General features: G+C 38.9%; 1 protein-coding gene across 3 annotated transcripts; it reads right to left on the reverse strand.

Annotated features, from left to right (window-relative positions):
- Positions 1 to 82,794: 82,794 nt before the first annotated feature.
- Positions 82,795 to 243,445, reverse strand: ADGRD1 (adhesion G protein-coupled receptor D1). 3 transcript variants are annotated; one of them, XM_037376884.1, is made up of 26 exons: positions 243,013 to 243,445; positions 240,338 to 240,374; positions 236,296 to 236,379; positions 232,869 to 232,964; positions 229,906 to 230,028; positions 225,135 to 225,314; positions 223,648 to 223,902; positions 220,077 to 220,141; positions 219,143 to 219,298; positions 215,846 to 215,905; positions 214,468 to 214,585; positions 213,437 to 213,547; positions 211,664 to 211,739; positions 208,139 to 208,280; positions 153,764 to 153,837; positions 151,709 to 151,832; positions 136,053 to 136,156; positions 133,180 to 133,291; positions 129,037 to 129,190; positions 121,909 to 121,975; positions 120,824 to 120,890; positions 113,022 to 113,113; positions 91,052 to 91,178; positions 89,768 to 89,809; positions 86,976 to 87,068; positions 82,795 to 86,304 (listed from the first exon to the last, which is right to left on the reverse strand). In XM_037376884.1, the coding sequence occupies exons 1-26, from the start codon at positions 243,088 to 243,090 to the stop codon at positions 86,209 to 86,211; spliced, it is 2,733 nt and encodes a 910-aa protein (XP_037232781.1). In that variant the 5' UTR covers positions 243,091 to 243,445; the 3' UTR covers positions 82,795 to 86,208. The 3 variants fall into 3 exon arrangements, with proteins under 3 accessions (XP_037232781.1, XP_037232773.1, XP_037232790.1); XM_037376876.1 differs by lacking the exon at positions 243,013 to 243,445 and adding an exon at positions 240,469 to 241,070; XM_037376893.1 differs by lacking the exons at positions 232,869 to 232,964; positions 243,013 to 243,445 and adding an exon at positions 240,469 to 241,070.
- Between the last annotated feature and the right edge of the window lie 1,877 nt (positions 243,446 to 245,322).

Raw genomic sequence — 245,322 nt, forward strand, 5'->3', positions numbered from 1 at the left:
TGGGTTACTGGGTAACCTGCAATAATATCTACCTCCTTAGAGACTCAGAATGCTAATACGGTGTTATTAATGGATTTTTAAATACATGATATGGTCTTCTACAATCTTTTAGTAGGCATATAAAACCAGGAAAAACTTCCTAAATCCATAATACTAACATGTACCAGATACAGATGTCTTGTATTGGCCTTACAGCACTGGATAAAACCTGGAGGATGCCAGACCTACTACATATAACAGCTAAAAAAACCCAACAAACCTGTATTCTCAGGTTATATATTATATGTGAATCTTAGCACAGAGTGTGCTTCGGAGAAGGATACTTGGGCAGTTACGTGTGTACTGCGAGGTTTGTCTGTGCTCCCTCCTTAATTGTGCCATATTACTAGTCTTGTATCAGTTTTACTCTACTTCTTTCATGTCCATTTTGCTTTTTATTCTGTAGAAACCGATGTGAAAGACCTGTAGAAGCCAAACTCATGACAAATGTATTTTAGACCAGTACAAGAAATCATTCAGGTCAAAAAAACTTCCTGTATGTTCATACTTAAATAATACAGTATTTTTCTCTGAATATTCAGAGCTTCCATTCATTTCATTAAAGCTTTCCTTCCTTCCTACAATCTATGTTGTCATGTATTCAGCTGTACATTCTGTGAATCATGACTGTAAACCACTTCAAATGACTTAACTGATCTCAGTTCAGCATTACCCTATTTTAGGCAGAGTCTTTCTTTATCAAGTGGCTCATATAGAGAGAAATTTTGTCTTCCTCCCTTCTCAAACAGAATTAATTTAATAAGGACCTTTCCTTTTATCACGGTTTTAGAAAGTTCTTTGTAAGATTTATCACTATCAACACTCTGGAGTCTGGGTGCTGCTAAGAGGTGTGGTATACTGTACATTCACAATAAATCATAATAGTATATTTTGTCAAATAACTTTATATAAAGGAATTTGGAATACTCGCTACTAAAAATGCCTGTATTTATGGTTGAATCTGAGCTGCAAAAATTGGTACTGTATTGGATCTGGATGTGGGAATTCAGAGGAAGGAGCTTTGTTCACTTCCATTACAGACAGAAAGGCTGGCTGTCTCACTTGGTAAAAATCAGTGTTGTATCACTGAAGACATTAGAACAGTGGTGATTTTGGGGCAGTATACTTCTATTTATCAAACATTTTAACAGAAGTGAGCACCCTGTTTAAACAACATGGTTTGGTGTTCTTTTTTTCTATGAATCCTGATCATTTTCATTACTTTCATATTTTTTAACTGTCATATGTGCAGCTTACATTTGCACTGAATTAGAATGGGTGTGAAACTCAACTTTCTTTTGACATAAATGGAAATTATTCCTGATTTTCTCTGGCTACGCTGACATCAAATTTTCATTCTTTATTGATTCTTACAAATTTTGGTGCCTCCTTGCTCTCTCTCTATGCCCCAGCTGCTCCCACCCCACCCCATTAATTGTGGATTTTTTTCTTGTAAGCTTTTCTGCATCTTGGTCTGATTTAAAAGAAGGTGCAGTTACTTCTGAGTGACGAGCAACACAGGAGTAGTTTCCTCGATTTTCTTTTTTCCTCACTTGACTTGCCTTCTGCAGTTAAAAAAATATCTTTTCCACTTACATAATTTTATGTTTTTCTTAAACCAACATGCACAAACACGTTAAAAAGAGGTAACTTGGCTAGTTGTCATTGAGATTTAAAATCAGAAGTGTGACTGCATTAGGTAAAATATGTCTTTCTTTTCACTGCATTTTTCATTTTACTGCCTTTCTCATACTGTAAATACTTTTTTAAAAGTATACACTAATCTATTAAACAAATATTGTGATGCTTTGAGATGGCCAGCCATCAGAGTAGGTATAATACATCCATGTCTCCTGTAAGGAGTCATACCAATTTATGTGAGCTGCAGGTCTGGTTTTGGAGGAGGATAGATCATGCCTTTCAGCAGTATATAGTGATTATACTGACACCTGATTCTTGTGTCAGCATTTACTGAGTGTTTATCGTGCAAATGTCAAATGTCAGGTCTATAGAAGTATTCCACTGTGCGCAGGGTATGGGAGCAAGGCACCTGGCCTCTTATCCAACTCCCTCTCTCTAATTAGTAAATGAGAAGGTGAAAGCATAACTCCTCTCTGTAACCTGTTTGAATCTAAGGCCAGGATATCAAGCCTAGCACGAAGATGATTCTTAATTCTCTTGAATAAGTAGTCAGCCCCAGCTGAAATCTAGCCTTTCGTATCTTTTGGGTTAAATCATTCAGATTCCTTGAGGTGGTAGTTACGTAAGAATACAAGTGCTTTATGCTGTCTTATACTCGAATTCAGTCTCTTTAGGTCAGTGTGCTGTGAAAAATCAACTCTAGGATTTATAGGTAATGGATTGCCATATGCTTGAACTTGTGACTTTAATTAAAGTGTCAAATTGGTGCTTCTGAGAAGTGTATTTCTTTGATTTCATTCTATTCTGCTTGGTCTTGGCTTGAAAGTAGGAAAATAGAGACAGACATGGTGATAGATTTGACAGCTGACCTATTACTCTCCAAGAAAATGATACCATGATGGACCTTCTCTAATAAGAATTCAGAAGGTATTAATGTCGCTTTCAATCTAACAAATGTTTGACCTTTATTATGGTCTTACAGAAATGATAGCTGCTCATATTCACTCTTCAGTTTTAAATGCACACTGAAAAATGTTTAAATGTGAAAAGCCCAGAGATTCACGGCAAATTCAAAAAATTGTTTCTGACTTCAGGCATTTTAATTAATTTATGAATGACAGACTAAGCTGGCTCATGTTGATGGTGGCAATCTAAGGAACTAAAAAATCTGTTTCATAAAGCTACAGAGAAGGTTTTCCCTTCTTTGGAAAGCTATGTTCTATGACTGTGCAGATTTTCGTGGGTGTACTTTCATTCCAGGTTCTGGGAAGAAAGCCAGAAATGTAATCCCATTTTGTAAGTGATTGTGGCCAAATTCTAGTCCCAGAAAATTAAATGAGAGTTCTGTGATGGAGTTCAAAAGAATTGGGAATTGACCTCTATCTAATACCTTTCAGAATAATTTATTAAAACTGTTTCACTTTTTCTGCTATTGCATTGCCAATACAAATTTGTGCATTGGGTTTCAGACTCTGGGGCAGAGGGGGAAAGCAGCTAAATAATGACTGAAATTCCAGTTATGTTTGCTTTATGCTTATTTGATATTGCTCCTAAAACCACTTCAATGCCCAAGTTCATGACATTATAGAAAAATGTTGTAGAAAGGACTGTATCTGCAAAGATGTGCTAAATAAAGAGCCTGAAAAACATAATGCCCTGGTCTCAGCAAGTCAATGTGTAAGCCTAGATCCAAACAAACCCTGCAGCACCAGAGCTATAGAGGGAGTTTAAACTCACCTTGAAGTAGAACACGTTGTACAAGGAATGCTTAAAGGATAGAGTGAGTTTAATATTAAATAGCCATTTTTATAATACATTGCATTGCCTGTTACTAATCCTCAGCTGTATAATTCCACCTTGCTCTCCTGTTTGAAGTCTCCTTGAGCAATTTCTTAAGCTTATTAGAACTCATTGCTTTATTGAACTTCTGTGATTAAGTATTCCATGTGATTAGCCTTTTGTCTTGAATGCTTTCCATTGTTGTTCTACCCATGCAGCTTTTGCCTGTGACACCTGCGTGAAAATCTCATTGATGCTTATGGAGTCACTCATACTTAGCAGGTAGCTAGGTATATAACAGATTCCTTAATACACAGTCAATAGTGTTACAAGGAATGGTTCCTTTAATGAACAGGCAACTCTCATTCTTTTAGATGAGGTTTTTCAAAGTAGTTTTGAGAGATTAACTAAATTTCAACAGTGCTTTTAAGATAATGAGGCATCTAACTTCCTTGTGTACACATAACAAATCCTTGCTAAGTTTTGTCTCTTAGATTTAGGTGCAGAGAGGGAAGAGGATAAAAGGGTTGGGTTTTCCCAACTTTTTCATTGTTTTGGAGAATTGCTAACCTTGAGTCAATTGAATGGTATTAGCTGCTTTAGCTGTTTCTCTTGGCTTGTCAGTTAAAGAGAAGTATGAGTATGGTTTAGGAAGAAAGTAGAATTTCAGTCAAGCTAGTTTTGTGGTTGGCCTTGATGATCTTAAAGGTCTTTTTCAACCTAAACTATTATGATCTTCTAAAAGTGTTCTTTGGAAAACCTGTGTCAAGGAGTAGTTCAAGCTTCTTTGCGAAAAGGGATAGACTGTGTGACTTGATGGCATTTCTAGTTTTATGTTCTAACATATATTTTATAATATTTTATTATATTTCAATATCTAAATATGCATTAATGTAAATGCATTAATCTCTACAGTAGAAATCTGGGAAGAAAGCTGACAGCAGTGAACTGATTCCTGAGCTAGCTGTCTAATGTCATAGGCAGGCAACCTCTACCTCTGTTCTTTGACTACAGAGGGGCATTTGTTAGATGAAACAAACCCATTCTTAACGGCCCTGCATCGTTCAGGTACACCAGTAACCTTCCTCAGTTTTGATGGTAATACTTACGATGGAAATGTGCCCAGTTGCGGGGCTTATGGAAGAAGTTCTGTTACCTAATTCAATTATTTATTGAAGTTTTTATAGAACGAGTTATGATTTTTCTTAACATCCACAGAAAAACTAAACAATATAGGTTAGCAGTTTGGGGTTTTTTGAATTGCAAATGACAGGGAAGCCTAGGAGAAAAACTTCCATTTTTGAAAACTGATGCTTTTCTTCACAATTTTTTTCCTAGTCTTGTCAATATTAGCATATTAATACTGGGTTTCGATTTTGTATTTATTTATTTTTACATAAACAAGTGCCATTTCATTGTTATATTTAATTAAAAACACTCAATGGTCTGGACAAAGTCTCTGAGTTTATGAGAATTGTGCTGTTCAGCAAGTGCCACATACTATTTATGTGAGTTCATTATTTATCAGCCTGTATTAATTTACAGATTAGCTGTCCATTTCTCCAGTGTTTCTTGCAGCCTTCACTGCAAAAGGTTGATTATGAAGTTTTTAGTTTCTCAGCCGTGGGAAAGAGACATCTCTCTTTAAGGATAGGATTTCTGGTGAAAACCAAAGAGATCTGTACCAAATTGATAGATAAATGGAGGCTGATATGGAGAGCCTGTATTTGAGGAAACCAGTCTCAATCAGAGTCAACATAACCTTGAATCTTGAGCACTCATTTATTAGATTGGCTTTTCTTTCTGTCTATCCTTTCATCTGCGCATCCACAAAACCCTTTGAAAGACCTTGGCTTTGCTGTAATGTGCAAAAGAAAGCTTTTTAAATCTTCATTTTGTGAGAGTGGAAACATCTGCCAATTAACATTGCTCATGCTAAATAATGAGGGTCTTAATAAAGGCTGAGGTAAAGTCCTGCTTGGTAATGAGAAGGCATTATAATTAGGCCCATGGTAAGAAATGGAGCACATATGTGATGCTCAACTTCAAGCATTTGCTGACATCCTCACTGAAGTTAGTAATACTAATAGGACTTTATTTAATCACACTTCATTGCATTGCTGAATCATGATTTTTAGGTACGTAGAATAATTGAAGATAATCACTTTGACCTATTCCTACCTTAGGAAAAAGTTTTTGGAACTAGGCTGGAAAATACATTGAAAAGGAGGGGAAATGAATTTTGAAAAAGTTTTTTTGTCTATTTTGACTCGTTTGCCTGTAACCATGAAAAGCATCTATTTACACTCTTGGGTAGTTTTATGTGAGTTATAACTGCCTCAAAGTGGGATATGTTTCATTTTTGTCACCATTCTGAGTGAGTGTATGAAATCTAAGCTAAACAACTATATCCTGATGGAGCTGGTTTTTGTGAGGCAAACTCATTTATCAAGTTGAAATAAGTAGTAAAATAGCAGAGACTAGTTTTTTTCAAAACCAAGTTTCAACAATATCTTATTTTCTTAGTTCAGAATGAAATATTTAGATTGTTGCAATATAAAAGTGTATTTCAACTTGAATATACATTTTAATTTTTTCAAAAGAAAATGCCAGTAACTTGATAACAGTATTGAGAGGGATTTTATTTACATTGAGTTAAACGTTTTTGTAATCTCCATGTTCTCCACAAAAAGAACTTATCTTAGCTCTCCCCTTTTTTTGGAGGAGAGGGCAGTTTCTGATCTTACTATGATTCATCAATCTTCAGTAACTTTTTTCAGTCAGGTTTCCATACAATTAAAAAAATGTCAGCATAACACATCATTTAGTGGTGTGACTGAACGCGGTAGTGGCAACTCTAGCATAGCTCTGCAAGTTGATGTTACTTTCAGAAAAGAGTGAGCACATCTTTTAGGAATATTGCTTAAAGACTAAAGTTATTTCAGGACTCTTTCATTGCATTAGGTGAAATCAAAATCAGTTCTGAACAAAAATTAATGTATGCAAAGTTCTGTTTCATTTTCATCTGTTTGGTGGAGGCTGTATTTGGACTGCCAACAGACTTATATAAATAAAAGTGACTCATAGTTACATTTTGGGCTCAGGCAATATGTACCTGCAAATACTAACAGGATGCTACTCGAATCCTTGGTGTATCACTGTGTCTATGTGGCTGTTGGTGACCATGTATGCACTGATTCTTAATATACTCTGTTTATAAATTCCAATTTCTAAATATACTGTGCTGTAGTGGAAAGCTCAAAGAAAGCTTCTCATTACAGCTCGATATAATTAGGTCGCCATATAGTCTTCAAAATTATACCAGAAGTGAGAAATGATTTGTCCTTCATTCTTTAAATTAGCCTACTTAGACTACTGAATGTCCTCTGCCTTGACAAAGTTTTCTTAGATGAAAAAACTTTGTACTTCCTTAGGGACATTTGGAATGAAGCAGTTAATGCTGTCCACTTAGCAACATAGTGTCATTGATTACATATTGTGGGTGACACTTTAAAAAGGAATTGATTTGTGCTTCCATTTTCAAGAGCAGGAATGTATGTGTTCATCTGTTTGTCTATATATAGATAGACACACCTTTTTTTAAAAGGTACTTAACAATAGTAAAAGCAAGTCACTTAGAACTGAATTTTGATGTGATACCAAGCATAATGTGTGAAAAACAGATAGTGTAAAGTCTTTGGAGTAAAGCATGAATACATGCTAAGATTTTCTGTCTTCATTGCAAACCTGAAATGGTTCCGATGTTTTGTCAGTTTTGCATGTTTTTTCTGAGTAAAGCAGAACCTGAGCTTAATTGCTGTTGATTATTTCAATGTTAGAAATCACATGCCCAGCATGTTGCTGGTCTAATTTGAAAGCACTCCATAAAGAAGCAACCTTTATGTACTATCACTTCTGCATAAAGATTTGAATAAAATATGACTTGAAAACAGGAGCAGAAGAAGAGTTGCTGCTTCTAAAACAGTAAGGACTTTAAAGATTGTGAGTCTCTTTCATATTAAAAGTCCATAATATAATTTATCAAAATTTATGTCTTTCTTGAAAGTAGGGAAGGAGAGTTTGAACAGGGAGATATTGCTTCAGTTTGCTCAAAGGAAACTTCATTTTAATTAAAAGTCAAGTTACTTTCTATTTGATTAATATAAATATTGGAGGGGGAAGATCATCAGAAGGAGAAACCAAAAATTACCACCTCTGTTTTCTTCAGAATGTACAAATAATATTGATTCGTACACCTTTTATCTTGCCCCAAACCAAGTATTCAGTAAAAGATCAAAGAGATAGGAGAAACAGTGGACTTCTTGTTTTTCATGCTCAAAGTAAACTTTTGATCTTCAATGCCTGCTTCAGTTAAAGCTGGAAGAGCTAAGAGAGAAAGAGTAAGTGAAAGGCTTGCATGTTAGGGCAGTTCCAAAGCAGCCAAATTTAACCTAAAATGTCCTAAGTTCTGCTTTCTTTTGAATTTCAGCACTGAAATACTTATTCAATGGGACAGAGGCTGTCTACAGATGACATCTCTCCAGAACAGGTGAGCTATTTGCCAAGCACTCTGCCCCTGTCTCTGAGGTGCTGAGCTTCCTGACTCCCACTCCCTCACAAGTGAGTGGAGTTCTTTCAGCATTGCTTGAAATGGGAGCACTAAACTGCGGCGAAGAGTCACGCTGTCGGTGGAATTTACAGCTTCAAAGTCTCTAAAGTTTCTTGGCTGCTCACCTGTCTCGATGCAGGTTGTCTGCCTGGTGCAGCCAGCCAGACGATCGTTCAGCCAAGCCGTCTCCTCCGGAACGCAGCCCTCTTCCACGAGCTGTCTTTTTTCCATCCTTATTCCTCCAAGGCTTTGGAACACCACCATAGGGGTCACCATTTGAGAAGATTGAGGCACGGACTCCCGGATCTGACTAGAAGACCCTTCATGAGTCCATATACGTCTCTTTCTGGGGACGAAGCCTGATTCCCCGTTACGAATTTCCCACAGCTCACCTCTCAACTCCGGAGGGATTTCAGGCCGGCCCCTGCTTCCTTTCAGCAGATCATTCAAAGTTCTGTGGGATTCGCTGCATGTTGCTCAGATAGGCCATTCGAGAGCCCTTCACGTCAGATCCTTAAACGCATCACGTCGGGGTCACCAATTTGCGGTGAATGAAGAGACGGGATGCAGCTTGATGCAAGCAAATGTCAATTTATTGTACAGAAGCACGAATTTTTATACACTTTCAGAAGCTGCGCGTTTTAAACAGATTGGTTCTTGAAGCTAAGCATTGCATACTAGGCAATCCCTGATTGGTGGTTAAATACCAGCAATTAACAGCAAGGTGTTACCTCTCCTTGGTGCCATCCTTGGCACCATCCGTCTCCCACTCCCCTGTGCTCTGTAAACATGCCCCATCATGTTAATTGTTGTCTAGACAAGCTCAAGCACATTCCCCTCAGCTAACTGATCGCCATGCATGGTCCTAGTTTCCAGCCCGCTCCCCGCTCCTGCACTAAACAGAGAAGGTAGGCAACAGCAAGGTTACATCTTGCTCTCTATTTCAGGTTTCTCAGAAGGAAACAAATATGACTAATGGAAATATCTGTAGATTCTTAAGAAGAAAAAAAAAAAAAAAAAGAGACGGGGCTACCCCTAGGATTAAGCTCAAGACTGAGGAGAGGAAACTATCCTGTGATTCTTGTGAGTACCTTCTTGATAGCTATGCTCAGCTGGAGCCAGAACTCTTAGTCTGCTAACTTGCTGTGGGGACTTGGGCAAACAACTGCACTTCCTTGTTCTGCTTTTCTGTGAAATTAAGGTGGCTTTCCCTAGTGCTTTAGATTGGTAGCCCGAAACATCTATGCAAGAAAACTGGGTATATTAAAATATGCCAGAGTAGGGTACAGTTGGGTAAATGATATATCTGAACCGTAGTAAGCTCTGAGTGCTTGTTCATTTAACCAGTAAAATTGCATCCACACTAGAAAGATTTCACAGCTTTGGTTATGTTTTTGGATTAATTAAAGCAGTAAAACTTTCTAATGTAGATGAGCCCTTGTTCATCTCATTTCTTTCCTTCCAGCATGCAGTCTATCAGATTTGCAATGTAATTCAGATGCCCTTATTTTCTAATTTTTGCATACAGCTTAGTAGGGCTCCTAATGACTTCACCCAGTCTTGTGTTAACTTTTGCTTTGCCATTTTTACTTCATGACTGCACACCCATTATAAAGCAGCTCACACTACAGCTCTTCTTGGAAGCACATTTATTTAGGCTCTGTGGCTTTCAGGCATGGAGGGGTTTTATTAGCAGATTTGGTACAGTACAATCAGCATTACCTTTGAAATGGTTTTATTTATGCTCTGATTGTGTCCCCAGGTGTCTGGTACGCAAACAGGTGCTCAGATACCTCTTCTGCTGTAACAGAATTTGTGTTCTGTCCACACAAGCACTTTTACTGAGGCAATGAATACGATAGATGATCCTGACGTGTAGGGCCAGTAGTGTCAGTGTATTTATAATGGCTTCTTCTTTCCAGTCTTCCCCCTGCCACTCTTTTGGCCAAAATATGGAGGCTTTGAAAAGGATAACAAGGATCATACTTTTTATGTATGGGTACATAAAAGATGAGAGTGCAAGACAGAAAGGGACAGTAATGCATACTATACACATGAGGAGGTGCTGGAAGAGGTATATGAAGTGGTAATGTATCATGTATTTGCTCATCTTCAGTGGTCTGCTGTTTTCCATGCTCGCCATTAAAGTCCCTGTCAAGTTAGAAGCATGCAAAATAACATTTTTGCTGCACCCTGTTGTATCAGTTGCGTAGCATAAAATCATTTTTCAGGACATGGCTTGGTATTGAAGCAGTCTCTGTGCCTCTCTGGACAGGCTTCCAATTTCCATAAAAGATAGACATTGGAGTAGACATGGCAACCCTAATAATTCTAAGTTTATGATTAAGGTCTACAAATCATAAAACTGGATTAAAATCAGAAAAAAATAAAATTAATAATTCTCTTTTACTTGGACCTTTGGGGCACACGTTTTGATAATTTTAAGTATTTTCTCTACCATCATGAAAACTTTAATCTTTCCTTTCACTTCTTTAAAAAGAAAAGTCAATATTTTCATAAAATGGTCTGTTTGGAGACCTAATAAATTACAACAGGCTTCCTCTTAAATCACAAAACTGCAAGAGTAGTGAAGCATTAAAACAGTAGTTAAAAATTTTAACAGTAGAACTTGTACTATAAGTAATACCAATCAAAGTAACTATTTCTACAATTTAATGATACAAAATGAGCTAGGTTGAAACCTGAAGTTATTGACCTAACTATACTCTGGCTTTTGCGCTATGTGACAATGGAAGAGTCAAACAGAACTTCACCCTCTGGTATTGTGCTACTGCTGAAAACCTGTGGACGTCTTTGTAATGACTTGTGAAGCTTATGCATATGCTAGTTTATGGTATAATTCCTAAGGCTATATTGGGTCAATGAAGTGTTTAATGTATGCGTATGTTTGTCTGATTTAATAACAATCTGCTGAGAAATAAATGAGAAGGTGAGACCCTGGATGTTTATAGACCTTCACGGGGAAGTACTGTTGGATTAACAATTCACTGTTCTTAGTTTAGTCACAGTTACTGATTGTGTGATTGTCACTCAATGAAATTGCAAGGGAAAATATCATCTAAATCATATATAGATTAGCCAAAAAAAACCCCAACCAACACCACCAACAAAAAACTCCACTCCCTCATAAATATATTTGGATTTAAAAGACAGTGCATTAATTATTCATCCGTCTACGCCTCACCAGACCCAGGAGAATCATAACTGATGTGCAGGATACAGCAGCTCAGGCCTTTTGCCTCCTTGGAGAGCACCACAGAACTCCCTGGGAAAGATGCAATCACAGAAAGCACTCGGAGGCAAGGTTAATCCTGTGAGCAGGCAAGTGAACCTATACTATAATCAGGTTTTCTTTACAGATGGTTTCTCTCAGTTAGAAACATATGTGGCTAGTGTGGCTGGCCGGAGTTAAAGTTACTACAGTATTGCAAATTCAGCCGGCAAAAATGAGGAGTGGCTCCAGCCAAGTCACTTCCACAAGATCTGCAAAAATGTGCAATGGCTAGTTTTTACTTTTTAATAGCAGAGTCCCCAATATTGACGATACACAGAATTAAAATAAGGGAAATCTTTCTGATTACAAGAAGGTGGACAGTCTTTTATCAGCATAAAATTGATTTTAGAGGCAACGAGTACTATTTCTAAGCTTGAGCTCATAAATAGAATGGGACAAAAGGTCAGTCTGGCACGTACGGCTCATTTACTGTTAAGCCGTACAAAGAACCTTGTAATAGCTGGGTTTTATAATAACTGAAAAACCAATGGATGAGTGGGTACAGAGAATTAACTTCATAATCCGAATGTTGCATTTGAATGTTATTGAAAACAAGTACAATTATTTGAATCACTAAACTATATTTACATTATATGAGTTTTCCCTTTGGGATAGTTCCCTGGTTTTCTATCACACATCACTGGCTGGTAGATACTAGGCTGCAGTTAACAGCATTGCATTACATGGCAATATTATTTCAAGTATCTGAATGTAGCAGCAGCAAAACAAATCATGGGTTGTAGCTGTGGTCAAATCAATACGTTCATACAAAATGAGGAGAAAAATTAATGTTTTGCTGTGAATAGCTCTAGTTAGAAAAATGTGTCTTGTAAGAAGGAGCAGACTTAATAGTCTGCAGCAAAAACACGGAAGACCATCGTGATACCATAAGGACCGTAAGGCAGCTTTGATATGCTATCAAAATGCCCTGTATCCCTCTAAGGAGAAACAGGATTTACTCCATGATATCCTTTTCTTAAGGAAATAGAGTAACACCTTTAGACAGATAAACATTTAGGGGAGAACTAGCCAAGCCATACAAATCTGAGTCAGAGTCAGCCTTTTTGTAATCATCTCTCTGCCTCCTGGATGGGAACTAAGCCTGATGAGGAAAAGCAAGAAGGCATGCAAGCTGCCTGCAGTTGAAGACACTGATGTCTGACTGCAGAGAGCTTGCCAGAGGCTGGCAAAGCTCTGAGTTTCTGTGGAAAGGACTACTTTTGGCCAATTCCTTTAAACAGAAGTGATACTTGTGATTTAAGGGCTCATTTCTGCAGATGGAGGGGCTATAGCAAACTACGAGACAGGCAGAGGGACCAGTGAGGAGAGGAGAGGCTATTGGTGCTGCAGACTGGGAGGTGACCTGGGTGAAAAGCGTGGGAAGTGGCTGCTGACAGAGGGGAGATCCTTCAGCTCTTGTGCAAAGGTGGAGACTTGGAGACTCTGGGAATGTGAAAAAAACAGAATCACTGTCTGAAATACTTGGGGCTAACAGTAACACTTAAATATCAAAACCAGCATGAACTGAAAAATGAAATGCTGTGCAGCAGTGTTCGCTGTGAGAGCACAAACTGCTACAAGTATCTTCATTTGTGCCTTGCATTTCTTTTGCTGACGTGTGTCTATAATGTCTTTTGGCATATACTTTTTTATTTGATGTCTTTATTTTAGGTTTCATACTGTTGTTTTTTTATCACTGGGAACAGAATTCTCTCACTGCAAAAAGAAAGAAGGCTGTGTTGAGTGCAGGTGTGATAACAGGCTGCTGTTTCTGACAGGGCAGAATCTTGAGCATCTTTTTGTAACCACCTTAGCAAGGACTTGGCAGATCAGACCTTGCAGCTCTAGTAGGAAACATCGTTTCCTCAGTACTGTGATGGAAGTTTGTTAGCAGTGGACCCCTGTAAACTAAGAAAACAGTCTTCCTCATACTGCAGTCATCAGAGCTCTCCAAGGTAGGTCTCTACTGCCTTAATTTAGACATCTGCAGTACAGACATCTCTAGCTGAGTTGGGCATACAGAGTACTTTTATAGTCCATGGAGGGAAATAGGGAATGATTAGTCTTATTCTACAGTAAATGTATAAAGTGCCATGTAAATCATGCTTTAGAAATGCCTATGTCTCTCCAGGGACTATTAAGATGTTGTAGATAACTCGTTGAAGACTTCTGGATTTACCCATCAATAGGCAGGTGAGGTGAGACCCTTTCCCTGGCCCTCATGCAAAACAGTGAGATGACTGCTGACGGGCACTGGAGCTGCAGACAGCTTCTAAGCCATGTGTGCCCGGCTGCTGCCATCTCAACACTGCTCCTTCCTGCAAGGTAATTTCCTGCATTTTCTGTTTCAGCTTCCCTGCAGGTCACTGCCTGTGGGCCTACTGCCCCTCACATAGCATGTGGCACAGCTTTTGGTCTCCCTGAGAGAGCCGGTATGTAGGAAAATGGCTTACTGTCCCCTCAGGGCCCTGTTTACCTGCAGTAATCCCATGATTTATACCCCATACCCACAGACCATGCATAAGGAGGCATCCATAGGATGTGATCCAACTTTCAGGATTTGATTGTGCCCAGATACTTTCACCTACCCTGCTTTTAATAAATTCAGATGACTGCACAGTATTTAGCTGAAATCCAAACCCGGCAGAAAAGGACATCTTCCTTCTCATGGCCTAGCCTTAGGCTACTCCATTTCAGTCCAAAGGTGTTTCTCTTAAGCTTATTTATAGGGGAGACAACTGCTGAGCTTGGTTTTCCCTTGCACCACACTGTCATTTACACTAATGAGAACAGGATTCCAACTGCTCCACAGTCAAAATGACGACTCCAGACAGAAATTATGGGCCAGATTAAGTTCTAATTTGCATTCAGTGCTGGATGAAGAGCCCCTCCTTCTCTTTTCACTCATACTAGCTCTGCTTCAGTGTTGCTTTAGGGTTTCCTCCGTCCTGCTTTTTGGTTTCTGTGTATTTGTTCCTTGATTGCAATGTGATTTCAATATATCTATAACTGCTCAAGTTTCAGTAGCTAACTATGTTAATTGAGGAGCTGGACAGATGGCTCAAGCATCTGATATTAAGTTTACTGTGCTGAAACGATGTAGCCATCAGGGTTTGAAGTGTTACCATGGGAATGCACTTTGAAAGGCTATTGTGTGTGAGAAGCATTACACAGTGACCCTCTTGCCAACATTGGTTGACACTGGCTTTTAAGAGATCAAAAGAGGCAAGAAAGAATCAGCTTGAAAAATCCATGGAGAAATACTGTGATATGTTGGTATCCTCCAATTAGCTGCTGTGTAGTCAACCAAAGGTTCTTTGCACAGGCACTCCACTAAGAGCATCAAATCTGTGATGAGCCTTTGTTTCTGGAATAAAGTAAAACTATTGTTTTATAACTTGCATTGTAGACTTCAAAACAAAATTAAATCTTTCTGGTCTTCTGAATCCTCTCTGCATCTCTCTGGAAAGACTTTTTAGTGGCCTTCAGAAAAGGAGGATGGTTTGATAGCTAAGGATTGAAATAGCACTTCAGTAAGATCCACAATGGTTCAGTTTTCTGTAGGTAACTGGGAACTGAGAAATTGGACAGATAGCTCAAGTATCTTACATGAAGTTTACAGTGTTGAAATGATGTAGGCATTGGCCTCAGAGCAGCATATAGCTCTTCCTACTTTGCATGATTTTGGGCAAGCCTTTTTATTTCTTCATAGCAGAATAATTGAAATTTAAGTCAGTATATTTTACCTTATGGTTTGAGTAGGCTGACATGCTGGCTAACGTTCTGACAGAAGGAATTTCCTACGTGATTACATTCGACAGCATATCCAGACATGGGAGCAGAGAGTAAATGCGGGCCCCAGGCTCCTTCGGCCCCCATAACCCATGCAGCCCTGGCCTGTTATGCTGTACTGCCATAGCATCTTCTGCAGAGAAAAGAAAGGATTTATCCATATTGTTAAGCGGCATGTTTCAGAAGAGGAGATCACTGAAATTTGTTCCCTGCATGCTCTGCCAGCCTTTTCTTTCTGATTCTTGTTTGAAGGACAGTTTCTGGTCAGGATATGCTGAGCTGGGTCCCCCTTAATTCTATACTGTATAGACATAGTGAAGGTGGCAGCTGCTTCTTTAGGCAAGGCACTTCAAGATGCTGGGGATGTCCATTAAACAAGATCTGCAATTATCTAGTCATACTGATATATCAAAGGAGTTTGATCTACTCTCTTAATTCTCTGCCTTTGTTGGTTCCCCCCCCCCCCCCCCTTATAGGTTTTCTGTGTTTTCATGTGGCTCTGTTGAAAGTTATCCAAGATTAATAGGTGTTTTTCTTTTGGTTACAATGAGCATTTGAGCCAGTGTGTAACTAATGTCTAAACCCCACCTTGTCTTTCCCTTAGATAATGTTTTTGTGTGCACATGTTGCCATTTAATCTTTCATACAATCTGTTCTGCAGAGGAAAAAATAATAAACATGGACCTAACACTGCAGATCAACTGGAAAACCTGCCAATGGCTTTAGTAGAAGGTTTTCTTGAGCAGAGAAATTATCTAATCTGATTCATGCTGATCACCATGGTAACTGAGCACTGTGTAGAAAATTACCTGTATCTGTAAAAGTGTTTGCACATACACTGGATTCTTTTCTCCTTTCCCCCCCCCCCTTCTATTTATATGGTCTAAGAAATTCAGTGGTTTTTTCTCTATCTTTGTGAGAGCTATGTGAAATGGAGACTAGGTCCTGTGTTTGCTTTGTTATGTATAGTAATTCCCTAGGGTAAATATATTTACCATTTATCATCCATTCATATACATAATGCATATGTGTGGCTGAGTTGACTAGGAGATAAGAAGGTTTTTTCTTTTTTACCTTTCAGCTGAAAAGGTGCATATATATAAATCCCATCTGCAGATATAACATCCTGAGCGCTGTGTATTTCCAAATGCCTCCAGCAGCTGGGCTTTATATTCCAGGTCATATTAAATTATTTTCTTTTACTGAATTACTGCAATGTATCACAAAAGTTGCTGGGTGTGATGCCCCATATGAAATAGGCTTGGCTGGAAATTCCAGCTAACTCGTGAGAAGTGGACTTGACATGTCATGTTTTCCAAATATTGGTGGGTTTTTTTAACCAAAAAATTTGTAGTTGCTATTTTTCTGAAACCAAATATATTCCGTTGAAAGGCTAGATTGCATGGTATAAGGGTACTTGATCCCTCCGTTTCTGACAGTGTTTTTCAGCAACAAAAGAAGGGCTGTCCATGAAGGTCAGTCACAAATAGACCTGTGCCTGTTTGACTGCCACACTTTATCAATGAAAACACAAGTAACAGGAAAGGGAAAAGAGAAAAAGAAAAATAGTTTGATAATTCCATTTTCTCCTAAAATGTGTTTTTATTGTAATACTTTATCCTGCATTTGGTATTTTTCTATCACTGGGCACTTTTTTAGAATCCTCACATTTATTTTGGAATTTAGAGGAGAGCTGAGATCTTTAGAAAATCTCTTTCTAGAGTATAAGCTTCTCAATAATTGTCTGGTCATAGGAAAAGCCATGGAGAGGAATAGGTCTGTCTGCCTGCCTGGGGCCTTGCCACAGCTCTCACTTAGCCAATGCAATCTGTGTTGCTGTGATTTTAAAGAGATGTTTTGACTGAGTGGCTTTAGGCAAAGTGGCCAGCTGTGCTTGCCATTTTTTATTCTTTCTAAGTAGCAGTTCCTTTGCAGGACTTGTAGCTGGAAGGAAACTTTAAAATTGTAAAATGAATCATACTTGAGTAGAAAAGGAATATACGCTGGCACTGCTTGAGACAGGGGCCGGAACATATGAGCTTCATTTTCACAGTGAAAAAAGTCCTTTGATGGCTAAATGCATTTGTGAATCAGGATTGTAGACAAATCCTAGCCCTGCATAAATAAGATGGTAGTGATTTCTGACTTGTGAAATACGAACCAATGGCACAATACTGTATTGTTTTCATTGCAGTTTTGTACTACTTAAGAAGTACTGCTCCTCATTCTGAACCGTGAAGATTAGCAACAAAAATATTCCTGGTGAAATGAACCAAAAGTTCATCACTGGCTGTTCTGTTCTTTAGGCCATTTAGAGCACATATTCTTTTATTCATTTTCTTTGAGAGCGTCGTGTGTCGCTGATGCAAATTTTTGAATTTTCTAAAGCCTCTTTCATTTGCCACGCATACATGCAAAAGGTCTAGAAGTGCCTGTGCTTCAGATCTTATGCCTTGTCTGAAGAGCAGTTTAAATCAAGAAATAATTTTATATAAATGACAAGCATTTATTCAACAGAACAACTCCTTGGTAAACTTGAAGCAACACATCTGTTTATTTTGCCTAACAAGTAAAATGTGTGCTTTTTTTCCTCTGCTGTTATTGAAAAAGAACCAATATAGGACATTTGCGTTCCCCTCTACCCTATGCATCATCATCTAACTATCAGTGATGTTTTTACTGTAGCCTATTCTTAGGCAAAAAGTAGATTGCTTGGTTTTGCATGTGCCAGATCACCCTTGCAAAAGAGGTGTCTTTCTTCATATTGTGCATTTAATACTTGTTTCAATCTGTATCTCTTCCAGCCTCCCAAATGTATTAGGTTTTATGCTTGATTTGTCCAGACTTCTGGCACTACTGATCTTTTTTCATTTTTATCTTAAAGCATAATTATAAAAAAAAAAAAAGGCTACAGGTGGTAATGTTAAAGTAGCAACATGGGGTTTTTTTCACAAGAAGTCTTTTGGTAAAGATTTTTGCCTTACTATCCACAGAACAAGAGGGCATTGGTGAGGGAATTCTGGCAATAACCTAAAGAGAACAAGGACAAAAACAAGGACAAACCTTTCAAAAGGATCTATGGGCAGCTTGTGTTGTGCAGGAGCAGGAGAGGGCAAAGATGCTAAAGGTGACATCTTCTCACGCTGTTGTGCCCTCATGGTACATACAGTGCCTGTTTGAGATACTGGCCGTCCCAAATTATTACTGGAAGTCAATGTGGTGCTGTGCCCAAACATAATAATTGTTTCTTCTCAATTTATCGGTTTAGGTACAGCACTGTGCAAGGGCAGCTTATCTGCTGTGTCACTACCAGAGCTGGCAGCTTGTCTAGTGACTTGGTGTCTCTTTGCTGCATTTCATTGCTCTGAAGGCTTTTTCAGTGTCGGGGTCCTTTTTTGAAAGAAGTTTGCGCTTCTGACCCAAATTTACTTGAGAGTCAAAGGACATAGGTTGTTTATTGGGTAGTTACCAAAGATCTTTAGGAGTTTAGACTCCAAATGTCAAGTTTCTCTTAGGCTTTACAAATTTTTACATGCTGACTTCCTATTGATTTCAGTGCCTACATTTGAAAGTTCCGTCAGAGGCCATCAGCATCTCATAGTTTCAAGTGAAGATGCCTAGATGCTTTTGAAGGTTAGGTGTTTATATCGAGAAACATCTGCCATATACTGCCATCTTCACCCCTGTAAGTAAACAACACTCCATGGAAATTACCAGACTTGAACATGGTTAAAATGCAGTCTGAATTTAGCTCCTTAATAAAGTAGGCTGGTTTTGTCATATGACTTGTATTTAAAATATTTGTGCAGCCATACCGGGTTTATTTGCCACAATAGGATGAAATAACAAGAGGTGGTAGTTTTGTACTATATGATAGTGTAAGTTCCATCTAGACCTTGACGAGCTTTGGTTAAAGCTCTGCATTTCTTAAAATGTCTTTCCTAGCAAATAGCTATTGCATACATGACGGGATGAGGCATGGAAATGGGCCCAGGGCTGGCCTCACCATCTCAGTGAGGCAGCTGCTATCCCTGACTCATCAGAGAGGATGTTAAAATCTACTAGACCCAGCAGCGCACGTCAGCCATGCCACCAAAAAAATAAGTGAGCAATAGGAAAACTGGGACTCTGGGAACTGAGTCATTGAATCACAGGGCTTTGGAAACTACTTGTGGCATAACACAACCTTTGTGTCACATTTTGCTCAAGGCTGTAGGTAAAGCTAAACTGTTGTCCCGAATTCCATGATAAAATCACACAGTGGTCTTTAGTAAAGTATAGAAAAACTGTTAATTGTCTGTGCAAGATGCCTAGTGAAAACACTGTTCCAGGATGCAGAAAGCCGAATTCTTTGCTTTTCTCGATATGATGGTGATGGAAGTGATAATGCAGCTGGATCGTTAACTTCAATAATGTCAGCATGTTCTCAACATCGTATTTACATTAATTAGTCTACATATTATTTAACAGCACACTTCTCTTAGATGAATTCACTAATGTACTTTTTGGCTCCCACTATGTAAAGTACCTCTGCTTCAAATGTAAGCTATTAGCTACTAGAAAAGGTAAGGAGATTTGTGGAAAGACACACCAATGCATTCACATTTGAATAGGAGCACATAAAGACATTGAATTATAACATTCCTGCAGAAATTTCTTGCTGCTTACTTTGCAAAAGTCTTTGTTTCTACCTCATGTGCAGGCAGGAAAGAAAACAAAAAGCAGAATATCAAATCCAGAGGAGGAGTGGATGTTTATGGACCTGGGAAGTGAGATGAATGAATGGTTCCAGCCAGATTGTTTTAGCATAAATTAAGACACTGTTCACAGTCCAGAAAAAGAACAGGAAAATATGCTGAGTACAGATCCTTGCAGCTGCTCCCTGTGTACTAAGCACTCAGGTTGTGAACAGCAGTCTTCATTGCTTTCTTCTACTGCATCTCTTCACAGCCAAACTTAGCCATTGAACTTGAGCTACATCATGTTTGGATTAAAATGTAACATCTGCAGGAGTTTTATTTTGTATCTGTTTTCATAACCATCAAAGTTCAGAAAGGCCTCTCGAGTTCAAACACAGAATACGATACTTTCATTTTTGCCTTATCTCTATGCTGTCTTTAGCTGCAGAACTCAACCTGGTGCTGTGGGCTGGAATAGGGACATCTGAGCCCCATCTTGCTCTCAGTGGCTGTGAACTTGGTGTTGCAATTAATTTATAAAGCAAATAGAATGGAAAAACTGAAACATGTAATCAATCAGATAACTGAAGAATTTGGAGGCTTTCCAAGAAGTATATTGGCTTTGAGTTGTGGTGTTCCCTTTTCTTCCCTCCTTCCAATTTTCTTTTGAAAAGGAACAAAGAACTCCTATACTGTACATCATGTGATATAAATCTAGCTGTAAAAAGGGGGAAATGCTCTATAAATGTAGAAGGAGAAAGAAATTAGAGAGCCTCTGTATCAGAATTACGGGGTAAGAAAAAGACAAACTTCTTGATGAAGTAATTGTTCATATATTAATATTTCTGTTTGTCAAATCTCTTGATAGGTAAGCAGCATTAGCAGGGGGAGAACTAGCTTGTTCTGATGGCTGATGCACAGTTTACCGCACAGAGGATGACATATAAAGGTTACATCTTTGCATCGGCAGGGTTGTCTTTTAAATATGAATCTAAAGCCTTACTCTTTTAATACCCTTTTAAAATAACTTGCAGACGAGGCAACTGCTTATAATGGATGAGGTAGTAAAAGCCAAGCTTAAATACGAGAGCCCAAGTTTAATGTATGTTACTGGCAATGAGATATTAAGCAAATCTGACTAGAATGCCATTTATGGCTGAACATGAGACCACCTGATGTCATTTGCATGATGTCATTCAACAGCTTGGAATCAAACTTTAGTAAAAGAACTGCTAACACCTCTTTTCTGGGTGTATTTAGAAATCAGATTTGCAATTAAATTATGCTTTTGAATACAAGAGGCATGTACAAATTAATCTTGTTCTTTGCCAAAGGGCTAAAATTTCATTCATGAATGAATATTCATTAAATAGGGTGACTCTAGGTAATAAAAGAGTGAATGAAGCAGGAACTTAAAGCTTCCCCTACCCATGAAATTGAATGCTTACTCAATAAGAATCAAATTAAAACCGTTGTATTGATTCAGTTAGTCCTGTAGAATATAATCTTTTGATATTGATATTTTTAAGCTGTAGTTACATTAGCAAGTGCAGGCTGAGGACTGGGTGAATTGCATGCATGCCAATACAATTAAAATATTCATTGCACACCTGTGGTGCCAGCCATGAACAGTTCATGAACATGACTTCATCAGTTCAGTAAGTACTGCAGATATTACATACAGGCCATAAGTCTTGATGATGCTTTGGGGAAAAAAAATTCTATGTTGTAAAACTGGTGAGAAAACCAACTGTGTGAATATTTCAATTGTCTTTGATTTCATTCAAGTCTTGAGAGATGTAGGGATGACGATATCTTTTTCTAACCCAAATATCCTTATTTTTGGTCTTAGGTTGGTATATACTCTCCTAGGACAAAAAGTGCAAAATGTTACCCACTAGTCATGGTACCAGGTGCAAAATTAATTGACTTATTAACCTTAATCAGCTTTTTTTAACCATGAAGGTCTCATGGTCTGAAGATGATAGTACCTTTACCTTACAGTCATAAATAAGCATTTACCACCCACTGCTGCGGGGCAAACTTCCCTTCAGTAACACTGAAATTGTATTTAGGGGAAGCTTTTGTGGCTCATTTGAAGAGCATAATACATGCAAATTTCTAGACACACAAGTGATGTTAAAGAGGTAACTCTCCTGTTCCCCAGTACACACTGTAAACTGGAATTTGCTTTAGTTAACCTGGAGAATACTGGTTTGCCAGTATTGCCCAAGTGGAACACTTACTATTATCTCACTAGGGTATATATGGGGAACTGTTTTTTCTAATTATAAGTAATATTCTGTTATCAACAAATTTGAGAAATACTTCGAATCATCCATGCCAATCTCAGTACTGCAATATTGAGTATTCTTACATTATAAATATTCTTAAAGAGCTCAGCTTTCATTGTTAACATATTCTGTAATATACACCACCTTTTCTGTTGACATGTCTTAATGTTGTTCTCCTTTGCAAAGAAGGAAAACCCAAACACTGACATCAAATATTCTGTAGTATATAAAATGAGAAGAGATGAGCTTTCCATGCAACCTTAGCTTATGGGTTTTTGGGGTTTTTTTGGTAAGTGACAGTAAAAGAGATCATCCAAAAATATATTTGCTCATCATTAAGCTTACGTAGACATATTTTAGCCAGCTTTACCCCACCTAAGCTGGATACTGGTAAAAACTGTGCAAGCTAACCCCTCCAAACTTTCAGACTTTCTCAGAGTCATAGCCTGCGATGAGATCTCGTGCTTGGTGTTGTGTGTGCCTACAGTATTTTGTTTTGTTAGCTCTAGTTCATCTAGGCAAGTGACAATTGCTGTATAACAAGGGGTTATTTATGCGATTGTGCTTGTATGGGGTCTAATAAAAAGTGGCAGTTGGTTACCTGTTTTGTTTTCTGTGTTGTGATGCCCAGAAATGCTGTTGTAAGGATTTGTATGCATTGCTTGATTGCTACTATTTGTGTCAGGCTCTTTATACTCTTCTTAAGCAAAACAAACCGAAACCTGCAGGGATTAACAGGCCCCATAGCAACTCCTACAAAACAGGAATGAGGTAGACCTGGCGTATGCTATCCAGTGCTCCACTGCCTTCACAGTGCTTGGTGGGCATGCACAGAGACAGGAGGGAACTAGGAAAAGGAAAGACTGAGTTGCAGAACATCTCCTAGGTAGCTGGAAGAGGCACATGTAGGACAGAAAGACTCAAACTGAACCAATATTTGGGAGGTATGATAAACACAGAAAGTTGGAGGGGTTTGGGTTTTTTTTTTTTGTTTGTTTTTCCTTCTCTTCCTCAGGCTTTGTCTTTTATTCTTCAGATCTTGAGATGCACAGCACGTAATCTGGTGTGTGGGAGGCAGAAACTCCATGATTGAGCTGCCGATTTAAGTTATTTCTTGCCCATAAATAGTTATTTTCTGGGGCTTATCGTCTTCATTAAAAATCACTTTGAGCTTAACATTTCTATTATTTTATCAGCTCAAAGCTGGCTGTTTACACCTCTAAAAAAAATCCACTTTTACACTTTCTAAGTTTCTAAGCTTCTATTGAATCCTTTCAAAAAGAACCCCCTTTCAAATCACTTAAGAAACCACAAACAACATTTTTGACATAGTTCTTTTTTGAAGTATTCTGGATCAAATCATGAGCATTTTGTGGAAATCAACAAGTCTTTAAAATTACACAAATCCAAAGTTAGCTGAGATTGCTATAAAACCACTCATTATGTAATGATGACCATAAACCAGCAATTATACTATTTCGTTCTGAGTTTTAATTATGTAATTGCAATGACTGTGTTGATTGAATTCTTAGAATGTTTAATGGTGTTAAAGAAAATATTATGACATTTTAGCCCATGTTCTTCAGAGGTACTTTTAAATGACACCAGAATTCACATGCTTTGCTTCCCCTCCCCTTCCTTTTATGTGTCATTTTTCATTAATGGGGGAGTTTATTTTGAGAGAAGCTGAGTTAAAGTGAAAACACAGTGCAAATTGGATCCAATTTCCACACCTGGATTCTCCTGCAAGTACTTCCTTCCTGCTTTAAAAGAAGCTTGGTTCTTTGCAGTATCATGCAAAATAAGTACATTAAAACTTAATGTGTAACAGAGAAGTTACTGATTAAAAAAAGGTGGCTTTAAGGCACCGAACAAAGCATTGATATGGCTTCCTTTGGCATATCTTTGCAATTCCATTTTTTTTATGTTCAAGAAAGATGAGCTAAAATCAGAGAAGGAGCAAAAGGAGATTGCTAATTGCTTTAATTAAGAGAACAGAAAGTTGGTCATACAGGAGGAAACTAGGAGCTGTCATTCATTCTCATAGAACAAAGTCTGAACAGGAACATCGTTGTATATAAATAAAAACAGAGAGAGAGAGAAAAGGATAATGGTGATATAAGAATAAATGGATATAGGCAAGACATTAATATTTCCAGACTGACTGTTTGGGAACAGATTCCCATCACCCAGAGCACTGAGGTGCAACAGCAGCCCTTCCATGAGAATAAGGGAAAAGAGCCCAAACTTTTCCCAAGATCAACTTCACTACCCTGATAGAGAGGGCTTGTGACCATAGTGCTTGTGACCGAAAATATGACATTTTGATGCAAATTACCACTTCTGCCTTGTGTTCTGCTTTTTCCCCAGGGTAGCAAAGCATTTAAGCAAGTTCTAAAGTCTTGCTAAAGTGAGGACTATTTGTGCTGAACTGAGGTTGCTGCCACGATTTCTTGTCTACTTCAATCTGTTTAACCCCCACACTCTTATAAACCAACTTTGGGAGCCAGTGTTTCCCTGAACTTTCAAAGAGGAAGGTAGATGCTGAGGCTGAAGAGTCTTTGTGTAGATCCCTGAAAAGCTCGAGACCTGAGGCTGGCATCACTGCTCATTCCACAAAGGGGTGAAGTACTTTCCCCATACCCACAGACTTGGAAAGGATACAGTGCATGAATCTTCTGCAAGGGGATTCTACAGGTTTGAGTACTTTTTTTTTACCTTTCTTTTTTTTTTTTTTTTTTTTTTTTTTTAGTGGGATGGGTAGGTTGTGGTGGGGCAAGTGATGGCAAGTGATGATGGTAATGCATGTGACATATCTATCCCCATTAACGCCCCAGTGGGAACACATCTGTTGACAGTGGTGACACTTCTGTTGGCCCTACTGGAAAAGGAGCCAAACACTAAGCCCTTTTAAAAACCCCACTGATAAGTTTCAACATCATCTGAAGCATTTGCCGCTCAACTATTTTATTTTTTTTCCTTGTGACTCCCAGTGACTAGGTAGTGGGGCATTTCTATCATCACATGCATTGAACAACTACTACCTTTTTTATCCATTTTAATTTTTCTAGTTAAGGTTCTATGTCATCTAATTCAGTCCAGTTGCTTTCATTTAGATTTCAATGAAGCTTGCACTGGACTGTGCAAGACCACTTTAAGGACCCCATGGATACTGTTTTTTTCTGAGTGGTCCTACTAGGAAATAAGGTTTTCAGCCCCAATGCGTTTGTTTAAATAAAAGCTACTCCACGTGCTTTTTGTCTTAAAATAAGATAGGTCATCTGAAATTACTTTTAGTGATGCACTATGAATATCCATAGTTCACAAATGCATTCAGTAGAGAATGTGTAACTGAATACTAGCACAGAATTTCATTCCTTGGAGTTCAATGCCTAGGTCTTGGCTGTATTAAGGGCAAATTTCACTCTTAATGTAATTACTGCTTCTTCTAAATCTGGTGGTATTAATATGCTGATCTCTTTGGGACAGGAGCTGTTGCTTGCTATGGTGTTGGACAATGCCTATCACGCTGGGGTTGTAACTTGATTGAAATTTCTATGAGATCTGAATGTGAAATCATAATCAAAAAAGCTTGGTGGCTTTTTTTCCCTTCATAATTTCTCAAATTGCATGATATGTTTTTCTCTAGCATTTTAGCCTTTTCCATTTGGCAAATACTGATGTTTTTTCCAGAGCTTTAATGGATGTAAAACTGTCACAAAAAAAAAAAAAAAAATTACATACATTTCTGTAAGTTACAAGCCAGAAAGCTTTTACTTTGTTCCACATTAAGAACTCAAATTAATATACAGACTAAGCTCCTACTCAGCTTTTTAAAGTTTTCTGAGTCAATCATAGCTTCTCTGAATTGTAGTGACATGCAGTACCTTTATAAAAGTACTTGACTATTGCCTGTCCTAAGCAAGAAGACTTAACTTGCAACTGTTTGTTACTGTCAGCAAACATTTCACACAGTTATCACTAAGAAAACCGATGTTAACAGCCTTTAGCTATATTGAAAACTGTAATACCTAACAAACTTCAAAGTAGCCTTGATGCTGTAATTGTTACTTAGGCAAAACTTTAAATAATAAGCAGAAGATTTGTTTTTAATTTTTTGTCCAGATAATCTGTGTCCAAATCTAAAATTCATAATGGTAACATTATACAAGTCCAGTATAAACAATATCAGCATTATATAAAAATGTATCAAACTCATTTTGATACCATTTTTTTCTTTGGAATGAGGAGGCATAGAGTAAACTGGAATGAGGGGAAGAAAAAAAAAAACAGAAGCCCAAGGTAGACAACCTCATACTGAGTGCCTAAGCAATATCCCCATCTACCTGTCTCTGAGTTAATTACATATGTATAAAGATATCTGTCAACTGAAGAGTCAGCTAAAGCAATTTTTACAGCAGCAGCTGAAAATGGATAAAGGCAGCAGTTCTTAGTAGTACATCTGGCAGCTTTAAGAGCACTTAACCTTATGTCAAACCAAGCTGGGAGTTCCCAAGCACAAGCTATCAAGTCTCTGCTTCACTTCAGGTGTATGCAGCTTCCCTTAGATTAACAGCTTCTCTAAAGCAAAGTGAGGTGTGAGAGAAGGATGATCACAGAGATCTACTGATAATGCTGTCACATGCCTTGTAACACTGGGGAAAACGCACATGACTTGCTAGTTCATGTAAAGATGCGCTGTTTGTCTCATTGTGCTGGTTATGCTGTCATGCGACAAGATGAATTTCGGAGGCTTTTGTTTCTCTCTTTTGACAGTACATACACATAGATGTTACATTATTCATTCTCTGTGTGCCATCCTCTTGCGGTTTTAAGTGTAAAAATATTTGTAATCAGATAACTCACAGGCATCCTAGGCTGTAAGATGCAGTTTTTACATGGATATTTTCAGCAGTTTATTAGATTGTAGCCACGCGCCATCTTTATGGAAGAACACTTTTATGCATGTGAATGTTCCAGGTCTGTAAGATTTAACTTTATTCTGGAAAGTAATGCTGTTATTAGTCATTAAGGCTGGCCTGAGCAGAACATTAGACAGGGAGTCATGAAGACTGGGATTCAGTCCTGCCTTTGGTCTTCTTGGTCATGGTAGGCAAATCAGTCAGAAGTCTTAATCCCCATTTTTAAATGGATGTTAAATCTTTGACGTTGCTTATGTAAAGGGCTGTATTAGAAGTAGATGGAATATTATTGGACTCAGAATTCCCATTAAAACTTGTCAGCTTTAACGAGGAGTTGCAATAATAACGTAATGAAATTGCTAAAGAAACAGGAAAGAATTGTTAATTGATGACTCCTCTTGGAAACATGACCACTAGTCTTTCTAATGCTGTATTTTTTCATTCTTCAAAAAAAATTAAAACTCCTTTCCTTCTGCCTTTTGCGTTCACATTCCAAGGTATTCATCAGACTGACTGTCGTTACCCTGTGTTGCTAAAGCACTCAGCATAAGGAGACCCCTTATGTGGAAAAGCAGTTCTGTAGAAGTCATTCTTAGCTCAAATAAAATTAATCACTTAATTTGTGGGGCAGGTGGGAAAGGTTTGAGGTGTGTGCTGCTTTTAAATAACACAAAGGATCATTTCCTTTCCACAAGGAACCAGCTGCCCAAGTAGATATTTTAAAAATCCTCAATGCGAATTTGACCATGTTATCTCGTATAAGAGCAACTACAGATAGATATCCGCTCACCTTTCTAGTCTGCTGATTTCAGTCTAATAGTCCCATTTATACTATGCCCTGTGCCTTTGAAAACATTATATAATGCTTCCCAAAATGGTGCAAAGAATATATATTCTTTTTTCTAAGTGGGCTGCTAGCAGGGCTTCTGCTAATAGCCTGATGTCTCAGCATGCTAAGCTTTTTGGACCTATTAATTTCATAAGAGCTCAAAGATACATTCCTTGGGATGTGATTCTACCAGTAAAACATTCCTCTTGTGGAGGGCAGTAGTGTTTAAAACCCCAGAAAGATCTGCCCTTGCCAAAACAACCTGTGACATGAACCACAGCTTGCTGCAGGACAAGGTGCTAGTATAGCTATCCCTCCCTATAGCAGCTGGGAGTAAAGCAGTGTGCAAGCTGTAAAGTATTTTTAATGATGATGTGTTATTTGACAAGGAGCTACTGAAATTCCTTCAATATTAGCATCACTCCAGGAGACCTCTAACCCTGATAGACATATTCACAGAACTGGAATTTTCCTAAAAGATGTGCAATGGAAGAAACTACGCAGAAAGCCAGTCGAACCAGTTACTGTAATCTTGTCCGTAAAGGCCCATCTAGTTTCCTTGGAAGCATGCTCACACCAGTCACTGATCTAAGTTTCTCAACTGTAAGGTAATTGGTGATATCTACAGTGGGGGGTGGGGAAATCCCCAGGAAATGAGTATAACAAATCAGTGATTATAAGAGAGTTGACAAACCTGTTACAAAGTAAACCATGACTCCTTGTTCTTCCAGTTCTGCTGACTAACAAGGAGTCTGTCTCTTCATATTCCAGATTTTCTCTCACCTCTTCTTTGTATGTCTGGTTTTGTTTTCTGCTGATGGATTTATATTTTTTGGCCATGTTAGAACGACGAGACAGTGACATCTGGTGACCAGTTATGTGTATTCGATTTATTTTTTGATACTTCGCTATGAAACAGTTACCACAAATCCTGGTAATTACTGTGGGAAAATCTATTGATAAAAGGATCAATTATTTAAAAAAGAAAGACCTCAGCAGCTCCCATAAAGTTTATATGGATGTTACAATTTTAGCGTAGTCTGCTGGAGAACTAAATATTTAAGTGACTGCTTACCCACGTAGCCATCTGCCCATTGCCACCAAGCTGTTTACCATTGGTAAACTCTACGTTGTCCTCATGGGTAGGGAGCTGTGTCATTTGCATCTGCTGGGTGTTTTGCCTGAGCCGTTGACTGACCACAGACATATAGCATTATGTTATTTTTAGATTTGGAGGAAGCAACCACTGAAATCAGTTGTTGACTTCTTTATATACATCTTTAAAAAAAAATAAATATCCAACTTCTCAACCTAATCTGCTATCACAGCTTTGTTTTTTTCTCTAAGTGGGCTGCCAGCAGGGCTCCTGCTAATAGCCTGATGTCTCAGCATGCTAAACTTTTTGGACCTACTGATTTCATAAACAGAAATTTCACTGCTTCTCCTCCCTTCAGGCTTTAAAGGGCATGTCTATACTCAGTCTCTATCAGCAAAATGTTGTGGCTGCTAAAGTTGTATCTCTGCTACATCGTGCTACTGCTTTAGCCATCAGATGTACCTGAGGTTGTTCTGATGATATTGGAGAGTACTCTGGATTTATCTAGAGATTCACGAATAAGAAAGAAGTCAAGAGCAATAAAGTACAGAGCCACCTCTTTAATCACATGAGTTTCCTGCATTATCCTGTGAGGAGCTGAGGATAAATGGCACTGTGTTACACCATCCTCCTCCTTGGCGCTGCTGCCGCTGCCTCTCCATTAGGATAAACGAGTGATATAACACAGTGTTTTATTATCTTCCTGCCCTGTATCCTTGGGTCCTATGCCTGGTTGTAGCCTGCCTGGGGAGGGAGAGGGGAGGCACTAAATGCACCTGCTGTCCCCGAGCAAGGACAGAGCAGGAGGCCCACAGCCGCCTCTTCATCAGAGAAACCTTGCGGCTTTCCCTCAGGTCATCATCAGAGCTGCCCCGGGGCAGTGCTGCTTCTCAGGGCAAACTTGTGTTTGCTGCAACTGCAACCTGCAGACTGCAGCTTCCCTCCTGATGAAATGAGAATTATCTTTTCACAGGAAAATGTGGGTGGTCTTTTGTATTTTAGTAAAGCTTTCAAAAATGAGACTTTTGAGATCTGATGCTTTCTGATTTGCCATGGATGGGAAATGTGGCCTTGAGAGAGAGAGAGATTTTCATTCAGATGAAAATTTAGGAATACAAGTACAAGAGAAGGGAAATTAATTTCGTAATCAGATTATAAACAAAGACTACATGATTCCTCTGTGCTATTGAAGTTTACAGAAATAAGCAGACTACCTGGGTGTGCTCGGGGAAACAGAAAACTGAGTTTTCTCTGTGTTTGAAAAACAAACAAACAAAACAACCCCCCCAATATTGTCATTTAGGTTTGTAAACAAAATCAATTTAAAACAAATGTCTTGCCCTAAAGAAGTTGTGGATACCAGAATCTAGGGATGCCAAAGCACCACTGCACAAATTAGGTAACTCAGATACTTAAGGCCAACAGGCTTTGCATCGTTCTCTCTTAGCTCACTCAGTAATACAGCTATTTTCTTTACTTATTTCATAAAAATAGTTCTTAAAAAAGCTGTTTGAGCAGGGAGGAAAGGGTGGCTAGATATCCCAAGGAGACCTGTGGCATTGTAGTGCCTGGAGAAGCTGTGATGCTCCATCCCCCTCCACTCCTGTTTCAGGCCTTTTCTGTCAGGTGGCAGATGTGGTGCTACAGTCACACTGAGTTTGGGTCAGCGTGTGCACGGCTGGGTTTAAACCGTACAAATCCTGTCCTGGAGAGGACCTCGGTCAGAGTCCTCACGCTGCCGCAGCCCTCAGGCTCCTGCTTGAGCCTCCAGAGGTTTCTGCCTACAGCAGTGCGGTGGCCCTGGAGACCCATTGGGATGCTGGCAGGACAGATCCAGGACTCATCCACTCCAGTTCCACCTGTTCAGCGCACACACAAATACACGACCTGCTGCTTTGTTTACTCTCAGAGCCCAGCCAGGCTGGTAGCGCAGATCACAGCCTTTTCCCTTATGCTGTGCCTACCATCCTCTGCCATTTCATCATATTGTCCAGAAGGAAATTTAAATCATCATAAATTACTGATCTGTGTTATTAGTATCTCCACTGAGGTGAACAAACTGCTACAAACCTTACTAAGTCTAATTTCTTTGGGTATTGATTACTTCTACATTCCCAGATCCTGCAGGGTTTAGTAAATATACAAATTATGTTTGATCCATTTTGGGAAGTAAGTTTTAATTAATACTATTATAATAAAGCAATTATAATATTTTTTTAGTTGTTAAAGATATTATAAGTTGATATAATTTTCCTAACTATACTGCTGGGTATAAATAAAAAGGGTTATTGCAATCTGCTGATCTAATTGGGAGTAACCTGGCAAGTATTATCGTTCCAAAGATTTTTTTTCAGTCTTTCTTTTTTTGTCATCATCTGAGCAAAGATGTATTTTTCCATAATATCATTATAAGACATTCATGAACAATAATGTTTTCCTTATTGTAAGTGGTATGTTTTAAATTACATTTAAAACATCTAAAGTAATTTATCCCAGAGCTACATGGTGTCACTTGAGAAAAGAAAATCAAAATTGCTTTTGAATTTCCATTGACTTCAGTATGACTTGTAATGGCAGCTGAAGTTGCTGTTCAGAAAAACTGAGTCGCTAAGCATCTTGAAGTACAATGCTTGTGTGTGTGTGTGTGTATGTAATTTCCTCAGCCTCCTGAGTACTTTAAAGCTTCACTTCCACATTCAGGTGTCTCTGATTCTCTTGACCTTCTGAGCTTTTTAATGTTGTACTTTACAAAATCGACTATTGCTGCTGCAATTGAATGTTCTAATTTGTTTTGAGTGCTGTTTTGCAGTGGCAAATGCTATAAAGCCAAATTAGACAAATTATAATGCACGTTCATAGAGATTAATTATTCCTAATTATTTCCTGCCCAAATATATATTCCTTTTTATTAATTAAATAGAAAGCTGGTTCTTTACTCAGGGAAAATGTGCAGATGTTTACACAGATCATAACTTAAAATCTTACTGTAGTTCTGAATTATACAAAAATGTATTTCCATTGCAACTTTTCAGGTTATGCTTTTTTTTTTTTTCTTCTTGACTCTTGTCCTCTCCCTCCAGTGTGTGACTGTGGAAGCACTTGCTGACCACCTAGCCAACAGATCTGACGTGAGCTGTTTGAAATTTCAGCTGTTTTACCATTCTGATCAAGGTTGCTTTGAAACTTTAGGAAATGATCTGGTTTTCCTTATGGCCTTAAGGAATCTGTTGGCCATCTTCAGCATAAATAGTTTCTGTCCTTAAATCTCCACTGTGCATAACATTTGTTTCTGCAAAGGTAGATGTTACATTTCAGCTCTTGAAGTACTGCAACTGCTGAGCAGTTAGGGATCTCAAGTACAAAAGACTTCTTCTACATCAGGAGACTATTATGAGTATGGATCTCTTAAAACAAAGATCCTATCATTTATGTAGTGATGATATTTTAATGGCAATATAAAGCATTCACTCCACATTCTGATAATCACTGAAACCACCATCCTAGCCTGCACCACTTCTTCAGTGTTCATTTGTTTAAAGAAATGGGGGGTTGTGTTTTGTTGTTTTGATGTGGGGTTTTTGTTGGTTTTTTTTTTTTAATCTAGTGAATATTCTTTGTATTACAGTTACTCTAGCTTTTATTTATTTAAAAGTACAGTTCATTAATTAATGGGCTATTGAGCCAACCTTATCTAAACATCTCTAATGTAATCTCACATCCACGGGACAAGAAACAGCACACCTTAGATCTATGAGGTGCCACGCTGGCGAAGTCACTGCTTCCTCCTAGACTACGTTAGCATTTTAGGCAACACCAGCAGAGAAGCAAAACTTTCAGCTTTGAACTGTCTTTGCCAGTCAGAACCACCTGTTCTCTCATTTCAGCTCTTCTCAAAGTTTCAAAAGGCACAATGGGATGGGTATGTAGCTGAACATGCATTAAAGAAAAGCTGAAGGATGGCTCAGGGTCTTTTTGGTATTATTACACTTCGTCAATTTATTTGCATTTTGTACATACATGAAGAGGACTGGCTTTATTAGACAACTGGTCATTTATTTGCCCAAGTCAGGTTTAAGTGAATTAATACTGTTTCTGTGTCTAATAGAAGATAATGCTGTTGAAAACAAAGTGAGACATTTATCCATGGATTGTGGCCTCCTTAAGTAGCCTTGAAGGAGCTCAGGTTTCACTTATGGTCTTATTTTATCATTACAATATGTATTTTTTTGCAATATTAAGATGAGAAGCCAATCTGGCCTTGATCTTCTGGCATGTCACTTTGTTCCTGTGCACTGTAGGTGCTTCTTTATGAAGAGACACTGTTAACATCCTTTCTTAAGTGCTTTGAAATCCCTGGTTGAAAAACATACAACAGCTTGGAGCCCTGTTTTCTTCCATTAAGAGGTCTTGTTTTTAGGAATTGTTTCTGATGTGCCACTTGAATTTTTTTCTGTTGATTTTCTTCTCCATTGTAAGTAGTGCTGTAAACTCCACAGATAAATATCTCCTATTTTGCAAATCATAGAACCGTAGAATGGTTTGGATTGGAAGAGACCTTAAAGATGTTCTAACCCCCCAGCCATGGACAGGGACACCTTCCACTAAACCAGGTTGTGGTATTTATTAATCACTGGTTGTCGACGTTATATTATTTGCTGTTATGTTACACTGTCAGAGATAAAGAACTTGATTATGTTTAATAATATATTATTTCTTAATATTGCATTGTAAGAGATATGGATAGAAATTGCAGGTAATTTTTACAGTTGTTTAAGGAGACATAAGTAGTTTTACTGGATGGTTTGGGGTCTACAAAGAATTTCAAATCTCAAAATAATTAGCTGGGTTTTGTGAGTTAAGGTTTGGATAGAGCAGAACTAAAATCTCTCATAGTAGACTTTCATTTAAAAGAACAACAACATTTATATATTGGTGGCTTTGCTGTCAAGTGACAGAAGATCTCACATGAAGAACAGTGAGGGATGGAAGGGGTCATCTAGAGAAAGATACTTGAGAATAGTGAAGGTAAAAAAATGTTTGTACGAAGAAAAAAAAATGTTAAAAAACTGTGCAGCATTCAATAACTGAAGGTGTCAGTAAGTTAGGAAGTTGAGTATCTAAGATGTTGTTTAATACCAGTTTGATGAAGTAGGGTTACATAGTGAGAGCACTGCTACCTCCTGTGCGGAGTGTTTCTCTACAAAATGGTAGTTAAAATACCCTCTCTTCTTGGTTGGATAGTCTTTTATTAGATATTGTGTTATATAAATGTGAGACCAAATCACTAAGTATGGAATATCTTAGAAAATAAAGGCTTGAAAAGGCAGAGGAGTAATAGCAATAAACTTTGCGTTTTTCTCCAGTCCTGAGACCTTGACAGCAGGGTGTGTGCTTCCCCACAAAGGGGGAACACAACTCACTTGGATGGCCTTTCCTTGCAGTGCTCAACCTCACATGTAACCCTGGGGCAATGTAAAGGGGGGGACTCAGCAAAGCCAAGGGGTTCATTAATGTGAATTCCCAGCAAAAGGAAATACATGTCCTTGAAAAAAAGGAGGCAGAGGATGTGCTGCGGTTGTAACTGATGCAGAGAAACAACAGGATCAGCTCTGATTTCATTCTGGGAAAGATGCTGATCTCATGCACTTTGAGGAGGGCTGGCAAGTTCTGAAAAATTTGCTGTGATTGCAGAATGAAGCCTTTACAAAGTGTTTGATTGTCACAGACAGTATCATCCCTAATGACAGAGCAATCTTGCTTAACCCAGTTTAATCCTTCCATCATCTGACAACCTCATTGCATTCTTGTTAGCTAACACCGAGAGTTGGTGATGTGTTACTAAGGCGTATGATTTGTTTTTCAGAAATTAGCAGAAATCTGGTGGCATAAAAAATTAAGCCTTTAAGTGTTTCCCAGTCTAATGTATTTTTCTTTCCCTCAGTTCTCACTTGTGGCAGGGGATATGATAAGTACTAAAATCAGTAGGCACTATAAAAAAGAAAATGTCTAAGTAAAGATGATAATGAATATTTAAAACAGTTTTGAATAGACAGATGGTAAAATCCAGTAGAAACATCTACATATTTGTAAGCAAAGGCAGTACACTTTATTGATGCTGTGGGAAAGATCAACAGTGCTTTTGAGATTTAAGTACAATTAGCAAGGGAAAACGACAACCTTTTGTTAAGGCTTCAGTTCAGCAGAACTGTTACAGGTTATCTTAACTGCAGTGTTAGTCAAGGTTGATATACAAATCTTAATGCCCAAATCTTTCGCATTTATAAACAAATTCTCACATCTGTCTTGAAGGGTACTTTAAACCTGGACTAATGGGGGTAGAAGCCACCACAAGTCCATTCCATTGGGAATAGCAGCATGCCCAGTCTCTCATGAGGAGGCGAAATTAGTAATTCAGGTCCAGATAGTGAATTGTGTCTTCTTCCTTATGAGGAAATAACGATTTTTCCTGCATCAGACTGGGAAACAAATATTGCCTGAGGCACATTGCTCTTCTCCATGAAACAGCAGTATCTACAAAAATGAATGAAGCAAGCAGAGAGGAAACGTTGACATGTGTCATTGCAATGTAGCTGCTTACCAACACATGGCTGGCCAAGCCAAGACCTTCATGCTCACCATGTTAACACTTCAGTGAACATAATCTTGTGTTTGCATAAGGACTTTGCTGAAAATGAGGTTCTCAAATCCAAATCAGGATTCAGGCAAACTCAGGATGGATTATCTCTATTAGCCCCAAAGTGTGCATACTCTGTCCCTCTAACACATTGTATTGTAGGACTTTGCACTATGAAGATGTGAAAATATTCAAAGACTTCATGTCTTTTCTTCCCGTTCTTGTTGAGTTAGTGAAAAAAGTTACTCAGGTTACTCCCTAAAGTTGGAGGATTTGTCATAAGGTCATTTAGCTGTTAGTAGTACAGTCTCAAACTCCTGTGCAAAGAGGTAGAGACAAAATATTTTATGTTCTTTGAAGTCACCCATCTGACCTCCTGGCTCACAGAAATGGAATGGGTATTTGAGAAAAGAAAATGGTGACGATGTCAGCCCAAGGCAAAAATACCCCCAACTTCTAGCAGAAGGAGACTATCCTGAATCACAAGCACTATCTTTTTTGTAAGCTTATATAATTTCAGAGTGAAATCTTCCTTTTCTTAGTTACATAAGCCAGACTGAACTCTAAACATCTATAATTTCAGCTGTGTCCACCCAGGCTTATTGTTAATCAATTTTGGGCTTTTTTTTCTTTTTCAGAGCAATCAGCATTCACCCCAAAGGGCTGAAAACAAGTATTGCAGTTGGAAAGAGGCTGTTTTCCCTGCTATTGTTTAAAAATGCATACTATCGCTAGCCAAGTGGATGATCTGGAAATGTCAAATAGGAACTAATTTAAAAACAGATGAACAGCAGACTGCAAGAAGTTTTGGGCTAAAAAAAAAAGTAGCATCAGCTAAATTTGGAAGGCAGAGGAAAACCAATTAATAGAAGTGTATTTGAAGGAACATACAAAATGAGGCATAAAAACTTACATGAGAGGTTTTGTTTTGGCAAGAAAAATAGAATAGAATATGGAAAGAATGATGGAAGGGCATAATAAAGGTTTGAATGTTTTAAACAGGTCAGGGTTTGTAATATTTTCCACTTGAAGTAAATAGAGACTTCATGTGTTGGTATTCAAAGGCCTGTAAGTCTTTTTTCTTTAACCGGGAAGGACAGTAATAGGTGTAGGTCAGCCTGCTCGATAGTTGTTTGAATGACAAAGTGGGACAGTAAAGTATCTTTTTACTATTTTTTTTCTCTCTCTCTCTGCAGTGCTACATTGCTGTTTGGAGATGTTGATGGTTAGGGGTTTTCTCTCCCAGTTTTGCTTCCGTCCAGAAAACACCATTCCTCTAGTTCCATTAATAGGGATTGCAACCCTTTTCTAGTACAATAAGATACACTGATTAATGGAATTATAACACAGATATTTTTTCATGGTCAAACTAGCAGTTATCAGCAATTTTGATGAGATGTTGAAGTCTATCTAGCTATAAAAGGCTTTTCCCAGTTAAATAAGTGTTGAAGCTAAGTTGAGCCATTTGCTATTGCAAAAATCACTTCATTAGACTTGTTTTGTAGCTTATTCCTGTATAAATCCACTTGACTTTACTAGAGAAATCTTTCATCTTCAACAATTTTAAGTCATTGATGGCATATGTGGCCATAACTTGCCCCCTAATGTCAATCCAAAAAGATAATACTTAGTCATCACACTTAATTATTTTTTTTTAGAGGGATGCTTATGAACATGGGTGTGCCATGCAGCCTACTAATGTGAGTTGTGTGTCTCCATGTCCTCATTATGTAAAAGCTATCATAATGATGTAAAATGTTGGCCAAGAGAGCTATAATGAGTGCTTATATATTGGCATCCAGGTGCTCTATCCAGCTATCTGTGTGATTCAGAACAGTGCATTGGTTTTACCACTGTTCAGCATGGTTTTAACCTGACATGCTCTTGGTGAAAGGCCAAATCCAGTGCAATCAATCTGGCAATCCTGGGGAAAACTGAAAACTAATAAAAAGCCTAAAATAAGTAAAGAATCCATCTAGAATGAAATAAACTCAGCTTCTTATGTTTTATAAGTTACAAGGAATTAATTCATATTGTCAAAATTAAATGGCCTTCTTCTAAGTTTGGCATGAATCAAAGTATGCACTGTGCAGAGCATGAAACATCTCTGCGTGTATTGCAGTGAGCAGGTCAGCCCCTGGAAGGTAGTATCATGAAAGGGCTCTCCATGGGACAGGTGACATACTGCTTTTTCTGGTGGCTCTAGGAATCTTTTGCTGACAGTCTCCAGCTCTACCACTGCCCTTATTCACAAATGAGCTTTGAAAAGCCATGCACATTATTTTTTTGTCTGTACATGCACCCCCAAAAAATTACTTGATTGATAATCAATAATATATGGGCTGCCTCCAAGAATATGTTATACTAGTGTCAACATGAGAAAAAAAGCACCCAGTAAAACAGAACAGGTGTTTGTGCCATTACTGTCCTTGCATTTTTGGGCATCGCACTGTAATGTTTATGAGCATAAGCTCTGTTCTGTAGCCTTACAGCAACATGTGCCACCACAATTCATCATTTACTACCCACAGAAATACTCTTGCTAGAAATTAATCTTTTTTTTTTTCATACACAGTTAGAGATGCAAAGCAAGGAAGAGATGGAGAAGTAGTCAAGCAAAATGGAGCTTTTTTTGACTCCTAATTGAAGCTTTTTTTTGGCAACTATTTTTCTTTCCCCTCCTGCCCCCCCCCCCCCCTTTTTTTTTTTTCTTTGTGTTTGGTTTTGGGTTTGGGTTTGGTTGGCTTTGGGGTGGGTTTTTTTTGACAGCAGCTCTTGCTGCATAGGTACAGTACCTTTCACTGTATTATTCCTTATCTAAGAAAACATCCCTGCAGAAGATAGTGCAATCCTGACACTGGTTCATGATAACCGGTGATTACTCTTATTTCAGGAGATTTTCCAGATACTGTCATTGTATTGTGAGATCAGGCCCGGGATCTCCTCCCTGTCCTACCTCATTTCTTGCTATGCTTTGCTCCTCTTCATTCTTACCCCAGTGTTTGAAAGACTGTACTGCTGAACTGGGACTACCCACGACAGCCAGCATCGTTACATTGATCATGCTGGATGTGCTATTATCTGTCTTACAGACCATCCTCAAAATTCATTTTATGCATCCACTGAAATCCTGTCTATCCAATCTGCTTAGCTGCCTTTTTCTCTAAGAGATTGTCACAAATCTGTTTTTTGTAGATGTATCCTCACATTGTATCCCCATCACCACTTAGCTTGAGGCCATCTGGCAGTATGAACAGAGATTTTTGAGGCTCCTTCCTCATCCCAGTGCTTTGAAAAAGCAACAGAAAAGGAGCAAGTAAAGAAGCTTGAGGATGCTGAAGCAGATGATGTCCAGTGCTGAGTTAAACCATCAGTCAGCTTAGGTATGATCATGTGGTTTGGACAGGGTTACGTGCATATTGGTCTGGATTAGCTCATTCTGCATGGACTGCCAGCAGAACACAGCCTGGGCATATAGCACCCTCCAAACGAACTGCACAGAGAATTCCCTTTGTTGACAAAGGAAGATTTTGAAACCTCTCAGACAAGAGATGCTGAAAACAAGGCCTATCTGTGAGGCAAACAGTAAGAAAAGTAGCACTGCATGGGTACCACAACCATCTGTGTTCAAGTAGCTGCAGGTGGAAGACGAGTAAGTTCTTTCCTTCCAGGTCCTCTCCCCAGAAGTCCATCACATATGCAGTACAGAGGTTTCCCATCTTTGTTCACTTGTCTCCCATTCTTTCCTCTCATTTGTATATGAAGTTTTCTTTTCCCTTCCCCTCCTTCTTTTATTTTCTGTCGTCCCCTGTGTGATTCAAGAGACTAAGCATTTGATGAATTCTCTCATTAAATTGATAATTGAAAGGAAAGAATCAGATGCTGTGTAATATCTAGAACTAAAGAAAATATGCCATAGGATATGAGAATCCAGGTGAAAATAAGTAATCCCAGGCCCCCAGTTGTCTATGGTATTTCACGTAATTGCTATTCTGCTGTTGCTATGGTAATAACAACATTTCTCTGTCTCTACATTGTCCTCTTTTCTGTCACTTAGATCTGCTTACTACATGAGCCCACTTCTACCTAAGAGATGAATTGCCCATCTAGAGAAGTGGATCTCTTTGCTTCCACCCCCGCCCCCTGCTTTTCCAGCAAGAGACTTAGTTAAATCTATACAGAACTTAAAAATAGATACATGCTTCAAGGCCAGCCTTGTCTCTTGAACTGCTTTAGAAAAATTGGATGAAAAAGCCTGAAATTAAGCCTACACTATTTTAGCAACTATAGACCTTCCTCATTTTGTGTGATCTTACACTTAGAACTTGGCTGAAATTGAAAGGCTGCAAGAGAATGGAGCAGGGCTGGCTGCTGAGTGTAACTTGTCATTTATAGTGCATACCAGGACGTAGTGTATGACCGGGACACAGACGTTTTGCTTGGTTTGGAAGGCTGTTTCTAGAGTCTCACAATCCGGATGAAAGACTTCACTCATAGTGGGCAGCCAGTTACAACATCACATGGTGGAAGCATCATTATTCCTCAGGCATAATGGATACTTCATTTTCATCTTTTAGAAAATCAGGGCTATTGATATTGCTGGAGAAAAAAGGGGATAATGAAGGGCAAATTTTTAAGATAAGCAAGTTTTATGACAAAAAACATTTTGTTACTGATTAGCCAGATTAACCCTACTCTGAATGGGTTTGTCCATAGTGGTGCCATGGAGTAGCATAAGCGTAAACTGGGGGTGTCATTTGTAGCCAAAAAAATGGAGCATATGCTACATTAAGGAGAAAATGAATCCAGCATTTCCTGGACAACAGAACCCATACTGGGTGAGTCTGTCTGAGTTTAAGTTGTGGTATTTGCAGCTAGGTTGGTTTGGCTGCCATCTCAGTACGTGGCAAACGGCATCCTAGTTAAACTATCTTTGTGGCTCCTGCTCTTCTGTCAGGATCCTTCTGTCACTTAGCAAAGCATCTGCTGTTTTTTCCATAAACAAAGGTAACTTCAAATTAGAACTCTGACCCTTTCAGGACCAAAATATCTGTAATCCACAACTGGACTCTGCTTCTGCAGGATATGTAGGAAAAAGCCCACAATGGACATGTGGTTAGATACTCTTCAATATTAATTTTGTCTCAGCCTCTCACTGCCTTAATATCTGCAGCAGACTTTATGTTTTCTTGGAGAAAACAAAATGCATGAAAACATGAGAAAATGCAAATATTGTAATAGGATAGACTGGGCTAACAAACCAAATAATGCTATTTTCTTCCCAATTTTCAGATAAATGTTAATCTTGTCTTATCCCGTATATCTGAAAAATACAGTTATTGCTATTGCCTGGTGTTCACTGACAAGCTCCAACTTGTCTAGAGTCCAGCTTGTGTCAGATCGACAACTGTAGATAGGGTCTGTAATTTCTCTCCTGCCAGTTTTGGTGCTGGTTTTTTTTTTCAACAGCTTTCCCATGAGAGTCACTCAGTTTTTTAAGCTTGAGCTATACGCAGCACCATATCCCTGCAGAAGTCACTAGCCATGGCAATTACACCTGGGACCTCAATATCTAAATATCAATATCAATATCACAAGTGCTGGCCAAGTTGATACCGATGGGAGTATCTTGTCTCCAGTGTGTGGCCCAGTCTTCACAAGGAGAGCAAAGCATTGTATGGTTTGAGTTTACACTACATAGAAATTGTCTTTTAAAGGTTGTAAACCATTGTAACTCACCCACAGATTCATGTGGTGTAGAAACAAGGCACACCATATACTTTATAGTTTCAGAAATGCGAAAAGACTCACAGTAGGCTCAGTTAGCTGCTAGAACTAATATAGCTGCATGTAAAGCTATAGAGAAATGGTAATGCAATTTTGGTTCTTTTCTACTTTTGTATTATGCATTGTAATGGCATTTATGTGTATACTACCATTTGCATTTTGCTCAGTATGTGAAGGGTTGGACCTCAAATCAAAGCAGATTCAAATTTTACCCTGGCAATGACCAGAAACTGATGGGAAAATCAAGTTTTTAATAAAGTCATTGAGGGGATTCAGGAGTTGAATCTTTGGGAGGATGAAAAGATGAGAGTTTCTAACAGTTTGACTGGGATGTCGCTCTCTGAACTGACTGTATTTTGATCACTGATCTTTATATTCATATTGCAAGGATGATTATTAAGTCATATAGTTCTTAGGAGCTCTGATTCAAATTCCATAGTGTAAATCTGGCTCTTCGTGCATTTACCTTTGTGTCAAACTCATAATGACATTTTAAACATAGATCTCAAACCATACTTCAGAGGTAGCTAGGCTTTTATCCACATTTATAGACCAAAAAATAGCAATGGAAACGAATATGAACAAATTCACGTGGTTCATCCACACACTTGAATAAAAATCCAGCTCTGCAAAGCATAACAGAATTATTTGATTCAGCCTGCTGTGGTCCATAGTACAGCAGCAACAGGCAAACGTTAGTTACCCTAAACAAGTAACAAGCTGTCTTAGTATCCCGATGAGGCCCTCTTTCTCCAAAGTACTCTACAACTGGTTAAACAGAAAAGATGCAAATTTCAATAGGTATGAAATGTATTAGGGATATAAAGTGGTTTGTTCTTTTCAAAAATCCATATTTTGAGACATTTTTAAGTTCTGCTGAAGTATCCTAATTTTCCCTAATATTAGTGTCTAATTCAGCTGTTAAGTGCCCAGTATTGTTGGTGTATAGATTTTTACAGCAAAAGATGGGCTAACATGAGTAATCTATTTTCATGTCCCAGATATGAAACTCAATTTATAAAGAGCTTTATGCTTTAGAACCCATAGTCTTATGACTGAGTTAGAGCCACAGGCTCATGTGATGTGTAAGAATTAAATGAAATTATTTGGTAAATCCAGAGAGGACAAGAAATAGAAGTTTCATTTAAAATAAAAACAACACTAAACCCCCCCCTTTACCTGAAAAAGTATGTTTTTGTCAGATGCTATTTTTGTTTTGAGAGTATGTGATTCACTGGAGTACAGTGTAGATCCCAGCTCCACAGAGACTTCTGCATATACTGAATCATTTGGGATTACTAATGTGATTAAATATGGGCCTGTCTGTATGCTTGAAGGGACCAGAGACAGTGTGACTGCAATGAAGCCTCATCCCTTGGGAGACCAACAGAACTATTTGTCTTCTGGTGAAAGAATATGGCAAATTTGCAAAGAAATTTATTTGGAGATTTCACTTGAGATTGTGAGTTACCTGTTGGGAAGACAGCCTAACACATTTTATGCTAGATGATACTTTCAATAACATGATTTTTCTGAATAGGAGGACATGCATTCTGACTCATAGTTATATAAAGTAATGTGCCCAGCTGATAAAAATTCTTCCCCTGGATTTCAAGTAATGTGCATTCATTAAATACTGACTCCAGAAGTTACACATTTCAAAATTACCAATACATTTTTCCTTCAACTCTCATCTCATGCCTTCAGCCTTCACCTCTGAGAGGTATTTTCTTTGCTATGTTTTCAAAGGAGGCTACTACTGATTTATTTTTTTTTAATAAAACTGTATAGAATGTTAATAATACTTTAATGCAAATAAAACTGCGGTTTGCAGTATTGCTAGTAAAATATTTAGAAGTATCCATGTAAGTCAATATTACTACAGCTTCCTATTCCCATCTTCTGATGGCAAAGGAAACCATTTTGTTTGTGGAAGAATCCCCCATTAGTGATCTTCAGGCTTTCAGCAGATCCAAATGAAGTGATGCAAACCAGATAGTTTACTGGAATTCAGCTGCATCGCACACTGATGGAAAGTCAGTCTTTAACAATCACCATTAATACAGCCATAGTGGTTCCATGTGCTGGGGGACAGCTTTTAATATTTTGACTTAATGGCTCAGTGAATGTAATAGAGATTTCTAGGGACGAAGCTCATACATGGTTATATTTGTCGTATAGGAAAAAGTCTTCTCAGCTACAAAAGCTATAATACTATTTTCTCCTCATTGTTTCCAAAGGGAGTTTCATTGTTGAAGAACCTTTATCTAAGCTTATTTCTGGTAAGGTGTTCTTGGTCCCTCCAAGTCTGTCCAGGTTTGTTGCATGATGTTATTACTTATTATATTGTGATTGCAATGATTTTTTTTCAAAGACTGGGGCCAGCTCTGCTAGGAGCAGTATGTGCATATCACCGTCCCAAAGCATTTACAGTTCTTATGTAAGAAGCAAAAAATAGCTAGGAAAAAGAAGGCTTGTTACCCTTCTGTACCACAGCAAAGTAAGATGCAGAACAGTTTAGTTCCTTGCAGAGATCAGTATGTGGGAAAGTGGGGAAGTGATCTCAGATCCCCTGTAGCGCCAAGATATGGGCCTATCCTTCTTGTTCAATTTCATTTAGAATGAGTATTCGTTTTTAAGTGTGCTTCTGTATAAATAATTTAGTAATAGTCCATCCTCTTGAAACCAAAGCTATAACAATCAGCTGGATATGAGTAATGGGTACTAAAAGATAGGTAAAAGTGTCTCTTTCCCTATAAAAATGTCTTCCTTTCTGAATCAGTCCAGCATTTTCTCTCTCCCAGAGAGGGAAGGCTATTCAGGCTGTGAAAGGATAGAAGAGTTTTGTTTTCATGAAAAATTCTTTTTCCAAAGGTCAATAAGAAAAGCCCCATCTCTTCATTACATTGAGCATACGAAGAAATGGGTTCCTCCAGCAACTCACAAAACATCCGTAGCATGTTGTCAAATAGCCTGGGGCATTTACAGTGCCAGCTAGATCTGGATTCATTAGTATTACTAGCTTGAATACTTCTAATAATTAGCCAAGTCCCTCTGGTGAAGAGTAGGTAGTCTTTATAACTCTAAAGACATGTCTCAATTACATAAAAGAAAACGAGTTGCTGTTCACGTAAGGTGCAATAGATGGTTTTGAAATCTGGTTTCTCTAGATGATTAACAAACCTTCTGTGTCAGAGAACTTTGTACTTTCCTTTTTCTCATCTTTTTACACAAAAGGTTGATTTTAGTTATTACTGCTTTAATTTAGTGACCATTGAATCAAATTCATAACAGGAAGACATGGAAACATTTACTGATTACTTTTTCTATTGGGTGGTGGTGGTTCTTCTTTTTTTTTTTAATTTAATTCCCACCCCCACCCCACCCCAAGATCTCTTGCCATCCGGCTAGCAATGCATTTATTTCCTCACCTGTGTCATTTTAGGGAAGAACACTTTTGTAAACCATTAAGAACAGTGTGGAGAAGTTAAATTCAATGAGAAGTGGAGATCAGGAGGTCTATTCTCAAATTCTTTGAGCACATTTTAAAACTAATCGCCAGTAAAGCCAAGGATCCTTAGAGGAATGGTCATAGTACTGTATATTGGGAAAACAGGTCTCTGTAGGTGTGTGCTGGAGCTTTCTTTTTTCATCCAGCTTCAAGTCTCACTCCATACGACAAAAAAAAAGTGATATGCCACAAAGGATTTACATTCCTGATGAGTTTAATCCTGTTGAAATCAAGGAGAGTTTTGCTAGGAGCTTCAGTGGGGCTGAGATCTCACCTTTGGTTTTTGGAAGAGACGTTGGCTGCTTCCCAGTTTATTGTGATTTATTCTTCAATTTCTTTAAGTTTATCCTCTGATTAGCTTTAAATTCAGGTTAAAGCTTCTCTCCTTCATCTTACAGAGAGCAGCGGTGACAGCTGTGGGCTATCACTGGGAGAGTGGAAAGTAGGGGCTTTCAAAAAGGAACAAGGGTAAGGTGCTGGTTTCCAGACTAGACACCAGTTTCCGGACTAAACAGCACCATCAACAACATACAATCCTGACATTTCGTTTAAAGTAATTTGAATCAAGGTGCCATTAGGAGAGTGCAGAAACCTTTGAAAACATTTGTAATATAAAGATGGTTTCTAAGATTTTTCTTTCAACTCTAAATGTTTCTTAAGCCACTGAGGCCAGTGAAGCATTTAAGATGTGAGCCTTTCTTTGCTTACTGTGTGGACTAGTGTGTGATTAAAGCTCTGTGTGTTGTGCTCCTGGCACCTCACTGGTGTGGAATCTGGGGTAGCAGAGGGTTAGGAGGTGCCACCAAAGCCCTCTTCTCGGATTCAGCTATTCAGGGAATTCCTAGAAGGAGAAAAAGTAACTTCCACTAAGTTTAGGGAGGCAGAAGCTGAGGAAGGCTTCGACTCTTAAAGGCAATCTATATGATAGTAAGTTGAATGGTTTCTGGTGACTGTCTTGTGTGGTGTATTGCTTAAAAGAGGGAACAAAGTGGATTAGAGAAGCTGAAAAAGCCAGGCATGCAAGCGTGTTTATTAATGTTCTCTATTATTAAGTTTGTTCTTTCATGTGGCACTCCTACAAAAGGTAAAGACATACAAATACCTGACAGGGAGAATAATCAGAAAGATTTATAGGTCTGAGATGGATTATTTTGCTGTTAAAAAATGTGTAAGAGGAATTTAGTACTTCAAAGAAATAATAAAATCATATGTCATGGAAGTAGAGCTGAAAAACCTAGGTACATTAACAATAGCTGTGCTGTTCATTACTCCAGGCATGCAAGCCGATACAGAGTTTGGCAACTAAAGAGCAGGATATTTTTGCTGGAACTGAGTAGTTGGTAGAAAATGCAGACCCAAAGCCCATACATTAATTTTTAAGCAGATGTGTAAGGCCACTGACTTTAAGTATCTTGCACAATTTCCTTCGTTAATGCACTGTGCTCTTAAGGTACAGGATCCTTATTTGCATCCGGTCATTGGCTCTTTACCCTTATGTACATGTTCAGTATCAAAACTTGAAATAAAGAAATGGTGTACTGAAATTAATTTCTACAGGAAAATCATCCATGTGTGTAATAGCGTTGCTAATTGTCTGTCATCTTGACAGATAAAATTTATTGTTGATATATTTGATAGTAAGCAGCCTGAATCCTGGCTTCCCCTTATTAGCTACTGACAGTTAGCTAGTCACAGAAACCTTCACTGTTGTCATTTTTACCTATAGTTATACCACATAAGCAGGAAAAAAGCAGTGGAATTGGTAACAATTTATATGTTTTGTTTTGTATTTGTATTTAAATGTGTGATTAACACCTGTCTGCCTTGTAAATCTTAGCACTGACTAACTGCTTACAAGATCTATGTATCTACATTTGTCTGCTGCACTAAAAGTAACAAAGGAGCAATCAGTCTTTGGTATCACAGATCCTTCAGGCCTAAAATGAAATCAGAACAACTTGTTTCTTTTTCTCTCTCCATTAAGTACTGGCATTGCCACATCCAGTCATTGACCCCCAGTGAGCTCTCCAGACACTTGCTTCTGGCTGCAGAACAATTATATTACAGTTTTTTTCTCTAATTACAGTAGCTGAGAAAAATGCTTATTAGGGATCGCTGTCAACATAATTGTTTTTTACAAGTATACCCTAAGGTCTTTTGAAAAAAGCTTCACCCAGTTCTTTTCTCAGATGGGCAAGGGATTACCTATAAATACAGGTTGTTTTCCTTCTCCCTTTTGCTTAGCAGCCTTCAGCAGTTGCTTGATACATCAGTTGATAAATCTATACGTAGATCATGGTGCAGTCACAAGACTTGGAAGTTCAAATTTCAATCATGTAATTTTTACATATATATTAGCCAAACCTCTAAAGAGCTTCAAATTTGACACATTTGTTCTTATGGAATTTCTCATTCTGCTGTCAACAAGCTGTGTACTATTATTTGGAAACCCACTTCAAATAGCCATTAATTATGCCTAGTTAGTGTCAAAATAGTTAATTTCTTTTCTACATTTTTTTAGACTTAATAGCATGCTATCATCTGGCAGCTTAATTTTTGCTTTAATGAACAGTACAAACACAGTAAAATGATGTGAAAATTACTACATTAACTTTACAGAAAAAATATCATTAGAACAAGAAGCACATTAAATTTCTCAAGGATACCTCAAGTGTGTGGATTCTGAAGCTGATTAAAGAACTTCTGCAGAAATTGTTATTCTAGGGTATTTGTTACCCTTTTTTCCCAATTTTCTAAGTATTACCACTGTATGTCATAGATTTATATATTCCTTACAGGTGTAATGGAATCTTAATGCATTATAAGGATATCCCTGAGGTTATAGTTTATTAGTTAAAATACAAATAATCATAGTTTTTAATTATTTTGGCTGGAGATCTAGACAGGAACTGTCACAGTGTACCTGTATTTAAACAGCTTTATGTGGAGTATTAACAGTATATGGATATATATAAATGGACAGATGCTCTTTTTTGTTGTACCGTTCTTCTACTGAGACTTCAGTCGTCTGTTGCAAAAGCTTATGTGCTTTCTAGATGTTAAATTGCTTTGGTCTATATTACTGAAAACTTTTCAGGGGCATCATACTACTCACTTTACCACTGTGGGTTTTATAAAATGAACCAGATACAGCTGCGTTGCTGGACTATTTCAGGCTACTGCTGCTACTCAGAGTAGTTGTACATCTGGTGCAGCTCAAAATAATGTAGAGCATCCAGATCTGTGGGTGAAATTCAAACTGCAATATAAGGTTGTAGGATATAGTATTTTTGGCTTTCTTCTCCTGGTGGCTCATCAGTGGCTTTAGAGGCCATTAGCTGCCAGGGTTCAGATTTGCAGAGTGTTAAGCCCCTAAAGGCTCAGATAGGCACTTCCTGCCATTTGCCAAGTGCCAAAGTGTGCTAACAGGAGTCTAACTCTTGGACGTTCTGTCTACCTGACTTGCTTAGGAGCTTCTGCAAACCCAGCTAGACATGTATGTTCGCCTTTAGGTACCCAGAGGTTTGCAAATTTGGCCCTAATCCCATGAAGTGATCTACTTGATTACAGCAGAATTGTTTGTTCAAAAATTGTCTTGCAAAAATTGAAAACTGATTAAAAAAAATCAGAAAACTCTCCATTCCACTGCTTCTCATTTCTAAATCAGGCATTCTTGATTCTGTCCAAGACAAATGACCTGTCTTTTAGAGACCTTTCTGACCCATGTGATAGAATTACATAAAAAGTCCATGGCACTTTTATCTTTCTGTGTTGTCTCTTCTCATGATTTCCCACCTCTCTTCCTGTTTTGCTTTTTTCCTGCATAATCTCATTAAGTGGTATGTTCCCAGCTTCAGTTCTTGTGGCTGAAACCACTTCATAGGAGTCTCTCTCTGGCATTACCCCATTTGCGCGGAACTTACTGTTCCCTCATAGATTTTTTAGGCCTGAAGGGAGCCTGACATCACGTGGCCTGAGCTCTGTTAAGTCAGTCTGTAGGATTTTACTCTATTACTCATTTGTTGAGCCCAGTATCTTGAGTTAGATTAAGTCAGCTCTTCCCTAAAGTTAGCACTCTGAATCAGAAGGCGTCAAGACATGGAGGCCCACTGCCTTTCTTGGTCACTTATCCCTCATTTTCTCTTGTCTCTCTCCTAACGTGATGGCTGGATGAAGCCACCATTCCTTCTTGTGGCATCCTGCAAGGGCTTTGTCCAGCGCCCATAGTTGTCTACACTGCAGCACCCTGGCTTGTAGCAAGAAGGACTTTGTTGTCACACGAGTCTGCATTTGGGTGGGTGCTGTCACGTTGCAGCACCACATCAACTAACATATTTAAATGGATCTGTCATAGATAGATGTTAGGAAATCTGTCATATCATGTACTATACTGCTTTCTGTTCTAATTATAATTGTACCTTGAGAAAAGCCGTTGTCTGACACATTATTCATCCTCTTTTTTTCTACAGACGGAGCAGTTTCCCTTGAGATTTCACCATCTGGGAATCCTTCTCTGAATTTAAATGTTCTGCACTCAAAAGGGCAGTTCTGTTCTCTTAGTTATTGGTTATTCTCATTATCTTGATTAATGTTCTTATGATAGGGTATCTTTTCTTATTTCCTTCAATATAAGTGATACTGGAGGTCTAGAACTGGATTTGGTTTTGGAATTTACTGACACCCTCTAACTCCCTGGTGGGGGACCAGGACCTTCTGGTTACAGCATCTGCAATTTGCAGAACTTACTTGTCACACTTGTATCTACCTACAGTTCCAATTAGCCATTAGCATTGCTGTCCCTCCCCTGGCAGTCAAGTAGGCTGTAGTGTGTACACATTAATATTCTCAAATAGTCTCTTCTTTTTACCTATACATTTTTTGCCTAGTTAATGTGATTTTCTTAGCCTGTATTTCTCACATGTCCTTTCTAGTTTTTGAAAATTACTTTCTCTCTTGCCTCTGGAGGAATCTGACCTACAGTGTACTTCAGTATGTTGTTTTGAAGTACCCAGAATGCTATGACCCTGCATCCCACACCTTAATCTTGATTTCTAAAACTGTGTGAAATGAAGCCTGCATATAGATACATATTTCATGGAAACCTGAATTCTTTTATGTGTTTTCACCTTTCTGCCAGTCCACATTATCACACATTGAGTTATTATTGTTCATTTTCAGACCCTCTTTATCTAAGGGTGGGGGGAAGTCTCTTCTGAATCCCTTTCCTGGTTTCGGTGAAACAGTGAGCGGCTGTGTTACTCAGTTACTGCCTGGGGTTAAACCATGACAATCCCCTGTCTGTTACTTAGCATGAATTTTGATACTGATAACACCAGCAGATTTCCGTGTGTACTTTTAATTTCTGTGCTTTGGAGATGAGATTATGTCATGGTTTAAGCCCAGCTGGCAACTAAGCCCCACACGGCTGCTCACTGACTCCCCCCTGGTGGGACTGGGGAGAGAACCAGAAGGGTAAAAGTGACAAAGCTTGTGGGTTGAGGTAAAGACAGTTTAATAAGTAAAGCAAAAGCCATGTGCGCAAGCACAGCAAAATAAATTCACTACTTCCCGTCAGTAGGCAGGTGTTCAGCCATCTCCAGGAAAGCAGGGCTCCATCATGCATAACAGTTACATGGGAAGACCAACACCGTCACTCTGAACATCCCCCAGCTTTATATGCCAAGCACAACATCATATGGTGTGGAACATCCCTTGGGTCAGTTGGGGTCAGCTGTCCTGGCTGTGTCCACTCCCAACTTCTTGTGCACCCCCAGCCTGTGTGCTGGTGAGGTGGGGCGAGAACCAGAAAGGCCTTGGCTCTGTGTAAGCGCTGCTGAGCAAGAATGAAAACATACCTGTGTTATCAACGCCGTTTTCAGCATAAATCCAAAACATAGCCCCATATCAGCTACTACAAAGAAAATTAACTCTATCTCAGCCAAAAGCAGCACAGATTGGTAATAATGCCTTTTTTTTTTGGTAAACTACCGAAGTATTTACCTGTTTGGAGTCATCATCTTTCTTCATTTTTGGATTCTAAATTCTAATTTTTTTTTCAATATCCCTTCTGTATGCTTTTCACTTCAGGTTGCTTAGATGACTCATTACTAGTCTCAGGTAGGGAATACATTTTCTGTGCCAGTCACTGAATAACAACTTTTCATAGTTTCTTTTCTGTTGATGATTTTTATGATATTTTTTTTTTTTAATCTTAGCTATGTCTTCTTTCATGATGTGCTGCTGTGTGCTAGCAATAGATCTGACTGTACTTTGCACTGAAACTTTTTTCTGGCCATTTAAAGGAGCATTACACTGGGAGTAAATTATTTGTTGCTTTATCCTGACCTTTTTAAATTGCCAGCAAAGGAAGAAAGAGATTTTGTGTAAAAGATGCCTGTATTCTAGATGTCCCTAAAGAAGTAATAAAGAGTTTAGTATCAAATGTATAAAGGTGAGAAATATGCCTGTATTTTAAAAAGAAAATATTGCATGCTAAAAGACCTAATTTAGAAGGGAATTATTTCAGTAATTCTGCCATTCTCCCCAAGATTAATTTAGGAGGGGCCAGTTGTAACCCATTACAGAAAGACGATCTTTGGCCCAGGTATTTTTATCTGTTTTGCAGTCGTGTAAGTCATAGTAGGCGTTACCATTGTCTGTATTTTCATCAGAGGATGGTTCTGTGGTACTGAGAGCAGGTACAAAGAGGTACCTTTCAGAGAGTATCATGAAAGTATAAATATAACCAGTACAAAACTCGGAGCAGATTTGAGAGCAATCCCTTTAATTATTGCCAGATCTCAGGGCCTGTCCGCCTTTAGCATTTTTCATTGAGAGATAACTGTTCCTGAATAATTCTGCCTACAGGCTCCATGGCAGGCTTCATATCACCTAATTATAAATGTGTGACAATGTAGGTATTTGCATCTGAACTAGTCACCTACGTAGTCATGGCAAGAGAGAGGTGTTCCTAGGGTGGCAGTCCTTGTGAGGTTGAGACAACAAACACTGTTTCTTTCCCTTGACTATAAGGGGAATCTCAGCCACAAATTCAGATTCTGATTTCTGCATGGAAGATCTTGAAATTCAGGTATGTGCTTCCATGCTCTTTTTCAAAAGTGGACTCTGCTCAAGCAGAATAAAGTGGTCATTGTCCCATACTGGAGTATTGTCATGGGCTTGTTCAGGGATCTCTTTTGGAGTTTAAATTCCTAGTTCATCATTATTTGAATGCAGTATTAGAGAAATTCTTGAAAAAAGAAAAGATATGAAAATGCAATACTCTGTGGCCAAACACTCTGTTTTCTCAGCTCAGTGTACACACTGCTTGCCAGATACTGATCTATAGTAAGAAAGGTGTCTTGAATGTATAGAGACAGAATACATTTATCAATTTATCTTACTTGTGTTTGCAATTACCTTGGCTTTTCCCCTCCTTTTTCCTACACTGAAGATGTTGCATATGATGATGTGCCAGTCATACACCAGTGACTGCAACAACAAACTTTCAACTGTCTTCCCTGTATGAAATTTTTATGATAATGTAGCAAGACGTGTCAACAAGAGCTTAAAGCTTCAAAGTAGTCAGTTCATAATGGATAAAACTGGACATTGGCACTTCAAAAAAGGCTTAAGTTATGTTCAAAAGGCTGGAAAGAATAGGAAGTACTAATTAAACTGACTAAACAACAGTCAAAATTAAATGGCTATAAAGCTGAATTGAAACCTGAAAATGAGAGAAATGAAATTTAAGGAAACCCCATCCATTTCTTCCTGCTGGAACATACAAAATGCAGTTTACTGGCTATTTCTTGTGTAACTACCTTTTAGTAATAAAACTGAGACCCCACCAGATTAATGTGGGCTGCAAATAATTTTGAAACTAAAATGAAGCTTTCCTCAAAAGATGGGAAAATTGGATGTAAGTCTTAGAATTTTCTTCCTCCAAGGCAAGAGCTAGAAGATAGTTGAAATTATATTTTAAATGTGGGGGTTTTCTTTATAATGCATACCAATTACTCCTACAGTAAGTACATCTGGTTTCCTCTGCCGATTTTGAGAAGAAATTACTTACATTAAAGATAAGGGCACAATTCTATGTCCATCAGTGCATTAGCGAAGAAACAATTCCTTGCACCTGAGGGCTCTGCCTCTCATCTGTATAGTTCAGTGTGCCAAATTTGGACATCTGTCTTGGACACATCCATCAGCAAAATCTCCTATTCAAAAATGTCTTCAGGTTTCCTCAGGGTTTTCTCCTTAGTTTTCATGAGCAGTGCTTCTCACACATGCATTCAAAAATTAGTTACCGCCTGCTATGTTCAGACTGGGACTTCCAAAATTACCATCCTATAGCTTAAAAGTTCATGTTTCTTCTGCTCGTGAAGTCAGGAGCACTGCATTAGATCGGAATGGAAATACATGGGAAAAAGGAGGAAGACTATTTACAGAGGTAGTTCAGAGAATTAACATCCACATCATGCATTAAAAATCAGTAGACAAAACTGTTGTTAAAATGCAAATGACATACAGCCTTTATCACTCAGTCTGAATCTACTCTCAAATCAGCTGCTAGACTTGTTGAAGTGAGTTTGGATTTGTGACTGCTAAAGCATCAACTTCCTTTTGTCTTCAAGTTAGTACATGACAAGAACAAAACCCACTATGAAAATAAGTAACAGTTTGCTTTGTGTTTTTAATTAAGTGAGGCAAAATAATGTCAGGAGTATTTTAAGTTGCCTTGGGGATTTTTCAGGCTTTTTCAGTCAAACTGCTGCAAAAAATATAAAGAAAAAGGTTGTACAGTTGGAACATCATTGTCATAATTATAATTGCTTTAGAATCAGCCTGGTGCTCTAAAAGAAATGTGAAGAATTTCTGTTGCTGTGTTCAGAAAATGGATTGACCCAGTGTTTAGCCAGTAAAATAATTTGGTGTAATTGTGATCCACGTCTGGTTTCTAGCATTTGCTGAAGCCAAGAGTTGAAGAGGAAAAAAAAGGCAAGTGAACATTAACTGCTTTTGTCAAAAAATAAGGTTTTTATTTTTCTCTCCAAAGTAGCTTAGACATTGTGTATTGGTTACGTGTTTTACTTGTTCTGCTAAACTGTACAAGTCTAGAAGCTTTCTAAACTGTTTGACACAGGTGTGTTAGAGGCCATGCATTAAGGTATTAATCCTGCTGGGTTCCTGCGAAGAATAGGTTCAGAGAAGTGGGAATTTGTGTAGGAAATTCATAAGGAAAGAGTCCAGTGAAACCTCAGCTGAGAGATACTTGCAGACCATTAGCCAGTTCTGTGCATTCTAGTCTCCATTCTTTTCCCACACCCTCTTTGTTAGGTTCAGCACCTTAGCAGTGGTCAAATGGTCTCAGGCACTGAAGGTTTGCAGTCCAATCCAGCAAGGCATCAGCCTCACTGAAAATTAAACACATCCTAAACGGCTGTGCCCATTTCAGGTGAGCTGAAATGTGCTAAAAGCTAGGCATTAGATTAAATACTTCATAAAATCAGAATCATAATCAGTCGTTATCAAAACTTTGGAGACTGAGAAGATGAAAAGCACTTTTGAAAGGTAAATGAAAATAATTTATGACCATTATATTTGTGTTAAAGCAATGACATAGGCGACTCTTTAGTTTTCAGTCCTTATATATTTCACTAAGATTAATGTTGCCAAGTTTATTTCCAGAAAGACATGACTTTTCCACCCTTAGAAACTTAGTACACATGAGAGGGCTAACAGTTGCATCTTACCTACACCAGGCAGTGAAGATGCAGCACTGAAAGTGATGCACAGAGAATTTAGTCCACTAAACTCAAGTGCTCTGACACAGAGCAAGTACAGATGGATACACAAAAGAACAAAGGCTTTCTTCCCCACGTACCACCTCGCCCCTTGGAGATGGAAAATGGTTCAAGCAAAGAGTTTGCTTTGAGGTCCACTAAGTCTTGTGACACAGGGTTGCATGACACCATGCTGTTTGCATGTCATTTATGCTGCAGAAGAGCTGTGCTACAGGCATACAGTCCTAATCACTTTGTGCATAACAGGTTATAATATTTTGCCATTTTTAAATTACATTGATCTGATGAACTACATTTTGATAACCCCCTATGTTTCAAAGAAATGCCATTGATACAGACTGGCATTACAGATGGATTAGGTACCACTTGTAGTTAGTCTGGCTTATTGCCAAGCATCATGATAGGAATGAGTTTAAAATCTCTGGTTTTAAGCCTTAGCGAAGAACGCTTTTTCTTCTCTCTTTTAAATCTGTACCATAATTATGAAAAGCAACTCATTTTTACTGTCACCTACGGGCAGAAGCTGTAAGCTGCCATTTCTTTTCCTGTGCAGCTGTCTGGTTCAGTAAGTACATCTTTGGGGACTCATTTGCATTAGTTATCAAGAGGTGGTGTGTAGCAGTGAATGGTGGTTTGTGGTCTATGATGGGATTTCTCAACCCTTACTTTCTAACATGATTATGAGCTATTCTGTTGTTAGGGGAGGAGCACAGATTCAACACTCTGCAGGAGACCAGAAGGTTAAGGCTGAGTAGGCAGGAGGGACGTCATCTAACATCCCCCATAGTATCTTGTAGCAGCCCGATGCCAGAATTTCAGTCAAGGTCCAGCAAGGTTTCCCTTTTCAAGGCCTGCCTGACAACTGTTCTTCAGAGTTTCATTAGAGTTTGGTGTTATACTCTAGGAGCTTATGGGAGAGTACAGTGCGCCATATTAATATTTGTAATTATCAAAGTAGAACAAGAAAGCCAAAGGGGTCTGCAATTAATTATTTCAAACTATTTAACGTGTGGCTGCATTATTTGAAAAATAAGATCAATAAAAACCCAGGAGATAAGGCATTTTGGTTTGAGTGGAAAAAGAAAGAAGGGATGCTAATCCCTTCGCTGATCAGAGGAGCTTTGTCCCTGAGGTGAATGTGCTGGCAGACACATCTCTGCATGTAGGTGAAAGCAGGGAAGGGGGAGGAGAGGCATGTTGTTTCTCAGCCGGTCTAACCGCTTGTATCGAAACTAAAGAGTTCAGAGGAACATTTTGGAATATACTACAAAATCTGGAGAGATTTTCAAAAACATATTGTGCTCATTTCTTTAGATAATCTGCACAGTTGTTATTTCAGGTTTCTTAGGTTTCCAGTAATAGGGCATTTTATTATAAGCCCAAATCATGAAGTGCTTCCCCTGGCTGGTCTGCAAAAAACCCTGATGGCATGAATTTACAGTAGCAAACTCATTAGCTTCCAGTAGGGGCTCTCTTACTGTGCACTTTGCACAGACAGAAAGGACTGCTTATTGTGTACTGATTTCCCAAGTTTAAAAAAAAAAAATAATTACATTTTCACTGAACAAAAAATTTTTCAGATTTATGTACATTTTATTGTGATGTAGATTATTCAGAGTTTCCTCTGGTGCAAATCAGATGAATGTGAACTAAAGGGCTTTATCTTGCAAATTTTTAACTTAATGGAAATAATATTAGAGTGTGGTAGTATTATATGGAATGTGTCAGTGAATATAAATGATCTATCTCATTGGATAACATTCCAGATATCTTTTATTGTATTTTGTAATGAAGGAAAGGGCAGAAAAAGGAAAATGTGCAGAACTCTAAATACAATTTTAAAACATCATTTGAAGTCTCATTAATAAACACAAATGCCTGTGGTCCAAGTTAAGGGACAGGATTTAAAAAAACACCTGAGGAATATGCATGATTTTATATTTTTTTTTAATCTTCAGTGCTGTTCAAAACCGTACTGATAAAGAAAAGTCACCCAGTCCTCTGCGGTCAGCTGTCTGTATAGCTCATAATTACAGCAGTCTTTCAGCTTTAGCAGTTAGCATTCACTCTGTTCTTATAGTTTCTTGTTATACACCTTTGTTTCATAGATAATGATTACATCCATCAAAGCCCATTTTAATTAATAGGTTCAGCACTTTATTCTCAACATGTAAGCTTTTGGTTTTTTCCCCAGGTCATTTATCAGATATATCTGTCAAAATTCCTTCTTGTCTACAACAAAAATTATTTTGAAGTCGTACTCCAAATGTGAAAAGGGCAATCTATTTGCCACCAGCTAGGACTGTTTCGTGGTTTAGCCAAAATGAGGAGGTTGTTGTGAAATAATAGTAGTGGGATAGACAACTGATGTCACTAATTGGAGCCTATGCTTTTAGATTAGCTAGACATACCAAAGACTAAATGGACATGAAAGCTGAATTCACCTCTCACCTTAACATATGAGCTATCTCAGCTGGGCTTAGAGCTTGTTGTTTAATCAGTGAGGAGCAGCCTCTGCTGATACTCCCAGCATTGTTCCTATTTGTCATTAAATGCAGGTCATCAGTCTATGTGATTCTCTCTTCGACCTTAGTATTAAATTTGCTATAAAGAAAACAAAAGCACTGGTTAGTGAGGCCTGGAGATGTTTGTCAGGGCTGCAGGTGCCATTCTCAACTGCAGACTTGAGTATAAAAATAAATCTTTGTAAAATCAAAAGCTTCCATTTATCTTGAAAGAGGGGGGAATTATGGGTAACTGAAGGTAGGAGAACAAAATTTCCAGATCTGAAACATAAACAAATTTTTTCATCGGCAAATTGGTTTTCGTTGCTTTTTTTCCCCTGGCTGCTTTGTCTTGGACAAAATTAACGTTTTAGAGATAATAAACTTTGTTTTTCCTTGTCAGAAAACTTGTAGAAATAATATTTTGCTTATTAAATTATGATGCAGTGCTGAGTGTTTAGTATCATGCTTTTTCATCACTGTATTAGTTTGCAAAGAAATAGGTTTGCAGCCAAGTATACATCCACAGTTCTAGTAAGCCCCTTCCTTCCTTCAGGTAACTTCCAGCTCTGCATCTTCTGTGTCCTGTGCGTATCTCTATATCCTTTGCCTCTCTCCATCAAAATGTAATTGCTAATATCTGATCAGAAAATGTCATTTAGATGAACCTTTTATCGCTTCTGTTGCTTCTTTATGGGGAAGACTGGTATGAACCAAAGGTTCATGTTAGGTATCGTGAGGGGGTTTTGGTGTTTTGTTTGTTTCGTTTGGTTTTGCAGTTGTTTTTCGTTGTGTTTTTTTTCTTTGAGAATCTCTTAGGAAGAAACACTGTTGATTTTTTTTTTTCAAGTGATTGAAACATACCAGAAACAATTCTGCTCCAGATTGATGTATGAAAGTCATAAGCTAAGGTTCAAGAGCTTGTTTGTACATGTCAATATGGTACCATATGCCGGGTGTTCTCCTTGAACAGGTATAGCCAACTGCATCCATCAGGAATGCAGACTGGGGCTCAAATTGGTTTAATTCTCTATACTGTGATTGTATAGGCACTAGGCTTGCAGACACTTCAGAGGTAACCTGCAGTGTTGTTACGTATTGTGCGAGCTTTTTATCCTACTAACTTTTTCAGGGCTCTTGTGAGCAAGTCCTGCTCTTCTCTGTTCACAGACTCTTCCCTGACATGCCTGGAAATACGTTGACTTCCTGATCATTTAGGCTAAAATGTGCATTTTGTTGCATTGGTACCTACAGATGCAAATAAGTTAGTTATGTTCTTAAACTAAGAAATATATAGATTTAGCTTATCATGGAATCAGAGACACAAAATGAATGGGTTTGCTTTGCATTTGGGAATAATACAGCTGGAAATAACATTCCTTCCGGTTTTGCAGCACATAGAGAAGTGTGTTTCTTAACATGGATCAAATAAAATAAAGTTTATTACACTGTAATTGCAGATGGAGATACAGGGGAGGGAACCCTTAGAACTGTGAGAATTAGGTTTGGAAGAAAAAGAGCTTTAGGACCGATAGCTAAAAGAATATGGCTCAGATAACATGACAGTGTTCTTTGTAGGAAGCTATGAACATACCAGACTGGAACTTACTGAATAACTTGGGGTGTGATTATAGCCCTTGACAAATTGTCTGAAAGTATACTTTGAATTGTGTATAAATTTGTTTGCTAATCATAGCAGTTTAAGTAATTTACATGATCTAGCACATTGCAGGCCTTCATCCTACCATCGGATTTTATTTCTTGCTCAGATAGTTCTGCCTTATGTGACTTGAATAAAAAATTTCATAAAATATCTAGATTTCTCTTAGAGAATGCACGTTCACCTGTGGGCAAGTCGACAAGCAGGAAACACAAGTTTGCTGAAAAATAAGCATGGCTGTAACTTCTGTGTATGTTTGTGACTGTTACTTAAAAGCTGGTGAGAAAGTTGCACTGGGGCAGCATTGGTGTGCATTCAGATGGGCAGAGTTCAGACACTCCAAAGGGCTTGTTAGCCCTCTGGTTCCCTGTGAAGGGACAGTCTCTCGGTTTGCCTACACTGCATAGGAACAGGTTTAATACTCAATATAACTAGCCTGTCCATACAGCTTTTGGCACCACTTTAGATACATCGGTTTGAACTTTACAGATAATACAAAACACTGCTTTCTTTGTGAACAAGATCAGTTTGCTGGCTCACTGGGGTGGGAAGATGCAAAAAATAAAAGCAAGTAATTAAATAAACTACCCTGTAATAAACACATTGGTTTGCAAAGCCAGCTGCTGGGAACAGTCATGACACCAGGAGATCTCTTTTAGGTGAATATACTATAATTCAAGCTGACGAGTGCCAAGGCTACATGAAGGACACAGGGCTTGAAAGATGATGCTAAGGTGCTCCAACCTTCAAGGATCACAACAGTCAAAAAATTAGGCCCTCAGCTTGAATGACTAAAAATCCCCATTAGAAAATCTATACAAAACCACGACAGGAGCCCACCAATGCCGTTCCATAAAATGGATGCCTTAGCAGCTGATCTGCAGCAGTTCTCACTTTTGATTACATTGCAGGGATTACCAGCTAATAATCAGATCGGTGCCCTGCCAGTTTCCCTGTATCTGCATATCTTCATTATGTATTTATCCTGTGTTGTGTCTGATTACAGCGTAACTGAGCAGCTGGAATTGTTATACTTACTCAAGAACTGACTTTTTTAAAGTTTGTGATGTGAGAGCATATACCTTAGATAGGAAAATTGATCCATTCTATTAAATAGAAAATACTTGGGCTGCAGTGTAGAATCCCATGCAAGGTATGTCAGCTCTGAACAGAAAATGTAGTAAACTGACTGTGCCACAGTTAAATCTAGTTCAAAACTTTACCAAGTGTATGTGGCATTTAACCTGGCCATAAGTTCTCTTCTGGCCTTCTACAAAGATCTGAAATTTTGCCAGAATTTATACCAGGAATGGGCTTGTTATAATAATTAAAATTAAGACAAGATAACATTTTGTACTTGCAGATGGTACAGAGGAACAATTGGGGCTGATCTTGTAGCAAAGAAATGCAAATAAAATGTCAGTTATTTAACTACATAGCCTGAGCCAATGTGAGCTGCTTCTGTGCGTCTTAAGACCTTGAGTTCTAAGGTAAAGGCAGACCCAGTGATCACAGCAGCCAGTTTGACTGCAGCTCTTTGCTCTCAGCAGCAGGTAGGATATGGCATCATTCTTTGCATTTGATCATTCTGTTTCCTGCTATGCATGTTCGCCAGTATTTGTAATTATTTTGATTAGATTTTTACAGCTAGAGGTGCTCATTAATATAACATGTAGTTGTATACATTTTCCTCTTCCCTCTTGCTCTGCTTCTTGAATTTTCCTATCGTTCTGAATTCAGCTACAGTCCTGAGGGTGGGTATGTGTGAAGTATGGACTGGGTGCTATGCATGTCCACAAAGTAATTTCTCTTGCTTCCTGGTAGCTGAAAGGCAAGAGGTTTGTTCAGGGCCAGCTGATGACAGAGAAGCAATATGTCCCTCCTGGCCACATAGCCCTCAGATTATAGCTCCTTCTCAGAGCTGCAGATAGACATTGATGTTACACACTTACTTGGAAAGATCCAATTTTCTTTGAACTAATCAAACCATGAAGTGAATGCGCATGTAAGCATCAAAATAAGAATTGAAGTAGGAAATTTCCAGAAATCCATGGCATTTGTTGATGACCTCATAAGAGTCCGGGAACCACACCAGTAGTTAACAGGTAGCCTATCGTGGAAGCATGGACGTGTTGCTCTTTCTAGCAGGATACAGACAATAGCAGATTAAGGGGTTCAATTCCTGCTTTACTCCCAGTTAGTACCAAATGTATTTCTGTGAGTAGGTTCAATCTTTGGTTGCATTTCCAAACCTTTCTGTGTGACCCTGTACTATTTTTCATGTTATTCTCAGTGTATAACCATTCAGGAGCTTTATTCTATGTGAAAATTGACCTTGTTGCCTTGAACATAAACAAGATTCCACCCCCACCCCCCCACCCCCTCCATTTTTAACCTCTTTTGAGTTTCCAGTTTGTAATGAATCTTAAATTCAGCCTAGTTTTGACTGGGCTGTAGTCTAATTCACAATGCTTGTATGCTGTCTCAAGGACAACGGTTTTACGTGTATCATTTAACTTTTTAATTTTTCTGCTCCGAGCTCTTACCAGTTCCTGGAGGAGTTGGTTTTATCATGTTTCCAACCCTTCACTTTCACAAATCTAAAGCATCATTTTTCTGTTCTGAAGACCCAGCATCTGGTTATGCTCATACTGAGCAAAATGAAATAATAGAGGCAATAGCATACCTATTAGATCACTAAAGAAATCACATTTGGTTGCCATTTCCAGCAACATGTAGTACTTTTGCAAGACAGTACTATTACCTTGCATTTGGAAGTACTGAAAACTCTTTCCACAACTTTCATGGATGTTTGCCTCAGAACTGAATGACTCCAGTTTAATTTAAATGCAAATTAAAAGTACATAGTGTTTAAATGTTTAACAGACACACAGAGGATTTTGCAGAGCAGAATCACTCACTTGCTATGTTCTGTAGTGGTTATTATTCATTTATTGCCACATCTAAATTCCTTAATCAGATCCAGATGATATTCTGCAGATTCCCTCCCTCCTCCCTCCATGTAGATGGCCATTAGGAAAACTTCCCAAGAGCTGTGCCAGCTTGGCTTCTGCAAGATGCTGCTGGTTTCATAAATCCTGCCTGGAAAATAGCTTCCATGATTGCACAGCGTAACTAATGCCTTCTAATACTTTCTTCGCAATGAATAGCAAAATTGAAGCGAATGGCAGGCCTTAGTTCCTGCAGCAATTCTGTATTCTGGCAGACTCTCCTCAGGAGTTCCTGGCCTCTTTTTACTGGAACAGACTGCATGTTTGAAAAGAAGGACAACAGGGAGTCTCTAATTTAAAGCCTGCAGAGGTTTTAGAGGGACTGTTCTCAGCTCTTGAACATCGGTGCTATGGTCTTAGTGTTGAGAATAAGGCTTGTCCATATTCCTAAAGCCTCGAGTATGTTATACTTTGTACAGCCATTTATTCATAGGTGTTCACTGTATTTCTAAAGTCTTTATTACTGGTAATTTATGTATTATTCTGGTCATTCTGTTCAGTGTCATTGTGGGTTTTGATGTACTTCATGTCTATATAGTCTCCAGGCTTTTGTAAATAGAAAATGTTATTGTTTTAACACAAGAGCAAGATAGGATCAGGTCAATACTTCTGTTACTCATACATGTACCTGTAGTACCATGGCCTTCTCCCCATGCTGGACCTGGGGACATGCAGGTGCACAAGCAATAACAGTACAGCTATTCTGACCTCCATCAGCAATGACAGTGATTTGAACACATTCAAGTTTCTGATAGAATTTTCTTTTCTGTGAAATAGCTACAGAACTGGGATTGCAAGAAACGGGTTGTCTTGGCTGTCTGAATTGCTGCAGATTCCAGTTACAGTCTCTTTATTTAATTCATCTACCTAAAAAAACGATTCAGTTTTTCATCACCTTCAGCCTTTGCCAGTCTGGAGTTTTCCTTATTTCTTATGTCTGCTCAAATTAATAAGTGGAGAAATTGGGTTTATACCAAAAATATGTGTATTGGATCCTGCTGCATTTCACATATTTTTGATATTCTGACTTGCATGGAGATCCCTAGTCTGAGAACTTTTGAATAGCACAGGCAATTAATTCATACATTCATGTCTTCTTCATACTGTTCAAGAGCTATGAATTTAATCCTGTGTATGGCAAGTTTCTCAGATTAACGTATTCTTCAATTTTGTTCTGGCTGCTGCTGCTGGTAAGTAAATAGATAGAAGATCCACCCTTCTCAGTAGGAACTGCCTCCAACCTTGGACAAAGTGTTGCAGCCACAAAAGTAGGTGATGGTGACCTGATTTTGTTGCATACAAAATTTCTTGGGGCGATACTGCATGGTGCTGGACCTTGGCTCTCCGGCGAATGCAAAGTGAACAGGAGCACTCGGGCTTGGCTGCAACTGATTTTAGCCAATGATGCCGGAGCCAACATGCTAATAGTAATTCAGAAAGTGTGTCAAGATTTTCTGACTGACAAATGAATCCAAGTCAATTTCTGACTTCTCAAATTAAAGCTTAATTTTCTTTCTGATTTAAAGTGAAACCTATCCCCGCTGCTTTGCAATATACTAAATACCAATAGTGTAACATATGTATCTGTTCTGCCTTGTTCATGCAAAGAGGAGATGAATTCATATTAACAGAGGCTGGTCGGTAACTAATGCCTTCACTCAAAATACTGTGCTGAACGTAGAATGCAATGTATCATAGTGCACTGTATGACAGCAGAAGCTCCCCAAGTAAATGTATCCTCATACACTATATGTTAGCAAAAAATAATTATTGAATTCACTCTGCAGAGCAACTGTGTGATAAATAATTTCAATCCTTTAGTTACTCACTGTAAAGAATCTACTTAAATAATTACTGATTTACTGACAACAATTAAGTTGGCCTAAGAACCCCAGATTAATAATACACTCTGCTCGTTCTCTGGAATAATAACTTAGCTGCCATCTCTAAACATCATATGTCTTTATCTTGGATTCTGATAACTGTCAACTTGTCCTGACCAAAGGAGTGGAGCTATGAAAATGTAGCTAAAACAGAGATTTCTTACATCTCAGTAAATCTCTTTCCCTTAGTGCCTGTTGTCTGCAATAGTCAGGATTCTAGTGAGGCTCTTAATTTTTTAGTTTAATCTGGGAAAGTAGGTGCTGTAGGTTTTGGTTATACAGATCAATGGACAATAAAAGCCATTTTGACTTGAATGAGATTTTCTTTTTGCAAGAATGCAAAGAGAATACTGAAAACAATTTGACTATTATTGTTTTAGAGACTAAAATTCAGGTGCAAAAGCATATAAAATAAATATTGCCATGAAATCTGTGATGAAGGGAAGTTTGTTGCTACCTAGCTATAGCTGTATGTAGCTGTGTAAAAAGTTTAAGTAAGTAACACCTGTTATGTTAGAACACCCCCCCACCCCCAAATAGCATAAATTGCATTTAACAGAAAGGAAAAAGGAAACAGTTTTGAAAGCTTCTAGCTGATTTAGGAATCTAAGTCATATCATGAGGTGATGTGGGCCAAAACCACATAGCTATATCTTCAAAAATATTTTTTGGAAGTAGTTGGACTACAGTGGCATTCTGAACGTTTTTCTAGATATCCATTTGCATTTGAGGAGTTAAGCATATTTTAATGTCTGTGTCTATGTGATTTATACTTTAAGGCCTGCTCAAAGCCTTTTACTGCTTGGGCTTCCAGCTGCCCAGTCACTTACGAAAGCAGGATTTAGCTGTTCAAATCCTTTAGACCTGATGATGCTTAGTGAAATGGTATGAAAAAATTGAACCGGGCTGCCTAAAGATGCAGCTAAGTAATCAGCAGTATATTATGAAATGCCTGCACAGGTTAGGCTTGGATTCAGTTTAAGTAAAAATCACAAGTGCCAGTGCTATTTATTGGTGAGGGTCTGATCAGCGTATGGGGATAGTGATCAAATGCTTTTTATCCGTTCTTAAATGAGGAATGATTTTCTGCTGATGTATTGTTCTGAAATGTGTATATAGTTGCAGGAAAGTACCTGCAGAAAAAGTAATCAGGCCAAAAAGATAATGCTCTGCTTGGTGCTCCTGAGATTGTCCAGTGCCACCACCTGATAACGCCACCTATTCACATCTCTCATAAAAGGCATGAAGACACTAGCTATTAATGCTCTTTTTAAGTACAACTTCGAGCAGCTTGCATGAGAGCAGATCATGCTGTATCCTGCACATTGTGCTCCAACCCTTAGCACTTCAAAGAGTCAAAGCCAGCAACTACTCCAACTTTCTTTGTTGGTAATAGTCTTGATTGCTCATACCTGACTGGGAGAAGGAGCCTCCAGCTGAAATGTCAGCAAGTGTGGGAGCTGCTTGCTCTTTGCTCCAGTAATAAATAGATTTTAGATTGTGCTCTTAACATTTGGCTGGTTGCAGAGTTCTGCTTTTATTCTAAAGGGTTTTGTAGGACTGAGAGGGACCTTCACTTGACTTTCTAACTCTAGGTTTCATCTTAGTATACATGTGTTCTGGAGCGTAACATAACAGTCTTTAGCACTTTCCCCCCTTTTGTTTGGAGTAAAAATGAAAAATGGGAACTTGTTGAATGAATTGGAGAAACTCTGATATTCTGCTTGCCATGGACTGCTCAGGCCTTTTTCGGGGACTTGGAAGAGAGAATAACCATGATGTATTCCATTTGTGACTGAGCCACCAGGCTAGTTAGAGATGTAGGTCACAGTCACCTATTAAAATTTGAGAATCACACTCTGAATTTGAAGCTGAAGATGTTTTGATCAGTTTTTAATGCTAGAGGATTGATCAATGATCAAGTGTTCAGTGATTGCATTGAATTTATTCTAGTATTTCTCCAAGTTTGGCACTGTTTGGATAAGGGTTAGGTCTCCCTTTCTCTGCTTGAGTCAGACTTTTAGATGTTGACAATAATCCTGACGTTTTATGTAAGCTGAAATCTGTCCTGAGTGGGTAAATAGATGCCTGCCTTTATAGTGTCTGTCAACTAATGCGAGCTGTCAACAATACCATTTCCTTTTAATAAAATATCTGAAATTTTGCTTCTCCAGCACTATTAAAAATGTAACTGAAACCCATCCATTGCTGGAAGCCTATTAGGAGATTAAGGAACTGAATTAATCTAAATGTGTTAACTCAGCTACTTTATCCTTTCTAGATCTTTGGATAATGTCACACATAGGTGCCATAACCTTCAGAAATGCCGGTGTTGTCAGAGGGAAGATCCTTAAGAGGGGTCGGGAGAGGAAAGGCAAACCATTAGCTGTCATTTGTGACCATAGAGGAATCTTTTGCAAGCAACCTTACCTTTGGTTTGTCCTAAAAAAACCACCAAAGAAAACCAAATGCAAAACAAATGCTACCTGTTGCTTTCAAGATTCTTCCTTATCTAAATTCCCTGTGTTTGGAATGTTCACATCAGCTTCAGTGGCCAAAGCGTTCGTGCATGCCTTGGAAGCATGTTCCTGGCTGTGGCAGGGTTGGCCACACAGATAAGCAGGCGCCCCGTACTTGCTTAGCTGAACTTGTCACCCAGAACAGGGGTGGTGTGGGGGGAAGGGCTGCTTTGTGGAAGGCAAAAGACCTGCCTTTCTTGAGACCCGGGCTAAAATCCCAGCTTTACTGTTTTAAGTGTGTGACCCTGAATAAGGTGGATTTTCCAAGTTCCTCAGCTGTTAGACAAGACTGCATTTTACCAGACTGTTGTGAGGCTGAAACTCACAAATTTGACTCAAATTTGTAAGCTAGTATAAAGGTAGCTCGCTCTTCTGTTTCCTACCAGACCTGCAGTGGTGATTTTAGGGGAGATTAAGGGATCTGTTAAACTGTGGATTAACTACCAATAATAATGTTGTTTCTAGAGATACATTCTTAATGTCCTTTTGTAATTATTCTGATAGTATTATTACAGTTGTCTTCATTGTGTTACAATAGCACTGCATTGTGTTACAAAAGGCACTAAGCAGAAATCAGGATTTGGAGTACCGTGTGTAGATAGTACATATGTGGAGTAAACATTTGATGCTCTAGCAGAAAATGCACACTTGCATTTTAAAACTAGGTGCTAGAGAGGGATAAAATAAATAAATGTAAGAGTAGGAGACCAATGGTAATGAAAGAATAGCAAGTAGCAGACATCATTAAATGTGGCAGTTTGTTTCAATTCCTACTTTTTTTAAAATTATTTTTGCACGCTTGTATTCTGTGAGAGATGGATTGTGATCTGTGGATGAATCATCCTTACTGGGATCACAACAGCTGAAGTTGTGAGAGGGCAGAAAGGAAAATGTTTTCCATGAGGCATTTCAGTTTAGGTTCTGCAACATTAAATACCCACTTTTCCAAAGTTTTTACAGCTCTTGGCTGTAAGGTCGTTGCTTTTTGCTTCAAAATGTCCTGGACTGGGAAAGTCTCCAGTGATTTGTTTCATAACATCTTGCTTGGATAATGTGACCAAGGTGGGGGTTTTCCCAGTTTGCCCTGGAAATAAAAACTACTTACATTGTTTAACGATTTCTGATTGGAGAAGCACTGATACATGAAGGAAATTCTTGTACTATGACGGTATATGTTAGGGAGGACTATATTTCTATGTTATTCACAAAAGACACCGATGTGTGAACACTTCACTACCCTGTTTTGCAAGACAGAAAAGAATCTTTTGAGAATGATCTTCTGGAGATATAATCCAGGGTCAATGGTGTTCCTAGTGTGGACAATAATAAAGTTGTTGGTTTATCATGCTTTGAAATGATCTTGTGAGACACAGAAAAGTGTTACTGTTCTTGCGGAAGTTTCCCTCATTCATAATCCAGGACAGCTCAGAAGTAGAGAAAAATGAAAGGATTGTGCTTTAAAAAATCACAAGGGTAGACAAGTCCTGCCACAAAACGTTTTCTAGATAAATAGGTGTAGCAGAAGATGCTATCAGTAGCATCATCTTTATTTTTCTATTCTATTTTCATCCATTCAGTGTGAAACCACCCCAAATTCTGCTTCTGCTCTCTGAGTGTAACTGCCACTGAGCATTTGGTCACTGTGATGTCTGTGTATGCTTTCTTGGACCATACATGTCTAAGATAAGTCAAGACAATAACTTTGGTAGAAAACGTCTTATGAATTTGAAAAAAAAATAGACAAAAGGAAGAATTTTACATCTGAATTTAAGCAAATATGGAACGGTACAGTTCATTGACAGAAAATCATCTTTATGCAAGACTGATACTACTTGCTTAGTTCACTTTGTTCTGCTCTGAGTCTAGTGAGAACAGAGGGGCAGGAGTGACCTTCTTACCACTGCTTTCAGTCCTGCCTTTAAACCATATCCTTCACATTTCTGTTGGACACATTTCATTTAAGTAGTTCTCAGGACAGATTCATCAGGGCAAGGTAAATTATTTAAGGCTGATGGACTGCTGTGTAACTCATGGTGGGTTTTTTTTTAGAAAAGTTAGGCCTTGTTTCTGAAGCATGATTTTCTTAATGATAAGATGCAATTACACTTCAAAGAATATATATGTTCCTGCAAAACATTAGTTTTTTCACCTTACTCTTTCCAGATTGCCTGGAAATGTCCCCAATTTATTCATTAGAGAGTGAATGAATCAACATGGCACAGAACCAGAATAAGGTTCACACCAGGAGATGTGAAAACACAATATTGAGATAGAGAAAGGAATTCTTTTCATGTCTGGAATAGAAATACTCTGAAGATACAGTATCTGTGCTTGCTTTACACGAATATTTTTTTCCTCTTCTTACATTTCCATTCAGAAATTGCAATTCTGTATAAAGGCCTTGTATTTTTTTCTCTTTTTTTGAAGGGAAGTGGCATGTATTGTAAACTGTTATCTTAAACAATAATGACTTGTTCTGGACTCCTTGCTGGTGACTAGTGAACCACAAATATATGCTGATGGGAACAAAAGATTATCACATTATTTACTTGAATTCAGCAGAAAACTTTGATTGAAGGGGGTCTGTTTGTACATTTGTTTCCCAAGAACATTTGAGTGTTGGATCTAAACACAAAATGTAGTCATGGAAGCGTGGGGGTGGTTTACTCTAGTGTTGGAATTTTTACCAAAAGCAGTTTGATACACATCTTCCTAGTTCTTTGCATGTTTTACCAAATGAGGAAACAGATCCAACAAGCAGCTGAGTGTTTCCTAGCTGGCACAATGTGTATTCTATTGTAATATTCCATTTTTGTAAGTATTCAGTATTTTTGCAATTAGTCACTTCCACCTGACTCACACAACTAAAAAAGATATGTGAATGGCAAACTGTGAACATTTGTGACAAGATTTTAGCAAACAGCCTGAAGAATGGTAGTTAATAAATGTCAGTATCTCATCCAGTTCCAGGACAAGACATGACGTAAATCCTGCTGAAGTGGTTGGAAGTCTTTCAACCATTTGTCTCCATTAGGCTTCAGATCAGAGGGCTCATCAACTAAAATGGGATGTATTCAGTTATTTATATTATTTGTAGCTTATTGTTAATAATCTGTTAATGACACAGATTATGTTTATTCAAAATGTCTGCAGCTTTTCTATGTGAAAAATCTTTCAATCCCAAGATTTCTTATGATGTAAATTGCCAGTCAAATCATTACAGCCATTTGGCAATGGGTTTTTTACTGCCTCACCTTCCTGTCCTTAATGGAAAGGGGAGAGATACAAGGAAATTAAAAATAATGCAAATGCAAGATAAGAATTCTAGTCAAGTTTTAGGAGGGCTTTTTTTGTTCTGTTTTGGGGATTTGGGGCATTCCTCAAATAAGATACAATAACCTCAGCATGCTCATGATAATATTATCATTAGAATTTCCATGCTATAATCCATCCAGAAAGATAAGTACTTCAGAAAAAGAAACCAGTAGATTTCAGGTACCCTAGATGTAGCCATTGCTAACCACTGTCATGCATCCGATTTCAATTTTGTATAAATTCTCATATAAAAATAATTATTTTAAAATCCGTGCTGCTTTAAAAGAGTAGCATTGCTCCCTTCTTGCATTTCTCTGACTATTAGAAGTGACTTATGATGGAACAGCTTCTGTCATTCCATTTTAGCTTTCTAATTGACAACATAATTTTTTAGTATTAACTCTGAAAAGCCTGTCTTGTTTTTTCTTTCTGTTGGTTTTTTTTCCCCACAAAAAATTCTGTTAATTTTCTGTGATCTTAAATGATTACACCAGGTATATGCTGCTAATGCAAAAATGAGATGGAAGCAAACAATGCCTACATCTTTGTACATTCCAGTTCCTGAAAACAGTGGAGTGGGAGGGTATGTTAAATGGCATTTTTCAGCAGCCAAATTATTCCTCACTCACATATCAAATGCTCCTTCCTGAATACATAATTAACCAGTAAACTTCCTAACTAGAACACAAAAGCTACATAGAGTGCTTCTGACTAAGCAGGGTGGGATGGGTACTTTTAAGAGTACTGGATATGCTTAGGTCCATATAGCATTGAGATACATTAGCACTGTAAGAGTAAACAGAGTAAATGTTTAGATTAAATACTGGCTTTTCATATCTGGGATAAATGCCTACTTTGCATTAATATTCCTACTAAGTGTGAAATCAGCTTTATCATAGCTCTGCCAGGGTCTTCTGAATAGTATTTGGCATCTCAGAAACTTTGTGGTCTCTCAGCACAGTTTGGGCTGCCTGCCCTTTCTACTGAAGGACTGAACTATCTGAAAGGTGTAGTATCAACTATCCACAGGGGGAGGGACCTTCCTAGGAGTGCATTGGCTTGTGTCCCCATCTAAGTCACTTTAGCTGAATCCATGCATTTCCTAAGCAGGGTTCTTTCCACTGCTTCAAAGCAGATAATGTGGGCAGCATCTGTGTCTTCACTGCACCAGGACAACACTTGCACCTCCAGAGGTAAAATAGCAGCACTGCTGGTATCACACAAGGTTATAATCAGATCTAGCAACGTGAATTATCTCCTTGTAACAGGTATTCCCTCTTAGGTGTTGGGTTAATTCATAAAAAAAGTGTCAATTCTGGCATCTTCCTGAATTGATGCTCATTCTGGTGCAAATACTGCCCAGGCAGCCCTGCTGTGTTGTGCTGTTTGATGTTGTTTCTCTTTGGTTGGTGATCATCCTAAGAGTAATTTCTTTGAAAACATCACAAATGTCTAAGTGTACTGGCAGCTTTCATAGGCATCCTGACATTTCAAAGCCAGGACTGAGCTTCCGGATTTGCAGTTTGCAGCAAGGTTGCAGATAAAAAAGTCTGATGTTATGGCCTGAATAGCTCAGATTTTCAAATCTACAAGTTTAACGGTATGTATACATATAGATACATAGTCTTCTGCATACAGAAATCTCTGAAGAACAGCAAACTTGCATCTGACTTACAATTTGACTTACAGCTGGGAAACCGGAGTTCAGCTGAAATAGACAACTGAGGTTATATTAACTCAATAAAAAATGTAGGCTCTAACAAAAATACCAGCATCTTTTAACAGAAGTCAAGTGATTTTCTCATTTGTCAGGCCAGCTTCTCTCAAGTTCATTACTCTTTCTTGATTAAATCTTTTTTAATGATTTCTACCTGAATGAGAAGCAGAGAAAGGGTGGTCACAAATCACTCCTTAGACAGACTCTGACAGCGATGTATATGACTCATTTATGTGCAGCTGGATGTAAGACTTTAATTCTTCTTAACTGTAAGGAAAAAGATAGCATCAGCAACAAATATCCTAAGGGTTTAAACTCTAAGAAGGGAAATTTCTACCATGTCATAGCTGGCAATAATTAGAAAAATGGAAAAAGTACTGCAAGTTTATCAGAAATAGATACAGAAATAGAACAGAATAGATGAATAGTGAAAAAAGCGAAGTAGTGTAATAATACAACACATTTAAGTTAATTAAGTCCATTTATCTCATAGAATTTATTTATCTGGAGGAGAACAGAAAGGCAACCTTTGCCTCTTTGGTGTATTTCTGTAATTGGAGTCTATAAACAGTTTGGTCTGTGAGCTGGACAACTTGAAAATGAGTAATAGACACCTTTTGGCCTGAGTAAAGGGACTTATATAGAAAGACTCTCCTATTCAAGACCAATAGCTACACAAGGTTTTATATGCAATCAAATCTTTCATTGAAAGATACAGGTATATTTTAATTTTATCCAAGGAGTACTGTTCTTACGGTCTAGCCTCTGTACTGGCATAGTGTTCGTGCGTGTACCTAACATTATGCACTTTGCTTAGTTTTACATGCTCAGGCCCTACTGGGTAGGGGTGTAAGAAACCTCTCACAGTGGAAACGAGAACTGTTTCTTATTCTGGAATAGGCAGGTCTTCATTTTGCATTGTGTTAGCATCTTAACTTCACTAAGATTTAAAGGTGTTGGGAAACAGAAGTGGATGCTGCTCTAGTCTAGATAGTGGAGTTGGGTTGCATGTATCTGTTTCAGCATCACAATATTGGAAGGATGCATGCTTCACCAGGCAGCAGTCATTGGGAGAGAGAGGAGGGTTACAAACTCCTTAGCTCCTCTAGTAAACCTTTGCTTAAATAAAATTAAACACGTCCTAGGTGCAGAACAGCAGATTCCCTCAGTTTGGCCTTTCAGATAGAAGGGAGGAAAAAATACTCCTTTTCTCTTCAACCACCTTCTTCTGTTATTTTTCTCTTTTATCTGCTTCTCCTCATAAGGCTGATTGTAAATGTCACCTATTGTGACAGAGAACTGGGCTGCTTGGAGCAAGATAACAAACGTGCTTTTTCTCCCACTTTACTTATATAAAAATAACATTTCTTATTGTACTTGCTTTGTTGCCAGCTCTTATCTGTAATTTGGATCATAAACCAGGACTGTCTTTTTCCAGGAACACTGAATAATATAATGGCTGGTAAATTGTGAGGATATTTTTTCTTTTTTTCTTCTTCTTTTTCTTTTGTTCTGAAGCTTTTGATGTTTCAAAATAGATTTGGGAACTATTCATACTCTATAGAAGAAGCCGAAACAAAAGCCTTTTATCATCTTTATTTCTGACTGCTATGTCTGGTTGTTTTAACATGTTGTCTTTCCCTTCTTTGCTAAAAATTGGAGAGGGCTTTTTTCATTGATACTAGTGTGAGTCGAGGCCTGATCTAAAGCTTACTGCTGTTGGTACAAAAATTTCTGTCATCTTCTGCTGGTGCTGAATGCAACTGGGAATCTTTGTCTGCAGTGAGGGATTTGGGTCCTTGGATAGGATTCCTGGCTTAAGGCTTTGCTTAAGAATGACTTCCAAAGGAAGATGCTCAAATGTTCCTTTAAGACTGATACTAACAGTTCTGAAACAGATTGCAAAGAGAGCTGCTGTGTGCAAAGTGCTGAGAAAAGGAGCAGAAAAAAAGAAAGCCCCAAATATTTAGCAGGAAAACCAGACTTTAAGATGGGTGTCAACATAGTGCATATCTGTTCTCTACTTTTTGGAGAACTGAACCTCCACTTTGCTTTCCAGAGCAACAGTTTCTTCTTTGCTTCCCACTTTCCCTGTTTTCTCTTCCACAACTGTCTACAGGAGTATCTGTTAAGAAACCAGACTCGGGAATAGAACTAAATCCAGGGCCAGGTGATTTTTCATGTCATGGATGTTCACCGGTTAGCAATTCCCTGGTAATTCTTGGATTAAGCAAGTTTAATCGAGATTAAGTAAGCACTGCAAATACTGCCCACAAAACTGCTCAAGAGAATAATTTTCATAGATTAGGGCACGGTTTACCGTTCTTTCATTAAATCTCCTGATATTTGCTTGAGAGCAGTGAATTCATTTTTGACTGAGACGGAATGGGTTTTACTGCATCTATCATCCTGTAGATCCATCGAGGTATTTCTGTCATGCTTATTGTTATGATACCTCGCTCCCGGAACAGTGACACTTAATTCCTTATTCACTGAGGCCCCCGGGGGCTAACGTGAGATCAGGAAGGTTGGGTCTCTGGTAGCAGTTGGAGGTGATCGAGTCTAACCAGTGGTAGGAGGTGGAGTGTAGCTGGCCTGGGGCAAGTTGCTAATTAAAAGATGCTTTTCTGGTAGTTTATGTCAGAGGAGCCCTAACATAACGTTCGGTAAGGGGCCCCTTTATTTCTTTTGAATGCCAATGAAATTATTAATAAGAAGATGGATTTTAAGTGCTGCTCCCAGTTTGGGTTTCCATGGAGACCACTGACCTGCAGCTACACCAAGGCAGACTTGGGGAGCAGCCCCTGTGTGCTTGCTGCTGTCTAAGCATGTTCTGTGACTTGGATAAAAATGCAGCAAATGGCTGTTTTGCACATCCAAGGCAGGTTAAATGCAGATGCCACAAATCTCAAGATCAATGGTTTTCTGCTTTAGATTTTTTTTTTTTTTTTTTTTTTTTGCTGCACTTGCAGCAAACTATGCTTGCAGACTGGGATGGCAGGGGAAAAATTTAACTTGGAGAGCAGTGGCTAGAAGCATCCAAGCAGAGCCCGCCTTGAGTCAAGAGTGTAAAACAAGGCCTGGAGGAGGCCACATTCCCACAGTACCCTGCTTGGTTTTGAACAGTAAAGGGGGAAATGACCTTCATTGTGGGAGTCTGTTCACCTTCCCTTGCCTGCGGCCGTTGCATGGTGCTGAGGATAGCAGGGAGCTGGCCCCAGTGACTGGACTTTCTGTGCTCCTGCTTACAGGGGGCTTCAGAAAATTCCACAACTAAGCATAATTTTGCAATATTAATTATTGTTAGAGAACCAGTTTTAATAAATTCAAACCAGCTAATTGGAAGTTTGTGCCCTTGATCTATCTGTGTGGGAAAAGCACCTTCCATAAAAATCAGTATCTTAATAGCCCCAACATCTTTCTTATGCCAAATTCAAAACATAAAAGCAAGCAAGGCACAGAGAGGTGGTGTTTAGCCAGCAGCTGCCTTATCAAAACACCAAGCCAGGCCAGAAGGAGGCAGGGGGGCTAGAACCACCCTAAGCCAAAAAGCAGAGAGGGGAGGGAAGGAGCTGAGCCCAGGCCCGGGGCAGGGCTGCAGTCGGTTACAGAAGGCAGCCGGAGGCAGGCGCTCGGGTGGCACCCGTTGCTCTAACTTCACTGACGCCAATTTGCAGCACTCCAGGATGTACTTCGCTGAACTGTCTGGGCTCATGGAGAGGATGTTTTCAGAAAGCTGCAGGCCAAGTATGGATTTCTGTAAATGAGTGTTTACAAATAAGCCGCTTACCACCTGGGCTTTACAAATAGCCACAAATATCTCTTTATCATGTAACCTCAGCCTCCCCAGTGAGGCAGAGCAATGACAGATGCAAATGTTAAGGGAAAATGTAAAATGTAGGCTTTGCAGAAATGGATATTTACAGCATCTGATGCAAGTGCTGGCAAGACCAAGTAAGAAATGCTCAGGGACTTAAATAAACTGAAGAGGTGTTTATGGGAAGGGAAATAACCAGCTTGAAAGAATAAAGAAGGGAACAAGACCTGTGAACATATTTGATTACCATAAACAGAGACCAGCTGCCTCACATTCTAGACAAATACGGTTTGAATTGTAATTAATTTCATTGTATAAAAACCACCACCTATAGGATGAAAAAGCAGAAGGTCTACCTTCCCTATGCCAGTCCCTGAATTAATGCTGCAAAAGCCACAGTAACCATAGACCATGCAGGAGATAAATGCCTATAGTTTATGACATCTACTCTGGCTTCACCTGTATAGATAATGCCAGATAAGTGAAACAGAAGAGTTTGGGGAGTGACTACACAAGTGACTAAAAAAACCATATTGTTTTAAAGCATTGTGGGAGGCACCTAGTGGTAGTGATGCACTTTAAAAAGAGTATTTATTGCCAGATAGATAACTGGAATTCAGGAGTTTTAAATATGTTTATTTTAAGATGTCGTAAACTAAAACTACAATTCAAACTGAAAGTGCAATAAGGACTAAAAAATATTTGCAACTAATGGTCAGATTAGAAATCTAGCTTTCAAATTGTTCAAAACCAGGATGCTGTCCGTTTGTACTGTTAAAACAAGGGGCCACAGCTCTGGTTCAGCCCTGGTGGTCTGCAGAGAAATCATACAGACCCAAACACAGTAACTAATGTCGCTACGAGGAACACTAAAGTAACATGAAACACACCAAAGCTTCGGGCTTTTTTTTCTACAAAGTTTTCTAGTTCTCAAGCAACTGTCAAGCTACTAGGTCTTTTAACACCTAATGGTCTTGAAGGCTGCTTGAGCACGGGTGGTTTAGCATGAATTGCAATTTTATTGGCACAAAGAGACACAGTTTACAAATTTTTTATACTTCTCAACTCAGTAAAAGTCAGCAGTGGGCGGGAGCTCTCTATTTGACTGAAACTGTATGAATGGTAGAAACAAAATAGCTTTACAGTTGTAGCACGGATGGTAGATAGAGTGCTTGTGTCTTAGAAGCAGGTCCTGCTTATACAGATGATGTGTGGTTATGCTTTAGTATCACTGTTAACCATGTATGGGGATTTTACGGTGTTCTGGCAGGAATAACTTGAAGAAGCAACAGTGGGTTTGGTCATGACAGTGTGTGACCAAGTCTACTGTGGTTTATGGCAATTTCTTATTTAGCAGAATAGTAAATACTGCTCCTTTTGGTGCCCCCCCCCACCCTTACCCTTGCCCCTCCCAGGCAGGTAGCTCCATTCCTCTAAAAATGGGGCTTAATGTGCACCCTGACTCATCGGCATATCCTGTGTGTCCTGCTGTTGCTGCAGGGATGATTCTTGACTGAAAGCAGGTATCTTTGGCCAGGCTCCTACCATGCTGGCAACCAGGGAGAGTTTGGAGATGTGCATATGTGGTGTGTAATTCATACATCGATTCCGTAGAGCAAAGTGAATTGCTGTCTGTGGCCCTTGGCCAAATAGAGAATAAGGCTGCAGCCTGCCTTTGTGCATGGCAGTTTTCTGGTTGGCTTTTATTGTTGTCATTTTTTCTCCTAAAACTGCATCTCTAAGTTCTTACTTATCTTGGAAAGTACAATGTTTCAGAAATTATAGTACACAGAAGGAAACTGGGGTTTAGCTGTTTTGAGCTTCCCAGTGAGCATTTCTTTTAGTGCCATTACAGAGGCTGTTATCTGAAAAATAGCTCTATTAAATTGAGCTTTGATATTTAGGAAGAAAATTATCTGATATTTCTTTCCATGTGAAATTATTATACTGATGCACAGCCAGGAGGGACTGTATTTTTCTTGCAGAAAGAACAGTTAGGTGTTCATAGGACCAAACATTTTGTTAATGTGAATGGGTTATTAAAAGTTGCTCTGCAAAATGTTTTGCTATTTGTCATTACAGATTTTGGGTAATGTAACAGTTACAGCGGAAAGACAGTTTGCCCTGCACACACGCATGAGCTCTGCAGAAGGGTCTAGGTGGCTGCAGGAAGAGGGCTGCAGAGCAGGATGCAGGGCGCAGGTGAGCAAGTGGTGTACCACCATGGCACCACTGCAGGAGAGCAGGCACCCGGTGCCGTGTCAGGGGTGGGGAGTCTCTGAGGCGGAGAGCCTTGCTTCAGCCTGAACGCAAGACTGCAGTGCTTGCAGGAAACAGCAATAAGGATGATTTCTTCCATTTGCCTTAGGCAGGTCCCTTTGGGTGTGCCAGCTTCTGTGGGGACTCCGGGTAAACACCTGTGTGTTGCTGTCATCCAGGTCTGAGCCCCGGAGCAGAGCTGCTACTGCACAAGGCAGCAAGTGCTGGACTTCAGGCTCTTCAGTGCCTGGGTTTGTAATGCCTGCTCCTTTCATGGATCGAGTCTGTTGATAGACTAGAAAATAAGTTTGATTCCGAAGTTGCTTTGATTTCAACTGCCATGGATTCAAGGAGAAATTACTCATAGAAGTGAATTTTTTGAAGTCGTGGCACAACTATTACCCTTTACTGTCCACTGAAATTCTTCTAAGTGGCAACTCCGATCCAAATAAGCTCTGTTCTTAAGATGGCAGAGCACAGCACGAGTTACTTTATTTTGCAGCACAAACGTATTGAGCTCCTGTATTGAGCGTCTGAGGCAGACAATTCAGTAAGTGTAAATAGTAACTGATTTTGACAGAAATGCGTTGTACACTGGAGACCCTTCAAACAAGCAGAGAACAGCTTTCACACATTTTTTCCAGCTACATTGTAGAACAGGATGTGGGAATCCAGATTTGTGACACTCTGGGCTGATTCCTGCTCCCCTACTGGAAAAAAACAGCAAAGACCGCACTGCTTCACTCCTGTAGCTTTTTGTCTGTGACAAATGTATTGACATGACTTTTTCTGTGATTATTCATTTTCCTTTACGGGTTTGAGAGAAAGTTCCTTGACAGTATTATGGAAAGAAGCAGCAACTATGCTGTGTCAGGAGAGGAGGTATAAGGTGTGTAATATACCCTGGCTCTGCAGCTGTGCTGTAGAATGAAACACTGAGCTCTCCCCTGCAGAATGTAAGCAATGATGCAAATTCTGCCTGCTGTGGGGCAATCGCTGTTTTTAACTGGGGGAGGATCGCTCCTGAAGGTGATATAAGCGGTGAAAGAAAAAAGGACAGTTCAGGAAATTTAATACATACAATGTAATAAAAGCACGTCTTTGCACATGGCGGGCGCGTGTTCAGGGAGGTAATGATGAAGCATTTACTGATACAAATGTGGGGGGTCACCATCTGACCTCGCCTTGCCTGGTGTCCCTGTGTATGCACGCTTGGCAGCGCAGCATGCTGCACAAACCTGCTTCAGGTGCTGCTGCAGCACAGCCGGGAGCGGCAGCAGGGACGTCTGGTGGGGCTTTGTGCTGACCTTGGAACAGCTGTCATGCTCAGGGGCTCTTCGTGACTAATGCCGTGTGGTGCTGCGCTGTGCCACACGCTTGCTGGCTCAGGGCATGTGTGAAATCAGTGGGAACAATCATGCTTATATGGGATCTGCTGCCAGTGCATGGACAGTCGGTTTGTTGGGGGGAGGCTGATGAAGATGGATGTGGGAAGGTGGTGTTGCTGGGAGCTGCATCCAACATCAGAGCCTCCCCAGCTGGTCAGGGCAAGTTAAAGCAGCAAAATGCTTTCTGCAGCAGATTTTGCTGCAAAGACCCACTGAGGCTCATGGGTCTATCTATTCAAAACTTTATTCTGTTCAGTAGAGGTTTGTGTGTGTGTGTATAACCACCATATTCGAAAGATTAATATTCCAAGGAGATTTGGCTGTCAGCATTTCCAGAGGACCGATGAAGTCATTCTGGATGCGAGACCTTCAGATGGGGCTCTTTCACACCAGAATGATTTAGTCAATTGTTAGTTGCTGGTGTTACCAACATTTTACTCAGACTGTTTTCTTCCCCACACAATATACATCTTCTGCATGGCAATACTTCTCTGTGTACCATTTGCCCTACACAGAAGTTTTGAGATCTGTAATTAACTTTCCTTTTTCAGGCTGTGGTTGAACACTGTTCATAACAACTGATGAGCAGTAAAGGCTTAGGCAAGCTGCTTAGAGAGTTCCCAGCGTTAAACTATTTTTTTTCCCAGGTAATAATCAGCCACTAGTTTTGATACCCCTTAGTTTGAAGGTGTGAGAACATCACCAAATAATGGATAGTCTGGCTTGTAAGAAATAATTCTGGGAGACCTTTTGCATGCTCTTTGTTGATTTGCTGTTACTAGCAGGCAGTATTGAGCAGCCTGTTAGGCATATGAAAATACAAGACTGAAAAATATGCCTACATCATGGGGCACTACTACATAAACTTGCAGTGTGATCTATTGACAACACATCTGAGATTTTAATGCATAATATACAATCTAAATACACAATATTCAACCCACAATTTGTGAAACATAGTCCACAGACACTTTTTTTTTTTAATTATGCTCTTTGCTGCTGCAGAAAGCTGTTTGTGCAAACATTCGCAGATGCTAAGCCTCAGATCCTAAAGCCTCCCCCACAGTCATCAGCAGCGAGTATGAAAGACCCATGGGTCAGTATGAGCTCTGAGCTTTGCCCTTTTTCTTCTGTGAACATATGCCCACATATTCACCCACTCACTTTTTTTTTTTTTCTTTTGGAGACTGCAAAATAGGACAGATAAGTGATACATGGCTGGTGAACTGAGAAGACATGCTCACATTTAGTTGAACTGTGCAGAATCTGAAACAAAAATGCCATAAAGAAACATGTTATAGTCAACTTGATACAAATTTTAAATTGTCAAAATTCTACTATATAAGGCCCAGGTTTTCCAGGAGCATTCATCTTTGCTGCTTAACTTGAGAAACTTTTGGAGAGTAGAAATTGGTCTTTGTTTTGTTGTGCATTCTCCTCCCAAGTATTCTGAGCACAAACTAAAATTTAAAGCTTTTGCGGTGACAGAGTTGCTCATTGTGCCTCAGTGTATTTTTTTTGGCTTGAACTGTTTTATGCGTTGTTCCGTGTTTCTAAGTAGCTATAAGCAAATGCTTGGCTTGAAGAATGCTTAAAGGAACACATACAATGCTCATTCAAGCCTGCTTTTGTACAGTAACCACAGAAAATAACAGGGAGAGAAAATTTCTGTTGACTTTGGTAGAGGTCAGCCGGAGACTGCTCTTTTGGGAGTTACACACAGCAAATTAGCAATTGGTCAAGGAAGCTGTTTGGTAAAGGTGAGCCCAACAGTGCTTAGAAGTGCCTTATGACTCAGTATTTCTGTCGTGTGTCAGTACCTGGCGAAGACGCTGATGTCAGTGGTACATTTAGTATTGTAATCACCCTTGACAAGATGAAATATGGCCTCCAAATTCCAAAACCATATGGGATTATTGAGAAAGAAAATTGTGTGAACAGGGGCAATTATAGCAATAACTATCCATGACTACTACACTGAGTTATCCAAGCATAACACAGATATAAGGAAAGTATTTTTAAAGGCAAACATGATGCAAACCAGTACCAAAATGATCTAATTTATTATTCTGTCATGAATGATAAATGTTAAGAATACCCTCTACATTTCACAGAATAGCAAGAAAGCGTTCTTTTGTGCATGCCTTGCTACAGGATTTGGAGGGATACAAAGGGAGGAAGGTTTCTTCGTAATAGCTATTGAAAGATGATGAACCACCTTTCTCATCTAAATTCCAATCTTTAATTTTTCAGGATGTAATTGCTCTAGTTATTCTTAATCACATAATTCCCCTGCTATTTAACTTCCCATCATCACCCCACTACATCTACACAGCTATGCAACACCGAGGAGGCAGCTGACAGCCTATTAATCATAACAGAACTAGCTTTAACCTTGAAAACATGTCATCTAGAGGTTTGCACCCCTGTGATGATAAGCTTTTGGCTCTGTTTGTTCTCTGAGATGCAACATGTCTGGATTTACGTTATCATTTTCAGATAAAAGCGTAGTAGTAATAAAGTTATAATGCAGTATGCATTAGTTTAAAACAAAAATCACTATTTTGGTAATGCATTTCATTATGATCCTTTGCTATAGAGTGAAACTAGTCTTAGAACCAAAGCTTCAGTCTCCGAGCCGTTCAGGTGAGGCCTTAACCTTGTGCTGGTTTTCAGCCCTGGCTTTACTAAATCCTAGAATCTCTCTTCCTGCTGGTAAGGCTACAGGTTGGCAGTCCTGAAAGTGCAGAGGAATCCCACCTAGCTGATGCAGCTCTGGGGCACCATCAGAGTCACTCCCTGGTTTTGCTCTGATGCAGCAGGCATGGCTGGTGGACCCACTAGCCCCACTTCAGATGCAAGGATGCACCCATGTGTATGTTACACAATAAGGATACCTTTGCAGCTGTTAGTGAAGCGGAGAAATCTCTGCCCTAATGCTGTAGCAATTAGCAGATGCTTTCCATTGTGACAGGACACAGCAGAGCGTAAATATGTAACACAGTGGTTGAGGGGGCAGGGCAAAGGTTAGGGGCCACACTGCACGATGCTTGTGCCCTCAGCACTGGAGACAGCAATAGGTGAAAGAACAACAATTACTGTGTAGCATTAGTATTCAATAATAAATGCTCCATTTGTCAATTGTGAGTTTCATAGTGCTTAACAGAGGACAGTATCTTCATTTCACTGATGTGATAAAGAGAGTCAGGAAAAGTTACTTGCTGAAGGTCATGCACGAGGGTTAACGGCAGAACACTGACAAACCCCCTGGCATTTCTGAAACACCATCCTTTCTGACCCTGTGCTCGCAGGCATCCAAAACACGGAGAGTTAGTGGCGGTTGATAGCTGTAGTTACCTGCCTGCAGGAGAGCGCAAGCTGCCACGGAAAGGCAATTGTTGCTAGTGCATCCCCCTTCTGACCAGCAAATTATCTGTCCCCTCCGCACAGAAAACAGAGGTGAAGAAGGCACTGTTGTGGTCATAGGAAGAGACTTCTGAAAGATGTGTGTGTATATATATATATATTTTAAATATATATATTTTTATATGTAAAAATATGTGTGTGTTTATCTAGCTGTAAGTGTGTGTGTCTGTCTGTATGTATATTCACAGAATCGTAGAGTGGTTTGGGTTGAAAGGGACCTTAAAGCTACTTCCAACCCCACTGAGACAGAATTGTACTGATAAATCCCATTTTTTCACCTAGGAACTGACCTTGACCAGGTTGGGTTAGAAGAAATCATCTGCAGCAGTCATTTCATGAAATAGGCTCCTTTCTTAAAGGGGAGGGAATTACTTTCTTCAGTATATTCTGTGGGTATAAATATTGATACAAAAATACTGTCTGTACATTACCTAGGCACACCTGATGCGTATAGTAGGACCCTGCATATGAGTAAAGCTCTGCTTGTTTAATCACAACAATAGTACTTACAGGGAGCCTAAGTGTTATGCTGTTGTTTATAACCCATGTCAAAAGAATAACTGAACAAATACAAAGTTATTTTAGGAAATTAAGAGTTCTTATTTATTTGGGGGGAAAAAACCCAAAACTAAATTATTTCACCACTTACTGGCAAAGTCATTCTTGCTACATTACCTATTTTAAAACTCACATCTCATTCAATTAAGATTTCATACTGTTGACAAAATGAAGCTGTCCTGAAAAAAAGTATTGCAATAGCTGCTATATACAAGCCCATAAATAAACTGCAAGATTTTCAGGCTTCAAAAGACTGAGGACAGGAAGAGATTGTTTAAAGATTCATTTCAGCATTTCTTATTCAATACATTTGCTGCATTCAGCAACAACAAAAATACATTGAATTAAACAAAAAGAATGGATCTAGAAGGCCATGGAATACATTTGATTTTGTGGGGGGTTTTACTAGGATACCAAAACCAGAAGAAACCCCACCACCAACCTAGTACAAATACAGTGTTCTAGCTCCTAACCTCATGTGACATAAACAAGAAGACAAACTGCTTCATCACAAGTAACATTCAAAAGTTACAGCATGGGATACCGATTATCCACAGTGATCTCTGTAGACACAGGATAATAACTGTTCCCTCAGTATATAATACATCTATGTCACATTCTGAAGTATAAAATCAAAAACATTTTCATGCTTTTCTTACTTTTGGTGAATAATTTTAAAATATGTTATACCTGGATGAAAAACAGGTTTAGCCCTTTATACTGTCATTTCATACTGTCATATGTATGTCGCATGATAGGTGGCCAATATACATCAGCACAGGAGGAAGTGCAGGCAATGAAAATTGTGTAGAGGGGAATATTCTTAACAATTAAGATTTAAAGGGGGAGGAAAAAAGCTTTTATATGTCCTCTGGATCATTCCCAGAACTGTTTGTGCTACAATGCTTAGAAGAGAAATGATCAAGGAGGGTTTCAATGGTCAGTGTAGGAAGAAAAAAAAAGTAAACAAAAAAAACACCAAAAAACACAGGCTCCGGTATTAAAAATATGCTTAAATATGTTTTCTGCACACAATACAAACACTGAACTCTGTTATCACAGTACTGTTCTGCTACAATCTCCTCCATACATTCCGAGGACTCCTTTTACTGTGTATTTTGGGAGGGGGGAAAAAACCATTCTCAGGCCAAGAAAAGCTGATATATTTGCACAGCTGTAAGGCAGTCCAATGGAGAAAAGGCTAGGAAAAAGCCATACACAAAAGTCAAAATATAAGACACAGCCATTTAGACATTTAGCTTTTACTGACCTGCCTTTTAGGCAGGCTGGCAACAATTTGACTTATTTAGCAATAGGAAACACAAGATTAGAAGCCTATCTTATTTCATCATGTGTATGTGTGATATGCAGTATGTCACATTCTGCTCTGTTCCAGCTACATAAATCCAGCATTTATCTGGTGAAACCAAGATAATTTCTGGAGAATGTTTTAATTTGTAGCCACAGACAAACTTGGTGGATGGTGGGTGTTCAGTTTGGTGACCGCACCAAGTCTTGGCCAGGAAGGGGAGAAGGCGGAAAAGATTGGGCCAAACTGAAACAGCTAATTTTTCCTTAGTGCAGGAAGGAAGCAAGGAGAAAACTCGTTTTGGATAAATCAAAAATGAAATGCATTGATGTTTTATAAACTTTCAAATCCCTGTCCTTTGGATGAAATGCTTCACTAAAATTCAGTCCTAACTGATGAATGTTTCCTGTTCCCCAAAGATCAATTTCCTTTTTCTTTTTTTTAAATTTACTATCCAATAAAGAATTCCCACCCTACGCATTAGGGTGCAAATACCTTTCTCTTGGAAATCAATAGCAGGTATCTTGCCCGATTCACTGGGACCAGAAATAGTCTGACCTGCTAAAGACACAAACCTTTAATTAAGAAAAAAAAAAAACCAACAAACCAACAGAAAACCTTTTAGCAAAAAATGACGTTGAAGATTTGCATCTTTCCCTCCTTTTGTAGTATCTTGATAGTCCAGTGTATTAGGAAAGCTAATTACCTTGGTGATTCCTGCCAAACAGTATGCTTGGTCTGTTAGGGAGACAGCTACAGCTAACAAGGGCGGGCTGCAAATAAGGAAACATGGCTGCAAAGCCACGCGGCAAAGGGGGCCTCGTTTTTGCAAGTTGCTGTCTGCTGAGTAAATCCTAAAGAAGCATATTTAGGGGCTCTGACCACCTCTGGGGCTTCTACTCTGCTCTACCCCCGGCTGGAAAGGTGCATCGTTGGTGCAACCAAGATTGCGCCCCTTTGTGCTCCAGACATCACTTCTGAGAACCGACAAAACACTGATCAAAAGAAAAATTACAGTGTTTTTTTTCTCCTTAAAGATATTTCATAGCTGCACTAAAGCAGAAGCTATTAAGTGCTGAGCAGAGTTTAAAACCACAAAGGCCTCTGGAGAGACCTATTCGACAGATGGCTGTAGGTAGCAATGCACAGACTTACTTGTAGTCTGGCTGTCTTCACAGCGTATCGTCATTACATTTTTGTGGTTGGACTTCAGTGTCTCGATTTGACCAGTAAAAGGGGAAAGGTAAGTCACAGTGCCAGGTTTTGATTTCCAAAAGCTAGAGTGCGTTTGCAAAATGCACTTGATGGACAGCTGTTGATTGCATCCAAAAGCTTCGGGCTTTATATTGTGATATGTCAGCAGACAAATCGGCAATAGAAATGCTGTGGACTGCTATAGGACAACCTTAACCATTTCTGCCTTTTATAGATACGATGTAAACAGTAATATCTAAGATACTAACAGGCTGCATATAGAAGATTTACATGTTCCATATGCTGTTTATGTGCACAGAGGTGTATGTGTGTATTAGCTTTGCTAATTTTGTGCCCGTACTGGGATCCGAGTAGCTGGAATATGCTTCTCCATCAAGTCCTGCCTTCCTTGTAGCATTTAAATTAATCACCACACTATGTATTTTGAGCAAACTTCATTTAGATAATTGGCTTCTGTAAGATAATAGATGTAAACAGAGAGTGCACAGCAAGACCAGAATAGCCCCATTACAACTGCACAATGGGAAGCATTTCATTTTAGAGCATAACAGTCCATCTTTCCAGAGGTACGTTGCCTTTCCTCTGTTCTGGGACCTGGAACAATTCGGATAGCTATAAGCCCTTTTCGCACACCTAATGTTTTCATCATTGCTGACAAACCCGTCCCGTGTATACTTGTGCTAGTTATTCTTACAGAGTCTGCTAACAGCCAAGTGGTAGAATGTGTTACAGTTCTGAAGGCAAACAGATGAGGGCTATTTACTCCACAAAACAATATAGCAATTTCCATTTTTTTAGGCCATGATTAAAAAAGCAGTTTTCTACTGGTATTAACAGTGAAAAGAAACTGGTGGGCATTGTGTCAGAGGTCCTGTATGGATGGCTTGATTTTCGCTGAGAAGCTGGTATTACTGTCAGACTGCTGATAAGTCAATGCGGTTGGCTGAATTGGTGCTCTTATCCCAGGTGTTCAACTTTGTGGGCGTTGTGCCTGGCCTGTTCCCAGTCATCTGGAAGACAAAATAATATTGAAAATAGATTTATTTATTTTGCTAAGCCACTCTTGTCTGGATGAAATAAAAGCTTGAAAGCATCTATTTACATTACAGTGTTGTCACAGAGTCCTGAGAGCATATGCCATAAAGGATTTTTAAACAGTTATTGCCAGGATCTAAGGAGATTGGCAGCAATCACTTAATAATACCTATCACTTCAGAAATCTGGTTCTTTATGAAAACAAGATGCCTTTTGCCTCAAGAACATTTAATGAGAGCTAGAAAAGCATGTTCACATACTGACTTATTTAAAAGTGCCCTATCAAAAAGCCATCATCATCAGACAAATCCATTGCCAAAATACTGCTTGAATGCATAATATGAAGTCCATTACAGCGGGTGGGAATATTGAACCGTACTCCAGAGTTCATAAACATTTGTTTACTTTTATTTGATAGTTTACAGAAAGCAGAATTTTGTCCTTTGCTTTCAAAACATACTGTAGCTTCAGCTACATTATTGAGTTTCAACTCAATACTTGCGATTCCACCTGTCTACACCATGCATTAGGTTAGGTACTAAAAATACCCATGTGCCTTCTTAAGTCCTCTTCTTTCCAACAGAATTTAATGCGGAACGCTTTCAAGTACAATAGGAGGAATAAAAAGGAAAGGAGCAATACTCACAATGTCTGAGCTGAAGGGTTTCACATTGATGTTGCGAGTCGAACTACTGGTAAGGGACCAGACCTTGGTTTTGTGCTTAAAAGCAGCTCTAACCTTTGGGGAAAACAATTGGAACCCAGTAGATTTCTTTTGAAAAAGCTGTGTTTATTTTCACAGGTGCAATCATTTCCCCATTATTCTTCCTCCCCATTAAGGTCACTGTACAAAAAAGCAACAATCCATCCATCCCTACATTTTTCTTTATACTCATTTTCTTATTTTAAAGTTTAACTTTACTTTTCAAGTACCCATACTTTAAATACATACTGTAAAACCTCACTTATTTCTCATTTCATTGGCAACATTTTAAAGTTATCTGGATTATTCCATCCGCCTAGATGTCCAAGGTATAACTGCATTACCATTCATTTTATTAAAAATAATAACAGCAAAAAAACAAAACGGCAGGGCATATAAGCGTACATCCCCAGGATTTGCAGTCCTGGTTTTAAAGATTTCATAAGGTGCCATTGTAGTGATTTTTCAGCAGCTCCCTAGGACACTTTCACATTTTCTAACTAAATATGCAGCCCCGGGCTGGACAAGCTCCCCAATTCGAGCAGGCTCTCCCTGGAGCTCACATGGCCCTGATGGTATCCAGACGCCATGAGGATGTAAGCCAGCCACCAGCCTTTTGAAAACTGAAATTACTGAAAGATGGTGGATGAAATTCCCTATAGATCTAAGAAGATTCTTCACCAAGGTAAAAATAATCAGCTGCATAAAGAAAAGACAGTGAGACAGTAATTCCTTAGTCAACTAAGTGAGATTTATCAAGGATTACTGGCTGGGAGTGATTAACCAGTGTTACGATGTTGTGTTAAAGAACATCTTGTCAGGAGAAGCATAGTCTGCAAAACACATACAGTAATCTTTCCTCCGTGTTCTACACTGGCATGGCCTCAGCTACAGTACGATGTCCAGCATCCTGGGAAAAACGGGCCTGCTGGAGACAGCCCTGAAGAGAGCTGTAAGGATGGTAACAGGTCATGCATGAACACATTGCAAGAAGCTGAGGTTGTTTAAGCAAGAGCAAGACTGGGGGAAGACAGCGTAAGTCTTGCAGTCTTTCCTTTCCTGTGGAGAGGAAGGGAATTGCCTAGTCTTTATACACGTAGTAGCTAACACAGGAAATAAGAAGCTCAGACTACAGCAAGAAAGATAAAAACTACAATTTAGGAGTGGCAGTAAGTGAGGCACAGAGCCAAGTTGCCGAGGGAGGTCAAGGGGCTCCAAAGACTGAGCTGCCATGGGTGCCGCTGGCACGCTGGGTGCGCTGCAGGAGAGGCTGCTCAGGTCCCCGTCAGACCCATTCTCCTGTGCTTCTTTATAGTGTGTGTGCATTCCTTGCCCAGGCACACTAGGAATAAAGCTCTCTTCGTTACCCAACCACTTGGAAATATCTGCAGATTTCGCTGCTTTACAGTATCTTGAGTTTCACTATTATGGTAAGAATGAAATTCTCAAGAATTCTCATGGTTCAGCTGAAGAAGTATTTTAGATAATCACAGCATACAGTGGACCCAATAAGACCTGCTCTCCAAAAATGACAGTTCACGTTAGCTCTATATAAACTGTTTGTTTGAGGATACAAATTCTGAGAAGTTTCTGAATTTAATTTCTCATGAGGTTCCTGTAAAACTAGAAGCAATTCAAATATTTGTATTTAATGTAAGATACCTGAAGCTTGACAGCTGGAAGAAAGCATTCTGAGCCTGGGGGAGAACAGAATAAAGAAATACTTTTCCTCCTTACCTTTAACCTGCCTGCTTAACTTTAGTTGATTTCAGTAAAGATCAAGAATTTCAGACAGTCCTGCCTCCCCAGACTGACTGTAGCAAAGGTTCACATCAATGCTCTAAGGCGGACCTGGCTGGCAAATAATAAATGATGTCTCCACAGAAGAGCTGGAGTGCTACTGCTGCACAGAGAGGAGCAGCCAGCGATGGGGCAGAGCTACTTCATAGCGCCCAGAAGAGCCAGCTGTGGGAGAATCAAAGCTGGGAGCTGGGGGTTCGCTAGGCAGTACTCCTCATCAGCGTGCTGCAAATGGTTTTCGTAAGAAATTGTTGTTATCAGCAGTATTTTCTGCTATCTGCCATGGGAGGAGAGGATGTTGCAAGTTCCAGGCCCAGCAGAGATGGTCTCCACAAGCCCCATTTACATCAGCCTTGCCTTGGCTTTACCCCAGTTGCTCTGAGACAGCCCTAATGCAAAAAGATGCCTCGATCCACTATGGAAACCTGAATTTCCTGCCAAGAAAAATACCTGGAATATGTTCTACTCTGTTTGTCTTCCCATTAAGGATTGAATGAGCAATGTCCAAAAGTATGTTTTCCTGAGAATATTTATTTTCCTCTCTGGAACTGCAGATGTAACAAAGCCAGAGGCCCCCCAACAGGGACCGCCAGAGTGAGTCCTGCTCCCACTGCTGAAGCATCCTCCCTTTGCAGCACAGCCCATGCCCTGCTCAGCCCCTCCCGCCCTCGGGAGAGCTTCTTTTCTTAGTCTTAAGCTGCTGTCTCTTACGATGTTTCTCTTTTTAAACCTTTCCTGCGTCAAGTGAAATAAATGTCAGTTCAGGGTCAAAATGCCACAAGTCAAAGTCACTAACGGTCTTACATTAATTGAAAGAAAAAAGAAACTGGTGGCTTAGCAGACATAGTGGCATAGGAGGAAGTCTTTTCTTGTTTTACACTCATGTTACTTGAATTTGGTAACACCAGATTTGTTAACACCATTTGGTTACATACCTCTGAATTCAGAAGACAGTGAAACAGGAACATGAAAAATCCCTGTAAAAAAAAAGGGGGGAGAAGGGTGAAGACTGACTGTGAAGGATGAAATACAGTAAAGTGTCTCTCACAGTATTGTATAAAGCAAGTATTGATAGCTGGAGCCCTATAAATATCAAAGAGCAGGCCAAACTGTGCCCATGTCAAACTGCAGAAACCTGCAGCATTAGGATACCACGAGGCTTGTCTGGACCTTTTCCTGTAAAACACCATCTCCTAAACCTCGGGGTGCTAAAGGAGACATCTGGCTGCAACGGAGCTGGACTCCTGTTTTCATGACAAGAGAACGTTTTGCCTGTACTTGCAAAGATAAAGGCAGAGGGAAATGCTCTTTGGGAAGTACAAGGTCAATATTTTTCACATTAGAAAAGCAAGGTATTAGCATTAGGAAAATTTTCAGAACAGAATTTTGCTATCTTCGGGCTTTTTGTCAAATGGAAAGTGAAAAGGTCCCATCCCCTTTCCCTCCCAAAATAATTTTATTTTCTTTCGGGAATTATTAACCCAAACTATTGGTTTTTTATTCTGGATGAAAATTGGAACTTTTCTTATCAGCTTATAGGGAGAACTTTGTTGCACTCTTTTTGTGACCATAGTACTACTTCTTCTTGAGACAAAAAAAGGATTTACAGGAATTCATTTTTTCTTCCCTTTTGTAACCATTATTCAGGAAAGAATTATAATGCACCTATAGATTTAGGCCTCTACTGAAATGTCTGCTTAAAGCTAAGCAAGATGCTTACATTCCTTCTTGGACAGAGCTTTTTTCCTGGATTGGTGTGCTCAGAAGATGAGGGTCTAGCTGCCTGCATGGAAGAGTCATGTGCAGCAGGCAGAGTATCTCCACTTTTCTCCTTATGCCGCACCTTTCCCACAAACTTCTGTTTGCTTTCATTTAGTTTCAGTAATGAAGCCACAAACCAACACTGAAAAATTTTCTGTTATCTCTGCTGCAGAATCTTGCCTGTGGTACATGGTGCTGGAAAAATGAATTTCATTTCTCAAGCTCACTGTCTCATTTATTTAACTATGGCTACTGGAAACACTGAGTGGGATAAAAGTTCTGTTCATACAGAGACTAAACAATTTCCAGCACTGTATGGTCAGCACGGACTTGAAAGACAGAGGAAGGAACATAGAAAAAATCCAATAAACACAAGCATGTGAAAACATTACTAATGATCCATTTATTGGATCTCAGCAGCGGTTTGGTAGCCATAAACTTTCCCACCAGGTACTTACTTGTAGTGAATTGAAAACAGCAAATATATACTGAAATACTAATGTGTGGGCATTGACAGCCAAAACCCCAAAGATCCACGAGCTTCCCAAGATTGGTAAGAGAACAGCAACAGCTTTAGCTGTTAGTCTGAAAGAGAAAACAAAAATAGGAAATGTGATGAGACAATTAAACAAATTTCAGCCCACACACCAGGGAGTCTGTCAAATTATGCCTTGGCAGCAAGGCAGCGTGTGTGTGACTGTCTTTGCCATAAAATTGTTTTCATGGGCAAGTCTCTTTACTTACTCATTCCTCATCTATGAAAATGGGGATAACAGAACTTTGGTATCACATGCGATAAATACAGATCAAGAGTCAGTAACTGAGGGTGCAGTGGAAGAGATGGAGAGATGATCATGTAACTACTGCAGTCGTATTTTCCATTTACAGTGAAATATCATTTTGTCAGTGAGGAGTCAAGTGTAAGAGTCAAAAACAGAGGGCTGAAACTGAGAACAAAGGCAGCATCACACAGAAAAACACAACCCACTGTGCAGTATGTCGAGGACACATTTGTTCAGCACTGCAGCTGAGTCAAGACAACATGCTATTTCTCTTAAAGGAAGTGACTTGGGATTTTTATTCACCACAACTGGGAAGAAACATGATGTAACTCTGCCAAATGCAAAACACTCCAGTATTATTCTGCTACCCCCCTGCTTTGTTCAGAGTTGATTCACAGAAACTTACGCCAAACATTGAAATAGCCTGTGTTTCTTGGAGGTCCCTACTGATGTATGTTCGCTCTGCCTAGCTTGGAGGACTTGGCAGAATTTCAGTAAAAGGTGGTATGACAGCTGAAAAGCTAATAGCACTGAGAAAATGAGCGATTTGGGGATTTGCCCTAATGACTTATGTACAGCATATTTGTTATAGGGAAAATTGAAAAGAAATTGTAGTATACCACAGAATTAAATGATCACGGAAAGTTTTCTGCAGCAGCTGAATTCTGTGGACCAAATCTATATAGAGTAAACAAAGGGAGCCACAGAGAAAACAAAGACACCATGTTTTGAACTGTAAGAGCACAGCTAGGTCTCTTCATATTCAGATGAATGTGGTGTGCATATGATGTATTCATAGCCACCTACATTAAACACCGAAGAACTATGCACTTTATACAAGGAGCTTGTTTCCTTCACCTCCAACAGGAGTTAAGGGCAGCCGAGCCTCACTGAGTGTTCAGGACCCTGCTTCTTCTGAGGTACAGGCAATACTTGCACTGGTTTTCTGCTTTCTTCTGCTGCAACATTGCTAATACCTCTCTGCGCCTGAATACCATGCAGTCACTTCCAAGAAAGACAGGCACAACTGATGAAATTTAACTCACAAAGATTATTGCTTATCCCACACAACTGTCTTCTTATGAAGCCCTCAAAGCATCATCTCTGATTCATGCTAAAGAATTGCTCAAAAGACTTGTGCTTTTGTGTCTGTGTATACCCTGTAATAGTGACTTCAAGAGTGTAGTAATAGCCCAACAGAGTGTTTCTAGCGTTAGGAAGACAACAGGATTACTCTATGGAAGTCCTTGCCACAGGATGCTATGGACATCTAAATAGGATCCTATAAATTCACGGAAGATAGTTCTGTTGTGGATTGCTAAACGTGACAGTAAGATGCAACCACTTGTGCAGGAAGTCCCTCATCTTTTCGTGTGGTGAAAGGTGGCAGCATGTATTCAGATAAGAGTCACTCTGACCTTTGTAGTGGGCATGCAGGGTTTGATGGACCCCCCAGCCCATCTGGTTTAATCCGAGGTGGCAGTCCTTCTGTTCTTAGCCTAATCCATCTGGCTTTTTGATTAAAACAACAAACACCTCCACAGCTCATTTTCACATCAATTTGACCCAGTAAAGGCAAATGTAAAATAGAACAGGGCCAGGTGACCAATAACAGATTCAAGTCATCACTCACTTTTCCCCAGTAACTGCTACACATCTAGCTCACAGCACAGGGCAACCCAGAAGCATTCACATCTGTCCACTTTGTATCGCTCAGAAACACCCGTGAAGCCCACAAGACACTAGACAGCCCAGTGCAATTTTGCCTGTCAAGGATGAATACCCGCCAGGCCTTTGCACACCCAGGCACCACATCTACAGTGACAGCTACCAAAGGACAAACTCTTCCTCCAAGGCAGCTGAGTTCAGTTCTGGTGGTACAAGACAGAAAGAATAAAGACTGGACCTGTCCCCATTTGAAACCCAAATCAACAAGGCAGGTAGATCTAATCTCTACTTACCACAGCACTTACAAACACTGAACTTAATTCTTGTGTAGCCTGCAGGATTTAAGTACATGCTTACCATTACAATTAAATATGTGTTTAAAATATTTCAGTTAAGTTAGTCTACGGTACAATAATAGATGAAGAAGCCAAGAGGGCAGTAAAGGGATCAGGGGTAGTGAGAAACTAAAAGTCAGTCCATGCTCGATAAAGTTACATTTTTCCACAAGTTTGCAGATTTCTATTTAGCTAGAAACCTGTGCAAGAGAGAAGGTTGTTTCAGCAAGATTAATGTTCTGCTTGTGCCTTTTACCCCCGTTGCACAGATTAAAGTACAGGTTTAGGAGACAAGTGCGTAGAGCTGCATGACAAGAGATCACTTGTAATTACAACAAACATAAAACAAATGAGATTTTTTTTGTACAACACAATTCAATGAAGAAATCTTTTAATTAAACTTAGAGACAAGACATCTTGCTCGTTTCAGTGACCTGAGCACACACTTTGTTATATCCCTGATTAAAAGTGTATGATGAAGAACTGCATAGACTTCAGGTTTATAAGGAAATCTGGGACAACAAAGACTCTGGATTTTTTTTATACTTTTTTCTGCATTGATTCACATCTTTATGTCCTTGGTCATGAATTTCTGCACGATACAGTTTAATTGTGCAAAGAGTTTGTTCAGCCAGAAAATGAAGGAATTCCTTAAAGCTTGAGCTCTCTTATTTAACTAAAAAATGCATTTTAAAAGATACAATTTTAAAACAACTGATATGAGTTTATTTTTATGAATCAAAGATGCTTTGGGGTTTTGGTTCTTTTAAGATTAAAGCTCATCACCTCAATCATAATGTAAGATGTGCTCCACTGGGGAGCTCCCAGCAGACCACCTCTTTGCAATCAACTTTGTGCAGAAAGACCTGCATTCTCTTACAGAGCCCTTGTGCCTGCAGGAAAATGCATCTGTGCAGGACTCAGGGCAGGCTGCGAGGGAGAACACACCACCACCTGGAAGATGGATTAGTTACATTCAGGTTCCATGATAGTTTAGATGTCCTCTCTAACCTGATACAGCAGGCAATCAGTATGCCTAACACAGCTACACTTGCAAAACCGTCTTCATTAGAAACCACCCTTTTTTTCTTTTTCTCTTTTGTTCTCACACTCTCAATTTTTATAAGATTTGCAGTTTGAAATATAGTTTTCCACAGCTGATTTGTTGCCAGAAATAAGTTGTCATTATTTATTTTTGAGTCAGAGCATAAAAAGCTTCATCTGTAATTTGTGGTTGGCGGCATAATAGTTAGGTACTCAATTTCAATGTTTTCAAAACCATTCTTACAGTTTGAATTTTCAGGAGCCTTTAACATCACAATTGCCTTATTTTTGAAAATTGTGTGTTCGCTATTAAGCACAGGGTTCAGCACATGTGTAGCAGAAATACATAGCTAAAATGAAACCAAAACGCAGACGTGGGATTTTTCATGCAAATGTATTAATGTTTCATGTGCCTCCATTTAGAAAAGCAGCCATGTGAGGGTGAAATTCATTTAAGACTTAAGGGTCAGCTCTGCATATGTATCACTTAAATCTAAAGTCTTTTTTTTTTTGCCTAATTATTGCATAACTTTCTGTGCTTGCATGCTCTGAATTTCATCCTATGTATGAAATTATTAGTTCAAGATGTCTGCGAGCTTTACTCACCAAGCAAAGGACTCAGCTCTATTGTTCCTGATGCTCTTTTATTTTCTTCTACTTACCCCTCCCTTTCCCATCCTTATTTCATTTTATCTTTGAACTTTAAAAAAGAAAAATACTAAATGTAAAATGGTGCATCAGAACACCATTAAGGTGGCAAGGTTAAAAAATCTTGGAAATACAGAAGTTAATGTTCCACTAGGCACATTAATTCCGACACACTGCACATACTTTTTTTTTATTCCCATTTTTCTTTGCTACATGAATGTTTTAGTAGATTAGTTCTAGTACACTAAGATATAGAATGAAATCAAATAAATGTTTTTGGAGAAGGAATACTGCATGACTTAAACTGTGCAACCTTAAAAAAGAAGTCACTAGGATCGCTTCAGTTTTATATTGTCTATGAAATTCGTGACATGAAGTAGCAATACTTTGGGGCAAGGGCAGGTCTTACTTTGCATATATTGAGGTCCAGCCCCACCAGGACTTCGTAAACCTTCCTAAAATCTTTCTTTGTCCTTGTGCCCTAATGTGTCAGAAAACAGAATAGCCAATGCTGTACAAAGGATGCTCTGAATTTCTCCTGTGTCCCCCTTCCCATGCTCTGGCCTTTGAAGTTAGAAGCAACCTAACAGCCTGTTTCTCATATGCATTTTTAAAAGCTCAGATATTATTACTCTTCTGCAGTCTAATAGCATTAATTTTGATGAGCTTTTTGTGTCTCTGAATTTATATACACTGAATAATCAGTCCTAGAATTAATTAGGAACAAAGCAAAACCAGCATGACAGATCTTAATTCTCCTTTCTATTGTTTCCTTTTGTCAATATAAATTTTTAAGGTATGTATCTGTTATTACTTGGGCAACTTCTGGAAAATATAGAAATACCTCGAGTCTGATTAAATTTTTATATCCCGTGTACATGGAATAGCCTTTGGGATAGGACTAGTTGTACATAGCCTATCTATCAATTCAGTGTACAGTTAGGGTTGTTTCTCACCCTGCCCCGACACTAACAACCTCTCCAGCTGGGCTGCAGAACTTCTGAAGCACCGCTCACCAAGAACCACACTGGCATGACTTGATGTCGTTCAGGTTAGCGTGGTGGTTTATTGCAGAAAGCAAGCAGCAGTGAATTAGTACTGTGCTGTGACACACGTGCCGTCAGATCTGCAGAGGCTGCTCTGCAGGCTTCGCTGGCCCCTACAAGTTCATCTGTAGCCCCACTCAGCTGAGCAGTCCTGTACGAATCCTGCCGTGGGGGAAGGGTGGAGTTCTTCGAAAATCCTCAGAAAATTTTCTGTTACACTTCTTGCAAGAACAGCGTTAATTTCTTTCATTAACTGTTAATCAAGCTGTCCACTTAACATGCACTCTTTAAATGTCCTGTTGAAAAAAAGGATTTTTCTTCCCGTTTCCTGTTCTGTTTAATTCTGATTCCTGAGAAATAAACCTCGCTTACCAGAGATCTTCCACTCCAAATTCCTTCAGTTGGCTTCGCTTGGTTGCTTTGGGTTTAGCATTCACTTCAGCGTGGGATTTTGGTATTTTCTCTCAATCTCACTCAGTCAAAGACAGACTGTTAGCCAGTGTCTTACACCAGCCGAGATCCCGAAGCGTGTGCTAATCAACCGACCAAGGAAGGGAAATTTTCTGAGTGGGATAATCATCACAGCCATATTGAAGTCCTGGTGTGCAAGAGGTACAGGTTTCAGCACCTCTGAGATGTGTTTTCATTACCAACATCATATAAAATCATTGCACTGTTACCGAAGTTCCTAGGATCTTTTTTCCAAGAGCGGGCTTGGGCCCTATAGTTTTACTGTATTTGCAATTGGTTTGGAACAGCTCTACTCAACTGAGATGGCTCCCTTCCCCTTATTTAATCTCTGCCCAGTTCTGCTGTTGCCCTGAGAACACGGTCAATATCTTACACTGATGCAGAACAACAACACTGACAGCTATAAGAAAGAAATTTCACTGCTTGCAGAAAGAAAACTTCATCACTTCTGTGAAGGGGACCCCTAATCACAAATCAATTTTATTGGTTAAATATGGAACACTAATCCTTTTAAGACTTCTGACATCCACTTTTTAATCACAATACCTGCTGAAGTAAGAACTAAATTCAGACCTATAAACCCAGATTATGTAATAACTGGAGGAAACGCTGTCTAAAAAAAGTATTTCACCGAAATTGTCACCCTGACACACAGGCCTTTTAACTAAAAGTTCTCTCCTGTTTCTTGAACTCTTCACTAGGCATTTCCAGCAATAGCCTTTGTACTTTATATAAAAATCAATAAATTTAAGAAGCTGTAGCTAACATTTCAGACCAATGCTGGGAAAAGTTGAATTTAGCTTCAGCTTCCCATTTGTTACAAGTGGTGTTCACTAACCTCTGGGCTGGAAGCTGGAGAGCTCCTGGGAAATCCATGCAACAGTTCTGACTGCGGCTGAGAATATTTTTCACCGGCGTTCAGCAGTGCTGCAGCACACACCTTGTGCACCCAGGCAGCGCTCGGGCTTGCGGTCCTGCTGGTGGCTGAGCAGTGGCAGCTCTTCCGACCATGGCAGTGTCGCTGCTCGCTTTGTTACCTGATTCTCCAGGGAGCAAACCCCATGCCAAGTGACTTAGGTGCCGAGTTGCCACCAACATCGGACAGACAAATGGAAGAATACTGGTAACAACTCATCTTTTTTGGTGAACTAGGGAATGAGCAGAAATGAAAAGATACACAACAGTCTCCAGGGCTGATCCAAAGCCACTGACGCTATTTGGAGTCTACAGGGTCATGCTCCCTTTCACTCCTCAATAGAAAACAACCAAGTAAAGTTGTTTTCTGGGCAGTATAAGCAGCTTAGCAGAGCAGCCAAAGCACAGGCTTGAGTGAAATCCCTCAGGCCCCCTTCTAACTTAGCAACCAACTTACTCCATACGCTGCATGCAAGTGACATCAAGAGTAGGTGTTTGGGTTTTTCTCAAAGTGAAATTAATCTCTGAATTCTGCTAGACATCTTGATCTTGTCTGGGTAGAGCTCTCATCTCAGAAAGGACAGACGTGGATTTTAGTTCTTCTCCTGCCACTGAGCAGCAGCTCGTGCACTCCTACAAATATACACGCACCTCTTTCTCCTCCTATACCTTGTCTTGGCTGTGTAGACAATAAGGCTGATGCTAAAAGGAATGTTTTTCATTAGCACATACACAGGTCCTAGCCTAATCTCAGGTGATTTCTAGGCACAGCTATAATAAATTTAAAGAAAAAAAGACAAAACCATTGATAACTGTAGATGCCACTTCCAGTTTTCCTAAATGTTATTTGCCCTTTCACAGTGATGTCGTGAAACTGAGTAAGAAATACTTACAGACACTTCAGATCACTGTTTTCTGGTGGGTGCCATTTATAATCCAGGGAAGATGCTGCTAGTCAAAAATATCGCAGGTATAAACCCCCCCCAAAATCTGGGCTGCAACAGCAACTAGATTCAGATTGATGTTTATCACGTGAGTGGGAAAGGGGGGTGACATTATTCCTTTTCTGTTGTGCTCAGTGTACAATACCCAGCCCTCTTACCACAGACCCTCACAAGAAGGCAGATGCTGCTGAAGCAGTGCCGCTTCTCATCAGTCTTCCCAAAAGCTACAGCTGCCTTTAGTAGATACAGCATTTGCCCAGAATGTAGGTCTGGGCTCAAATCCTCTTCTGCCTGAGGGGCTGCAGTTCCCTTTTTTCTAGAAGAGCATTTTGACTCCCTGCTTGATGCTCATTCTTGCCTATTGAACCTGTTCCACTTACATTAAATAATTAAGTATTCACTGGGTCAGAGAGGGAGTGTACTCCACAGATTAGTCATGAGGCACACCCCTAAGAGACAGGAGTACTACCTAATCCTTGCTTTATTAATATTTCTTATTTTGTGTTAAATATTAAGTGAAGCAAGGACTGAAATCCAAGTCTCCCTCTAAACCCCCATCAAGCCTGACAGAATTATGGCCATGACCAGAAATGAAGGTACCTTAAGAATTTTAATGCTAAGAAGGCAATTCCAGGGGCTGACTTCTGACCTCAGCACCTAACCAGGGATGTAGGAATCCATGCCTTGCTAAGGCCTCCCACAGATCAAGTCCCATGGCAACTCCATCACTTCCTGATTCTAAAACTACAAAAAAAACCCCAACCAACACACTTTCCAAAGAAATTATTAAGTACTTAACTAAATTATGTCCTTCTCCTTGTCTTTAATGCAAGGTATTAAAAGAATATAAAGAATATAAAGAATTAAAATGTAACGTCCTGGCACGCTGAATTTTCGGTGGTTAGGACCTTCTCAGGGGAACTGAATTTGCTGTGGGATTTTTCCATTCTCTTTCTAAAATTCCTTTCTCCAACATTTTTGACACTAGTTCTCTCATTGTGTTACTGCTGAGACAGCATTCTCTGCTTCTCAATCCCCAAGCTCAAGGTTAGAACTAATTTTCTACTGAACTTTGTTATTGAGTCATCAAAGAAAATAGTAAGAGCTTATTCTCACCGTAGAAGAACGTTCCACATCCAACCAAGGAATATTAATAATTGCGTTTTGATGAGGAGCTATCGTACCTGCGCTGAGAGGCTTTGTGCCACAGGATACCCAGCCATAGCTGTATTTATTCCCAAGAGACACCCAGAAGCATCGCTTTTAAAAGGTGATTGGGAGCTTTTGCTAGTGAATGGTCTTGTTGCATATTTGCTTTAATCATCAAAACACTGTGTGTCTCTGTGCTCCCTTTCATGCTCTGCTTCTGTTGAAGCATCACTTGAACCTCAGGAACAGCCCCAGTGTAACAGGATATGTTTTCTCTTTTCCCATAGCAACCCTCTGAAAGAACATGCAGCATAACTATTTCCAGTTAGACAATCACTTCAGACCTGCTGAGTACCGTCAAAGGTGAGCAATGACACAGTCCTTCTGCGTACAGTCATTTATAATAAATTCACAATCCTGGTGCACTTCTTTAAAAACCAGGTAGACTGAAGGGTTGCCTGTTTGTTGCGGTCACAATGCATATCTTTTGGAAGTCCAAAAAATGTAGCTGCTGAAAAAGGTTTTCTGGGAGATTCTGGTAATGGGTGACAGAACAAATTTCCTAGCGGTTGGTACCGATGACCATGGCCAGAAGCCAAAACAATCAAATTCTGAGAAAACCATGTGGAAAATGAAAGCAGTTGAAAAGGAAAAGAACAAGCCCTGATCCTTACAATAGTGAGGATTCATGAATTTCTTGAACACAAAGGGTTCACTTCAGTATTTCCTACAGCGTTCGGTTCATCCTTAAAAGCTGATTCTAGAGTTACTTTAAAGGCAGTAAGAGGTGGTGAAAAAGACAAGAAACATTACCCACTTCCACTTCAGAGGTTCTTTAATAGCCTCACAAAAGCAGATTGACCAGTAAGTCTGGAGTGTTTAACTTGTTGTTTTAAAAAGAAAATAAATCACAATGTTCTAATGGGTCAGGTCTTTTTTATGTAGCATGCTATTGTTAAGGGTCTGTGTGTTTCCAGAGGTGGAACAGTCATCTTGTTTTTCAGTTGGGACCTTACAGAGCAAGCACCCCAGAAAAGAGCAGCATTTTTTTCTCACAGACAGACAACAAAAACTAAGCAGGAGGGTTTGGTTTTATCCATATCAGTTAGCCATGAGCTAGTTCTGCCTTGGAAAAGGTTATGGTTTTAGTATTATTTCTATTTCTAGGTCAGACAAAGATATCCAATAATTAATTGCCAAATATGACCATAAATAAAGTTATTTAAAGTCATATATTTATATATAATAAAAAAAGTTATAGGAGCAACATATTAATAGGATACTCTAACCTTGGCTGCTCAGAACACTCTGCATGTGCAAAAACAGATGTTCCTTCAGAGCCACCCACGCCCCTTCTCCTAAGAGGGACCCAGTGCCTAGCTGTGCATTGGACTCAACCCAGGAGAAGGAATTTGTTACGACAGCTTATTCCCAGAAAACTCATTACTTGTCTCTTCCAAGGGCAAGGCAATGGAAATGTCCCAAAGGGCTAGATCCTGCCTGTGGATGGACCAGGCTAGATGTCATCTACTCCTTTTCTCCAACACTTGAACCTAATTATTTCTTCCACTACAGTCTCCATTGTTTTATCCATTTGCAAAGCTCTCAGTGCAGGACTCCTTCCATCTCCTGACAGCTTTCGCTATGGATTGTCCCTAGGTGTACTGTCAGCTTGAGGCATGAATCTGCATTAGCCCAGCACTTACTGCTTTTAATTGGCTAAATCTCTGCAAGTCATCTTGAAACAATATACTGAAAATTAGTCTTATTGCACTATTTACCACCATCTGAATCTTTTTTATAGTTATTATATCATGCAGTGAAAATCTTTGTTTTCCTGGCAGTAAACTAAAGGTGACAGGCACAGTGCTAATAAAGAGGGATTGTCAAATTACAGAAGTTATGAAAAGCACCTCATAGTGTTCGCTTTTCCTTTACAGAACAGGAGATTTGAAGGAAGAATTCACATGACTGGAATACTGATATGAAAGGGCACAGCTTGTTCAGAAAGGACACACAGGGAAACAGAAAAGGTATATCAAAAATGTAGACCTGCTCAGAGAGCAGGAGCTAAAGACAGACAGACCTTCCAAAAATCTCTGTGAAAAGATAAGGGAAACGAGAACAGTAAGGCTGTGCCAGCATACGTCCATTTTGGCTTGGCAAAACAGGAGGATGGGCCCTTTTTTTCCCCCTAAACATCTCAAAGAGTTGTCCAACGCACAGGATTAGGCATTAACATGCACCCAGCTTCACTTAATGATAATGAAATACAGTTTATAAAACTGTTTCTTTAAGACTTATAAAACTGCAGTCAGTGATGTAACCCCACTGCATTTCTCCCCCCACCCCTTAATCTGGAATGTCGGACCGGGAACATCATACCTTAAAAATAGGAAGCAGCCCCTACTTTGTGCTCCGTGCTGGTGATGCCTGAGCTGGAGCATCATGCTGGAGTTCGGGTACCAGATTTCAAGGAAAGTGCGGTCCTCTGGGAAGACTGGAGGCAAGCAACAGAAATGACTGGTAATCTAGCAAAGTGGCCTGTCAAAAGTGGGACAGGTTTTGAATATATAAGTTCGCAAGGGAAGAAAGAAACTGTCAGTGTCCGCTGGAGAAGGACAGGCTCCTATTTGTCCTTTCTTAAACTGCCCTTGTAGAAACATCAAGCTTTCTAAGATAAACCATTAGGAACAAAAATTCTGAGCTAGCTACATCCTGGAGAGACACAAATTTCCATCACCAGAGGCTTTTACAAGTGTGATTGTGTTTTAAACACAATTCAGAATGGTCAGGAGCAATTACATAGCCAGCTGCAACTGTTCAGCTGGGAAGTGGCAATGAACTTCATAGCTTGGTAGTTCTGTATGCCTGGGAACACCCGGAAAAAGCAGCCTCACAGAGACGGGGTTCACTGGAAATCTGTAGGTTTGGCAAGTATTTCTGGCTCTTGGCTTGAAGTTAGTGGGGCTCCTAGTTTTATTTAGGATGACAAAGTAACAATCGCATCAACCCATACAGAAAATTTCTGTGGGTTCACGTTCACCCCCTGAGGAGCTGAACTTTGAAAATGATCTCTTGACCTAAACCGTCTCGGTGACCCTTAATTATGCAATGATACCAACAGAAAGATCATTCTCCTATTTCCATGGCAACAGTACCAGCGAACAGCAAAGCTACCAAGGTCAAGCATATAAACTGAGAAAGAAAAGTAATTTTCTCTGTAATGGTTCATATGAGCTTTAACTGCAGTAGTGGCAAATAAATAGCCGTATACTTGCTTGATTGCCTGTCTCAGATGTACATAAGGGGAAAAAAAGATTTGCTGGAGTACAACTACAGTCATGCTGCCTTGCTGTCTGGTTTCGAAAAACTACTAGTGGCTGCAGCTTCGGAGGATAACACAAACTGCAGAAAAGCATTCAGCTACGCAATGCTGTGATGTGAGGAACTTGGTTTCTTATTAAGCTGGCATTAAAGAAGCCAGGCAACATAAGGTTTTTATTGTGTTTATCAAAGTTAATGTCATAGCTGATGCTGTATGACTTCATAAAAGCCCAGACAAAAAATTTCCAAAGAAATATTTTCTAATTTGTCAAAATCAAAATGTTTTACTAACTGGTTTGATTCCAGCCTTCTCCCAAGGACGTGCTTGTAAATGGAAAATACAGAAAAATCTGTTTACTTCTCTAGCCTCCTTACAGCACCCAGGGGCTCTGTCGTGCCAGGCTCTGGTCCCCTCCTCTTTTCTCCCTCACCCCTCTGCAGTACCTGGGAGGTCTCCAGGGGCAGGAGGTTTGCAGGCTGCAGGCCAGCTGTCTCCTGGGCTGTGGGCTGGCTGCAGAGATCGATGGCTGCTGGGGAGCTGCCCCAGTGCCAGTGCTGGTCTCTGAGGCTCTGCTGCCTTTTTGGAACCATCTCAAGCCCTGTGCTTTTGTAAGATGCTGCAGTCTTGGGTACAGTTGCAGTTCCATATGCATCATGAAAATGAAAATAGACTCTGTGGTCATTTCTGTTCTTTTTAATTTCTGAGCTGAGGGTTTGCTGATTCTCTTGTTCTGTACAGCGGGCTCAGACAATAGCTCATGACAAGCTCCTTCATGTGGCTCCATCCATATTTATGCCTGCCTTACTGCTGCTTACTTTTTTGGAGAAGTTACCTGAATCATTACTATCTCTACTCACATGAGAACACCCAAGGCTTCTTTGTTCTGTCACTGTATTCAGTTATTCCCTAGTTTTTTAATATCATTATTAAAATAAGGCAACTAACTTGGGAGGGTGGCTGGAGAAGCTACATGAGACTCACTGGGGATAGTAAGCACAGTAGAGTTAAAGAACATGGCACTTCATGGCATGAGTACATCACCGCTCTTCAAAAATCTTACCGTTCCTGACATGCTCATGCTTTCAATTATCATCTGCCTTAACTGCCTTCTTCCTCATTTCCCATATTGTTCCCAAAGAAAAACACTTTTTTTTCCCCATTTTGTTCACTACAGTATATGTTTCTACCTCACATCTTTTTCAATTGAAAAGAATTGGGCATAGTTTCCAATTTCTATTTCCAAAACATCTGTAACATATCTATAGTTAATGGCATTTTATTACTTACCTGAAGATAGTATCTAAAAGCTTAAAAGGACTTTTAATTCTAAAATAGGACCTTTTCATTATTTTAATTACCCATATTTTTCATTTATTTAATTTTATTTTGAGAGAGCATTGTCAGGAAAATATGTAAATCACACTTAGCTAAGAGCTGTGTCAGGGTGAGTAGTGATTTACAAGGTTGCCTAGAGCTGTGCTTAAGGTGCATGTTTAAATAAGCATTTACTTTCTGCAATGCCATAGCTGTAATATTTGTCTTATTATTCTGCATAAAGCTGACATAGTTCCAGGATTATAAATTGGACCAAGAATGTAAATGCAGCAGTTCAAGCAAACTCTTGAAGTTATTGCTGTTCTCAGTGAGTTGTACCGTTTCATGATGAATGACCAGCATTTAATGGTTACTCTGGTACCAGGCATAAAGCTATGACTCATGGTACTGTACTGGTAATACCAGTATTTTCATGGCTTAAAATCCAATACCAAACAATAGAAACCTAAAATACATTAGGACATTTTTAAAACAAAAGAATGTGAAGTTCAAAGCTCTTTTTTGTGGTAGATTTTCAAAAGCTGAAACTTTCCGTTGCTATCATTCTAAAGTGAGAAGGACATGCTATTCTTTAGAGAACTTTGGAGGGAGGATGCAGGGTGACACCGCACCTGCATTGTGCCCATATGGCACAATATTCTATCGCTAACAATATCTTTGACCCAACTCCTGTGTATGCTGGCACTTTGTATACCACAAAAGACATTGGGGCCAGCAGCGAGTTCTGTTCTCATTAGATGCCCTATAAATCCCGATTTGACTGCAGGAGGCCCCACCTCCATGTAGTGCACCTCCAGCTCCTGCAGAGAACAGCTTTTACCTGCAGTGACTGCTCTCAGGGACTGACAGGGACTGACAGGGACCGACAGGGTGGAATCAAGAAATAGATCAATAAGCACAACATTGGTTTCCAGACACTGAAGACGAGAAACAGCTGCAGGGTGGCTTGGTATGGTCCCTCCTCTCACACCCGTCCCTTCCATTACTGATTCTGCTGTGCTCAGAGCAAGGTTTCATCATAGGGATTTAATAACCAAGTTTTAATAAATCTCATTCTATCCTGACATTCAGATATGAAAACAAACATGCCTAAGCATCTCTAATGAAAAGTATTATCTCTTTATACTCAGAAAATTCAGCACCTCTTAAATATCATGTTTTTCTAGTATATTTTGTACCTATATGCTGTGTCTTACTGGCCTTCCTATCACAATACAGAAACAGGCACGTATCAGAGCTGCTCGTTCCTTCAGAGCCCATAATCAACAGGCCCTGATCACCCTGAAGCAGTAAATTGTATTTAAGGAGAAATGACAGGTGGAAAACAATTCCCACAGAGGATGATTTTGGCTCAGGAGGAGACAACCAAGCAAAAAATAAGCTGTGGAAGGCTCACAATGTCATCCTGTCCAGCTCAGTCATGAGACAGGATCAGTTGTCGCTCCTGGCATCAGAATTAGCCTCGACAGACATTTGTGCAACCACTTCTGAAAGCTGTTCAAAGGCAGAAGCTCAGCAGCTCTCAAGGTGATCGGCTCCATCACTTCGCAACTCCCCTCCCACTATTGGCAGCTGAAAGATATTTTTCCATCCGTTTAAGCCTGTTGCCATTTGTCGCTTTTTCTGTGGTTTAGCAGAGAAGCCTCCTCTCTGTAGCTGTGTTTTACGTATTTTTAAGCTTCTACTACTCCTCCCAAAATGGGCCTGAAATGCACCTGAACAACCACAGCATGGCCTGAGCCTTTCTGCAGCGCTGTGACTCTTAGCGTCTGTGGTAAAGAGAGCACTACCATTACTGTCATTATGGTTTCTAACAGATTAGCACTTCCTCATTAATACTCTCACTGGCAACATTCAAACCCATGTATTTTTAGTCTGCAACGCTAAGTCTAATAAGGAGATACCCAAACTGCATTTGTATTTGTCATATTCAATGAGCCAAAAATTTAATTAGGCTGAAGACATTATCATTGGCAGTAGCGCTTCAGCTCACTAATTGTCATTGTTTAATACTTTGATTTTAATTATTTCCTTTATTGCCAGTCAAGGCTCCTCCTTCCAAGATTTTCCATGAGGTACATCACTCATGCTGTTTGAAGCCATGTTCAACGAACATGATTCCTTACACGCCATTAGAAATTGTCAGGAAAAGGAATTGCTGAAAGGAGATCTGGCCTGCCTTACTGCTCCTTCTAACCGATGGCTTTCCTTCAGCAAATGGGAAAGGCTTGTTCAACAGAGCACACAAAGCAGGGGCTCCGTTTCTGGGGGGGGTTGCACTGCAGCATCTGCCACCCAAAAGGCACAGAAATGGTTTTCTGGTGCTACGGATTGTGAAGCCCTGTAGAATTTTGGAAAAGTTTGCAGATTGTAACTTGCTCTTCACCCCTCCTGGAGGGGGGAGAAAACGGAATTCCCTAATGGTATGGCAAAAGGGCAGAATTTAGTTGTGGAGGGAGATTATGGCATCTCCTCTGGCAGGAGAGCTCTCACGAGAGCTTCAAGCAAGTGCCGTGATTGACAAGTACATTCTGTGAAAATGAACAGCTGCAAATAATCCTTAGAAAGAGAAGTCTTTGGACACCAGATGAAACGGGACTGGAATCACAAGAGCAAAACGCAATACGCTCTCTTGCAGAATAATGCCTGATGTTAAACGTACCAAAGCTATCAGCACTAACTCATAAGATCAGTACCCGAGACAAAAGATGACTGGGCTGAAAGGCAGGCAGTGTGTTTGTAAACAGTAAAATACTGATGCAGAGTCATGGCATGGAATGGATCATTGATTAAATGGATGAGCAATTTGCCATGGTGCATTCCGTGTGCTGCAGGGCTATAATGGATGGCTTTGCAAAGTGCTTTGGAATGGTCAATTACACGGTTAAACCATACAGATGTCTGCAGCAGCATGAGCTGCTGGAGGACAACCCTCTTGTATTTATATCTGTCAAAGGGAAAATCTTTCTGTACAGCTTGCTTTTTTTTTTTTTTTAACCACCAAAGGAATGGTTTTGCATTAAACCTACATACTCTGTTTTCAGTTTCATGCAAAGTGGTTTATGCTATATTAGAAAATGTGGAACAGACTAACACAACAGCTTACGTGACTTGCTTGCCCTGCTGAGCTTTCCTTGAAGCCCTGTTTTGCTTTCATGCACTGCCACTACTGCCATTTGTTCCAATTCTGTCACTAATTTAACTAAACAGAAAATATGTTTTCCCTTCACTCAATAGAAAACTAAGAGGCTGTTTTATTATTTTACTGAGTGAAGATCAAGCTTTGAGGGATGAAAGAAATGAGTAAAATGGAAGAAAGAATGGGCTAAAAAGCTAAGAAATATTTCTGATTTTGTTGTAATTACTTTCTCCGTGGATGATTATGATGGCTGTCATTTCTGGTTCACCAGCTTCTGAAGCGTACAATCTATAAAAATGATAGAGAATTTTCCAACTCATTGGACCATTTCAGAGGAAGCAGTGAGAAAGTATTCAATAAGAGTTGGAATTGGCAATGTATTCAAGAGAAATTAATGTCTCTTCTGGACAATATAATGCAATGCAGTGAACTAGCTGGGAAAGCACTGTGGTATGGCTAAGCATGATATCTTCGTTTCTAGGCTAAAACTACTATTCCTGCAACAGAGACATGCTTTGCATTTCTTCCTGTATTACGATTAATATTAGTCTTCGTGCAAAACTAAGATCTTTGAAAACTGTATTCTACTTTAAACTTTTGTAATCCAAGTGCCAGGTAGCTCATGTAATCAAATGACTACCTGTAACAGGCTTAATCGAGGAAGAGTTCTCCCCATGGGTAATGAAAAGTGCACATTTCTAAAGCACTGTCACATTAGAGATCTTTTCTCACTGTAAACAGAGAACTAACTTCCCAAGTAAACACAGCAGTAAGACTTCGAAGGGGGAGAGCAGCAAGAAAAAAACTATTTAGGTTCTAATAAGAGTTAGTGAATGCACCAAGTAGAATGAAAACTTTACATGCAGATGTAAGTTAGAAAAAGAGTTCAAATGGTCCGTAACTTAGAAATTTAATCATGTGCCTTTTCAAGCACGTGAGCAGTTCCATTAAACTGATAGGCTTTAATTGCATTAAGCTTAGAGAGACTACTCATACGCTTAAACTTGAATGTATGTTTAATTATTTCCCCAAAAAAAGAATGGATAATGCAAAAAAATGCTGTATATGTGCATTTAAATGTTATAAGGTATTTGACTCACCATTCTTTATAAACAGAAACATTCAAATTAGTTTTTTGTGGAAAATCTGTTCCCTGGATGCAAAACATTCTCAGAAAGCAGCATCGGAATTATGACACAAAATTAAGCAGCTAACCATCTAATAAAAGGTTCAAATATAATCAGTCACAACTATGTGAAACAGCTCATACTCTGTACCTGTTCAATATGCTTCAAGAAACTATACAAAAAGCATGTTCTTAAGTAAATTCAAGTAATAAATAGAAGCTGGTAACATTTCTTCACTCCTCTTGCACAATTTAAGTTTCAGATGCAAAAAAAGTGACTTCTTTTCACACACATACAAAAATTCCTGCAACCACTTACTGTTCACACTGTCACAGGAGTCTATTATGGATTAATTAAGCATCTCTGATCATATACTGATTATATTAATTTTGCTTTAAATTGCTGGGTATTTTGCATTTTATCATATTAACTTGTTCTTTTATGCTGCTTCTTCAGTTCATCCTATATTTTATTTTGGGGGTGCTACTGTTATTTCATTTTAACAAACAGACAGACATGTCCAGATCAGTGTCTCTGAAACTAGAATAAAATGTTCAGCAAGTGCTGTCTGATATCTCCACTGTGACAAGCAACAACTGAACCTGAAGAGGTCAATCAGCCAATAATGTACTGCACTTTATTCTGGGCAAAATGTGAATGAGGAAGATGAATAATAAATTAATTGTATGATTAAAAAGGGAGGTTTGGTTCACTACTTCCTTTTCTGTTTTGGCTTTTAAACATGAAGTTCGACGGATGCTGCCTTCAGAGTGGAGCACTGGCTCACCCTGATGCATATTCTATAGTCACATTTGAGAGGACCTGTTGCCATATGGAAAATCAGGAAAAATTACTCTAGATAATTACATCAGTTTATTGCTGTCTGTTGCCAAGAGAAACAAGCCTTGTTGGTAATATCCAGTTGTGTTGCCAAGTAACTTAATCTTTAGGGAGACTAAATATGCTCCAGTACCAGCACTTCTCAAACAGTAAATATCCTTTTTAACTGATACCATCATGGCTCATCACTGCATCTTTGTTCGGACAATTTCCTAAGGTAATCTCTGCTCAGTTACGGGTTGATGGCCTCAGAGGTGTGTTGTCACACCTGGCTCAAGATGCGCACAGACGGTATCCGAGTACAAACTGGGCAGTCTAGGCTTCCCTCAGCTCCTGGGGAAAACACAGAACTTCTAAGGCAGGTGAGATGAACACTTTAACAGGCGAGATCAACTGCATGGCAGAAGGAGCTGTTTCTCCGTGGATGGGGAGTCCAGGTGGAGGTGTTTTCAGCTTTACCAAGCTGTAGAGCTAGGGGAGACGAATCCAGGGCAGGTGCCCTCCCCTCCAGGCTCCAGCAGAAATGGAAACCAGTCCCTGCCAGCATGATTAAGCTTTTCTTTTGGCAAGAGGCGAGCCTGCTGACGAGCCTGTTCTGTAGAACCTGTAGGCTGGGATTTTCAGCCTGCAACAGCTGTTCATACTGGAACTCAACAACGTCTGCAAGTGCGAGGCTCTTTGTCAGGTGCTTAAAGGCAGACATAAATACTGGCCTGAGTGACCAAGGGGAGGCAGGCTGGCACTGGCATCTCCCTCGTGCTTCTGCCACAGGCACTTCTGTCATTCTTCAGACAGTTTTGCCATGCCTCTTGGTTCATTATCGCTCATAAACTTCGAAACCCTGCTGCTTAAGTGCTATGATCCAAATTGTTGTAGACAGCAACTTACTGCTTCTCATTGTGCTTTCCACTTAGATTTCATTCCAGCTTGAAAAGACAGCACTGAAATCCCTCTTTTTTCCCTCTCAAGTTTATTGGATTGAGCAGGCTTTCCCTCCACAGCTCCTTGCACAGCACTTCCCATTTTCTGTCTTTGGCTTTCTGAAACCATGAACACAGCCCTAAAAAAACTACTTCTGCCTTATGTACCACTTAATGGCAGCAAACAAGTGCAGCATGGTGACAAAGTCCTTTCTTGTCTCACCAAAATCACATTGTGCCATTTTAATTCAGCTGTGTTTCTAAGAAGCGCGTGATAAATTCCTTCTAACATATTACAGCTTCCCCATTGCTAATATCAAATGAACTGCACTATTCAGATGGATGCCCGACAGGCTCTTTATCGACTGCTTGTATTGCACAAAGCATTTTGCAGTCTTCAGTGATTCCTCCCTAAGCCAACTGAACTTGTTGATTAAAAACCTACCTTGTAGTCCTTGCTGACAGTGACTTGACAAACTACAGAGGTTATTGCGTTTTTCTGATTTCTCCGTGCTCTCCGTCACGGATTCCTTTCGCTGTGCGTATCCACTCTTACATGTTAACAACCTCTAATCAACATCTAGGATCCTTCAGCGGTTGGGGGCATGGTTTTTTTCCACTATGAAAAACATTTTCCATGCAGCTGTCAGAACTCTCTTTTCTTTTGTTTTCTTCTTATTTGGAAAACAGTACCATGGACAGAATGATTTCATACTAGACATAAAACCTTCTCACTTGCATAAGGAATACTGATGACAAGAAAATGAAATCCAGTGGTACAAAGGCCTTATATTTCCTCTTTTTTCCAACAGACCAGTTACTTTCTCCATGACGTCCTCTGTATGTGAAACTCTAATTCATCGTGCTCACTGTTCAACCAGGGCCTAAATACCCTCCCAAGATCTGATTTGGACAGCTAGTTAGGCCCTTCTCATTTCAAGTTTCTTCTGAGGACCCATTTCTGTACTAATATCTACAGAAAAAGAGGTATTCTGTATGTTCTGTTTACCTTCAATTTTATTTTATTGAATTAATTTAGTTCTATGAGGAAAGCTGTTCTATCAGAGCATATTTCTGCATAACCAATAATTTAACAATTGAATGCTTCCAGATATATCTTCCCATTGATTATAATTTTTCTCCAGCACCATCATTTTTATTAGGTCAAATCCTAAAACTTTATTTTTAAAACTACTTGGCACAATGAGCATCTCTTAGCCAGAGTGTCTGGAGAAGTCACATTTTCAGTACAGATCTCCACCATTCCAAATCTACAGCTGATAATATTTGAACTAAGAACATACACTCCTGATTAAATGGATTTCATCTTATTCCTAGACAAACCAGTCATAAACTGTTTTACTTACGCAAACACACATAATTTTCTTTCAAAAAATAAGTGTGCAGGGTGCAGTATGTATTGAATCAATTCTTTATAATGCAAGTAAGGAACTACCTAAGTGCATAGAGCATTCTCTGTGGCTCCTCTTCTACTGATGGAGGTTGTTCCTTTGTCCTCCTAGTTCTGACAGTGTATACAGATTGGCATTGACAATATACAGTTACTTGCTTCCTAAGGTTCTGTATTTCCTTTGTATTTCTGAAGGTTGCAGGGGCTCAGCCAAACCTGAAACAGTCATTTTAATTCCCAGTCTTTTCATTTCACTACAATGTAATTCTTATAGATTTTTGTGTAACTTATTTACTGTTTTTCTTTTCCTTTTGGGTAAGTATACAATAACTAAACTAACTTCAGTTTTGTGACTGTCACCTGTATTTAAAAATTAATGGCATTTTTAAAATTACATAAGTAAGCCAAGCATAAAAATTATCCTTTATGATACCATTTCAGAGCAGTGGCACCAAATCCTTACCATACGACAGCCTGTGACTCAGAGACATTAAACACAAATCATCAACACATTTTTCTTTGACCTAGGTTGCATATTCCTTGAGTTATATACAGTGTCCTTTTTATACTTGGACTACAGCATCTTTAGGAGATACAAAATGCAAAATGGAATATTCAGCACCTTACTTTAAACTCATTAAATTATCTTCTTAGCTACCCATATGTACTACAGCTTTTAGAAATCAGAATTTGTCCTTGTCCATTCAGATGCAGCAATGTTTCTACCTTACATTTCCCCTCTAGCCATGCTAGCACTACATTTTAAAGATGATACACTCTAAGAAAAGGTCACCATCCCAAGAGGCTCCAGGCACCTTGATATAAAAACCTGCTTGAATTTAAGTACATGTTTAAATCCAGCATAGGTTTGTGTGCTTTGCAGTATCAAGAGAGTCTTAAAGATAAACATATGCCTAAATATATGTGAACTGGAGCTAGAAACAAGGTGTATCCTTTGAAGTTTCAATACCCCAGTACAGATGAATGATGCTCTGTGAGATTTCTCTTCGAATATTGCAGGAAGAGGAAACACACCATTAATAAAAGGGAAAATCATGAATCGGCAAATGCTGGAGACTACAGTAATCCAGAAAACACCTTAGCTCATGCTGAACCATAGGCTTCATCCTGCACATATGGCTTTCATAAAATCCAGGTTACCTGGGTGCATTCAAAAGATTGATACACCACCTTTATTTGCTTTTTACTAAAGAGGAATGATATCAGTGTTCTGGGAGGAGTCCACGATATGCATCTGCATGATATAACATTGCTAGCGTGAGATTATTAACTTGTTATAATGTAATTTGAATGAGAAAAACTTACTTCAAGGCATTGGCATCTCTGTGGACCTTGTAGTTATCTGCACTGATTCTTGAGATAACTCTTGTGACAGCAATGAGAATACCAATATTGACCTGAAGAAAAAGAAGGAACAAGACTTGGTCAGGAAAGTCAAGTGCTGACTGTGTCAGAGGGCCAAACTGCCCTACAAGTGTATTCTACAAAGACAACAGAAAATATGAACATTGCATGTATTTGGCAAAAGAGGTTTCCAGTTTTGGACTGGTATAGTTTGACCTTTGTCAGTGGATGTCTCTCCCACAGTGTGTAGTTCTTGCTTGTGCTTACTTTCCTTCAGGAACAGTCCCTGCCTGTTCAGGATAAGGCTGGACTGATACATTGCTTCACAGCTGAAGAAGCGCTCAGTGTCTCTACTGCACAATAAATACCCTTATAACACACGACCAGCCGACAAATTAGACAAGAGCTTCAGTAAACAGGGGCATGTGTCTGCATGCTCTTTGGTTTTGTGCTTGCATGTGCACAGACTTCAGAAGGCACCTTTCCTGCGTAGACTTCACTATGTAATTCCTGTTTCTTACAAAAGTCAGCTTGAAGTATAAGCACAAGATTATTTTTAAGGATCAATGAAGAAAATACGTTAAGCCTGAACTCTGCTTTTCAGAAGTCCTGCTCTTTTTGATGTCAGCAGAAACATCAATAAAAGGAAAAGAACCCCCACCAGCAAAGTAGGAAATCTTGAAAAGACTAACACTGAAAATGTCTAACAAAGGAGAGTTTGCTCTGGAGTCACAGGTGAAGAATAAAAGGAAATCTTTATCACTTAAAGGAAATGTGGCAAAGACTGTCTTGCTGTGCAAAGATCTTGGGTTTAAGGAAAAAATAAAAACAAAGGAGAGAATGTGAAGGTGAAAGACATATTCCCAGCTTCCTCTCCGAAGTTACACACCAGCTACAAAGCTGATACTTAGCATCAAGGTAAGAGCATGGGTAGAACAAAACTATCCTAAACTACAGAACAAAAAGAAAGACACTTCAAAGTAGTGCTGTTGCTCAGTTAAAACTCAATAATAATAGTCTATTCCGACATATTTTAATTCTGAGAATGAGTCAACTAACAAATGTTTGTGTTTGATGCTCATGATTTCCTTTGGTATTTTTCAAATCTTCTGACCACTCCCTTAATACCAGATTTCTAAGGGCAGATCATCAGCTGGTATAAAGGAGCAGCATAGTTGTGACAGTTGATTTCTGCTGCGGCTTTTTAGCCTGTCCAAAGAATACCCTGTGGAACTGACAGCTTTTCAATTACAAGTGTACTTGTTCAGTCAGCTTTATGGAGATGAACAAGAGGTGAAATTCAGTGGTCTTGGGTTCACTTTCCCTATTCCCAGCAAATCTTATTTTGTAAATTTCTTTTATAAATTCTTTGAGGTGGTAGTGAACATTTTTGAGAAACCCATTTATATGCTAAATATGCACGCTGACTGAAGCACCAGATGATGAACATGAACGTTCCATTTCCTCTTTTTCTCTCTTCTTCTCCTTCAAACTCTCCAGTTTTCTGCTGCATGTCCACCAAATGATCATCATCATTACTCCTGCTTTTCATGGGAATCACAAAGAAAATGCCTTTCTATACCCTTAACTTCTTTCCTGACACATTATCTTTCAGCAGCCTTTTTTAGTTTTTTATCCAAAGTATCAGTCATCCCTTTTGACACTTCCTTGTAGATGTCTCAGTGATGGTTCCAAGTTCATTCTGGCACAGTTGCTCCATGATCCCTTTTCCTGATGCCTGCAGGCAACAGCACGCTCCTGCCAGCCTCGCGAGCCCTTAACTGTAATGCTTTCTTCCATTCCTAATGCTTTTTGGACACTCCTAGATTTTTCTTTCTGCATAGCATTTTTAAAAATACACAGATTGTGCCTAAATAATCTATATTATAACAGTAACCCCCCAAAAATCCAATGAAGTAAAAAAAGGGGAAACCTCCTTCTTCAAATTTTGAATTTCCTACATCTTACAGAAGTCAACAGAAGTTATGAATTATAAGCGCCAACAAAGAATTGCTCAGAATCTTGCTGCCTCTCTTTCAAACTGGACATGAACCCTAAGATCTGGCCATGAAAACAGCACAAGCAAGATATTCTCCAAGGAGACAAATCGGATGGTTTTCCAAAGCACAAACTGTTCTCTGTTTGCAGCTGAATTTTAACTTCTTTATATAAAATAAAATGGAAATTAATTTCCTAGGTATTTTGGATGGTCTAAAGAGGAAATCTAAAAAGGCCTTGAGCTTCTCCTCTTGTGCAGTCAGTGCGACTGTACCCTTTCCAGGGTGCATTATTAGTATGGTTGAAAGATGAGAAGGAAACGTTGTGATCTCACTGCTGATAAAAAACAAGGTACTTGTAAAATTAGCAATGAATCATCACACTCAAGTCCTGAAGTTCTATATTTAAATTTCCTGAACCACTTGAAAATTTTTGCGTAATTTTGAGAAATTAATCTTATCCAGCCTAAATAAACAGATTAGCTACAAATGTCTTCCTTTGTTAATGTTTCAGTAAGTAAAGCATAGAGGTATTTCCCCTGCCCCTATAATGGGAAACCAAAATACAGCCACTGAATTGTTCCTCCAATGATTTTTTTGGCATCTGATGTAAGTACGTGGCCAGTGATTTCAATAAGGGAATGCTTAGTTGATCAAACACTCATTATGCTTTTACCTATATCAGAATGTTCAAACTAGGAAAATGAACATTTAGATAAGGGCACTCACTGTACATAGTTCCTATTTCTTACTTTTCTGAAAGGCCACATTACCTGACAGTTGCAGTTATTTTGCCTTAAAGTTGCACAGTGACAGAATATTTTTGCTTGCAGGTACTGGCCACAATCTGATTTAAAAAAATAAAATAGCTAATAACATTAGAGCTTGTTTCTTAACTCACAGGACTCCTTTCAAGGCAGCTTGTCCAACCCCAGGCACTTGCAAGTTTCTGTGAAATCAGCAGGACCTGCCAGTTCCCATTACTGTAGGCTTGATCCAAAGCCCACCAGAGCCCCTGGAAAGATCCCAATGATGTCAGGGAGCTCTGGCTCACTCTAGTGACAGCTTCATCTGACTAAAAATTGTCAGATCAGGAAGACAGTTAAACGAGTAAAAAGGACCTCTTTGAAAATCTCATCAAAATTTTCTCAAACCAGCTACAGTGAGACAAATTCTTTCCCTCTTTTTTTTTGGTTTTTTTTTTCAGGGATTTCACCTAGATTTCCTCCAAGTCTCATGAGATTTTTTTTCTTCAGTACAGTGGAGGAATCCCATGTTTAAAACCCTCTGATGTGGTGTGTTGCATCCTAGCCAAGAAAAGGCTTGGCAGCACAGAGGAACTTAAAAAAAAAAAAAAAAAAAAAAAAAAAAGGATAAAACATATTGCCTTAATTAAATCCATTGACCAGCTTTCCTCTAAAACCACAAACTATTTTAGGCTCCACTTCAGTTTTGGCCAGTGGTACAGGGAGTTATAACTGTCTGTCTCTTGCAATCTGAGGTTTAATATACTCTCTCATGGTGCCCGTTCGTTTGATCCTTACCACAACATCACTGGTAGCCCACCAACGCTGCAAGGTGCTGCAGTTGCAGCCCAGTGCTGGGGCACATCAGAAATCATTACTGGGTATTATGCCTTTCAAAACACAGCTAGTTCATTCAATTAGATCAATGTAAAAATTTGGGAGAATGATTTTGGATAGCCTAATTTCACTTGTCGCTATCCCAGAGCAACTACAGATGGAATAGACTAAACTGAGTTATTTTAGACTTCTGAGTCCATGACTTCATATTAATGCATGTAGTGTCACACCAGTCAGAGCTGAGTATCAGAGCAAAACTTTGAGGTTGGACAAGAAAATAAATACTAAATCTAAGGTATAACAGATCCTTGACTTCTGTTTCCTAATATTAATCATTGATTTTTAAATTTCTTACCATCTGTCCCCTTGTTCAAAAAAATGTTGCATGCTTTCCTATTGGTTAAGTAAGAAGGAATTTAATTTTAAAATAATGAAGGAATTCAATTTCAAAATAGTAAAAGTGCTCTCAACTGAGTGCTAATAAGAAAAAATGAGAAGCTTTAGTAGCTGTGCTCTTTTTTGGACAGTAGCTCTGTCCATTTGTGCTCTAATCCACCACAGCACTTACGGACTTGATTTCAGTGACTCCAAGGAATCCTGCTGTCTCAGGGCCTTTAAACGCTATGGGTCCAATTCTGTCACCTTTTCCCATGATGAATGATGTCTAATAAGGGACACGGACTGTCACTTTTCAATCATTGGGCCTACCTGCCGAGTAATATACTGTTCAACATACGGAAATTATCCTAATTCTGCACTGTTACACAAAAGTATGAATGAATACCATGAGGCAACAGAATTTACTAAATCATGTTTGAACAGCAGGTATAAAGGAGAGCATTTTTTTGGTATATTGAATATTCATAAGCAAGTACCAACTGAAGATATCTGTGCTTGGGACCCGACTTCCACAGACTCCCATCTGAAGTCACTGGTTACAAAGCTGATGTCCCCACAGCAGAGAACTGTTAGCAGTATGCTAATGAAAATCATTTAGCTCCATAAAAATGCTGTTTATCCAAAAGACTTATAAAGAATCACCAGGAAAACAGCTACTTACAGGGAAAACAATATAGAGGACTTCCCACGACAGCTCGCTATCTCCCCCTGCATTGGATTGTTTGCTGTCTGCAGCACACCCGTGTGTGTACACAGATGCTTTCTGCAGAATTTCCTTAATTCTGCCGTATCTATGAAAACTCACCAAGGCAGCAGATGGTTGATAACAAACAAAGCTTTCTGCCAGAAGTTTTAATGTCTTGTTCCAAAAATTCAGGTGTTTTGTCAAGGTTGGGTTGGTTTTTTTTCCTTTGATGGCATGACCCAGGCCAACTTTGGCTGCACTTAGTTTGGTTTTCAATAATTCAAATTAATTGCAACAATTTTTTGCAAAGGCTCCTTAAGAGGATGCAATAGAGGCTTGGGTGCTGTGGTTTTGGAGGGTGTTGGAGAGCAATCTTTAAACCTTAAGATGCAGGTAGAAGCCAAAAGACCTACACGAAGAAGCATCTATTTGCTTTATCACATCCCTTGACTCAAACCCCAAGGAAAGAGCACTTTGGGTAGAGGAATCCATATAGGACTGGGAGGTGCTGTGAATTACACCTCAGAAAAGTATGCATGAGTACGTCTTTCCCAGTCACACTCCCACCACATCATTCTGTTTTAAGGCTCCATGATGTCTATATTGCCTGTGAGGCTGTGGCAGGACAAAAGACGACTATGTCTGCCTAGTCTCTAGGGAGTGGGAGTTGAAAAGAGCAGTCCCCCTGATTTCTTCACAGCATAATCCTTCTTCTTGGCAGAGAGCAACTGTGCACAGAAGTAGGCAAAAAGTGCTTTTTGAGAAGTCTTTTCAGAGCTAAACACTAATTCATGCAACTAGTGGCTAATTTGTTATTTAAGGAGCACAGGCACACATGCACACACAAAATAGTGTTTAGCCTCATTATTTCCCTATAGGCACGAACACATTTTTCAGCTAGCACATTCAATGCCCAGAGAGAATAATCTGTCAGCTAGCTTGCTGCTGTTTTGCGCAGAGCTGGGTTTAGACTATTAACAAATTGCTCTATGTGGATCAACCTTGTGAGCTCACTCCTTTCTCTTTCTCAAAATATTTGTATCCACACAAGAACATAACTTGAGCTGCACAAATACTATATATCATAAGCGAGAGCCAGACAGTTAAACCCTTACTTTCACTGGCGAACAGCTACGCACGCAAATTGTTGAAAGCTGTGCTCACTCAGGTGAGTAAGCGTTTCGCTATCTGCCATGTTTCGATTAATACCATCTTTGGACAGCATCTGGGAAAGATTAGATTTTACTGGTCACATCTCATTTCCACCTTTGCTGCTGAACCATGGCCAGAAAGCAAGTGCTAATGTGAGGAGGAGACATTTGAATATTAGATTGTTTTAATTGTTCTCCAGCCATCAATATTTACGAATCTTTGAATATAAACACACATAGGGAACGTCCAAGGTATTAAGTTTGTTGAAACAAAGTCCGGACCTGTTTAGCCAGCTCTAATCTAGTGATCAACGTTTCTTATTTATATGTATATGCTTTCACCTAGGTAAAAGAAATTCTGCCCTTACTGCACAGGGACTGCCAAGAGTTGCCATTAATAATTTGATTAAAATGCTAACATGAGACAATTTCTGTCACATCAATACAGCAACTATTTTCACTGGTTTTTTAATGTACGTTTGTATAGCCTGATTTTTCAGAGGCTGTATCTTGAGCAGAAGATGCTGGGCTGGGCTGCTTAAAAGAGGTGCTGATTTCACCGTATCCCAGGCAAATGTTAGGATGTCCACTCAGCTGCAGTGTAAAATTGCCTGTGATGGAAAAGGTCAGCCAAGGAGCCACCTTCTGCTTGCCAAATAGCTGTAGAGATACACAACGGTAAACGCTAGTTCTGTATGAATAGCTCTCCTTCCTTCTTTTGGCTTGTGAGCAGGATCTGGGGGGGTTTCCTGTGTGATGAAATTTGGGGCAGTTTCTTTCTTTGTGCTTTCCACAGAAATCCTAGCTCACTTAGGGAAGTACAAGGTACCATCATTGGCTCCTTTTGATGCTCCTCCATGCAGGTACTGAGGATCTTATTTTACCTGACTCCTTAAACACCACAGCAGGCAGACTGTGGTCTAGATTTGGGCTCATGCCTTTAAAATCTATTTAAAGCTTTAAAGACAACCTGATTTCACTAATGACTGAGTCTATTCCATGTTCATATTGTCACTCTGACATTATAACCTGCAGCAAAAATCATAGATAACCTGATCAATTAAAGTATTGGAAACAGCGCTGAAGAGGAATAATCTCCCACTTAATCCCTGCAAGCACCCCTGACTCCTTAAGTAATCATAGTGATTAAGCTACAACTCACTGTAATTTAATGCGTGAGCATAATTAAACTGCTAGAGCATCCATGTATCATCATCGGAGCCAGGAATCTGCACCCTCCCCTGGAAAGATGATGTTCATTATAGCTGGCAGAGCTGTTTGCAGTAGCCACCTGAACCCTGGCAAATTCACCTTAACAGCCCTGCCTCATCAGCGGGCATGGAATTCAAAGGCAGAGGGATAGCACAAGTTCCTCACCACCATAAGAAGACAAGAAGACAGGCACCTTTCATGAGCTCACCCAAAGGGTGACAGCTCATGCCACTGTTTTAACCCTTTCCTGCTAGCTTGCAAACTCTGCTGCTGATCATCCTCACTGATGGCATTTGCAAAAGCAAAAGCTTCAAACACCAGTGGGGTGGAATCAGCCTTTCAGCATTGACTGGTGTATATGAAACACAAGACACGGAGTTTGTTCTGTTGGAAAATCTTTCTGGGAATTATTAAAACTGCCAAGATTACTTGGTTCCACGTGGTTATTAATGGCCCCAGCAGGGCGGTTTCAGAAGAGGGCTGTCCCCCTGTTTCAGGTTGTATTTTTGCCTTGGAACAGTGAAATGAATAGTGTGAGAATTGATATGCATCAACTAATACGCAACCATGTACCACAAAAAAAAAATCGGAGGAGGAACAACGTAATTCTGGACCAGACACCTCTCTTGTTTCACTGGCCTGGCACAAGGACTGACATCAGACCTTCAGCTAGTTCTGCTGTGTGGCTGACACAGACGTGCAACAAGAGAACAGCAACGGCCGTGGTTTTACCTACCAGAATTACAAACAACGCTGGTGCCACAAAAGCCCAGATTGCTCCATTCTCTAGTGAAAGCCAGCAGCTGCAGAGAAAAATCAGAATGATTTTAGATAAAACACATGGTCATTTAATTAGTAATGTTCTTAATTAAAAAGGAGACTAAAAGAGAGTGCAAAAAGACTGATGAATTTTAAAGCAAGAGACATGATAGAGCATAAATAAGCTCTTTTCCGCTCACCCTCGGGAATCTGAGGCAGGATCTCATTTTGATTTGTGTCTTGTAAAGAGTCAGTGACAGCTATCTGCCCCAGCATGCCTTCAAATAGCATTAGGGGCGGAAAGATGGGAAGAAAGGAAAGGTTTTATTTGCTATTTGTTGTTCTTGTGTCCTGTATCACAGGCAATCATTTAAGTGCTGTGAGCAATGTCATTGTAGCAAAAGACAAATTGAAGCTCTCCCTGCCTTGCCTGGCTGGTGGTGAGGAAGAGGCTGGGAAATGTGCTGTCAGCTTCATGTCTTTCCTACAGCAGTGATGATACAAGCTGTTTTAACACACACACAAGAATAACCCTTGCTCCAGATCTGCTTACATTGTGGTAGGACTGAATCCTATGATGCTGGCAAATTTCAGATAAATTTGCTTTTCTTTTTCCAAATTAGAAAGTAACTTAATTTTCAAAGATTTCAACAATATCCATTCTAGATCTTCAGATGTTTAAGTGCAGTTTTCTTCAAAAGATTAAATATCTTTAATCAAAGCTTATTCTCATCTTGTTTGAAATGTTTCAGCCTGCATTCTACTCTGTGTGGGCTAAGCCGGGAGCTCACTCTAGGAGGCCCTGTGCCTCTGCAGCAAAAGGGAAAAACGGGCAAAATGTGTCAGGAGCTTTTTGTGCATCATCTCAGCAGTACAAAGCAAACCTGAGGCTTCTAGGTCTAAGAATATGCCTATACAACAGCTGGGCTTTTGCAGGCTGTCTCCCTTACTCCTCAGCAGGATCTTGCAGAACTACAGCCCTGTTAACAGATCAGCGAGGTTTTCTCCCCATCATATTTTTCATCCTTATTGCACCTGGAGTGAAGACATTTTCATACTCACTTGCCACTTTCTCCATAGCTGTCTGGGGACGACGTTGTAGAAATCACACAAATGACCAGCGGGCAGCCTGCAAAAAGGCAAAGTCAACGGTGATACTAGTAACAAAAGTAGGTTTGTTTGTTACATCTTCCAGTAAACCCTGCAAGTTCAGCTAGATTTTGTACCGACAACAGAACAGCTCAGAGTAATTTCAGAATTAATTCTAACTTGACATCCTCCTGCAGCTGTGCAATACAACATGTTTTAATCAATTAATGTCAGACAAACAAAATGACTTGTCAATAAAGCACTAGTTCAACAGTTAAACCGACTTTTCATCGTTTTCATCGCTAGTTTCATCGAGAATCATCGTAATTTCATTGAGAATCATCGTCCTTTTTCAGGTTTTTGTTTATGTAATTTCCGTCTCATGCTATTCCAGCAGTGATATCCTGTGGAGCAACATCAGGCTTGTTTTAGCCACTTTCCCCTAGGTGAGCGCACCTTTTCAAGAATTCAAAACCACCTAGAAACTGAAGTCACGTTTCTCACAGGGGTGCATGACCAGCAGGCATGAGGACAGAATTGGCAACATTTCGTTATCTAGAGCATTACAGACAGCAGCAAGAGACAAGTTACAAAGAGAGAAGCAAATTCAGATCCCGCTCAGATGCCCAACCAAGACTTATTTTAACATAAATACGTAAGAGGTCTACAAGATTTCTGCGTTTAAACTAGACTCTGTTTCCAGAGGGGTTTTGACAGTTCCAGTGTCCTGCACCCCAGGAGGTGGAGTGCTGCTTTATGGGACTACACAGGAATAACACAGCGGCAGGCAGTGATGGTCCTGCTGTCAGGGGAGCTGGTGCCTCCGGCCCCGGCACTGCCATACCCGGCCTGCCAGTTCAGCACAGCTTGGCAGGCCAGGCGCTGGGGAGGAAGGAAGGAAGGAAGGTTTTATCTTGCCAACAGTTCTGAATATAGGAAAATCTCATCCCTTTAAATATTAGATGGCTGTCTGTTAATTCCCTTATGATTTCATAAAATGTGAAGGTTTGGGCCTTTATCATCTTATGGAATTTAATAACCAGGTCCCAGACAGAGTATTAGACATGATAGCTTAAGGTTTTGATTTTCTTTTGAATTCTTCAGGTTTTCTGCATGAGGCTTTTACAAAATTCTCTGTCAAGCAATTTCTGCTTAATCTTACCAATATCATCCTCAGAAAATTCTGTGAAGTTTTCCTGTACTGGCAGAACTATAATTTTTGGATGAAGTATTTTCATTCTTTAATGACTGTGGCTAGAAGCACCTTGCATTTATAAATAAGACACTCAGTACTTAAGAAGCAGCTCCTATAAGCACCGTTTAGGTCTTAAACTTTGAAATCCATTCTGCAGGATGCAGTTTAATATCCTGTGAATTAGATTTTGCTCTCCCATGCTTGTATGAATCAGGAATAACCCCTTAGAAGTAATATTTGTGTAAGACTTAAGGAACGGCAAGATTTTAGTTTATATCATTTGTCTATTTGAGAAAGGAAATTCCTACACACATTTGAAGAAAATCCAGAATAATTACATTCAGCAGAGCAATTAAGCACAGACATAAGCCTGCCTGCTGAAACTCTGTCTGCCATGGGTATGTGAGCTACCTGGACTACAGGTCCCTCGGGTATGCCTACCCACTCCCAGTCACCTCTTCGGCTGCCGAGCAGACATTGTGGGTTGGCACTGTTTGTCTTCTGATGCAGGTTGTCCTCCCACGACAGGGACTTTGTCACAGAAGCAAAAACACCTGTGCCCAGATGCTCTCCTTTATATAGCTAGTCTGCCTTTTTTTCCCCTGCAGTCCAGTGCTGAATATTCGAAGGATTTGGCATGACTCTTTTATCAATTTTAAATGGCATTGAAGAAGAAAATTAAATACAGAGTTCCTTTGGAAGATAATAAAATTTATGCAGATGAAACATAGAGCAGTCATCTGCATAAAATGAGCTAAGTCAGTGAGAATAAAATGGTCTGCGGCCTATAGCACAATGTTTGCCTTTTCTTTGCATTGACAAAATATTAAATGAATAATGGCAACGGGAGCTTGAAGGTTTTGTTACAGTGAAATTGGAGTAGTTTTCCCTTAAGAAACAACCACTCAATAAATTCCATAAAAGTTTTAAAAAATGTATTTAGCCTAAGGGGGTCATAAGATTTGATCTGGGCTGAAGAATTCATATGGATTATATATTATACACAAAGTAAGTGTGTTTGCTTAATCTTTTTGTCAGTAAATTTTAGAAATTACATGAGGTCTGTGCAGGTTAGTCTACACTCATGACAGGTAATGTTAGCGTTGTGCTGGCACTGGTGAGCATCCATGAAAGAATTACGGTTATGGTTTTTTACTTTATCTGAATGTTGTCTCTGTTAGCAGATGCTACAAATACACTCACCAACCCTATTCCAAATGGCCAGATTTATGATGCAACAGACCACGCTTTCCAGAGCACAGTATCAGATGAAAATGTTCTAGCACACCTTGCTGGCAGCTGATCTATGGCACTGGTGTCACCTGTGTCTCTGCTGTCCTAGAGCAATACAGCATCACATTCCAACGGGGTAAATCAGCTCACATGGAGCCAGTGCTGCTGCAGCTCGAGTACTCCAGGTCCCCATACCAGCTAATTTAAAGCTGCCTTCCAAACACAGCATCAAAATACAGCCTGCAGAGCAGGCATAAGCTCTTAATACCTGGCACAGGAAGCCAAATAACACAACTCTTGCTCAGACAAAATTCTCCCTGAATTCAGCCCAAATACAGTCACTAGGGTGAAGCCTGAAATTAGTGTCAGCTAGGTCCTCTTCTTCAGCATTAAACTTCACATCTAACTCACTAGCTTCGTGTTTCTTAGGCACTAATGATAAATAAAATGGAAAAAGCCTGTAAATCTGTATACTGTATTTTGAAAGCTTCTGTATCTTCTATACCTAGCAAAAAAACAAAAACAAACCACAGACAGGCTATAGAAACTCTGTGGCAGACAACTCAAAGCATTTTTAAGACATTAATTCTAAAAGGCATAAATAAATACATCATTGATTGAGAAAGATGGAGCATTAGACACGAATGAAAGTATATATTTTTTTCTAATACTGAAAAAATCTACTTTGCTCAATAGGGGAAAGCATATTCTTCCATTTATAAAATAGAAGTTAATTTTCTGGGAGTTTCTTTTTCTTCTGCTGCGTTACATTACATCTGTGCAGAAGTCTGGGACTACAACAGGCAACAGCAAATAAAGAAATTTAGGTCTTTTGACAGCTCAGAACAAAATCTTCATTTTAAGGCAGTCTCTACAGGAAAGGAAATTGTCTGAAACAGAAAAAACATGTTAAGGCCAAAGTGCCACAACAAAATCTTGAGTATCACAAACTCTGTCATCAGTGTCCTACAAATAGGTGGGTGGGAAAAGTTTGCTAGAATAATCTGTGTGTTATGCTGAACCACCAAGGCAACAAAGTATTTTTTTCCCCCCAGTGTCAACGTAGTTTTAAAGGTAGGATATTATCACCTTCCTCAAATTGTTTTCTTTTGAATTCCTGACAACTGCTGTCTCTGAAGTAATTTTAGCACCCTTGGGACTAAAGATAATACACAGAAACTTCAATCAACTCTGCGCCTTTGGTATCCTCTCTCTCTGATTACCACTGAATTCATTTTGCAGGAGTCATACCTCTCAGAAATCTCAACAGACGTTAGGAGATCGATGATACTCAGTGTGGAGTTCTTTGGCCCCATCTCCATTCCCTGCCTCAAGTGTCAACTGGTCATAAATACAGACTTTGCAAACTTTTACACATGCACTTAGTCCAGTGTTCCTGCTTAAATAAGAATGATGGGGCTGAGTTTTTAAATTCAGGACTGGGGTTTGTCATTATTCCAGGAACTATGAGTTTGCAAAAGTCAAATGCATTCACACTTCAATTAAAAGCAAAGAACGGGGAAGCGAACTATCTGATTTGAGTAACATAACATGAAACATCCTTCTTTTCAACTTTTTTTGACCATCTTTGGTCAGTGCCAAAGTATAAAAAAATGGCCATTTTTATTAGATACTGAAACATGTATCTAATATGGTCTCAGGATGGCAGAGGAATGCTCAGCTTCTTTTGACAGTTTGATTCAATGTAAACCTACCCTCATTTTAAGACCCAAACAAAATAATTATAGGACAAAACCTTTTTAGCCCCTTTTCCCAGCCTTGCAAGACTTCTGTTCAGATGTGGGGATTTTATGGAATATATATAATTATTTCTTACTATACTTTCGTCAGGTTCATGAAGGAACAACTCGGACTCTACCCCGTAGAACATAAGCTCACCCTGCTGCTGAAGGCAGTACTGATATTGGTTCTCTAACTAAACATTTCTATTCCTATTCAGTGCCAACATGCTAACAAAAGAGAAAATGGGAACTGACAAACTTAGGCATCCTTTTAAGTGTTTAAGCAGTGAATACTGCAATGTGGATTTTCCCCCAAAAAACACTGTTGTCCAGCAACATTTATTACCAGCTGAATGAGCGTTGGAATTGCATACCAGACAGCGAGCTGTGCTGCTGTTGACTGAATGAAGGTCGCCCTGATACTTATCAAGAGATAAATAATTTGGAATGCCATTGCCTAGCAAAATTACTTCAGTGATGTTCAGACTCACTTGCAGCAATGACATGATGTCAGATATGATTAAGGAAATTCAATGTTTAATTCAAATGCAAATAGTTTGAGATTGAGATCGGAAAAAATAGAACAACACAAATCACTTTCCTAGCAACACGGTAGATTTACTGGATTTCAGAAAACATTTTTTTTTCCAAGTCACTGTAGGAGTAATAATTGGAACGTGCTTTCCAAAATCAAAATATTTGTCAAAAAAGGGCTTTTAAAAGGTTTACACAGAGAAGCGTATTACTGTTGCATGGATGATGTCTTCCACTATTTGTCTCCAACAGGACCTTTGCTACATTTAAACAGCTTGCCACTGGGTTTCTCCCATCCTTGCCAAGAAAGGCATTGCTAGAAGGACTGATATTGAACCTTGTGCTGCTGGTGCCTCCTCTGTTTGCCACATACATCTGTTCTGGTGACAACAACTATTGGGGCTGAGGGATTATGGTCCAAAGCGTTATTCAAAATAAGACTGAAGAGACTTTTTAGTAACCATGTTTAACATCCCATTGGGTTACATACGAATAGGCTATGTACTCATTGTGCTAATTACTACTAATTGAGTGGTAGCAATCATATTGCAATAAAATGAGGCAAAATGCAATTTCTAGTACCATTCATATTGCAGTCAGATGCCATGTTTATCCATGTGTCTTCTAAATCACTTTGTTGATCACTGCCATTTTACAATAAATAAACCTTACACAAAATGCCAGAAAAAATAGGTAAAGGCGCATTGCAGCACATATAAGCCATTAATTTATTTCCATAAGTAATTAATGATTGATTGTAAATTGAGTTAATCAAAGCATCTGCTATAAGCAAATACCCTACTGAATTAAATGTCAGTTCTTAATTATTTTATTGACTGTTGAAGCTTTTTACATAGTATTTCTGAAGGAGAAAAGAGTTCTCAGGGGCTTATGAGAACATTTTCTTTGGTTTGATGCACTCATATTTGTATTCCATGAGTAAGCTCTTTATTTTTTAAAGAAATACAGAAGAAACCAGACTAAAATCAGCAGGTTTCTCTACATTTAGCACCAAATCTAGAAGAATCTACAAATCTTCAATGTCTTCAACCCTCAGCCTATCTAGGTTCTCTCACTTTTCAGTCTATGTACCTGAAAAAAAATGGGGGTGGGGGAGGGGGGGGGGAATATTTTACACAACTCTACTGAAAACTCAGCAAAAACAGCTTTCAAATGTTTTCAGCAACCAAAGCTTTAAGGTGCATATTGTTGGCACACAAACCAGCCATTCCAGAGAAAAAAACCTAACTTAAGGCAACCAGGATAAGGACATGCGTATGCGATACTCTTGAACCTGTTGCAGAGAAACAATGAAGGTAAAGAAAAAAACTCCTAACTAATGAAACTGCAGTTTGTCCCCTCAATCTAGCACATACCATGTTCACCACAGTACTCTATCAAATGGCCCTTAGACAGAACTGCTGTGAAAGAGATTTTAAAATGAAAGAGGAGTAACATACAGAATAAAAAGTCCGTATTAAAAAAGGACAAGTAAGCAGCTGTAAGTGAACAGCATTACTATCACCCATGTCTGCATGGTGCCAATGGATATTAAATATTCCAATTCTGATGGCAGTAGGTCTTTATTATTGGTATATCTGGTTTTCATTCAGCTTCCAAATAAATTCGAGGGGAAGATAATGCATGTTTTAACATTATTTTGAAATTATCTGTAATTACATAGATATTCCTTTGCTATCTTTTCACATCTCTCCTTTCAACTCAGTGTATGAGGTTTTCTTCTTCTAAACGTGGAGGTTTGTCAAGCATCATTGCTGCACTTCAAGGACAGTGAAAGCAAGCTAGCTTTCATCTGCTGTGAAAAGTCAAACAAAATACTTGGTTTCGACTCCTCAATATGCGCACTAATTATGCTTTCGTTTACTGCATTTAAAAAGCTGTGAATTGTTATCTGTGAGATCCCTGTGTCGTAGGACGACTTTTTTATTCTTAATAATAATATTGAGGTTCTGTGCAGCCTTTTTCATCTAAGGATTTCAAGGCACGAAGCATCAACTAATGAAGTTTCGTGATACTCCTGTGCTAGTCTGCCAGCTTTTTAGGTATAGTTTGCAGAGTATGGATAGAATAAGCCCGTGTTGTGAATTAGAACCAAAAAGAGAACTCGCCAGTACAGTGAGACCTCCCTCCCACACTCCAGCTACTGATTTGGTAATTAAGGATCTGATCTGCCCTAGTGAGGTCATGGAATTCACTGCAGTGGAATTAAGTTTAGGACTATACATTTTAAAGTCTGATTACAGTCAGAAAATTATCTAACAGACCTACTCTCAGTAAGGCAAACTATGATCACAAGTGGCAATTTTACATATGCTTCTGAATATAATCTTGTGCTACAGTGAGCAGACTTAAAGCAAGAAGCTACTAAATGCTTACCCCATCCGATTCCATAATAATATAAGTGCTTGCTCTCTTCTGATCCAAATACTTTGATGACCATACTGTAAAGATGAAATCCTTCCACCAGCATCCATGCAAAAGCACTCAGGAAGAAAAAATGAAGGAGAATGGCCAAGATCTTGCAAGGCACCTAAATTAAGAACAAAATTAAATACTTTACTTCTTTGTGATGCAGTCACATTTTTTTTCAATTTTAGGGTTTGGTTTTTTGGGGGTTTTTTTGTATACATTTACATACTGAATGCTAAATCACTGGAATAAAACAGTTTTAAAAACAGAGCACTAGAGAATTTCATTTTTATGCAATGTTTTCAGATGGCTTCAGAGTAACAAATCGTCTTACCTTTTAACAAAAAACAAAAAAACATTGCCAAATGTGATGTGGAAATCCAAACTGATCACTTATTTATAACAGCAGGAGCAAAACTCCTCCTTAAAGCATACAAAATACTTAAGAATTCAAAAGTGAAGGGTCAACATCCTGCTGCTGAGCCTGTAGCAAGTATAGGAGAGTCAAGGAAGTGGGGGTACAAGCATTGTCTTGTACCCTGCTCCCTGTTCCGTGATGGTAGAAAACCCAGCCATAGTTCATTTTCTACAAAGAAATGGTAGAAAGTCAGTGCATCAGTTAAACTTGAGTGAAACATGGAAATTTTAAAATAAGGTGCCATGTTGAACTTGCTCTTTAGTTACACTTCACCATGTGGCTTTCCTGCTGTGCTGTTCTTCATATCAAAAATAGGGTAACACATAAAATAAATTGCATTGTATTCCAGGTTATGTCCTGGTTAGAAGTCCTGTAAAAGTCTCATGATCCTCCATCAGTGATACTGATATAGCCGTTTCAAAAAATTACAGCAAGCTATCACTGGCTCTCCAGTCCTAACTGCTCTGTGGTGGGCATCTGGTTTGCCTACCTGTTGGAATTCTCAGTTTCCTATAGCTGATGTACCAGCTGTATACAAAGTCATGTTTGCCAAGAACACATCTAGTGATTCAGGCCAAGAACTGGAAGTCTTCTCTGTAGGGTGTTTACAGACTATTTGAATTCTCAATAGTCCTTTACTCACTACGTGCTATCAAGATTCTGGAAATAGGAGCCAATATGAAAGTTTAAGCAACAGAAAAATACCACCTAGAAAGTGAGCCCACCTGGTGTAAACTGGACTATCTGTTTCAATTTAAACTATAACATGTTTTGAAGTGAAACAAATGCTGCCCCTAAAAAGAGGAATGTCATGACTAAGGCAGTGCAGCACGAAGTAAAAACATCCTCTCGAGTCCTGTTCACACCTGCCTCGGTGCTTACAGCCCGCTGGGGGCTACAGGAAATGCAGTCTGGGCTTAAGACCTGGCTTTTCCTTAAGTTGCTCCTCAAAGAGTTCCTTACATTTTTCTTTAAGTGTCTTATCAGCCGACCTTACAAAAACAGGAAAACCTAATTCTTTCTTCTTCCCCACTCCTCACAGCACATTCTCCTTTCACCACTAATTGCTTTTTGAGGATGTCTCACCACAGGTGGCTTTGCTCATCATACAGTAATTGAACAGATGTGACTGCCAACGATTTTACCACAAGCTAACCTTGTTTGGTTTGCTTTCAGTTAAGGTACACTTGAAACACACTCTTGGAATGAATCCCAGCTATATCTCAGCTTTGCATCTTGTAGCATACCGATTGTAGTCATTCTGCTCTGTAGTTGTAACACCCCTCCCATGACACCTACAGAATTTCAGTGGGGTTGCCTGCATACAGTCCATGTAAATGGGAAGATTTTTTTTTCTTTTTCTTCACGGTTTCCCTTCCTCACCTGGGCAAGTCACAGCAAGGTATCCAGGCAGGTGGAGTCTGTGTGCTGAGGAAGCATTACCAGTAGGAACCAGCTTGCTGCCACAGTGGTCTTCAGAGGTTAATCATTAGTTCCCTTTGTTGCATTAGCTTAGCTGCCCCGTAGCAGACGGTATGTACATGATTTTTTTCAACTGTAAGACTTTACCATATTGTGCCCTACAAGTACTGCTGTTAGAGGGGATAGAGCTGAAATATCCATGGATTCTGTGAAGTGTTTCACTTTGGAAAGCCCATGGTATAAAACAGCTCTTGGCTTCTGTGTGCTACTTTCAATTTAACTGAAGTTTTCAATAGGTTTAAAAGGAATGAAAATGGGCACCTATTAAACTGCAACTTAAGCCTATGTGAGCGTTTCACAAGCTTAGCGAAACAAGCAAGGCACCCATGTGTAGGCAAGGCACAGTATGCATGTAGGTGGGCACTGCGACAGGTCTCTGGAGAACACGGGCTCTACCTACATCCAGCTAAAACCAGGAAATGCAACTAGTATTTCACAGCATTTTAAAAGGACTGGAGGTGATGCTGGCCTTGATAAGGTGTGAGGAGGCTGTGTTTAGGATTCTTTTAACTCCTTATTTCCATAGTCTTCAGTTTCAGGTTAAATCTTTTGCTGCTTTCCACTGTCTCCATTTCATTTCCTTTCTAAACCATTCCCTACCATTTTCTCCCTTCCACATTATCTTACTCATTCAGGACTTAACCTGAATGTTAAGCAGCAAAAGAGTATGAACTCAGTTTTACAAAGTGCTTTTTAGATCCTCAGGTAATAATAGCCTATGTATAACAGATGTGATTATTATTTATAAACTTAACAGAAGTTCAAGGGATCCCATTTGAGTGGAATACATAAGCTGTTGTATTGGCAAAATGAAGAGTGTGCAAACCTTGTATTTACTTGCACCGAGAAGAAAAAGAATAAAGTATTAATAGAAACTACTCACTGCTTGTGAAAAGTACTGTGGAGCAACAGCTGGTCATCAAAGTAGGCAAGTTCTGACCATTACAAAAACAGAGTACACTGGAAGATTATTTTTAAACCAGGTTTTGTTTCTGCTTCTTGCAGGTGGGACTTCCTATCAACGGACCTTACGTTACTTTAAACAGCATTTTTTAAACACAACAGTGGAAACAAATCTGTTTTACTTGTGTGTAATATTGTTAACTTGGCATATTCGTCTTAATCTAATGCAGCTGGTTTAGATGCCAGTTCTAATGGTGCAGATCCTGGTACTCTGCATAAGGAATTCCCACCTGTAGTAGCAGATCCATAAAATCAATATGTAATTTCAAGATCCAATCTACGTGACCAGGCAGAAAAAACCTGTACATGCAGAGACCTTCAGTACCATTTAAGCAATATGAAGGTGTTTGTCATTTGCTTAAGTGATTGCCTTAGATGCCTAGAGAAGCATATACGTGTTTTACAATACCAAGTATCTCAGACTAAACTGTTACACAGCAATATTTAAAGGTAATGCTCTCTGTCACCTCATGTTTGCTATACCTTTCTCACTGATTATTACTCAGGCAAAATAAACATAAGTGATACTTCAAAATCTTCTAAATCTCCAGAGTTGAGATCATGGTCAATAAATCTGCTGTTCATAAAAACAGCATATTCTACCATACAAATAAAATTTTATGAGCAAAAGCCAAAGACCTTCTGCTTAGCTCTCCAAGAAAGCAGAAGAAATGCCACAGGACCATCAGGAAGCTTATTGGCTTCCACAAGAATAAGATGACTTTTTAATGTGGAAACAAAACCCAGCACACTTCACCACAGCGGAGAACAGACAATTAAAAAAAGCACACACACCCCTCCTCCAAAAAAAGAAACAACTCAAAATCCTAACAGAAATACAAATACTTTACCTAAATACAAAATTCAAACCTTTTTCTCCAGTCCAGAATTCCTACAGTTTTCAATACAGAGAATGGATAAGAGAAAGCACAAGCCACATCAGGCAGAAGTCAGCCATGCCATCTGAACACACAACCGAAATGTACTCCACTACACAATCTGGTGATTTTTCCATTTGATGGGTGCGTATCTTTCAGTTTTGCAAATATCTCTACATGGCCAGATACTATGATAACACTATGTGGATGCAGAGGCAGCTTTATGCAGTGTTGTAGGATGTCATTTTTGGCTAAGGCATGTTGAAAATAGGAGGTGCCACATGCATGATGCTTTCTTGCTTGTGGCACATGGCATTCATTCCATGGAGGTGCCCTGCAAAAAACACAATCATGCTTTTTAGGACTTACCATCCCAGGGCTGAACTGAAAGCTGATGAGAAGCAGGATCTGAGCCACCAAGACAGCAAAGGACAGATTGGCATGGATATGATAGCGCTGGTTGCGGATGGTGCTGACAGACCTGGGAGAAGGTAGAAAGACACATGAATAAAGCAGTATTCCGAGAAGCATGGGCGTATTTATGATTTATCTGCAAGCATTTTGATTGGCTTTTGGTCATTCATTTTGGTGGGATCATCATGATGTCTTTCAAGCACTCCTTCCACCAGGATGGAGTGGTACCTAGCTGGTTTTTTTGATACTCTGCTGCTGTCCTGAAGGCAGCAGGAAGACTGATTTGCACATTAACTAGCTCTGCTGATGACTTGTGATAGAATGTTAACAAAGGGCTTGATCCTGAATAGTGCTGTGCCCTCAAGGAAGTCAGACCTCCACCTCACAGAAAGCATACTGCGCCTTGCGCCATCTAGCCCACACCGTGCCACCGAGTTTCTGGTTTTATTTTGTTGGTATTTGCCTGTGTTACAAATAAGGGAATGTGAAAAGGCACTGGTTACAATTTTGACTTTACTATTACCAGCTTTTGAGCACATGAACTACAGCTGCTTAGATGGATGGGCAGTGCCTATCTTCACAGAGACCCAGCCTTGATTACAGCATCATTTGAACATTATCTGTGTTGGCTTTGCAAAAACTGGCTGGAAATCTGACCAAGAACTTGCTTTCCTGGGAGTCTTCTGACCTCCATCCAGAAATAGGAAGTAGAAAACAAGCGAAAACATTTCAGGCCTTTAGCATAATTTTATTTTTCTCTTTAAAAGAAGAAGGGTACTGGTGATTAATGGGTTTTCTATTGTAATCCATACTGCCTGCCAGCCCCTACTGTCACTTTTCATCATTTCACGAGCCCTGGGCCATTTGGCTCTGTGAATGGCAATGCTTCCTCCACACAACAGTACACCTTCCCGTCTTTTTGTCATATCACTGTGGCTGGTGATGTCTTTCACAGCCGCTGGTGACACATCGTGCATGCCCCTGGCAGCAGGGTGACACAGAGTGGACGACACAGATGATGGCTTGCTCTCAGCCCTGCTTTTCCAGCACTGTTGTAGCCAGTGCTCGATTAGAAGGAAGTGAAGAGGGAAGCAACCAGAAGTATTGATGTCCTAAAAGTAACTTGAAGAGACAGGTTCACTGCCTGGTGGCTTTCTAACAAGGAACTTCATGCAGGTGCCGACCGGAACGTCGTTACCCCGCAGGCAATCGGGACTGCCCCCCTGGGAAGTGGCCATTGCTGACAGTACACAGAGTAGCAAAGAACTTGCCAGATTCTTCTCCACTTACCTCATGGTCATCTAACACTACATTGCAAAATTCCACTTCAGCTGCTTAATGAGGCCCTGCTCTCCAGTGAAAACCTAATCAAATTATTTTTAATTGCAGTTTGAATGATCTTGTATGTAGGTGGAGTGCTTAAACCTGTGACAGTCAGCTGGGTCCAAGCTCTCTTTCCACACCTCCTGTTTGCCTCGTTTCTCGAGGAGTTTTCAGCCCTGCTGCAGCAATACCATCTCCTCTTGCTCCTTTTTTCTTTTTGAACACTAGAACACCCAGTTTTGCACTCAGACAACAGTGCAGCAGATCATTTCCCTTAGCCTAAACATTCCAGCAGTGCAAAGCCAGATGATAGGCAGGCGCTGGACTTCTTTAGAGTGATTTTGCCACGCGTTGCACACTTAATCCAAGTATGACCAACACAGATCTTGAGACTTGGAAATAACACAGGGTTTGGAACAAACAAACATTGCAGTCAGTTTACTGGGTTTTCAGCAAGTCCCTTTTCCTAGAAACTGGCCTCTTAACAGGATGTCCAAAAGACATGCTTAGGCACAGAAATCAAAAATTGAACTCTTGAGTAGGAAGAACATGGTTTCGTGTGTGGAGGAGGACAAGAATCCTATTCCTTGCTGTGCTCCCAGTCTACTGCACAACCTCAGACAAGTTACACTTCACCCTCGGTCAGGTTTTCTATTTTTTATTTAGAGAGAAACCTCTATGAAAGCTTTTTCAGAAACGTTTACATCAAGCCCAGATGGGCCTCCAACTCAGTTGTCACTTCCGGAATATAAACAGGCACAAAGACCCTAAGTGCCCCATGGCAGCCCTTGAAGGAGCTGCCGTGTTACTGCAGCAGGCTGCAGAGATCCAGAGCGTTTAAACACAAGCCATGGACTGAATTTCACACTGCCTTATGGCATCCTTCACCCTACTAAAGTAACACATTAGAAAACTAGCCTAACAGAACAGCAGGATACTTGAAAATAAATGTGGGTTATATGATGTAATTGTTTATAAGCTGTATGAAACAAAAGTGAGGCAGTTAATGTTGACCAAGCCTTCCTTTCTGGAGACACCTTTATAAACACACTGCCTTACAGACGAGAGAGCTAAAAAGCAGAAAGTACTGATGGTACACTCCAAGCAATGCAAAGATGTATGTAGTGGGGGAAGAGGGGTTGACCCTGCAGTCTTTGTTCATATTGTACTTGCTTTGAGCTCCAGATCAAGCCCTCCTACAGCCTCCTTGCAAGATTCCTGAACTAGCAAAGCATGGAGAGTTTAAAAAAAATCTGAAAAGCCCTAACAGGATGGAAACAGCTTGGTATATAAAGACCACCCCATTTCAGGAAATGAAAGTAATTCAGAAATAACCAACCAACTGTTACAAATACATGTGCAGAATCTAATTAAGGAAGGTTTTAGAATTAATAGCCTTTGTTTTATCCTGAGAACCTGAAGGGATCCTAACCAGTGGCCTGAAATGCACTGCTTGGCTTTCTGCATCATAGTTGCTCAGCGGGTATTAAGTTAAAATTACTCACGACAATACAGCAAATGTGACCAGTGTGATCGTCAAGCAGAAGATGGACAGAGCACAGCCAATGTAAGTGATGGAGGAGAGGGCCACCTGGTGTCCTCTTGTTAGCTGCACACAAAGAAAAAAACAAGAACTATTAATTGATTGCACTACAGAACCACAGGTCAGCCCCCCTGTACATAGTGTTTCCTGCTCCATCTGACCATATATAAACTGATGTTCACAACCATTCAATGCCATTTCTAACACGTGAAATGAAAAGCTAGCTCAAAACTCAGCCACACAGCCAGGGCATCCACATGCTCATTGCATTTTGAGCAGTGGATATAAAATACACAAAAATAAAAAGGAACCCTCTTTTATTTCCTGAAGCAGTATTTCCTCAGAGTAAGTTAGTTTCTCTGCTGCTGCAATATCGTCAAGCCTGAGATCAGCGCAGTTTACTGGGCTGCACAAACAGTGTCAGCAACAGGATCTTTCACAGCTCGCAGGGCACTTTGCTCATGCCCTCACGCTGCAATAATTTACATCATTGCGTAAATACCTGAAGTGCTTCACAGCACTGAGAACTGACAAACCAAGATAACCCATAAATTACTGGCCATCTATAGCCCACTTGTTCTGTTTAATGTGTCACATTTTTAGTGCCCATTGAAAAAGCTGGACTGACATCTACAGAATGGAAAACCACAGAAAAGACCCAGCATGAGCAGTCAGCCTCAGCCTCTCATCTCAGCCTCTGGTTTTATCTACAGGCACCTTTTGTAGAAGTAATTCCATTTTCATGAACATTTAATCTGTAACTCTATAGTGCCCACCACTAGGATCTATGCTAAAACCAACTCAACAGGCGAGGGACAGTGTGTTTTGACCATTCATCCAAAATTAATCAGAAAGCGTGCTTCAGTTTTCCATGCCAGTTCTCAGAAAGAATGACAAAAAAGCCACACCCGACACAGGCAGCCAGGCAATATTAATATATAATAAGTAGAACACAGCTAGGCAGGAAAAAGTTTTCTCATCTCAGAAGAATTTTCAGACATTTTTCCTGAGTTGAATTTGGATAGAGTTGACATTTTCATAAATGGAACATCTTGGGGGGGGGGGGGGGGGGGGGGGAATAAATGGTGGTCAATCAAAAAGTTTAATTTTGATGCTTGAAATACTGTGGTTTTATTTTAATGTCTTTTCACTATGAATTAAATCCTTTGGTGGAAACTCATTCAAAATATCTATTTATTCTGAAAAATACTGAAAGGAAAAATATAAAATATATTTTCCAATTTTTTTGGAACAGTAACTCAATCTAATAAAAAATAATCCTTTCTCACAGTTTGGGATTTTCTATTATTTTACACACACACAATAAAAATTCTCCCCCAAAGAATTTCATTAGACGTACTCAAACCCAACCAGTTCTACCAATAAACTTCCCGTTAAAATTCCTTTTAAAGGACAGAAATAATATGCCATGTGGTTATGAGAAAAAGAAATAATTTTAAATACAGACAAAACCAATGTGATGTATATGCACATTTTTCTTGTAATTATCTGCCAACAGTATCAGCTGATGTGCAGCAAGTGTTACAGCAGAATAGATTGTGGCTCGCATAGCAAACTGAGAACTATTAAGCGATGCAGCAGTAGCACTGAAAGACAACTGTTGCTATGGCGTTTCAGTTCCTAGGAAATATGATACAGCCCTTTAGTATATTTTTCTCTTTCAGCCAAAGTCACATTTCTTTTCCCTGACTTGGATAGCATCAATTACAGAACCAAAAGGGTTCTGTGTGGTGGACCAGCTTAAAAGGTCCATATAATTTCTACAAAAGAGCTCCTATTGTACCTCATCCCCCAGAGAAGCCACGTATAGCCATTCTGCACAGATTACTCCTGAAGTAGGAATAACTTGTATGGTAAATTGGGCAGTTCAGAAGTGATTTCCTCATCAGGGATATTCATGTCCAAAATGCATGGATCGTATTTCCTGATTGCTCCAATACACACCGCTTTCTCTAGCTACAGGTGGCTTGCAGTTCTACAGAGGGAGGAGGGGAGCAGAGGAAGCTTTTCTAGCTTCAAGTCACTCTGAAATCAGTATTTCTCAGCGGTTCAAAGCTTTCTTTCACTCCTTTCACTCCCAACACCGGCAGCCAGCAAACGTTCCCTACAGAGGTCAAAGCTGCTCGGTGCTCATTTAGATTTACAGTGGTCTATCACAGTGTTTGTGCTTGGCAAAGCGGATAAGATCTGCAAAAGAAAGGTAATGTCTTGCTATCACATACAAGTACAGAAGATACAGAGGATCAATCTAGTGGAAATGGGCAAAAATCAAAGCCTTTGTTTTTTCCATAATAATCAGAGAGAAGATAACAATCACACAAACATCTTTTTGTAACTGATTTCAGTCACGCCTAACATGCCTCTAAGAAAGTCTTTCTCTGGGTTTTAGCTCAGTCTTCCTCCAGAAACCCCTGAAGGGCAAGACAAGACATGAATCAAGTTCTCCCAGGTGGAGCCTGTATTATTTAGAAATGAAAAGGGAAAAAAATAATATCTATTATCAACAAAATGTAGAAGATTCATTGAAACCTAAAATAACCTGCACAGATCCCCACATCTAGGAACTGGAAATCGCTCTTGCTCTAGCAATCACAACTGAAATTTGACGATGCTTTTAAGAATGACACTCTTAAATCAACACCCACGTCAGTCTGTTAACAACTATTTCAAAAGCAACATCGCTGCAGTTCACATTCTCATCTTGCCTAGTGTGAGGGACAGAAAGCCTGTAGGTAGTTTTGAACCATTTTTTGTTTATTAAGGAAAAGGTGGAGCCTGTGATAGCTGTTCTCAAAGTTGGAGGGATGCAAGGCAGCACTCCCTGTTCACAGCAGCTCCAGCCGATGAAACGAGGTCCTTTCTGTGCGTGATATGAATTGCAGGGGGAAGAATACAGCATCAAAAGGAGGCCTGGAATGACTTCCAGGGTGTAGAGCCTCATTTCTAAATACAGGTATATGGTGCAGGAGAGAAGAGAACCTGTATTTAAATTACCAGCTCTCTACTAACTTCTCACAACCCAGCTGTTACAGCACAGTTGGATGTTGTGCGTGTCTGTCTTCACACTGTAAGGGATAGCAAACGTGCGGATTTTTAGAAATACTTGGATTGTCAAAGCATTATGCATCATGAATTAAGAAACAATTTCCTATAAATTCCAGTGCTCTGATAAAAGCTGATTTCATCTTACCTCAGTTTGCCTTTTTGAAAATTTTCAGCTTTCGTGCATGATGTGAAATACAAGACAGTAATTTGGGATGATCTTGTCTGCACAATGCTAATCAGACTCTACTGCTATTACCAGAGAAAACAGCATTAAAAACTACCAAATAAAACACTGAATAATCTATGAAGTAGTCCCAAGAGCCTGAATCTCATACTTGTCCCATTCTACATTAAATTATTCTTTTCTTCTAAAAGGTTTTGCTTCTTTGAGTTTATACACTCATTCTCTTACTCTGCAGCAAGCTGAAAAGTTAGGAAACGAGCTCATACAGTCATGAGTGTTAGTAATCATGAACAGTAAAAGACAGATGTTTCTTAGTATCAGCTTTGACAGAGTCAAATTAAAAATTCATACTCCATATAAAACTCTCACCCTTTCAGTTTGGGTTGTAACACCCTTTACCTTGTAAGTGTCAGTAATAGCATGGACAGATATCTGATGGTTTAAGTAGTTACACTCATTTGAGTGTTATACATAGTCTATTGTCTTACCCCTGTTCTCTCTCTTATAAGAAGTTAGTACATTGCTCAAGATTTTTATTTTGGAAACTCACAGGCAACCAGATGGACCCAGGAATGATCCTGCAAAGATCCCAGTTCAGACTCCAAATACATATTTTTCCTTTATGATGTTGTTAATAACAAGAAAATGAGTGACATCTAACTCCTCTGGTTAAAAATACTGCATAGGAAGATGCTCATATATTACAGTAATGAATGGGATGGTACTTTTCATCTCTGAAGTATCTGGAAAAGGTCAGTTGATGCTGAAAGACTTGCTCAGCAGGCTATATATGAAAAACTGATCTAGAACAGAAAACCTACTTATTCATGTAACATTAATGAGCAACTGCATATACAACACAGCACAACCACCTGGCAAAAAGCTAGATGGGCTACAGGACCACAAAATAGCAGCTGGTCAGATCAGAGCATCTGTCTGGGTGACACAGGGCTCCCGCTGCTCCATGTCCCCTTCCAGGTGAAATCTGCACTCCTGTCCTTTTTTTCTTATTATTCATCTCTCAGGCAGTTGATTGCTTGTTTTCTGCTTATACATTTCTCCAGAGGAATGGACATTTTGGGGAAGTGCTAAGCTAAAAATTTCTGGTTTACATACTGCAAAATATCCCTCTATGTCTGCCTTTAGAGGCAACACAACAGATGAAGCACTGAGTTCAAATACTTAAAACAAGGTTTTTCATAGCTGATCCTGAAAGGGTTTGTCCATATACCAAATTACATCACAATTTAGCCATCAAAAGCAGTAATTTCCTTGTCTAAACTACTTTTGAAATCTCCTTCCTGAAAAGCAAAGTTCTTGAACCAAAGAATGTTTTACAGTCTTAAAAAATGAGCCCTGCTACCTAAGGGCTATATCCTACCTATCATTTGTATTTCAGTGTTACTTACTGGCAGAACACAGAATATAATTATTTTTGCATGTGCTTATATAGCGTATACATTTTATGAAAGCAAAGTTACTTGATTACTGGTGGAAATATAAGACATGTCAATTGTATTTTGTCCTAAGGCCAACCATAAGAGCAAGCTATATTTTAGTGTCCTTTTTGGTCAGCTTTCCATCTCAAAGAAGCATTCCTACCACAAGTTACTTTACAATGAGGTATGGTTCTTACCCTGTTTATCAAACCAACTGAGATCTGCCATGACGCCATCAGCCGCTGGCCGGGGCTGAAATCCACTTTCAAACCCTTCTGCCAAAGACTTGGAACAGTATCTTATGAGACATTGCTTGGGGGGAGGGAAGGGAGGAGAGGTAGGGGTGAAAAATTAAGGCTCAGCCAACCCTATTAAAGCTGTACCTTTAAAATGCAATCCGAATCCAATTAAGAAAAGGATGAATAATTAACTTTGGCAGCCTGAATGTTTCAGAGACGTTAAAATGCTGGCCTTGGCTGATGAAGCTAATGGTTTTAATTGCCTCCAGAAAGGCTGCTGAAATTCAATTTTAGTCCAGCGAGACCCTTATTTAGATATTAAATAATAACAATACAAATCTCTGTTTTTCTTCAGCTTGCCAAACACTTTGTTAGGGACATATCATTATGATAACATTACGTTTTTTTCAAATTAAGATCCGTGTTTACTTCAGGAGGCTCAGTCTACTCGCTGAGACCACAAGAATAATTTTGGTGGGGCCATCCTCAATGGCACTGTGTAATCACCACTCAGGGGAAAAAAAAAAAAAAAAAAAGAGTCTAACAATTCAGAGACTTCTTTTCTCAAGCCACAATGTATCAGATACCACATGTTTGGAGAAAAAAAGGCCTCCAAGAGTCACGCTCAGCAGCACAATCGTCTTTTATCAGCCATTTCCAGCAGAACTGCTTTCGAATTCCCATTCTCTATTAAAGTCCACAGCCCCTAGTGATCAGCAATGAAGTGCGAGGGAGGGGGCTTTCCAGGATTAAAGGCACGTTTTCCTACAGCCAGCCCAGCCTGATGGCTGCTTATTTAAAACTTTTCGCTGTGAGAGGGAAAAAAATCAAGATTTTCCAAATATCTCTGCCAAGGTATTAATTAGTATTTTTAAAAGCCCACGTCGTCTTTTAAAATAGTTCTGGGCAAGATGTCATCAAACAGTAGGTAATCTGCTCATTACAAATCTTGCACAGCAAGTTTTTAGTTCAAATGAAGCCTGAAGGAACCATGGCAGCGAGGAAGGACTCAAATTGTGAAGTGGTACCAGATTATAATGAAGTCTGGGGATCAGAAAAGCAGGTATCTGCAAGTTCTTCCTCACATCACTGTGTAACACAAAGCAGGGTGTGTTTTCTGCCTTTGTTTCAGGCCTAAGACTTGCAGTGTTTCCCAAGAAATGCTAAAAGCTCTATTTACAGCAGATTACCCTCTGTGAAACTGAAGGAGCTACTTTTGCCCATACATCTAGGACTTGCACATCTGTTCCCTACTTTCTGTTCCAGCAAAGGCAGACTCACCCTGTTCTCCAACTAACAGCAAAACTGAAGTCCATCAGAGAGTGCTATGAGGAGAATGAAACCCAGCCTGGGTCCAGCAGGCTCTTGCCGGCAGAGAAATGATGATCTCTTGCCAGGCTTCAAGTCTGAGATTCTGCAGAGCAGCTGAGGATAATTAAATACCCAGCTCCCAGTAAAATTCAATGAAAATCAGTATGTCTGCCTCTCTTATCCCAGGCTTGGGCTTTGACTCGGAAACATCGATTTCGATTCAGGACTGCGGCTAAACTGTGGCCTGCACTGCAGCCAGCAGTCTCCACATACCCAGTCCTGAATATCCCCTACACCATGCTTTGGGAAGAAAGGGCATAAAAAGGCCAATGCAGACACAGACTGAACTCAAGAATACAGAATGACTAAATTTAAGTATCTCCATTGAAGATATTCAACAGAGAACAGGGATGGATAAAGGTGCAGTACCATAACATTTTTATGCAGCATGGGGAAATCCTTTAGTCAGCAAGACGACCTAGCTGCCAAATGGCTCGGTGCTTTCATTTTCACCACAGAAAAGAAGCCTATGTTATTTTGTTAAGTATTCCAATTAAAATAGGGTCCTGTTTCATGCTCCTCAAACAAAAGAGTTCTTTTGACCATTATGGCACTCTTAAATATTTGTCCTTTTCCAAAACGAAAAGTCATTTTTTGTTCTCCTCTGCTGAGTGAAATTCAGTAACTGCCAAACAATTCTCTAAGGAATTTGAGGCATTGTTTAGTATCCGTCAGCATTAGTCCAGTTTTTTCCATGTAATTCTATGGGATTAAGGACAGAACCAGAAAGTCTCCTATTTTCTCCCATCAAAATCAACAGAGCTGTACTGGCACAGGAATGGAATAGCAAAACAATGAACAATGGTTCTGAGTTAAAAATCAAGAGATTAGTGCTCAATTTTCAGGAAAGAAGGGCATGAGCATAGTGAGGACAAAAGAAATATGATGCACAATCATACTGTGAAGAGATCAGCAAGATGTATTCCTCCATGGGGATAACTTTCAGCGCAATAGAATTGGAGGGGGAAGCAGAGAGAGTGAGAAAGAGCAAGGAAAGTTTGCAAAGCGATGCTAAAATAAACACACAGGCTGATTTATCTTTGTTCATCTGATGGGTAAGGGCTGTCTAAACTGTCTGTAGAGATCTCGTCAGTGAAATAAACTGTCGATGGTAATAAACAAGGACCAAAAAAAATGCAATGCCTATCCAATTTTAAAATATGCAACACAAAAGAAAAATTACTGGACTAAGGCATTATTATCTTTATGTTCCCAGCAATGAAAAGCATGCTGAGAAATGTAATTATGTTAAAATTACAAAACAGCAGAAATCAGAGAATGCCACATTATTTCCATTTCATTGTCCTATTAGAGTATATAATCTGAGCCTCAGCTGGCTGAAAAATTTAAGAAAAAAGGTTACCATTTCAGACTGCTATTTTAATGCCCCCTGAGTGCAACGTTTGATTAATAACTGCAATATTAGATTTAGGAGAACAGTGCTTCAAACTTAGAAATTACACACCTATCCCCCATATTTTTAAAGCATTTCACAATAGTAGGACATTCTGGAAACAAACTTTATAAGAGATGCACTTTGTTTTCAGTCAGCCATACATTGTCAAAACGTGCAGACAAACTCAGCTATAACAGTGAAAAATAAAATAAAAACACACACATTGTCGCAAAGCAGAAATTTAGGATGTCTTTCCTTTTTTAAATAGAACCTCACAGCCAAGTCACCAGGCCTTTTCAAAATTCTGGGCTCTCTAAAGATGCTATGGGTTGTCTCTATACCTCCAGCTGCAAGATCAGATGTTTTTAACTATTTTCCCCTTTATAAATGCTTCTCTGCTTTCAAGCCCATTGGTGAGCAGCTTGAACTATATTGATTGATCCTCCCTTCTGAATTATGGAACAAGAGCTACAAACGGGATGAAAATCAAAGCCATTTCTAGCTTTATAAATGCAAAAAATGTGTTTAAAAACCTGAACAATTTCTACCACAGATTGTATGACGCTATTACTTCGCTGGAAATGTCCATCCACATGTGAACTTTATAGTAGTCATTTTTATACCCTCGCAGCTGGAAAAGACAGAAAGAGGGAAAATGGAGGAAAAAAACCCAAACAAACACAATTTAAGAGAATGGTCTAGGAGACATAAATATTATAGTTTTGTTCTGCATCGGTTACTTGGGGGAGGGGGACCCAAACCTCAAATTCTATTTTGCTGTGGGAGACAATGATTTCCCCTTTAAAGGGATTTTTGAACTTGGGGTCCCCAGGTGTCCACCATCCTTTTGCTAAAATGACATTTATGTGGCAGATGGTACAAATAGCCTGGCATGCTTTGTAGTTGTTGGATCACTATAAAAATAAAAGCTGCCAGATGGCTGGCATGTTTCCTGGCAGGAGTATAGGGGCCCCACTGACTGATGAGAAGAAGTAAAGCTGCCCAAAATAAAATAATAGCATTTGAATTTTCTTTGGAGTGCTTTTGAAATGCAGCTTGCTCATGTTGGGTTTGATTCCTGCTATCGAGAAAGCACCTTGTGACATCCCTCCGTCTGTCTACCCCAGGGAAGCATTGCTCATGTCTCCCCTACAGACGTCTCCTGTGCCTCCCACCCCAGGAATGGGACCTCTCCACCATTTCCCCTCCAGCCAGAGGTACCACTGGGTGCTGGCTGCAGGAGGCAGCATTGCAGGCAGAGATCTCCCCAGGCTCTGCACCAGCAGAGGACGGCTACTTGAGGGAACACCCCATCTCCCATCCCGTGCTCTTCCTATCCAGGCTCCAGCCTGCGGCACAGCGGAGGACTGTTGTACTATATACTACAAGAGAACCACCACAGGGAGCATATCACCCTGGATACCCTCTACTCAGACTTTCTCCAGAAGCAGCAAACATAAACCAGTGTAAACACATCAAACTAAATGGATTATTTATTTTTCCTAAAACAGCTACATTAATGCACTATTGTCTCCCTAACTGTAACATTGCAGGGCAGCTGGCAGTACGGGTTTGTTCTGACTGCAACAGACTAAGCGAAAGCTGGAAGGAACACTGTTCTGTGCAGCAGGGAAGGACAAGGACAGACATGAACCCCCAAGAGCGCAGCTTTAGCAATGATTTGCTGTAAGGGACTTTTTTACTCTACCTCAGTTTCCCCCATCAGAAAGAGATGCTTGATCAGAGCAATGAGCTTTCCAGAGGAGGAGTACACAAATTAGTTAATATCTGCACGATGCCGAATGTCTGACTGACACATTTTGTTGGGGAGAATGCAATTGCAAAATTTGATCAGAGTTGTGAAAAGACTTCTCAGCTGAGTTCCCAAATTCTGATCATGTGCTGACCGTAATTACATCTGTGCAACTTCACAAAGGCAATCAAGGGTTGAACGTGTCCCTTCAGGAACATTCTGCTCATCTTCAGTCACATTTTACCTTCAATTAACTTATTTAGTCATTTAAACCAGTTGATGGTCACTAATATCCAAAACTCCAAATAAGTGCTACCATTTCTCAAGTTAAAACCAAACTCATAAATGAATCTCAGCAAGCAAGCATGAATTTGGGCCAGCTGTGATACAGACATAACAGCAGAGTGATAAAAACACAAATAATTTTGGCATTCCACGTGGGCCAATTTATCAGCAGGCTAACAGGTCAGTGCCAGGCTGACATCTGAGCACCACATGGTTGTAAGTTTTTCCAAGATGGTTATTTCATTCCTGAAATAAACTTGTTACAACTGCTAATCCCCTGCATCACTGAAAGTAGCTAAACTGCACACGTGTACCTCAAGCTAATCGGCAGTATTGTTCATACCAGCCTTTCACAATCACTGTGACTTTGTGTTCAAGCTCTTGCTGAAACTAGTGTAGAATTCAACTACACTTGTAATCCGAGCTCAGTTTTAGTTAATTCACAGCATTCAAAGTTCCTTTTCTCCACACACCACTGTATAGCTCACAGATATCAAAGAAGAGGTTCATTTTGTCACATTTAAGCTAACATTCCAGAATTTAAGCTTTTTCTTTGTGACTTCTCTCTTTCAATTTCTTTCTCTGAAATACTGGAATAAAATTGCTTTTTCATCTCTGCAGATTTCGGTCTCTGGAGATTACTTCCAGCTGGCATACTGCAGAATAGTGACAGAATTAATCTAACCTGTTTTGAGCAAAGATCAAGAAGAAAAATCAAGAACTTACAGCTTGTTCCTAAGAACTTTCTTGCATTTCTATGCTTCCTGGAAATTAGACCCACCTGACAGTCTGCTCCGTAAACATCTAACCATTTGTCAGCATTCCCCTTCTTACAATACTTTTTGTGTTCAAGAGAAAGCACTGTCAGATGCAAGATATCCTGCAATTTTGTTCTTATGAATGTCTCACAGAAACAAAATTAAATCCATGTGAGACATCGTAATTCTTCCCCAAGCCAGGTGCATAAATCATTAACATAGTTCTGTACCTTATAATAAAATCACAATGATAAGAATATTGAGACTATATAAAGACATTTATGCCCACAAGAAATGCACAAACTGTGTAAATATATCGAGAAGTGCTGGATATTGGTAAAGGTGTGGAAATGACCTGGATCGGTAATAGTAGGGAGGCGCTGGGACAGGTTCAAAATGCATCAAAGCTGACGAGGTCTGAATCATGCTGCTGTTCTCTAAGTGGAGAAAGCTAGACTTGGCCACATGAAGGAACAAAGAGGAGAAGTTAAGCAAGGAGATTCTTGCTTGAGTTTAGCTTAACTTAGAAGAAAAAGTCACCATCCTTGGTAAATAGTTATCATACAAGCTCAGCGCTCTAGCCAGTAGAAATGCTCACCACAAGTATTTATGTGGCAGGTTACTTCTGAGGAAGGTCACTTATTTTCAGTATTCGTTGCTTAGAGACACCTTGGCTTTCTCTGAAATCAGACAGTATGCCATACTCTCCAGTTGTGAACAGCACTCTAAAAAATTGCGGTGTCTCATGAATGGAAAACGTATACTTTTTCCTTTTTTTTTTTTTCCTTTTTTTCTTTTTTAGTGAAAAGGAAACCAATCTCATGAAAAGGAGCTGCGAGAATCAGAACACTTATCACATTGAACCGGTGTCAAGAGTTCATGGATTTCCACATCAACAATGTTCTCCCCTAGGGATGTTCTCCCAGGTCCGATGCTGCTGCATACGTACTGGTCTGTATTACTTCTCTTTAGAATTGTCAATATCCCCTTCTTTTTTTTTTCTTTTTTTTTTTAATTGTTTTCTGTGCCTCTGCCTGTCTTTCTGCAAGGGGTGGCAGAACTATTCATGCCTGGTTTTGCTGTTGTGCTGACTGGTGCGTTAGGTTAAAGGCTGTTACAGTGCCCTTGGAGAGGATGTCTGCCTGCTCGGGCTACCCTCAGAGCCGCATTCATCAGTACCATGCAGAGAAAGGGAAATGATACTTTGCACAGCAGAATGGAAGTATAAAGCACCCAAAGCAGAATCCCCATGAAGAATGAAGTCATGGTTTTGTACCAAAATACAGCTTCTGATGAAAAGCTCTCCAATTTTCAGGCAATCCATTTCCAATAATTTATTTACATTTTCATGAAAAGCAGATCCCTTTTTGTAAGAAACAGGCTCTAGACAAAAAATAAACGATCTGTCAAAAATAGTGTTCATGTCAAAAAATTTCATCCAGTTCTACTTACAAGACCACAGATATATAATTGCTATATAAACAGAACTATTCAAATGTGGGCAATTGCATACTCCCACCCTCTCTTTTTCTTGTCTCATATTATCTGTGGACTTCATTTATGAAAAGAAAAATAAAATATACAGAAGTTCAAGACTGAGTACAACATCACTGCAACAATTCCTTAGAGCACTGACAATCTAGTATTTCAATGGGTGGTTTATATGGGCCCTTTGAACCTTGGCTCATGAATTTCAGCACGTGGTGAATAAACATGTAAGTGTGTTTAAATCCACAGCATTTTAACATTTACTGAACAGGGTTCCAAGGACGCCTGGGTGAAGTTTCCAATTGTCTAGTTGATTCAGTAGGCTCTATTGCTTAGACACGTGCAGCAAATACTTAGCAAATGTGTTAGGAATTTGCAACTAAGCATAGTGTGCTTGTATAGCTCAAAAGCCAGGAAGATTGTCTTTGCCCAAATCTTAACTTCATGCCAATTGCACAATGAAGATAGCATTTGTTTTCACTGGTTAAAGGATCATAAGATAATCCTGAACAGTCCATTTAAAGGGTGTGTCTTTGACAAAGATTTTGGGATGAGATTTTCTGATGAACTCTGAGAGAGGGACTACTTAATAGCCAAACCAGAGGAACTGGAGTCAAAGCACACTGACGGGATGACATCTTTTATTGGCTTCTAAGCAGCAGCATCACTTGAGACTCCCCATGGGTCCATGCTCATTGCCACCTTGCTGTAACATTAAGCTAGTGCAGGTGATGGAGGGCAGGGCAAAGCAGGCATGTCAAGGCGTAGTTCAGGGTCATTACTCTGCAGACCTGTGAAGCCAAATTTCTCCACGCTACAATGCACTTATAAATTCTGCCAGTTGAGGTGCATTCAAAATTTGGTTTTAAGTGAACTTTAAGAGGTTAGAAATGAATGTATCTTTTCTACCTAGCCTGCACACTCCTCCATTGAAATCTGCAGCAAGCATTTCAGATTCTCATGGATTTGCACTAGGAACATACAGACTCTGTACTGGAAATACTTGTCTCTCACCTGTAAGCATTTCACTTTTCTTGCCAAAAATTTATAAATTCCCTTCTTTTTCTGTTCAGAAATGGGATTTTAGGTGGGAGGGGTCAAAATACAACAGAAAATGATGGGAATTAAGTTTCATTAAAAAAAAAACTAAACTATTTTATCCAGACTTTTACAATACAATGTCACATAAGGAAGGCTTTTATGCATCAAAGTGACTATCTGTGTATCTCACACATCCATGTAACACCTCAGCAGCACTTTCATTTTGTTTTCTAAATTATAAAGGAAAAAAATAAAAAAGCAATGCAAAAACATTCTGCACAAACTTTGGCAGATGCAAATGCATTAGACCAAAAAGTTAAGTAGGGAGAAAATATTTAAAACAGAACCGTTAAATGACTTTGAGGAACTGGACAGTCCATTCACACCCAGCCTTTCCTAGTTATGCATTTCAGATCTCTTTAGGAAAGCTTAATTCCAAAAACTTTCATATGAAGTATCTTTGATCTCCGATTACTAATACTGCGTAATACTAAAACTTATTGCAGCGTCCCACTAATCGTGACAATCTCAAACCTATTTGTTTGAAAGTCAGACCTTTCAGAATTATTCCCCAGTGGATAGTCCACTAATCTTTCAATGACATTTAATTGGTGGATGCCTTGTTTAATCCTGGCTAAATCTCTGTACACTGCTCTTTAAACCAAGGTTAATAATTGCCGTTTCTCCCATGCTACTTTTGTCTCACAAGATGAGAAGCTCTTCAGGCAAAGCTGCATTTTATTATCAGTACAAAGAGTACCTAGAAAAATGATACTTGGAAACCAGCTGGGGTCATGAGGGCCATTACAAGTAATTAAGGTAATAATGGTTAGATAAAAACTGGGTGACCCGAACAAGCTACCCCAAATCTTCAAACCGTTTGACTAATACAAAGGGCTGTGGGTATTAATCAAGCTCTTTGGATAGCTCTTTGTTCCAGACTGTGACCCTGACTTCAATGGCATTACACTATGTAACCAGGATTACCAGGTGAGTAGTTGTGCTAACATTGTTACTGAATCAGTAACTCCTAATAGCAGTCTGGAATGATTTATTCCTCAAAGAGACTGCGGTGCTGCTCAGTGATATAACCCTAACTAGAGCTCCCTTACACTGTAAGCTAATTTTTCTATCTATCTGCAGGAACCTCTGTGCCGCCCTCACGAGCACATGCAGCCTATCCTGCAGCAGTAGCTGTCTCGGCAAAGCTGCAGCCTAAAAAAGGACCAAACCCATCATTCAAACCAATTAACAGGAGCCTGAGACATGGCCAATATAGTTGGTGCATCCGTGCCAACAGCGTTGACAAAAACCCTCTAGCTGTACCACAGAGGACACCACGCTTGTTAGCAGCACACAGTGATAAATGTGACAGCAGGACTCCTACTGTCCTACTGAAGCTCTTCTTCAGTCTATTAATTCACGTTATTAGGATGGTGTCTGTAGAAAGCTGAGAATGTGCCAGACAGTATAAATTTGACAGACAGTTAATACACTTTTCTTTAAATGTACAGTTTGTAAATTATTTATATTATACATTCAAAATTTATTAACCAAGGGCTGTCTGGAGCAAGGCTTCATCAATATCTCCATTGGATCCTCCCTGACAGTAGCACACCCAAATAAAACAGTAAAAAAATATATTTCCCATGCTTATGGAAGTGCTGTTTGTCTGCTAAGATCCAGGACGGGATTGACCTTGCTTAGTGCTGAGTTTTGGAGAGGGAGTCCTCCAGCGGAAACAAAACAGCACTTCACTAGCAAGGAGCTGACACTCTGCTCCATCTCTGAGGAAATCTGAAGGCATAGCAAGGTATCATGAAGAGAAGAACATGTCTAGTGAGGAGAGCAATGTGTTTGCCATCCAAGCTTCATCTGAAACCAGTGATGAGTATAAATAGCAAGCATAAGGTCCTGGGTAAACAGGGAAAGTGTCATATTCCAACTGCAAAGAGGCTTGATAACTCCTTGGACAAAGGAACCGAGCATAGTGAAAACTATATCTAAGGGGTTCAACTCCCAGCTCTAAAGCATCATTTTCTTTCACATGCTCCTTTTCTACACAAGCCCCTGCTCGGCAACAAGGTGAAGAAAGAGCAGCAGGGAGGCACTTGGAAAGCTGGCAGAGACAATGGCAGGGGCCAGCTGGCAGCAGAGTTTATTTCACATGGACTTCAAGCTCAGCTATTCATATTCCACCAATCTAGTTACCAAAACCCTTAAACAGCCACATCTTGGCTGTCTGTCTTGAAAACAAATTATAAAAGCCAGGATCATCTCTGTACAACGTCCTCTAATACACTGTATGCTTTTCCTGCGTAGTACTTTTAAGGAATCATGTCAAAAGGGTGAGAATAAAGTAAAGAGAATTCCCACCCACCTCAGACGTGTTTCACTTCTTGCTCCATTTCAGTAACCAAAAGTTGCAGAAAATACCAAGAAGTATTGTAATATCATCGCAGAAAGCAAGATGTGGAGTAAACCTGAGTTGGGCAAAAAGTTAGTCCGATTCCAATCACTTACTGATGTGGTGTGAGGATGCAACTGATGTATTTATGCTTTCATTTTTAACAGATTTACCCCTTTGCTTAATCTCACCTTCAGAGGCACCACTTGCATCAGAATGGCAAAGTTAGTGAGGTGGTTACAATGACACACTGAGTAGTTGAGGTCCCCGCTCCGGCGCACACAACCTTCATTAGACCAAACACCAGTTCCATTGCTGCAAAGCACACAAAAATGGAACATAATCTTTATCAAAATGCATCTTACACAGGCTAATTTGATGTGCATTTTAGTATACAGAAGATAAAAAGGTTTGAAAGCCATCTTGGGCTGGATCATCCAAAATACTGCTATGTCTTCTCAATTTCATCATGAAAATAGTCATGAAAAACACTGGAACAGGACCCAGGTCAGATCCCTACATGAGTGTCTCTAGAGCTTCCTTCCCAGTTTTATAACCAATGAATGACAGCTACATTTTTTTGCTTTACATTGTGTAGCGCATTTATGGTATTTCACCTAGATCCAAATTTCTGTACGCTGAGAACTGTAATATCAGACAGGTCAGTAATCTCACACAAGTCGAAAAGGTCAACGTTTCATATCTGCTGCCTCTCCCTTATCCGCTGGCACACTCGTCCCGTCAAAGCAATTCAGACTGATTGAATGTGATTTCTAGTGACCCATCCATGCCAATTCTTTTTTGTCACTTCATCCTCAGGGGCAGCAAAAGCAGCTCCTGCTCCAAGGGGAATATGGCTAGGCTGGCTGCATGGCCTGGGCCCAGGGCTGCGCACAAAGTGGTCCTCATGAGCCTGCCTTTTCATGGGGCCAGGGAAACCCAGAACCCCCTGTGCCATGGCAGCCCTGCGCTGGAGTGGGGACACAGAAGCCACAGGCATGCATCTAGGGGGGCTCCATGGGCTCAGGCACCGTAGGTCACCCTCCCAAAATGCCTGCTTCTTAGCCATTTATTACGTTTGATATTATTCTGGGTTCTGAAGCTGGACTGAGTGATCTGTATTTTTCTTGGTGCTTATTATAAAGATAGGTATTACTCAACTCTTCTTCTGTCCTTTGGGACCTCCTTAAGTTCTCAAAGGGAGTCTCTTGTAGGTCAAAAACCAACTGCTTATTCTTTAACTACCATGCACTAGGGAATAAGACCATCTTGACACAAAACTCATTTGGAAGCACAGATTTCATATTTCAGTTTCTATCCTCAGGCAAAGCCTCAAGGGCCCGAGCCCCAACGGAAAACAGAACGGGAACAATGCCCTAACCGTATTAATTCACTTCAGTAAAATCTGTTTCTAATCTGTCGTAATTTGTGAGTAACCATAACAACAAGTAACTGCCAACAGCTGGGACAGTTCAACATACTTGAAACAAAACTTCAATAAAACAATTACAGTGACCTTCCCATGTGCATGCCGGATAGCAGGGAACACAGCATTGCGGGCCACTGCTACATCAATTAGCTTATACCATTATGGCTCAAAAACTGTTAATCCCCATTAAACTCAAAATTCACAGTTTCTATTCTTTCTCAATTAATTCAGTAAGAGCAGCGTGATTGGAAATAAAACACAGATGAAATATATTCAGAGCTAAAAAACAAAGAGCTACTGCTTTTCCATAGTGCCTATTTTCTGAGTGAAATTTAGGGTGGTATTTATTTCCTTTATTTTCTGATTTGCATTCAGGGGCATAGTATTTCTCCATTCTATGCACTGGCCAAAATTTACAGCTCTGAAATACTGATCTCACATGATGCTGTGACACAGGCACAGATCCAGTGAAAGCAATAGCTCTGCTGGAGGTTTGCCATCTTAAAACATCCAAGCATCTGCCCAAGTGGACATACTCATAAACCAAGATAAGCACAGTTTGTATCAGTCCGCAGGTGTGATTCCAAAATTTTTCAGTCTCTCAGTTACCTACCTAACAAGGGTTTGTGAATAACAAGTCTCCTGTTTATGGTAAGAAGCCACTATCAGACTGTGTTTTTTGTAAACCAGTGGCTTCATTTCTTTCACTATTTCCATGAATGAAAGAGAACAAGAAGAATATAGGTAACAAATATCACCACAGACTAAATGTAATTTAATTAAACCAAGTTAAATAATTTGAAATTACATAACATACCTGTAGTCCAGAAACGCACAGTAAAGATGAACTCTGTTACTCTTATTTAGTGCTTGGCTGTACTGTCTGGGAGTCTGCAAGAAAGAAAATACAAACCCTGAAGGAATGCTTAAAAAGAACTAAATTCCACCATTCAACGACTTTAAATTCTCATTGCTATAATAACTTCAATAGACTTATTCTGGATTAACACACCATAACTGAAAGCAAATTTTGTCAGTCTTCATAGATTTACAACGAACTCCACACATGCAAAGGCTGATATTCAGTCTGGGATTAAACTCATGTCACTTTAAATCTGTGTCTCATTTAAGTAAATAGCAAACCTGGATTATTTATTGTATATAAGCACAAATATATGCACTAATTTTTACAGGACTGGGGTGTTATTCTTCAGCATATATTTGGCTTTGTTGGGTTTTGTTCTCATTGGGTAATAAAAATCTCACATTTTAGGATTAATAATACTGAAATATGTGTATTACAATGACCAACTCACAGACATTTTCTTCCCACAACAGTGATTATTTCAAAACAAACTGAAAGAACAATGCCATAATTCAGGATTTTAACACACCTTAGCATTATAATCACATCATTTCTATCTTACATGAACAGATCTAGCCGCTAACTCAATCTCTTCCATTCAGGAAGCTTTGAGACTCCATTCTCCACTCCCGTTACACCAGCTTTGTGACAAAATAATCCAGATTATATTGGAATGAAATAACAGATAAAATATGCAAAATAAGAGGATTTCCAGGATCTGTTCAATCCTTTCTAATACATAAATCCCCAAAGTCCACATTGTGTTGGACCCTACCTTAAGGCACTTTTTTAATTACAAGAGTCTTCAACATAAACAAATCACTGGTGAATTAACAGCCCTTGGATTATTGCAACACAATTCTGCTGTCAAGCCAAAAGATAACCAAGTATTTATTTCCTTGTTTTAGAGAAAGAAGGAAAAAAAACCCCACTGCCTGATCATGCTGAAAAAACTCAACCAAGTACAATAAGTCCCTGATGCAATTTTCCTTCTCCTCTCCCACGAGTCCAACAACGAGTGTCAGGCACAAGGTAGCACAGCTCCCTTCTCACCAGTGATAATAAACCGTTTCTGCCTAAGCCAGGACATTCGCACATTCATACTGGATTTCCACACACTTCAAGTATCTATACTGTAGATAAGGCCATTTACTTCTTCTTAACTCACATCTCTGGGTAACGTAAGTGGAATTTCCTTATCTGCCTGAACAACATCCCCACACAATTTCTAGATCCTTGACCCACCCTGTTTTCCCTAAGCCTTCATTGTAGAAACAGCTGAGACTGCAGGTCAGGCACTCACAGAAGTGGAGCTTCATGAAGAGGAAAGACTGCCACTTATCTGCCAGGGGCCTCCATTGTCCTCTTTGGCTCTGGTGACATCCTGTAGCCTTTTTCCACAAGGGGAGCAAAGGAAACAGTGAAGCCTCACAGCCTTGCAAGCGTGCCACAGTGGGAAGTGATAATGGGACAAGATTCACAACCTGCATCACCAAGAAATATCTTACTCATCTAACCCCCAATCTGCTCATGCCACTTACTTTCCTGCTGTGCTGAAAGATGCAGTAAAACCAAGTATATGATATTGATTTATTGATTAATACAGAGGAGTGTATTAATCTCACCTGTGAAAGCCCTTCCTCATCGCTGTCTGCCCTGTGAAGGCCCCATGCAAGGCTTCAGCATCAAACTGGTACGGTCCCTGCTAGATCCATCAGTTCTGAACTTCCCATTCCTTTCAGGAAGTGCCCCCCCACAAACCTCACCTTTAACAATGGCAGGGGTCCTGTACACCTGCCAAACCACCTACGAAATACAGGGTGTCTTTAAGAAACTGCTTCCTTCACTTAATCCCACCTCTCGCTGCTCAAGAGCGTTCCTGAAGAACACTAGTTCAGAAACTACAGAAAACTAATGATCCATAACCCACAGCTGGAAAACCGCCTGCTGCAACTGCAGTTACTTTGGAGTTTTGCTGGCAGAGTTCATTCTGTTTTACCAGCAGCAAGGGCAGGCAGCGTAATGCTTGCCCATTATGCTGTATAATGTTATGTCCATCATGTCTATAGCTTTCCTGAAGTACGCAACTGAAAGAATCCACAGTCAGTTTGTATTTCAAATTACTTCACTTCCATGGCAGACAAACACTGGTGGAAAGGGGCGGGGGGGAAAGAGATCTGCTGTAATAACAGCTAAGATTGTACAATATCTGTCATTTCTGATTTGTAAGATATCTCTAAATAAATCTTGATTCTTAATACACCAAATGGAAAGGGCACCGCAGGGTCAGGTTGGAAGAAGATGCAGTACTTCAGTTGTGAATCTTATTACACAAATAAAACCCAGATGTATGTTTTACCCTCAGTTATCTCTGACAAGGGAAAAAATATTGGGTTTCTCCATCTTTAACTCTTAAACACAGATGTCACTCATTAGACAAAGAACTACACCAACAGAGGCTACACAGTCTGAGCTGTCCAGAACTGTGTGTGTACCCACATGGAAAAAAGAACAGATAAAGAACGCATATACAAGAAGGGTCCATAGCAATCTGCCTGTTTACTTCTCTTATGCGTCCCATGTTTTGACACACATGACATAGGCCTCACAAGGATCTTCCGTGCCATTTATGACAACTGCATCAAATATTTGCCTTCTCAGACTTCACTGAAAGTTCTGCAACAAAACCGTCACCAGAACAGAGAGCCCCCCAATATATAGCAAACTGGATACAATAAGGAATAAACCCTCTTGTGATCTTCAACGGTTCTACTTCAAAGCACTCCCTAACCTATGAAAAATGAACTGACTGTACCTCAATACCGCATTTCTTAAGCTAAACTGTGTGACAGCTTATATGGGACTTGGACAGTGTAGCACTGAGGATATCGATTTCATGACATCGATAACAGAAAGTTTAATATACAAGTAGGCTTTTACACTAAAAGATTAAGTCACTTAAGTATTTTTATAAAAGCCTGTGAAAGGACAGTTTATGCTTCTTTCAGTAGTGTGGAGAGGGAAAGTACCAGCACGCTAAGTAATCCAGGATCTGTGCATCAGTTCTCCCTAATCTGGGTTCTTTACATCAGTCCTTCTGCGTGGAGAGGGGTACAAGCAGTTTCTTCAAAGAAAAAGAAATTAAGAAATGTTTTCCTCATTAAAAGGGGAAATCAACCTCTTGTCACTGAGAAAGAATGGAAACTCTATGTCTGCCTGATGGCGCAGGTATCTGGAGGAAGGACTGTCTCTGTTTACATCAAGGCTGTTCAGCATCCCTTACACTAACCACTGACCCTCAGTAAATTAGTCAGACTTACAAGCAAACCACAGAAACTCATTGTATGATTTGAGAGCATATGGAGGATATGCATGGATGTGTGATGGGGCTACGGTACTTACACTGCTGGGAACTAGGCACAGGGCCATGGCTTGTGGGTGAAGAGGCCAAAAAAGCAGGGGGGGTGGGGGGGGTGGGGGAGGGGGTGGGGCACAGCGGGGCCGCTCAAAGGACTGCTGGAAACCTTCAGGAAAAGCTAGTTGCAGGAAATGTCATGAACACAACAGCAGAAGAAAAAGAGTCAGCCAGCTGCTGCTGGGAAGGCTAGCCAAGGAAGAGGAGCCAAGAAGAGGGTGGGGTGAACCTTTATGAGATTAGCTTGTTTGTCCTCTCCTCCCCTGAATTTAAAAAGCAAATATTTAGCTGCATAGTGGTGGCCACCAAGGGAGGAGGGTGTGCACCTTCTAATTCAATATGTATTTTTCTCCAATGTGAAGGACAACTCTGTGGGCCAGACCTGCCATTGATCTAAACTCAGCAGCTCCAAGCCCAAAACGTTGGGTGTTGGACTTCTTGTCCAAAGCAGTTGATAATCTACTCTATTAAGTTAAATTTGGAGTTCACTTGCCTGTTTCAAATATACAGTGTTTTGCCTAATTCAGAGATTTTGAAGCCTTGTCTTCTCAATCTCCAAGAATACCATGGATTATTTTGAAGGTGGCAAGAAAAGGCACCAAGACAAACAAGCCTCTTGTCAGTATGCCTGTGTTTGTTGTGCAAGTCCACAGCCCCGCTGAAATATTCTTACAGGTGTATGAACCAAAAGCACTTTTAATTCTGGTTTATGGATCAAACTGGAGACAAAATGATGCTTCTAATTTAAGGATATCCTGTCCTGACTGTGACATCCTGTTAGCATGACCTGTGCAGGGCCACACGGTTTACTGACTTTCCTTTCCACCTTATACGATCTACTTCTAATTCCCTAGAAAATTAAAACTTTAAGGTACATTCATCTGCTCAGTTCCCTGGAAAAAGACAGACAGACAGAAAGAAAGAATAATCACCTGTTTCTATAGTGGCTTCTATGTTTTCTTCCAAGCTGTGAGAAAACTGCATTGCAACAGGCCTTGGGCTTAGACCACTCAACTGTTTCAATTTAAAGTCTGTTTGACTGATTCACCCCAAGATGTAACTAGCATATGTAATGAAAACAATGTTACAAATTGTACAAAAAATAATTTAGCTGATGAATAAGGAGTTTCAGTGTGTTATGCATAAAAGCCAGACCTTTAGCTGCCCCACTGTTGTCAGAGCTCTGCCAACACACACTGAAGCAAGAGCAAAACACTGTAGGCTCCCAGGGTCAACACAACAGCTCACTGAATGTATTTCTTAATCATACAATCATACAGTTAAAAAAAAAAATCCATGCTATCACAAAGGGTGCAAGAGTGAGACATACAACAATATAAAGGAAAAAAACAGTGAAATATCAGAGGCTATAAAGACATCTGAAATTAGAAAATGTTGCCATATGTAACCAAACATGGATCAGGTTTGATCCTTCCTTTGTCTAAGATTCAGAACAGTTGATGCATCAATTTCCTGTAAAAACACTGTTAATCAAATACTGCACCAATAGCCTTCCTTAGTTCTCAAGAGTTCTCCATTTAACAGCTGCTGTATTGGGCAAGCAGTGTGAGAACAAAAAAAGTAATGAAAAAACCCATGAGCAACAGACTGAAAAATATCTTGGCTACTCTACTAGACAGGGACTTTATAAAGAGAGAAAAGAAAGGAGGGGAGTGGATGAGGAAATTGTCCTGGTACTTTTCTTTTTATTATTTATTATTGTGCATAGAAAAAAAAGAATTGTTACTTCTGAACATCTACAGCATCAGAGGATTTTGCTATTTTTCTTAGACTAGAAAGTCCACATCCCTTTAGAATAAAAACACCGTCCTCTTAACAGGATCCCATCTTTCTTATGGCAGCAAACAAGGGGTTTCATCCAACAGCTGCCAAGACAACATTCAACCACTTACAGATCTCAGTGTGGGCTGTCAGGCACTGTGCATCTGTAGGACAGTTCCTTATAAGCGACAGGAACTGAAACTATTACTTGGTGCTCACCTTTCTTCAGCTTCTCTCTTTGACCCACTTCAAGTTACCTGCTTATAGCACAGATAGGCTTCATGGCACCTAGAAAAGCTGAGGCAGTGATTGCTGAATGTATTCTAGGTGCAATGTCATGACAGCATTAAAAGAGCAGTAGCTGTTCTCTCTGTTTGGGTGCTAAATAGTATAAAAGTTATTCCCAAACTACTCAAGGAAAGCTACCATTTTGGCAAAATTGAGTTAAAATTATAATCTCCCTAGACACACATGCATAGCTCCCAAATGGCTTTAATTTTACAGCTAAAAAATCCCCATCCTAACATAGAAGTTATATTCACATAGATCCCTCAGACAGCTAGCACGGCATCAGTGGGTCAGCACTGAGGCCTGGACTCAGGAATTTCTGAGCACAAAGTACCTTGCTCAGCCTCATTAAGCCGCGTATCCTCTATAGACTATGCTTCCATACATTCCTCAATTTCAAAGATCTCAAATATATAACAATATATTTCTTCCCTTTTTTCTTTCTCTTTGGCCTGATGCATATGGGCATGATGAGCATTTTGTATGTATTTGTAAACACGAGGCAGTGACAAGCAGTTGCATGCCAAATTCTTTCAGCTTGGAAGCCAAAACTATTGAAGATGCAGTACCACAGTGTAAAACCACGCCAAACTCCCATTGACTGCAATCTGGATTAATAATATTTACCATATTGTTGTAAATCATGATAATAAATGGAAAGCACAGAAAGGTTGAAAAATAGCCACAGAAAGAAGAAGGTTCATTTATATTAGAGATGCATGGAACTGACTTCAATGGAAAGCATGCACAAATAGAAACTGCAGGATAAGGACCTTTGAAATTCAATTTGGGCAGCAACCTACTTACATGAGTAAATATTTGATGTTTAAAAATTTTAAATGCCAGTCAGTGAGAAATGGGGCTCAGCATGGCAGCCTTTCCATAAGCTCCAATAAACACAGGACTGAACTGATGACCTGTAGGAAAAGCTGCCTTAAAGCTTAATTGAAGAAATTATTTCTCATGTCCCTTAAAACACAGCTCTGTTCCAAAGAAAGACAAAGTGCAAATATTAATATTCTCTCTCTAGAAATAGTCTCATTTAGGTAAATAGCAATACAGCAGTCAGACAGTTTTGATATGCCTTTACAGTTAAAACAGTACATCCATATGTAAGAAAAAAATTTACAAATACATAGCCCTCTAAACCTGCACATGATTTAGACATCTAAGGATGGACTAAGGAGTGCAAAGTTAAGTCACCGATACTGAAACACCTGGGACACGTCTTTGCACCACTTCAAGTTTTAGCAAGTCAATTCACATGAGAGAGCAAGAGCCAGTTTCCTTCCTGCGTGTTATTGATAGAACTGTTTACACAAAGCCAGGGTCATCAAACTTGTTGGGACACTCTGCATTGCCTCCAGATGACTCAGGGTGTAACCTCCAACCAGATATTACCTCTCCAAAATTAATGAATGCAGTCTGGCTCCAACGAGATCTAATTTAAATCAAGTAATTTAAATGCATCTCAGGGAGCCCATGTTGAAGCCGTTACTCATTGCTTAAAAGACCTTATTTTGTTCTTAATGTAATGCAAAGCCCAGCAGAGCAGCTTTTCTGCTTTTGTCATCTCCCCTCCCATCCGGCACACACTCAGAGCTACCAGGACTTCAAAACAGACAGAAGAAGAACCCAGCTTGATTGTCAGGGCTCAGGAAGCGTTTGTTTGACTGGCAAATAAATAAATCAAAGGAAATATATAATTGTTTTCATTGGTAGACCTACCCGAAGTGGAGACTGCTGAGAGGCCATAAACACCAAATCCTACGGGGTCGTTCTCACCTAACCAAGATCTCATGTATGTCTTTTTATGTTCTGATCTGTTTTACCGAATCTGAAGTTAGATGGGCCAGGCTGAAAGTAATCTTTGAGCATGGATGAAGCAAAGCTAACAATACAAAACTACCTCAAACCCAGGCATTTGGCCTGGTTCTTCCAGGAGAAAATTTTGTGAGGTACTACTTGCCAAAGCTGACTATTAATGCAACTGGTTGTCATATTCATTCCTCTGGTCCAAGACTATGTTGCTTTATACTACTTCTGCACTCCTAGGCCCCGTGAAAACACCATTTTTAACGCAAATAAAGCCAAATACTTACAAAGTTGTCTGTGCAAACATCCACCAGCCTTGCAGTACTCCAGTCATGAACACTGCTAGAAGCTTACCAGCCTTTTTGGATGAGGGAACGAGATATTGTTTCAGGTTTTCCCCACCCTTCTTACAATCAGCATATTAAAGTAGATTTTGTAGTCACGCTGATACAAGTCCATGATACATTTCCAAAACTGCTTAGTAAAAGAGATGACAAAGTCTTTTGTTAATTTTTTTGTTTCCTTTTGCTCTGCTTTTTTCTGCTACTCTGCATTATTATATTAAAAATGTATTGCTTTTCAAAAACGAGAAGCAGATGTTCCTTCTATACACCCTTCCTTAAACACCTCTATTTTTCTTAACTTGTGTGAAAGTACTACTAAAGGAAAAGAACTGGTCTGATTGATATTGAAAAGCCTATTTAAAAATGGACATGTTTTCTGATCCAACAGAACCATAATGAAAGAGGAAAACAAAGCTACCCCTGGCCCCGTTCACCTGTAGTATTCTGACACAAGCTGAGATATTTCCCTTTGCCATACAACTGTCCAGGCTCAGCGCAGAGCTGCATAACAGGAAACAACGCCTAGGCAATGACAAGAGCTGTGACAGGGACCAGAAGGCAGGCATAAAGCATTATTATGCATCCTTAAAGGGATGCACGGACTAGAAGCATCTTTAAGAATACTTCTCCCATTATGCAATATTTCCACAATCCTTAGTTTCCAAAACAGTGCTTGGACTTTTCTTCCTGATGGCTTTTCTTTTTTTTTTTAAGAAAGGAAACATTTGCATCAGATGAGAACCATTCAAGACACTCAGATTTAGCACTGAAACTGCAGTTGTGATTCACAATCCCCACGTTACCGGGGTAGAGAGAATTTAAATCAGAAACAAGAAACTGGGACAACTCAGCACTAGCTGGATAGGAGCTGAGCGCTTTGCCTGTTGTGTCGCACAGCCCACGGATGGCAGCGGGACAGACAGGCAGCTAGCACCTGGGAGCATTTGCTCCAATTTGCACAGTATAGTCACCCACACCCCAAACAAGACATGCCTAGATCTTTGATAACTAGATTTCACAAAGCTCAGCTGAGACTGAAACCTCATAAAACAGAGATTCAGTACCTACAAATAACAAGCAACAGCAACAGCAGGAAGCTGCGCCAAATTCAGAAATAACGTGAAGCCACAAACCCCAACAGCAATGGCAAGTCTCACTGGCACTTTCTAGTTTCAGTTTTACATGGTACTTTGCCAAAACACAAATTAATTCTGAATTAGCAAACATCTCTGTTTCCTACAAGACTGAAAGTCATAATTATAAGAAGAATCAATCAATATTCACTCATATCTATTATGGAAAAGGCTTTAGAGACTATCTAGGCAATTTTTCACACAAGGAGCACATAGTAGTTAACCCAAGATGGATTTCCAAGTGAAGAATCAATATGTATAACCTTTTCTAAGTAGGTAAAAAGAAAAAGCACAAAGATGCTCTAATTTTCCCACATAAACACCAAACAGCCTGCGTCCTTATTTTTCAAGAGAACAAGGACTTCAACAGCCTGGAGCAGTGAAACATTAAAATTTCGTGTCCTCTGCATGATAACAACAGGAATAATGGACTGTTTATGGAATAATTGGGAATAAAACATTTATCTTCTTTATGAAGAGTTCAGTGTCCTGCACTTCACCTCCAAGAATAAAATTAGCTTCTGGGAATGGGTTACTTTGGGAGTCTGGGAACACAAGAGGTCTGATATGGCCAAGACTCACCCACGAAAGACAGAAGGCACCATGGGAATAGGAATACGGCAAGAGGGCCAGGGCTGCTGGTCCTGGGGAAGGTTCCCTGAGCCTCCTTTGGGAGCCCAGTTAAGCCAGTGAGGCTTGACCCAGGGCTCCAGCTGAAGCACAGTCCTGTCTCCCATATACACACCTGCATAAGCAAGGGCTATAGCAAACCCTGGTAAGGAGGAATAGAGGCGACAGCAAGAGCTAAGTGAGCACCCAAGCAGTAAGGTCTTCAAGGCACAAGCACAAAAATCCTTTTGCTTTCTGTGTGCACAGCAGGTAACACGACTCCAATTTGTGACACAGATATGCTAATAAGAATAAAATTGTACTCCTGAAGGAAAACGCCAGCCTCTTCAGATGTCAGAAGCCCCTTAGTCAGCTCCAGCAACAGTTTGATCAGGTGTGCATAGCATGCTTTGGGAAAAAACAAGATCTTCTAAGATATTCAGTTGGTTCATCATCATACATTTGTAGAGTCATCTTTGCTAACGTTTCTTTCTAAACAAAGAACCATGTTTTAAATGGTGTTTTGAAGATGTGATTTAATGATAGCTTTAGGAGGAGTTTTAACAGTTCACATCAGAAACAGAGTATCAAGCTTAATGGTAAAAATATTTACCACTCAGTACATTTGTTGCTAATACTTTCTTCTAGGACTGGATTTATATGCTAGTCTTTTCCATTCTCATTAAAATCCCGGCTATGCCAATGTTGCCCCTGAAAAGCAATGCCTCACATTCTTTGGGAATTATATGTGGCAGCCTTTGTTTTATATTGACCCTTTCAGCTCTTGCATTTCTTGACTAGCTGCTAATCGTCATTTATCCTTTCCCTGACTCTGCTAATCTCTGGGCAGTGGGGTGGGACAGGCAGTCAATGGAAGCAACGGAGTATAAATAATGACATAGTACAATAAACATTCCAGTTGCAATGCACATCTCATGACAAAGACTTTCAGAAAGATACAGTGCATGGTACTTCTCCAATAAGACTGTTGTAAGCAGACTGGAAAATATGACAAAAAATTTATTCTTCCTTAAGGCCAAGCTATTCAGGCCCACTAGATGAGATAAGGTAATGTTCATTCTGTGTAGCCACAAAGTCACATGGATTCAGGACACTTGTTCTTATCCCCAAATTCACTTTCCCCATATGACTTTTCACAGGTTCTTTCCTGTCTCTGTGTGTTTCATTTTACATTTGTTATCCTATCTATTTGGTCTGTAATGTCTCAGACTAAAATATGACTCCTATATCTTGTTATGCTTTGCACAGTGGGAATCCAACTAAAGTCTGCAGGGAGCAGTGCAGAAACCTGTTTTCACACACAGCTGAATACTGTGGCATTTTCTGGTAACACCCATGGATCATCTGAATACCTCTTTAAGTACCCAGTGAAACTGAGGGCTTTCTTCCCCTGACCTCTCTCCCCAAACTCCAGGTGGACAGATATAGGTCCATTACTTCACTTGTTCCAGTTTTAGCAAACATACAACCACAGAGTGAAAATTATCTGGGAAAAAAAAAAAAGAAAATTAACCCCAACAAAAATGCAAGTCTTCTATCACATTAATAAGCTACAGCTGCTGTCTTAAGCAGTACAGTCAATAAATGAGACAAGGAACCCATGGCAAGGGAGACGAGGACAGGAGCAGGACTGCTCTGTTCAGATGCAACCCAGATTACACCTCTGATTGGGTCTAAAATTAATCCTCATCCTGAGACAAAAATGCTCTTCTGTAATGCTTCTTAAGCAGCAGAGAGATGTAACACCCCCTCCTGCAAGACTCTCTATTTCCTAGACCTTAACATCCCATTAAGATATTACACTCTCCTAACTAGATCTTTCCAGGATTAAGCTAATGGGTTTCCATTGCTCTTCCCCACCCTCCCCCTCCTTCACCGTGGGAAAAAAAACCTCTGTCAAGAACACATTTTTCTTCTGATTTGAATCTTTTCTCCCATTCATGTACATTTGCCAAATATGAGTTGTCTTTTAGTCTGCTGCCTGAATGGGGATGAAATTCACACAACTGTTTAGTTTAGTGTAATTTTTCATTCACAGGAAGTGTCAGGGTGCCAGAACTATTTGATGTGTGCATCAGCCACGTCCAACAAATTGAGAACCAGTCTGGAATTAGGCCTGGTCCATTAACTCCAGCTACAAAGTTGAGTAATATGAGACTAAACCACTGAGTTCATTTTTCAGATGAGAAAATGGAAGTTATGAAGCTTTGTGTATGTCTCTAGACATAACGCAGATAGAGATATTGTTGCTAATACAGCAGTGACAGAAAAATAGCCAACTCTGAAGGCAGGGCCCCTTGCTCTGCTGTGGCTCTGGCACTGCACAAGGACAGTGGCAGGTGGCCGCAGGGCTGGCACAGCCAGCCGCCCTCCTCCAGCACCTCGCGGAGCCCTGGGCAGCCGGTGCTGGCGAGCCAGGGGGAGCCACTCCACCAGCTGCCCAGGAGCCCTGGCACTGCAGAAACACTACAAAGGCGACTTCAAGACTGTGTTTTCAGAAGCACAATAGATGCAGCACTCCTGAGAAGCTGGAGCTCTGAATTTTCACTGTATGGGGCTTTTTTCAGGATAACCAGGATGAAAGTTTTAAAGCAGGGGTACATTCAACCTTTCAGTCTTTCGACACTTTGCAAGTACTACCAGCTTCTCCTCTTTTTCTTCAGCTAAAAGTCCACACAAACGTTCAATCAAGACAGTTGTGTGCAGCTACGCAAACCCAAAGCGCCCTGCAGCAGGCTCGAAGAGGAACAAGCAGCCTGATAAGGTATTACTGCCTGCCGGCTGATTCATCTAGGCATATCATAAAGCACCACACAAAGGCGTCTTCTGCTATAAATTTGAATACTTCCAAAATTACTCAGCTCCCAGTCTGCACTGTTTGTCTGGAGCTCAGTTTTTCCATGTGATTCCTGAAATCAGCCATGAGTCCCTCTGGAAACTGATCTACTGGTTTGAGGAATGCAGCTATGGTCATTAGAGCTTTGCAAAATCTCCAAACTCGCTTGTCAATTACTTAGTACAACAATTTAAAATGGGCAAAGAATGCGAGACCTTAACGTTCTCCCTTCAATGGAAATGCTGCTACACCCCCTTCCTTTCTTGTACCTCAGTGAAATGTCACTGTGTGGTAACCTGTTTTTTTAAGCATCTTGAGAAGACGCAGTGGCCAGTAATCAAGCAACGTACCAGAGGGCCACACTCCAGTAAGCTCCTGTGACCCAGGCACCCTGTAAATCAACTGCCATCTTTTCTTTTCTTGTTTTTTTTGTTTGTTTGTTTGGGTTTTTTTAAGTAAAATATATTACATAAATAAGGGAAATGCTTTCAGGTCTAATAAAACTATAATCATATGCAAACAGAAATGGCTGACTGCACAGTTTAATTTACTAGGATAATTCTACAGAACTTCAGAGAAATTGCAAACCAAAACCCAAAAGCCTTCAGCAAACGGCTGCGTGACAGTAGCTTTATAGGGCTCAGTGGCTCCTGTTCTGTTCCCACTGAACCCAGTAGGGAAACTCCTAGTGACTTCAGCAGCTACAAGGCACAACATTCCTGTTCTGCTGTGATTAAGAGTTATTACAAAGAAAGATAACCCAGTTTTAGGAACACAGTGTCTCAGAACATCACAGCAACTATTCAATGCCATCTGAGTCCTAGTTCGGGATGCTTTATACATGGAGCATGGAGATTTCTTTCTTTTGGTATACATGTTATTTTTGGAAACATAGTTGCTAGTGTTTATGGGAATATTTCCAATGGGGCAACACTTCCAATTAAGAACTCATTTTTGTATTTTATAAGTACTTTAGTAAGCGGCTGTCAGCATTAAAAAAAAATGTATTTTTTTAATAAGCAGATGATGGTTAACCTGTCACAGAATGACATGCAGTCCAAGTAAGTCAAGAGATTCCTGCCAACCATTACTTATAATTTAAGAACTTTCAGTATACTGATAACCAAAAATGACACATGCTATGCATATCTATCCCACATCCGTATCATCTACTGCTTATTTAGGAATACTTAAAAAGTGGTTCATTTAAAAAACGCGAAGTCATTTCTTACATAGATGAGAGGCTCTTTCGCAAACCCTTGTGGTACGTAATTCAAAACCAAGTATTTCTAAAAACGGAGAACAGGAGAAAAAGGAAAAACAACCTTCCCTGGAGATGTAATTAGATTCTCTTCAGCACAGTAAGCTATCAGAGGCATCAGTGCTATCACTGGAATTTTTGGACTGCCCTGCACACGCAAGACTTTGCTGCAGTTAAAGGGAGCATCACACAAGCACTCTCATAAAACTGTATCGTAAGGCTAAAATTCACCTAGCAGGGACCATGATCACCATAGGGCATAGCCCAGGTTGTGCCCGCTAATAAATCTGAAGGTTAAAGCATCAGAGTGAGACAGCCTTGAAAGTCAATACAAAGAAAAGGAACATAATTTAAACGCAATCTCCTAGTTTATGGCCAGCCTTTCATTATGGTCTCCTTGTGCTACACAGAATCACAAAGCAGAAGAGCCTGGGGAAGGAGACAGGGAGATGGGAAGAGGGAAAGAAAAACACATCCCTTTCTTCCTCTTGGACTCAGCCATGTGTACGATGACTTTGTAATCTAAGAGTACTTCACATTAAAGGACTGCAAGAAAATACAACTCTCAAAAGTAGTAAAACCCCATCTGAAATGTTATGTACCTACAGGATTATCACTAATACCTCTTCAAACTGTGCTGCACAACAGTCAGCTACCTCTGGTGCTGCCCAGTATGTTAGGTACAATTTAAATAAGATGCACCCAGCGAACACAGTGGAGAGCAAAGAGTAGCCCAGGGAATCTTCTAAGCACTTGCAACAGGACTTCAGTAACACAGCCAAATCTCTTATTTCCTTTTTATACAGTAGTGATTCATTTCTACGTATGTCCCACCAGCAAACTACTGACTCAACCAGACTTTCTTCAGAGTTTTGATCTACTTGTCTTCTTCATTTTTTCCTTCAGCAAACTCTCCTAGTTCTTTTGACATTCGATCTCAGTGGAGCACGAAGAGCAACAACATCAAAAGGCCACATCCAATGTCTCAGGTGAGTCAGTATGTTTCAGGAACATCTAACCTTTAATGTCTGCTACCTGTAAAAGCAGCTTTTAAGAATCTGGTCATAAAGGATGTTCAGTATGACTTAATGCAAGGAGTTCTAATGCAATTTTATAAATGGACCTGTCCTCACCACACTTAGTCTCTTTATGTTGCACTGGACCTACAAGGCACTGCAGGGCGAGTGTAACTGTAACCAAGACTGGGCTGGAACATAAATCAGCAAGTGTCTTTGTGTCCAACCCAATCTGCCTACAAAGTCAACATCATTACAGAATTCATGGCTTGATCCCAAACCCATTTAAGTCAGTTGGTCTTTCTTTGGATTTAAAGGAGTTTTGGATCATTGTCTCCATTATAGGGCCAGCAAAATTCCTCATTAACACCCTCAGAGACTTCAGATTCTGCCAGTTTACGTTACTAGAAAGTACTGACAACCCAACAAGAGCTTTCCAGCACCACAGACTTTTACAATCCAAAGGTGTGGCCCACTTCAAAGGTAATTTTACTTTATTATTGTTTTTCCATGTTGCACTGTTTTCTAGTTTTTTTTTCATTTTGATTGACTTAGATACAGATTGCCCTAATGCTTATGAATGTGAGCTGCTGGATTCAAAGAGCAATCTGTGTAAAGCAATGTTCAGGACAGAAAAGCAAGTGCTGTATGCAACGGCCCTTCCCACTCCTTAATCTCTTCCTTGGGTTCCAGCTGTATCCTCTTCCCAAAAGTACAAGCTACTTTCCTGTGAAGAGGAATTTGCAGTCTTGCTGGAGAATGCTTCAGCCACCTGCACTGAGCTCAGGCACTGTGCATCACAGAAGAGAAACCTAGGGACTGATCCTGCATCACATGAAGACATGAGGCTCAATCCCACTTGAGTCTTCCAAAGAAAGGAAGGGGCTACTCGGGCATCAAAATCGTGCACATCCTTTGGTCTGCACCACTTGTTTGTTAGTAGAGGTATTTTAGAGGATGCAACATAACTATCACAAGAACTTGCATGAGAAGTCAAAAAGATAAAATACAAGTGAAGACATCTGAAGGCAAAATGTAAACATTCAGGTGTACTGAGTAGCTGTTTGATGCACTATTGAGGGCTATTAGATGTAATCTGTATTACAGACAAATGTCTTATGCTTGAATAATCAAGGCTATTAAAATACTGTTTCTCCCTAAATCCACATGTCACTTGTACTGCTTTTAGCTCCTCTTTCTCCCCTGCCCTCAAGAACCGAAATCATAACAATCACATTATCTTTTAATAGAAGGAACAGTAAAACTAATTCCAGCCTTGGGCAGTCCAGACAGCAGTAATCTACTCTCATCCTTGATGTATTGTACATAAATGAGACTGCGATTAGATTGCATCTTTTTATCAACCACATGCTGAAGAACTGGAAGGGGGGGGCTCCTCTCTGTTCTTTTCACTGGGTGCCTAACAATCACTCTGCCTCAGTGGGAACATGGCAAATACTGAAAAATCTAGAGATAAAGCATATGTAGTGACATAGCCCATGCATTAGATTTACTGTAGATGGCTATAGACATTGTGCAAATTGCAGCACATGACTATGTGGCACATGGATATTATAGGTTACAGCACTCGCTAGACTTGGATCCGTCGACTTCAGCTGACAAAAAATGACATCCCAAATACCTACTTTTGCCTACTTCTTCCTACTAATTAATGCAAGCAGCCTTTAATGTATGTTACAGCAGGGGACTGCTATCCAACCGTTAATAATGCACATAGGCCAACAAACGTAGCAATCATGAGACTCTGACATGTCAGTCTCCAGTTCCCCAGCATCAATTACTAACAGAGCTCCTCTGACACACACACTATATAAAGCACTTTGCTGGCATGCTGAGGGCTGAGAGAAGATTTAAAATACCCTCAGAAAACTAACATGTGTCCATTTCTCACAATTAAAATCAATGTTTTTTTCTCTTAATTTTGATTGTAACATTTACAATTTTATTTCCTTTTTAAAAAAACCAAAACTTATTTTATCCTGTTGGTTGGTTATGGCTTTAAACATATTTTTCTTAAAGGGCTCTTCAGTGAAAACAAAACAAAATGATTGTTTCCCCACACTCCCTGAGGTCACACAAATTTCTTTGAGAGAATACTTCCATGTTAGGCTGAAATGGGGTGGATATTCAAACAGAACTAATGGCATTCTAACTTCATATGTCTATACTGTTTCTTTTTACTCCATTCTTAAGCTGAAATACATAATGTGTTCGGGCACAGCACAAACTCCAAACTAAAATACATTCTCTGGATGATGCCAGCAGTATTTTTACTGTGGCTGGAAAGTACACAAACACGTGGGTGAACACAGAGGGGAGAGAGAGTCTCAGAAAATACATTCTGTTCATGGAACAAACTCTCTCCAATTAAGATTAAATTATACACCAGTTTATCTGATAGTAAAAAGGATCACATCCAAAAAAGAGCTACAGCTATAGATCTTCAGTGCACAAATAGTTGTGCTCAGCCTAGTCAGAAGCCTGATGAAATAGAAAATTACCTGTTGGGGAGATTTGGATAGCTTTCTCATACACATACAGAACCGAAGAAGAAAACCACATGTATGCCTGTCTGTGAAATTGGAAATTACCCATTTCCAAGTTTATGCATTGGACAGAAAACTCATCAAAGATTCATGAAGACTTGTTTCCTGTTTTTCCTGAAATTTTACATGAAACAAACATTCCTCTCTACATCTCTTTGTTTGGATGTGGGGGAAGTTGTTTTGATTTTGTTCAGCTTTTCCATTTTGGTGTAATGTGGGACTGGAAAATAAAAATGTCATGAAATTATAAAAATCAAAACACTGGAAAGTCCTAATTTTCCTTAACATTTCCCCCAAGAAATCACTGAGTGATAAAAATTGCCCCCTAATTTTGAACAAAAATACTGTGACATTTTCAAGACATTTTGATATTTCTCTTCTGGGACACATTCTCTTGTTTCTCAGCCTATATGTAATACAGCAAATTATCAAATTCAATCATACTAAATCATTGCCCAGAACAGGTATCTTGGTATCTCAGAGATATACATTGTCACAGCCCGAAGTCTGACAACAAAACTGCCCAACATGTCTCCCCATGGCGTAAGTGAAAAAGCCTGCAGGCATTTTTATCACCTCCATTTCTAAGGACATACATGTCATTTTTATTTTTGCACATTTCTCCTAACAGTTATCCTACTGCTTTACCAAAAGCTTTTTTTCTTTTCCAGCACAGGCAGTTCATTCACTGATTTTGGTGGCAAGAGGAGCAAACCCACCAAATTAATTTAAACTACGAGATCAGACCCATGGGGGGTGATGACTTCCAGAGATTTTCATTAGAATAAAAGAGAAACAGTGCTTTTGGGGCTGGTTTGTTGGTGGGTTGTGGGGTTTTGCTGCTGCTGTTGTTTTTAGTTTTAGAGCAGGACTAAGCCTGAAGCCAACAGTGTAATTTATCAGTCTGAGTCTTTGTGATGTAAAACTTTCTAAAGAGCTTGTTTTCATTTTATGATAAAAAGGGAGAGGAGGGCAACGATTCTGCTTTGAACTTGTTTCTAGTACTTCAATTTTTAACTCTGAGGACAACTACAAGGCCAAACTGTAGACACCTAAAATACAGGGTTTCTAAAGAAAATGCTGACAGACTATGAACTATAAAAGTTGTGGAGAACCCTATAATAGTAATAATAATATCTTTCATTTATATATAGTTATTTTTTCTCCCAAAACATCTCTTTAACTATAAGTCAAACCATCTAGTCTGTGGAAATGAAAAGGACTAAAATAACAAGTATTGTAAACTTCCAGATTGGAGAAACCCTGGTTCAGTTGCTGGAAAGGACTTTATTTCCAGTAAAATTGAGTTAAACCAAGTAAATTAATTTGGGCAGCCTCACCTGGTCACTAATGCCTTTCCTATGAACTGTTCTAAGTGTCCAGAATGAGAGCAGGCTTGCAGGAAGATTAGATGCCCAGAGATTCACGTGGTGAAGAAAAAAGATTTCCCATAGGACTTCAGGATCTGAGCGGCCCAGCCACAGTACACAGCTGATAACTCTGAAACTCCAGTGCTTGACATTACCCTCCAGAGAGCTCAGGAAGGAACAAGTCAATGCTATAAAAATATACAGGCTTGTTGTGTGGGCAAATAGTAGTTGGGAAAGGGAAAAGACAATACATTTTTCCAGCAGAAACTAGTAAGAGTGCAATGGCTTTTCCAGTTTCAGTTAAATCTTTCTGTTGAGATGGTGACTTCAACAGAAGAATAAATTTTCTCCTGAAGTTTCTCCAAGAGACCAAAGTTACAATTAAGAATAATAATAAAGTAAAACATATGAGAATCCTATACGAATCACAGAAACTAAGCACATCACCACTTGAGGAAAAATGGAGGCTGCTTCTTTAATGTAAAGTATTTCCGATCACATTACATGTATACTTGTATACCACAAGAAGTCTAGCTAAAAACACGAAATCATTAAGAACACAATTTTAAGACAGAGCTAAGGGATTTATTTTGCATAACAGTTTCTACTCCGAAGATCCTACTAGCAAGCTGAAAAATAAATGTCTGATTCAAATTTATGATGAGAAATGGGCACAAACCAAAAAGTAAAATATTTGTGGCATATGGGAACAGCAACTATGTGATCTCCCCAAATTGTTTTCAGTTAGCTTCGCTTGCTTTTCTTGAAAAAATAATCCCTATACATAAACAGCCAGCTCCTGGTCTCTTTGAAATCAGTGGGAACTTGGCCACTGACTTCAGCAGGACCAGAACGTGGCCTCCTTAATTGGAAGGTGGGGGTAGGAAGTTGTTTGGTTTTTGTTAAATTTGTGTGTTGGAACAGGAAGACTCCTCAAAACCAATATCATATATTATTTGCCAATTAATTTCAACCAGTGATGCAGCAGCAATATATCCAAAAAACTCTGTTCCAAGTCTTTATTTGTGTTAAGTGCCAGTATGCCAAGCACTGAGAGCACACATAGTTTCAGCTGTGAAAAGCCAAATATCCAAATAGAAAAGAATGGTTAAGAACAACAAAAAAAAAATGTTGAAAGATCATTGTGTCCATTTCATAAATGTGAAAACTGAATCACTGAATTTATGAAAATTATGGAATATTTCCCTTCTTGAGATAATTCATCATACTACTACTTATTTCAGTGAACACTTAAATAGTTTATTCCACATTACAGAAGCAGATTATGCCAGATACAGAAATTTATTTTTATGTGCTAAATTTTAGATATAAAATGCTTTCACCCTGCTTTTGTAATTAGAATCATTAACTTCATACAACTGCAGTTCACTAGCATAACGATCAAGGGTACCACAACAAGGGTCTTAACTGAGGGACCATACATAAGGATTTTAAAGGCAGCAAAAAGATGGAGTAAATTTATGAACATAAGCTTCTTATCCAAATAATTCATCTTAATATTTATCCTTACAGAAAGCAGATTTACATATTGAGGATTGCAATTATGAACGACAGTAATGTATACATTAATTCAGCAACACTCTAGAAAACTGCAGGTAAGATGAATAAAAACAAGCGAATGCTGAATAAGCTCGACAGAAGATTATCCATGCTTTTCTTTTGGAGAGTTAGAATAAACCAAAAAGACAGTGAGAAGCTATACGCTTAGTTGAAAAGCTTAGTTGGAAAGATACGAAGCATCTCAATTCCCCCTCCCCAGAACCAGGACTTCCAGGTGTGGGGGTTTGTTTCACAGGCAGACCCCTAACAGCTGCTTAGGATGAAGACAGATTTTCTGAGGGCTCAGTTTGACACAACAATGTCACAAGGCCTATCTAAAACTGGAGCGGGCATCTCACAGGAAAGGGAAAATAACGAACAGCAGTGTATTGGCAGAAAGAAGAACTCTACCAAAACCAGATTATTTCCATTCTTTTTTTCTTATTTTAACTTTTGAAGGCTCAGAAATCTGGGACACTGTTCCAAAACTGCATGGTTTACTTATAGCATATCTGAAACTTGGCCTATAAGCTGCATCTTTTTCAACTTCACGGGAAAGACAGTTGCATGAGAGTCACCATAGTGCCTGGTTAGCCACAAACCAGAAGTGCCACATGAAAAGCTATTTTCATAGCATTTACGTCCAGTTCAAACACAAATCAAGAAGTGCAGAGCCTTACACTGTAGCTTTAAGTTAACAACGTCTTTTTGAACATCATTACAACTTAGGTGCTGTTTGGCTCAGAGTTTGAGTTAAGGTTTACATAGTTTTCATTTTGATTAATTTTATTCAAATTTCTTATGTTCTTATAGTCAGTCCTTCAGGACTGAAGAAGTTGCTTTATTCCTCAAAGCCTTCAAGATTTTCTGGAACAGCTGGGTTTAAACTTCACCCTTATAATTTAACTTGCTGGCCAAGTCTTTTGTTTGCTTTAGGTTTTTCTCTGCATATCTTTATTTTGTACTTTTCCTAGCTTTTTATAATACAGCCATTTATATGTTGGCTTTTTCCCAGCTCTCAGTGTTCTGGATCACAACAATTTTTTTTTTTTTCTCAAATGAAATATTTTGATTTAAACAAGTATCTACTGAAGAGAGGTCTTGTATAGCATTAAGATTTAATAAAAATCAGAGTTAAACAGAAATTTAAAGGGCAGATTAAAAAAAAAGTTAGTTTTTTTACAGGACTAAATGTGAACCACATCCTGCAAAGGCACAAATACCGAGAGCCTTGTCTGTAGTCATTTTTGTATGTGCATGGTCAGCCTCAAATGTTACCAAGCAGAAACAGAGTTGCATCAGTGCTCACTGTACATAGCTACACAAAGTGCAAGGCAATGGAAAATAAGGTCCATGTTCTCAATGCAGTTTAAGAAAGCCAAGTTCTTCTGAATTCAGCATATTTTATAGCAGTTCACACTCACTGAGAAGCTTGACCCTAGGCAATTCATCTTGTAAAATACTGCAGACCCTTCTTGCTTGGGCATTTTCCTGAGATGCTTCTATCAATTACTAGTCATCAGAGTAGGAATAAGGGGATTTGGATAAGGAAATTTATCACTACTACTGGAAAATGAAGAAGGCAGCCTGATGTCGACACTTTGAGCAATTTACCTTGTGGTTAGGTTTTGAGATACAATAATTCAATATAACTTGAAATAGCCAAAGATGAGACAAATCTCATTGGAAATAAGCCACAGAGACTATAATTAGCTTACACACATGCACTTCTAACACCCACAAGTATAAGCTTAAAGCTATGTGCTGAATCCTTCTATTTTTGTCAGAAGCTCTTTCAAATAAGCTGAATGATATTTCATGATTAATTATATTTTTAAATGTTGGATATGAAATGTTTTATTTTATTTTCTAAAATAAAAGGAGCTCCATTTTTTAAATCAATCTAGACCATTCAATCTACTTGAAAGCACAAATTACGGCTTGATTGGTGGCCGATTATTCTGGTGGAGATCACCTGAATGACTACAAATGTATTCTTTCACAGACAATATTTGTTATTTGAACATAGATGTTATTTAATTAAAGCATGAAAAATATCTCTGCCACTTCAGATCAAAAACCTACTGAAATTAGTGTTGTTCAACATATACGCTGTTTTGTTTTCTGGAATGGGTCTTTCAGCCTTTGAGGTCTGAGTCCCAGGTCTCAAAAGTAGTTTTGTTAATGTTCATGGAGCTACACACAAGGAAAAGCGCAGAGCCAAGGCCATGGCTGATTTTCTTTCACTAATGTCAGGATGGCAGTGCAGCAGCTTGTAACAGCAAGCCCAAAGCCACACAGAAAGGTGATATCCTTTGGAAAGAGCAGCCATAGGGTCTGCAGTTTGAAGTAAATCAGTAGAGCACAAGTAATTCCTCAATGCACTTATCTGCATGGGTTGCATTTCACTCATACTAAATGGCTCCCAGGAAAAGCCTAGTCACTTTTTTTTTGAGTTGGCCCCCACCAACGGTCCATCAACCACTCAGTTATTATAGCCTAGGCTGCAATAAAAAAAAAATAATACGAGTGTAGAGTTCATATTCTGAACGATAAATTCTCTCTCTCCAGAAATGTTATATCTAAGGGACAGTAATGCAGAACTCATTACCAGGAGCTGATTATGAAGACTGTGAACCATGCTTTGGGTTATTACAACCTGATTAGTAGAATGATCTATTTTAACCAGCTCCATGACAGTTCAGGACAGATTATCTTGAATACTTCAGCTGGTTGTGCTAACCCACTGAAAAGTTCCTCAAACTGCACTGGCTAGCATTAACTTAAAATGAAAATGTTTACTGTGTTAAAAATAACCCTTTCAGATTTAGGGAGAAAAAATTCCCTTTATTTGTATTTATCTTCTCATTCTTCACATTTTGAGTCATGTCTCAAGATCAACTAAAGAAGGCCTTATTGTGGTTCCAATGATATAAATCCTTGGTGTTTATGCCAATGCTTTTATTTGTCATTTTTATTCGAACTGACATTTTTCTGGACTCTATTCACACTATGACTTATGAGCTTAATTGGGTTTCATTTGTTTTGCTGTTTAAAATAAATTAAGACCAGGGTGTGGGGGATTTATTCTCCCTCATGATCTATATTTTCTAATATTGTGCAATGTGAATTCAACATTGCTGTTGAATTATGCCATGTTACTAGGAAAGACCTTATCTAGCATCCTGGTTTGAGTTGGGATAGAGTTAATGTGTTAATGTTCTTCCTAGTAGCTGGTACAGTGCTGTGTTTTAGATTTAGGATGAGAATAACGTTGATAACATATTGATGTTTAAGTTGTTGTTAAGCAGTATTTACGCTAAGTCAAGGACTTCTTAGCTTTTCGCCACTCCACCAGCGAGCAGGCTGGGGGGCACAAGAAGCTAGGAGGAGACACAGCCAGGACAGCTGACCCAAACTGGCCGAAGGGATATTCCATACCATATGATGTCATGCTCAGTACATAAACTAGGGGGAAAGCTGGTAACTGGCTGGGCATCGTTTGGTGGGTGGTGAGCAATTCTGTTGTGCATCACTTGTTTTGTATACTCTGACTCCTTCATCATCATTATTGTTTTCTCTTCCTTTTTTGTCCTATTAAACTGCCTTTATCTCAATCTACTAATTTTACTTTTTTTCCCCCAATTCTCTCCCCCACTCCACCGAGGGGGGGTGGGAAGGCTGTGCAGTGTTTAGATGCCTGCCAGATTAAACCATGACACCTAGCTATTTATAAGATCCTCTTCCTTTCAGAACTACTGTTTCATTTAGTCTCTGTAACATAAACCAGGGATCTCATCTAGTTATACTCATGCTAGGGATGAGGAGCTGAAGCTGGCAAACTAAGACTCAATTAGCAGCTGTGCCTGAGATGGTTGTGAAAGAGACATAAATTCAGTCTCCTAAATGCAGTCTGAGGATGGGTCATATGTGTTCTTACAACAAGCAGCAATACGGGAACAACGGGACAAGCTAAGGCTTAGAGGATCTCAGAAGGTCTTAAAGAAAAGAGAACACACAGTAACGATATATGATAAATTATGCACTCAAACAGATTTAAGTCACAATTCAGGGAAGAAGTTATTTTCCTTTGATACTGCTGGTGCTGGAAATACCTGCCACATGTCTTGACAGCAGAATTCCTGCCACTTCCTGATGGCCCTCTGCAGGCACGAGCTGCCCAACAGAGGCAAAGGCAGGAAGAAGGCTATCTATGTGGATACTGCATCTGCCTTCCAAAGAGCTGGTACTGAGAAGCTGCACACTACTCAGGATGCCTCTACCTGAGTATAATCTATGACATTTCTTCTTTGGAACCAAGATTCACCTGTCTGCTGCACTCCAAACACCTCTGAAGCCAAATCCAGTCTACATCATAAGGTATTATATTCAAAAAAAGAGAATAAGGTGATAGAAAATCCTTACGCTGTTACAGTTAATTTCTGCTCTACTTCCTCATATTAATAAATTCATACTTTTTGCCCAACTGAAGCCCAGAAGACTTGTCCTACATAAGGCTTTATGCAAAACTCACTGACGTCCAATTGAGTTCTCACATCAGGGAGACCAGTCTCCAAGGAGTGAGCCACTGCACCAGAAATGAAGGCACAATTAAAACATGTGTATTTGAGATAGAGAGAGAAGAAAGACGACTAATCTGAAATGCTGAGAGCAGAAAAGCCTTTTATTCTTGATTCCCTGATTCTTGGAGCACTGTTTAGACTCTTCTTTGAAGCCAGAACCTTTCAGAATCACATTGTATAGGGTTTTCAAAACACCCTAACAATGGCCACTGCCTAGTTCTCATCAAACTTGCTCAGTGGAGTCAGGAGTCAGCATAACAGCAAAGCACAACACTGAAGCCTCTTGCAGTGAAGTACAGATCCAAGAATCTCTTGCTTTCCCCCAAGAAAACCCCAGCCTAACAACAAACAACTGCAAAAGGCCCTCAAAACCAGAATACTTCAAGCATAGGTCAAATGCTTGTGTTGTGTTTAGGTTTGAAAATCGTTGACCAATAAACCAGATGTCTGGGATTTTAGGAGGTGGGGGTCTCTGATGACCCTTGGGGAACTCAGGCATTATAAAGCAGAAAGGCAGAAAACTGCTTGACAGCCACAGGTACATTATAATTCTACAACTGCCCATGCACACTTTGTACTAAAGCCTTGGACAAAGTGGAAAGGACAGAAAGAAAATTATAATTGAAAAGGTTAGTTCTGTTATCTTCTTTATGTGTATAAATAAGGTTGGTGACCATTCAGACAGAGAGACCACCACCTCAATTAAATTAACAACTATTAACAACAAGAATTGTTATGGGATAAGTAGTGATAGCTGGTGCTCTGTTAACATCCTCCAGGTTAACCCCCAGACACTTACTCCTCCCCTAGGTAAGAATTAAAGTTTCAAAGAGGGAACTGAATCAAAATTAAAAACTCCTGATGATTGCCTGCAAAGTAACAATTAACATGACTAATTTCTGATGAAACAAGCATTGATGGCACTGAGGAAATGCTGTTTAAAAATAATACTGTGCTGTGCCATTGAAGCAAAGTTGGCTACTAATTGAGGCACTTGTAAGAGACACAAAGCAATTCTGTCAGAGGAATAGCAGGGCACCTCAAAGAGAAATGATGCAGACAGAAAAGGAAAAGGTTGATGGGCCCCAGAATATTCTCAGCAACTATTCTTTGCTCTTCTTTTAAACCACGTTTCAAAGCCATTTATGAATCCATCTCCAATAAGCTACAGAGGATCAGACAAAACCAACCTCAGGATAATACTGTAAAAGAAACTGGATTTATCCCTAGGAAGAAAAGGCCCACTATATCCTTCACACGAGATTACTAACCAGCTCTTAATTTCTAAAATAGCCTTCTAAGGGTATACTCCACACACCTTTACCTGATGTGGTGGGTCACCTTCTACAATAGCCTGCTGTTCTCTACACCTTATATAGTGACTAGTTTATTCCCCACTTTCAACCGTCCTGGTTTATCTCATCTGTCAGCTCTGACAGCCAATTCCTTTCATATTGTCCTAAATTATTTTACTCTTCAAATAACCACTTAATCTTTACCCTTTTCATTATGCATTTGGTAAACCGCAAATTTTCAAGCTTTCATTTTGGTGCCTTAAAACAACGTGGACCTATTTGTCAGTTCTGGGATGACAGATTAAATATCCTATTCACCCCTAAAGGAAGGCACACATACAGGTTTTGGCCTGTTTAAGTGGGAATGGAAAGGTAAATACATTTGAAGTTGCTGTCACCTGCAAACTCCAGACAGAAATATGAGAACTGATCAGTGGAAATATATTCAACTGCTGGCCTCCAGATACATTTCTTTTTATTATGTATCTTTTCACAAAGTTCTGGCCTTGTACAGTTGCTACACCTTACTGGGTTTTATTTGCCATTCTATTATTTCCTTAGTCCTATCCATGTTGTAACTTTATACAGATGGCACCGAATAGGTTGATCCATCTCGTAGTTAATCAGCCTAGACCTTTCTTGACAGCCGGGACTGATTACAGTACCTCCCTGTTTCTCCTGAATTATCTTGCTTATGTAAATATTCCCGAAGAATTCTCCTACAATGGAACTGCCCCTTTACCCCTCTAACAGTCTGCTGTGTCCAACAAGGACTGTAAGACAATAACTGCTCACTTCACTCAGTTTGCATGCCAAGTGTGGAACCTCTTCTTGTTAGTATGAAATCAAGTGTCAAATGTACATGTCAGAAAAAAAAGGATTAGTATTGCTCTGAGCAAACATCCTAGTATAACTGGATAAACTCAAACTGTAGATTTGGTGTGTATCATACACAGTTATGAACAGACTTTCAGTATTTGTCTTCTCACAACTCATCTATATAGACACCGTTCCTATGTTCAGCCTTATAATTCAAGAATCAAGTTGTTATACATGTGCATTGTTCATACAGACTAGATCCTGATATGCAGTACAGAAACTGAAGTTTGATTTTCAGAGACCTATTAAGAAAATCAGAAATCACTGATTTTATAAATGAAGCAGCAAGAAAGAGAATACAAATAAACTGATTCTTATCTTTTCAAACATATATACAAAACTTCACGAATATGCTGTCTCAGCGCTGACAAGAATTGCAGATGAATAAAAATGCTATGGAAGCACTTTACTGAACTGTTTGTTTCACTAAAGTTTCCAGTTAAATCCACTGCAACTCCCAGAAAATGAAAGAAAAAAAACAGATCCAAGTGTCAGAGACCCACAAAGAATACTCAAAGATAATCTAAAAAGAGGCCTACTAAATTTAATCTTTATCAAGTGGGATATCACAATACAAAACACACTCTGAAAACTTGGCCCTTCAGGGAGGTTTGTCTGCATTTGGTTTCTAAAGGCAGCAAGCACTACCTGGGTGCTGCTCACAGAAAAAGAAACAGGAGAGTAGCAGAAGCTCCTGAAGACCAGTAGAAGGTAGCTCAGGCAACAAGCAGAGTGCAGGGATGAGCTGAGGATTCAAAGCAGCAAAGAGGGTGGGGAGTTGTAGTGAGGTATTCTAGATTGTCAAAAAAACCCCATTTTTTTCTTTGATACAATAACCCTCTACATGCATATAACAAAACACTGCATACTGTTTCATTTTTGAAACAGAAAACACTCTGAAAACGTTCAGACTCAATGTCATGTTAAAACAAAAATATACGTTACATGTTCAAATACTGAAATGTTTCAATTTTAAATATACTACACACCTTTATAAATACTCAGCCAGAGCTATTCACTACTTTCAGCCCAAATGACACTTAATTCAGCCCATCCAAATTTATGGGGTTTAGCAAATAGAAAAATAGTTGATGAAAACGTTTCCTTAGTATATAGCACAGTTAATTTTGCATCACCCTCTGACTGCCTCAGGAGCCCTGGGCATTTTGCCCTATGCACAGACACAACGAGCTCTGTGCTGCTCCACCCAGCCCTGGTCCTGCTGCTCTGACTTGGGCAGAGCATGCTCCCCTCCCCTCCCATGCAAGGTAGCGCAGCACCTCCCGGCTCCAGCACTCACTCTCTCAGCTCATCAGTAGCACTAGTGTTCTTAAAGAGAGGGTACAGTAACAAAGATCTTTGGAGCCTGTTAAAACAGCACAGCTGCAAGTCCACTGCTCCTCTTTTCAAAGGGGGGATAACAAATTAAAAAAAAAAAAAAAAAAAAAAAAAAAGGCAGCTTCTTTCAGTATAATCTTTCTTTCAAGCTGAGCAACTTAAGTAAGGGATCTTAGTTCAATCTCAACAGAAACAGACAAACGTAATTCTGGGAGATTTCTTAAATTGTTTTGTGAAATACTTCAACCACTGGGCTTCAGGGCATGGAGAGCAGCACTGTAAACACACATTTTGGGATGACAACTTCAATTACACTGAAAAGGTTTTGCCAATGCACTGACACCAGAAGAACTTCCTAGTAGACATGTCATTTATACCAGCAAAACATATGCATCAGCCAAGTAAACCCCCGTCCCTGAATGACACAGGCTGTTTTTGCATTGACACAGGCAGGCTGGCCTGCACGAGCGTTATTGTCTGGGGTAAAGAGAAAATGATGGTAGCACGGTGATGGCCCAAACATTTCTGAGAACCAAGCACATCTTTTCATATGCTCTTACAATTTAATGGAAATGGGCTGTTATTCAGCTAATTTCACACTTCACTCAAAGCTGGACTTGACCAGGATCACTAACATTTTTACATAATCATTAAGGAAGCATTAAAATGCAATCCAATTTCTTAGAAAAGAATCACATAAATTAATGCCACATATGCCTTTTGCTGACTTGCTATACAGTTTGTGCTACAAACTGTGAACTTGTATGCAAGCAAGCATAAAGGCAATGAACCTCTCTCCCCTAAAATACTACTGCATGCTAACTCTACGTTAAGTTTTCTGCAGGTAAGGCAGCACACAGACAGAAGAACTGGTTATCTCCTCTACGCCATTCCCCAGTGACAACTCTCAGATATTTTTCCAGCTTACTTTTTCCAAAGGGAGGAACAGAAGAAGAAACTTCACGTTGTCTGGGGCAGAAGCATGGTCTGAATTTTCTACCTTGCACCAAAAGAGAGATTTCCTATAAAAATCAGTGCACAAATCAGGTACTATGTTTTACATCCCTTCTTTGCAAATATAAATGACTCCTGCAGGTAGCAGTGAGTTGGGTATTGCGGATATTTTTGTCCCTGTTTATCACTATGTGCACATATGGCAATATGGAAAACAGAAGTAACAAATAGCTAAGTTGTCAGTACACTGAAGTACGACTCACAAAATACAAAATATATCATCAATCTCCTTCAAAACAGCGATGCAATGTTTTTTATGGAAACACACTCAGTATATACATATGCACATATATGCATTCAGGACACAGCAAGTTACTTTAGCATGAGCAAACAATCCATTTGTCTAAAGAAGCATTCCTAAGAAATACCTTGAAATTATTTATAATTTGTGATGACAGAAACCATCCCCAAAAAAATGCTTCAGTGCATGGAGAGATGTAAAGAAGCAAATGTACTTTGTACGTGACAGACTGTTGCTCTTCTGAGTAATTTCTTGGGGTTTTTTGTTTGAAGTGTATTTGCTGCTGTGCTCTAAAAAGCAGGTGCAGATGTAATTGAAAGTGGCTGGTTGTGTCAAATGAGAAAGATTTCATGAGAAGCCTTAAAGAGCTAACCTATACGCTACTTGGGAGAGCTGAATTCACTGATCTGCCAGAGGAAAGTTGCAGGCTGACTGCAAAACAAGAGCACCCATTTGGCTATCCTCCACCACTCCTGATGAAATCATGCTATCCAGGGGCCAGTACAGCTCCGCAGATGTGCGCTGCCTTATAAACAGATGAGTGAGGTGCCTTGGGAACAGGCACTTTAATGTACAAAACAGATTGCATTCTGTTCTGCCACAATCAAATAGATGACTGAGCGAACAACTGACATCTTTATTTGCAAATATTTCCAATTCTTTCCTTACACTGGGCCCCTACCACCTTCATCACAAAACTGGTTTCTCCAGTTCCTGGAGCTTGGTCCCACAGCCTCCATGACAGCACATTTCAGGAGATGCAGGCAGGCACTCCTCATCTAAAGTACCTCTTCTTAGCTAAGCAGAAAGAGGGATCGGTATTTTGTGAATTTCTGCCACAACTAGTTAGATTTAAGAATTCTGGCCTGAAGTAAGAGGAAAGATGATGGATGTCCCCCCATCTGCAGGTGAACCAGAGTGATGTGGATATATCCATGTGTTAAACAAAACCAAGCAACAAAAGAAGAGCTTGGAGCAGGGCCATTGCCAATTTTACAAAAAGGCGAAGTGAGTGCCTGAATGTTAGACAGTACAATTACTGACGGTCAGGGTGCCTTTTTGTGACATGCTAGAGTCATGCTTCTTACAGTTTCCTTCTCAAGGGAAGCTGAGAAGTCTCTCATTGCTGGAAAGGCTGGACAAGGCAGAACTTGGCCAGACTGAGAACAGGCTGAGAAAAGTTGCCTTCATTCTTTTTCTTTCCAACCTGAAAGATGAACAATGCAGATGATAAAGAAGCAGCAGATGTTTTAGTACCCATTTAGAAAGTAAAGAGATTCATATACCCTAGGAGACTAAATACGCACTGCAGTGCTTATGACTAATGCTGCCACACCATAATTCAGGCTGCATGCTCCCTCTTATTTTTCCAGCATTTTATTTAAGTCCTCGCCTCGCCTGTCCTTCTTAAACAATAAAATAAAATTTAAAAAAGCCTTGCAATTTTTGTTGCCATCCCATATTCAGCCAAAAGCCTCCTGAGACAAAGCATCCTGGAAACATCCTGCAATGTCTGAACCACTGGAAATCTTACAATCCTTTGTACCTTTGAGATGATCTCTTGTTACAGTTCAAGCGGGTGGAAAAACAAAGAACAATACGGAATAGGTAATTATTTAAAATTCAGTAATTACCCAGGGGCCTTTTTCCAGATGTTATAGCCCAATCTGACTGCAGTTCCAATACACCATCTAAGAATCTAACTCTCTAGCCACAGCGGGTGGTCCAAGGAACCTGTAATAAAGGCAGGATTATATCACAGTGAAGAGTGCTTTGTTTTACAGATTCATCCCAAGCAACCTAGGTCTCTTTGCAGAACTAACTGGAAAGATCTAACTCTCATGCAACTCGAAGTCCACATATAGTCATGCTAACAGAAGAAAAAAATAAAAAAGCTTTCACCAACCTGCTTCAGGTTACAATAAATTTGGGGATATACATATTCACATGAGAACTGTAGTATGTTCATGTAATGTGAAGCACAATCATGAATGGGTATCCCTTCAGAAAACAAAGTCTGAACTGATCTTTTCTCTAAACTAGATAAATACTCCTATTTTTAGAGCAGCTAAAAGAAGAAAAGATTTGGAGTTGACCTCGGTCTCCTACTGTACCATAGCAAAAGTGGCAAATGCCAAATAATAGCTGAGGTATTTCCTAAGTGGCACCAGAGCATGGCTGCCTGCCTCAGCCTCTAGTTGGATGGAGCACAGATTCAGGGCTGACTCACCAGCCCATGTTTATACCTCCTGCTCCAAGAATGTAATTTGACAGCATGCAGTGTATGCTACCACCCGCCACTAAAGACAGAACATTCCTGAAAGGGAGTTTCTCTCTTTCTTTTGCAGCTGATATAACTTTAAAGGTATTTTTCTTTTTTTTCTTTTTTTTTTTTTTTCCTAAGACAGATTAACAGATTTTACAAGGCTCTTGTTTCTTCACAAGCAACAGCTGTCAGGTTTGATGAGAAGAGGGCTCCACATTTTATAGAACATGGCTACAGAACAAAGACCTTAGGCCAATGTTTTGGCCACACACAACCAGAGAAAATCTTCCTCGACTTTACATAAGCATTTATAACATTAATATCCATTGGGTCTCATACGTAGCTCTACTGTGAACATGTTAACATGTTAACATGGTTCACAGTGAAATGGTCTCTTTACATGTTTGTTCTAAAGCTGAGCTGAAGATCCCCCCATCCAAATTTTCAGCCCAATTTCCACCTCTACTGTATTTTCCACCCACGAATGTTAAATACAGTACTCCCAACTTCAAGAAATTATTTACATGTTTAAGTATATTCCTATGTTACTCCTTTTGGGACATTCATTGCTTTCAAAAAAATCATCTTGATTCTGTTCATGCTGTATTTTAGGCAAGGCACTTCTTTCAGAAGACATGGTTTTAATTTACATCTGAGTGACTGCCACTACACAATGGCCATTCATGATGAACTCGTTCAATAAACTCAGCCTTGTGATGTGCTGTTCCCTGAGATTAGTTCCAGTCTATAGCATCTGTAGAAAAAAAATATTATTTTTTTCAGTTTGTCTTTGTTTTCTAGAAGAAATTTAATGCCAGTAGCACCAGAGTATGAAGACTTATTAATAAATCAAGTTTTTGTCTGCTTTGTCAAGTTTTACATTAGAGCTTAGAGATTCCGACATAATGGCTTGCCAGGAATATTGTATCTAGGAATGAAAATAAAGTAAGACCACAGCTGTACTCCTCAATATATTTCTGCCTTTCATTGAATTAAGTAAGCAAGCTAACTGGTGTCTGAGAGTAGTTATGTTATGCGTATACTTCGAAAACAACACAAAACCCAACAAAAACCCAAACAACAAACTACCAACTTAGATCTCAGCCCCATAAAGAATTATGTACACATATCTTTAAAGAGATGGTGCTAAAATGATGCTACTTCTATCTCAGATTAAAGATCACAGGTATCTTTCTTACTCATGATTTTTAGAAGATAAAGGTTACTCAAAGTTTAATTAAAACAAAAGCACAGTATATTACAAGATTTTTCACAAGGACACTGCTGTTTCAAATGCCACTAACAGAAAGTAGCCATTATACTACTAAGGAGATCTGTATAATCTGTAATTAACTGTCAGGAATGGATATGTATAGTAACAAAACAGGAACACTAGCTGCATTATTTGAGTATTGGTCTACTCAAACGACACTGCAAAATCCTTTCTTAATTCCATAATCTTTAATGTATTTTTTATATATATATATTATTTTTATATATATAGATAGATATATATATAGATTTTATATATAGATGACAATTCTCTTCCATGGATCATATTTTCATTAGTTTCAAAAACTGTGTATCCATAACAGCTTAAACCAAATTCTCTGAAGTCAGTCAGTCTACCCACCACCTTTGATCAAATGCAGAAGAAGGAATGGAATTATTGTTTGGATCTTGTAATCAAGACCCTAACTTTTCAAGGTACTAGTTAAATAGGAGAAATTAAATACAGGTAGTTGTAGGCTTTCAGTCTGAAATTGCTTCTTATTTTGCCATTTTTAATTGTAGGAATAAGCACATCTGCTATTGCAGTAATATTATAATTGTTTCTTTTTAAGTTGGAGCAGACAGGAAATCACTTAAAAGAATTTTAGAAGAAAGCTTACAAACACATTAGAAATATCATGAAAATGAGAGCATAAGAGCAAATTTCAAAGGAGTGACCGACTGTGGAATCTTAAGAGTGGGCAGACTCCTGTGCCTCTATAAACTCCCTGCAAGAAACTTGAAGCTTTCACAAACAGCTTTTACTCTGTTACACTGGGGGGCAGAAGGGATTTCGAAAGAGACTTTCTAAAGACAACAGAAAACAAACAGGGTACTAAAGGGTTAGCTGTGCTGGTATCTCTTCCTGAAGGCAATCATTACAAGCTGACCCACCCAGAACTGGAACAGTTAAGCAGATGTGATATTTGAGCTGTGTTTGGTTTATTCAACACACATCTCCAGTGATAACATTTTCAGGAGAAAAATCATCTCTGTTGCCCGGTGCTCTCCATCAAGTGCATTCCTTCCCCAGCCTGGCCTGGCACCACCAGGTACAGCCATGCTGTAAGGCACTGCCTCATTGCTAACATTTTCTTAGTCTGGAGGTTTTGTAGTTGGCATGAGCAGGACAGAATGAACCCTGGAAAATACTTATACAGATTATACCAAAGGAATGTAGGGCAAGGATTAAATTATAAACTAAACTGACTTTAAATGAAATAACACAGCAGGTTGTGACAGCCATTTGATATGGTTATTTAGTATCTGACTTACGAAATACAACAGGAGTAGGTGGTAGATGTGAGAAAGAGGAGGGTACTCTTGGCTTGCCTGAAGGCTTGCATGATATCCCAGGTGGGGTCTACATTCCTCCTCCTTCCACCTCTCCAACCTACTTCTCCTTGACTTGGTGCCTAGAAAAACTGGTCACATTAATACATACAATTGAAAACATATCAATGTAGAAATCCACACTGACATCTGAAAGTGATCATTTTACTGCCCACGCTGGAGGAATGTTTCCCCACAGGAATAAGGAATTTTGTGTGTGTTATAAAAAGTTGCTGGCATTACAACATATTATCACTGTGGTATAAATTACTGATCTGCATGTCAGCTACCGGCCAGCTAGGGTGGCAGCCAGAACCACCCCTCTGCTCTGAAAGAGCCGCATGGGCAACTGCCTTCCTTTGAAGCCTTCAACCTTAGCATGACCTGACGTATTCCTCTGTAAGAGGGATGGATCCAAACCAGAAGACCGAGAAGGGCAGAACAGAAAGCTCTTGGATCACATACTGATCATAATACAACTGCAGCAGCAGATGATGTTTCAATAGCATCAGTCTTGCTGCCAATAACAGTAACAACGTAACACTATTTTTCACCAATAGATACCAAAGCTGCAGCTAGTTCCACCATACTCTCAAGTTTGGAGTAAATTAAAGAGTGTACTTGAATATACTTAAGTATACTTTCTTCTTAAAATGTAAAATACTCAGATTCTCAACAGGCTGTGTTTTAGCTGCACAATTTTATTTTCTTTCCAAGCGCTCTGAAGTTTACCCTTATTTTTAGCCTGTTTTCCTGAAGTTGTCATAGGTTCTGTGACAGATGGAGATATTGTGTACAAAATTCAAAATATTGATATCTACACTGTCCCTCATATTCCTAAACCGTAAGTGCTTGAGCCATCTCCCAAGCAAGTTGTTACACACCAGCAGCAGCGGCGTGGAAGGCGGCACTTTGTACTGGGCAGTTTTTCCCCCTCTGCAGGGAGCTGAGAGGTGCCGGCAGGCACATGCCACGCACGGTTAAGCCAAGACAAATTCAACACGCACAAACCCAAGCTCACCCAGCGCACAGGGAGAATCCAGCTGAGGGTGTAGGCTCAGTCTGGTTCCTACCTGGTCCTTTACTTCAGGGAAAAAAAGCAGCATCCAATCCCTGATCCATTCATCAGGAGTTGTGTAACTGAAGTCATAACGAATTTTGGATCCCCTAACTTAGCACAAAGTACAACTAGATGATACGTCTTCATCTCCTGTTCAGAAACCCAGTGCTACGAGGCAATGTCATACAAAGAATGCTGTCAAGACAAATGAGAGAGACTGCAGCTCAGACTGCAACAATTAATCTGTATGCAGGGGTTGTCATCGTTTCCCATTAGTTTGGAAGCTCCAGCCTCGTCAGTGATCCATCAGTGGTTCCAAGACACATTTTTATTTTCAGGGCTCTATAGCTCTCAGCTGAAATGTCACATTGGTGGTGTCATCAAAACATACAAAATCTGGTTCAGTCACGCAAGAAAGAATATGAGGAAAAACAAAGGACTTCCATAGTCTCAGTACCTGTCCCTTAATTTTTTTTCTCTATCTTTCCAAATGCATTCATTAGGCTTAAATATTGCACACTAGAAAAAAAACCAAAATGGGGCACGTTTTCCTCAGCAAGCAATCCAAACTGCAACTTTTACAAATATAAATCTTGATATCTCATCTGTACAGTTTTACACTAAGCACGAATACTATCTCTAATGCATTGATGTATCTCTGCTGCTCCCCTCACCATATCGCCCACAGCAAAGAACTTCCCTGTAAGTTCTGCATAACTCTGCAGTGAAGGAAGACAGACAGGGTGGGTTCTAGCTGAGCAAATCTAGGTGTTCATCACTCCAGGTTCCCTTCATATCAGTGGAGACAACAGAAGTAATTCAGCCACTACATTTTAAACAAATACTCTGGCATGAGACTGATCATGTTCTAGAAGAATTAACATCTCTTCTTGATTGCACAGGTAGTCTGGGCTGTGGCGCAAAGATGGAGATGTCAGTTGTAGAGGATGTTAAAATACAAAAGTGTTACTCAAACATACCCCAGCACAGGTCTTCAAATGCAAACAGGGTGCAAGCTTCGTTCAGATAGAGGGTATCCGGATATCCAAATACTTTTACAGATCTGGCCCTACGCATTTTCTGAATTGCTATAGGGACCTACTGGAACAGCAGTCAATGAAACTCCATGCCCCAGTCACTGGACTGTTCTTTTTATCTCTTGATCCTTAGAAGGCCAAATAAGAGTTTTCTCTGCTCTTCTTCCAGCATGACGGGCATCAAATACACCTCTAACATTCTGGCTTAATATTCTACAATTCAGAAGCAAACTAACCCTTTGCTATCATTAAAACACACACTTGAAAAGTCAACACAAAAAGCTGTGACATGGTAGTATAATTCTCTGATGATGTGAAAGAAAATATGATGAGAAAGACATAGAAGCTTAGATATCAAGCAATAAAATGATGTTCCACAAGACTTGCACAGCAGCAAAGACAAGGATGAAATGTGTGCATCAAGAAAGCATAAATGAAAAGCAGCTCTTCTTAAAGGTAGCACTGGTACAGTCACTGTATTGATTAAGTGCCTTTATACAACTGATCACTATATTTAATCCAGTAAATCTTTGGGGGTTTTGACATGCCATTAGTGAAGACAGAGCCAGACAAATACATATGAAGCATCAAGAAAGAGTAGATACCCAGGAAAAAACATCACAGCTTGCAAGAAATGCAAAAATTCAGCCCCTCTGCTTACTCTGTAACTTGAAGATGTTACATCTAGTTGAGATAGATGCAGCTACCAGAAAAGTTGCCTTTCTGTAATACATTGTACCTTGGCTTTAAAAAATACTTATGCATTAGTTAAGATCATTATTGTAAAAATGTCTTTCTAACACCAAAAGGTGAAAATCTTGTTAGGTTTCCTCAGACAGCATAAGGAGCCTCCATGGACTGTTCCCACTAAACTAGGAGATGGCAGGCTGGCAGTGTAAAGTCCAAAGAGCATAAGAGAAACATGGCTTGGTCAGCCACCACTTTTGATCTTGAGGCATAATAACAGGACCAATTTGGGACGTTTCATAGGCTTTCAAAGAAGCAATGAGCAAGTTACCCAGTAACTCTTTCTTTTTATATTCAGAATTTGGCTGAGTTTTCTGAGGTTTTTAACTGTTTGGGTTTTCAGAATATACATCTGTCCTGAGCATTTCAACAACATGTAAAATTTAAGAGACCAGTGCCTTTGATGATCCCCAAAGTCATGGATTATTCTTCCTTTCTTCAGTGAAAGCAGCCTAATTTTAAGTCAAGAGTCACAGTTAAGAAATCAGCTTTTCAGAGTCTGCCTTCCAGGAACAGTCTTCAGTAACCACTCAAAACTTGCTGCTCTGCTAAATATTGTTGCCAGTACACTTACTTTCTGCTGCCTAGTTGATAGTTGCAGGAAGCAAACTTTAATTTTATTTTTTTCCTTAAGTGGCAGGATATTTATGGCTTTTTTAAAAAATAGCATTTATGAGTTCTAACTTCCCTCATGAGAAAGCCAAAGAATGAGTTAAAATATGTTAATCTAGTCCTGGGATATACAAAATACTCAAACTGAGGGAAGTAAAAAGCTAATCAACAGTCTCAGACAACACCAGAAGAAAGGAAATAGACAATAAAGGAATATACTACATACTGAAGCTGTGCTTTTGTTGCCTTTGGTACAGGCTTTACCACAATAAAGCACTAAGGGTCTGCAACTTTTTATAAATTTTACTGGAAATATTTCTATCATTCCATCAGGTTTGATGTTCACAGGATAAACTTAGGTTTGATGTTTGTGTGGTTAGCTGAGAAACACATCATTTAAAGTGACATCACATGCTCCAAGGTGGTTAGATAAGTGTGAGGTTACACATTGCTTAAAATAAATCAGGCTTAATTACACATTTATAACAAGCTTGTTCTCTCCATGCTGCCTTCAAGGGATTGTGTGGGACTTTTATACTGAATAATTTCACCCCTCCCAACTATTCATTCCCATGCTGCTTTTTCACTCCTGTACATTTAAATGCTAAAGAGAAATCTACAAAAGAAAATAAAGCAAAAATTCCCTGTTAGACAACTTACATGCCTCTAGTTAGGATTTAAGGGCAGGAAGTTCATTGTCAGACACAGACCTGTGCTTGGTGCTGCAGCTGTGCAAGCTTGCTTTGAGGATTCCAAGCAGAAACATGTACATGCCGAGGTGATGGCCATATTGAGAATTATCCTCTCCCAGCTGCGTTGCTCCTGCCAGTTCGGCTATGAATTCAGTGATAAGCACGCCTTGAGCATCTAACTGAACCTCACTTAGTAAAAGCTTTGACCTGAAAGATTAAAAGTTAACCTAACCTTATCACATGCCTGAAGTAAATGAGTTGACAGCACTCAGCCATTCTGCAAGAGAACTCAGTCCCACAGAGGATGCTGAATTTATGCCTATTTGCCTCACACTGGCAACTGTTCCCAAGAGTAAAGTAATGCTTCTCTGAAAAAGAAATGGTGTTTATGCTGTATTTTCTTTTGCTATATTAAATTATTCCCTGGATGATTTTCTTCCTTCACCCACACCTCTTTTAACCAACTAACACTTTGTCTAACTCTTGGCAGATTTTCAATGTAAATATTTCTGCTCCTTGAAGGAATTTACATAAAGCCTGACTGCTTTGCAAAGGAGAAATGCGTGAAGGTGTCACAGCTCCTTGGTGACAGTTTAGGAGGACTCAACACTGCATTCACAGGACCAAGAAAGGGAACATTTTGACCCCCTCTAACTGTGCTCTGTCATTCAAACAACTTCACTTAAGACTTAGTTTTAAGTTTCAAAGCTTTTATATGCCAGTCGGAAATAACGGTCTGAAACACATTTTTACTAGTGGTGTTCAACAGGTTCACAGCAGTCACACTTTTGCAAATTTTAGCAGGTTTTGTGGTACAATGACCATACAGTAACACTCTGGGTGCCACTGTGGCTGAGTCTGAGAATGTCTTTCTTGGAGAAGATGCCCTCAGTTAGTACAATCTGGCATCATTTTATTAACTTACGTGAATTCCTGCTGCTTGACTCCATATGAGAACCTGGTCCCACTAAATGTTTAGCCAGTTTATACAGCCATGTTCTCTCCCCAGTTGGAGCAAGAACAAATAAGACCATTGGAGTAGAAAATAGATCACAATTTCATGTATTGAAATCAAGGGAAGTCAGGACTTTTAACACTGACATAAATCTAGGGGGAAAGTTTTATGAATCACAACACAACCATTACATAGAAAGTGAAATTGAGAAATCAAAGATCAAAACAAAAATTCAATACTGTTCTAGTTTTTTAATTAGTTGGAGTGCATCATTAGTAGCATTACACTGCCAGGCTAACTGTCTTAAAGAAAAATTGATCCAGTTCTGAGGATCTGTAAGTAATACTCCTAGAAGAAGAACTATCATGTGTCTGCCATATGCAAAAATTAAGAAAATTTATTTTCAGGTTGAGGGAGAGAAAACACACATGCCAAAAAAAAAAAAAAAAACCAAAACCAAAAAACAAACCTTTCTTCCAAATCTGAAATTCCACAACTTGTTGAGGGTAGAATTGTCATCCCTAATAACAAGTGGGAACCAGGAAGACTTCATCAGTGTAGCTGAATAATTACAAACATCACTCAGGAAAACCTAATTCCCTGGTGTGTTTGGTGCTTTCTCCAAATTTTTTTCTTTTGCTGACTATTTAAGCTGTATTTGGTATCAACTATCACAGCAGATAGAGACAAGGAATGAAAAATACAGACAGCAGTTCTCCTGAAATTATCACAATTGAAATTATGTAAAACATCTTTAGGCTAATACAAAGTCTATTGCAAAAGTTTTTACCGAAGAGCAGCATAATTCACACACAGTCTAACATGGATCAATCCACTGCTTAGGTGCCACAGGGTATTTTTTTCCCTTGTAACTTTATTAAAAATCTCTCTGAGCATTCAGTTCATACGTTCTCTACCTTATAGCCACAGACAGAGTACAAATGGGAAGTGTCTGCTGTGCATGGGTACATTGCAAAAGTGTTCAATCTTACAGAGGCTTTCTGTACCCACTTATAACGTGTGTCACAACAACCTCTCCAAAGCATGGAGAAAAGGCACTCCGATGCTTTACACAACCTCTCCCCTTCCTCCTATTTACAGAGTGGGAGTCCTGAGGTAGCCTACAGTAGGATCTCCAAACCTTTGGTAATATCACCAGTTATTACATCATTACACTGAACAATGAGATTTAGCCATAGTATAGAGGATTCATTTATTTCACAGTTCTTTGGTTAGCATGAATGCAAAATAAGGAAGTTAATGACTTACATTGGACTAAAAGCTATTGACTACACATTTTTTACTAGATGAAAAACTGTGCATCTAGGGATTAATTCCACCTAAACCCTAACATCATCTGACAAAGTACATTTCATCAGCCTAACCCTGTAAGTTCTTCCCACAGTGCACCAGATATAATATAAATACAAGGAGTGGTATAATTCTAGGATGGGAGCATTATATCTTCCTTCTATCAGAGTACTCAAGCTTAGTTAAAGCCCCACATTATCTGGCACAGCTCTCCAGCTCTTGCCTTTTATTCAGCAATATGGAGTTTAATATTAACATCAAGCATACATATAAATACATAAAAAGCAGGCAACAGGATGACTAGATTAGGACAGACATATAGATACAGAAAGCCAAAAAAAAAAAAAAAATACTGGTTGACCAGACCTGCTCTAACTAAACCTGAGAATTTATTTTAACCAATATTGGAAATACTTATCTATTTCTTTCTGCAAAATCAACCAACAGGTTTTTTACTTAAAATATCTGTGCCTTCAAGACATTCCTTTCTACACTTATCTTCATGAGGATTTCCAAACTGATTGTTATATCAAGCATATTTTATAGACCCCCTGCATTAGTTACATGCATGACATCTCCAGACTCAACCCTAGAAGAATAAATAAAATCAAAACATCGAAATCCAACAGTCTGAGAAAAGGAACTCTCAAAGAAAAAAGCACTTAGAAAATAAAAAACCCAGGAAAAAGAAAGTAAGAAGGAGAATGTAAGGATTTTTTTAAAAAAAATAACAGGTTAATATTCTGAATTAGAACTTTAAATTTACTCAACTTTCATTCACTGCAAATTATTTAAATTTCTTTCTGCTTCATTTTATTTGTTCATGGGATTTGTCTTGTGATTTTCATGTGTTCTACCTCTCCTTGTTTAGCACCATCTAATACCCAACTTCAGCAAAGCACTTAGCAATGTGCTTGATTCAAATCACATGAGTAACCCCTATAAAACGTGCTGCTACATTCTTTGCTCTCCTAAACTGTGATGCTCTGGTTATCATACTGAAAGTGTTATCATAAGCCCTGCCTTCATCTACAGTACGCTCCCCTTCAAAGCATATGTTATTCATTAAATCATAGCTTGAACAGATGAGGATTACTGAAATTTATTATGAGAGGAGGAAGGTATGCAGCGCTAGCTTCAGGGTGAGTCATTGAAAAGCAGTTCCTCTTGGCTGGCCCTGTCCTGATAGGAATCTTGTTGCTGACCCAGCTTGTGTTAAGCCTCTTAAAATGGGAAGGACTCTACCCCTTTTTTCTAAAAGAAAAAAAAAAGAGGGAAAATACCTCCTTAGCAGCTGCTTATTTCCTGCTAGAAAAACAACTCCGAGCTTCTATTACCAGCTGTTAATACCATTATCTACAAGCTCTGTTGCAAAGCAGAGGGAGGTGAGTTAAAATGCTTTCTGTAACAAGCGGTGGGGAGGGAAACAAGCAAAACCAGAAATTTACCATCCACAGATTTCCCTGAAGTATGACTTCTCTGACATTACTGAGCTAAAATTAACGTTATTTTCTAAGCCAAAGTTTTTATTTATGTTGTGAACTACGTATGTGCATTGTTTTAAATTGGTGATGTTACTGTAACACAGCCTGTACTTAGCCATAATGCTGCCTTGTAATAAGTACCGTCACAGCCACAATGCAGTATCAGGTGACTTTGCTTTTGCTTTAGAAGAAATGCCACTGTGGAAAGGCAAAGGCAGATCACACTCATCACTACTGAGCAGGTGCCTTGTTTTTCCTTTGCTGATTAAATGGAACAGCTCAGGACCATAATAAAAAGAGGAGAAATCATTCCAAAATCTGTACAATTATTTCTGTATTAATGCCACTCATCACCAGCAGCAGAGCAATAATCTTTGCCTCTATTAGGCTGTATAACTGGTATCGCTCTTTCAACCCTTCCCATTTCACCATTATGGTCGTGAGGACTCCACTCTGAATGTGTGTCATATTCTAGATTTCCCATTTAGTGGCCCAAGGCAATATTCACAGCATTTTCCTACAGAAACTGTGACTATTTAAAAAGAAGAAAAAAATTTAAAAAAATCAATTTGTAATTAAGTGGACTTGCAGGAGTTTTCCAAACCTCCTCTTCCTAACCATAAATTCATCCTATTTAACTACTATTTGGATATCCACTACTATTTTATCACCAGATAAAAGTTGAAGACAATTTGGCAACCCTCACTACCACAAACAAAGCTTTTTCAGTTCCACAAAACTATACCAAACTCCCTTGCATTCATTGTTAATGTCTAATGTGTGTAACATGTCAACATGCAACTTAAAAAAAAAAAAATCCTGGTCAAATCCATCTTAATTGCAAGACCACACGGAGGAGCTTCATGTTCAGAAACCTCAAATATTCCATGATTTATAATCACCTTCTAGACCTTGTACTCCTTTGGACACTCCACACCTACAAAAAAAGTGATTAAAAACAGCCTATGGCCTTTTCCACAAGTGTGTTCTAAACCAGAGTACATGCAGAAGACCCGATTCTTTTCAAAACATATTCCATCTTCACAACAGTTAGCCTTTCATTACCTTACCCTTATAAGTAATTTTTACGTATGTTTCCAAGGCAACTAAACATAAATCAGAAAGACAAAAGCAGATTTTGTATGTTTACTATTTTCTGCATGAAGCATCATTTGTTTATATTCATTTAAGTATTGGTCACTCATGCCATATAAATCATTCCCGCAAGCTTAAAAGGTTTCACAGAGACATGGGCAGACAGGCCAGAAGACTAGAAACTTGAATAGAACCATATGATAATGTCTTGGATTGGCAAGCGAGAAATGTAAATGCACAATCTAAAAGGCAAAACAGCATGAGCAAAGAGTTCAAACTATGCACAATTAATAAAAGCAGCCTAGTTTCCTCGACATTCAGTGCTGATGTTTTGAAGTCACCACCAGTACAAAAAAACCAGCAACTGTTACACCAAACTATCTCAAGGAGACTATACAACAGGTTGTTCAAACCCCAGACTACTGAAAGCAGTAAAATATAAATTAGATTGAACAAATACAGTCACAGATGGCTCTTCCGCTGAAACAACTAGTGAAAAATTTTGTAGTGCACTTTCTACTCGTTGTTCATTTACTTAATATGCATGCTGACAGACCTTTCCATTTTCAGAAATTATTAGTCCAGATTTCCTTTACTGTACTCCTCATAAATACAGGTCCATTTAACCGCTAGGACTCATCCTGTGCAACAAGTGGTATCATGGCAATTCTGCCTATGAGATACACATAAGGTGTTAGAGACAGAAAACTGGCTTAAGAGCAATTCTCATCAATTAGGTACATGGTCTTCTCTGTGGTTCTCATATGTGAGAACACAGTAAAAAATAATAAGATAAACAGCTCAGGAAAATCTAGATCTTAAAAGCTTGGCAGTGTGTGTAAGAGTTCCAGTACGAAGCCAGATATCACATAATGTGACGCTGCTGAAATGTGAAGGATCAAGGTAACAAATCAAGGAAAACAGAAAAGAACATCTTTCTTTAAACATCCCTCCACCACAGTGCCTTATCTGGAATTCAGTCACATTGATCTGGAAGACAAACTGAGTTGAACCTGCCTAGAGTTGAGTTAATAGGTCCAGAGGATCCAGAAAGTCGTTTCTCTTCTTCCTTTTACATGGATTATTCAAGACGTAACTAAAGGAGAGGTAGCAATGCACTAGCATTAGATTTCTACTTATTGAAAAACACTGGCAGTAAAATCAACAGACATATTACCTGAAACAAGTATTTATTTTTAGTGTTTGGACTTGATTCTTTTTTCTCTTCAAATTGTTATGAATAATGGAGAATGGAGTTGTACCAGTCTGAAAGCAACATAAGATCACCATAGAGTGAGGAGTGAAAGCTCAGCTTCATGGGAGTCAGCAGTTCTACCACGGATTGTGATTAAATCAGAGTTTTACCCTTTATATTTAATAGATCTCTCTACAAAACAGTTTTAGAAAGATACTCTCTCCAAGTGCCATACTCTAGTGAATTTGAAATTCTCAATCAGCAAACCTATTTCTGAGCTTAAAGAGAAAAACAAAATAGAATTTGGGCATTTTGAGTCTAAATCCAGCTCTTTCTGTTTAAAATCCTACAGTTTACTTCTGCAACTTCAAAACAGCTTGACCTCATCCAGAGATGTTTTACAGGATCTGTGCTCACACTGGGGATTAGGGACTGGTGGTATGTTATTTTTACTTTTCTGTTTATAATTTTAAACAAACTTACCAACTGAATGTTGGCTACTTCACCACCGCAGTAACTTTTTTTCATAACATCTAAATATATATCTGTATTAACATTGTGCAAAGAAACGCAATGTTTTATAGCAGAAACACTGACAGTTTGTTAAGTGTAGCACAACTAGCTGGAACTCCTGCAATAAGCCATCACCACACACAAGGATGCTTTGAGGATGTAGTCACTGATGAGGAACTTAAATAGAAGGAACTAAACTGGATTTTAAAATGTTGTTCACAGCTGCGACAGAACTCTACACCACTGGACCAGACTTGATCATGTCAAATATAAACCCCATAATTTTCTCTTCTCCTCCTGTGACAAATATTCAATCAGAGGCACAAGATGCCACAGCTCTGTAAAAGAGGATAACTGTGGAATTATGTTCTGGGCTTATTTTATAAGTCAGCAAGATTTTTCAACGTTTATTGCTTGGTATTGACTGACCTCCAGCTCCTGATGCACTGTCACTTGGAAGCAGCAATTTGAAAGAAAAAGCAAATGCTTTTTGCTGTAGATTGATAACACTTGGTTCCAGTCACCAGTAGTTATTTTCTTTAGGCAAGAGGTAATTTTATAGGTACTAAGTGGAACCTAGCATGCCCAAAGAATAAAAGTCAGCAACTAAACTTAAAACCGAAAGCAAACTTTACTTGAATACTTCCAAAAACATTAAATCACTTCATGATGTCCCCGCTCCTGTTGCAATATCCACCTCAAAGGCAAAGGGCTCATTTACAAAGACATATAGAGGACTTGTTTCATGACAAATGAGTGGTAACACAGGGAAAGTACTGCACTTCCAAAGGCTTAAGTCTGTTCTGACATGAAAATGAAACCTTCTATGAATTACAGCTTATTACAATGCAATCCCGATTCTTTCAACGGGCAATCTTCAATGTGCTTAATGAAAATCTATAATTTTTTTGTTACTGCACATTTCCAGGCTTTTAGAATGGATTCCTATGAGAAAATAAGTCTTGGGATGTTTCTGTTAATAACATTAACAATACAGAACCATTGCTGTATTGTTAAGAGATGCCATATATCATCATAATGACTACTGGTATTTTAAGGTTGCCCAGGAGCAAGAAAATTAGCTGCAACTATGTCCATTTCTCATTTGAACTCAATGGATTTTCTGTATCCTTTATAGCGAGAATTTAACTTTTGCAACAAAGTGCTAAACTTTGTATTGATTTTTAAATTACGAGCTTTTTTTTTTCCTTAATTACAGTACAATCTGTAAGAGTCATAGTTTTAATTGTATTTTATTCAAGTTTTTTCTGGCAAAGTCCACCCAGTGAAAAATGATACCCCTGATCTGCAGATGTGGGCAAAAGTCATTGTTTTTCCTTGATCCATATATAAATTAGTCAACACTTAACTCGCCATAAAAATAAATTGGCTCCATATGGATTTGTCTCTCTCATGGTAGCACTAATATTTGTTTACAAATGGGAATTGGTTATTCTCTCATTTTATATTCCTATCAGTAATGATGTTAAACAAACCTTGGGATATAGCATGCTCCTGGCCGGGCAAAAGGCAACAGATAGAAGGATGAGATTCAGGTACCTTTTAGAGGAAAAAGCCCCACTGCCTCATTAAAACCTCAGTGAAGTTCCTTAACCTTGTTCTCTATCCCCTTGAACTGCAAGAGGACTACCACCAGTTTTTTATAATGGGAGCACAGTTAAGAGGAGAGGAGGTCTATCTTCTCCCTGTACTTTACCATCTCCAAAGGAGGACTCCAAGAGAGCACTTCCCAGATATGCAGGCTGCACTTAACAATGAATGCTGATGCTTTCATATGATTCCTGGTTCTTGAGGTTTAAGGAAGTCAGAATATGAGATGGGATTAACAGGAAAAGCTGGTAAAGCTGCATTGATGAAGCACTCTAGAGAGCAGCAGAGGAAGCAGCTCACTGTGGGGTTCTGATGGGAAACATTCATTGCAGAAAGTAAAACAGCAGAAGCAAGAGAAATGACTGAGAGAGGAGATGGTCAAAAAAATGAGGAGAGAAGCAGCTTGTTTGAATGATTCAGTGTAATAATATGGTAAGAAAGACTAATGCTTCATGGTCATGCAGACAACTCCCCAAGCACTACATTTGTGAAAATGAACCACGTAGAGCAAAGGAATAAGATGGAACAACGTTAGTTAGTTCTAACGTGGTAGTATCTTAGTAAAACACATTTTTTCCTCCAGAATCAAACAAATCTCTAATGTGGCATTTGCATTAACTGTATTAGAGACATATTTATACAGATACATACATACACACACACACACACACACATATATATATATATAATCTAAAAACTATGATTCTATGATTTGGAGGAAAAAACAGCTACATTAAGATTTCCCAGTTTGTATCTAATCTTCAAGTGAGGCCCTCTAACAGCCAAGACTTTATAATTCTCCAAAACTGCAGCTGCACACATGGCACTTCTGCAAAAAAGAAAGGGAAAATAAAGCCCTGGAAAAAACTACAGAAGCCTCAATGTGGTTGAATCGAGTACAAAAATTTTGCTTCCAGCATAAGGCAATTTTCTCTATGGTATCAGTCAAGGGATCAACAAGGCAGTGAGAAGCACAGTGTGCTCTGGTGCATTACCCAGGGTAGGAATATTCCCCCTTTTGTCTCATGACCTCAGTCTGTCCTTTACCCTCTCTGCACCAAACATGCCTGGATTTATACCAAGCTGGTATTTCTAAGGTGCTGAAAGATGGTCAGCTTCCTTGTCAGGAAAGACAAGAATTTATAGCTACTTACTTTGTCCCCAAGACAGTGTCAAAAAGTGACTTCAGTGTTGACAAAGATCAAGGTCTACGGTACATAGCCCTATGGATTCCCCAAAATGTTGGTGCAATTTTGCACCATTTCTACCTCTGTTACCCCTTCTGACACTTGCCAGAGCATGTTGTGTATGCATTTCAGCCTTGACATTCATCTAGTCTAAATTTCTACCCTGTGCTGTAATTTCTTGGATCACATAAATGAAATGTTAGTTCTTCTCTAGTTGCTCCTGCTGGGAAAAACATCTTGCTAGAAACAGATTTTTTTGTAGGATAATCATTTTACAAAAAGTACTGTTGCTCCACTGCAAAACATCTGGACAGCTCAAGATTAAGTCTTCTCCAGCTGCAAACTACTATCAGTCTTCACACCATCCCATACACACCAAAGGTGTTAGTTGATTCCTGTTATCTTTTTTGCTGGAGACAGTAAGTTGCTGAAGAGCAGAGCATCATCATTTTTAAAATCAGGCAAAAAAAGTCTGCCTTTCACTGAAATGTTCCTGACTAACAACTGACTATGGTAACATATCAAGTTTTGTCCCTTAGAGGGCTTAGGCAAAATTTTGCTGATAAATGTAATATTTATATTAGAACAAATACTGCAACCTATGTAAAAGAAATAATTAAAAAAATGCATCTTTAATTTAACTTGTCATCTTTACAGTTATGAAGAATGATGTCTTTCTGAAGACACTGTATGTCCATCATCTGAAGTTTTGTCGATCATCTTTGACCAGGATGTTAGGAATATAATCTAAAGCTTTTCCGAAGAAATCCTGGACAATTTGCAAAGTTTAACACTTAATACAAGCCCACATTCAAATTCTTTATGTCCATTCAATACTAAAGCCAAAATTATATGCCTCAGGGTAGCTCCACTAAGGAGCATGGATCTAGCTTAACTGTATCTTTACTGTTTTGGTCTTTGGACTTGCTGTTAAAATCACCAAATGCATGTGCCACGCTGTAACAGTGAGTTTGATGTGAGTAGCTACCCAGTAGGAACATAGCTATTTCTTTCAGTTTAAGTTCACCAAGGGCTCCCTTAAGTACCATGCAGCCACATTTTCCACCATAACACACATTTGCTAGACATGACCAATGCTTACCACTGTTGATCCTCTCGCTATTTACCTTATTATTACTCCAATTTTTCTTGATGGGCCAGAAGTGTTCCAGTTTCTAGAACTACAGAGACTACCACATACTACGGTCAGCAGGTACATCAAGGAGCTGGTAAGTTTAGAGGAAAACACATGTTCACACTCAATATACTGCAATTACAGGCAATACTAGCTGTCAAAGAACATAATCATCTTGCGTTTCAACCTCTGCCTCGCTGTATTCCAGGTCAGCTATAGAAAGAAAACAATATGTACATACTAAGCAAGCTCTTCCCATTATTTGCATGGGTGTATGTTGACTGGCATGACTATTGTGACAAACACTGAATCAACAGAATCAAATATTTAATGATATTGAAAATTTGACTATTAATAAAACAGCTTAGCAGAATTACAACGATAGAGCTGAGTCTAGAGTGTCACAAAGTACTACTTGGTTCTCTCTCATCTTCATCTTGTACCATAAGCAGTGGGAAGGAAGGGACGGTCATTGAAAAGATCCATGAATGTAATTCAATATGTAAGAAGTCTCAAGCAAAAAGGCCCTCAATGATCCCCAGTTATCACAGGAAAAGCTATCTTGTATCTACAGAGAATGGAAACAGGAACTGCTTTTCAGCCCTAGCTATGTCATTGTGTATTGTATTGTATTGTATTGACATGGTGGACAGGAAGAGTGGACCGAGCATTATTCAGAATGGTAGAAAGAATAAAACACTTATTCACTTTATATTCTGATCCAAATAAATTAATTTTAAATCCCTGATGAAGTCTTCTTGCAAAACAGTCTTTCTAAAGCTATTAATATTTTCATAAGACAAAAGAAAAGGGAAGAATAACAGAATAATTGGTTTGGAGGACTGTGCAACAAAACAAACTTGTTAGAATAGTGACAATTAAAGCAAAAATAACACTACAAGTAGTAAAATGTACATATCTATCTTATCTGTAGGGAGTCTTTACTTCATAAGAAGAATTAAATAAGTAATATTTTTATCCTGTGAAAAAAATGGGATGACATTCATCCTGATCCATGAGAACTTCTATTTTAAGTCAGAAAACCATTTTCCACTAATGGAAGCTTGACCAGAAAATTTTCTGCCTGCTCTGTTGATAGAAAGCATGTCAAGCAGCAATACTGGTTCCATGAGAATCCAGCTGTTAGCCTGAACATCATGGGCTAACTGCTGTAATTACTGATGTCCTCTTTTAAATGTCCTCTCTGATGGAGGTGAGTCTGTGGTCTAGCCTCCCTAGTCCTCATATCCCTGAAGTGAACAGCCTATGTATTAACTTCTCAGCTCCTGTGACCCACAGCACCAGTTTAGCCTCCCCCTCAGGCTGTGCACCCTGCCCACTGCCCTATGGTGCTCTCTAGAAAAGGAAGCATTAACGTGTCATTTACAAATATGCCCTGCATCCTTACCTAATTGAGTAGATATTAGCATCAGTTTGTATTGCCTCATGTTTCAATGAGAAACAGAAATTTGATCATCTGACGAGGTCCTAAAAGCTGATAAGAAACACAGACAGTTTCATACAAACCCAGAGAATCATTGCTCGAGAGGAGATTTAACAGTGAGATAGGCTGTAGAATGATAAATGCTCTGTGAAGTTTTGATTCAAGAGGTGATATTCAGTTCACAGACATTTTCTTTGTACCTATTTCCTAAACAAGACGTTTTATTTTCTTCCTTTTGTTTTCTGTTGCTCAATGATTGACACTTTTCCTACTAGACACAGTAGAAGAAAAAGATATAAAATTTAATTGAGCTGGGCCAAGCACCACTACAATCAGTACAAGAAACAATATTCTTTCACTCCTCTTATTTTTATACTTGTAAAATCCAGTAGACTCCACAGATCAGCCGAAAAAAAGTCAGACTCAAACTTAAATTTTAATAGAGAAAAACTATTTGTTTGGACTTATTTTTTACTTTTTCTTATTACACTTCCCTCTTAAACTGAGAACATTACGTGGAACAAACTGGCAACTATGGGACTGGTATCCACTTCAAATGCTTCTTCCATTATTACAAGCAAGTAAGCAAGCAGTATTTTAATGGATGAAACAGGTTTCTAAGCCAGATTTTATGCTCTTGGTTTAATTATTATATTCAGTCATAAACTTACATAAATAGCTTGACTGTTACACTTTAAAGTACGTACTTGAACATAGTGATCTTGCAGCCAGAATTTCTTTTACATATTAAATTCTACTTCTATTTCATAAGTAATCATACTCAACTGAATGAAACCGCTTCAGACAGTAAAATAATATGCAGTATGATAGAAAGGACCCGTGCTGCTATCATATGAAAGCTTTCAGAGACATGTAGTCATTTCCTGAGCTGCTTGAACTAACTTCTGTAAATTTGTTTAAGTAATTTACTTAAGTAGATTTACAATTGTCTAAATCTACATATTTTTAAACTATTCCATGGAATTCACTGGAGACACAGCAAAGTTAAAGAGAACACATTTGGCCCACCGTTGACATACTTATGTATAACAACTGGAAGGTATAATCTATTCATCCATTCCCTGATATTAAACATACCTACTAATTAAAAGCCAGAAGAGAAATTATATTCCCAAAGCAATAGGTGTCAGAGACAAGCAGTCTTCCTATCAAGTTCAATGCATTTACCACTTCAGCAGAGCTGCACACATTCTACTCACAACTCCTCACTGCACATCTTCCTCACAGACAAAAATTCAGTTTATTTCTACCTACACTATATCTTTGTTTCTAAAGAATACTCACAGAATTTGGAATCCATATACAAGATAGCCAGAGGCATTTGGGTTGGTTCTGTTGCTCACTAATAGGTTTTTTTTTTAGCAAAGTCACACCATCAGCAAAAAAAAAAAAACCACAAGAAAGGCAGAGCAGATAACTAGATGTATTCCCATTGCCCAGATCTCATACTATAGCTTTATTAATTCTCTTTACAAACTTTTTTGCCAAGTTCTCCTTTTAAACACCTATTCTGACACTAGATTATACTCTTCCACTGGGAAAACAATATAAATGAAATATGGCAAATAAATTAAATAAAATATTTTATGAGGTCAAAGCAGATTTTCTGTTTCACACATCTGATGATTTCAGAATGTTTTGGTATTTGAAAGTGTTTTAGCATTTGGATTTTTTTACATCTAATTTGAAATTTTAAAAGGAATTTTAGAAACCAAGCTAGGAGATACACAAAGTGTTTCACCATCAGATAACACTGAAATCAGGTTCTGGAACAGGCATAGAAAATATCCCACACAGTTGCATTTAATTTTGATTTGAAAAACACTGGAGAAATGGATGTTTAGTCCACCACTGGAGCTGTTTCTAATTCAAGTCCACAAACTGTTCAGGGGTAAAAAACACAATGAGATTATGAATTTTCTAACAGTACTTGTGAAGCAAAAATGTCACTGCACCTCTTAAACTTCTTGTCAAAGTAACAGAATGGTACCAGTTAATAAAATGTAAAAGCCAGCAGCAGATTATTACTTGAGGGAATAGGTAAGCAGATGAAGGGTTCCCTGCCTTTCAGAGGGATGCACCTTTTGTGCTTTATCCATCTCCTTTCAGGGTTGTATGCCTAAGAGCAAAATCTAGCACAATTATCCCAACATAGTTTATTGAACAGAGTTTAAGATCATGCTCACTACACATTTAGAAATACTTCACCCCTTCCATTATAAATTAGGAGAACTTTAAACGCAAATGCACTGACATGTATTTACGGACTGATTTCAGACAGCACTGAGCTACTTTTTCAGTGCTGTTAACACAACGGGGTAAGTTTCCCCATTTCCCGCAATGCTTTTAAAAAATAAAATAAAACTCAGAAAACAAACAAAAAAACCCCCAAACACAGACACACAAAAAAACCCCACCACAAACCAAAATCAAGTCACACCTGAAGAGGTGTTCTTATGATCAGACCTGAACATTCCCCAGAATGGAAGTAGCTGTATAAATACTGTGGTAGATAATAGATGGCTGCCTGTGAATGCATTGCCAATCAGCAGTAATAGGTCTGTAAGAGACAACAGCCACTCCTCTGATGCACAATACAAAGCACATACTGCTCTAGGCGGAGTATGAAACTCCCAATCAACCTGTATCCATTACACACAGGATACATTAGACAGACATGTTCATACCACATTCTCATGGATTCTGCTGACTAAACCAGAGAAAGCGATGATAAATGCAAAATTTTTAACTGTATACCAAGATCCTAGTGATCTTCACAGTGAAAGTCAACAGGCATAAAGATAAAAACCAACTGGTTTAACAGCCTGCTAGTAAATTATCACAGTAAATCATGAGAAGGTACCTGCATAAATAAAGCAAAGTACATTTTATAAATGACCTACACAAAATACAGTCTTCACTTTGCAAGTGCCCGCCTCCAAAAGGCCCCTAGGGACACTGAAGACAGTCCTTAGTTTGAAAAGCTGTCAGCAACACACTATTCATCTCTATGCCTTAGGGTCATATATCTGTTTTCTGCAGCCTACTCCATCTTTATCCGTAGCCCAACAGGAAGAAGATAAATTGGCTTGAAAACAGCCATTGAAAAAAACATGATAAAATATTCAGAAGAACATAAAAGAGATGTTTTCTAGTAACTGAGATCTTTCTTTTCCATTCAACACTAAGTAGGTTATAGATGCTACACGTCTCATGCCAGCACCTCATAGTTTTAACTCAACTATTCTACATTTCACTGACAAGAAAAAGAGGTATCTTATTCTCCAAGGGCAAACAAAACCAGCTCTTTTTCCAGTTTCTGGCTGGAATATGCTAATTAGTGAAACTGAAATGTCTTACCAAAAATGATCAGTTTGAATATAACTTGTCTCCGAGTTTTCTCAGATCCTCACATTTCTTGTCTCTTGTTTCTCAGATTCAGAATGCTCTGCTCTCTAGAAAGGGCAGTTCACACCTGAACAGGGATTTAAACCTGCCTCTCTCCTATTCCACGAGATACCGTGCTCATCATACCTGTCTCTGCCCTTGAAGGAGTTCCTTCTGTAGGTTTATTCATGAGAACATTCAGAACACCTCAGTTGTCTCAGTGTGGATTAAGACCAAAAGCAAAAACCATAAGTGCATTCTTGGTTTTAACAGCTCTAACGAGAAAGCGGTAATTCATACCATCCTGTTGTAGATTGGACAAACACATCCACAGAGCAATGCATACAGAAAGGCCTAAAGCTCTACTTGTCACATCATCTTTTTTTTCAACATGTACACTAATCAGCCTTTTGCACTGATGGAAACAGAAGTCATTGAAATGTAATGGCTGGAAAAACATAATATTGTAGTCACAAATGCCATCTGAATTGCTACTAAAAACGCCCATAAAAATTACAAGAGAAATACAAAAAAGTCATGACAGATACTGAAGTTTTGAACAGCTTTGACAATAACCTAAACAGGTAGTTTCCATTTCACTTACCAATTTGTGGGTCAGATGGATGGTAATAAGAGGAGATCCTGACAGATTGTGGGACAACTTGGGTGGAGGTTCCACTCTGATAGAGATGAGATAACTGGTTGCTGAGATCATACAACCTTTGTAGGCGGCAGCTTCAGCAATCCTTGGAAAGAAACAAACATATTAAGGAAGCAGAACAATAAATTTTTTTTAGTTCATCCACAACACCCACAACAGGAGCACAGAACCTCCTTTTTCCATTCAAGACAATGAATTTCTATAGGGGAGCAAGATCTGGTGCTCAGGATCCTACAGGACTAGAAACAACAGCTAAAAAGTACAGAGAACAGCTTTAGGCATTAGGAGACTTGGTATCATAAGTACTACTTCATTATGCTCCTCTTCTGTAAAGGTTTCTGAAAGTGCTTTAGATAATTAGAATCCTACAAGTATCTAAAAATAACCTAAGCAAAGCAATCTAAGTGAGGAGAAAACTTCTGGGGGTTTCAGGCTAATTACACATACATGTGAGTGTGTAAAACACATTATATATAATGCAAATAAATGTACACAGATTAATATATTTAAAAGTAATTTATAGCTTTACTTTGAAAAATTGATTATGTCCAGTTAGGTTTGTTAGTAAGTCAGGTCACAATAAAAACAGCCGAATCTGACTAATCATCTAATTAGTCCAGGTAAGTTTTTTTTCTAGGCTGAAGTAATTTTGCAGTACGTAAGAACCCTTTCATTTCTGCTTTCAGACAGAAGTTATGACTTTGGCATTTTCACACATTTAGAAGTAACTAAGATCCATCTGGTTGTAGGGCAAAATTTTTTAGGCTGTCAGTAACAAATTGTGCAGGAGTAAAATGGCCTCTGTCATCTAACTCTTCAGTATGAATGGTGAATGGTATTTACTATGAGAAATATGAGCCACAGCAAATTAACCATCACCGTGGGTTTCCAAACAGCACACCACTGGAAAGAGCCAGTTTGCAAAGCACATTTAAAAATACCTTATTTATATCTGCCACTTGTTTGCAATGTTTTCTTTTCTTTTTTCCCCAGAAAAAAAAAATATCATGTCAGATATTAAAATAAATTCATTCAGTTCATCAGCAAGGTCAAATGAAACAGAACTAATTTAGCACAACCCCAAGCACCAGTCCTTAGTTCTGACCACAGAAAAACATCAGTATCAGAGATTACTTCTGCTCCCAGTAACCAGCATGTTCATCTGAAGGCAGAATTTGCTACACTGATATGAAAAGTCTAAGTTTAGAGAAGGACTAGTAATGTTAAGACCACTATGCAACATTGTGAGATTTCCCCTACACAGATTAACAGGGTGGGCATTTCTTCTACACCCATTATCTGCCGTTTTAACTTTAGAGAGCTAGATGAATTTTGAAGTGTGAAAAAACTTCAACACAAGCAAGAAAAAATGTTTGTGTTTCGTGCTTGTATATGCAGGTCTTTCTTCACCGTGGCCCTGGAATTTAGATGATAGTGAGTCCATCATCTGAATACCTTCATTGGGATTCCGACAGAGCTACACAAACTGTATATGACTGGAAACAGAACAGGGCTCAAAGCCTTTTTTTGTTTTGATTCTTTTTTGGTAAAGAATCAAAACCGACTCCTCTTAGAAACTGCTATTTATGTAGTCTGAAAATAGAAGTCATCTGCCTGAACAGCACAAATGCTCCGAGTTCTGGTTTTAGCTTTCCACCACAAAAGAAAAAAAAAATTGCCCTTAAGAAGAAAGTAGACAGGCTTCAAATTACAGGTGTTCAAGTAGCCCAGTGCTAGAAGAAACATAAAGTCTTTAAAACAAACTACTCTGGAAAAACGTTACTCTACTGAAATGTAAGACAAAAAGTTATAATAGTACAGCACAAAAAAGAAAACCATCCAGAAGAGAAGTGCAGACTCACTTTTAAAACTTTAATACCTGGGGTTTGATTCTACAGAGGGAAATCGCTAAGCTAGCATTCCCCGTATTACTAGTGGTTTAGATGTTGTTTTGGACAGATCCACGTGTAAAATTTTATAGACATGATTCTGTAGTGCATTACCTACTGCAAACAGTTCAAGTAGTTTGGATTAATTATCAAAACCTAGAAGATGTTTCTTCTCCAGTGTCTTTGCGTTTCTCTTTAACATTGCAGCAGGGCCAGATCCTTCCTTCTCAAAAATGAGTGTTAAAAAATACATACAACTCAGTGGAACGGGAATAGGTCTCCAGGCTGTTCTATACCACAAAATTCAGAGAATATACTCAAAGATGATGTAACTGTTATGTTTTGCTATATCAGAGCCCCAGGAGATTTAGACTCTGACAATGCACTAGAATACAGCGGTTTGACATGCAGCATCTTTAATCATACTATGTTTGCTAAACTTAGACCTAACTCAAGACCATATCATTTCTTTTTCTCTGAGAAGCTGAGATTATAGCTTATTATCTTCATAAATTACATGAATCCTCCTGCCTGAAAAACTTAAGCCACCATAAATTATTGCCTCCATTTCTTCATGTCAGTAAGAAATATTGCACACTAACGTAAAGGTTCCTTTACATCCACCTGCTAGGAGCTTATTTTTGAGAGACCAGGGTAAACAACCAAACAGCTGCCTACTTGATTTAAAAAATGCCATTCAGTAATAGCTGTGTGATTACCTCATGTGATCAATCTGGTCATAAACCAGGATTCTTTACCTTACCCTAAAGTTCACAAGTGAGTTCCTGCGGTCATGACCTTCCATGTAACTGTACATAAACAAAGGAGGGCAATCCCTGACGTTAATGACAGCTGAGATGCTGCATCTTTCCTTCCTCTGACACAAACACAGCAAAAAGTCACAGACTGGAAAAGACCTGAGAGGAAGTGTAAACTAATCTGTGTACCCCAGTGAAGATCAAATAAAACCATAAAGTCATACTAGCTTAAAAGGAAAGTATATAATAATTTACATGAATGGTCTCCAAAATTCCCTGGGGAACTGTATTGCTGAGAGGTATACAGGTCTGCATGCACTTTGTCTCATCTGCTAGTGATTTCATTGACACAGCTTATAAAACAAAAGGTCTTTAAAACATTGCCTGGTCTCCTGTTATAAAATTACCTTGTGGCTTTCTAGGATTAGGATTCAGATTTTATCTAAAGAGCTACATGATGTTTTCTTACTCATTTCCTTTAAGTGCAAGATCTATCTTTATGTGTGTCAGGAGAAAAGATGTAATTTCCTTTTATGAGACAGATTAAAATTATGAAATTCTAATACCAGATGTGATGAATGGAAGGAAAAGACAAAGAAAGACAAATGTGTCACTACAGGGATCTATTTTACTACAACATAAAATAAAATATCTAAAGTAAGCTTCAATCTCTCTCTCTACATGTCCTCAATATTGCAGAATCATGATTATGGCTAGTAATTTATTTACAGTTGATAATGCCATTTGGTAATGACTGTTTGAAGGTGTATCACTAAGGTAACAAACAAGCTGTTACAGCATGAGAAGTCTGAGATACTTACTTGGTATCCATAGGGTTAATATTATGAAAGAAATAATGCACTTCATGGTAAAGCAGGCCAACAATGGTAATCCAAGCTGTGAAAAGGAAACAGGAGTTATTCCTCAGAGCAACAGTTCTACGCAAGGAACCTTTCTCTCCTAGACCTGAAACTCTGTGTTAATTAAGAGCCTTGATTTCTGTAGACTTTCATATCTTTGCATATTATTCCTTTAAGTAAGTGAAAAAGTACGAACATTTGCAGTGCAGCACAGGGGACAGATATCAAAAGCAAAACAGAAGGATGCCTGCCCTGCACAACTGTACCTCTAAAATGAGTTGTTAAAATAATCTGTTTGCAATTGCAAATCCCCCACATAGCACTAGAAAGTATCACATGACATACCAGTCAATGTCTCAATAGTAGCTACACTAATCTCAAGGTTACTACACGACCACCTACTTTAACTGGCAGTTTATGAAACCCAGACATGGGCAACCCCTTTCCGCTTTGGCTGTCCGTTTACTGCCTGCATTCCAAGTATTTATGGGTACACCAGCATCTCAGTGAAGAGACATGAGTATTTTCTAAGTGTTAGTGATGCAGATGTCTTTTACTATCTCTTTTGCCAGGTTCCAAACATTTATAGTGTCAACTGTTTAAGGTTCACATTCGCTCATTTGGACAGCGTAGAAGTGTGGCCTGAAAGCTGAAACTACTCAGAAGTGAGCTTTAGCGGGGGGGGGGGGGTGTGGGTGTGGGAAAAAGTGTTAAACATTTAATGGGCTGCATTACTTCAAAATATCAAGCATGATAATATTCTGAAGAGAAAAAAAATGCATAGTGAGGGACTTAAAGTGGGAAAGGAAAAAAGTCCCCTCACATGCTATTTTTAGCGTTACAAGCTGGTTAACAATTATAGTTATTCAAGCCTCAGAGCATTTGCAAAGAAGTCTCCAGCCAGCATCCCCTGCCAGTGCAAAGAAACAAAGCTATCATCCCAAATCAGGTAGTCTGTTCAGTAATTATTAAGAGTCTTTCTCACTGCATAGGTTATCTGCAGCTAACTTTGCTCTTCGCGAATTGGGACCAACCATCCTTTAACAGAGGTGACTGAGTAAAGTCAGATTTTCAAAGATCTGAGGATGTAGGTAGATATTTTTGTAAATAGGTTCCTTCAATCCCTGATTAAAACATAGGTAATTAACTTCAAACACTGTTATTTTAGAGTCATGACTAAAGCTTCAGATTTTTGCTATACCTTGCTTTTGAGACTTAAAATTTTAGCCTAGGTATGGATTTGTGACTTCTGCCTTTTTGCCTTGACTGTAGTCTACACCTTTGTTCTGTTTCTGTAGCTGCTGTTGCTTCAACCTGTCATTTTATAGTTCGATTTCATAAAAAATTTTAAGAGCGATTTTGCATGAAGAAGTAAGTAATACCTGATCTGACATCCTGGAATTTCTTAAATATCACCAGTTCACGTGATTACAATTTATGAAATTACGACTCCTCTGATGTAAAAAGATGCCAAAATTAAATGGCTCCAGTCTCCGTGGCCCAGCTGTATTATTCAAGATTAGTTTAAGTAATACGAAAATTCTACCGCATTAATCATTCATTAGTATGACAAGACAACTGCTGCTTCTTTAGAGCTAGTACAATCAACAGTGATCAAATTGGTTACTTGGAAAAATAAAGCAAACCAAATCCTGTTTTCAAGCAATTTCAAAAATTGCATTTTTGGATATCCTGTTTACATCATTCCACTCCTCCCTTTAAATTTTTCCTTACCTTTTTCATTAAAAGCTTCACTGGGAATGAAAATATAACTCTGTCCTTGAGATGGAAATCGATAGTGGGACAAATTCAGAGTCTGAGGATGCATTTTGACCAAGGCATAATCTGTGTGATAACCCAAACAAAAATATGATAAAATCAATAGTCTCTACCACCTACTTGATTATTTAACCAGACTTTCCTAATAGCCATTGGAAGACATGAATTTAAAACCCCAGATGTTTGCAGAAAGTACTGCAAATTCCCTGAGTATAAAAAAATGTCCTTTATATTTGACTCATTTATGACAGAGAAGGTGGTACATGCACTGTTAATATACCATGGATCATTTCACCCATGCTCAAATACTGAGCCTGCAAAGGCAAGCAAAACACATTGATAACATACTTTTCCACTGACATTTGAAGGCATTTCAGACCTGCACTGCTCCATTTGAGAATGCCAGTGTCCAAGTGAGTATGTGCAGTGATTAACGGTACCATTGACTGCTCAGGTTATTTGCCCCCTCACAGGGGTCTCACCAAGGCAGAGCAGAATGCCAGAACAGATAAGCTATCTTTGTTACCTGTAACATCCAAAGACACAGACGCAATTTGGGTGCTAGGATGCTAAACAGCAGTAAAATAAAATTCTCCTAAAAGGTCAAAACTATTCCTATTATTTTGCAGTTTCTTGCAAAAACCTTGCAAAATTAAGGTTTTGTAGCATCCAGACATCTGCAGCTTCAAAGGGCTGCATAAGAGCTCTAGGTTCCTCAACTACCTACTAGTGTAGTATTACTAGATTAATTTAATGGAATTCATATTCTAAACTCCCTCCCCAAATAATCTCAAGTACTGTCAGAGCTGATTACCTCTGGAATGACTGCACAGCCAGCTTTCTACAACTGAAATACTGTTATGCATTTAAAAGAGAAAAGTATCTGTTTTGATTTCCTCCTTCATGTTGGCAAAGGAGAAGTTGCAAGCACAGAAGCATTTAGGACATCCAGACAGTCCAGAGAGAAGATTTCTACTAAATCCTACCTGCAACAGATGATGTGCCTTCAACCGTTAAAGGTAATAAGTTTTCATCCAGATTGTGTGTCATATGAGCCATCACACTGTCAATAATTTGAATTAAACTTCCAAATATGCGAGCAGTCTGGGGGAAGAAGACAGACAAGGCTCTACAACAAAAGAAACTGCACTTTACAGCACAAACTGCCAAGGTGCCATGTTATATTCCCATGTGGCTGACCATTCAACTGTCCAAAGACAAACACGACTTTCTCCACAACCTCTTCCACATATAGTGGATAAAACATAACGCAAACTGATGCCACCCTGAGCCTGACCTTATAAAATACTATGTTTTATAGAATGCCTCCAAACTACTCTCTTCTCCCACCAGCATTTGACAGTCAGTTACACTCAGGATTCAGCAGAATGAGGCCAAGAACTGAGCAGATTTTTCTGACAATATATAGAGACTGGTATCAAATCCTTATTGGAATGTAAGCTGAGACACTGCACTTTGGCCCTTCTTTCATCTTTATCAAAATGGTCCCCAGTATAAAACTACTTCTGAAGAGTTTGTATGTCCCCTGGAAAACAAACCTCCAGGCTGAAACCTGATCCATAAAATCTCAGAGTGAATTTATGTGTCAATGAAAAGGAAATCTATTTTATCTGAAATCTATTTACATCAGACATGCTCAAGGATTTTTAGGCTAAGAACTTAAATCAATTAGACAACTTTCCATCTTAAAATCATTTTAGGCTTCAGTAAGATCTTAATTTACTTTAACCCCTCCTTCTCTCAGTTTAAAAAGCTCTCTGTTTTGAAATACATGCTCCCTTACGATTCAAACAAAAATCTCAGGAAATTCCTGGGTTCCTCCTGCAATTATTTCTCTGCATTCTAAAAGGCCGACCAGAAGCGAAAGAACATAGATAAAAGTTACTTTTCCCTACATTAGGGAAAATCTCTCTCAAAGCTTCAGTTCATAAACAGCTATTATCATGTTTCACATGCATTGAAAAACATAAATCTACAAGATAAATACAAAGTTTTAAGTATCAAAGTTCAGTGCTAAAAAAGGAGTGATTAAACACTTACTTTAGTGACAGCATCTGTTATTTTATAAATACAATTTTGTTTAATTCATCCTGAAATACGTGAAAACAGCAACAGATAGAATTTCCTTATTTTAACCCTTAAAAAAGCATTATAAAAGAAAATTACATAATTGTCTTGTCTGGGGACCTTTACTGTAAATATGAAAGTGACATATCAGAAAATACTAAGTCATACTGCCAAAAAGTCCTAACAAGAATAATAATGGAGGTAACCAGTTTCACCACTATCCACGTGAGATTATGCAACCAAAGTAACTGACAAATCTAATCCCATTTGTCTTACCTCTGGTACATCAGTCCAGTTGGGCAATGACAGAAAATCTTCAATAGCTTTTAAAAAAGCCTAAAAGATAAATAAAACTATATTATTTGATTACATCTCCTGGCAATGATCCAAGGCAGATCTCTGCTAGGGTTTTCTTAGGTTTATTTTAAGATGACAGTCCCATTTTCATTCAAGTCACAGATTCATCACTGCCTGCCAGCACTCTCATCATGTTCTGCATGGTGACATTTTCAAGTAATACTTTATTTATTAAAACTAACAACACTGTGAAACTCCTAAATTGCAATCATTACACTACAGCTGAGGTGACAACACTGGAACTAAGACTAAAGTGAACTTACGCTCTTGTTCTATCTAAACTCATATGACATTAATACTTCTTTTGATCTTAAGATGACTAGCTATTGCAACAGCAGTAGATAAATATCTCTGTTGCATCACCTGTACAATTTATTATCTGCTTAACTTCTGTACTTAAAGGGTGGTTTTGAGTCATGGTGGGCACTCAACTGCTCAGCACAATACAGTCCCTGTCCTAAGGAGTCTTACTGATGAAGACAAAGAGAAGGAGAAGAAAAGGGAGCACAGAAAATTACACAAGAAAAGCCCTACATCTCTCGCTTAAACTTCCCTGTTAAAATGTTTTTAAAGCATCAACTGAATATAGAAAAGTTCTACTGAGAAACATGGAAGAAAGCTGCAAGACTTCTGAGCATAATTTTACAAGTCATAATACACAAGGCAGTACCAGAGCTTTGCTGTATGAGCTTGCTTTTGGGCAGCATAAACCTCGCAGCCCCTCTCAAACATTCAGTGTGGAATTCTACCTGGCATGCACAGAAGTCATCCTAAACCCAGGACCCAGCCCAAACTGCCCACAGCACTTGGTGAGTATCTCTTTTCAGGACACAGCACCACTCCAGAACTACTCCAAGAAGGATGTGTTAGACCACTGGAAAGGGAGGGAAAGCAGGAGTGCTGGAGCTCCTGAGTAGAGCAGCATTATAACAGAAAACACAAGACCGATCTGTAAGAAGCAATGCATTATATATGTGTGCCAATAATCAGAAAGTTTATTGCGTATCACTTAAATCAAATTTTCTTGTGTTGTGAGGCATATGACAACCAGGACAGAGATAATTTTACAGTTATGCTCAGTGCCCATCTTACAGGGAATTAGCTGCAGACAATACAAAGCCTAACCCTCAATCAGACAAATGACAGAGTCTGCATGTCTGATCAGGACTGTTGTGTTTACTTCACAAAACAGCTTTGCTAAAGATAATCATGTCCCACATTTCTGTCTGCAAATCACTTTCATGGCACACAAAGCCACATCAGATAGCATGAATGAGCATCCAAATGGCAACTGAAATGATGTGGGAAACAGGTATGATATCTGACAGGATGATGTCCCATTTTCAATTTAAAGCCCACACAAAATTTTCAGCAAAACAAAGGAAATAACGTATTAGAGCTTTTTAGAAGGGCTTTTGCTACATATTAAATGTGATCCACGAAATCCAAGCTTTACAGTTTGCAACTGCTAAGCTTTTTACACAAACTACCAATTGCTGTCCATGTAGTTTTCAGAAGCATTTATTTATATTGTCTGAGTAAATAATCCTTGTCACTCTGGTATGACCCACAGGCTTAAAGGAACAATCACTACTGAGTCCAGAGCGGAGTACTGTAATAATAGCTTTCTAGCCTGCTGAAATCGGGGAATTAGATGTCCATCGTTTTACAGAAAGCAAACTTTGTTAACAGAACATGACCACTTGTCCTCATCCTCAGCTTAGACTGCAAAAAACTGCTTCCCCCCAGCCCCCACCCCTTGTGGATTAGCTTAAACAAAAATAAATTACTTAGTTAAGCTTTGGACCTGATCTTTCCATGAACCAGTTTCAGTGCAGATTTGTGATATGTCTGCACAGGAGTGCTGGCTATGATTGGAACCCAGCACAAGATAAAGCTACTAACTCACACGAACTAAGGACACCGCCACCACAAACAGGCCCGCTCCCGCAGTGTTCCACCTCCCACGCAGAGCTGGCAGAGCAGCGTGTGTGCCTGCCATTGCACAAGAATAATGCATAACTTTGCAAAACAGAAGCCATAGGAAAGGCAAAACTTTCCTTCTGCTTACTACAGGAGCAATCAATGCCAAGAGAAGGTCAGGCAGACAGCAGTAATTGAGAGCTTTTTAGCCCTCTAGTGCAGGTGCGAAACTCGAAGATACTAAGTTACAAGTTTACACCTGGGCAGTTACTCCTTGCCAGACTGATAGAGTTCCCTGCATCCAAGCTGGTGATTACTAGGTCCTTGATAGTGATCACTAGGCTACTTCCATGCCTCCACTTCGCTGCTGTCACTACTCTGATTACAGTGTCTATGTCCTACACCTGACAGACAACTGTCAAACTGCTGCTGGGCTATGCAGAAAAATGGTGATTTTTTTCCAGAATTATATAATCGTCATTAGATATACTTAAAAAATTGACCAGTTATTTTTTCTTCCATTTCTGGCTTAACTAAGTAACTGTTTTTGATGTGTGGTCATGGTGCTAGGTATTTATAATTTATAGAATCATACAATCATTAAGGTTTGAAGACACTTTTAAGATCAAGTCCAATTAACCCAGCACTGCCAAGCCCACCACTAAACCATGTCCCTAAGTGCCACACCTACACATCTTTTAAACACCTCCAGGGATGGTGACTCCACCACCTCCGCAGGCAGCCTCTTCCAATGCCTGACAACCCCTTCTGTGAAGAAATTCTTCCTAATATCCAGTTTAAGCCTCCCCTGGTGTAACCTGAGGATGTTTCCTCTTGCCCTGTCGCTTGTTACCTGGGAGAAGAAACAGACACCCCTCCCTGCCTACCACCTCCTGTCAGGCAGCTGAAGACAGCTATCGGGTCCCTGCTGAGCCACCTGCTCTCCAGACTGAACACCCCTGGATCCCCCAGCTGCTCCCCATCAGACTTGTGCTCTAGCCCCTTCCCCAGCTCTGCTGCCCTTCTCTGGACACGCTCCAGCAGCACCTCAATGGATTTCTTGATGTGAGGGGCCCAAATGCATTAGATATCATCCCCAAGAACTAACGAAAACGTTTAGCTATTTTCTCTGGTTGAGATTCACCTTCTGCTACTTCCTAAAATAGCTACCTACTTTTTTCACATGTATTTTCTGCAATCAGCAAAAAACTTTCAAAGCTGCATTCAATATTCCAGCTTCTGCAAAAATTTCAGGGTCACCTGGCTCCACACACAGATGTGAAAGATACTTACCTCTGCCAGGCTTAGAGCAGTATTTTCTGACAAGGATTTGTTGGGCAAGCTGAAGGACATGTTCTCCAGGTAGCCCAGCATGCTGTCGGGGGAGCGGAAGTTCCCTCTCTCCTCAGTCAGGTTAGTTATGATGGGACAATAGGCATTTGTGGAGAGCTACAAGAGAGAACACAGAAATTGTTCCATATGGCAGTCATTATTTATTGTTTAAAATATCTGGGGGAGCAGGGAGTATAAAAGGGAGTCTGGGGTATAGCAGACTGCTGCGATTACACACAGGAGGCTACGTAAGCAAAGGGAAACGGAAAGCACACAGACAGACAGAGAGGATAAACAGAACGTACAGGCACAGCTTCATTTTTTCATTAGCAATTCAGGTCCTATCTGCCATGGTTCCTGAAAGCCTCTGTGAACAAGAAGAAAACTAATACAACTTTGAAAATACACTGCAATAGCTAATTGCACATAGTCTAATTACAGCTAATTGTATGTATTCTGCATATGAAAAGTTCATTTTAATATTTTTCATTACACATTTACTAAACAGATGAAAACTAATATTATTATTGTGGTGAGAATTTTTTTTCTAATTTTAAAGGAAACGAGGAAAAATTGGCAAAATGTTTTTGAATGTCCTATAGATTCAAAGTTCATCAAAATATTACAGAAGTTTCTAATTTTTTTCCCTTTTTTAATATAGAAAACAATTTTATTTAACAATGAATTCCCATTATCTGTCCTACATTAAGACTTCTCTAGTATTCCCATCTTCCAATAGTGGCTAAAAATTATCCCTATGCATCTCTGAAAGTGTTTATAATTGGGATACTAAAATAAGTGTCATTAATGAAAACTGTAAAGTAAGAAGGGTTTGTAACTCCGCTATATATACACATTCTGACATTATAGAAAACAGTTATGAGGGCTGTCCTACCACAGGTTTTGTAGTGGTTGTCATCACAGACCATGGAAGCGTTGAAGACAGCAAAACTTGCATACCTGGGGAAGATACATACACAAACGAGAGTGTTAACAAATCTGATATTCCCATTGCAGGTTGAATCAGTTCTAACTGAAGGTAACATACTTGCTGTTCTGAGCATATTGCTTATCCACAGTACTGTAGCTATACAGGCTTGTTTAAAGCATTTTATTTATTGATTCTCTCATCAATTTTACTTCATTATCTTTAAAGAGATGAGAATTGCAACTTGGTTTGAGTCTTAAACACTTAGATCTTTGTAAACAGGAAATTTCAGATGTTATAACTCAAAAAAAGGACAACTGTACAATTAAAACATTGGCAACCCTCTTCCTTGTCTAACATTTATGCAAAGTATTTAGGGAAAATTTAGGAAAAAAAAATCCTATGTCTTATCAGAAATAGGTAATCATCTGTAGGCATTTTAGACAATTTCATATACAACCTTGCTCTGTTACTGTATATGTGATAAACTGGGACTGGGAAGACACAGACACTAGGGAAAAAAATGAGACGCAGGTCTCAGTTAATTCCAAATGCTAATGTTTACTTATATCTTGAGTCTAAACTGCTTGAGTGCCAAATAAAATCACACCCATGAAGGCAAGTTCAGAAAGACTTCTCCACATTAAAAAAAACCTGTAAGAATTATTCAAAGCCAATGGGAATACTTTCATTGCTTGCAATAAATTAAGGCGCCTTCAAATAAAAGAAAATTGGCAGAAATGGTGGTATACTAAAGCTTTTGGGGCACACCAGTTTTGCATAAAACAAACAACAGGGGTCAAGGAGTCAAAACAAAACCTTCATTAGTAGTTTAAGCATATTATAGGTAATGCCTGTATTAGGTGTTTTTCAAACTAATTTCAAGCAACAGTGAGGTTGCTATTAATCAGGGAGGCTTTACTAATAAATGTCACCCACTAGCACTATATGCATTGAAAATTACCAGATGAACATGTCATAAATGATTTCTCAAGACAGAAAGAATAAACTAGATTTTGAATGGCTTCCAGTTGCTCCATTTTAAAAATATTGATTCCTTTCTGTGCAAAGGGATTTATTGGTCATTTATGATAGATTAGAAGAAAATTTTATTTCTCTATGTCTCACCAAGACTTTATATTTGCCAGGAGTGTGGTATTTCAGCACAGTCAAACAGTAGTTGCATATATAGGACACATTTTTTTCACAGTTCCAAAAGGAATGTAATTATTCATTTGATTAAATACCAGTCTGTCCTATTAAGTTTCTTACGTTAAACCACGTTAGCCCAGCTTCAACCCTGCTTTAAGTCCTCCAAAGTCAATACATAGATAACAAGAATAATTCTTGTTTACTATTTTGATTAGTATTGTGCTATACATAGCTTCCTCTGAGAATGTTCTAACTTCATCCATCAAATTGGAAATTTTATATAATCTGATCTGTCCATTACTTTGAAGGAAAAAGCAAAAAATTCAATACTCCACATTTCTCAAGTGCTCCAAATCACCTGAGCACTTTATAAGAACACTGGCTTGAAATTCTTCACTTACAAAAAATATATATACCTGGCATCCCTTTACATTTTAATTCCTAAGGCCCTAGAAAATACATGAAGCTTCACTTTCAATTAAGAGTCTAGAAATTCATTTTTCCACAGAAAACTGATAGTTTCAGATGACCTTGAAAACCTGTGAACTATGGGTTTTAGAAAAAAAAACCACCACCTAACATCATGCAAATTGCAGTAAACTCACAAAAGCTCACATCTTAATGTGTACATCATGGAATTTGCTATACAGCCTTCTGAAAATCTGCCAGGATTGAAAGGTAGGATACAGGCAAAATTCTTTACAACTCTTTAAAAATTTAGACTTTGGCAGAGCCCAAGGGCTCAACTCCTTCTGCACTGTTTCAAAAGCTAGCTACAAACGTTCATGTCCAGTGACCAGATATTTTGAGCACCAGTAACAGTCTTTCCAAACAGAAGCAAAGAGGAAAGAAGTATAAATCTAAGACCTGAATAGGATTTGCCTTCATGGAAAAAGCTTTTCCTGATGCCTTGATTATTTGTTAGAGTGAAGATGAGAGGGTGGAGGGCTTCAGACAACTGTTGCTGTGAGTTAACAAGAATTCAAGGAATTAAAAAAAAAAAAAAAAGGTTGTTTGTCTTTCTATAACATTTTTCTGACAATGAAACACAGCACACTGTTGATGGATCAGGTCAATCTGAAAATCTACTGCTGTTGAGTTTAGCAACATAACATTCTTGAGTTACACTAAATCAAACAATGTGATTTATGGTAGCTTTTAGTTGGACAGTGTTACAGTAATCCTAGATTGTTGTGAGAGATACAACAGCCAAATACAAAAGCATTTTTTCCAACATTACTAGATTATAATAAACTTTTTTTATTTTGAAACTATTGCCTGTATGAAATTAATACCCTCCCAATCAGAATTGTTGAAGACTTTCATAGGAATCACTTTTTTAAATAAAAATATTTTTTTAAAAAAATTGTATGAAATTGCTATTATTTGTGTGGCAAAGCAAATAGATTGCTTCATTACATACCAGATGGAAGGTTTTCTTTTTCAGTGACTTTAGTTCTACATAAACTAGTTGATATTTTCTTTTCAGTAAAATATATTTTGTATATATTTGATTGCTATAATCAAACCTGGAAGTCAAACACATATATTCTCATTTCCAGGCAGGCATCAAAGTTCTGTGTTATCCAAAGAGTTTCCATGGTGAAAATGGTTCCCATGGGTTTAAAAGCACAAGAGTTATGAGTGTAACTTCTTTAGCTCTCAGTAACCTAGTAAGAATAAATGAAAGCAGGGGAACGGCCAGCAAACCCAAATGTTCCAGATGCCTCATAGCTGTATCCCCAAGATGGATGTTTTCTAATTGCTATTCACACACAAGCACTTAATAGCAACAGCATTTCTTTTAAAGTTAATAATAAAGATCCACAGAATGTCAGACAGGGTTTACGGGCCAGTCTTGTAAGTCTTTGTTCTAATCCTGATTCTTTGCCTTTTATATTATATTTCAGCTGAGAACTTTCTTTTCGTTCATAAGCATATATGTGTTAGTAAGTCTTTATCATTCCAGGAACTAGAGAGATAACCTTTATTATCCACATCTGCTTAAATACAGAGTGACTTGGCTCTAAGTTACACAATAACCAGAACGCAAGTTAGAAATCTGGAGTCAGTCTTTCCTAATACTGTTCTGCCTCAAGTCTAATTATTGCTCCTCTTCTCTTTATACCAGGGCATGTAACAACGGCCAAATACTTCAGGTCCTGGTAAATTTTTGTTGCATTTTTAAGGAGCTAAATCGCAGGATGAAAAGACTGCACACCCAAAGACAGCGAAGCATTTCAGTGACTTTCATACCTGACTTCTTCTGCCTCTAAAAATTACATTCAGTAGCTGAAAGATGCAAAATGAACACAAATTCTACACACTAAACATCAAATCAGCATCTTTACAGAAGATGAATTATGACAACAGTGCATACACTCACCAATGGCAGCTGTAAAGTACTGCTCAATTTCACTGGGGGTGAGTGCCCTTTCCCATATAATGAATTCATCAAATGCCCCGTTCACATAGCGCTTGGTTTGATCCCCCTCTGTCCCAGTAAGTAGATTTGCACTGGGGCCTCCATAATCATAGAAAACTTTCCCATCTGGATCAGTTGTGTTTAGAGTTCCATTGACATAGACTTTCAGTCCTTCTCTCGATTTCCAAGTAAAGAGAATATGAGTCCAATAAGGACCTGCAAAACATTAAAAGTCACAGCAAAATCCATGAATCAATTCCATTTAGAGTTTTTCCTGTTAAGTATGTTTTTGCTGACTTGCACAACGCTATAGAGCTGTATAGGAATTGCTAAGAGTGAATTATGGGATGCTGATGTCATGTATATTAATCTTTATACCCATGGGGAAGCTCACACTTTGGCAGAATGCCTGTTAGCTTTTGTCTGAACTCTTACTTTGGCTTACTGCAGTTTCATAAATTATGCTTGCTAAGTATTATTGTCCAAGATTTGAAGTCTCTTCAATACTGTCTCAAAACTCAGTTCAGTAAGAACTGCATAAAGATTGCAAGAACTGGAGAACAAGAAAATAGACTAAAAGTTGGCACAGTTTCTTTGGTACACTTGAGATGCTGAAAACATAGTATTAATTTTCACTTGGATTGGATAATCCATAAATGCGTGAATTATTCTTACCATTTAGCTGCTTTTCTCTTAAAATAAGATTTCTGAAAACTCTGCTACTATGAGGTGAGAGAGTCCTATTTTACCAATGTACAGGTAGTCAAAATAAGGCAAGAAAAGATTAAGTGATTGTCACTGGCATTACCAGAAGACCTAAATTTGTCCCAGTTGCCAGGTATTACTGCTCCCCAACAATACACAGTTTAGATAGAAGCAGTAAGATATGTGATATACCAATGTGTTTATTAATACTATGCCATGGCATACAAAACTTGACTCTCAATAGATAACAAAATGACCAAAGCACTAAACATCCAGTTAGATAGCTACCAAACAAAGTCTTAATTTAGGAGGCAGTAGGGGACAGCATACATATCTAGTTTTAGAATATACTGAGAACTGTCAGGGATTAACCTTAATTCTTCACTCATGTTTCCATCTAAGCAATCTATCTATTCACGTCAATAAGAATTCCACTTTGGAAAAAAAATGAGACTTGGGTCCATGGACTGCTACTAATGGAAAACGTTCTATAATACTATATAACTTTTTTCTCAGTTTGTACTTTGTCTCTCTCCACATCAAGAGAGTTCTTAAGCACAGAGCTCTGTAGCTATTTTTATATATCCACTACTTTCTTGAAGCTGTGCTCTTACCACTACATCTCTCCCGCAAGAACAAATATAACAAAGAAATCAAGAAAAAATAAAAAATCAAACCAAAAAAAACCAACCAACCAACCAACCAAAAACTAACAGAAAAAAACCAAAACAAAAACACTTTACCTGGCGGACTAAAGCTTGCTTTCCACTTCATCATTGCATTCCCACGGGTATAAAATTCCACTGAACCTTCACCTTCATTTGAACAGATTTTGAAACCACTGGAAATAACTTGTCCACCATAGGCAGGGAGAGACTTAGCGTGCTGGTCTTGAGTCTTCCAGAAAAATGAAAATGTTACTCCTGATGAAAGCAAGTAAGAGGATTTTAATGAAAAAAACCAAGTGGAATTAAAAATTTCCAATACTGTAGAATACAGAGAGTGGGAATACTTTTGAGGACAGATCATCCACTAGCATAAACAAGGACAGCATTTTTGAAATCAACAATGCTCTGAGAGTTTAAACCCAATAAACATCTTTTCCTTGGTTTCACATCACACACAGGACAGAGTAGTAATCATTGCTTCCTGAGTAGCTTCTCACAAACTAAAGCACCGAAAGTAATGAAATTCTTACAGATTTATGATTCCATTCCCTTTGCCTTATACCTCCAGTCTCCTGACCCTTCTCACTCTCCTGTCATGATCCCCTTTTCCTCCCATTATTTTATTTCAAAAGACAAGTTGCTTTCATACCTCATATCCTCCACTTGCATCTACTTTTTTTTTTTTTTTGATGTACACCAAATGCCGGCACAGCCAGAAGCAGTACATTGGCTGCTTCCAAACTACTGATGTGCTAACTGGCTGCCAGTATGCCCATGCTTATTGAGTAGCATCCATTGCTAATTACACTTTAATTCTTCTAAGCATGTTATTACCTGTGTTTTCACACTTCAGTGCTCCAATAATCACTGAAACCAAAGAATCAATGTAAAAGAAAGGGACAGCAACATATGCAGAGCCACAGTCAAAATTCTGAGGTTCCCACCTACACAAAAATCAAAGAATTCTTCACAAAACGCAAGTGCAATCCTGCAAGTGCACATGATTCACTTTGTCCACAAATAATCCTGATCAAGTCACAGTAAATTTTACCATTACACTGTAAAATTGAAGACCTCTTCAGATTGCACATTAGTACAGAAATATGATTTCTTTAAAATGGCTTGTTTCTTTAATAAAAGTTACCTCAAAAGGCTTGACTGAAAAAAGCAGCAAATCAAACCTCCCTTGCACAATGGAAATTCATAGTGGCTCTGCTGTAGAGGTTCTGCAGTCAGATAGAATTACAAAGAAAATGGCTTGACTGAACAGCTCCTAAAAATGTTCATCTCAGAATTTATGATACAAAGTGCTAACAATAAAAATCTGAGTTCAGAGCATGTTGAGAAAAACTTTATGATGTATAGAAGTGGAAAAGGTTTTTCCACAAAAAAATCATAGAGAATTAATTTGGCAATGAGCCTGAAGATTACCTAGTCTAAACTGCCTGTTCAAAGTAGGGCCAATATCAGAACTAGATCCGGTTGCTCAGAGCTCAGCTGAGATTTTAGTGTCACCACAGATGCAGATCGCACAGCCTCTCTGTGCAAACCATCCCAATATTTGACCACCCATCCTGCAAAGAAACTTTTTTCCTTAGATTTAGTCAGAATCTACTGTGCTACAATGTGCCTGCGTTGCCTGTCACATTTTCATTGTACATCTCCAAGATTGTTTAGCTCCATCTGCTTCTATAACCACCCATCAGGTAGCTGAAGACAGTCCTTCGCATTCTCTTTTCTTTATGGTAGAAGGAAAAGCCTCAGCCTGCTCTCCCCTATCATATTTTTCAGCCCCCTAAATCATCTGCTGGTCTCACTCTGGCTTCTCAGTTTCTCTTGTATCAGGGGACAAAAATGGGACATCGCACTTCAGATATGCTGTCATGAGAGCTGAACAGAGGGGAATAATCACTTCCCTTAACCTGCTGACCATGCTCTTTTCACATGTAGTCAAAATACATGTCTAGGTGATTTTATAGTTAGCAGTTCTTCAGGCCCACCAGGCAGTATGAACTTTGCCAATTTGCTACCAGATAGCCCAGCACTAGTTAATGAAGCACTCAAACTATTACGTACAATTCTTGCTGAAACCATAGGGTTTTCTGTGTTTCATAATTTTATGATTAAAGATGGAAAAGCCTCAGAATGCTCACGACAGTCATCAGAAATATTCCCCCACTACTAATCTGGAACATATTTTTTTTACTATTTCACATATTAATTTTATCACGTTAACTTAACAGAGAAATTAAAATTACATTATTGCAGTATAAATAATTTAACTATATAGTATCTTCCTGTCTAACTGCTCTTTCTGTTTATCCTGATGACAACACCCATCAATTTATGTGATCTACATACAATTCCTTAACACTTTATACATGATAAAATAACTACCATGGAAACGCTAATCAATTATCATTGGCCCCCTAGAAATCAATCAGTATATGAACATCATCAATCTCAGTCTGCTTGATCTTGGTAGATATGGGTTTAAAGCTACAAATCCTGTGAACTCCCAACTGAAGGATTTGAGGTCTGTTGTAAGCAAGTTACAATACCTTCAGCAGCAAGTTAGTCTGAGTTCAGCTTCTTTACCACACCACTAACAGGCTGAAACACTGATCCAACCCTCCTTCCAGAAAGCCACGTTTCCCTTGTATCTGCACACCATCCTTCACCACCCCAATGAAAGGGCCACCAAGGCCCTTGTTAATGTTAAGCTATTACCACTACTAATGCAATTCCTCTGTCAGTGTCTCAAAACCTTTTCCAGTGCTTCACCACACTTCTGAAAGGCATGGAAGTGTTGCTTTTCCTTCTTTACGGGCTGAGAGATGAAGTTTAGGTGATGTAGACGGAGAGACTAAGTTATACAGCATGTCTGCAGTGGAGATGTTTTCCCCTATCTTCTGACTGTCTATCCTCTAGATACTGATCATCCTGTAGCCACAAGAGACCTGTGGATCAAAATCCTCCTTATGTGCACTCTGGTTCATGAAATGCCGAAACTAAAATTAAAAATTCAAGTAAGGCACACAACACACAGCTTTAGGGAATGCTATGTTGTGCACAGAGCTGCTTTTTTTTCCTTTTTTTTTTAATTCCAATTTCGCATGTGTTGACGAAATCCAACTTCTCCTACTGTGTTCAAACTACTGATTAAGAGAACATTCTCTTGCATCTTTCATAAAGATTTCTTTTGACTGAAAATGCCACTTTAATATGCCCAAAACTGCTTACAGAAAACCATTGTTTAAAAATTACTTAAGAAAGAAGGAAGGCAGGGAAGAAGGTTTCAACATATAGAAGCCACGAATTTGTTTTCTCAAGTCAAAATAACAGTTCTGAAATGTTATTAAATTTATCTTAGGAAAAAATAATGGCATTTTTGTTTCATAGATTGTAATACTTCATCTGAAAAGTATCCCAAGATTGTTTCAGAAAGCATTCCCTGCCTAAATGTACTTAATATGTTTCGCACAAATGCAACAAACAAACATCAAGGGATGTTTAAGCAATAGCACACTTGAATAAAATCACATCTTATCAATGCTACAGGTTGTATTTGATTCAGAAACAAAGACACTCTTTAGATAAAGGGGTGTTGGCTTTTTTCCCTTTTTTTTTTTCCCCCTGCTACAGTGACTTAGTCTTTATTGTTATATGAATTTTTCTCTTCACATTTTATCTGCTGAACATTTCAGTGTTTTATGATTTTAATGTTCTTGTTTGAGAGATACTGGGAGTACTATAATTTATTCTGATTATTATATTATACTATAGATGTAGAAATAATATGACTTACGATTTTTATTTCCCAGTGGTAGAAAAAAAAGTATGAAAAGATACAGCATGTATCAGAAAATATACCAACAATAGGATACTGAATCAGTTTTTCTAATACTCTCAGTTAACAGCCACGTAATGTCTGCTCTCTTGAGTTTCTCCTACTTTCTTAAAAAGTTTGTACACAGCTCTTGCTTTAGCAGTTAAAAAGTAAATAAATCCTATTTCAAGTAATGTTACCCACTTGAAGAATAGCCTAAATCAATAAAAGCCAGAAAATTCAATGGTAACAATACTGTTTAAGTTTAGGGACTACTGGTGTTCAACTAAAGAAAGCCACCATTCTCCATTGATCCTTCCATTTCCATGAAATTGTAAATCTCTAGTGAATGTTTTATGCTATTGAGTAGTTGTATGTCTGGTTTGACAGCTGTATAGAGTTTTAATTATCTTCTGTAATTGGTATATTGTCAAATCTGTAACCCCTACTACACAGACCGTTTTGTGCCCATAGCCCAAGAAGAACTGAAGAGAAATAAAATGAAGAGATTTAACGCACCTGCAAGGACCAACAGGATTCCAAGACACCAGAGACTTAAAGATTTTGTTATCTCCAACGATAAATTAAAAAAAAAAAATCACCAAAAAACCCCATTAATGCTAAGAGGCCACATTGAGAAAACTGTCTCCTAAATATGAAACCTGTTAGGACAACTTCATTGTCTGTCAAACTGCAATTCCTGTAGGAATTAATCTTCATGCCAGAAGCAAGATTTTGGGCACTGTAAGCTTATTTCTGGTTTTATTTGTATTAATTATACTGTAGATCATTGATCCGAGTAGTTGGTGATTAGTTCTAATTTGAATTGCAGTTAGAAAAGACTAAATTTTCAGCAATCAACACTCAATTGTTTTAAAAGTTAATAAAGAGGTCAAGCTTTCCTTATTATGGAAAAAATGAAAAAAAGAGTTTGTTTCAATGAAGAAAGAAACTATTATTGAATTACATAATTCGGCAGCAAAGGAAAAGTAAATAGTAATTCATAAATTTACTAACCTTCAGGTCCACAGACTTCTGGATTACTAATGCAAGAATTTTGATAGCTTCCAAAGAAGAGAAAGGTAACTCCCTTCTTTTCAGTGACGTAAATTCCTTTGTTCACCATTCCTTCTACAATATCTAAAGGAAAAGCAAGACATAGTTTAACATTAATATAAATCAAAACATCCTGGAAAAATTATTTTAATAGATTCATACACCTCATATGTTTATCTTGTCCCAACTATAGGTTTGCTATTTTTGGTTTGTTTTGTTGTTTTTCTTTTTGGGTTTTGTGGGAGTTTTGTTGGTGGTTTGTCTTGGTTTTTTTTTTAAGAATCATACCCATAACTCTTTCATTTCAAGACTGCAAAAATTACACTCATATCCATCAGATTCTTGATTAACTAAGACTGCTTGACAGAATCCATACATCCAAAACCCATTATTTCAAAGTAATCTGAATAAACCTTCTGCTTTCCAGAGCCCTGAATACCAGACACATCATAGAGGTATTTCTGTCATACGGTTAGGTTGCTAATGAAGAAATTCTTAAATGAAAAATGTCACAGAATAAAGGGGGGTTTTTTCATTTTTTGAAAGGGCAATTTTGTGATCAAAAACCACTTTTCTTTAAAAATACAATGCAATGAAATATACTTGACAAGCTATAGTCAAAAGGCAGAAATATATATCCTTTCCAGACATCCTTAGGTATGGCACCACTGTCATTTGGAAAGGCTATTTCTTTGTCTAACATGGATAAAGACTAATTGTCTTGTGATTTGAGTGTGATATTATTGTGTTCTCTCCTAAAGAAAAGGACTGTTGATTTATCTCCCACTAGCTAAAGCACATGAGCCTTCTTAATACTAAAAAAACATGACCTTGTTTACTAAAGGAAACCTCACTAAGGTCTAAGAGTCTAGCCGACAGATGATGACAGGAAGTTGATCTCATTTGTCCCAAGATAAAAAGAGGGATTAATTTTAGCAATGAAAACAATAGGAAATCACAATCAAAAAAATCCACTGTCTTAAAAAGCCTGCATTCCACAAAACAAAGAATATTCTATCATCTGTTTCTGAGCAGACAAAATTTAATTGTTCAGTTTGGAATTTCACATTAATACCATTGTTTGTGATGGCATTTCTTAGGACTGTGAAGGTTCAGGATCTTGGGTTTAAGACCCTTCTCTATAATTTCTTCTGAAAGTGTTAGTAGTTGCTCCAAGGGAAACACCAACAATGGGAATACAGTCTTTTCCTGCTCTGAGGTGAAGAAATTGCCAGCTAGATGCTGCTTGATATTTTTAAAAATGTAATGAGAACATAAGAGGAAATAAGGAAGGCACACAAATGGTCTAAAACACATAAAAGGTGGGCCATAAGGTACTTCCCTCTGTATTTATCACTGTATATCTACCTGACTTAACAGAAGCCTTTTGCACAGCAGGGCACAGTGTAAATCACGCCAAAGATGCACATTCAGCGCTAGGGACAGACCATCTATTTGCAGTGATAATCACAAATACCTGTCACTGCTTCAAGACGGTGCACCCCTTTATGCAATGGGGACATGGGCAAAAGGGCGTCTCATTTTCAAACTGTAGACAACCATCAGGCATGAGGACAGCAGTCATAGTGCTGACCCATCTGTAGGGTAACACCACTCAATGTAACAGCAACAGCATGGCATAGCCCTCAGTGAATGTATGTCCAAGTATTTTCTTAGTCCATTCCAAATCTCAAGACGAATAACACAGGTTTCGGGTATCTTCCTTTCCCTTTGAGCATGAAGTCATCAAGTTCTATCTCTAATTGACAGATAAAATATAGTTTATTTCAAAAATTTGAGTGTGTGTTATGGGTGAGCAAAGATTTCTATGTTCTTCTGGAGTCACTTGAATTCTAAATTAATCTAGCCAGAATAAATCCCATAAAGTAACGCCTTCCTGTTTCCATAGAATTTCTTTTGCCACTGATGTCACTCTTTTTAATGTTGATATTGAATATATCTTATTATGTGAGAACTATGCAAATGCTCTATAAAGCAGATAAGAAAGGATTGTAAGGAATTAGGGTCATTTGAAGTTCATTATTAATAGAGTTCCCATTTGTCAGCAAACTTTTACTGTTAAGAGTAGAAAAATAGTGGGTTTACTACTCTAATAGAAACCTCATAGTCTCTGAGCAGCCCATATGACAGTTTGACCGTTTCCATCCTTCTTCTTAGGTCAGGTTTTCAAACTAGATGTGAGTTAATACCTAACTGTAAAGTGGATAAGAGGTCATATTTCAATTGTACGTACACAAATGTAAATGCTAGTGACTTAAATGACTTTAAACTTATGCTGGTGTAGATGTAAATAGTTTCCAATCTGTCAGGTTTCTGCCTGGAGAGTTGTCATTTTCTGTTCTTCCTTTTATAACCTGGTGTGTTGACGTGAAAAAAAAATACCATTAAAAGGACATCTATGTGCAGATTTTTGCTTGTTAATCAAAATATGTCATGATTGACAAGTTCTTACTTCCGGGCTTTGCAAATTTGCTTGCACGTGTCCTTCTTAATATGTCCTTTAAAAACTACTATGAAATGGTGAAAAACAGATGGCTTCTTTTTCCTTTTATAACCTTGAAAGACAAGAAAAAAAATCAACCTATTTGTTCTTACATGTTCCTCTTACGTGTCATCTCTGTGTCTTTTAAGCTTAATACAAATATTTCAAATATTTTACGTTTTGGAGAACCACTGAGGCTCATCTTCCCATGGTATGCTTAGCATGGGGATGCCTCTCCCAGTAGTTCAGAGTAATTCAGATAACATTGCAGGAGTGCTTTTTCAATAACATATGCCAATGTAAGTATAAACAGATCTTTACCTAATGATCTGAACTTAAACTCAATGTTAAGTTTTAATCCAATGTTACAAGAACCATCCAAGCTTGACAAATGCAGAACAAAAAACATGTAAATCCTCACCTACAGTTGCAGAGAAGTTAGAGTAGGCAGAGTCATTGGTATATACAAAGGTAGAGTTATGGGAAGTAAGCACAGTGAAGTTGTGGATTCTTAGAGCTGGGTGGAACAACAAAAGAAAATAAGCAAATAAGAAAAACAATGAATAAACACAATCAGTAATGAATTGGCCAGTTCATATCTCTCAACATAGCACAAATCACAGATGTTGGTCAGCAGCCTTTAAAATTATCATACAACCCCTTCTCCCAAGGACTTGTATGCGAGTGTTACATTCTTTGATTACACAAGTTAAGTAAATACTGTATCACTAAAACATTTTTTCCTTACAGTAACTGAGAAAAAAATATAAAAAAAAATACAACGGCAGGTGAAGGGCTCTGAAATACAGCCATGCTGGTAAGCAACTCTGCAATTATAACAAAATTCATTATACTGATGCAAAATCTATGGGCAATTGAAAACCCTTGTCCAGTTCTGGGCTCCCCAGTACAAGAGAGACATGGACATACTGGAGGAAGTCCAGTGAAAGGCTAAGAATGCTGGGACTGCTCAGTCTGGAGAAGGGAGGGCTGAGGGATCTTATCAGTGTCTATACACCAGATGGGAGGTGTAAAGATAGCACCAGACTCTTCTTAGTTGTATCCAGTGAACAGAAAAGAGGCAATGGGCACAAATTAAATACAAGAAATTCCATTTAAAAATAATAAAAAATGCAACTTTTTATATCTGAAAATAAATTTTTATTCTCTAATATTTTGTTATTTTGATAAATTAACAGTATCTTACGCACTGTCATTATTTACCCTGGGCAGGCAAATAGAGCTTGATGGAAAGCTCATGAAAGTAAATAGACACACATCGATTTGGGTTTTAGACCAACTGAGCTCACAGAAGGGAAAGGCAAATGTTCTTTAAAAAAAACCAAAACCAAACAAAAACCTCAAGAGAAAAATGCATGGAAAACAAGGGGTCAAATAAAAAACCTGAACACGGCCACATCTTTTTCTGTTTGCTACATTTTAAGTTAATTGTTTCCCTTCAATTGCTTCTACTGCTGAGATAACAAAAGAAAATTAATTTGCTGACACTCTCACAACACAAATGCATTGAGAGATATAAATCTGGCTTCACACACAATGACTTCAACAAATAACATGGATTAACATGATGGACAGAGTATGATGCCTCAAGAATTTAAGAGGAGAAACATGGAATGAAAATAATCGCATGATACGACGAATGGAAAAATAAGAAAGACTAGCAATAAACAGAAGAGTTGTGTAATCAGAATGGTATCAAAAACAAGCAAATTGTCACCTGCATTACATTACACCCATATAGAAAACTTCTTGTATATCAAAGTCAAATATCAGACAGATACATAAAACCTCTGCTGGAGGCAGCTGAAATAAGATCTGTGTGCTATAAGACACAATATGAGCAACTGAGAAGAGCATGAACTACCCGCTCCAACACTGGGGAAAGAATTCATCATTATCATAACTGCACTGCAGAGAAAAAGACTTTTTGCTACTGGCATCCCCTGCAAATAATAGTAAGACAATGTCCAGCAAACTTCTTCAGCAAAGTCATGCAGCTGGCTCATTTATAAAGTTATTTAACTCAACATCACAGTACAAGTCAAAGAAGATTGCTCATGTGAGCCAGTCCCATTCCTTTAAGTGAAGGTTTGTAGGACTAGGAACTGTATGTGTTCTGCTTTCTACCTCTGCCAAGATACTACTGAAAAGATTTCTGAATTTTGCTGAAATAATGTCATTTAGCACAGTCTGAAAAACAATCTAACATCAATTGTCATTCATGTCATTTAACACAGTCTGAAAAACAATCTAACATCAATTGTCATTCTTCTGAGAGCTGCATTTTATGTATCACTTTCAAGCACTTTCAAAACAACTTTGTTGTAACATGAGTGCCAAAACAGTGCTAGATATGGAGTACTTCACTCTTCCTGATACAAAGTGAAGTCCAGAGTCAGAAAATTACTTTAACACACCGTTAGAGAACTCACATGGTAACTTTGTAAGCCAAATTATGATTCTATTGAACTCAATAGGAACGCTGTCATCAGCCTCTAACAGGACCAGAATATTGCCCAGATTTATTTCTGTTCAGGCAATTTCATTCCTTTAAGAGACTTTGTGGAAAGATGTGTCAAAGTTTAAGCTTAAAATACTTGAACACCTCTGGAATAAAAGGCTTTAGATATTTATGGATCTTTTTCCCCACTTCAGAACATTTTTGTGTAATAAACAGCAATAACTTTGCACTTTTGTAACATTTTTCATGTAAGGCTGTAAAGGTCTCTAACATCTGATTTAATCTTCTGCAGTGATATTTCTAGGTGAAGCTATTACAGTCACCAGTAGTGACACAGCAGCTACCCCTTGCACTAGTACAAAACAGTTTAGCTCAACTGCCAAGTTGCTCAGCCATACCGTGAGAAATACTAGGGAATATACATCAGCCCAATTTGGAATTGGCTAAAGTGTCAGAAGAGAAAAAACAGTTCATGTGAAAATTACCAAGGGACCTTTGAGTCTCAGAAGGAGGCAGGGCATAGCTAAAAATTTCTTCTGAAAGGAATGGCCTTATGCTGTTCATAATGCTGCAAATGGGATACAGTGATTTGGTCAAAGCTTCATTAATTACATCACCACACATGTCCGGGAAGCCCCACCTCCCTTTTTGATCCTGATATGAAACATCAGAACCAGAAAGCTGCCAAATCCAACCAGACTACCTTTTAATATCATTCCCTCTGGGATCCTGCAATCCTGACAACTGAGTGTTTCAAATTAGTGAGAGTTTTGCCTTACCAAACCTCTCTCTGTTTTGCCCAATCAGAAAAGAATTTGAACTAATGCTGCAATGCTGCTCTTAAGGAAATACCCAAAAGCACATAAAAATGAATAAAAAGCATTCAGATAAGGGTTTACACTTCTCTTTCTACAGATACTAATGCAATTTTCAAAAGTGCATGAAGAATGTGGGCATTTAACTCCTTCCAAAAAGCAAAAAGAAACAGGCGTCTTCACTGCTGGCATAGCCAAGGATCTCAGTCACTGAGTGCATTAGTGCATTTTATGCATGTATCAAACCAACTAATAACAATGTGATTTCAATGACTTTTTGGATCATAAACCTTTTCTCTTTATAACCTTTACAATGTGTAGACAGCCCATAAAATATCTTAAAATACTCTGTAAAAATCAGTTCACAAATACAGTATCATTTGGACATTGAAGCACTGCAAAAACATTAACTGGAAAAAAAATCTCTCAGCTGCTGTGGTACAAAAACTAACCCTTTTCATTTCTCCTGCTCCCTTTCTACTTACAGACTGCCACAAATATTTATATCAAATACTTATGTTATTGCCACTGTCAATGAATCCTTTGTCTACCTCCATTCGTATCCCGAAACTCATGAATTCCATCCACATCTTCCAATGGCCAGTAATGGGAAGCTGATGCAAGAACTTTGAACCCTTTCAAGAAACACACATGAAAAAGTTATTAAAGTAAGGACCAACAAGGAGTGGAACAAGGCTCCACAGAAAACAATAATGGAGGTCACTAGGTTAAGTAAAACAAGATATTCTATGTAAATCAAGTACAGCACATAAGCAAGATCATAAATCAAAATAGCAGAGTAGATTAAAGCCACACATCTGACTGACCATTGCAGAAAACAGCTGTTTTTAAAACTCAACTGATTTTTATTTTAATTGCACTTAAAATGCATAATAATCTCTGATTAAATCTCTGCTAGCGTATCAGGCAGCATTTGTTGAAGTAACAGTCAAGGAGTCATTGAAGAGTAATTTCAAGATTTTACTGAGATTTTAAACACATGGTAGATAACACAAAGCACCAAGAAGGAAATGCACAGGGTATGTTTATCCTCTACAGCATACTACTACTGCTTCTGACTCCTCCATAAGTAACTCAGATCTCTTCAGTTCAAGGGAGTAGGGGAAGATGCTAGAGAGTTACCAGGAATCTTATCCTTTCTGCAAAATCCACTGAAAAACCAGTCCAACACCTTCAGGTTATATTAACCCAAGCATTTTTTCACTTTTGGTCTTCCATGGAGAGACACTTGTCAGCCATAGAAGACCAAAGGTGAAAAAAAGCTCAGTGGTGGAAGACCTGCCATGTGGATGAGAGCATAGATGCCTGCAGAGTCTAGTCTTCCTGACATCTCCAGATAACTCTCACCTTAACAAAGTCATCAGAACTTCCTTTAACAGAAGAGATTTGACATTCCTCAAGAGAAGGGGTTCCATCCAGACTATTAAGCAACACATGGATAAAGAGTTCACTCCTCCCCATACAACATTAACTGTTCCTTCATAACCTTCTCCACTACACCAAAACCAGAACAACTCCTTGTGGCTGATGAGAACACTTTGTTTTCCTAGATGTCCTCCTTAGCAACAGGTGGACAAGCTGACAAAAACAAAACATCTGCTGGTTTCCACTGACAGATTATCTGCACAGTCTGACCAACAACTTTGAAGTTTTAGATGTGAACACTCAAACCTGACCAGAAGCAGGCTGCCCAAAACTATCAAATTTTGTGTTAAGATAATAATTCTGGTTTAATGGTATAGCATTAATAATGTAGGAAAACATGAACAGTAATTTTTATTATCTTATTAGCTGCAAGAAATCCTTTATTCTCAAAAGAATTTATTTAACCAGCTGTGATGAAATAAATTTATAATCTCCTATTAAGAAAGTTTTAGAAGGCCGATACAGAATTTTTACTGTGAATGCCAATGAGAACATGTTTTGTTCACCATCATGGTATTTCATCCTATTAGAATTATTTTTTTTTTTTGAGGGGGGTAAATGACAGAACAGACAACAGGGACAGATAGCGCAAATATTTATATTACACCATGTCTGTAGTTCTTTACCCTACAATCATTTTTCATTCCCAAGAAATCTTTCAAGAACATGGAGGTGCAAAGCTGCTAGATTTAAGTTTGTTAAAAACCATTTCAGCTGTTACGCACCATACAAAAGCTTCCTACACCTAGTGTGCAAATTAAAACACATCACAAGCAGTGTCCTATGACATTTACACTCTATCCTACACCTGTCTTCACTCCCGAGATCAAAACAGCTTGCCTATTTGATAATTACTCCATCATTTTAACATCCTGATACAAACAGGATTTCTTTATCATAGATATGAAGACGCAGCAATTTTACTTGCATCCTTCAATTGCCTAGCCCACACAGTGGAGATCAGCTTGATGTTCTGCATCCTCATGGTGTAGTTTTAGAGCTGTGACAGACAGGATCCCCCCAAAAAACATTTTTTTTTAGTAACAGTGCAGAGTTAATAAAATTGCTGAACATCAAAACAAGCAATTCTAGAGCTCAGAGCACGGAACTAAAAGAAAGTCTGCATCTTGTGAGGATACAAACTATTCAAACTTGCTTCCAAACTCTACTACACCAAAGATTACACTAAACAAATGATTCATAATTGTCCAGGATCTTGGTCAGAGCAGAATTGGGCTACCGAACTAGAAATGTTTGCAGTTGAATATTTGAAAGATAGAGAGAAATGCACAACTGCTAACAAAAAGAGAAAGCTACTGTCAACATAAGAGAATAATGACACAGAATATGCTTATACAAAACCCAATCTGAAAATTCCAAGCAACCCAAACTCAATGAAGCTGAGCATGGCAAAGTACACTGACGAAAAGGCATATGAGAACAAGGGTTTTTGCATGTACATAAAGTATATCTGAGTATATGCTTAGTTCTGCCTTCAAAGAACATATTCTGGCAGCTGCAGAAGAAATGAAGTTACAAATTTCTGTGGTATTAAGAGCATCCATATAGGCTAAATATGCTAATGTACCTCCACACAACTTCCTTCAGTCTACCAGTTCGATCTTGCAGAGCACAGAACATGCCTGCTGTTTCACAGTGTGCTTAAATGCAAATATCTCTTGCTCCGACTAACATCTGCCTTTTGCAGAAGGTCAAAAAAAGGATTAAAGTTAAGAGAGGTGGTAGAAAAGAAATTTCAGAAAAATAGAAAAGAAAAAGCTCAGGAGAAAATTATATGACACCAAACAATTGTGTCACAACATGGCACAATTATTTTGGTAGTAGTAGTAGCAGCAGCAGCATGACAAAGGCATTGCCATGGTTGGTATCAAACTCATAAGGAGAAGCTGTATTTTAACAAGCTTACATTTAAAAGTTGGCAAAAAAAAAAAAAAGGGGAAGGGAAACAGATACACAGCAAAACAAATTGCCTAGAGCCACAATGCATGTCAGTGGCTTTCCCAGCTCCCAGTTCTGAACTACATAAAGCCATGCTGTTACTCTGCTACCAGCCCATCAGCCCTGAAAAGACCTCTGAAAACCAATACCTGCTACCCTGAATTCAACTTACACTTGCAATATCCTTTCAACAGGCAACACCATTCTGTGTTTAGAACAAAATCACAGGACTTGTTTACAGCCTAGTTCAAATCCAGAAATCACCACTCACAGTTATGCTTCTGCATACACACACAAAATGTATGTTGTGTAATTTGCCCCCTTATTGTGGGAGGGCTTTTTTCCCCCTATTGTTCCATCCACTAGAAGCCAGTGAACCTCATCTATAGGAAATGAGACTGTATTTCTTTGGTTTTGAGTGAAGGTAGAACGAAAGAAACTAATGGGGCTGAAGCTACTGCAATAGCAGACAACATGGCTTTTTCACATCGCTCTGGATTTTATTTGAAAATAACTACTTATGGTTAAAACTTAAAAGCACAAACCAATAAATGAATTGGTAAAGCAGTAAAATTGTACTTGTACACCACCATGAGGCTTGAAATTAAACTATTTATATAAACACAAGAATTCTGCAGTGACACACACAGACCCCAAGTAAGCTTTGAGTTTTTTCTACGTTGAAAACAGATGAGCATCCGTTAATATGTTCTATAATTGATTTAAACTTCAGCACAAAGGCTGAAAGGAGGCTAGATGACTTGAAGCCATGCCAAAGTACTGCAAAGTATACAAGTTGGCATATCTAACTGTAAATGATTGAACTGAAAATGCTGAACACTAAGGCATTGGGGGGGGGGGGGTAAGAAAATAGTCTATGTCGAGACGTGATTCAGAAACTCATGCTCAGAGAAAAAAAAAAAACAGTGTAAACAGGATTTTTCTACATATCAAATACAAGCCATTTTTCTCCAAATATATTTCTATGCAGAATATTTAGTAAGTAGGTTACTGAATTTAAAATGACTGGGACAGTCTGATACTTTAGACTTCATTACATTTTTAATACAGAGCTGACATTAAAATGTAGGACCACAGTTTCTTTGGAGCTATTATGAAAAATGCAAACCAAAAAGCAAACAAATATTTAAGCACAATGTCATAAAAAGTAAACAGAACATTCCTTACCTGGGTGTTTGGGCAGCTGGGAATAATTTCCATACACCTGCACATAAAACATTACATAATGAGACATACTGAGGTAAAACTTCCTAAGGAATCCAAATATACCTCAGTATTGACCATATTCAGAACATTACCTGATATTTGTACTGAAATAAAACCAGCAAAGAATAATGACAACACAGCAGAGATAGTAAATTCTCCATGGTCTATATAAGGTTAAAAGTACAACTGGAATCAAATTCCTGTAAGATTTCAATCATAAGTTTTCCTTTGCTACTTTTTGTGTTAAAAGGGACATTTTCCATGCAGGTTCAAAAAGTCCACTCCTTCAGTGATGGCAAAATATCCTCCCAGACCCTTTAAGTAGGATTTGCTTGCTTCACACTTTGATTTCTTCATTTAACTCTAAATAAATTTCCATGATTGGAAGAAAATTAAAAGAAACATGCATCAGATCCGAAAGCTGTACTGTTCCATGGAAAGAAGTCAAATATTTGTTACAATCTGTGCCAAAAAGAAAAGATCTTGTTTTCAACTTTCTTCCTATGGTTGTCTTTTCTTTTCAATCACTTTCACGTTGTCAGAGATCTGAAGCCAGTTTTAGTTTTGCTAGTACGAAAATGTACTTCCTCATAGCATAAGGCATATAACTCTCACTATTTCCTCAGAAACTGAGCTGAGAAGAGTTCCTAACTCCTTGCTTGCCCAGCTCATGTTTGCACCTCCATCCCAGATCTTTTTGGGTGGAGAGCAAGTCTGAGTGATGTCATGCTTTCTTCTCAAACTTTGTCCCATTCTGGTACTCTATTTATATCACATTGCTGCTGTCTCTTTTCTGGGTCCTAACACCAGCCAGCTAGGAACAAGTGGAAACAAGTCAATGTGCTTCAGCAAACGATAATAGAGATTACTGCTCTTAGCAATCTGCACACTTAAAGAAGAATGAAAGCCAGAACAAGTGCTCATAATTTGAATGCTTAAGAAAAAGAAAACAGGTTTTGGACAGGAATTTTGGTAGGAAAGCTAAGATCTATTTATTAAAATAACAGATTGTATTTCTGTTTTTAAAATTGTGACCTTTAAATAAAAAATACTGATTTAAATCACATGGCACTCTGAGGGATTAATTTTACTATGTCTGTATCAAGGAGAAACTGAGGCATTACCCATTTCACTGAATTGCTCAGTTGCACAACAAAACTAGTAAAAGCACCAGCAAAGTACCTTTATAGTTGCCACTTTCTTAAAAATAAAAATTGCATTTAAGTATTTATAAAAGCCTCCCAACTACACTCTGAACTACATCATAAATAATAGCTATCATTTTATATGTAAAACAAAAATAGCAGCTAGAATTAGTTGATATTCTTCATTTAATCTGCTCCTTTACAGTAAAATCTTGTTTTCAGTTCCCTCCAAGTTCTTTTTTGTTTGCAGTGAAATAAATGGAAAGAACAGTATTTTAAACAAAATTTGATAAGCTTTCCATCCCTGTTCATCTCTCCCCCGCATTTCTATATCAACCCCTTCTTTATCCTCACACAAGCCATTTAAAGCTGATGTAGGCAAGATCAGAAACTAAAAATCAGAATCAAACCATGTTACTGTCTCAGCAAAATTCAAATTATTTTATTTACCTTTTCATTTGCCAAAAGTTGTATCAACAGATTAGATCTTACTTTCAGCCCCAGATGCTTACTGGTGCAGCAGAACATTCTCTGCCTAAAATCACTGGACACACAAGATAGTGATCTACAGAAAAATGATCATGCATTTGTTTCCATGCATGCCACTGCCCCTCTGCAACTCAGCTTATGACCTTTAGCTATTCTCCCCACCCATCCATTCCGTGATTCTTAGCCCCATTTCTTCATGTACCTATATCAGTCTTTATTTGGCCGGTTCATTTTCCTAGCTCTGTCCTTCCAGTATATTAGCCCTCTTACTTGTCTACTACTTAATTGCAGCTTCTGCACCAAACTCTTAGCTAGGGTTGCTCATAACTTTCAGGATGAAAGTTTTCCACTGACACTTTACATAGAGGTTATATAGCTGAAAGCCCAGCAAGCTTGGTAGTGGCTGTGGCCCTCATTTTACCCAGCTGGCTCCCCAGATGCCCACCGAACTTCTGAAGCTTCTGGTGGTAACTAGCTCCTTGAGATGACTGGCAAATAGATGGGATTTCAGGGTCCGAGAACTGAAAAGATCAAAATTAATTTTGGAAACCTTAAGATATTCATGCTGCATGAACACTTCAATGTTACCAAAGTTTACTATTACAAAATTTCAGTACTGAAATAAAGCGTGTCTTGTGTTTCTAATGCTGATTTAGGGTCTGCAACAAAATAAATCTGAAAAATTTGGATTTCAGTTCCTACAAAAATTTAGCTTCCCATTTAGTTATAACCAGTCTGACTTTCACTTTTTTCCCTCTAGGTTTTTTTAGACTCCTTCCCTCATTACTGTTAGCCACAAACTCCTCCATATCCTGAAGGAAGAAGAGGAATTCTGTATAAACCCTACGAATTCTGCATCACTTACTGAAAAGTAGAGCCACCCTTAGAAATAATAGAGAGCTGCAGCTAAAAATCTTGAGAACAGCCAAAACTTAAAAAGAGAAAGACAGGAATCTGAAATATTTGCCAAGAGGGGCCTGTCAAGGGAAAGAATATGCTTACCAAAACAGTTGTGAGAATCCAAGCAAACATGTTCACTGCCAAAACTTTCTGTGGAAACAGCAAATTGCAAGCAGACATTGGAGATTATTTGCAGAAACAAATTCTGAATTTATTCCTGTGATCCTCTGGAAACCTGGTCTGAGAAGCCACACTGCTTCCACCACAAACCAAAGGCAGCACTTGGCACCTTACATGCAAACCAGAGTAACTGATCCAACACTCAGAAGACAAGTAATCACAGTGGATTGCTCTTGAAGGACCTGCAGATGAAATAGTGTTCATTAAAAGTACTTGCATGTCAACAAAATCACAAAGTCTGCACACGTGGGGGCACTGGGCAGCCCACGCTGAGACCACTGGAGAGGTTTCTTCGCAGTGCAGCTCTCCTACGCTGCTGCCCTGGGGCCCTGCTAAGGTAGGAAGGAAGGAAAAAGCTGTGAGCCACGTGTTACAGTACCTGGGGGTAGGGGGGTTGTCCATGAAAGGCCTCTAGTTTTTTCAGTCCCACTTAAGTAGGGCAGCGAAAAGGCCAGGGAGGAGCTGCTCTGCAGCTCAGACATTTACTGACAGGTAGAATGAGTTCCGTGAACAGAACAGAAAGCCTGAAGACCTGCAGCAACCATCAGAGGCTTGCAAACAGCACTGGGAAATGACACAGCCAGGCTTCTCTCTCTTTTCTCCCCTCGCCACTTTTTTTTTTTTTTTTTTTTGGGGGGGCGGGGTGGCGGGTGGGGAGGGAGAGGTAGAAAGGGCTTTCAAAGAGAACAGCTTAACAAAAAAGAAAGATCAACTGTTACATCTTGGTGGTATCAGTTGCAACACCACTTTCACAGCAACATGAGTATGCCCTATCATGCAATAATTAAATTTCAGCTTTCCTTGTTCACCAAGGATGATTATATTATTGAAACAGAAAAATAGCAAATGCTATAACCAACACTTACCAGGAAATGAAAAAAAACCTCAAGGTAAAAATCTTTATTGCTAAGTATGTAAATACAAACAGAGAGAATAATCCTTTAAAGAATGTTTTTACACTGTAGAACACAAGTTTTCTTCCTGTTTTCATTGGAATTATTAACTTCCCACAAGAGAGCTGGTGCATAATTGGGATCAAAATGTTACAACAAACATCTTACAAAGGAGTATTTTAAGAATAAATCTAACAGCTAGATTTCCTAAACCTTCTCTAGTATCACAGTCTCTGTTAATACACCTATAAATATTCTGGATTAAAATTAATTCCTGGTCAAGTATTTCTCCATCAGTAATAGAAATTATTAACAAGGTGGTTATAGCTGATGTATCAATACCTATTCACTTAAATTTGAAATTTTAGTGCTAACTTTTCAGCCTTTTTATGGGCATCCAAGGTAAGTAGTTGTAGAACTGATTGTATTTATTTTACATTCATTAATTATTTAAATACTTCTTAATATTAAATAATTTAAATTAAATAAATATTAATTAATTAAATTATTTAATTAAATACAGTTTAGTAAATTAATTCAGCTGTCCTTTGCTAAACGGAACATCTAGGGCAGCTCTACCAGCTCTCTTGGAACTACTCAGATGTACCTAGGTGCAGTTTGATTAGATTGGCACATATGAAAGAAACCAGAACAAGATCCTGTATTAAACTTGCCGTCTTCTCAATACACACCTTTATACTAGCACAATTTATTTTTGTAGCAAATATAAATTCTTTACTCACAGAACTCTAAAGCAGAAGCAGTTTCACAGGTAAAGGGGTCACCTCTAACACAGTTTATTACCTTTTCTTTATATAACCTTATTCCAAAGTAGAATTGTGAGCCCATACCAAGGAGGAATTTTGGGGTATTTTACATTCACTTTGATGACAAAGAAGTCATTCCTAAACAAATTAAGTTGGTCTTGGACATGACTGTAACAACAAGAAGGTATTGCACTAACTCTAAGACCAAGTTCAATATATTTACTAGCAAAGCAGCATGTTGGCAGTGTATTTAGAAACTCCTGCAGCGCTCACACTCAACAGAAAGATGAAGGACTTGGTGAACAGTCCTCTCCCTCTAGTTACTGTACAAGCACAAAATACAAGGTGAAGAAGCTCTATCTGCTGATAACTGCATTACCAACATTTGATGGAAAAGCAATCTGTGTCATTCATTGGGTTCTTCTTTTACTTATGCATCCCTGTCCCACCACCTCTGTCTGGATTCTGCAGTCACCTTCCCAAACCAGGGACTGTGCCCTCAGCTGCTTCATTAGCCTTTCCCTGCCACCAGCCCCATTCTAAGGTTTAACCAGCTGCAACCAAAGCCACTT

Source organism: Falco rusticolus, chromosome 1 (genome assembly GCF_015220075.1).
Source record: "Falco rusticolus isolate bFalRus1 chromosome 1, bFalRus1.pri, whole genome shotgun sequence".
Taxonomy (NCBI): Eukaryota; Metazoa; Chordata; class Aves; order Falconiformes; family Falconidae; genus Falco; species Falco rusticolus.

Coding starts and splice junctions, on each gene's coding strand:
- ADGRD1 (XM_037376884.1), bottom strand. CDS start 243,090: ATGTCTGCTTGCAATTTGCTGTTTCCACAGAAAGTTTTGGCAGTGAAC. Junction 225,315..229,905: donor AGAAGTCTGTGGACCTGAAG/GTTAGTAAATTT, acceptor TGCTTTCATCAG/GAGTAACATTTTCATTTTTC. Junction 91,179..113,021: donor AGAGATGCCAATGCCTTGAA/GTAAGTTTTTCT, acceptor TTTCTCTTTCAG/ACTAACAGCTAAAGCTGTTG.